Source organism: Plectrocnemia conspersa, unplaced genomic scaffold (assembly GCF_051122295.1).
Source record: "Plectrocnemia conspersa isolate PC_06_02 unplaced genomic scaffold, ASM5112229v1 ptg000004l, whole genome shotgun sequence".
Classification (NCBI taxonomy): domain Eukaryota; kingdom Metazoa; phylum Arthropoda; class Insecta; order Trichoptera; family Polycentropodidae; genus Plectrocnemia; species Plectrocnemia conspersa.
In genome coordinates this window covers 17,544,553-17,762,842 of record NW_028277168.1, presented here as the reverse complement: position 1 = coordinate 17,762,842, position 218,290 = coordinate 17,544,553, and the positions used below count along the sequence as shown (strand labels likewise).

General features: G+C 30.8%; 3 protein-coding genes and 2 long non-coding RNA genes across 16 annotated transcripts; 3 read left to right on the top strand and 2 right to left on the bottom strand.

The window, feature by feature from the left end:
- The first annotated feature begins 52,501 nt into the window (after positions 1 to 52,501).
- On the top strand, positions 52,502 to 204,202 carry sick (sickie). Of its 11 annotated transcripts, none has more exons than XM_088184236.1 (34): positions 52,502 to 52,625; positions 65,531 to 65,613; positions 65,690 to 65,778; positions 77,343 to 77,492; positions 116,944 to 117,215; positions 142,107 to 142,189; positions 150,284 to 150,413; positions 150,486 to 152,399; positions 160,621 to 160,816; positions 160,885 to 160,974; positions 161,174 to 161,305; positions 161,373 to 161,432; positions 161,552 to 161,789; positions 161,858 to 161,959; positions 162,031 to 162,178; positions 162,259 to 162,372; positions 162,440 to 162,592; positions 164,439 to 164,542; positions 164,645 to 164,812; positions 164,906 to 165,057; positions 197,948 to 198,031; positions 198,106 to 198,237; positions 198,667 to 198,798; positions 198,875 to 199,130; positions 199,189 to 199,334; positions 199,413 to 199,917; positions 199,986 to 200,622; positions 200,691 to 200,840; positions 200,902 to 201,083; positions 201,156 to 201,264; positions 202,123 to 202,315; positions 202,390 to 202,545; positions 202,612 to 202,695; positions 202,761 to 204,202. In XM_088184236.1, the coding sequence occupies exons 2-34, from the start codon at positions 65,562 to 65,564 to the stop codon at positions 202,881 to 202,883; spliced, it is 7,236 nt and encodes a 2,411-aa protein (XP_088040362.1). In that variant the 5' UTR covers positions 52,502 to 52,625; positions 65,531 to 65,561; the 3' UTR covers positions 202,884 to 204,202. The 11 variants fall into 11 exon arrangements, with proteins under 11 accessions (XP_088040362.1, XP_088040361.1, XP_088040363.1 ...); XM_088184235.1 differs by having other exon boundaries at positions 52,502 to 52,639; XM_088184237.1 differs by having other exon boundaries at positions 52,502 to 52,639; positions 65,352 to 65,613.
- LOC148236095 (uncharacterized) lies at positions 130,173 to 132,441 on the bottom strand. Its single transcript, XR_015809293.1, has 2 exons — positions 131,272 to 132,441; positions 130,173 to 131,129 (listed from the first exon to the last, which is right to left on the bottom strand). It is a non-coding gene; the product is annotated as an uncharacterized LOC148236095 (long non-coding RNA).
- On the top strand, positions 176,995 to 182,408 carry LOC148236094 (uncharacterized). Its single transcript, XR_015809292.1, has 3 exons — positions 176,995 to 177,584; positions 178,387 to 181,154; positions 181,197 to 182,408. It is a non-coding gene; the product is annotated as an uncharacterized LOC148236094 (long non-coding RNA).
- Positions 203,848 to 211,558, bottom strand: csul (protein arginine N-methyltransferase 5). 2 transcript variants are annotated; one of them, XR_015809291.1, is made up of 10 exons: positions 209,369 to 209,487; positions 208,806 to 209,226; positions 206,985 to 207,257; positions 206,747 to 206,926; positions 206,515 to 206,678; positions 206,256 to 206,443; positions 206,023 to 206,173; positions 205,246 to 205,813; positions 204,962 to 205,183; positions 203,848 to 204,898 (listed from the first exon to the last, which is right to left on the bottom strand). XR_015809291.1 is itself a non-coding variant. In XM_088184247.1 (10 exons), the coding sequence occupies exons 2-10, from the start codon at positions 209,213 to 209,215 to the stop codon at positions 204,746 to 204,748; spliced, it is 1,977 nt and encodes a 658-aa protein (XP_088040373.1). In that variant the 5' UTR covers positions 209,216 to 209,226; positions 209,369 to 211,558; the 3' UTR covers positions 204,186 to 204,745. The 2 variants fall into 2 exon arrangements, 1 of the variants encoding a protein (XP_088040373.1); XM_088184247.1 differs by having other exon boundaries at positions 204,186 to 204,898; positions 205,246 to 205,481; positions 209,369 to 211,558.
- Positions 211,293 to 214,875, top strand: LOC148236091 (uncharacterized). The gene has a single exon (XM_088184249.1). The coding sequence runs from the start codon at positions 211,293 to 211,295 to the stop codon at positions 212,463 to 212,465; it is 1,173 nt and encodes a 390-aa protein (XP_088040375.1). The 3' UTR covers positions 212,466 to 214,875.
- Positions 214,876 to 218,290: the final 3,415 nt, after the last annotated feature.

The following is a 218,290-nucleotide window of genomic DNA, read 5'->3' as shown; positions in this document are numbered from 1 at the left end:
AAAATGAGTTATTATACTAAATTGCTTAAAAAAGAACTGTAATGTTAAATAAATATATAATTTATGGCAAGAATAAATAAAAAAACACGTTCTTGCCATAAATGTGTGGTTTAAATTCACCCTTGAAGGAAAAGTCGGTTGGTTTTGTCTTCCTGTTGCGTGCGATCTTTACTCTCGAACCAGCGAAACACTTTTATTGCTATTTGAATCGTTTATTTCGTCTATTTAAATGTTTAACAACAAATAGGTTTACCCCAGCGTCCGGTACATCACGGACGTCAGAGGTATAAAAACGAGTGGCAAGCACAGGGCCAGGTTATTTAGCACCTTGCAAATAAATAATTATATTAAAATTCATCTTTGAAAGTTGAAGCTTGCCTTTAGGTAGATTTCGGTAGATAATAATAGTAGATATAAGGTTCTCTATCGCAACGTCCAAAAAAATCAGCAGGTATAACATTAAATAGGTACAACATTAAAAAATCACCATAATCACCCACAGCCAAGATGTTTGTCTATATTTATATACAACTGTCGTTGTTTTAATTCGATTTCTATTGAAACTGTTTAAAAAATGGACCTTGTAAATATTTTGTAAAAATCTAAAATAACAATTTTTTTATAACATTTATGAAGAACAAAATTTATAATAATACATTTTTACGGCCAGTGCCAGAAAGATTTTTTTGATCGAAAATAACTTCAGATCGAAAAAATTTATATTGTTTTGGGTGCAACTTAGCAAGAAATTATTTTAAGATATATGTACATTTAAATAAATATCTTGTTCGGTAAAACGAATTGTTGTGCAGTTATGTAAGGAAAATCTTTGATTTTTTCTTCGGAAAAGGATTTGTTGCAGAAATGTATTCGTAGGGTGTTCACAGTTCTGACCAATGCTCGCTCGCTTCCGCTCGCTCGCACATAATCTGTCCAACAGTAATGCACAAACAATACGTTTAAAAAAAAAATATTTTACATATTGCTCATTTAAATTGCCCTCTTTTGTTTTCATGAGTCTGTGAAATAATAAGCTTATTGAAAACAAAATGAAAAGAATATTTAACGTTTTGTCATGCATAATGCTCGTTATAAATATATCGATGCTATTTCTAATTAAATATGTATGTTATTTTTATTAAAAAAATATTTACTTCTTTTGTAACCATTATAATTAAGCTGTATTTTTGAAACGACTACTGACTGGTCAACTTTTGCTCTTTCCCCTGGAAAAAGTTAATATGACGTTCCTAGTTCTAAATCAAAAATTCTCGGGTTATCCCTCAAAGAAAATTAAAAAAATCTACCCCAAAAATATTTTTTAAAATAAGCAAATTGGAATACATTTTCACCGATTAGTATATACTTACCAATGAAAATATAATTTATCTGACAGGTGCTAGCAAAATGATAGGATTTCAACTTTTTCATATGTAGCAATAAATACATTTACCTACACACGATGTATAAATGTTACAGTGAATGTGTATTTTTCGGTGAAGTTATATCATATTAATTATAGTTATAGAACTTACATTAGGTCAAGTTCAAAACATTTCTTTCAGAAGAAAATAAGCGGAAGAAGAAGTACAGACAGACAGCATATTGCCTAATGCTCCGTAGTTTGTCTGCACAACGATATTACACTACGTTTTAAAACTACGAACTTCTAATATATCAATGCGTGAATTTGAATATGGTGATACATGGGTGATGATCGCCACTATAACTATGATTTAAATTATGGTTTCATACGTTAAAATTTAATTCATTTGTTTTTTTCTGCATAATATTTAGGTACAATATTAACAATAACTGACACAATATTGATTATTGCGGAATACCAAACGATTCTAATACGAAAATAAGTAGTTCTCTTCTGGAATGCACAAACAAGCAACGAATTCTTCGCTTGTCATTGTACAAAAGATTATTTTGACAAAGTAGTCGAGCAGCGAATAGCAAAACATCGAATAAAAAAATAACAAACAAGTCACTCGTGCATATGAGACATATTTATAATCCAGCTCAATCGGAATTCACGTTTGTTTTGTGTTTTATCGAACGTGTAGGGGCTCAGTGTATACAAAGGGCCACACGCCAGCAGGATCCAGTATCGGTTAGAATCCCTTCCTGTTCAGTCGCCTTCGGGAGGGTTAAACGTGTCGTTTTGACCCCAGAACATGTGACAGCTTTGATCCATTGTAAAATTAAAATAAATTTGTAGTAAAAGCAAACGATACATATATTCAGTAACATAAATAAACGGATAAATACAAGTATAAACAATTTGTTTTGTGATGATCAAATTTTCCAGCCTGTCAGGTGAAAAATCCAGTGATGCATGATGTGTTATCGATATAATTTTATTAACAAAAATAAATTATAATAACTACGTGTGATGTAAATTATTAATATTAACATGCTATGAACCATAAAAGTGTAGTGATAAGTGTTTTATGCAAAATACATATTTGGAGGTGAGATTATTTATAAATTAATATATATATGTATATACATTTTTCAAAATATGTTTACGATTGTTCTTCATTTTGAATATCATAATTTATACAACTTTGCTAAAATTTTGTGCTGATCTATCAATCAGAATCTATGTATATTTTAAGCAAATATTTTTATTATATTTAAAAATAGATCTACAATCGTAAACAGTAACATCCCCGTAAACTCAACGATGTCAGGGCGTTTAACAGCTAAAAATAATTATTATACGTCCGCCAAAGATACCACGTGTGTTTTGATGCCGATTGAAGCTTGCTACGTAGGGAGCCATTTAGGTGTGTTTAGGTTCAAGTTTATTAGTTTTTATTATATATACGAATTTGTATGATAGACGCCTCCCCCAATTAAGGGCTAACTCACCCCCGAGAGGTCATTCGATATTAACCGGTACGAAAAAACCCTTCCATTTGTGGGGCTTTAACCGCACACCCCACATTAAAACCACTTCCGTAATGGTCCACAATTATGCTTCATCGATTTTGATACAATACTGTGTCATAATGATGACATACTATATATAAAAAAGACGACTAATTCAATACTTCTATATTTTAATTATTGATATTAAAATATAATTGTTCACCCTAATACAACCTAAATATCTCGCTTAATCCTCGTGTATGTTAATTTGCTCACATGAGAACGATATGCATCCTAAAACCATTAAAATGCACAAAAGTGTGTCGAGGAATGCGCACGTTTCGAACATACATTAGAAAGAAAATCGTTCTTGCGTTAAATTGCACAGATTTTAATTATAAAATTAAAGTTAAGTCCATTCATTAATTTGTATTAAATAATGTATTTTCACAAAACAAGGTTTGCGAGTTTGCGTTTGCTTTGCTTCTCTCTTTGAAATTAATCAGCATTAAGCTATAAAATATTTAAGCTTTCGAAACGTAAACTGAAACGAACCGGTAAACTCATTTTTAAGCTTAAAAATAAACAATGAAATAATACTTAAAATGTTAATCATTTTTAATTTTGCATTTTTGCCACGAAGATAAGATAAATTAGATGAAAAAATTCAATGCTTCAATGGCCAATAAATACTTTTGATTGATTATATTATATATATTGAGATTCTGTTTTTAAGTTAAACTTTTGATTTAAAAAAAGCTACAAAAATATTTCCCATCATTTTTTTACAGAACTATTTATATATATATCTATTGCTACATATAGCCAATCGCTGGTATATATATATTTTTAGTTTTATTTGTTAAATTATGTTTTATGATACTGAAACTTTACAGAAAAACATAATCCCAGTTTTTATCTACATCAGTTAGATCAGTTTCATGTTGCCAGATGGTCATCATAATAATACATGGCGTTTTAGGGACAACTTGTTTGGTCAATACAACAAGCCAAGCGTGCTCTCCGTCGCCGCTCTGTCGTTATTCCCGCTTCGTTCATCGCTCTTAATACCCTCGCGTCCTCCATATTATTAGATAGTTTCATTGAGAGTTATTAATGGGCTTTTAAATGTTCTGACTAACGCTCGCTCGCTTGAACCTTACCTGCAGTTTTGCTGCGAGCGAGATGTTTTATAAGATTAATAAGATAAGAAAATTTATTATGCTGATCATTTGATATATATTCTAACCCTAAAATAATATAAATATGACTATTCAATATCTTAATTATGATCGTACTATAGTTTTATTCCGACCATATGCTATTTTTATTTTAACCATTTGTTATTTATTCTTACCCTGAATAATAGAGCTCCTTAATTCGGCCACGTCGAATAAAACGAGAAGGGAATTACAAAGTGCACTTTAAGTAGAAAGCTCAAAGCTAGAAACTTGCAACAATGTTGAAGCTTTTGCTATTATTACTTAAAAAATATAAGTATAAACTATTCAGAAGCCTTTATTTTATTTGAAGTGAAATTAAATTTATGTGCTGGTTTAGTTTAATAATTATAATTATTGTCATTCATTCAATTTCATTCTTACTGGCAACACTGGATATCTTCAGACGTATTTTTTGCATTTTTGCTGCATGCCTTAAATCGTTAAAACGTACATTTTAAACAGCTAAATGTTTTTATTTGTTTTATGTAATTTATGTATTTTCCTGTGGAGGAGAGTACGCCATTCACAGCCAGGTGCCACTTTTATGTTCCTGCTTTCGTAATGTTCTATTTGTGTACGCGATGTGTAGTACTTCCTATACTGCGCCTATACTTCGTTCGTCTGCAAGGATTCGAAACTTTGAATGCATTTATGAATATAGAAATAAAACAATTCAGACTAAATATAATCTTTGTCAAAAGCAACTAACTTTGCTTACAAGATTGTAATACCATTAATATAAAAATAGTACAACACATAAAATTAATTAAAAGGGGAGAGGTATACTCGTTAAAAACCTAAATAAAAAAGTTTGAAAACCCAACGCAGCCCATGCACTTTACCACACCGCACGCAGAGCTTGCGTAACGCATTCCATCCCTTTCACCTTCGTATGGAGCGAAAGAGACAGTGCCACTTAAGGGCAAGCGTCGAACCGTGAAGCTCACTCTTTATATTATGTATAATATTTATGGTTATATATTTTTACATTATTTTATTGCTCATTTTGTACCCTATTGTGTAATATAAAATATGTCACAAAATCTCACCCTTGCGCGCGTCACGCCATAAACATTTTTTTTTATGTACACATCAAGATACAAGCCTCCAATTATGCGGCCGTAAACCACTTGGAAACATAATAAAGCAATACATCCGAGCTAAATACAAATTCGAAATTGTATCTTTATTCCCCCCCCCCCCATTTTTTACAGGCGATTTTCCTTTCCGTCGAGTTTGCACTAGCGAACACGTGACGCGGTTTAAAAATAGGCAGCCAGCGCCTCTGGCGGATCGCTCTAGAACCAGAGGTTGTCAAAAGGCCATTGATCCCGTTAGGGCAGCGGTGCATCTTCGATGCTTAAAATAAATCATTAACTTCCATAATTTATGAATCGACCATATAGGGTAAACATTGGAGAATAAATATTTTTGTGTGGTTGAAAAAACAGAGGCAAAAATATAATAAGCCATGTAAATATGTATTAAATCAGTCATTAAAATATACCATCATACATTTTTTGATCGTAACAAAAAACACGTTATATACAATTTTATATTATTTTAGAAGAGTTACATTTAATTATAGAATGCATTTTAAATAAATACTCCAGTGAGTTATGTTAGCAAACAAACAATAACTCAAATCGGTTAAAAGAGAATATTAGAAGTTTGTCTTCCTCAATGTGGTTAAAAAAATACTTTTTACTATCTCATGAATAAAATTTAAATAGTAAGAGTAGAATTTATTATGATATAAACATAAGTCAGTTATTTCTCTTTGATGTAAATATTTCAGTTTTACGTAATTTAGTATTAATAAAAAAGTATACAATAATATATTTAAATTAAAACAAAATTTACTTTATCAAGCGAATTTTTAATATTTTTAACAAATAATCTGAAATCTAGATTTTATTACATTTCTCTAATGTTTGCCAATATAATTTTTATTTCTGTTAAAGTATACCTATATCAAAATATTTTCAATAGGGTAGAATCTTAATAAGTTTTATCGTAGATCATAAGTTCTAGAAATATCTCAAACATTATCATATCATATTTTTCTTATGGTGTCAATTTAGTCATTGATGTACCCAATATAATTTCTGACCACATAACCTATGCTTATTTATGTTCTCAAATATATAATTATTGATTATTCTACTTCATCATAATTGTTTTGAAATGCTATGCTTACAATTAATTGTATACATTATTTTCGAAGTCCGTCAAATACTACTACCAAATATCATTATTTTTCGAAATCTTGATAGTGAAACAGTCAATGTTATTTTACTTTCACTAGAATCTGGAAGCAATCTAGATGTGAAAGAGTAATATCCAATATACTTTATAATATTTTTTAACTACTATAAGCTATTTTTCTGACTCTACGACGTCATTCAATATTGCTATTTATAATATTTTGTAGAAACTTATATGACACTCTAATTTGCGCATAAAAAGTCAAGTAACATTTTTGTTATTATTTATACTTTACGATAGACAGTCCCTTTAATTTAAGTTATTTTCTTTAGTACATTTCCCTTATGATATAAACAGGACCGACGTTAATTATTTATGCGACAAGGTTATTAAATGTACCTCGAATGTTTCTCAAAAAATTGTAGTGCTCCTAAGACATATATATGTACATATGTACATAAATATAATAATTCAATGACATGCTAGCAGAAACTTGAACACAATTACTTATAAAAGTTTAGAACATATTATTTAATTTTGTCCTTATTTTTAATTTTTCCCACATTCATTACTCGTAAAAAAATATTTTACAAATATAACAAGCTTAGAACCTTAATATGTAGTATATTAGATATTTCTCTAAGTACATTGATATAAAAAAGTACAAAGTGATATAGTATACAGTATATCGTTATTGTCGTATCTTCCGTTAATTTATATTTTTTTTTCTACAATATGTCGACAAACCAATATGATGCTCTATTATTTTTTATTGTTTTTCTAGTAATTTTATTACCAATCTATTTTCACAATTCGTCCCTTCTAATTTGACGTATCATACCACAATTGCTATTGATTGCCATCAATATAATGGCGAAACAAACCATTACAGTAATTATAAAGGGGATATAATTTGATGCTACGAGGTATACACATCATGATATGATCTATTCATCATCGGTAAATATACACATAAAACTGCATTGATACCATAATAAAAAATAATGTTTTACTACTACAATACTATTAAATCTATATCAAATTCTATTTTGTTTGCATATAGATATGTTGTGTACATAATAGGATTGAAAGCTCCATAAAGATAGAGTCTTATGTTGATGCATACCAGCTAAAGGAGCAACTTAGCTTATCTTAATTGCCCGAATTGAGGTTCTTGTCTAGATAGTTTTCGTCTTCATCTCGCCCATACAACAATCAATACGGGTTATCCCACACTAGTAAAAATGTATTACGTTGAACAAACTGCATCGGCATCTTTCATCGTATTAATTAAAATTTGTTCAATTAAAGCAATCGTGGGGTTAATCGCATTCATGCCATAGTGAACCATTATCAAGCTTGTCATAACGACCGTAATTAGATTTTAATTTATTTCTGACTGTAATAAAGAGCAGTAAAAAAAATATATTATTCTTATACTATTTGAAGAGATTCTTAAAGCTATTTTTGCAATAAATCAACTCAATTTACTTATAAAATTGTGCCCCGAAGCTTCCATTCGACCCGTATTTTTTCTCTTCAAATGAGATTTCACACTGAAATATGCAAAAAAATGTGGTTATTTATTCGTTTTGTTCCACGCGGAGGTTTGCGGAACGTTCCAAGGTGTGTGGATAAACTCGGACGTTAACTTCCCGCGATTTATTGCCCGAGGAACTTGCGTCTTTCTGGGAGGGGAAGTGTAATTTACACAAAGGTATTAACTAACTCCGCATTTTCCGAGCTAAACTTTGCAGCGATGCTATAAAATTCTAGAAATGCCTTCACGAAATATTTTCACTCGTGTACACAAACGCCGAATCGAACAACTGACTAACCTACATTATGCAAAGGCAATAATTACATGCTTTTATAGCTCAAGGTATCCAAACACACGCGTGTATGCATCGATACAGTCCCCCGTAATGGAGTGCGTCAATTTGTATAGAATTTTCTTCACTAGGGTCCCCTATAATAGCATTCCATTCCGACGCTATTATCCAAAGTCGCTGGGTAAACATTTTCCGGAAAATTGCCCGATACGCGCGGCCTCTTAATTTATTTCCAAAATGTAAACTTGTACAAAATTAAATGCTATTTCCTAAATACACATACAAAGATCCGCGTATACATACATATATATAAACCTTCAAATTTCTAACTCCGCTACGAGCATGCTACGAGTTTTACGATTCTCATGGGTGTCCTTCGTTCCTATGCTAGCTAAACCACGAGCTAGGGATCAACTTTGACCATAACCTGGAAAACTTTAAACACGCCGGTTAAAACAATTATAGAGAGGTCGTTGAGAAATTTTGCGATTAATATTTGTGTTAATTTTGGTATTGCAGTGTCGCGGTCGGAACGAGAAACTAATGTGTAATGGGGAATCCCATGAAATGGCCGCTCAGGAACCTAAATATTCAGCTGAAGAAACAATACAGGTAAGCGAATAAAATATTTTATATAAAAACAAAAATTGCAATGAATCATTGTTATGTTAGGTCTATGATAAACTTATTAGTCTATATTTATTATATTAAAAGTAAACAAACTAATAATGATTACACGTTTCTTCACGAAAAAATGTTTTAGTTAATATAGAAAAGCTTTACTTATAGTTTTTTTACACAATATATAACTTATGATCACATATATTTGTATAATAATGTATATTTACTAATTGAAATACTAAACATTTATTTTTTAATTTACATATAAATATTTTCTTTCACATTTAAATTCTTCAAAATTTGCACAACCTCCTAGTAAAAATGTAATGTTCTACAGTATTTTACAATTGGTCTAATAATTACTTTAAAAAACATTTCATGATAATAAAATATAATAGATTTTTACAAAAATATTTTTAAGCCAATAATCAGCAATCTCATAACCCTATCACCATAATTATATATAAGTTCATATGAAAATATATGGATTTTATATTTTTTAGCTACAATATATCATATTTAAAATGGCATTCGTATATATAAATTCTCGTTGCACTCTATTGACACCAAAAATATCTTCTCTATAAATTAAATTTACTCTTCTATTTCTTAAATATTCTTTAAATTAATTTATTACATATCCGTTAAAACTATATTAATTCTTCCTCTTTGTCAATTATTTCAAACACTCAGAAATATAAGGTATTAGGTTGTTTAATATGATATTATGTGTCTGATGTTTTTAGTGATATGTATAAAAATAAATATATTTTTTTAATTCAAAATATGTTCGTAAAAATATTAAACAATAAATGTATCCATTTATAAAAATCTTAATTTTTGGAGTTTCTGAAGCCGTAATAGACTCTTATAATATTTTAAGGTTTGAGAACCTTAAGACTTTGTAGCCAGTGAGACTCATGGTAGAATCTAGTTTTATTACATGTTGCGACAGATCTTAAATTGTGAGATGTTTTCTTGCCATTTAATGGCCGAATATGAGCCAAATTCGGCTTAAACACGACCTGAGGAAGCGGGTGAGAGCACCCGGGGACCGTGGTTCTTATTGGAGTCCAGGCTTAAATATCCAGGGCTGCAAATGCAGCGTTCATCCAGACAATTGCTAAAGTAGCTTCTTAGAACGGCGAAATTGCTATACGCCTTTAGAATGCGACATTCGCTTGATGCACATTGTCCAAGGTCGTTGCATTGCAACTAGAATTTTTTTAATCTAGTGATTTATTATATCCGTGACCGTTTCGCAACAAAAAATATTCTCTCAATGACGGAGAATATTTACAGTAAGAACAAAACTCAGATGTTATTTATGAGATTTTTTCTGGTCGTAACGAGGGATGTGTGTGATCTAAATCTTTTACGCTATTGTATTGTTTCCTTGTTGATGCGTTTATTAAAATCAGTACGAGATTTCTCAAACTGACGCCTTAAGGTCTTACACCGTATCATACTATGACCGTTATAGGAGCAAGAATATGTTTTTGCATATGTTGGTACGGTTACAGACATGTTATGGTACGGTGTAGTGGGCAGAGACATGTTCAGTTCTCTGACAAACAGTACCTTCACCAAATACCAAATTTGCGTCGCATTATGTTTCAGTTTGTACTCGTACACAAACGATTCTTAAAAAGTTTCTTGACGCAAGAGCAAAAAAATAAAAATATTCTGACTGCAATTAAAAAAAATAACATCACAACATGCCTCTTGTTATTTATTAGATTTGAACACATTGTTCCAAATCACGATCCGTTTTCGATGAGTATAAATCGATTACTTGAAATACAACTTGTTTTATTATAATTATAATATTAAAACATATATTATAACGAATATTCCATATATTTTTTTAATACTTTTTAAGCGCTTATCTTATACTTTTAAATTCGAACCAGCATTTACACTAATTATCAACTAGATTATCATTGAATTTTTTTGATTGATTTTTGGTATAATATTTCAACCCATCATGTTCAGGGTTGAACAATTATATTTTTTTACAATACTTCATATGCCTAACTGACAGTATAAATGTAAATTTTATTCATTATTTATAAGAAATATGTCTAATCTGAAACCCTCTCAGTGACACAGCGTCTAAGGCAAAAACGGCCCTGTCTGTATTGTACGTGAGATAAGTAAACTGAAAGAGGGTTGGCGAGCCATATCTCATCTGTAACCTCCCCACGTATTTACGGAAAATTTTGCAACTCCATAACGGTGCTACGACGGCTACGCCGGGGTGGAGAAAGTCGCAAAATTCCCGAGGAAGACGTCTACGGCTTTCATTGTTCAATGTCAATATTCTGCGAGGGAAAAGAAAATTTCCCCGCGTCATTGTGTTTTTATTTATTTCACTATTTTTATCCGATATTTTCGTCATAATAAAAACAATGTTTATAAATCAGATACTAATTTTTTGTGGTTTTATTATATGAAGCGCAATATGATAACCTTTATTAAATAATTTAATTAAATAAATGTATGTAACTAAGGCGGACTCAATAACAAACTAATTTTATACATATATCAATATATACTTTAATGATGTTACATACAATTAAATATCCATTAAGGAGAACATACCCATTGGAAAATTAGGCGTGTCATTCATAATTAACTGTCAATTGTCTATTGACAACTTTGACAAGTAAATGATTGCTTTAGAATTCATATCAATGAATGTGTTGTTGTTATTATTTAATAGAGACGTACTTGCTTAATAATTTAATAAGCCTATAATATAATTATTAACATGTATCGTAACTGTTGATAATTTAATAGTAAGTATAATATACGTATGTATATATGTCCGTGACTAATACTTAAAAGACTTAAAGACCTAAATGGGTTAAAATCATATGTTTAATTTAAATCGTGTCTGTACGATCGAAATTGGTAATAATTAAACCTTAGGTTTTCTTGGATTATTCTAATCTATAATAATCTCGAATAATTATAATGAAATCGAACTAGGACATACATATATTGATTGTAAGCTGTAGTAATAGTTTCTAATTATTAATATAGATGTCACAAATACTTTGTTTATATATCTAGCATAGTGTAACCGTAGCTTAGGAGTATTTATTATGGAATCCATTATTTACTTTACTTTTCTTAATAGCTGATTGTTAAATAATAATTAAAATGTCACCTTGTTACATTATTTACTTGATGTTTTATTTTTTTACTCACAAGGAATTAAATCAGAAGTATTTTCTTACTTACATATAATATAAAAAAACAGTATGAAAAATAGAGCAATTTAACTTTGTTTGTTACTTTATTGACATTGAACTATATATAAAGCTTATTTATTCAATACCTGTTTAACATAATATACAAATATCATAACGTAGTATTCACAAGCTTATTATTAAATCGTGTATTTACTGTCATAATTCCACAGATACAATCGGGAATAATTTGCATTTTCCAGTTCACAAATCCGATTAAGGGCAGTTAGTCGGTTTTGATTTATTCAAAATTCTTATCTCGTCGCTTCGCGGGTTCTTAATGAAAATTCGCCTCATCTCAGGTGGTCCATTGTGCAGCGTTTCGCCGTGAGTTTTCATCCCTTGTCGGGGCAGCTGTGCCACGTAAACCTCCCCATCCCGAGAGGGGTAGTAAAATTTCCACCCTCCGTCCCTCTCTCGTACTCCGCCTTTTTACGTTAACCACCCCACGTTAGCTACTATCAGCGCGGGCGCAGGCGCTTTAGCAAATGGCAAATCCATACTGACACCTCTGGTTGTCCCTTTCGCAATTTATAACAGGGTTGCCACAATTATTTTCAATTAATCATTTCGAACAATACAGAGATGAGATATTTTATAACTTATGAATATATATAGTTATGTATGTTACAATAGCATAGTACAAATAATATTCATGCTAAAAAAACTGTATAATTAAATTTATAATATCTTGCAATAACAACAATTATAATATTGTAAAAATATTTAATTATTTCTATTTTTCAATATTTTTACTTACAACTTTATACATTTTTTTTTATATTTTAGAAATTAATTCTAGAAAAAATAAATAAAAATATTTTTATTTAAATTAATTGATAATCATTTAATTCGAATAAATTATTTATTTTATTTGTTATTAAATGAATATATTTAATTAATTTATTTAATAATTTTTAAATATAATCTAATTAACAATCTGAAATTATCCAAAAATTATCTTTATTTACAAAAATACATTAGAATATGCGTATATTATATAAATAATTTAAAATGAAAATTCCATATACAAATGTATATGAACATTAAACCAAAATTTTTATAAACCAAAAATATATCATGAAATTCGATACGCATACCATCTAAATTTATTATATTTAATTTTAAACACTTATTCGTTAAATATCAGCTTCCTAGGATATCGTAAACCCGTGCCGAATTAATGACAAAGAAAAAAAATCGGCTCTTCGCATCTCTCCGTGACCCTCCGCCTTCCTGGCCCCCCTAGTGACATTCATTTACTTACTAATGTATGAAATTAAGGAACATGGAACATACTTTTGCAAATTTCTGATTGATAAATCATGTGTTTGATAAATCATCTTACTTATTCCATATTTCGTGACGATTTTTAGTGTCACTTTTTTGTGACGGATTTGTTTGTTCCTCTTTTACTACAATCAGTTCATAAAATCCACAGATTTTTCAGCTGTATTGTTTACTGCTTTAATCAACGATACATTATTTTTAGCTTCCAAAAATGTAGCGTATTATAAAAAAACAACCACTGACTGGCCAACTTTTGTCCCCCCGCCCTCGAAAAAGCTGAAGTGACGTCCCTGAATATACTAAGAAAAATATAATTCTCTAAATTCTGATTCTAATCAGGCGTTAGTAAAATTATATTAAGTGTAATCATATCGGAATACATTTTCATTGGTAGATTTATATTTTTACTAGTGAAAACATTATTTATCTGGTAGGCGTTAGTAGAATTATATGATTTCTACTTTTCCATACTAAGTAATTTTATACATTTACATACTTATCATTATTTATTTACATGCGATATATAAAAGAAGTTATATTTTCACTAGTAAAATCCAAATACATTTTTACCAATATATATGTATCTCGCAAAATTATTTAACTATTAGGTGTAGAATTAAATGCTGCACTAAAATGTCTATGAAACTCGATTTGAAAGTTACGAAGCGTCCAATTGCTGTTAAAACCCAAACCTAACTGAATGAAAGTTCTAAAACTAATTAAAGTTTTAGTGCTTTCATTAGGTCAAGTCCAAAATACAAACTGAGGCAACTCAACACAGTTTTTCTGCAATTCGATTTAACATTATGTATTAAAAATATTATAGCTATTCTTACCGATATTGCTACGGATTTATGACATGAAAGTATTGGTCAAAGTATATTTAAAGCGAATTTTGGTCAATAGAAGGTCGCAAAAACAATTATCACTCGTCGGCGCCGTCGCAGTGGGAACGCTCGGTAACAAGCGTTCCCATTGCGACGGTGACGACGCGATTTTTTTGCTTTTGGCGTGGATTTTTGCTTTCTGAGAAGGGATAATTGTATTTTGCGCTCTCCTATTGGTCAAAATTCGGTTTAGATATGCTTCTTTCATTAGATTCTCACGTCTCAAAAGACTTAATATAAACGATAGATAACGACGGTGATTTTATTGCTTTTGGTGACTTATTTATTAGAAAATCGTCTATATTATATTTAATAGTTTTGATTGTTGCCTACAGAATGATGCTAGTTTTAGAATAATAAAATATTTCTTACCTCATTTCGAAATAGATTGTGCTCTCTCTGTCGTAGTTGACAACTTATTTTGTAAATTTGCAGCATCTTCAGCTACACTGGATGTAGAATCGTCTTATATATTAAGAACTATAAAATCATATGCTGCCGATGAAGTTGATGCAGTAGAAAAATATTTTATTCGTTGAATTTACTCTTTGTCTCGCCCACTCTCCTTTTTCAGCAAGATTTCTATCAATAATCATAAGTAACCAATAATAATCATAAGTAACCGGGCCATCCTGTCTCTCTATCACTGTAGACATGTATTTGCTTCTTTCATTTTCATTAACAGAAGTGCATTTGCGCGTGCAATATCAAATAGGTTCTCTAAATTGCATTTAAACTTTTACAGCGCTCGTAAACATCATGGGGATTTTTTTGGCATATTTTTCAGATCCGTACGGTGAGATACATTCCCTTTGGCTCGGTCGCGTGTTAAGTGACGAGAGTGAGAGAGAGAGATAAGGACGTGCGTTACATGCGTTCCGCACGCAACTGCTTCTCGTTCACTCTCGTCACTTAACATGCGAACGAGCGAAAGGAAATATATCTCACCGTACGCACCTGATATTTTTGCAGGTCCCTCCAAAGTTGATACAAGTTTTTCACGTGATTAGGTAAAGATTTTATGGGTATGCATTTCTTGGCACTGCGAGAATTTGGTGATTTGACGGAAGTTTGTACCACGATATTTTATGACAGATGGTATGTGTAAAAAAATAAAGTCGAAAAATAAAGAACACTCTAATGTACATACTATAATATTTTATGTATAAAATAATGGATTTTGGGAACTGCTGGACCGTTAAAATGCGATTTCGGTATTGTCATGTGTTTCGGAGAAATATAAAAAGTTTGTTTAGGTATCGCTATAAATTTTATAGAGAACATTCAAGTGACTATTTGATTCAATCTCACTTTCTGGATTCAAGTAGTGGAAAATTCTATGTGACAACCCTGTCGAGCCGCTTGCAGATGTACCGGTTACGTTGCAGCGGATCGTGTTGGGAAATGCACCCCCGTTTTGCTGCCACCCAGACGGCCTAAACCCACGCGGAGCTCACGTAGACGAAAGCCTCCCCCATATCAACCCCCAATCGCCCACCGACACTCGGATCTGGCCATGACTTTAGCAACTTTCACCGGAGAGCTTTCCCCGCTGACAGCTGTTGCTGCCGCGGCGGCAAATTTATTCCCAAGAATTCATTCATTCATCCCTGATGAGCCAACTAGCTAACTAACCAACGCGTGTAGTCAAGTAAACCGTAAAATCGAAAGCCGCTGTTTGTTGTCAAAGTCGACCGGGCGTAATAACGAAACTCGTAAAGCTTTAGTCACGTGAAAGAGGGAACGAATTTCGAATCGCAGCCATGCAATCTAAATCTTGAAAAAAAATATGTAAGGGGCGGTAATTAATGACGCGTTTTCAGCGGGGGAAAACGGCGTTCAAAGTAAAAGTGAGACATTTTTTTAATGACTCTCTCCGCTGGTCGACGCTAATAATTAAGGACTTTTATGGCCGTTCAAGTTTTGTTAGGAATATTTTTATTTAGGTCTATAAAATGCATTCTGTTTTATATACAACTATAAAAGCAGTCACTTCTTTCGAGCTTTTTTATGCCCAACAATTTAACGATTATAATTCTTTATGCATTACTTGGAAGTTTTACTTATTAACTTGACACTGTGGATTCCATTACTAGTAATTCAGATATTAAATGCCCGATTTAAAATCCAAAGCTTGGTTTATTATATATCAAACAAGAAGCAGTACAATCAATTAAGATAGACGCTTACACTATTGACACAGTTTTGACATATTAATAAGCTAGAAAAGCAAATGATGATGAAATCGCGAAAAGCGTTATCAAAAGCTTGATAAAAATTTAATATTTTGCTTTATAAACTGTGATTCAAGCTGTGACTGTAAAAAGCGATAGTCAGTTAGCTCAAATTCTAGGAGATAAAGTTATAAAAAAGTAAAAGTTTTAAAACATTATCTTCTAGAATTTGCGCTAACTGACTACCAATATACGAACGAGATTAGGGGATGTAATATTGGATACACTACGTTTTTAAGTAGTTTATTTTAATACACAAAACCTTGTAAAAAATATATATTACATAAAATAAATTCCTTTCTGTAATATCTATTAACTTTTACCCTTATTTTGATATATTAAATTGAAGTAAAGATAAAATTAAAAGTTTGTTCTAAATAATATCATGTTAATAAACTTTGTTGTTCATAATATTATTGTTTATATGATATAACTTTTTAGTGTAAATTTGTTGACATGTGCTAATATATGTTTGTATTTATTTCATATTTATTTTAACTTCTTATTATCTAAAATATGGTAATTTTTTATTTCAATTATGAAGTTAATTAGTAAATAAATCATTAAAAAAATCAAGGCATAATGTTCAATAACTATCTCTAAAATATATCATATAATGAATTAGTCATTTTTTATTAAATATATGATTACTTTGGATATTTACTTTTATTCTATTTTATTTTAAAATATACTTTGATATTCTATTTTATTTTTAAATATAACAATATTGCATTTGGCAATCAAGAAAATAAAATAGTATATCTAAGAGAAAACATAACAATCAAATCGGTCTATTGGATTCAATCTGAGAGAAATCAGAAAAAATAACCCATATCCACATGAATAAATCGTATTATATGTATCTTTTTGTATATTCTATGTTTTAGGCATTGTAATAAAATGTATTTCTTATGAAGTACACTATACTTTTTTATTGTATTATAATGAATTTTTAAACTTTTACGGCACTTAATAACACTAAACTATACATATATATAACTAAAGTAAGACAAGGATCAATGACATAAAAGGGACGTGTCTCCTTAATAAAATTTTATTGGAAAAGGCAATTCATATTTGATACGTTCAAGTGACATAAACCAACGGAGAAAAGCAATAAAACTAAAGCTACGTTGTTTTTTTTATTATATTAATTTGTTATGTAATTTAAATGAACCTGTAAAATTATCAGTCACTGAATATTTTACATTTTACATTCTCTGTTTTTAGAAATAAAATAATTTTATATTGATTTAATTTATAAATTATTATATTTAATTTATAAATTATTAAAAATTATTTTAATTTACTTTAAAAACTAAAAATTTATAAATACACCATAAAGTTCCAAAAACTAAGACCATAAATCCCATTTTTGTCACATCGTTGCCTAACAATATTACGTACACGTGTAAGCGTTTGAGAACCATCGATCCGTGTCACAAATTGCAGCCAGCATGTGTAATAAATCAATTAGTGTTATACAGTCCGTAATGATTGTGGAATTAAACGTTTGATGCGTGAATTATACGACCAATTTACAAAACGAATCAAAGTATGTAATTTCAATAAGAGCTTTGTTAATCGCGTTTCACTGAATACAATTTCGCATTAAATTATCACTAAAATAAACGTACATTTAAAATTTATTTGCAGCTTTAACTTCGTCTATTAATTTCTAAAGAAGTTTATGAAATAACCCCTCGGCGCGAAGTTATAAAATTTGCAACGCGTGAAGATTTTAATTAAAATTTACGATTGGTACGCTAAGATCCTCAATGTATGTATTATATGATATTAATATTTTTGCTAATTTTACGCTGCAGTTTGTAATTTCATGATTCGTTAATGAACACTTTGGGGCACACAATAAAGCCACGTGTTGGTTACATCTCATTTTAATTCATCTCTGGTTAGGGGGTGGCGCACTGTGCTCCAAAAATAAATTTGCACACTTTCACGAGAGACTATGAACCACCCCAGTCGTGGTGCTGGGCATGGAGGTAATTTTACAACTATGGGAATGCTTTTTATTGACCAGACCGTCCCCTTCGTTTTCGGCGGTTCAGAGAACATCAATTTTTTTAGTAAATAATGTAGACAAAAATATTTAAAGACCGACCAAATTTATTTTACATTTTATTACTTTGGATATTTGTATATTTATTATCGTATTAACAAATTTAGTTTCGCTATACGTACTGTTAAATATAAAAAAAAACATAAAATTGTATATTCGAAAAAAATATTTCCATGTTATTTTTGGATTGGCTTTATGATACCTAACAGTGCTTCTCAAACTTTTTCATATTTATTTATTTATTTGGTCCTCGAATATGGCTCCATTGTCTGAAATCGCTAGAATACTCTGCCTCATAAGACTAATTTCATTAAATTTCTGATCTATTAACTTTGTATATTCATAATAAAAAAATAGTAAATTGTGCTAGAAATATTTGGCGAAAAATAGTTGTAATTATAAATAGTTTAATTAGAGTTAAGAATGATATTTCCCTGGTAATAAAAAATTCGTCCAATATAAAAAACCCAGAATCTTTGTTTAATTCATTTAGACCATAAATAAAGCTTTTGATAGATTTATTATAGTTTAAAGTTTGGTAATAAATGATGATATTTCTCTTAAGACCTTATTTTTACTGTGACAAAAAGTGCGTTACTGATGTATACTCAGTTTACATTTAAAAATGTTATAAAAATATAGTGATTGAAAATATTAATACAAAATAATGATTATAATTGTGGCTACCACACACAGATGCCCGCGTTTGAAAAGGTCTTATTCTCAAAACTCACGTTAATTTACTGTGACCAAAATGATCATCCATCAACAAGGAAACAAGACAATAACGTAAAGGATTTAGTTACAACCAGAAAAAATCCCATAAATAACACTAAGTTTGGTTCTTACTGTAAATATTCTCCGTCCTTGAGAGAATATTTCTTTGTTGCGATATAAAAAATATAAAAAATCACCGGATCCACAAGATTCCCGTTGCAACGCAATACGACCTTGGACAATGCCCATCAAGCGAACGTCGCTTTCTAAAGGAGTATACCTATTTCGCCAATCTTAAAAGCGACTGCAGCGATTGGTTTGCAAGCTTTGCGGACCTGGTTACTTAAACCTGAACTCCGATTAAGAGAGGGCAGCCACAAGCAGCCACTCGAAGAGACCAGCAGACACCCTGCCGACCATGGACAGCAGCATATTGTCATGGGCGCTCACATCCTTCACTATACTTTTGAGGACCTCCTACGGACACCATCATTGCGCCAGCTTCTCTACCACTACTCGGAGAAAACATCTCGCCACTTAGCGTCTGTCGCAATTGTAATATAATCTAATAAAACTCTAACTAGATTCACTTGCGTCTCACTGGCTACGAAGTCACACTCCCTACGATTCTCAAACCTTCAATAATAATAAACAAAATAAACCTTGTATAATACTATAAGTAGTAAAAGATAATAAATTCATTGAAAATCACAATTATTTTGTATAAATTGGGAAATACGTACAAAATATTTATTTACAAAAATAATATTGAAAAATCTAGTTAAAAACGTTGTATTTGTTAAACTTACTTTTTTTGACTTACTTTTCATAAATTAAAAATATTTTTTAATTTCTTTGGAATCTTACTTTATATTGATTAATCATTAAAGGTTTTAAATGCAATATATTCTAAACAATTAATGGCAGACTTCACAGCTTGATAAATTATAAGAAATGTTTTTATTTTTTTATGTAAATAGTTATTTTGTTGTTTTTTTTATTCAAAACGATAAAATATCGGTTTAAAAAACCTTTTTCAAAATATTGTTTCCGAAATCTTTACGCATAAAAATTTCTAATAGTAATATTTTTTAAGTAGAATTATTAGACAACACAAATGATCGAATAATCATTTTTGATATATTAAGTCAAATTATGTTATACCGAATAGTTTTAAATATAGATAGATAGTAAAACTTTGACAACCCTTGCCTTAGGATCTGTCATAAACTCGTGTTTGACACCCATCCTTTTATTCGTTCTCCCCTATATAACTTTTCTTTTACGATTTTTTATTTGTTTGTCCAATTAAAAAAACGACGCGTTTTTATAGTCGACGTCCTTTTTTTATTGAGTGCATAATATAATTTGAGCGATAAAAAATAAGAAACCACTTCAAATGTGCCGCTAGGAGTTTTTTAAACACCAGTCAGGGTTTGATGATCTAGTATTTACCCTCCAAGTACCCGCTCAATCGCATGGAAGCTTTGACAAGGGATTAAGTTGGAAAACAGCGGGCGACCATCATCAGATTAAATCGGTTTTAAACCTTTAACCCTTCGCGGCCGTTCAGATATGCTTAACCACGGTTTGCTTTCATTTCGTATATTTTTTTCCTGATATAACCACACTTTGATGGTCTTATCTTTGTGTGAACAGAGCTTTTTTATTCCTATGTCGGCTGTATCCCTTTTTAGTTATTCCGTTCTAGATTGTTAGGCTCGAATAATATTTGTTTTATTGTTTCCGTTTAACACTTCCTGCAAGTCTCGTAATGCGATATGGGGTTTATTTTTTATGCATAATAAAATGCTTGTTATAAAAATCTTAAAATTCGTAGGCAATGTATTTCTCAGTTTCATTTAAGATTTGCTGGCGAGAGTAGAATTTTAATTACTTAAAAAAGAATAATAAAATAAATGCAAAGACGTATTTAGTACTTAATATTATATAGGATTGCTATATCTTATGCATATAATAACTCCTCAAAAATAAAACAATATATCATTAATGCATAAGGTAAAAAAGTATTTTAATAAATGAACCATAAAAAGTGAAATTTTTAAATTGGACTTTTATTTTGTAATTTGTTTAAGTTGTATTCTTTATTGAGTTATTATTTTATAACAATAATAGTAAACGAGTTATTAGTATGTGTTAAAAAAAAAGATAATTGGCCAACCTTACAACATAAACGTTTGCCAAATATTATACAATAGATTACAATACTGATTTCCTGTCCCATTTTTCTTGGCACCCGATACCATTTCGATTATGTTCAAAAACGTTCTACTCTGAATACCAATTCGGCTTGTTAAAATAAAATATGTTTAACTAGATAAAGGAATCTCTTTGAAACGTTCAGTTTGATTTATAAAACGTATAAATTACTCACTTTTTATAAATAATTTTATAGAGCAAATAATATTTGTATATATAATACATACATATGTATGTTAAAATATGCATATTAATTATTTTTTCCGTATGAAGAGTGTCGGCGGGGCAATGACAAATTATAAATTCCTTCACAACCCTTTTTTGATTTGACTCAGGACACTTATTTCCTTCGCGTAATAAAAGTTTGATTATAAATATGTTTCCATCAGTGTGCACCCCCTCGGTCGTCGATCAACCCTCGCGGTCTGCTCAGGGGTGTCGGGGCCCTTTTTAAATGAAATATTTACGACTCACAAATAAACAGAATGTTTCCGGATCGGATGGAAGATTAGCTTTTATTAAAAATATAAGAAGAAATGCCCAAAAAAATGTGAACCATTCTTTCTGCCATTTATTTTGTTTTAAGATACTTACAATAATTAATACTTTAATGGTAACTTAGAATATTAAAATTACGTAAATATTGATAGTTTAACACGTAGTGGATTTTTATTAAGGGAATGTCTTGTGATCAAAATTTTATAATATTTTATGTATTTTTTAATCAATATATCATATTGAATATAAATAATATGTAACGATAACATTTTGAAATTTCAACTTTAGCTTAATGTTTTATAGTATTATGTTTTTAATGACACAATAATTTAAAAGTTTTAAAAGATTCTACTTAAAATAAAAGGGAATGAGTTCATGAGCTTTTTTGTGAACTATTGTTATGTTAAAATCTGATGATGTTAAAATTTATATTGTAATCTCAAAATCGAATTCTATCGTATTATTTTGGTTGAGGGTCTAAAATATTCGTCACAATTAACTTACGTTTTGCAATTTTTAAGACTACGATACCATAAGTTAATAAACATACCCTTTAATCTCGGTTGTCGTAAATAAAATAATTCTGCTTAACACGTCTTATTAATAAATAAAAAAATGTTTTTATATAAAAATAATATTTTACATCAAATATTATTTTGGCATTTTTTATATAATCGTTTATGTGTTGCATTAATATTTTGCCAATAACTCAATATATTTATTAAATTTTGATATGCATTCCTCAATTTCGCATGTTGAACCGCCATAAAGTGCATTTTACGACTACCAGCCAGGCACTAAAACCGAATTCTTATTTATATGGTGGCAAAGTATTCTTCGCTGCCGCGAAGCAGCCAGCGTTAACAAGAGAAAATTCCTTAAATGTGAAAATCGGTTAGCAACCCCTGGCTGCGGTAAGCCAGGGCAAGCAACACGAGCCATAAATTATTTTCCGGCTCATCAGGCTCGTCGGTGCACCCTCGAGCCCTAAAACCCGCCCCAAAGTTTGCAACTATCGCAACTACCCCCAATTGGATATTCGCCCGTTACACGTCCATAGATCCGTTATCCCCGTTGATTAAACGCGTATTTTTCCTCAAAGTCATAAACCAAAACCTCGGCGAAATTGAGGTCCTCGGGCCGCAAATTCGATAAGCCCTCAGCGTTGCGGGTCCTTAATCTCAATTAGAGTCCGCTCGCGACTCTTGGCTAATTGCGGCTATCAATCGAGCCGTTTCGGGTCTTATTTTAATCCCAAAGAGCCTTTGGCGAAGGTGAGAGTAAGTAGCCTCAGATTACCGGTGGTTATAAACGTAAATCAAAATTTATTTCGGCTTTCGATATGGCATGTAATAAAAGTGTCGCGGGCGAAAGAAAAATTGATCTCATACCATTCTTTCCTTTGCGAATACTGAGCGAGCTTATATAAGAAAAAAAATCAAGAATTTATGTTATATTTTATATTTAATAATACCGTACACATAAAAAGATTACATGTTGTTTAAAATATGTTTTACCCTTAGCTTAAACGATTTATTTAATTGTTAGTTATACCTGGTGTTATACGAGAGGTATGACACTTTAATTCCTAGATTGGCTCAATACAAAATCTAAGATTTATTTTTGATTTTTATTAAAAATATCAAATAACTTGAAATAATTACCTTTTAATGAAAGTTTCACTTTAGGAACATATCAAATCTTAGAAAATGATTTTTAACTGTCGTTTAGCTCATATTTAGAGGGTCTTTTGCAAACTTTTGCGATCGCATCTGCATTTCTATAAGTCAATTGACTTTCTCGTTTGAGCACAATATAAAGATCCTTACGTTAATATTTTAATTATTTAAACCTTTTCCCTGATTCAGTGTAAATCTTCTGTTGCAACTAGATAAGTGCTAGCCCAATGTTTTACAATAAGATAAACGCAATCAACAACTACTAAATAAGTAATGCGCACCAGACTGAAATTAAAATCTGTAAAACAGTGTTTGATTATATTTTAACTATTCCTCACGATATTCATTCGTGAGATCAGGTAAATCAAGGAAAACCTAATCTGTAATGATCAATCGAAAATAAAGTAAATTATATAATCTAAACATTTATAACGTGCATAAATAATTTTCGCAAAGCTTAAAAAAACTTGTGTTTTTTTCATAGTAATAATTTAACATATTTTATTTAAGTTACCGAGAAAGTATTATTGATAAGGAATCTGGTTTCTAGATGTTTTTCATTTGAAATGATAAGTAATATTTTTTTATTTTAAGTTTTCACATATATTTTTATAAATAAAAAATATGTAATATATAGTATATGATTATAATAATACAGTATATTATTGTACGTAAAATATCTTTACTGTTTTTATTTTTGCAGTTATTTTTTGCCAATATTTTAGCGTGTAAATTATATTATTCGTAAGGATTAAAATATATTGATGTGTTATACAATATGGTTAAATATTTATCATTTTTTTTTAATATATTAATTGGTAGATTATCACAAATTATTCTTAAAATGTTTTGTATGGAAATTTTTAGTGGAAAAAAGCTCTTTGAAAACACCCATACATTTTTGCGATCTGCCGATTCCCACGCAGAGTGATTTTTTTCTTGTCTGATTTTTAATGTTGTTCTTAGATTACCAAAGCAATGATAAGGTCGACTAGAACAGTTTTTTTAGCCATTCAAATACTTCTGACTTCTATTAAAATCTTTCAAAAAAGCATGTTTTTGTTTAAGCATCTTGCACAGATCTAGTCTTTATTATGCAGTGGATACAAACATTTAAAATATTATTAAAAAAAATATTTTTACCTCAATGAAAATTCTTGAGAAATTCTCGAAATGAAACAATAATTATTGGTGTTCTGTCAAAAGTATATCAATACTTCGTAGGAAAAATATAAATTGATTGGAGAACCGAAACTCGACGAAAAAAAATTGCAATCCAAAAAGAAATTTAGTTATTTATCTATTCGGGACATGTTAAACACGCGTGTCAACTAAAATGACCAGTTTATGTATGTTTCGATTAATAAATTATATTAATATAATTTATTATTCACTTCTAGTTCTAATTATCCAGAACGAAAAGCGAAATGAAAAAAGTAACGGTTCGGAGCCCTGGATTTTAGAGAGAAATTTTTCTAATAAATAAACAGTGACAACACAATCAACAAGTCATCAGACAGTTTATAAATCAGTGACATCAATTTTTTCAATTATTCTTACAGCTTACAATCAATAGAAATCAATATGCATATAATTTTATTTTAATTATTAATTACGATATTCATCTGCGAGATTAATAACATTTAGTTCTAAATTTGTAATAGGCGATCGGAATTATAATTATTTAATAATAACCCAATTTATGATCATCGATTGGAATTAGAATTATATTAATTATATAATAATTAGCAGTTCTGATATATCAGATACGATAGCAAATGAAAAATAATAGGGTTTTAATGAGATTAAAATAATCTTTCAGGTATTAGTTACAGATTTAAAAATCGATACGTAAAATAATTGTTAAAATTTTAATTAATATATTATGTTTAAGTGAATTTCTAAACATGTTTATCTTAATTATGTAATATATTTTGTTCTCCTCTAATGATTTATGATGTGAAAGCACATGGCTTATTATGATATCAAGAACGTTTTTCTCACACATCATTATCGACTTACATATATTCAGGTGTGCGGCTCAACAGGAAATTCTTTTCATCGCCACACCACTTTGTATATTAGCTAGCCCGTTTATGTTTCACGCCCCTAAATCGCTTGCTTGGCACTCTCTGAGCGTCATAAGCTCGATAACTATCTGGCTAAGCAAACAAAGGGACTTTGCAAAAAACAAACAGTGTGCAATTTGGCAAGTTTTGGTGCACTTAGTTAATTAAAATGCTTGTCGCCGATGGTGGTCCATTCATGAAAGTCATAGGGCGCAATATTGCTACAGTACCTTTGCTATGTAAAGAGGGGTGGGTGACGCTTCCGGATCGAGGAAAAGCAGTTTTTCCCTTTAATGGAATTAAAGATTTACAAACGCATTGAGGGTGCGTTTCGCATATTGCAGTCAGTGCGACGGAATGCAACCGACCGGGCTGACGTCACAGACGCATCGGAAAAAAATGTGAAAATAATAACAATATTAAAACTGTGATTTTGTAATAATTTTATATAAAATCTTACTAGTTAAACGGTTCGTGATTAAATTAAAAAATAAAAGTGAAAAGTGATTTTTATAATATAAACGTGATACGAGTTGGGCAATCGCTTAGTTAATGTGTGTTTTAATTATTATTTATTTTAAAATATTTTTAAAGTAAATAATATTTAAGTGTAACATGTTTTTGTAATTCATATTTAAAATTTGCATAAACTTCCCGTTGGCGTAATCTAAACAGGGGTTTTAACCCGTGACATTCGATCTGGTTAAACCTAGACATCATGACAACTCATCTATAAAATAAAACAATATTAAAAAATGGCGCATTTAGAAGTATGATTAAAAATATGCAAACAAATCTAATTGTTCCATTGTCAATTATTTATTAGGCAAAGAAATTTAAATTATTGTTTTTATAATTGCTAAATCACACAGTGTACAACATATGTTGTATAAAGTCAACAATATATGATATCTTTTTATATAGATTTTTTGCTTACTCAAAGCTAATCATTAATATATACGGATCAAAACAACTTTTTAATAAAATGGATTATATTTTAATTTTTAATTTATTTTTATATGCAGGTGTGTTTTTTTAAAGTAATTTAACTACTACTTTTGTATATCATAATAAAGTAAATTTGAACTCTGATGAAAGTAATAGCAGTTACCAATATATAAAATTGCTGAAATTTAAATGTACATATTTATTTAAAACCATTGATTTTCGCTTAATGCGTTACATATGTTACTACATAGGAATTTATATTTAGAGTGTCCCCTACCTTTTTGTGCGTACTGTGTGTACCAATGTATGATTCTGCAATGTTTCTATGTATGTATCATTTCACAAGAGGCGCGCGATGAATCACCTCGATAACATTAAAATATCCCCTCGTTATTGTCAAGCAATCTAAATACGGGCCTCCAGTTTAGGTGGTGCATGTTGAAAGAAATCGCACATTATCTTAAGGGGAAACGTAGACCGGGATCAGCTGGGATCACTATGCTCAGACAAAGGGGAGCCAAAGATGAAATACTTGCAGGGGTGACTATTTGTCCAAAAAAGGAAATCTGTATTCTGGGCCGATACTGAAAACCCTCGAGATCGGAGACCAAGATGCATCAATTAACATATATATTGCCAGGACGAAATTAATATAATAATACAAAGGGGTTGAAGAAAATAGTTTGCCATTCGTTATGTAAATATTTGTTTTAAAATTTATGTATGTACGTGATTGTGCGAGTGTGGCTTTATTAAACTTTTTCGAGTGTATTACGTAGAAATTATCTCAAACAATGGTGGCATTTGCGAAAGGCTATATCTTTCTGGTGTGACGCCGCCATGAGTCACTCTTCCAGACTACAGGGTGACTAATAACGTTCTGCTGAAAAATAAATCGCCTACGCATAAATTCGTTTTACAACTACAGCTTTTATGGCGAACTCATGAATGGTGCTCGCTTTGAATGATAAATCACATTTAATTTTATTTTTAACTGAGAAGATTTTATGGCCTGCAATATTCAAACCAATATTGCAATATGTAATATACAAGTAAATTGTATTTACTTCCATATAAATAAATTATATAGACAGTAAATATATTATTTTACAATTATAAAAAAATATTATTACAAATTAAACTAGTTTATTGTTTAATAATTTCGATCCATCGTCACAGATTATGTTTTCCTAGATTTTGCTATTCTCACGGATATGAATAAAAAACTACAATAAAATTGATATTTAATTATTTTATCGGTATTACCAACAGATTTTTTATAATATGTATATTTGAGAATACCAAATCGTTCGACAGGTCAATGTATTTTTATATCTGTTTCCTGCTTTATAAAATAGACTGAAATTTTATATTTGTGATTAATTGTAGTTTATATAAAACTGACGTTAACTATAAATTAAAGATAAGGAGTTCTAAAAATAGACACATTTTAGAATAGAGTGGTTTTTTAAAATACTGTTTTTTAATTGTATTTCCCATATCAAGAAGCTTTATTATTTATATGGTTTACATATACATACATTTCGATTTTATACTTCTTCTTAAGTATGACTACTTTATATTAAAATATTTTACTCATCAAGTTAATAAGTTATCTTGAAAAATAAATATTTTATACGCATAAAGCTTTAAAGTTGATTAAGAATAACAATTTTAAATACTTTCTGATGTTAGATAACTTTTACTGTAATAACAAATAATGTATATAAATTATTTATATTTCTTTTAATATGGCTAACATATATATTTACAATAATTCTTAGTTTATTTATATTTTTTAGTTTATTTAAAGTTGACATGGGCATAAATATAATTTGCATTTCTACGTAAAAAAGCGTTCATTCTTTATTGGAATCAATTGAAGTTTTGTTATTGTATGTCATATAACTGACTTTAAAATATAATATTAACTCACACGATAGATCAGATGTACAATCAGTGACTAATACCTAAAAGACTTGTGTTCGAATCTCATGTGAATTGTTTTTTCTCTCCCATTTCTGGTAGATTAAAATTAGTGATTATTACACAATTAAATTTTGATCGATCATCACAGATTAGGTTTTACAAGATTTTCCTAATTTTATAGACGAATGATTTAAAAAATCGAGCCAGGTCATGCATAGTAACATCTTTGCATTGTAAAAATTAATTCAAGTATTGACATGACTGACGTTTTCTATAAAGATCAAAAACTTTATCTGGAGTGGAAGTAAAATAATAATATTTTGAACATTAATATAATAATATTTTGCCTCTTGTAATAAATTTATTAATTATATTAAAATCATAATTTTTTTGTATACAGTTGACTAATTTAAATTCCACCTTTTAGATAATTCTACAACTATAAAAAATATCAATATTGTTTTAACTAATATTAAATATTTTTTTACAATTGACGCCAGTTTTTTTTTATATCTCTAATAGTTCATTTATATTTAATTAAAAAATAATAATCAAAAATTAGCTTATAAAAAAATTAATAAACTAACATTTTAGGCACCCTATGAGAGTGACGTCACGCTACTCGATTAGATTTCCCTCCACGTGGGGAATTTCCTCTCAACTCCCTCTAATCTGCGCATGCTCGAACTTTTTCCACGAGCTTAATGTGCGAACAACTTCACCTTTTTGTTTACTTATCTGACCTCTGCGTCAAACTTTTATTAAAACCACTAATATACTTATTTAATAAATAACTGATATAAGCATATTACTACGCATAAAATCTAGTTATGTTATTAAATGATTGCTAATTTTTATATTTATTATTTATGTATTTTTAAATTAAATCAAATAGTAAATAAGAGCTTAAAATTATATTAATAAAATAAATTATAAAAAAAATTGTATTATTATTTATACATATATATTTAGCGATGAGTTGTCAGAATGTTCGTCCAAAGCGTTCGCCCAACGCGTTACACATAAAATCAGTTGTCCTCGATTCTTATTCAGTTTACACAAACTTCCTAGAGAAGATGGTCGATCGTTAAAATTGCAATGTACCATATACGTTCATTAAAGTGATAATCAAATGTGATAATGTGAATTAATAGTGTAATAATATTACGTTTCAACGGAAGGCACTAATATGCCGTAATGAAAATATGGGTAGTCCCAAAAGGTCCATTAACCAGCGTTTAACACCTCCTGGTTACCACGTCGACTGGGACTCGCCATCCACGAAAACGGGCACAGTAAAGCGGCGACCGAATTCTTGCGGTGATGCCCTGAAAATTGTAGATTTTCACATAGATCCAGAGTTTAATGGAGGTAAAGAGAATCAGTCTCTCGATAGGAAATGTTCATTAGACGAGAGCACTTTGAGTCGAGTCAATAGCTATGAATATGTCGAAGATGACAGTTATTTAAACAACGCTTGGTGCAATCCGTTATATGATCATGTTCCGAACGATCAATGTAAAAAAACAGAGGAGGAGGTTGAGAAGAAAATATGCGACATTCTCGGAAGGAGCTCTCCAGCTTTTTGTAACGATATATCCGAAGAGGGCCATAAGTTTCTGATTGATAAAACCGGAAAAGTGAAACCTGAAACGGCCACTTTAATTAAAGATAACAATGTTGTTATCGAATCTAAATTAAAATCACCCAAATTGGATTTTGATTCTAAACATGATAATAAAATGATCGAGGGAAAGAAAGGGGTCGAAAGCGACTCTCTTAAAAAGATGCTGCCTAAATTCAAATTAAACTTGTCTCCGCCCAAGTCGAACGAAAAAATTAAATTCAAGATGTTTTCGATGAAACCGACGATCAAAGAGGTGGTTTGCAACGAGTACGTGAAACTGAAGTTCGACAAAAAGCCAAACAAGACTAAGCCACGATTGAAGAGCAAAATCCCCGTCACTCCCGTCGATGGAGAAAATAAAATTTTGCACTTGAGTCCCAACAAAAAGTACACAATAACGTCTGGCTATAAGATACGCTGCGATAAAGACAACTACGTGGTTTTTGACCCGGATTCTGGATTCGATTCAAACAAGAAAAGTGCAAATAATCGAATCGTCGAAAGCGCTAGTGATACTGACAGCGGAATCCTAAGTCCTATATCTCCCATGGACATTGGTGGAGAATCGAATAGGAATTCGCGAGCTTCTGAGAGCGACGCAGAAACGAGAAGCTTACAAGAACGCTTCGCTGAGCAAGAGCAGGTGAGTGAATTGATGACGTAAGCTTTGGTAGTAATCCAATTTTCATTCATAAAAAGGGCAGGTGTGCCCAAAGGTCACACTACCCGGGGTGAGGTCAGGTTAATGGCTCTGAGTCACACTGAGCCAAATGCCGTCAAGCACGGCATCTGAACCGCGACCCTTGCGTAACAAAATTAATAAGCCGTTATTAATGTTTCATCTTTTTCCAATTCAAATATGGCCCTTTGTGCCCTAGCCGCCCAAAACGTATACATACGATCCTCTAATTACGTATGCATTGAATGTGTCAACTAGGAATAGCCATACGTATATCGGAACGAATAATCATAACGTATTGTTATTGTAACTATATGATAACGATGAAGTTTTAAACATTGTGATTGGAAATAATTTTACATATTATATATAAGCATATATTATACAAAATACCACACTGCTTTGTGAAGGTGGCATTTAGTTTAACCTTTAACTATGTCGCATTGTAAACCTATGTAAAAGTATACATGACAAACTTATTTTGTATATATTTTCATAAACATACATATGTATATCTCGCTGAAATTTGTTAATTTAAAATCAGGCACGTAACGCTCGAAGAAAGTTGAATAATTACATAAAACAACTCAAAAGAATTTACTGCCAAAATAGGGGCTTATAAGTAAATTGAGATATATGTACAGAGCCCCTGAAAGTTCTACAAATTCTACTTTTGTAAGACGAACATAAATACAAACAAAGCACCGATCAATTTCTGCAAGGCACGCAATTTACGAGGTTCAAGGGTCGAACTGTGTGTACCTATTTACTAAGGAACGAAACGATGAATTTTACACAAGATTTGCCACCGAATCGCAAATGCGGATTGGCATTACGTTTTCTGGCTTCCTTCATTCATAAGTTAAATATGTATTATTGCACATTGGCAAATAAGTAAATAATTTTATTATATTTATTATTATTATTATTTTAAACCAAGAAGCTTTAATTACTTAGTCTATATATATATACATTTAATAATATAGCCAAACTTCTAGAATGTATACTGCGAAATGCGAGGCATTTCAATTATGTAATAGTTTCACTTCGTGTTTTGTATGACACATTGGTTTAATAAAATATGAATCGATAATATGGAATATCAACACGCTGAATTATTATTCTCATTAGAAAATATACAAAAATAATATCTAAGATATTTGTATCTAAATAAATTAGGATATTTTAATTCTCAATATATAAGTAACATATATATATGATTCATTAATTAATTTAATATTTAATATGTATTCGGGAGCATCAGACATTATTTTTCTCTACTAACTTTAGTTTTTTGTACTGGAACACGCTCGTGTGTTGCGATTCTTCTTCTTTTACTTCGTACAATAATAAAAAGCAATAATATTTAGTTGTTACAACAATAAAAAATATTATATTTTTCATATTTATTGACTTAAAAAAGTAAAAGATAATATAATTTAATAAAAAAAACACCTTTAATACAATTTAAATATTATTTATTTTAATTATATGGTCTAGTATAACCTATCTTTATTCGGTAACAGAAAAAAATATCGTTGCATTATTTCACAGTGAAAGACGTTATTTTAAAAAAAGCGTACATTCCGCGATAATTTTTCAAATACGTTTTTAATTTAAATTAAATCACTGATACCTTCATATTGCTAATATTTTACGTATATTTAGTAAAGCATATTCCGTGGACTATTTTGCTATTTTTTTTCTAAATGGAGATAAAAATGTACAAATATTAGAAAGAATTCTGTGTATGCAATACCTGTTTTTGGGTTCATTTAGCCAGCCATCCCTATCATAAAACTTTCCCACTGTGATGGCGAAAACACGATTTTATAGCTTTTGACGTGGATTTTTAACTTTTGAGAAGAGCTAATTGTTTTTTGCGCTTTCGTATTGGGCAAAATTCGGTTTAGATGTGCTTTATTCGATTCTCACTTGTAATATTGTTATAAAACGCTTGATAATTGAGCATTTTCACCGTAATGGCACGATTGTATTTCTTTTGACTTGGACTGGAAATTAAATATATGGCAACACTGAGCAGAAAATAAAACACGACTAACTATCAAGTAAATATTATGAGTAAATATTTTTAATAATTTTTAATGCCTAATTAAAATATTTCACATAAAATATGATTTCAGATAATATTTCGCAACGGTAGCTAATTTTTATATATATTTGTAGCATAGAAAGGGTTAACTCGTATATATTATTATTTATTAAAGAATTTATATTACGATATAAAAAAATATATATAACACCATTTTTGTCATGAGGCCCGGAATCATCGTTTTCCCAGAGCCCGGGCTCGCTCTCGGCGGCCCTGCTCGTGGCTAACTAAATAAATCTGACTCCACAGCTGAGATAAATATATTTTAATTAGAATATCATCAATTACAATTATTTTTCTAGCAACTTGATAAAACTTGAATATAGAATTACAAATATTTGAATATCATAAGAAATAGTCATTTGTTTTCATATTAATATTTTTTTCTCATGTTTATTTGTTATATATTCTTATCAATATTACATTATAAGGATTTTTTAAATAAATAGCTTCCTGCTGGACCAAATTTTATTTAAGAGTACTAGTTCTAAAAATCTTGTGCTACAGTCTATTGATGTAAATAATACCTCTCGGATAAACATAATATATCTGTAAGTACAATCTGGTATCTTAATACATTTTTGTCTTTAATTTTAAATCGATGTGAAATTTATATGTTTTTGAGGTTGTAATTAAGAGTTTTTTTTACTCAACACATTTCTTTATACTGATTTTTTTTTTTATATATGCAATGCGTGTTTTTAACCCTTGCCGTTATATTAAAAAAAAAAATTTATACACTTAGAATTCCAAATAAATATATATTATATCTACAATATCCTACTCGTAATTTATATTTTTTTCCACACATGTAGATATTTTTTGCGATATGTTAAACTTAACACGCGACCTTCAAAAATAAATCAATCCTTAAGAAGCTTTAGACTTATTCCGAGCTTAAATACGTAATAATTATATCGTCCACCATTCAACGCATAAGGTGTTATCTCAAATCTATATTTACGATAGGAAGTCCACGTCGAAATACGCTTTTATCGGCGGAAGAAAAGAAACGGAAATTAGGGAGGGCGATATGGAGTTATTCCTGTCACTAAGACCGAACGTATATTAATGGATTACTACGAATATGATGTAAGTTATTATATTTTCTATATTACTACATAATCCTTTCCTTGTGTATTAAGGGTGATGATTCGAATCTCTAGGCATATGAGTTTACTTGGAAAACGAATTATGTTTATATATTATTCAATTGCAATATTTATAAGTAATATTAATAAAAAAAATATTAAAGCAACTAAAGATTTACCATTAAATTAAAAATATATACTACTCTTTACTCGGTTATATATCCATGAATATTTTGAATGTCATATTGCTTTAAAATTTATGTTATGCGATAGAAATAAACGATTTAGATTATCTGTAATAAAATTAGAAATAGTTAAATGTATATTATTATTATTATTATAGTGCACAAAATCACAGCGAAACATTTCACAGCGTGCCATCAATACAGTCTTGTCCGCAATTACGTATCCTGCTCTCGTACTTCCCTAATCAACCCCCAAACGAGACTAATTCTCCCTCGAACATCCCGCATTCACCTCCCTTATGCTCTCGACAAACGTACACCGCACTCGTATGCTGTGTTTGATATTATATATTAATATGTCGCGATATTTGATAATAATAAAAAAGATAAAATTTGGTGCCACTTATCAATTCTATATTAATAAAATGTTGTTTTTAAACAATATTTTAAAAATAAAATTATAGGAATTAAGTTTAATTCAATATCTTTAGAATAATCTGTAACATATTATGTGATCTACATATTTGAACAAGCATCCGCTTTATAATCTGAGATATTAAAAATGCATAAATCAATTTTTTTACCCATCGTTGACATTTACGGATATTTATATATGTATAGTATCCGAAGTGTTTTGCAGTTACCTGCATACCTATGTTTGTATTGACAAAAATCACATTTGAATGTGTTTTTTTCTTCTTTTCCATTTTTTTTTATTATTTATTTATACATACATACACATATATAGGAACTAGTATTTATTTTAGTATATCTTTAATTATTTCTCGTATAATTTTTATTAATACATTTTTATGAGTTTTAATTCTCTCGCGGTGTTTTACATTTAATTTATCATTCAGTTTGGGTATCCATTTTCAAATTTTTAAATCATAACATCAAATTGCGGACAAACCATGGAGCATTTGATAATAATTCTGTATTGAAATTGCCGGTCTTATTATATGCTTAAAGATAAGTAATTTGTTTTTGATATTTAACTTACTTTTGTGGCAAAGAAGTGGCTTTTTTATTTTTTAGAATTATTTTATAGTTTAGCATCTAAGATACTTTACCGTATTTTGCCAGTCTAGCAACTTGTTATAGATTTTATTTTTAGTTATTTATCGATAGCGAAGGCTTTCTTTCTTCTACGTGAACATATTTCTGCAACGAACGAATATCTATTGAATTACATTTTACAGTGGGAGGTAGTTGCCGAATTAAAAAAAAAAATTGTATAAAATTAACTCGACTAAAATCAATTAACCTTTCAATTGGGTTTGGTTAATTAGTTTAAGTTAAGTTTGAGTTGGAACAGCAATTAGACTTTTCGCAACTTGCAAATTAAGTTTAATCAATAGTTTAGAGCAGCATATAATTTTACAAAATAATCTTAATCGATAGATACAACCTTCTATCATCGATCATGCAAGTTTTTAATCTCACATTTGTAAAAACTGGCTGTGAATTAAAATATTCAGAAAGAATTTTTTTAACTTCACTAACACTATTATTTCTTTACTTTTTGAATTCTATTGTAGACTTAAATAAATAGTAATATGATAGTGTTGTATCGGGAGAATATGGAAGGTGAGCAACAGTTTTCCATCCGAGAGCATTAATTTTTTCTTACGTGATTCTCGCAGTATGAGGCAGGCGCGTCGCCTTGTTCTCGTCGCTTAGTGCGTATGAAACCCACACGCCTTGTTTCCACGCTTTCCCAATATTTTTTTAAACTTCTTTGATTGCTAAACCATGTGAATATACTGTCTTATTTGTTAACCTCAGTTATGCGGTCATTATCGATTATTTTTTTATATCCTACTTCTAGGCTAATCTTCCAAACAAAAAAATCCGCATTTAAATCTTTTAAACTGTTTTTTAAATTGACGAACCAATAAAACTTAACCATAGATGGCACAAATTATTTTTGTTGTTGTGATTGCCGTACAGAATACAAGTAAAAACACCTTACTTAAATACTAAATCTTCTATTAAAACTTTAATTGTTTTTCGTTATTGCTATGTTCGCAACACATTCTCCAAATATTAATTTAAACACTACCAAAAGAAAGACATGCGATCCAAACAACAAATAAGTCACAACTGATTGTTAAAGTTATTCAGTATAAAAACGTCTTCTTTAGGGTATTCCTAATATCTACCGGTAAAAATGTATTCTTAAATGATTTCAATGAAACGCCAGTAAAAATATAATTTCACTGATAATAATACATACACTGTGACATATACCTAATTATTTTCAGATCAATCATACTTCTCTTGACATATTAGAGCTGACAGGGGGCGTAAATTGAATTCGCACGATACTTCTTTTATAAAAACGTCTAATAGGCTGCGTAAAAATAGCAATCTTACTGTTTTGGAAACGGTTGACGTTATGCTACCTCTAATCCACTTGATTTTAAAATGAATATTCACATTTGACTCTATGAAACAGTGTTTTTTTTATCTTAACCGCATTTTATCTTTCCGTGTTTTTGTGTGTAATTTTGTAATATTGCACTTCTTAGTTCTGATTGGTTTATATTGTATGATAAATGTATTAAAGAGAGATTTGTTTCATTGTATATACGTATGTATTTTAAATACATATAAGCTATTAATTTATTTATTAGCAATTCATATACATGCAATAAGTAGGTCTGTATTTTTTCTTGGTAGACTTTTGAGTACATTATTTGCCAACGTAATATCGATGCCATGCATTTAACGGTCGGTAACCTTTTAGAGCAATGTCAAGTATCGTACAATTAAAAAATCTACTTGCGTTAGATGCTGGAAAAGAGAGCAAATGACTATGTTTAACAATACATAAAATGCTGCTTTGAAGCTTATAATCAATCCTAAAAATTCTTGTCCTTGTATTGATCGTAATATTTACTGTATGCTGAACTACACAAACTATTGTATTAACATACGTAGTTGCCACACATTTTTATTTGACAAAAATGTATGAATCACACACTATATTATTATTGTGAAAATTGTATTTCCATCCAACTATCGCAGCAGTATTTCTGTTTATCCCTGCGTCGACCCTTAGCACACCCCAGGTGAGGGACCCACAGGAACCGCGACCCCTGGGGTGACCTAACTAGATTACGCTACCCCAAAATTTCTTTTCGCGACTTCGGTTATCTAGATTTTCTATTTCCGCTATTTAAGATTCTTCATGTTGAATTTGCTGCGAGCGAAGCCAATGAAATCGGTGCCGTATCGATTTTCCGTCCTTGCACTGTGCGTAGTCTGCGAGGCGATAATTTGCGAACAAAAAATGCAACTTCACGTGACAGGAATGGTCACGTGAGTTTGATAATATACAGCATTTACAAAGTCGTGCCGACTGTGTTTAGTTTGAGAATTAGGTGTCGATTGTGGAGGGCGAATATATATCAAATTAAGTATGAATAATACTTTAAATAAAAGCAAAAATCTTTCATTATATTTATATAATATGTACCTTTAATTTATTTATGAACTAAATAATATTAATTCATATGAAAAGTATTTATTTCCTACAAGCATGTTTCTTTTGAGTAAGGGAGTCAACTGAGTAATTTTCATGTTAATTAGTAAAAGTTTTTCTTTCACGAACGACTGAAAACTTTCACGGTGCATAATAAATAGATGGCGTGATTGATTAGCCGTAGTTTAAAAACCGGATTAGGAAGTTTTATGTAATATTAAATTGTATATTATTTAGTTTCAATTTAGATTTGCTATCGTTTATGTGTATTTTTTAAGCTATTTGATGTGTTGGATTTTGTTTTTGAAGTATATGCATTGATTAAAAAAATGTTTTATTTAAAAATTTTACCGCACATCGAGAATGTTTTTTTTTATATTTGTGTATGTTTATATACTATATATGTATTATAGTTTATACTAATATTTTTTTTATTAAATATACATATGTATACATATATATTTTTATATCTAATCACGCGCTTGTTGGCCGTTTACTTCCTTACTTGGCCTTAACCACTACATAACTTGATCTTAACAACCCAATAAGTGTGTATTTTTTTAATTTTATTCTTCATAATACTTATACGTATTTATTCCTAGATGTATGATAATAACTTTAAATAAAAATAATAGATTAACAGATTACAATAAAAAAATTGTAACTTAAATAGCTCTGAAACTTTCTTAAGTTAATTATAATGCGATACCTGAGCTTATTGTCATTTGTGGATTTAAGTAATAATATATGATTTAATATCTCATATAACTTAATTTATTAGCTATAATATATAAGCTTTTCACGATTTTTTTTAGTTGTTATGTTGATTATTAATAGAAAAGCTGAGCTCATAAATATAATATAAAAAGAAGTACGATCTGTTGACCACATAACCAATTATTCTTTTTCTTGTAAATTAAATTACAACTTGATGTATTAACTGTGCCAAATGTATTTTTTTATACATAGTTTTTTCTTCTAATAATGATTTTTATAACGGATTTTTTATTAAACTTATTTTTTCTGATATAAAGTTATTCTAACGAGATTATTTTTTTATAAAAATCTATCATTTGCAACTACAATTTCGTGGAACTGTACTTCACGAAATTTAAAATATGAAAATATACATTGTATATGAATTTGAAAAAACTATGAAGTATGAATTTTAGAAACAGACTGTAGCTGTCAGAGGGTAGTATGTCAAACGTGCACACCTATACATTATTGAAACGAATCCTCGTAGTATTTCACAGGAGCGTGCGTATCGAACCCAAACAGACCCATACACTCCCATAACGTACACGCATACACCCACAAAACCCTGCTTAGTTGACTTTACGACCCTCCGTAGTAATGCTCGAGCATCAGTCTCACACAATCGTCCGTACGGATGGTACCGTTTCACGGTTTTCTCTGAGATCCTTGACTGTCAGTGGCAAAATGACATCGAAAACGTATACTTTGAAAAGTGCTATAAAAGTGTTATATTTATGTGCATACATTCAGTGAGTTCTATTGTGCGTAATTTTAAAAGAAATGCGTGTTGCCCTTATCATCACTCAAGGTGGACATTGATTAAGGAGGTCTATTCAACCCTAACCCAGCACGCTCGAGAAGTGCCCTCAACCTTCATTACTCTTCTCCTGGTGTATTATCTGTCCGATATCTAGCAAGTCATGTAATATATATTTTTATTATGAACATCGATCCCCCTCGTGACGTTCGAATAACAAGATGCGACTCGTTCGTCGCGTCAAATCTGAGCTAACTCAGATATGTAACAAAAAAACAACTGTAATTAATCATAGCGACTTGTGACTGCCTGTCGCCCACCATCTGTGGAGTCTCCGAAATCATTCGGCACTTTTGTCACAGTTTTATGTCTCCAGACACCGACACGAAAAAAATGGTCTCTTTATCTGAGATTAGGATCCAAGATATATATAATTAAACGTCGTGTTTGTATTATTTCTGGCTTGTGCGTGCGCTGAGCTTAATTTATTATCAATTATTATGAACACGTATGAGGGTGGGGTGTGAAATATCACAAATGAATACTATAATAGCATGGCTAAGAAAGACGTCGAAAGGAAAACGATCAGGGTGGCAAATTTTAAAACGGACTTTTATTCGAAAGCCACGCCTTTCGTCCAAAGAACACAACTCTTCTTACCTTGCAAAAGCGAAGACGACGATGCGGTGACGTTTAATGAAGATTTAGATTCTCCAGATTCGTTATTAGAATCAAGACCTTCTTCGTCCGATAGCGCTAAATATGTACACACAAGTCCAAAAAAAAGACTGTTTTCCTTCCCCGGAAATAAGCGCTTGCTGAACGTCCTCAAGAATTCGGATCAAGACATTCCATGTATAGACGAAAGTACAAAAATCGATAAGACTGCTACGTTAAGTAAGATTAAATCGAAATTTAAAAACTCAGACGTCCTGTTGAAAAGAAACACCATAGACATAAGTCACCCTGTGCACGAAGATTGTAAAAATAACTGCGAATCGCCGAAAGTTTCCAAAAAAACTGTCGAAGAGAAGTCGGAAGCACGCGCCGGTCAGGAAGTTCCTGGCATTAGTTATGCGCCTGGTTGGTCGCTGAAGGGAAAGCATCTGATGAGATGGCAGGAGAGCGGAAGTACCACGATTCAGGTATGTTTTGATAGAATTTCAGACCCGAATGCGCATTTATAGATATTTTCCTCTTGTTTTCTTTCTCTTCTCGAATCAAAACAGTACTTAACGTTGCGTTAATAATTCAAACGGTGCTCCGTCTACCCGGAAGACTTATATTGCACGTCTTCTTTCATTTTCCCTTAAGCGCTTTCTTATAAAAACCCCATCTATGTATTACTTTTACGTGCGTCCCCTGCGATTCATCCAGTGTCAAGGCAACCCTCTTTCAATACCCATTGCTCTGGTAATTCTTACAAAATCGAACGACGGAGTCGGTCTGTTTTCTTTGAAGACACTCATTCTTTCCCCACCACGAAATGTATCGAACTAATAAAATAAATATATATTTTCAATATTATTTCGAAAATATATAAATATATTTTTTAATATGTATTTATTAAGCATGTAAAAAGTTTAAGTATCATTGATCATAAAGTAATGACATTTTATAAATCCCTATCTAAATTCTTCCCCTTTGAATTGGACTCAAGGATCGGTCAATTTTCAATTGAGTTTTCCGCTTTTCTTCATATGTATAAAAGCGGATTTTAGGGAGTACACTCAATCAAGATCGACATGAACCATTTATCTTTAAAGCTTTTTTTATTGATGTATATGTTTTAATTAAAATACTTTACATATAAATGGCTTTAAGTGTAAATTATAATAATTTTAATATTTTATAATCTCTGTTCTTCTCATAAAAATATAAAATACTTTTTTTTTAAATTGAACCTAACGTCTAACATAGTATATTTGAGTATAAGTCTTTAATATTGATCTTTGATATTTGTATTTATATTTTTTTGCCAACAGCAAAAAATAACTAGTGATTATAAATGTTTTTTTTAATAAGGAAATACAGTTTTAGTTGTTGGGTTGTTAATATTTTAAAAATGGTGTAAGTTTATCACCAATTTAAGGCATAGTTTTATTAGTGGAGTTTATATTGTAAGAAAAGAAAATTTCTATAAAATGGTAGTTGGATCTTACTGCATAGCTTGTCTGCAATTTATTTAATGAATCACTCAATTGCTATAATATTTGCACATATTTTTAAATCATACACAATTTTAAGGCGTTTTTTAAATCGAATTAAAAGCGCGTTTTTTCAACATCTTTTCAGATTGCTAACAATATCTATAGGTCGTTGCAATAAATATATTTTATCAAACATAAATTGTTTTAATAATGAAATTTGCACACAATGGATTGCTAACAAAACTTTATAGATTGGCAGATAACCCAGATTTGCACAATAGCCAAGCAGACTTTTGAAAGCCATTAATTACCATAAAAATACTTTTAACACTTTTCTATGTCAGCTTAAAACTCGCATTGAATAAGCATTACTTAAATTCTTTTTTTTAATTATCGGACGGTCATGGGCCTTAAAATTATTTTTCAGTAAGGCGTTAATTCTTAAAACTGATGTGGTAGGCTCTTGATTTGCTTCAACAGCTATTCGTTTAAGCTTCTAGCGTCTTATTGACTACAAAAGACCACCGATCCCAAAATTTTCATTGTGTAAAAATAATTATCGTTCCTTGCAAGTAAAAAAAATTCCAAAAACAAGTAATAGTATTTTTTGTGTAATACAAATTGTTGCTCTTAAGGATAAATAAAAAATGAAGTTATTGCCAATATTAGTCATTAATATAAACACAGATTAATTATCTATTAATATGCTTATTTATATCTATCTGAAAACAACATTTAAAATCTTTCTCTATAAATCTCGACTCTTTTTATTTAACTTTTTAAATCAAATAAAAGTAGCTATGTATAATATGTGTAATTCCATTCAGTATGATAATGCTAAATAAAATTATAAAAATTGTATAGGTAAATATACAAATAGTTATTATTTTACTTTGTTAAATAAATTTTAAAGCTCGATTTTAATTTATGATCACGATGTAGCTATTAAAATAAGAAAAGCCAGGAAAACCTAATCGTATTGATCGATTAGAATTATAATTATTTAATAATTTAATAATCACTAATTACGATCTCTCAGACACGATAGAAAATTATAAGCATTAGGGTTTATGTGGAATTCAAACCCAGGTCTTTCAGGTGGTATCAATTGATTCAAGCCACTGAGCAATTATATTATTAATTAAATAAAATACACATTGATTTTATGCTTTTTTATTTTTAATATACGTCTACAATTTATAACATCTTCTGTTCAATGTCCATATTTAATTATAAATAGATAATGACATTTTTATTAGAATCATTAGAGTGAATAATATTTTTTTTAATATTATTATATTAATAATAAATAATATAAATAATATCATGTGTGCAATAATCCGGTCACCGTGTAGTTTAATTATTCTTTCCGTTAATTCTATATTAACCTTCTAAAATAGTTACCTATTCTTCACTTGCTAGTTTAAATATCACACCAAAAATAAATGGAATAATTTTATTCAACCTCAGAATTTGTAAAACGGTTTTAATTAGTATTTTTATTGAATTATTGAATATACATCGACCAGTATTGCAACATCTAAATATAATAAGCTATTTATTGACTCTTTCTACATACTTATTGAGAACCCTAACGGCGATATATTATTCAAATCTGCGTCGTTAAAGTTAACTATTGACAGTTCAATTTTTCAAACGCTTTTCCGTTCGCTCGTTAAGCCGTCATGTTCAAAATGAAAAGGACGCATGTATCACCCATAAATCTTATTTTTTCCCTTCATAAACATTGCATACACGCGAATTTTGCTAATTAACCGAGCGAGCGTTAATCTCTGCTCTAATCGAATTTTCGGCGTTCGTCTTATAATTAATTTCTGACTCGGAATTCCGCCTTGAGTCTCGGGCAATATGAAGAAGACATCAAACGAGTTAGCTTCGGGCGTGTTTAAATGGGATCCGAACCCCATAGCGTCGCTTGCACCTAGCTAAGCAACGCCGTCGTCAAAACCGCCCCATTTCGTCCCCCAGGGCTGGGGTAAAATGAAAAATTAGCATGCCAATGGATCCCCCGAATCTCCGACGCCGCTGGGCTATTTTTGTAGTTGTAGACATAGTAGCGCGGCAATTAAAGAAACGCTAATTAAGTGCAAGAGAGCGTCGGCCCTGGTTTCTGGGTCCCAAAAATAAACACCCACCGATAGGACATCTGCTAAAGTGGCCATTTGTTACGGTCGTCATTTATCGAAATGACCGCCCTCACGTGACATCCCTAAATTCTAAGTCACGTACGTATATACTAGATATCGGCTATAAATACATTTTCACCTCTTGACTCACGAATGCTATATGGCTATCGTTTTAGGATTGTGCTTAAAGCATGTGAGAAAAAATATGTGATATGATCCTGAGGTATGGTTTACGGATGCTGTAAATTATAAATTAAGCAAATACAAATTGTTGCCCTTAATGATAAATAATGAATTAAGTCTTTGCCAGACTTAGTCATCAAAATTAATAGAGATTAACTATATATTAATATGCTTATTTATATATCGTCAATATCTTATATTATTGTATCTATCCAAAAACTATATATAAATGTTATTTTGTTCATAAATTAAATAAAAATAGCTATCTGTGTATATTAGTATTTAGATTATTAATGATAAATGATATTAGAAAAATATTGATTATTTTACTTATGTAATAATATCGTGATTCCCAATTCTGGTTTAGGTTGTTTTCATTAAGCAATTATCGTCTTTTAATTTTGTAGTCTCTAAAAATAAAACTGCTGTGTTCGGAACACCTAAAACAATATTAGTAAGTTTTGTGAGATACAAAAAAAAAATCAAATCGATCGTTGGTTTTTTTCCTACTGGAACTTGTATCGAAGACATTGTTGAAAGTACCGCATAAATTTTGGTTATATGATTTATTAACGTTTAGTGTGTAACATTTGAATACTTCATAACTGTAGAAATAAGCAAATTACTGTTTATAGACTGAAATAAAATATACTTTTATTTCCAATATTAAAATGATCGTATATTACAAAAATGCGTATGCAATGTATTCTACTAAAAATATTCCTTTTCGACAGTAGTCGCTAACATAAATTTCAAATGTGACTAACCTCAGCCATTTAGAGGCATAAACGCGGCAGTTTGGATAAATTTTCACCGGTTTTCCCATAAAACACATCAGCTCCCCGCCATTTTCCCGGTGAGGGCTGACAATTTATCATCCAGAACGCGCCACTCTTTTTTCAATTTTCCATCACTCAATACGTCTGCCGTATTGCCTTCAAGAGATAATCTCCGACGAGAGGAGAGAATCATTGTGACGAACTCTCTTTATAGATAGGTACACAAACATTGTATACACACGCAAGTATGTTTGTATAAGAAATAATTTATCTTCATTAAAGCGTTCGTTTTGTATACATACGTTCCCGGATAGATACTTGAAGATAAATTAAATTATGTAATTGATTAAGAGTGTTCAGTTAGTTAGCTCCGACTTATATTTAAGATAAATATAATTCTGTTATGTTTACTGTCTTAAAGCTGAAAAATATTTTTCAAAACATATTTTTGTAAATTTTGGTCCACTGAGAGTTATACCGTTTACACAGCGTGTTAACAAAAACAGATCAATATTTGGTCTGTTAGAACGCGTGTTATTGTTTTCCACGCTCGTCGTCGTGAGACAAATAGAAGTTTTCCTGTAAAATCTGACACAACCGCCTTCCTGTGCACCTACCGAAAATCTATTTGCATTAAAGGCACCCCTGAATTCTGAAGCTACCCTTAATGCCTCGGGGCAATGTAGCAATCCTGTGAATCGGTGACCGAGGACTTTTCAAGCGACGCAATTCGAGACACGCACAAAATCAATTTATTAATTTTTAACTACGGTTACAATCTCAAGCGATTGGCTCTTCAACGGGGAAGCGCATTAAAATCGCCATTTTATCTATTTGGTCACGAAGGTCTGATAATTTCTGGGTGTATTAAATAATTATCTCGCGACAGGAGTAATTGGTTAAGATAGAGAGATATATTTTAGCTTAATGTTGAAAATGTTTTTCATCATCAATAGTTGTGTGCGTAAAATGAAAAAATATGTTATACATTTTGTATTATTTCGTATTTTTATAAATCTCAAAACTTGCTGCTCATATCTCACCATTGACCCAAATTTATTAACCTATAAATATTTTAATTTATATTTAGAAAACGTCATGTCTTTAAATTTATTAGAGTGATAAATTAAAAAAAACAGCATGATATGATAACATTGACAGCATTTAGCTCTCTTAAATTAGTGCAATATCGTGAAAAGCAAAACTCCTTTTTTCCATTTTTTATTTAATTTTTTATTTCCATAAATATTTCCGTAGTAAGTAAGGTTTAATTATTGAAAAAAAATCGCTTTAAAAACTGTGATTAACAGTCGTTTCGAATATATAACATTTTTAGTTAAAGTCTGTTAGAGTAAATGATCATCTTCGGATTTTAATATTTTTTTTTTATATATTCTCAGTTTTTCTGAAAGAGTATATTTTTACGTAAGTTGTTATTTGTTTTATACAGTTTTTATCAATGACATAATTAATTTCATTGCCCGTTGATTGAGAACGCTCCAGTTTCTCAACGAGGTTGCTAAACACAAGGTTTGAGAGTAAGCACCGTAGTCGTCATTGATTACTAGAAATTAGTAATGTGACCGACAGATACCTTTTTATTATAATGGTCTTTCGAGAAAGCTTAGATCAAAAGCGGGCGAGCTTTTTTAAAAACTAATCGCATTATGATCTAACTCCAACTCAAAAATCATCATTTCTGGTGCCGCGTCCGTGTTCGAACATAAACAGCTACCTTTAGCTTATAGGTACTTAAAGAATACATGCTAGTTTTAGAGCAGTGTTTTCTTTATATAGAACGTTCTTTGTAGATGATACACATATTTTTGCGATAGTTTTAGATCATAGCTTTCAATTCTAGATAACTACTAAACCGATTGTTACAAAGCTCACATTATCGTACACTAATGAGTTTTTGCCTTTATTCTATAAAATTATAATGAAAAACAAACTTAGTATGAATATAATTTTAAAGAGCTTGAGACGGTATTTATTAGCTTGTGTTACAAAAGTAGTCCAGAACTTTTTTTTGATTTGCAAGAAACGAATTGTTTAAGTATTTTATTTTAAGCACATATTTTAATGAATGTTATTATTATTCATTTTTAGTTAAAGATTTTCGGAGAAATAGATTTTTTGATAGATGAATTGAGATATTTGAAAACGTACTTTTTAATTTCGTTATAATAATATGGTATAATAGATATGACACAATTAAAAGTAGCTTATAGTACAATCATAAACTTATTATATAATATGTATTTGTATGTAAGTATGTATAGCTATTTATTTAGTGAAATACGTTTTATAAACATATATTTTACTCAGACACGGCGATAAAAGCTGGAACGCCTTTTAAAGCGAAATCCGTCCATTTGAATACTTCGCCTCGCATTTTTAAAAATCTGATATCCGCGAGATCAAAAATGCGTTTACACGTAAATAAAGAAGCAATCCATCAAACAGAAAAAGCGTGCAAGCGCACAAACACGGCGCCCTTATCAAGATTTTCCAAAGTTCGTGGAAAAGCTCGGGGGCGTTTCGGTCCCTCCCGCGCCTTCCTGTCGCTTTCCGTAAATATGTGCATAAGTGATTCGCTCCTTTTCTCCTTAAAAAAGAAAAAACATTTGTCGCGAATTTGGAATCGAAAGACCGCGGGAGGCAATCGGAAGCTATCTCTGCCCGAAAGGGATGTCCGCTCTCGACGGGGGGCTCTAATGTAAATTTGATTGTACTGCTCGAACAAAACCCTGTCACGAAACGTTAATTTTACCAATTCACTCTTTTTCACGTGTGTGTGCGTTCGGTCATGCATAAGTTACCGAATGAAAATATGAAACGCCCCAGGGTTTGGTTGTATTGTTTTCGACACAAAAGCGTTTACATGTTGATTTAACGGTAACGGGGGTGGAACAATTAAATTTATATACGTAAAACGCGGCGTGACTTTATAGCTGTCGGAAAATGGATATTTAAAGAATCAACGAGCTTAAAAGCTCGAGGGCTAATAAAACTCGGTAGTAATTTATAGCTCAAACATACTTTTTATAAACAAAATTCATTATTAAATATTCGATACTGCTATTAAAAACTCTATAAAATTTTTAAAATAATATTATATAGGTTAGTACTATATTAGATAATAAATTGAATTACACAGTATAAAAATGGTTTAATAAAAGTGTTTAATGCAAATGTATTCTACACGATAAAGTTAATTTAATATACATGAAACATATTCAGCATACTTATTTTCTAGATTAAAAAATTTGTTCGGTTGGGAAGTATCTATTAGTTGTTACAATATTATTGTATTAATATTATAATATAAAAGAGACGATGATAGATACATAAAGCTATTGTCTATACAAATCTAAATGTCACATATTTTCAAAAAACATCGTCAGTCATAGCTCAAGGGTAAATTTTGACAGCTTCAATTGGACCTTCTCGTATGCGTGTTTTTTTTTTCTTTCGACAAAGATATTTGTTTCTATCGCACTGGCCGCATACCGCCGCAAACTCGATTAATTATAATCAACCCATCATTTATTCGTATGACAGCCAAGGGGACTATCATCGCCGTTTCCAATGATTTATCTCACCATCCCCGAGCAAACACTCCACCGAGCAGGCATATTGAATCCTCGGTCGATTTACCGAAATATTTGTTTTGGAAAAACTCACTGTTTGCACATATCAATCGAACGACACTTCGGTGGGTCACCCTTCGTGTTTTGTTTGCCCTGGGCGAATCTATTTTTTCATCCATCATCGACACATCAAAGAAAAACCTGTGAGTAATATTGTTAGCAACGAAATGAAAGATCAAATCTTGACAAAAGTAAATATTATCATTATTAGATTTTTTTTATTCTATGTATCTTGAATCGCGATAACACACTCAAATAATTTTGCTTTTTTTTACTGAAAAGTAATAATAATTACTCAGTTTATATATTAATATTCTGATATGATCACATTTTTTTAATATTAACCTTGATAATATATAATATTTATACATAAAATATTTTTAATTATATTATATTATATTTATGAATTTTTAAATAATAAAAAGTGTATTATTGTTATTTTAGTTAAAGTTACTAGTTTTATGATATACATTATTTTATCAGAGTTCTAGATTATAATTATGAATTTTTAAGCATACAAAGTAATATCTGTAAAAAATAGTAGTGGTATCATTTTTAAAAATTACCATGATATTACTAAATATTGTATTATATATTCTATCAAAAAAATCATAAACATAATCCTTAAAATGGCAAAAAAAATATTATACAAATTAAAACTTACGGACTGAATTTATTTTATATAATATTTAATACTTTTTGGCGAGTATTATGAAACTAAAAATTTTGCAGATTTTTTTAAAAATTAAAACGATTATATTTAAAAAAAAAAAAGCTCTTGTTTAAAAAATTACCTAGTGAGTAATTTTACATATAAATCAACTTCTTTTACTTTTGTGGCAAAATCTTGAAATACCGTAGTCACAGATACACGAGATTAGTGGATTAGTGAGGTTTCGAAAAATATTTTTATTTTATTTTCTGGTGTGAAAATGACAGTGTTATTTAATTGTTTATATTTGAAGGCTGTTATGAATTTTTTCAAAGATTAGTAGAGAATGGTGTATTATTTATTATTTTTATAGCTTTGTTTTGAATGACTTGTAAGTTAGAAAAATTAGTATTATTGGTGTTACTGCATACCAAACAGGCAGTTATTAAAATGGGTCTTATTAATTATTTATAGATTAAAATAATATTTTTTTATAGTTACGCGCTTTCTCTATTAAATATTGGTCTAAGGGTCGCAATGGTGGCAAACTCTTTAGAGCAAAGTTCTAAATATGTTTAGTAAATTTAAGTTTGAAGTCCAGGTGTAAGCCCAGGTATTTAACGCTCGTTTTTCATTTTACTTTATTGCCCTCTCTCTCTCTCTTTATTGCCCTCTCTGAGAGAGGTTGTGGCAGAGTTTGCCTAGATTTTTTAAAAATAAATGCTTTTGTTTTGTAAAAAAACCTTTCATCTTTTGCGATTAGGAGTGCAAGTGATTACAAAATGAAACACATAGTGTACTTTCTAGCATTCTATCAATAACAAATTTGCAAATATTTGGTACTTTTTTAATGTTTTTTGCTTTATTCTCTTTGCTCATTCTTTTTATTCATATTTTTATGATTTTTATTTGTTTCATTTTAATATTACAATACTAATAAATAAATATACTTTTTACTTATTTTTATTCTTATTGCGCGGCTTTGCTATATCATATTATGTATAATACATAGTATATTAAAATCCTATAAATGCTAAGCCAAATAAACGATGGAGAGATTCTTATCGTTTTATAAGCGTTGTCAGAATCTTTTTTGGAAGGCATAAAGCTAAGGCTAATTGATAACGAGCACTTATCTAATAGTTTTATCGAAACGTATAATTTGAACGTTCATCTCGATGCTTGAGAGCATCTACGATAGCACTTTAACATCGACCGGCGTCAATTACTCGACTCGTTCGAGCAATCAAACACAATTAAAATTGTCATCCAATGGCCCCTCATTACGAACGTCAATTTATTCGAAGCGATCATACTAAATCGCGATCCACGCCCTCCGGTTCGCTTTATTAATACAATGATAATTTTACTCTTCGTTAATAACCCATCGTTCGCCGCATTATCATGATCTCACCCCTTGTTCACTCGCTCGGAACGCATTATCCGCTTTAATATTGCGCAATTGAATCTATAAGCGAAATTATTAGCTGTGAAATTGAAAAAACGTGTTCGGGGATTGTTCTCAAACTTTGGTTCGAGTTATGGCCGCCGTTTGAGCGACATATTTCAGGCTATTATTGAAACTTTTCGTCTAACAGTCTTAATATAACTCGTTCAGGATGTGCGCCCGTGACGTTCGACATTCGAATCGAAAGCTTTAAAATGTCAAACAACGCCCATAGAAGTCGTTAAACATTAAATACGTTTACTATTAAAATTTATGTGCATATTTGTCGTTTCTTACAAGATAGCGGGCGACGTCCCACGCGACGCGTCAGTGCGCCCTAACAGCGCGAATTATGATTTTTATAAAAAAAAATATTTTATTTGATTTTTCTATTGCAACTTAATTTTTGTTGATACAAATGGAGAGAAGGGAGTTTGTCTGTTTTACAAGGAAATTTACAATACACCTGTAAAAACAAGGGGGAAGTATTCATATGTGTACTGTGTAGCGATTATTCATTTAAAAGCTTATGAAAAGAAAAATAATGCTTAATTTTCAAAGCTTAAAAATTAACGAAGACCGCTTGATTTTTTTTTGCTAAATGCTCAATTATTCGTGCACCGCCTGCTGCACCTCTTCATTGGAATTGATCTTTTTTCTTTCATCGGCTGTGTGGAATCTAATGAGATATTATTTGATTTAATTTGATTGCTTATTAAGATTATCTTGTGCTCCAAAATAATAATTAGCTTTAGCTTTGTATTAGATTTTAATGAGGAAGTAGAGAATCGTCCTGCTTTAGAAGCTTATGGTATACAGAAATAATTTGGGAAGCAGCAAGAAACTCTATGATATTATTAATTTATAATGTGTTCGAATTCCATATGAATCTTAGTATTTTTCAATTTATATCGTGTGTAAGAGATTGGAATTAGTGATTATTATTTATTTCAAATTCCAGTCGATCATCACAAATTAGGTTTTCCTCACTTTTCCTAATATTACGGATGATTTTCGTGATGAATAATAGAAATAAAATTGAGCTGGGTCACGTATAATGACAGGTGGCAATTAATATTAGGTCGCTGCATTAGTATTTCTTTAATTTATATAATAGTTACATGGATCATGGATTATTAAATATGACAAAATCGATCGGCGGGCGAGGCTCCGCCAACCACCGCGCTCCCGTCGTGGTCCATCAAAGAATGAATATTGCCCTCGCCACCGTCACATTAGTCTAGCCAAAATGCCACCTAGTTTGTGGCCAAATTAATTGGCCCCCAGCTCCCACAATAATTAATAAAATAAATGTCACTGTTTTACAATTCAGTCTTATGTTTCACTACTTACTTAGTATTTATTAAATGTGTTTTCTCCATTATAACGCATTGGGGTAATATATTTTATGTTGCAACGAAAGACTTTACTTTAAGTTAAACAATAATAGGTGATGTGGCGACTTTCCTTAACGAACTCTGGTTTCACTAGTTAGTCTGCCTATATTGGCCGAGAAAAGTCTGTGCCAAACTTTAAAACTTTTTAGTCAACTTATACAGTTTCTGGAGTGGCAAAAATACTTTAACAAACATAAATTTTCATGGAATTTGTCAATTCACTGCCCAAAAATATATTCACTTTGGTTCATATCGCAAGTTCAGCTACCATTTTAAGTTACTTTTCCGATGCGTTGCATACTTGATTTATACTGCTAACTTTTATGACAATATATTTTTCTGTTTTCACTTGATTCAAAGTAACATAGACGTTCCTGTAGATGTCAATATTAATATAAAAACTGCTGGTTGTATTAATTTTGACAATCAACTGTTTCATCAGCAGTTGTGATATATCTTGATATAAACATTGTACAATAATATTTATTTATGTTAAACTCTCATTTTCTATTTGAGTTCTTATTGTAAGTAAATAAGCAATTATCTATAAAATTCTTCTTTTCAATTACACAATCTTGGTGTACCAATCATGGGTTTATCATGTCATGTTTTTATGGGAAACGGCAACATTTTCCAGAATTTTTTTATCATGAATATGTTACTGTGACTCATTCATTATTCCAAATAGCCATTTTAGATTGCGCTTGTTTCGCACTGGTCCACTCTGAAACACTCAACCCGCGCACTTACAATGTGCGTATATAAATTTAGACAACAGGTTCGTATCCCACATGTTTATTTACAGTCGCCTGTGTCCAGTCGCGTTTTGACACGCGTTCCGTCGCGACGCGTCCGCCATGTTCTGATCCCAAAAATAAATCGCGGTTTAATTAAACTATTAAAAAAATAAACAATCGATCTAGTGACCATAAATTTAAAGTGTAATTTTCATCAAGTATTTAAAAAAAAATTATAACCACTTCTCTCTTAGGACAGACCTTTCATATTTTATAAAAACATGTTCCATTGAAATTATCTAAATATACATTAAATCGATAAGTGTCTTTATTATTTGTAATATGTAACTAAAGCTAATAGAGTTTCAATGATATATTTAGTGTTATTTTATGATGTTTTATTAAAATTTTAAGTGTATAAATTAAAATAAAATGTCTTTGTGTAATATACTATAATATAATACATATCTATAGATAGCTTTATATGTTTATCGATTTAAAGCTTAATGTCAAACGGGGTAGTCTAAAAAGAAAACGATAAATTTTGTAGGTAGTATCTCGTGAAATATTATTACTAAAGTACATAAAAACAATAAAATAACATTACAATAAATTAAGGCTTTTCCACTTATGTATATTTTGTTATAACCTTCAAAATATGTACCATAAGACTATTTATCTACCTACCCACAATTAATAATGTGTTGCACAAATACAATGTTATAGCTATTCACTAAAGATTGGCTTGTGTTAGCTGATGTATTACCTCGACATCGAGAAAAAAACCGGCTTACAGCAGGTCAGGTCGGAAAGGGCCAGATATCGGTTGGCTCTCAGGGTTGATCTTGAACCGTATCACTCAAATTAACCGATCAGCCATATGTATTTGTCAATGTTTTTGAATATTAACAATTCTAATTTCCAAATTTAAATAAATCTATAAATTCACTCAATACCCAGTTTTCTTAGTATTTTTACAATAAAACTACATTATTGATAAGCAATTAATTATGGTTTTCTATGTTTTTTTTGTTTTAATTTATTCTCAAAGGGTTAACCCTTTTACGCGACGTTATTTGACGACTGCGTAATTGCTTTCTCTTCTGATTGTAAGGCATGAATTAACCATAAGTGGTGAATGCTATTAATTTAACTTTAATCTACTCACGCTCTGATGACATTTCAATGTACATCAACATTTTATATCAAATAATTACCAATGTATTTTAATTTTAGGGTTTTCATAAACATTACAGTTCTATAAAAAAATATATTTTTTTTTCACTACATATCGTTCGTAAACTACATTTCATGATTGTGAGCAAAATAATTTGTCTTCTAAAGATAAAATATCTAATCTGAAGGGGTGAATGGATTATTTATCATCTTTGCTTGAACTCGTCGCGCTTCTGTAATTTTTATAGCATGGTAAATAATATCAATGCGTAATTGCTTTCGTTTCCGAGTTATACATTAACATGTTTTTAGAAGTCTTGTCATTTTTTATGGTTTGATATATGTTTATAGGAGTGGTGAGATAGTTTCCCTCTCGCTCGCTCACGTACCCGTATTTCTCACTCACTTTCGTCACTTGACCCGCGAGCGAGCGAGAGAGAAACTATCTCACCGCACACGTCTGGTTTATATATATTGTTTGCTTCAATTGATTTCTAAAACACATTTTTTTATTTTATTATTATAAATCAGACTATCATGATTTAACACGTTTTCTCAGTGTGTCATGATGGTCATTATATAAACAATAATAAATATGTTGCATAGCACCATTCAACATAATATTTTCTAGCTCCTCATAGTTATCACCGCAAACATCTTTGTGTGTGACAAGCTCATTGAAAAGCTGATTACCCCGTGCAAGAGAAGCGTTTCCAAGCTCTCAATTTAATAAAACATACCACAAAAAATGTGAAACGCTGATATCTGAGAATATTTCTAAAATAATTTATTGTCCAATTTCCGAAAAGTGCTTAAATGCGATTAGCTGAAAAACTATATGATACATAAAATTAGTTTGTCATTTTTTTCTTATATTTCCATTGAGCAGGTAAAAAATATTAATGTATTATTTTAAAATTCATTAAATTTATAAGCATTTTGATGATATTGTTGTATTTTATAAAATCTATCATTTATAAATTCAACTTTTTAAAAAAAAATAGTAAATGTATTAGTTCAATCACGAATAACTTATTGCGTTTTACGCGGATCTGCGTTATTTTTACATAAATAGTCATTAAAAATATTTTTTTAAGAAGCAAAATTATCAATTACATAATACAGGTAAGTAGTTTACTAGAACGGAACCAATATTATTAATTGGTTTGGCTTGCTATCCAATTCATCCATGAAAATGGTTTAAAACATACTTTTTATTTGTACGTAGCTTTATTGGTTCACTAGACATCGGCATTATCTCTTTCGGTTTTTTAGGCCACCCTGTATGTCGTAATTAACTGTTATCAAAATACGCTGTGTTCATATGTGTATTTATATTTAACGATGTCGCCCTCGTTAAATATATAACATAATAGTACCTTTTCGCTTTATCCGCTTTCGTCGTTCTGGCAATGAGCCAATCTCTCTTTCTCTCCAGTCGTACTACGAACCCTACAGTAGTCTTTTTTGACACATCTTCCTCTCGATCGTTTTCGCCATAATTATCATAAATTTAAGATTTTGTTAATCTTCCGTTGGATGTTATGACGCGAACCGTCTCAGGTGTGCGCCCTATTTCTAGAAGCATTTCCGCTTGGGTTTTCCATTTCCGGAAACGACTTATTTGTAAAACAAGCGGATCGAATTGTCGTCGCTAAAAATGGACACAAGCCTCTCCGCGTAGTATATTCGATTCATGATTGCTAAATTTATACGCAAATGTTACGACATCATATGATAAAATACTATGTGAAGAGTATTACAATAAATATTGTTCGATTGTATTTGTAGACCTCAATAGCAAATGTATAAATACGACTCGAGTTTCTCAATTGGTGAATCGTGATCGTGCCGAATCAATATATTTAAAATATTTAAAATATTGCACAGCTAATAAAAATATATATTTAATGCTCTACTTTAGATGAAACCTCATCTTACGTCAGTTAAATGAAAGCTATGTTGATTTAGACTTTTGTAGATGACTATATTGTATACACAAACCGCTGATTTCTTTGAATTTAAATATTAAAATCTCAACACCAGCAATTCCTTTTCTCAGAAAATATTATTGAGCTTTCAACTAACTAACGATGCGTTATTCTTTTGATCGTATTTATAAACTCACGTGTATCTATAAATGGTACAAAATTTTATTTATTAAAGAGTAAACAAATATAAATTCGTGACCGTCCATTTTCGTTGATTATTATGTGATTAAGTCGAATTATGGCTTTAACGATATCAATAACGTTACGACAACGAGCCGAGGACAGTTAAGTTACTTGACCTGAGCCAAAAGACAATGGATTTTGATTCACCAAAAAGGGACTTGTCGTACTTGATGTCCATTATTACATGTTTGATTATGCGTTTTACTATGGTGACCGCTTTGATGTTCAATACATGACTTTAAACGAGTAAATTGATAAGAATCACTTTGTGGGACATATTGTATATAGTTATCAAATAATTGATGCTATAAATCTTTACAGCAATGTAATTTAAAGTAGGTTGAATTCTTAGTTGTATGTCTTAAAATAATTTTGTGACGAAATGATGAGTTGAAAAAACCAGACACCAAGGGACATTAGAGGTGGGATATACTTTTTCTGCGTAAAATCCAGCTCTGAAAAAGTTTTTGTTAAAAGGATTTTTAACTAAAATAATGTGTTTTTAGATACATAAGTATGTGTAACAAATGTAAAAGACATTTAGAATTCTAATGTTTTTATTTTTAACTTTAATTATATATTTAAATATTATACGTATATGTAATATTGTATATATAAAAATATATATAAGCACTATTGAGAAAAAATGTGTTTTTTATTGATAGTAAATTTACATTAATTAAAATATATTTTTACATACTTTAAGCTTTATTACATGGCTTCCCCCCATGATTCAAACTCTTTATTCCTTATAATTAATTATATTTATCATTTTATTACAAATTTATTTTATTACTTGATTATAAACAATATGTTTAGTGGTTTAGTCTCTTGTCTTCGCGTATTAATCAGTCGTCAGCACGTCGCTGTTCAACTTAACTTTTAATTAAAAGTTTAAAATAGCAAATTTGACTTAGAAATAGCAGCTAACATGAAATGTGCAAATGTCACGTAGCTACTGCTTACAGTCTGAAAGAAAATATTGTGACAGACAGATAAGACACATGTGTTTTCTGTTTTATAGTATAGATTTTGTCTGATTTTATACATTATTTTATAATCTTTAAAGTTAATTTTAGCATAGTTTTGTTTATATAATACAAAAATGTTTTTGAGCAGAAACATAAATATTTAACATTAATAATTATTTTAAATTTAAAATATGTATTATGAACAAATTGTATTAATAATACGTATTTTATATATAATTATCAGATTTATATTTTAATATAATATTATTAGATCTATATTTAATATTACTTACTGATTTCAAATTTGTTTTAAGAAACACTTTTTTGTAATAAAATAATTTTATTTAGATTTTTATAATTAGTTAAAATATGACACAAGAAAAAAAGTGTGTTGTCTCTCTTCTTTGGTCGATGGCCCAAAATCAACTGTTTGGCTTGGCTCAAAACTGTTCTTATCCCTGGCGCCTGATAAAAAGAAGATTTTTTTAGAAACACCTAGTAACGTGTGATAAACAATGATTTATATAGTTTTAATCGTGATTTCTTATATTTTTCAAAAAGCAGTTTTAAAATGATTCTGATATTTTTATTTACAAAATCGTGCTACAGGTGACGCTTATCAATATTTCGTTAGAAGTATAATGCAAAACAATATATCTTAGCTTTCCAGCAAAAAATATTTTATTTTAAAAATTTATGGTCTGAAAATACTATTAAATTTTTTAATTTTAATAAATTAAATGCCCAAAAATATTATTATTTGAAATTTATCCGAAATATAACATATTGCAAGAATTGAGAAATGTGTTCAATTGATACGTACGTACACTACAGGTGTTTCCATTGCGGGATCAACTCTGGATTTTGTAATCCAGAACCAGTAGATGCGAATAGAGAAGCAGCGGCTTCTAGGACTTTTGCTGGTCTGAAGTTAAGTAGGCCATGTCATGGTTATAGTTCAAATTGGAGAGCTCTCATAGTTCAAAAGCTCTACTTGACTTTAATGGAGTTCTCAGATTCAGTGATTCATAGTTTACCGCGTTTCCGTATTTATCATATATCCATAGTCATCTCCATTGTAGATTTTATTTTCCGCCCCTTTTCTGAGGGACGAGCAATTACAGAAGGGTGGCAAATTTTTTTGAATAAATTGAGCAGATTTGGAACGAACGCTTTTTTCCAAGGCAACAGATATTTTAATCATTTTTGATTTATGAAGGATACCTTGTGACATAAACTGTTAAAATGTTTCTCACGGTGGTGTCGCATTTTAACGAAAAAATCCAGTTTTTTATTATACAGTTGAAACGCTTTATCACAAGTCAAGCTGATATTTTTTAAGATTAATTAGCATTAGTTAGTCCCTCCAATTGTGAATAGAAAAGTGGTTTAATTAAGAAACCCGACAATATATGTATACAAATAATCCAATTAAAAAAATATTTTGTTAACTGTATTTTATTCGCAATACATATAACCGTTTTAATTATATTACGGTAAAAATAAGTATTGAAATATTTTTTTTATTACAACCAAACAATAAAATATCAATATATCAGGATTTAACACGAACGTTCAAGATTTATATTACATTTTCAGCATTCGTACTATGCGCAGTGGCGTAGAGATATAAATTACTAATCCGTCTATATATATTACACTAGTAATATATTGTAGATTTCAAAATATTTATGCTACTCCCAGTTACATTTAAATATATATTTTAGAATAAAAAGCATCTCAATGACAATATGCATTTATATAATATATCAAAGAATGCCATGTACGACATATAGGCTTGTCATGTTAAATTTAATCAAGCCAATCGGTTTTAGGGGTATGAGCTGTGAAATTTCTATTATGACCGGTAGTCAACAACCGTGGGGACCATATTAATTGATTTCCATGATGCTTAGTCATCATTATTTATTGAAAGCAACGTTTGAGAAACGAGTCTGTGGGTAAAAATGCAACCGGGGACGGTCCCGTGTACTATCAAAATTTGGGCGTTTCAATTTATATTCATTACTCTCTTAACGGACCTTTCAGCTTTCTCGTTCATTATTCATATCTCGTTTAAAAATTTATACCCATACACATGCCGAAGGCTTTTTTTTACAAAACCATATACGGAGATGTGTACAGTGCGTATGTAAATTATTATTGTCTTGTAACATCGTGTGTGTTTTCTATGAGTCTCGCCAATTGAACGAATCAATTTCAATCAAAAGTTAACGGATATTATTAGAGAATTTGCAAGATTTTGATTGGATTTTTATATGTGGGCGAGTCATACTGCACGTGTAGATAATCATAATTACTCAACGTTTATGATTCATTAACGTGAGATTTAGATCACGTAGGATAGATAAGTGGTTAAACACCTATTGAGTCGAACGACTCAGGTGTGGTGTCGCAACGACTTGCATACAATGGATATTATAGTTGTGCATCAGGTAGGCGGTACACTTTTAATGGTGTCATTCCAGACGTGGGATTCGAATTAACCGAATCGTAAGTTTTTATCTACACAAGTGAAAGGAAGGGGTCATGTACATAAAAGCTAGATGTGACAATTTATGAAGACGTGTCAAGGGTCCTGTTGCGATGCTACGCCTTTGCAATTAATCAAAGTGCTATAAATATTAAGTGTTGCAATGCTATAAATAAGACTTGGGTTATGCAATAATTTCGAGAGGCGCCTCTGACCTCACAGAGGTCTCGCCTGTCAAAATGAGACTCTCGTTTCAATTATAAATGTGACTGTATAATTTGCGAATTACTTAGCTTCTGTGATACAAACAGATTATTCGAATTGAGTTGAAATTGAACACTGACATATTTATATAAATAATAAATGTAATTTTGTATGCATATATTTCCTTTTTTAGTAAAAATAACACACATTTGGTTTTTACGGCAAAAAAATATAATAAAACTAATTATATGTGTTCTGATATGATATATGATACAAGCGTTTTAACCCATCCGTGCCGGTGGGGGATTCGCATACCCCAACTTTTTATTATTTCTTGAATAGCTCGTTTGATATTAATACTATAAATTTGAAACTTCGTGTATTTGTGAAAAATATGTCAAGAATTAGATTTCCATAATAATAATTGCATTTTTTTAATTATAAATACAGCAAAAGAATATAAAACTACGATTATCCATCAGATTTGCGTTCATGTGCACTGGAATGCGCGCGTGAAGACGAACGGAGCGGAGTATTTCCCCCACTCCACGGCCCAGACAACAGTGCTGCTCGAAAAAACAGTATAAGTTGAGCTGTTTCGGCGCACGCTTGATTTTTTCTCCCGCAAATAATAAATATTTTGTCATCTTTGAGTATTACTTAATTCTTTGTGAGTGTATTCGAGTGTGTTGTTTGTTCTTTGTAAGTATAAATATTATTTTATATAATTCGCAAGAGAATGGATAATTAAGTTGTGATATTTTTTCACCACGTGTAGGATTTTATCATAATCGCTTGAAAATGGCAGAAAAATTTGTCCCTGATGCGGAGTTACTTCGAATTTTAGAAGACTCTGATGAAAGTGATTACGAATATGATAGTGATATTGCTTTTGAGGAAGGATGTAACATGACTGACGAAGAAGATTTAGTAGAACGCGATAACAACAGCGACACTGACACGGAAGAAAGCGATGAAGACCATAACAATGCAAACACCGAAACCCAAGAACTCGACGATGGATTGATATACGTTTCAAAATCGGGATTTTCTTGGAAATCCAACCCGCCTAGACAGTCGAGAACCCGTTTAGCGAACATTATCAACTTTAAATCTGGCCTAACTGACTCGGGTAGAAATTTCACGTCTATAAAAGATGTATTTTTTCTTTTTTTAACGGAAGAAATAGTTACTCGAATTTGTAGTGAAACAAATAAACAAATAGATCGAGATAATAACGAACATATTAGAAAAAAGTGTATTTCTCCAATTAGTGTTGTCGAAATAAATTCATTTGTAGGTATATTACTTTCTTCAGGAAGACTCAATGGCCGCAAAATTCAATTTAAGCAATTGTGGACAACAAATGAATTGTTTAGACAGTATTTTTATTCGGCTGCAATGTCAAGAGATAGATTTTCAGAAATTTTTAGTGTTCTCAGATTTGACGACCGATTGACAAGATCAGAAAGAATGAATGCTAGTGGAGATAAAATGGAAGCATTCAATTTCGTTTTCAACAAGTTTGTAGATGCATGCAAACAAAATTATATTCCTGGTACTCACATTACAGTTGACGAAAGATTGGCAGTGTATCGAGGAAATTGTAAATTTCGTGTTTATATGAAGAGCAAACCAGGCCATTACGGAATCAAAATATGGGCAGCGGCAGACTCTGAAAGTGCATACACTTTGAATTTGCAGGTATACACTGGTATGCTAAACAAGAAGAGAGAAGTGAATCAAGGAGAACGAATTGTGATGGACCTTCTACAGCCATACTTTGGATCAGGACGAGGCGTAACAACAGATAGTTTTTTTACGTCTATACCATTAGCTAAAAAGCTATTAGAAAAAAAAATAACTATTACTGGTACACTCAGATCCAACAAGAGGGAAATTCCTCCAGAATTTCTTCGGTCTAAAGCTAGAGAAGAGTATTCCAGCCTCTTCGGTTTTACTGAAAATATGACCCTAGTGTCATATGTACCAAAAAAAAGAAGATCTGTTGCTCTTTTGAGCACAGAATTTATTGACGATAAATTGGCAGCAGATGACGTAAAAAAGAAGCCGGAGATTATTCTACATTATAATCATACGAAGGGTTCTGTCGATACCACTGATAAAATGACAAGGCAATATTCTTGCGTAAGACCAACGAAAAGGTGGCCTTTCAGATTATTCATGGAGCTGATAGACATATCAGCTCTGAATGCATATATTTTATGGATAACTAAGTTTCCGGATTGGAAAAAATCTGATAGAAGTCGCAGAAAACTTTTCATTGAGGAGCTTGCCATCCAGTTGGTATCGGCAAATGTAGATATCAGAAAGAACCAACGCAATAATTTTAAGAAAACGGAACGTGCTGCATTTGATGTTTTTAATAAACAGAAAAGTTTCGAAATCGAAACTGATGCTAACGAAGAATCACCAAAGACGCCGATTTCTCGAAAACGTCCTCGGTGTTATTTTTGTCCGCGTAATGAGGATAAAAAGACACGTACACAGTGTTCTTCGTGTCAAAAGCCAATATGTTCATCACATAGAATAGAAAAAATAGTTTGTAAGGAATGTAATAATTAATTATGGTTAGTTGTGTATATATATAGATTTATTTTATTATGTAGCTAAGTAAGAATATTTTCCATGTGATGTCATTGATCCATAACTTGCTATATGTATTTTGTGTTGTAAATAAATTTATAAATTGTTTTTAATTTAAATTTTTTATTTGAATTTTGTTCGTCTTTATTTGAATTTCACATATTCATTTTTTTAATATATACCTATATTATTTTAATAAATAGAATTTATTGAAACCTAAAAATAATTATTGAACTTCGATTTTAGTATATCCTGTAAATATATTTTTACGTATTATTATATGTAATAATTATATATAATAATTATATATCTTAAATAAAAATTAATTATATTCATTATATGAGTGTAATTTTTGTGCCATACTGTAGCAGAGCCGATGCAAAAATACCACCACCAGTGCGCGATGCGCTTTTGAAGCGGCTGGACCTGCGTTACTTTTCGTCTTATTTATTCGTGATTATTATTGATAAATATCAACAAAATGACGAAATTTATGACAAATGGTTATATGTATAATGATATGAATGCATTATAAAACAAATCTATTAGGAATTTAGCGTATATTTGGATTAAATTACTTTGGGACCAAAATGACCCCCATCGTCTCGCGTGTTTCGTTCCTTGACACCGTGACGTATGGGTTAATCTCATATACCTGATAACTGATTCAGAATAACCTACTTAACTCTTAATAACTACAGACAAATATTACTCCTAATTTCAAATAAATTATAAATATGTATATTTTTATATTAAAAAATTATATAATATTTAACAAAAAAATTGTAGCAAAAGTAGGATTTATATGTTACGTTATAAGTTGTTATTATCTGAATTATTTTTTACATATATGCTCTTGTTTATTAGATATCAGTGGTTTAACTGCTTCACATTATACATTTGATTTTTTTAGTAGAAGTAGTTTTGTAGTAATAAAAATAATTTTGGAGTCTAATAAGTGGTTTGCTTAATAATGAATTTTAGTATCTTGTTATATATATTGGCGGTTCTCGATGAATCCCACCAAGGCCATCAATTCTATGTTGTTTTGGATCCATCGCGGAAGTGAGGTCTTCTAGCAAAAGTCTCAGTTTTCCAGCTTCCAGGTTTATTTGATGAATACGTCATAAAATAATTATAATTTATACGTGATATTTACGACTATAACAATATAATATATATTACAATCTTAACGATCAAAACAATTTGAGGTACATTAAAAAATTATATTGACAAAAATACTTATCATTAATACATACGAAAACAAAAAACACAGTGCGAAGACGGGATGGGGTACAAATTAACCCAATTTAAACCATGTTTCTGATGACTTATTATTCTTTCTGTGTCACCTAGCAAGGATAATGTGTTCCGATAAACCCAAATTTAGAATATTTTGGCGATTTATTAAAATTTTCTCTGATGAGTCACCTCTTATCTCACCACGCTATTGTGATATTTTTGTTCGTGTGATAGTATGCAGACTAAATGGAGTACAAATTAACCCAATTCCAAACAATATATTTAATATTTTTTGATAAATATTCATCCTCACTTTAGATACATTCACATTTCATTAAAATAATAGTAACCTAATTGCGAGTTGATGTATTTTTCATAATATTATTTAAAACAATTATATGGACTACTAAAATTGTATGAAAATAAACACCATTTGCAGGCGAAACGGGATACAAATTAATCTAATTCTGAAATCTGCATTAACAAAATATATAAGTTCGAATAATGTTCTTAATCATATTTTTAACTTTAAAAAAACATTCATTCTCATTTTAATGAATTTACATTTATTTGTAGCTTGGTAATGTACAAAACCGCAAATCTTAATTTAGAATGAACGCGACCATAGGAATAATAATAACTCATTCGGGCGTTAATCATATTATATGCGATGTTTATGAAGATTATTAAAATTGTCAATTATAAATTAATAACATTTAACAAAATATTTGATTAATTTGCACCCCGTTTAGGAACGGTAAGGTTCATGCACTCTGGTGACACGGCATCTAGGGCTTCTCTGGAGCGGGTAGTTGCAATGGCGCAGGCTCTCTGTGAACAGGCAGGTCCTCTAGGGGCGCTTGTATTCGCAGAGCAGCTCTATGGGCTGTAGTATTTTAAGGTGCCGATGCGGACTCCGTGTTGCACCTTCTACATCTTTCTCCAAAGACGATTAAGATGTTACTACCGGAAAAAAGTGTACCGAAAACTTAATTACTTATTAAAATGTCCATTAATTAGTCACCCCTTATCTCGCCACACCATTTTTATTTCATTTTTATTACTATTTATTTGCAAAATATTTTATAGTTATACTATATTTTGTCATTTTGTAGCCAGAAAAGTTTTCAAAAAAATGTTATAGACAATATTTCGCTGGAATTAAAACTCATACTGAAAATTCTAATGTATACGTTATTAAATTATTATTAGTCATGTCATGTCATATAGTTTTTCGTTATTGTCAATTTTTCATTGAAACTGTTTCTTTTTTCTTTTAATAACATCGATTTTAGCAACAAAAAAATAAAGAAAGCAAGTAATTAGCGTATATTTTATTTATAAATTAGATAATTAAAATTTCGTGGCAAAAATATAATAAGGCTTAAAACGATTCCCACAAAGTCGTGAAAAATAAATCTACCTAAAAAAATCATATATATTAGTTTTAAATATATTTTACATTAATATATTATTTTTATTATTATTAACATTATTTACATCCTTCTATTATTTACATTATCTAGAAAAAATATAACAAATTAATATGTAGGAAAATAGCGAAATTGAATTACATTATCAAAATTTATATTCATTTATGTGAAAGCTCAAGTTTCAATAAGAATAGCTAGTTTAAATCGAGTTGAATCTTATAAGGATTTACAATGACTGAAAAATATACATATGTATATGAAGATGGCTTAACAAATATTAGTTTTTTACAAATTAAAACAAGTAAAAAACCATCAATTTTTGCCTTTAATGGGAGGAGTATTGTCTCTAGCGATTGATACTATAATTGCTTTGGAGTGATGCTCACATTTTATTATCTTTGGTTTATTTGTATTATTCCTGTATTAACTGTTACTGTAGGAATTACAATAGGTGCCTTTGTTATATTTTAACTATTCTCAAGAACATAGTTTTAATATTTACTAATAGATCAAAATATGAATGAGAGACACATAACACTTACGAGGAAAACCCAAAACTAATAATAGTGTATTTTTACATCTGTGGCAAAAAAGTGTGAAGTTGTTAAAAAGTTTTTTTATGTTAATAGGCAATACAATAAATTACATGTTTACCAATCACGAGGCGGATGTGATAAATATGTTTTAAACGCTACAAAACTTTATAAAAACACATCAATTTCCCGAACCAAACACGATTTCCCAATATTAATTCTCCGAAGGGTCTGTCCTCGACGTCCTTTAACGGACTAAACGGTAATTTGTGCAGTTTTCTCGGTCAATGGTGCGCGTAATCGACCATGTTGGATGCAGTGCCGTTAAAAATGCGCCCAAAGGTGCCACCGGCACCAGGTGAGGTCGGCTAAACCGGTGAACCGTGAACGGAACAATGAACACCGCCGACTGATCGAACCTAGGGACTTTTCAGGGATCCACATGTTCCCGGCGTGCTTAAGACCGCAGACCACCGCCGGGTCTTCGGACGATGTCAGCGTGCAGACGGCTTCGATTATACAGGTTAATCATGTGTTAAGTGTATAACAGTTAACCCTAATAAATCCCAAAGCCGTGACGTTAATCCTGCGCCGATTGTGATTTATTGGGTATTGCCTACCTGAATTATCATAATAAAAAATAAGGATCGTCCTGGCATATGTATTATTAGGCTATATTATTAAACTAACGTGTGTTCTATTGATAAATCGTTTTTTAACAATTTAAAAAATGAAAAATATTATAGAGACAAAAAAATTACATATTATCATAATATTACAATAATTAAAAAAATACTTTAAAAAAATGTCATCTAAATAGTGTTCATTAACGACATGACAATTTGGCTTTGAAATGGACTTTTTTGTAATTATCTATAGTTAATGTTAAATATCTATTTAATTGATTCACGATTGTTTGATAACTTTTTATTATTATTTAGACATTCTTTAAGCAATATCCAGAAATGAAACTAACAAATATTCTAACAGTGCTGATACATATTTGAATAATACATTCACATACATATATACATACAGTGTCCCTTTCTTTTCGCGCTGGACAAAAGCGCCCCGACATAATCGCACAGCGTCATATGCGCGGCTAACATTTACGCGCCGACATAATCGCGCGATTTAATTTGCGCGAATTAAAATATATATATAATTCAAACAATAAAAAACAAATTTGTATCAAAATAAATATAAACTATATATATGTATACGGTGTACTTACTGTCGATTTGAGAGCTAATGATGGAGAGGTGTCCAACGGAATCCTAACTAGTATGTACTTGCTACTCATTCGTTTAAAATATTTGCAAATCAGACTAATATATTATATGATTTTAGTTAGCTTAAGAAAATCTCTTAAGATTTTATAATGGCAGTACGAATTTTTCTATAAGATTTTATTGCATCTTTCTATTTGAATCCCCATTGATCGATGTATTCAGATTATGTATCAAGAGAAGTGAGTGTCATATTGTGATTAATGCTATTGCTAATTTATTCTTCTCCATTTACATTCTCATTTTCTTTCTCTTCTGGTTGACTAATTTCTGAAACGACATCTGCATCACTCGTGGGTCACACAAATCGTATTCTAACCACTTCTTAATGTTTTATTCATCGACATTTTCAGCCTTGTACTTTTTTATATATTAGTTCACATGTTTTACTTATCCGTTCATACATTTATGCGCCGACATAATCGCGCGGTGTCATTTTAATTTTAATTTAACATATAAAAATTACCATATACTGTATCTAAACAACGAGAATATGCAGTTTTTTGGTCTTATGGACGTTTATGTTGCCCTAACTAATACTTATTTCAACATATGTAAATTCCATAAAAATAATTTTATGATGGTTGAATTTAATTTGTAGTGTTGAGTTTGATTTCGAAAATGAATTTGTTCTGAAAAATGTTTAATTTAATATTTATTATTATTCCAGAATATCGACCTGGATTTTAGAATCAACGATTTTTTACGGCTTTTGAAAGAGACAAGAGGTTAGTGACCATAGAACGACACGGACGAAAACCGTGTTGTTGGTCTACTAATGCCTTAATTTCTAATATAAATTACAACAAATAGATAAATAATAAATTAATTAGGATATATCGTAGTCAAGTTTTAAATAATTATTATTTTATTTTACTTGCGATTAACATGAATCTAAGTGCTAATTATATTTATTATAGTAATAAATTATTTTATTTGCCTTGTTTCAAAATTTCTCTAAAACAAACACGAATTTATGATTACATACATAAAAACCCTTATTAATATGTTGGTTTTTGGCATGTTGACGAAACACATAGAAACCTTTCATGTGGCGTTAATTTTACGAGTAGTTAAACTTTTAATTATCGCGCTCCCCGATCTTAATCCACAAACGGATTTATCGATTCGTTAAAAGGCATTCCGACGTTAATGGGTTAATATCAAAGTGTTTACACGAGCTTTAATCTTCGTCAGAGTTGAAAGCTTTGTCATGTTCGACGAATGTGACTGTTTGCAGTGCGGCTCGCGGGCAAAAATGGTAAATGGCGTGTAAGTGGATTGCATTTCCCTTCGATGTGCTTCGAATGCGATTTGAGTAATAGTACAAGTATAATGCGTTTAAAATATTTGTCAACAAATTTACTATGTGGCGAGAGTGAGATTATTACCCTCGAGCAAATTTAGACTTGACGAGCTTTTTATTTACTTATAATTCAATTTTAACGTCATTTTTTAAATGTACATAAAAAACATTATTTTGACTACTCCTACAAAATATTCTAATACTACATAGTGAAAATTATGTGTTTGTAAAGATCAATACTAAGTTTATACCTAGCAAGCAATTAACATAAAAACTTTTTAATCATTTTATTTGCGAGAATTTTGTGAGACAGATAAACAAAAAGAAAAACAAACTTTGAGAAATAATGTATAGCTTTTCTTCAAAGTTTCTTTGTAAGTCCAATTCAAGTTAATCGTAGCCGTGCATCAAATTCTTCTTAAATCTAAATTAAAGCAAGGACATTAATAACATGCATTACTCACCGTCTCTCTTTTAAACAATTGCAAAATTCTCAAAGACGTTCCTCGCCTACATAATTCGCCGAATTGGATCATCGTGTCACGAGCAAAATCGTTATACTCCATGTTCGCTCCATCAGATCTGACTATTGAACTCTTAATCGTAATAATATGGCATGTGCACTCCATCAAATAGTAGACATGTGTTATTTTTCTCGGAAGAATCGAATCCCGATGCTTGGGAAACCACTCCACACTTATAGTGCGAGCATTATGAATCACTATCTATATTCGGCTCGGTCCTGTTCGATTAGAACTCTTCAATTAAACTCGTCTGCAGAGCGTGATTCAGCATGGAAACTATTAATAAGAGCGAGTGTTCCAGGTACTCTTGGCCTTCGTGTGTCACAATACTAGAGTAATTGGTTAATATGTACCTAGTTAATTATGACATAAGACATAATTAACTAGGTTAATTATGTCTTATGTCATGATTTCAATAAACGGACTGTCAGAGACGAGGCACTTGGACATTGGTTACATTGTCGATTTTGACAGCTCCAATTCTTGATGAGACTGGTTACCGATTTCTCACGTCTACAGAATTGCTATGGTTTGATTATTATATAAAAACTAATAATGTTCCTTCCATTTTACCCATTATCCATTATTTTAAATTTATATTCAAATGATATTTCAAGTAAGGAATAGTATGATTTTATTCTTAATGATAAATGATGAAGTTAAAATTATGTTCTCACCGGGTTTTCGTGTGATTCACTCTGTATGATTCCCATTTTGTAGCTTTTCTGGCACCAAATCAATAACAATATTTGGGGAAAATCATTGCCTGGTATATATTTAATAAACTTTATTTTATTTTTTAAATATAAATATAATACTGACTCTACATTTATTTATAAAATAATATATTATTCTATATACATACATTGTTGTATTTAATGAAATTAGACTGTTTTATTATATAGGTACATATATATCTACTATTAATACTCAACTAAATTATTTTATTATATTAAAATATGTGTTGATATCTATAAACAGTAAAAATTTAGCTAAGCATAAAATAGTTAAAAAGCATTTAATTTTGGATTGACCTTAAATATCTTCAGATTGCCCATTTATTTAATTTTAAATGGCACATATTTTCCGAGAACCTATTTTTTTCAATAAGCATTTCATATATGTAGTTATTAGTCAATAAAATCGATTTTGTGCCTTGGTTATTTTTAAAAACTTTCCAGTTCTTTCTTATTCATAAATATCATTTCTTAAGCTTAAAATTCAATACACGATATTACATGCTCATAACTTAGTTGAGATTAAAAACCAGAAACACTGACTTTTTATTGAATTTTTAATGATATAGTAAATTGTTTAATGATGCAGCTTTTTTATAGTGGGCTTTAATGTTAGAATTATCAACAATTTTATATTATATGGTTCCCATTAATAAAAACGTTCATAAAAGTTGTTAAGAATATTAAGGGCAATATAAGTCAAACATACTCGTAAACGTATGAACGTTTACAAGTATGTTTGATTTATATTTACTTATATACCTGTATGAATAAGCGTTAGAAATATTATTTTATTATATTAATATTCTTAAATTTAAATAATTTATTTGATTAAACCATATATCACAAGATGAAAGATTAATTTTTGAATATAATTATAAATCGGAGCATTCCAAGCCTTCTAAAATCTTAGAAATTGTTAATATATACACGAGCTTTTTGTGACAAATTCTTGGACAATCATTATTGATTTCAGTGGTGCTGGAATCTCGGTCTTATAAGTATACTACGACTAAAAAATTGAGTAAAACATGCTAGGGTCTTTTGTGGGTTTTGCTACCTGCTAAGGGTTTTGACTCAATGCTATTTTTTGTATGTTGAACTCAAAATAACGCATTCTTGTATTGCCACGACAACAGTATATACCCGTTTTAAATACGCTAATTGCGCTTGAAATGAAATTTTAGGATCATATCGCTAATCCATTGTCTATAAACTAATTTTCTGGCTGTACGTTCAAATGCACGCGGTTAGGAAAAAAAAATTCGGCATGATAATTTCATAATTTTTTTTTCCAATATTATTTTAAAACATAATAATCGATTTAATAATTCAAAATTACCAATAAATAAGCAAAACTTTAATATGATTTAAAATTATCATAAAGTGAATATTTATCTCACCTTTTTTTATCGATATTATAGAAAAATGAAACAGTCTAAAATATATTACTGCTTTATTTTCGTTTCGTTATTTTTTCATTTATTGAAATATGAATTTTATTTATTCAAATTATGTTAATAATACCAACATGGCCATGATGCAAGATTATAGAATTAGTTTGTTCAATAATGATTCAATCAAACAAATTGGAAGGCTTGGAAGACTCTCTAAAAGCTTATTAAAAAATTAAATAATCATGCTCTACAGTTAAACTATTTCTGATGAATATGATAAAATGACATTGAAGGATGGTTTAATTAATATATGTGAAAAATTAGACGTTGATATATATTAAAAAAATAATAACTTGATAATTGATTATCGATCCAATTATGATTATTATTCTAATATTGCCTTAAATAATAAAATTGAATCAACAATAATATTATTTAACGAGATTCGAAGAGAAAAATAGTCTACGATTATTAATGTTTACGATTTCGACCGTAATTACGATAGGGCCGCGTATTATAGATGAACAGTAATAATATTAAGATTAAGAACAACCACAACTTCCACATTGAAAGTAGGACAGTTGGCACACCATTTGCAAATATAGCCAATTGTTCAACCATATATTATGTTTCTATTGTCAGACACTGATTCTCGGAAACCTTCCATGTAAGTTGTTGGTGGTATACGTATGCACATAAACATATACATAAAATATAATAATATGCACATCGTGCCAACCCGCGGGCCGTTATTACGCTTAACAATCGTAATAAACCTGGATTCGGATTCGCTCCGCTGTTTTGAAGATCGCCGCCTGGCGCTTATAAGTCAATTTGCAATTTTCTCGACGCGACTTCCTGAAAGTTTTAACGCCTATCTCGTGCAATTTCGACGCGTTTATCGTCCCCTTGCTGACACATTCGCGGAATTGCAAACACTGCTCTCGATTCGACCGGTGTTGCCAGTTGTTTAAAACAATGGTCGAGATTCCAGGAAGGGAATTGTCGAGCACTTGATGGCGTCAAAGCTCGAAAGACAAATCGCCAGTGGTTGGTTTTACAATCTAAGGCGTTAAAATGAGGTAAATGGGTGGTAAATCACTGTGTGTAAATAAAAGCTCAGAGTCATGTTTGCACGCCAAAGTGTCGTTATTGGTGCAAAATTTATAGGGGTATTTTAAAAGTGGTATATCTGCAAGCACTATTATGATTTATTGCGGATTAAAACAGGGTTTCTAAAATGACTATCTATTTTGTAAAATAATTTGAGTCAAAGTAGTAGCTTAAAATGGCCGCCGCGGCAAACTTTTTTGATTAATCAAGGGATGAAAATTAACGATGAACAAAAGTTCAGTGTTGTGATGCATCACTTTAGAAATTGTACAAATGAACTATTAAGTGCCAAAATGAGCTCTGTAGCAAAACAAAATCAACACAACAATGACTATACTAACTCTTTTTAGAAAAAATTGAAAGTAAAACATGACCAGATGCAACACTATTACTAGTGTAGATCGAAAGGTCTCGTTTTACATTTTAAACAATTAAATATTTGCACTTATAGTGTCTTGAATATTCATCATACTCGTCAGATCTCATTCCTAATATTGTATACACCTTTGAACTACTGAAATATTATAAAAGTTCATACGAACTTCGACGAAGACGAGAGTGACTCATATCGCACAAGCGGCCGCTTCTCTCTTCACATCCTCTAGTCCTGCTCAAGGTTCAGAATCCAGTGTTTAACTCGCTCCGGAGACGCTTGGATATAAAAATATGAATTCGGATACAATTTTATTTCATTTTAATTTTATAGATAGGGATTGAAAAAAAATGTATACATTCAGATTAAGGTAGAATGCCTAATTTTTAACGTTTTATATGAGCAAAATAGAACAGCGATACGAAACAGTAACTGATACATGAAAGACCTGTGCTCGAATCCCATATGTTCTGGAGATCGTAATTAGTGATTTATATATAATTCTTTTTCTGATCGATCATCACAGATTTGGTTTTCCTAAATTGTCTTAATCTCACGGATGAATATAGTGATGAATATTTTAAATAAAATCGGGCTAGGTCGTGCACAGTAAAATTTATTGATAATAATAAGTTAGAAGTACCTGAAAATTTAATCAATAAAATGTAGATAGAATTTTTTTAGTATTTTCGATTTTTTTCTATATATTTTGATCGATTTATATAACATTATTTCACCTTCCTAATTATTCGCTAATGTCCATTTCGTAATAATTTTCTGGTTTAGAAATTTTAGGGGGCGTAGCCCTAGGGGTGGTAGACCTCGCGGTCAATGAGACTCTTCGGTGAATCCTATTAGATTGTTTATTAAGTTATAATTACAATTTTGACAATGGACGATTACGGCGTGACGTTTCTCGCAATAAAGGTGTGCAGGTGATGATGTCTCAGGGTTCTGTGGCTGCGTGCGGCGAGTGTCAGGTGTGATCTTCAGGTCTGTCGGTGAGGGCGCGTGTCTGGTTCCTCCTGATGGCTGCTGGTAGATCTTGACTTTCTGGTTGTCTGTGTAGCTGGCTCTACTGTCTGGTGATGTCTCTTGTCTCGTGTCTCAGCCGTCTCGTATCTCGGACCGTCTGCCTTAGGCCGTCTGCCCTCTCCTGGTCGGAGTCCGGGCTTATATCCTTTAAGGCGATGCACGCTAGCTGGCCAATCACGATTGTGCATCGATCTCCTCGCCAATCGCTGCAGTGGCTTCTTTGTTTTTGCAAGTTTTTTGCTTGGCTCCAGACTTTTGAATTCTTCGGAAAGGGTTTGCATTGTGGTGATTGATTGCGTCCGTACCGATTTATCACAAATTTTTGTGTTGTGTGGTCAAAAGAAATCCCTCTTGTGCCATGATGTTTGTCTCATTGTTAATGAATGAACGTTTTTGGTCACGGTCATTAATAATGAGACAATCGGCCTTCTAAATGTGCCTATATGTGTGGTCGCCACAAAATAAAACAATAAAAAAGATCGATTTCACTTATGAAAGAAACAAGTGGTAGTCGAAAATAACCAAGTCCAATAACTATAGGGGCTGCAATAAAACTTCACAGCAGAGGTTTTAGATTTAATCCCGAATTAATATATCAGTGTGTTGAAAAATATTTTTTGTATAACTCTATAACTAAAAAAAATTAAATTTCAGTATGAGCAAAAAATGATAAATAAAAAACGATAAATCTTTAAGATTTGCCCAATTCCCTTTGAATAAAATTATATATGATATAAAAGTTCTCTACAATATTTTGAGTGATGCGAATATTTGTATTGTATCGTTATTGTAGCCGACGTGCGATATAAATATTGGGTATATTTTTTACAATATCCATCAAATGACCAACACTTTTTGCATATAGACCACTTTTTGTCCGTCGACTCCTTCAAGATTTTTTAACCTTTCATTGACCCCAAAAAACATTAATGCTATATTTTCTACTGTTTTTTTTTATAAATATTACATATACATATCTCATACAATTACATTTATCAAATTGTCTTTCTAGAAAAATAATATGAATAGGAAATGAGAATATGTATAGAAATTTAATAAAATACAGAGAGTGAATATAAAATTATAAAAATAAACATGTACAAAAATTCGTCAGCCCCTAACATTAAAATAGACCCAAAGAATCAATATTGCTATTATAGCTACTAAGTAGATCCCTGATTCAGATTCTAATGGTCCAAAAATAATTGAATCATATTTGGAATGTTTTTAATAATGCTAGTTATATATATTCTAAACAGTTCTTAGATAAATATGTTTATTTTTTATGTAATACATAACTACGATCAAGTCATGTTGATCTACTGGTGTATTTACGTTGAAATTAATACTCCTTGAGAGTTTGATTCATAACACCCGTCTTAAACCTATTATACGAAACTAATGCACGAGATTACGTCTGGACATCGCCAGATTTTTTATATTTATAAAATATTGCGCAAGCGGTAACTGTATATTGCATTTTATACATACATATATACGACCACTAAAAGCGGATAAAGCTCGAAGATGCATTATGCAACGCAGGAGGAGGAAAGGCAGACCTTTTAATTTATTATCTTAGAAACCAACCGCAAGCGGCAATTGTCTTTCGTCTTCTGGCGGGATTTCTATTGCAACTAACTGTCTTTCTATTCCCTGACGTGTGTAAAAATGGACAACTTCAATTAGCATATTGTCGGCTCGTGTGTGAAATTTTATTACCAGTTTTTATCTGGGATTTTTTCAAGGTCGAATAGATCAGAGTTGAAATTGAGCAGACGTTTTATTTTGAGGAATGAAAGTGCTTTACGTGGCTCACAGTTACGTCACAGCATTGTTTTTATTTTGTCGGTCGCTATTTATTTGTATACACCTCTCAGCTGAGTCTGAGGACTGTTGGCGCCAGCCGATTTGAGACTAACGAGACGAGGAGCATCTGATAAGTTATAATAAAAATATATAACGATCATAATAATTTTATTATTAAAATGTATTATATGAATCATTTAACCACAATAAAATTGCCTTTCAATAGCAACTAATTAAATAATTTTATAATAAACGAAGTGTGACAAATTAATTTATAATTAATAATAATCAATGTTATATTATCAGGTTGTCCCATAAGTCTTTTCGTTTTTTCTAACATTTGCAAAAATATGTAAGTTTTTGGTTATTAACAATAATTTTAGTATTCTCTCGGTGTTTTTTTTAACAATATTCATATCTGTGATGCTCTTCAGCAGCATATCGTTAAAAAATATTCGTTTAAAAATAAACACATTTAAACTTTTGCATAGTTTTCCTTGTGACTAATGTGTGCTATTTTCATGTGTTTTTTAAATGGTTTTAAAATTACATAAATAATAGGAAAATTGTTCATTTAATGTTCAATAGCATATTTTCTAGAATTAGATGGTTAAAAAATTTATGAAATAAGGCTTGTTCATCTTGTTACCATAAAATTATTAAATTACATTTTTATTTTTTATTTGTATTTAAGACGCTTATTTCTAATATTGTTTGTTATACATCAACTTTAAAATATATTGGAATTTATAAAGCTTTTTACGAGGTAATAAACATTTTTATAAAGAAATAAACACGCAGGTAATAAATCGATTTAATCTTAGGCTATTTATTAACTATTTTAATTTGTAAAAAAACTCCATTTACAATATTTTTAAATAAATAGTTCAAATATTGATAAAATTGATCCATTTTTTAGTAAGTAAAATTTAACGAAATTTGGTGAGGCCTCCAAATGCTTCCATAGAACTGTTAATATCAATTGTGCGGCTACAATTAAACTTCACTTGAGAACCACTGGTCTAGAGTGTGTCAATTAAAATTATTAATTTCACGAATGTTAGACAGATGTATTTGATTAATACCGTTTTTAATTTTAAAAAAAGATTTAAAACGCAAAGATTTGAATTATTGTATAAATAATATTAAAATTATTTTGTTTTGTTTATAATTTTTTTTGTTGTTTTCTTTTCTTTTTTTCAAACAAAGCACACCCAGAAACGACCAGTAGTGATTCTACGCCTATCTTATAACCATATTTGTATTATTACTCGATTTTCTCCAGAGGTAATTTGCAGTATGTATATCCTTAACATATTTTTTTTGTTTTAGAACTGAAGATTGGTTATAACCGACAGACTGTAAAGTTTGTCTCGTCATTAGAATATCGTATTTTAACTCATACATACAAATATTTTATAAATATAATATTTTCACCTTGAAAGCTGACGATAAATTATCTAGGTAATAAAAAATGTATTAAATAAATTCAATCAAGGATTACAGATAAATATATTTTACGGTTTTAAGAAGTGATTATTTATGAAATAGTTAATTAAATACCTCTTACTCATAAAACCTCTTACATATTACTCATAAACTATAACCACACCACATAAAATTCTCATAAAACAATATTTTTCTAATCAAGGAAAATAAAAATTTTCGTTTATTTAAAATCATACTAAAATACAATGGTAAACAAATCATCGCTCTTACTATAGAAAACCACAGATTAACCACTAAAATACATGACGTTCACACGCATTTACGAAAAACAATTAATATTTTATCTCTTTGCGGTCTACTAAAGTGACCCTCGCTTACCGCAGATAATAAGTTCGGTTGACAGTCTTCTTTCTCGGCACATGGCAGATGAATCACACCTTCGTTTTCTTATTTCGTCATATGCGTACGTCTGCAAATGTCATTTTCAGGGTCGGCTCTTTGATTTTTTTACACAGAGATGCTCACAGACACATCGATCATTTAGTTGTAATTGTTTATTGGCGCCGTCACATTCGTTATTAATGGAAATGTGTTTAAAAACGCAAACACACCCCAAGTGTATATGTGAATACCTTTGTCGAGATGTGAATCAGTTTTACCCGCGAACATTGTTTGTTCGTTGTTTGCTCTTGACAAAGGAACATCTCATTAGCTTCGTTTTCCTCTTTTGGACGAAATCTTTTGTTGGGCTAAATGTATGAAAATAATAAAACGTTTCAATGGTACAAAGGTTCGCGAATTACTGAGTCATTCGAGGTGTGAGCTCAAATTTTGATACAATATTGCATTCGATATTAGGGAAATTTATTTTATAGAAGAAAATTTTACAACTCTATTCCAAATTTATTTATTAGATCCTTAGAATAATATGTATAATAATAATTATTGATTATTCTCACAACTAATTTAATTTTGATGGATATGATTTTATTGCCATAAAATCTGTGTCTTCTTCATTGCACAATATTTGAAACATATTATATATTTTATTACAGATCTACACAGACTGGGCCAACCATTATCTGGAGAGGGCCAAAAGCACAAGGAGAGTGCGCCAATTGGCCGAATGCGGAGATGGAAAGCTCCTCAGGGACCTGTTGGAGGCTGTCACCGGTCAAAAGGTGCCAGATTGCCGAGGCCATCAGGTAAATAACAAAACAGAGCTCACAGAAAACTAAAAACATAAACAAACGTAACTCATGCGCCCGACTAAATAAACAATAACCCGTCAATCCGCGGCGGACTGGACCGTTAAGTCCGAGTGTTTATAAACTCTCGTAAACCGCAGTTTTTAAATATATTTATTTATTGTTCCGTTCGTTTGCGTCTCGATGATTTATAACAGCGAGTTGTTAACTAAACAGACACGCTTCTTTTGAATCGGCAATAATAAACCAAAATGTGTCGAAAGAATAATGGCTAAACGTTTAATCAAGACGGTCACGCATCGTGTCCAAAATCCGCGACCGCAAATTTTGGAATCGACCCAAAATGGTTGACAATCACTGCTTTCAATATTAATTCAGTTAGAAAATTTAGAATGCGCCTTTTGCGTATAAAGTGGCGCGGAGAGTTTTCACTGAATTTTGCGCGAGGATTATGACACAAATAACAATAGATGTTAATGAACTTTCGGACGTGATGTTTAATATGGAGTGTTTTATTTTTAGGGTTATTTTTAAGCTTAGTGATTAACAAATAAAGGGTGACTGAAGTAGGTCAAGCAATTTATATTATTATATTTGTTATGGGACACATTTATTGGTAGCCCTTATATAATACATATATTTACTTATTACATATTCGCTTATATACATATTTTTGCTTTCTAAAATAAAACAAATACATCAACAACGAATTTAAATCTATTATAAATTTTGACAATAGCAAAATAAAGTTTAGTTATCAAAAAATACAATAGTTACTATGGTATTGTATCCATATTCAATCAATTTTACATAAAGTGTATTGCCTACACTTATTAATTTTCTGGAGATATAAATTAAGTATAATGGTTTTCCCTTATCTGCATACATCAAATATGTTAATAATGTGTGATAAATAAATTTATAAATAGATTTTTTATCAAGACACTTATTTTAAAATTTATTTTAAATATACGTTTAATGAATTTAATTAAGATTCTTATCATTCAGCTATCAAATTTTATCTTAATATAACGAAATATTCCCATAAAACTACTGGTGAATACAGTAATCTAAATCTATATACATACAGTTTATTTGTCTTATTTTCATTATAATATACCTACATATGTGGTTTTTTACCTGAACAAAGCAGGATTTTAATAATTTTTATAAATTTATTTCTACTTGTTCTGTTTTTTTTTTTATATTTTTTACATGTAGTTTATTATATATTTTAAGACCATACATAATTTCCTTTTTAGTGCTAATATTTACGTTTAAATATTCTGGTTATAATTTATTATCTAAATATTTTAAATATATATATACATATATGGACTGCTATATTTATATATATATATCTTTTCTTATACTAAACCATTTTTTTTTGTTGATTCAAGCACTTCATCTTTATTTAAAATAAATGTCATCGCTTTGTTATGCAATATTTGTAATTATTTCATCTTGTCCTCTCTTGTTAAAAAATTAAAGTTTCACAATATTTTAAGTAGCTGAATAATGGTGTTCATTTACTAAATAATCTTAGAAATTTTTGTTTGTTGTGTATTAAAAGTGATTTATATATTTCAATTTATATTCAATATAAACTTTCAATTTTAACTTTTACATCTTACTATTAAATAATATTCTTATACTTATTTTATACTCTCACTAAGCAAATCTAATTTTATTAACTCTTCCCTAATATAATTGATAAACAAAACAGACGGTAATGGACCTAACTTTGATCCCTTTGATGATCCATAAATTACTTTACTTTCACTCAAAATATGTTCTTTATGTATTACTTATTTAATCTTCATGATATCCCCTATAATATATTTTTAAAATTCCGTTATATGTCTTTTTGTTTATATCAGAAATTACTTCTATTATTTTTAATTTTAATAAAATAAATTTATGTATTATCATATCAAATTTCACCATAAATTTCAAGCTCTTTCGTTGACATTTTATTGTAGTATTGTTTCCTTATGAACCCAACATCGTATGTATATGCCATATATAGTATTATTTTTAGTAACTATTGAGTTGCTATTTGATTTAACTACAATATTTAAAAAAAATTAGTAAAATACATTTAATGTTTTTTACATAAGCTACCTAATCAATACAGATAAAAATCGAACTCTCCCAATACGCCACATGGAATGCGACTACATCCTTACCAGCTTGACCTTGGAAATATAATTAAAGGTGTGCTTTCGAATGAAATGACGGGCGTGCATAACGTTTAATTATACGTTAGGTACCCTGTCGCTCATGATATATCCTCGATCGGATCTCGACGTTGAATCACACGATCAGATCTTACCGTCCCATTGTGTCTAAGCCATTATCGGTGGTGGGAAGTCAAACAAAGGCGTGGTGAGAGACTGTGTCGCATGGCGCCACCGAGTCGTTGCGCAATTAAAACGCGACCTAACATCCGGGAATTTCTCCGGAAAATTTCCAAATGATTCATAAGGCTTGTTGCATCATAACTTAGGGGATAAGTTATTGTTAAGTCTCGCAAAGTTGTACTGGCCCACATCGGTGACCTAGAGAGTCACTGGACACAAGGGCGAAGATTAAAGTCGTGATATACGAGAATCCGTGAGGAGCCTATAAGGTTTGTGGATGTAATCTTTGAAAAACCAAAATAATAAGAGTAAATGTGTTTCAATATCGAAAATAATTATATTATATTAGATGTATAAATAATTAATTTTCATAACAATCTGGCGCAGATGAATAAATTGAGATTATTATAACTGCTTCTCTGACTTTTTGATAAAATAAAGCCTAATTTTCTTTTTAGAATACTTGTGTATATTGTGATGGATATGTTGGTTATCTTATTTGAGTATCGTGTCTATTTAAGTATCGCAAATTAGCTTGTTTTTTATTTTAAAATATAATAAGTATAAGTTCGGAAAAGCGTAGTCCGAAAGTTCTCAGACCGGTAACCCAGAATCTGCTGGTTTGAGTCTTAGTTTAAGCAACATTCAAATCTAATATTATTACTAAATATTTTTCGAGGTATTGAAAAATATTTAGTAATAATATTAGATTTGAATGTAGCTTAAACTAAGCCTATAAATAATCATACAATTAATGCATTTTAATAAATTACCATCTTATTTGTCCATGAGTAGTGTTTGAGAAATGGAAAACACAGAGAAAAGTTCTGAAATTCCTCCGAATTTCTCAAGAATTTTCGAGAAATTTGGAACGAATGCTTAAAAAGGATTTGGAATATGCTTTAGAAAGTCAAAGTCGAAACAAAATTTTTCAAATAATATTTTTGAAGTGTAATCGGAAATATTTGTCCCTTTTTGTACTACCTGCTCTAAATGCAGCTGTAAATTTAGCAGATTAAAACTACTATTTGTCTTTGAATTGCAGCAGTTGTTAACCATTTTAAAATATTCCCATCAATTTAATTTTTAACAAAAAAAACAATTAATAAGAATTCTCTATTACTTTTCTTTACAAGGAACACTGACCATGATTCTGAATATTTTCATCGTTTTTCAACTAAAAGAAGCTTATCTTTCGTCCATCGGTAGGATTGTTCGAAATTTTCTAAAATCTAGTGGGAATGCTAAAAGGTGTTCCGTCATAAGTTTTTACTAGTGACATTTTATGTACATAAGTTCAGATATCGAACAGAATTACAGCGGTATTTGCAGTCTCTAATTGCATCATTCTAAGCAGTTATTAAAATGTCCTTCGCAATTATATTTTTGTTAATATCTTCTAATATATATAATATACTGAAAACTTCTGCGGACAATTTTATTTGTGTATATCAGCAACCATAATAATTACTATTAGGACCACTTAATACAGTCATTTTCGGATGAAGTTGGGATTATCTAAATTAATGTTTAACTCCTGAAAAATATAAAAATATTACTAATTTCATAACTATTAAGATTAAGATATAACTTAAGTTTTCAAAAATACAACAATAAACTAAATTCTAAACACTAGAACGCCACAAAACGTTGAGAGGATGAGAAAATCAATCACTAAGATTCTGGCACTCTAAACGTCACTATGTTATATAGTTAGAGGAAAATAAATAGATATCGTAAATCACTTGAAATGCATCTTTAGGTAGTCGCAATTACATTAAAGTGAAATTGAACTTATTTATATCTTGTAGTAATGATTTATAATTCAATTAGGATACTATTTTTTTTATTTTCAAGGAAATATAGAAGTTATGGTATTTTATGCTTGAAAAGTTTACAATCCGTTTATTTATATTTAATTATATGTCTAAATAAAAAAAAAATATTTAAAAGGACCTTGAATAAATAATCCTAAATCCGCATAAAGTACGATAAAACTAGAATAAAGTTTGTCCGTACACCTGAGTCTGAAATTATACGCGGGTCACGTTATTTAAGGTAAAAGGGAGATAAACTTTAACAGTGCTCTGCATTGAAGATGTACAATTTATATTTTAGATAGAAATGCTTAGGCTTCGTTTGACATTTCTGAATATTGATGTTTCCATTAAACGCTTCAACTGGAATAAATTATTACATTATATGTGGACCATCAATATCTGTTCACTCGACGTTTCCTCGTACTTGACCTATGGCTGGGTCCCACCGTGTAAGTACTTCTGCTGAAGCGTCTAATGCCTCCATCTGTTTCAATCCGCAGCTTGCGATGTCCATAAAGAGTGTCAGATGTCAAACTTTTCATACTATAATATCATCCTTCGAGCACTCAAAAGCGGCCATGTGATCTTATCCTTTGTATCGAACCGCCGATCTGGGTTATACGCCAAATTGTTCATTCGCTGCTATTTTTTCCACTGCGACAAAACTTTGTTTCGCAAGTTATCTCACGAAAACTTACGTTACGATTCCAATTTAAAAGTTCCAGATAACGCTCAGCTATCGCCGCATATTGTCAAAAGTTGCGTGGGCAATCGAGTGACCCTTTTCTATGGTGACCTTTTCCGCTTTGTTGCGTGTGTGTGTATGTGCATATTAATACAATATTTGTAACTAATTAGTTCTTCAAAACTACGTTCGTTTCTAACGTGATAAATAATACCTTTTTGTACGGAAGAGAACCGGTCTTCTCTCTTATATGTATATTATTGTACTCGCAACAACAGTTACGTTCGACTGAATTTTTTCAATATTTTTTTTAGATCCGATGATGAAATACACAATTTTGCATACATAAATAATAAAAAAATAACACAACTAATTAAAACAATATAATTATAACTTTCCACATTATTAATTTAATATTATTTAATTTTATAAAAACGTATTGTTTTTTGGATATATTTGATATTTAAGTACATAAGTGACTTTCCTTGTTACAGTATAACTATACAATAGAACAGCAAAGTAAATTCGTGTATTTTTTATAGCGCAGTGTTTTTTATTTATTTTTTATGTAAAAGCAAAATGTAAGGATAATACTTATTGAGTACGAAATAAAAATGTTGAGTGTTGCATATCGCACTAGCATTATTGAAATATCATTAGTGTCTCACGTGACTTAAATTAAATTTTACATTTAAAAGTAAGGAGCTCTAGTGAAAACTAATAAACGAAATGATTACGTGGAATTATTAAAAAAATATTATATATTTATTTTAGTTTATGTACACAGAATACTAGATAGACAAAAAAATTCTCTTTTCAAAATACATGTTCTATAATACATTGTATTTGTAATTTCTTATCGATCAATTAAATCTAGTTATAATATATTATAAATATTTATATATGATAAGTCTATAATGATTTATATTTAATATATATATACATATATGACACATACATATATTAACAATTATTTTGTTAAATTTACATAAATTAAAATTATTACTTATACTTATTTATATATTTAAATCATTTCGATTTAATATAATATAATCAACTCATCAATCACATTAATTTGCATCTAAATTGCAGTTAAACTATAAATAGTATACATATTTTTTAATCAATCCCATAGTGTTTTTTGAAGATAACAATAAAGGAAAACATATTTCATTGTTATGTAATAGCACACGTTAAAATTATGCATTAATTCCATAACCTATGACAAATGGCGCTTGCATTTCAGCTACTCCTAGTCCACTATTCATTACCAGACTATGTAAATAATATTTGTCGTGTAGGAGGGTCGAGTTCGTCCCTGCATATAAATGAAGGACTTTAATATTCAGCCCGTCCGTCGGCTGTTCTCAGCCGGATTATTGCCCATATAAATATATATGGGTTAAAATTTAACCGCGTAACGATCTTGTTTATTTTGGCAACTAGTTTAAACGATTCGGACGAACCACTTTGATATTAAGTCATCGGTAAAGGTCGATACGTTGATTGCGTACCCGGAGGCTGTGGGTTCGAATCTTCGTTGCAGTTTATCATAACGGGATTGTAAAATTCTTTGATACATGTTCGCCACTAACTATGCACGCACACACATGAGATTAATTCACCATCATATGAAGTTCCATATGAAAATACAACATGAATGTCTACTAAATCGTATTTAGATATTTAACCGTTTGAACGCCGTAAACTATTTTAAATCAAATTTTCAGACAAAAAAAAACATAGCAATGAGTTTTTTAGTGTGTGAATTTATTTTTAAAGTTAATATCACATTTTAAAAAGTGCGAGGTGCTTAACAGATTCATTGCAATCCATGGTAACAGTTGAGGTATTACTCTCCACATCTATATTAGATCGACAGTATCCTCAGGTGGTCGGGTCAACGTATCAATACATCTCCATCTCGAAATTCTCACTCGGTTAACGGCATACGTCAGCTGTTCAAGAGAGTTGCAGCCCTTTTGAAAAATATTGGATCAGCTGATTGCGGTCGGTCGACGAAAAGAATAATCTCTCGTCGACCGACTAGTGGTGGTTTGGTGAAAAGTGAACCTTACCGTTCATAAGCTCTAGAATGAGTGATTTTATACAAAATATCCAAACTTCTAAATAATAAACTCTCATCAATATTATTGCGCAATATATTTGTTTCTTAAGTGAGTGGAAAATTTCCCTTTTTGCGTAAGAATTTCGGTTCAGATTAGTTTTTATGAGTTGTTAATTTATTTTATTTAATTATATATTTATTTTTAAGTACACTGTTTTCCTTTATTAGTCGTCATGAACGATTTTTTAGATGCGCACGTAGACGAGAGAGCAAATTATTATCATATTATCCCTTATTCTTGCCCGTTGCGGCCAGGTGTCAGAGATTGAGAACGCTTCTCTTGCTTCTTAACAAGCTTACAAAACACAATGATGCTTTCCGTGATAGCTATAAGGAGCTGGAAAAAATATGTGGAATAGTGCTCATCTAATTTAACTGTTTTTTATTATTTATTTTTAATTGCTTAATTGTATAATTATTGTTTTTATAATGGCCATCGTAACGCATTAGGGAAACTTGGCAAGTCATGATGATCAGATTTGTAATAAAAAATAAAATAAAATTTGTATGGGAGAATGTTTTTTCAGCTCGTTTCATGATTATTAAATTATGATTTCTAAGAACAATGGTTTGTCAATATCTGGTTCTCAAACTATTAATTTGTACGATGTAATATATTTTTTATCGTCCTTTTGATAATTTAATAAAATGCTTTCTATCCGTTCAATTTTAAAGTTTAAATCTATCCATTGAGTTCTTAGTACGCTGATATTTATCTATGATGTACATATTTTCTTTCAAATCAAATTTTAGTATTGATTTTTACAAATAATTATTTTTATGTATCGTAAACGAATATGTGAAATATTTATTTACATAAACATAATCAGTGGTTTTTTCATTCTTTTCTTAAGAATATATTATGGACATTTTAATAATTACAACGTTATCTAACGTAACTTCTAATTGTATAATATGTTTTTTATGTTAAATGTTGTTATAATTTATTTTCCATGACAGATTTAAATATATAAATTAAATTATAAATAACAACTTACTAATAAATATATAAATTAAAAATTATAATAAAAAAATGCGTTATTTGATTAATTATTCAATTTAGGCACTGGCAAAGGAATATTTCTCATGAGTTCTAGAATAAAATATTATTATTTATTAATTAGTATAAAATATAAAATGATTTAATATGGTACAAAACCATTTATTTAACTGTCCAGATATATTTAATAAGCGCGGAATGGTATTCATATTACATGCGCAATATCACACTACGTGTCTGCCAGTAACACATATTAAATATTTTTATGGAACATCCTGTATTAAATTTGTATACATATATATAAGTTCATTTTCGCACGTGTTATTATTTATCTTAATTGAAATCCACGTCAAGATTGATGTTCTCAGAACTGTGATGATTCGCGAGAGCGTTTCGTATTTCGCGAGCGACGAATTAATTTATGTTTTATTGTGTAACAAACTTAAAAAAATGGTGTTTTGTGTTATTGTTATAATGAGCGTATTATTATCCTCCGGTTAAACTCGTTGGACAAAAGAGCGATGATTAATGAGAATACGTCTTTACTAATAGCAGTTTACTGTTCTATTCCTTTTTTCATTCTTCTCATTTTTTTCCTTTCCGAACGTTGCGTTTAAAAAAATGATATGAGATGCTCCTCATTTTTTTTAGAAAAAAATCTTTATACAGCTACTACTATAATAAATATTTTACGTTTTTTTGCAAAAGCTTAAGACGTGTCAAATTAAAAGCATTTAGGTTACCGTGCGACTCCAGCTATATTTTTAACCGTTCTTTTTTCGGCCGACACACATATGAAAAAGGACACGCTTTTATTTACCTAGCCGTTTTATTTTTATAAACACACTCCGTCCCACCTGTGTGCTCAGGTATCGGAGCGTTAGTCCTTAAAAAGGAGTACATTTTGACAATCTTATGTAAGCCTGCATTAAGGTCAGTGTTATACAGTGCGATCGTAAAGTAACGTAACGTTTTGCCATTATGTAAATTTGTCATCGCTTCGAGCGATTTGGGATTTTTGTATAACTTTTATTTTCAAGAAGGAAAGAAAAAACTGTAAAATATGTCAGTGTTCTTGTGTGAATGTGTTCATATTTACATTTTAAAGAGTGGATTACCTTGAAAGATTCCGCGATGATTATCTCGTTTTGATGGGGTTTTTGTCTTTTGAGTAACTCAGATTCTTAGTTTCCATTTTAAGAGATAGCTCTTTGATGTATAAACATCAAATTTATGATGATTATAATTTATAATAACTAACTTTCTATCATTTTTATTAATACTAAAGTCAAACATCCAATCTTCGTTTATGGTTAAATTTGGCATGAAGAGAGGCAAAAATCATGTAATATGTTTGCTACTTTACGGTAAAAGCACTACATTGCAAAATATCAACCTTTAAGGAAATTTTTATTATTACAAAAAATGCGCGAAGTTAGTTTTTTTTAATAACGACTTTGAACTTGATTAAATATATTTTAATATTTTTTTATAATTATAAACATATGTAAAAATATTTTTATAATTAAATCTCATACCTATTATCAAAATTACTATCATATAAAATAGCAAATATTATTATCACGCTTCATAATCAAATAGGTTGATTTTAAGGTAGTACTTACGGTTAATTAATTTTAAATTAAAATATGTATTATTTAAATTACATATATTTTTTAGTGGTAATAAAAATTCAAACCGTTTAGTTAATTAATGCTATTTTTATCTACATTATAGTATTTGTTTACTTTAAAATAAAATAATACTAATAAAAAACTGTAGGTTTGAGATTGTAACTCATATTTTATATAGCAAGATTTATTTAATTTGTTTCTTTAATAATAAAACCAAAAATATATCTTGACGAAAAACTTAATTACGTAAATGTACAATTAGTTATAGTTATGTTTTCAAGTATGCTATCTGTATTTAGGTAAAGTAAAAGTTAGGAAAAACCTCCTGGGAAAATTTGTCAAAAAACATTTATAATATCAATGGTTATTACTAAATTATGTATGTATTATAAATTATCCCTTGTAACATGACAGGTGTTAGAATGGGGAAAATACAATAAAAAACTACTAAGTAAGTAGTGAGACACCGAACTGAGAGCAAATTATGTAAATCAGAGACTACTTTATCAACTTTATTAATTCTGTACTTTTTCGGTTAGGGAAATCTAAAATAATCTAATCTGTAATGATCAAATAAAAATAAAATGATATAATAATCATAAGTCCGACCTCAAAAGAAAAGAGTTCATATAGGATTAAAACCCAGATGTCACAGACTTAAATATATTAAAACGTGTTGTTTATCGTTGTTCGTGCAACGAATTTCTCGATTTTTTGTTATGTTAATTTCGAATTGTTCTCGTGTTTTTACATTATTCTTAAATGCTACAAAAAGTAAAATATTAAAGTTAAATTCTCGGCGAATAATCTTTTGGCAGAAGTTATCTTTTTCCGGAGTATCGGTATGCAATCTTTTATCGTATCAACGAAGAAAATATTTTATCATAATTTCATGACATATATTTGACATATCAAACTATCATACTTATTTTTTTATTCACTAAATATATTACATGTGCAAGCGTATGCTAATTAATGTTTTATAAAAGCACATTGCATAACATAAATGATTATTTCGGATCGGGTTAAATGTGATTTATTATTTTAACATGTCACAATAGTATGTGATTTTTTCTCCACATACACCCAGTTCATAAAATTCTACAATCCTAAATATTGCGTACAGTCGTTGCACAAATATCTATTTGATTATCGCGTTATCTGAATCAAAGTTCACCATTATTGTGCCGGTCAAATTGGCACCGAAGGTTCTAGCCTACTTTTAAGCACGACTGAATCCAGTTTTGTGGCATGCCAATTACAAAATACATGTGATATATTATACGCTTATTACGCTATGCTTATAAACCACTACGTTTACCCCCTTGAAATTCTCAAGGCACCCCCAATTAGTGTTTTGAAATTTCCGCATTGCGTCACACACACGTTAGGGTTGACTCCATTAGACTTATCTCGAACTCGTCTCAAAAGCTACAATGACAAGACTTATGCGTCACCCTGTACCAGTCTCTCGGCCATGTGACCAGTACGAGGCCGCTGTATTATTCAGTCGTTGTTAACCCGCCGCGGTGGTCGGATGTGAGGCATCGCAGTTTCGTAACCGCGCCGTTAACCGCGAATGTTATGTTTTCGAGTTAACGTAACCTTCTGTGAAATGTCAGTGATTCAACAGTGATTTATTCTTAATTTTATTGCATGCTTAAACCGCACGTGCGAATCTTATCGATTCTCGATAACAATATTTTCTTAAATCCAGTTTAGTGCAATTATAATTTATTAACATTATCTTAACCGCGATGATTAATATCGCATCGGATTTGATTTATCCACATACATAAAACGCGTTTAATGTGACATTCGTTGAATAGTTTAAAACGTCGTTAAGCAGCGGTTATCTGAGTACATCTTTTCCTGACACTGTTTTTAACGATCAATTAATTAGTAAGTATCTATTGATGTGTTTATATTTTAAATAACATTCATATTACCATTTAAATTCAGTGTATTTAAAATTATATTATTGGATAATATACTTAACTCTCACTATCTAATCTAATATTCTTTGCTTATCTTTTGCAATATGCATCAACATTTTGCGAACAAAATTTTGCTTCAATTAAATTCAGTACGAATTACATGTATGTATGTATACTTATAGTCTTTGTACTGTTTTTATATTTATATAAATATTACTTATAAAATATACAGCCTATGATAAAATGTTTTTTTTAGTAAGATATAAACCTTATATATTATTTTGTATGCTAAAATTACCCTTAGAAAATATGCTGAATATTTATTAAAATTACATTAGCATAGCTTAAAATTCCCTTCAGCTACATTTTTTTTATTTAATATTTACGATGAAACACGTGTATATGTAAAGTAATACATATTTATAAAAATGTCGTTATGTATAAAACTCTAAGAAGTTAAAATAAGACGAAATAATTCAATTTAATGAAACGGGAAATTTGCACATTATTTTTTTTATATTCTAAAGCCAAGATTCTATTACACATTTATATATTTTTAATATAAATTAAATTCAAAAGATTTAACCTTATAGTTATATAGTAACTTCTCATAGAAAAAATAATATCTCACGGTGAACCACAGGGGTCAAAATTAGGATCATTGCTGTTAATAATATATATTATGATATAATATTTATTATAAATACATTTAGAATTCATCTGTTTGCGGACGATACTCCAATTTATTGCATAGGTAATAATGTTATAAAAATGGTTAAAAATAGTGCATGTTTATTAATTATAAAGATATGTTAGATAACAATATAAAAATAGTTATAGCTAACTCTAGTATAGAAATAGTTGATAATATAAAATATTTAGGAGTCAGCTTAAGGATAGTTAGGTACAAGAAAACGAGTATGGCCAGGAGAATGATAATTTTTCTAAGACATATAATAATTTTCCTAGGACAATCCTCTTGTCTTTTTTTTTCCTCAATGGAATAAAGAAACACCTTCATGTGTTAAGAAATATATTATATTTGTATAATGTTTTATACATATGTATCTTTTGATTAAATTTGTTTAATGTACAAACAATTAGCTATATTATCTTAATAAAATAAAATAAAATAAATTACAATTCTGCGTATTAAAAGATAAAACATATTTATTTATAGAAAATAGCAATTCATTTCAAAACGATTGATAAAAAAATAATATGCAACAACAAAACTTAAGTGTAGACTTTAATCTATAGAAAGTCTGTAGTTAAAAAATATTTCTTATCTTTGAGTAAAAAGTTATAAAGTTTTATTTAACAAATTCATTTTTATTATTCGATAACAATAGTATTTAATGAATAGTGGTAGATAGATAAAGTATCGCATATTTAAATTTTAGAAGATCATTTCGAATAAATAAAGCACTTTGATTCAGAGTATCATAATAGTTAATTTAAAGTCAAGCCAAATTTATATGCACAACATGATAACATACTGTTTATAAAAATGTGATTTATTCTATTTCGATGCTTTTAAAAGTATAAATAATTTATTAATTTGATTTAGTTTTCCATATGAGTATTTAATTTATAACAATATAATATTGCGAGTTTAATACAAATCTATAGCAACTATGTTCGTAGTTGGTATTATGTAGTGAAACACTAATTTCATAAATTACTTAGCACGACGCACAAGAGACTATGGTGATTGAGGTTAATGGTTCGAATTCCGGTATTAACTACATGGAATCCTGCACGTCCTAATCGTTATACTAGCCTGATAAATCTCTAGTATATTGTCTGTATTATCTTTTTTATTGCTTTTATGACTGTGCGGTTAATATCACATCTAGAGTGAGTTCTTCCTGTCTTAATCTGATTCCGCGAAATTAGTCATAAATTATCTGCTCTAGTGCGCAAGGTCAACTTTATATAAAGCACACATGATATTTATAAAGCTCTTCTTGGAGTCCGGCCGCAAGTCAACAGCTGATTTAAATTTATAAAAGCTCACTAATACTAGATAACATTTTATCGGCATGCACTAGTAAACTGACAACACGGGTTTCGTCCGCGTCATTAACTCTTGTGCCTTTCGAGGGCGGTGACAAAATCCCTCGTTTCTAAAATCCAGTTCGATGTATGTATATATTTGTCATGAACTACTTATTCGAAAGTTAAGCAACTTCGTTTTCTCGAACGGTCTTTTTTAGAATTACTTGAATCGCCGCCGTCAGCGTGTGAGCTATGACAATAGTCGTTCCTGAGATATTTCCACAAAAGGGGATACGGGTCGTATCCATATGTGCCGTTTTGCTATAAGTAATGCAATACAATTCATTGCATTTTTGACGTAGCGTCAACTCAATGAAGTTGCTAAGGGGTGGTGTCGACAACGACTTTCGTGCCTTAGAGATTCTTTATTCTTGCCCGTTGCGGTCAGAGTGCCAGCGCTTGTGAACGCTTCTCTTGCACGAGCCATCCGGCCTCTCAACGAGCTTGCCAAACATAATGATGTTTTCGACGATAGCTACAAGGAGCTGGAAAAAAATATGTTGGATAGTGAGGACCATATTTAAAATAATTGTTACATAAAACGAATTGTTTGTGCATTAATGTTAAGACAGATTACGTGCGAGCAAGTATTGGTCAAAATAGTGAACACCTTATGAATAAGTCTCTGCGATGAAACCTTTTTCAAAGAAAAACTCCGGAGATTTTTTTACATAAATGCACCAACAATTCGTTCTATGGAACAAATTATTTATTAAAATGCACATATCTTTTAAAATAAGTCCCTGTTAAATCGCATCATATATATTTTATTTATGCCCTTAATAATTAATTTATATTTTTAAGTCATTTTAAATTGTTGTTTGTATAATGGCCATCATGATGCATTGTGGAAACAGTCAATTCAGGATGATCAGATTTGTACTAAAAAATAAATTTATATTAAATATATTTCCCGCTAATAATGTATCATTAAAGCATAGTAGTTAATAAACATTGCCGTATATAATTGATTAGTAAAATTTAAAAATACTAAATACGAGGCGGTGGATATAAATAATATAATTTTAAAAGTAAGTTATATTCTATATTTTTCTTACCGCGTCTGGGAAATTAAAATTAGTGATTTTTACAACAAAAATTCGATTTGGTTTTCCTTGCTTTTTCTAATCTTATGTAAGTGATAAGATTTCTATATCATTTGTAAGATGTAATAATATTTCATTTATAACGACTCACTAGATGGAAAGTAATATAATTTTATTGGCCCAAAATAACTTTGTCCCATTAAAAATCGATCCCTATTAAACTAGACTTACAAGCTACTTAAGAAAAATAAATAGTAAGACGTGCGATTTTTACTCTCGACCTTTCAAAGTAGATATCGATCGTGCCGCTATATTTATATTACTAAATTAATCTGCCAAGTTGCGCTATAACGCTAGATCGCGGAAAACGCGAAACTCGATAGCCGCATTATTAATTCGGATTGAAAAAAAACTTTTCCCATAAGACCTAGCGCGCTTATGTCTCTATATCACGTGATCGTATGATAGACGACCGCTGAATTTAATTTCGAATATTTTTCCAGAGCCCCGTTTTTCCCTTCGGCTGTGTCGTGCCCGAAATAAGAGTGCAGTATATTCGAGAGTACGTTTGGCGGGCGCGTCCGGTTTAAATCCAATTATCCAGAGCTGCCGTTCGCTCGTTTCGATTAAAACGACCACAGTTTCGAATTTGTTAATCGAGTTTCGTCCGTGATTTTAAAGTGTCGCGAATTAACGGCGAGCAAACGAAGGATTTGGGTCGTGGAGAGTTTTCATCGCGCGGGTTTCGCGCTTGAAGGGCGCCGAGCGTCGATGTCCTTCATCGATGCGAACGCATCGGTGTAATTAATTAAAAATTCTAGAGACACGCTTTTATGATTTGATAATATGTATACTATAATATAAGGCTTCCTCTTTATTTTAGGATGATCGTATGCTGACAGCCAGGCATGCCGAGATGGGGGGGAAAGGGGATAAATTCATGTTTCCCGACTCTGAAAAAAATCATAGCATGAATATATTTACAAAAAAAAAGTAAAAATATACCTCAAATAATGAATCTGAACTAATCTATCTAGAAAATATCTCTTTAAATACGTCATTTCAATAAAATTATATCGGAAAATATTTTCCCCAATAGATATATAATTTTACCAGTGAGAATATTAAATTATCTGGCAAGTGCTAGTATAAGTATGTGATTGCAACTCTTCTATATGTAGTAATATATATATTTTCATACCTTTAATTATTTATTTAGATCCGATGTACAAATTTTACAGTGAATGTGTATTTTTGGTAAAATTATATTTTCACTAGTAAATTCCAAATACATTTTCATCAGTAGATATATATAGCAAAAATATAATTTAACCGATAGGCGCTAATATATTTCTCTAAAATTTCTATGAAGCTCAATTTTACAGTTGCGAAACGTCCATTTGCTGTTCAAACCCAAACCTAACCTAATGAAAGTTCTAAAACTAATTATGGTTTTAAAACTTTTATTAGGTCAAGTCCAAAATACAAACTAAGCCAACCCATCTCTTAGGTGAAAATAAGCGGAAGAATAAGTACAGATAGATATCGCATCTCACATATTGCTCCATAGTTTGTTTGCATTACGATATTACACTATGTTTTAAAAATATGATAGCTATCCTTACCGATATTACTATGAACTTCTAATATAGGAGGGCTGGTCAAAGTATATTCAAACCGAATTTTGGTCAATAGGAGTGCGCAAAATCAATTATCATTTCTCAGAAGGCAAAAATTCACATCAAATGCAATAAAGTTGTGTCTCCCTGAGCGTACCTGACTTAGAAGGGCTTGCCAGCATCGCAGTTTTATATCCATTTTAATAGAAACAGTGCGGTGACTACAAACAAATATTTTTTTTATATTTAGATATTTTTTAAGTAAAGAAATTAAATACATAATAGTTTTTATTTTTTGCCATAACTTTTAAACAGTATTTTTTCATTATTATGTATTAAAAATATCACAATAAAGGCATAAAATTGGATGGAAGTCAATAATATGTGTTTAAAATAATTATTTATTAAAAAAAATATTATATGCATATACCTACTAAAATAATGTTTTTCATAATTATATCTTTTGTATGTATGTATATTTATAATGAGACAAAAACACTATATTGTATTGTATTATTATTGTATTTATTCAAATAATAATATTTGCCTAATTTGAGATAAACATATGTTTGTATCACCTGAATCAAAAAAAATATGTTGTGGAAATTCTTGCTAGAGACTATTTTGATTTTATTTTTCGAGATCCAGTTATACCAATAGTTTTCTTTCTTAAGCTTCATATAGTCTCTAGTAGTTTGGTTTTTAATCTGAGTTCTCAGATTCATAAAATAACTAAACGCTAATTACATCTAATAAGTTGTTGAAATAAAAAAAAACACAAGCAAAAAGCTTTTTTTATTGATTTACGATTGATCATATACCTAATTTAAAGTACGTTAATAGAAGTAAAGAACTCACAAATATAAATGATGTGTTTAAAAAATCTTATCTGCCAACAACTTTTTTTCTGATTGGTCATCACTATCTTTATTATTTGATTAAATATGTATTTTTACTCCAGTCTATTAAAAGTGACACTTTGTGAGTTTACTTAAAATATTTACTTAAAGCAAAAATTCTGATCATAGATGATCAATATACACATACATATATATGTATATTTAAGAATACTTCAATATATAAAAAAAATGTCTGTTTATATTACATATGTTAATATGATTCGATTTCAAAATATCATGTTTTAAAAATATTTTACAATTAAATTAGTAATTTACATTAGTATGTTACACTTACATTCCTTATAACATACTTTTTTTTAAATCTCATTTTCCAAATCAAAATATTAATTTATCAAATTATATTGTGCTCAAATTGTTCACCAGTATTCTACAAGCTGTGGCAAGCATTCACGACACATTAGTTTGTATTTTTTAATTAAATTTAAAGTTGTAAACGCCTATATTAGTTGAAAGGCCCTGAAGCATTGTGCTTAGGAAATATTTTCTCGATATTTCACTGACCTGAAACGATTGTTTGAAAATAAACTTCTGTTGAAGTTTATCGCACACCATTATATTAAATCTAAACGAAATCGATAGTTCACCATGACTGTGGAACGTGACTGTTGTTGTTTTTTTATTTCAATACAGACTCTTCTGAAAAGGGTTTCGATTACGAAACTTTTCATTTAAAATTAAACTGATTGAATGAAGCTTAACAGGATACTGTGTAAACCGATTCATGATGGATTGCTAGTATAAAATCGGGTTTAATTACAATTGAATAGGATTGTGATAATATTGTATTATATATTCTTTTCTTTTTTATTTGCTCTGATATGATGATTTACAAATCTATATGTTTGTTTTTAGATTAATCGGTAAAAAACGATTTCATATTTGCTATCGTAAAACAATACGAAACAAATCATCAATGTAGGGTGTCTATAAATCAAAACATCAGCCGCATCCCTCGACGTTGATCGAGTGCCCATTGCGTTTTATGATGCATTCAATCCACAATGGCCATAAAGTGACATAATTGCCCACGTTTGCGGACAAGCAATTCCCTCGGCTGATTAATCGCATTGTGCGACAATAATAAAAAAGGGAACGCGATACGATCGACAGGCAGGCGTTCAACAAGTGGCACGAATGCTTTTATGTCGATGGCCATTTCGGCAAGGGCCGTGTTGAAATCTGCATAAAGTTAATTCGTGTTATTAAGCACCGTTCCGACTCCTGGCCGGACGACGTAACGGCGGTCGTTATATGTGTCGAAGGATTCGATGTAATGTGCTTTATTGCCCGACGATGCTAAAGTTGTTGTCATGCTTTTCATACACGTTTGCGGACATTTTTGGCATACTTTTCAAGGTCACATATGTATGCATTATATGTACGTTAAAACGATAAATATCCAGTAGGATTTTAACTGGTTTTCAACAGGAACGTCATTTGAGGGGAGAGGGCAAGTGCCCCCATTGCCAAAAAAATGCATGTCATGTAATGAAATACTATGAATTTTAATGAAATTAAAATATTTAAAAAAACGCCCATTGTGTAGCCAATTTTTGCCTCCTCCTGGATAAATCTGAAATGACGTTCCTGGTTTTAAACAAGAAATTATAGGGTTACCCCTTAAATAAAATATAAAAAAAATCTCGATTCTACCCCAAAATTTTTTTTTTTAATAATTCATTTTTAATAATTTATTTAACTTATATTGTTAATATATTGTTTTGAAAGTCTCTTAAAAATCAAGAAAACTAATCAAATGGTTTTATCTGTATCCTTGGCTAACTAGTAAAATGCTAACCGTTAAATGTTTTTCTCTGAATCATGATTATGAATTATTAACATAGAATGTTTTGAGAAATAATGAAATCCTTTACTTGTTTGATTACTATTTCTTTCATCACTTTTTCTATACAAGACAACATATTAATTGGTCTCATTTCCTTGACCTTTTTACTATTATTTATTTTAGGTATAGGTATAATAGTAGCAATATTCAAATTATTACGTATTTTTCCTTCAGAGAGTTCATTATTTACTATATGTTTGTATGTAATTCACTAAATTTTACGTTCAATGCTCCATTATTGTATTTTACTAAAATATTAAACTGATGTATTGTATTCACAATCTCTTCTCTACTCTCAATGTAGTATGTATTCATTTTTCTGCTATTATATGGGGATCTTTACACACGTTTCCATCAATCTCCATATTTTTATGTCGTTTCTCTGAGTAGCATTAATTAAGAAATTTTATTGTTTTCCATATCTAATTTGGGTCATTTTTATTTCATCTATCGACTTTTCATACCATTTTTTAGCTATTCTTAATACTTCGACTGCCATATTTCTACATTGTTGCTATGTTTCTATTTTTCATTTAAGACTTTATATTCTATTCGTTTTGTTTTTATTATTTGCAATATCTACAATATTCTTATAAATATTGTTTCATATTATATTAACATGTTATCTACATTCCAATCACTAAAATTAATAAAATTAATCTTTTAAATATCATTATTTTTTACCTTAAATACATTATGTTTTTCTATATAAATATAGACAATAAAATGCTCAGTAATTAGTTGTTTTCACTTTACATTGCACTCTTTTACAATTGGCAAAACATCTATTAATGTGCTTAGTTGTCTGTGTTATTAGTTGTCCTTGTATTTTTGTTAACACATTGTCATAAACATAACATATTTCCCATATTTCTATTTTTGACCTATAAAAATCATTTTTCTATTTTGAAGTAAAAAAGGCTAACTTTTGCAAAAAGCCAAAATAAAGTACCTGATTTTCAACTTTTCTTTGCAATCCTAAAGGGTTAATCATCTTTAATTTACTGATATCAATGATCGTCCTAGGGATATAAACTACGCTTTAATCTACTCTCTTTTGAAGGTTTAATATATGATTATATAGCGGCAAAAAATATGATAATCACATGGGATTTTTATCCATTAATTTAAAAAATTGATTGCACAATTTAACAAGCAAACAAAAACATATAGAAGTGATCAAAAAAATGCCTCAGGACGAATTAGACCACAAACTCGTTAATTCATTAATTACTTCCGTGCTGTTCCGTACTTTAGCTTTATTAATGAATAAGGGAGGAGCAACAAAATAATATTTTGAAGTTAATTACTATTTATTAGTGGTAATTTACGATTTTAAAATAAATTTTTACCATAAGATATTTCAGGGTTGAATAAAAATTTATTTTTAATTATTGTCTAATTGTTTACAATAAATTCTTGGAAATACAGAAATAATCATTTAAAGAGTTTAAAAAATATACATAAATTTATTTAGATATATATTTAAGATATATGATGATTTTTAAGATGAGCTTTTTTTCACGCTACTATACTTATTTATGTATATATACACAAGCCCAGAAAGTCTTAACGAGTTACTATATGTCATTGCATTGAACTCTAACAAAAACATCACGAACTTTTTTGATTACTTAAATAGTTATTCGAACAATCTATTATCCTTATAAGAAAAATCTAATAAAACTTCTCCAGGGATAATAGTGTGTGATTATTAATATTATTTATTACTATTGTATAAATATAATGAATTTAAAAAAATAAGATCGTGCTCTACATATCATATTTATTAATAAAAAATATTGATTTTTCATAATAAAAAAAAAACGTTAAAAGTCTCTGGTTTGATCTATATAGTGTCGCTTTTTATTTTGAAGGAGGAATGTTATATTTAACAGGCGTATATAGCATATAATCTATTTTTTATAATAAGACGCCCACAATACTCGATGGGCTTTGACCGCGGCCCTTTTTGGATTATCTCTTTATATATTTATTTTAGACAGGAATTTCCCTAAATTAAATTCTTGACATATCATTCGACAATATGTTTATGATCAAGGTCGTTCAAGGTCACCCCACAGGGATCACTTTCATTTACAAGTGACTCTTGTGGCATTCATCTCGACTCTATACAAAACTGAATCGCGTGCCCTTTGGATTAACCGTTAATCCCCCATCACAAAGCGCAATCCCTCCGAGCGAAACGCGAGAGGATCTTTTCAATTTCGCTTTAAATTGTTTACCCTTCGAGGAGACACCATGTTACATCCATCCAGAAAAGACTTTCCCTCAAGTGCTCTGGTTGTATTATAAAAAAAAAAACAGAGATAGCATACACGCATCAGGTGCTCCCCGTTTCCTTTAGTGTTTTTCCCCTCAGGTGTGGAGTTTGTGTCCTAACCGAATAACCTTACTAACTTTTATGGGGAAACGGAACAAAGGCGCAACTGTGTTGTAGCGATCGTAAACCTTTATCGCTCGGAGGTAATAAAATTTCAAAATATTGTAAATGTATTTTTTGGCATCTCTCGTTTGAGCTTCAATGAGATTTTTATGCGTGTTCACGTGACGTAACAGGGGATCGTTTTACAATTGAATGACTATTTTTTTATTCATAATTGCTTATTATAATATGTTAAATTTGCTGACTTATTATTTTGGTTATTATATTCAATAAATTAGTTTGATAAATTAGATATTGTGTATCAGCAAAAATAAAAAATTATATTGAACATGTCTTTATTTGAGGTCAACATACATATATACACTTATATACCTAAATGAGTGGTTAGTCAAGTGATCATACGCTGGTCTTTTAAAATATTATGTTTCAATATATCAGCACTTAAATTCCTAAATTAATGTACTCATGTACATATGGTAAATAAATCATAAAAGTGTTTATATCTGTTATTGTTAGACGTTCCATAAATCCTGTCGTAAAATTCAGACCTTGATTATTCACCAAACATTTTCCTGATTTTCTCAAATGTATTCGTTCAGTCCAGGAAATATATTATTTTACACTTTGCTATACGCTGATCTTGCTCTATGAAACGTAACATAATCAAACGTCGCGAACAATTTGCGATGCGAAATATAAATTGAATTCTTTCTTTGTGAAACCTGTTTCTAAATCCATCAAAGAAAATGCAGCTTGTACAAAAGTTTATTGATTATACTGAACTTACAAAGGTACATGAAAACATATATTACTTCTTTTATACGAACCATAAAGTGGTGTTGAATTCGTCAAATTTATGACACTATACATTTCAATACAAATTAGCGTATTGTGTATATTTGTTTATTTACTCTACGTGGTAGTGTGGTACTCATATAACATTTTTATTGTTGAATCAAGCTGTGAACATTAAACCACAACTGTAATCCGATACTTGACACTGAATATATAATATCTACTATCAATAATAAAAAAAAAACATAATTACCTTGGTTATATCATTTTATATGTTCACACCTTTAAATAACACGTGTATATTCCATTTAAATGTTATTGACAAAAACTTAACATATAATACAATACACTATTTTCTTTACTATATATATAAAATAATTATCTTATGATTATACTTTTGTGCTACTTCTTAAAGAGCAGTGTATATATTTTATTATTTATTATACAGTCAAAAAAATATCAATACATCAAAAATTCTTAAAGAAACTATGTCGTGGATTCTCGTATTTTTTATGGCGTACATATTTTTTTAAATAAATTAGGTGTAGTGTATCACCTTGTAATAATGTTTTATTTTTCAAAAACACCCTTATTCTATAATAATTTATTTTTAAATCTGATTCGTTTGAGTGTCTCGTTTCGTTTTCAAGTGAATATAAATAGTTTAGTACCCTGAATTTATTGATTCATCGCAGTGATAAATGAAAGTATACGTTGATATTTAAGTATTTTTACAGATAAATATTTTTTTTAAATATCACATTTTTTACAATGGTATTAAGTTACTAAGTGCTGGAGTTCATAAAATTACGAAATGCACTATCAACAGCAGTTTGGTTGTATAAAAATCTTATAAAATATTATCAAAATACTCATCTCATAAAATATTATCAAAATACTTAACTTTTCTCTTACTGTGAAAAAATATTCCGGTGATTACAATTATTATAAATATTAATAATATTGCGAGTAAATAAAAAGTGGTAATCATTTTTTTAATATTATAATATTGTAAATCTTCTGTTGTAACATGAAGGGGTAAACTCAAGTAGTGAGACATATATTTTATTAATTATAAGCTATTATTACAAATATTAAAAAATATTTCATAAAATACCTAATGACTTAATAATTGTCCACCCGTAGTGTAGACTACTTTCTGTCAATTACTGTTTATCGCACCTTACAATACAATCCAGAAATGTGTCGTTATCTTGTGTAAAAAAAAGCGCAGAACATACTCTAAAACTGTGAATTTTTTGTTTTCATTCGATTCCCATTTGTCTATTTTGAATAATTGTATTACCTGTTTTGAGTTCTCTAGAACTGTTTGATCATAAACTTTCGAACTGTTGTGTATGGTTCTGATTTAATGCCGTCAACTGAAAAATAAAGACTTTGACCTTTTTCATCTTCAAGGCTCTCGTTTTCATCACGAAATTCTTAGAAACACCATTGCATAATTAATAATACATTTTGAAGCACTATCCGTATCAAAATGTTTTTTTAGTTTTACTCTTATTTGCTTATTTTTCAACTAAATATTTGCAGCAAAATTATTATGTGCATAATTTTATAAACATTGACACGAAAAAATTCGTCGAAATAAATATGTATTATTTTCCTAGCAAGTTTGATATGATTAGAGCAATGGATAAAATACATTAGGATTCGATATAGTTTAATACAAATCATGTACAGATGTTAACACTGTCTTGTCAAGCTAAAGTACGATTTAAGTCACTTCTCATATATTTTTATTTCTCAATACAGCCATTTTTCACCATAATTTTCCGATTTTTCTTTATCTTATAACTTAATAAATAATAAGCATATATATTTATTTTGAATCGATTGGTCCATAGCCAAATTCAATTATTTCTCATACTTATTTTCGCATTGAATCAACGAATTTTCATACAAAACGTGTCTCGTTATAATCAAATCTCGTTATGCGATATTCGTGCGTGTCTCGAAACAGTTTCGTATGTTTATCTCATCTCGAGATATGGCGCGCGTGTTTTTTTCCTTCGCACGCCGGATTATTGCCATATCCCATTTGTGCAAATAAAAGATGTACGCCGATCCTCAGGTATAAATGATAGATAGTCAGGTTTGTGTGTGGATACGCGTTTTGTATATTTTTATATAAACATGTCGCCAGTTTCCGTGGGGTCTTGTTGAAAAAACGCTTCGCTTTGTCCGTCGTCGTGGACCTGTCAAAATTGTGACACGCCGACAATGTAAGCGACAAAATAAATAACTTGGAGAGGAACACACCTCTGACTCAAAGTCGGTCAAGATGAGGCTGATGAGGTACAGCAGCCTACCTGACGCTTTTTGATGTATGCGCGCGTGTTGAGAGATAAGAATTCGCGACAGGTGTTGCCAAATTGCAACCGAGATACGAGTGAAGAATTATTAAGTATTTAACCAACACGATAGACCAGTGGTTTATGTTGGTGACTAATAATTGAAAGACCTGGGTTCGAATCTCATATGTACGTTATTGAAAGAAGTTTTCAGTGTATTTTAAGTAGATTTTCATCACGATTTTTTTTAGCTAAGATATCTTATTGTACATTTAGTTGTATTAACCACTGGTGAATGCACGATTTTACTGCTTTTAACGTTTTAATTTTTGACTTCTAATAAGGGATAATTGTTTTTTGCTCTCTCCTATTGGTCAAAATTCGGTTTAGATGTTCTTCATTTGATTCTTATATATTTAAAATCGTAAAAATATTTTATTTTATTTTTTACTTAATACAGACTAATATTTTTATATGTTTGTCATCCAAATAACTTTTAACGTACATTAACATTTTATAATATGTAGTTAACTAGTATCATACTTTTAAATTAAGACAAATTAAAAAAAACGACCAGTTAATATATATAGGGAAAAAAATTCTCATAATATTGATTTGAATTAAATTAAAGTTTTATAATGTACAATATATAAATATAATAAATATTTATTATACAAATAGTATCGAAAATTCTAGAAATAATATAAAATATCTGCGGAGGTTCATGTTTATTTTTTTTCCTTTTATTGATCCTAATTATAGGCTTTCGATTTTAAAATATACTTTAGCAAATATTTAGAGACCCTGGCTTAACCCAAGCTGCAAAAAAAACAATGACGGGAAAATTTATGTTCGTTATTTCAGTATATTAGCATAGGTATAATAAATATTTAAAAAATACAAAACTTACTACGCATATAAGCGTGTATCATAAATTGTCTAAATTAACAACTTTATAACTTAAATGTATTAAAAGACGAGTGTTATGTGTACGCTTTCGCTATTAAATTATCAACAATTTCAGTGAACGTTTATATACAATATAATACATATATAAATTATAATGATTTATGACTCATTTTCCAATAACGTGTTTACCATCTTCCTTCACAAATCCGACTACAAATTTTCGCATTAAAAAATCGCGAGGTCAAATCGAGTTCAAGGCTCAATTCGGTGCAAATTACAATTGACTTAACGCATTAACGTTCGTTTCAAAAAAAAAACATTGTTACAAAAAACCGTAGTTAATCACAATTTTCGAGCTTTGCTCACCTGACTTTGGTCATATCCGTGGCGTGATATTTTTTGTGCTCAGATTTTTTTCCGCATCCGATGCCGCTACGGACCACTAATCTACCGTTCGTCAGCTCTAGATCAAATTTGATCGACGATCCGTCTGATAGATCTGGACGTACGCGTTCACCAATCGTAAATATTGGCAATTCGAAGCAATAAACCCAATAAATTGTAACGGGTCAACTGTTCGTAAATTGGCAACCGTAAAGCGAACGGCATGTCACCATGATTTGCCGAAAGCCATTAAATTTATTGGTTATATAACCAAACAGTATATTATAATCGTATACAAATATATTACCGATGTATTTAACTGTAAGTGTATCCTTCCGGTGAGATTTGATCTCAATTATGGAGCGGTTCAAGAACAACGAACTAATAACATGTGTTCACGTAGTACAATTATGTTCTTATAATATAATACATCGATTAACCATTAACAATTCAATTATAGGTAGATATATATTATGATTTAAAAGTAATGTACATATATTTATTATTAGCAAAAGCCAAATATTTTTTCGAAGCTTGACTAAAATTTCTATTATTGGTTTATAATATTGTTTGTATTAGTTTGTCTTATTGCTATTAATTTATTAGACTATTTTTCGTTGCGAATGCTACATTAAATAATATTTCAATTCTGAGGTCAATAGCGCCTCGTTAATTCAACGTTTATATGCAAAGCCAAAATACACAACCTCCCTACGTGCGAATTGCTCCTTTTCGAGCCGTTGTAAAATTTATCATCAGCCGCTATCTCCATATGGATAGCAGTCATGAAATTATAACAAAGTCACCTTTGCCATTCGCACAACATTGTTTTGCCCGATAAGTCTCAGTTCGTCCAGGGCTCGGCATTGTTCCGTAGCTTAACGGTTAAGTAGTTCCCCTTCGAGCGTAAATGAAGCCGATTCATGTTTGTAAGTTAGATATTTGTATAATAACTACGCCACGTACCTAATGGCTTGGAACTATGAAAAGTGACGAAACGTAACTGGTACACTCGTTTCCTCCGTAATAAAATGCAGTCGTTTTGCGACTTTCTGGAATATTTGGCAAAAGTCTTTGTGGAAACTTTGTTATCTCTTGTTACGTAGATGAGAACGCATTCAAAAAGATTGAGTTGATAAAAGTAATATGAATTTTTCCTTGATTTAACTGTGGAATATGTTGCGTTTTCTTAAAAAAATATTATTAATATTGTATATTAAATAAAAGCGATTCCATTACAATAAAATGTACAACTGTTCGATTTGATACTATTAAATAGGATATTTAATTCATGTTTTAACTAACTGATAAATTATGACGTTTTAGAGATTTAGTATTAACTAGAGTCGTATCCAATGAGATGTTAATTATTTTTATAAATATGTAATTTTAGGTTAATTTCTTAAAGAAATATCAGATAATCGAGAAGTCAAAAACGTTCTCTAATAGTAACTTAACATTTATGCGGAAAATAAAATTATGTATTTTTGAGAACACGATAACTGCTGTAGTTTTAATCCAATCTATTCAAATCAAACTTTTTTTTAAATATATATTGTAAATATCTCGGATAAGCTGATAAGCTAGTTTGATTCGGTGTTTTGCTTCAAAATGGAAGCTATATAAAAATAAAATTGTAGTTTCGTTAAATATCCTAGAAAAAAAGTCTAAAATCTTAGTAATAATCGAAATACAAATACTTTTTTCAATAAATACCAATAAAATAGTTAATAATATAAATAATATAGCGGTTTTTGGGATACGATAACCAATGTAATTTTAATCTGATTTTTGATTAATGCAATAATATTTTACAAACTAAGTTTGTAAAATTAAAAATTTTAACATCGTATTTCAACACTTTTACTTTGCCTAAATATTCTATAAATCGTTTTAATAAATTTTAAATAATTTATTAGAAATAAAAATATTTAAAATAGAAAAAGTAAAACTTTAAGTTTTAAAATCGCTTTGTATTTTTCTTACTGAATAATTATTTTTGTCATTGAATAAATATTTATTTGCTTAGCTATTTGCTATTGTGAGGTTGTGTCATAATTCTTCATTCTAATCATATTTAATCAATATTTCACACTATATTATTTTCTTACAGAATTGAATTGCTTTATTTATATATTAAATTATACTCTAATTTCAATAATAATAAATAAGTTATTGGTTTATTCTTAGCAAGTTCATAGTATGCAGGTATATATTTTTAATTACCGATTTTGATTATTTATTTATTTAATATAATCGTTATTATCAAAATTACTACATGTTTATTTATTTAATAAAATATTTACTATCAAAATAAATATAAGCAGTTTTAAAATCAGCGCGTAATTTTACATATACTAAATCACCAAATTCAATGTTTTCTTTTTCGCAAAAGGTCACAAATAGTAGTTAGAATTGATCGATAATAACCTTTATATTGAAAAAAACGCTTTTTGAAAAATATCTACTCTAAATAACCAAAATAAAATAAAATACTGATATTACAAAATCGATAGTGTTGTAAAAAATATTTTTTTATGTAGTGATACATAAAAAATCCCAATTTCTATTTGAAAAATTATAGTTGTAATAACTTGAATAAAAACTTAGCTCTTTATGAATTAAATATATGCTAGTTATTATAGTTTATCAATATCAAAAATAAACAGATAAGCTAATACGTTCTTGAAAAGTACACCTTATCGCATTGTATCGTTGAAAACTGACTGAAAAATCAATGAACAAATTAACAATGGTACTACGTGCAATTGTAAAATTCAACTAAAAAAAATTATATTATTCAAAACATAATTAAAAAAAATATTATATATTTTTTTATACATATAATATTGAATGGATGAATTTTATATCAAAGAATAATAGTTAACCGCAAAGAATAAATTGCTGTAACGTATAATTTGCAAGCCTGTCAAATTGACAATTCCGAAGGTCGTTTCTTGCACTCGCCTCTACAAATTATGAGATACTATCGCACCGTACATAATTAGCATCGATTCATTGTTTGATTGTTACAGGATACCTTTGTTGTAGGCGAGTATTTTTTTCATGACAAATCGTCGTGCTATGATGACTCGGAATTCTAATCTTTTATATTACCAAATAATTCGCGGAACGGGCGTGAATCTAAAAACATTTTCCATGTTAAGCTGGTAAGTTATATTTGCCAATAATAGGTTCAAAGTCATTTGAAGTTTGTAACAGATACCCAACTGTCTTTGTCTATAAGACACTGATAAAAACTTTTCCGTTCAAACAAACTGATAAGAAAATCTTAAAAGTGTCACGGAATAAATGGTTTGCTGTCGTTGTCGCTTATTATGAACATAAATGATACAAAGGGATCAAATATATTTTGAAACAATGGTATTTTTAATATTATGATATGTAGCAATGCTAATAAAACCTTGCCCCTTTTTATATGTTTATTAAAGTGTAGGCTTTCAAAAATGATAAACATTATTCAAATGAAAATTTACATATATTTTATATTCAAATAATATGTGTTCAAGCTAAAAGGTTAAAATGAATGGCGTATTGTCGTTTATCATATGACATTTAAATATTATACGATGTAATATCAATATGTACATCCCTTTTAGTGTCTAATATATTTTTCCAGTTCATTGGCTTATAACCATTAACTTGATTATCGACCTGTATTATATTATAATATTATTTGTAACCTATCATTTTTTGAAAAAGAAAATTAATTTTTTATTAGTGATTAATTTTTATGTATCTTATATGCATATATAATAGTATAATATTATTAATTGTTTAAGAAAATGTGTATATTCGTTACAAAATAATATTACAAGAGCCCCGCTCTTGATCGCTGGATCAAGTTTCCGGTTGATAACGTTAGTTGTAAAACTTGGTAGGAACATAAAAATCTATATGGCCTTTATTTCAATATTTTATTATTGCAAACAAATTATTTTTAATAATTACAGTAATATTTATATAATAATATATATTAATTTGAGAAATTAAATAAGGATGCGGCACTTTCACAACGTATATGGACGCACCGCACCGCCATTGGCTGAATATAAAGTGGGTGATAATATGATATTATTAGAGCCACAGTGCGAAAAATATGGTACCCTAGGTACAAGTAGCTCCCAAACGGCGAGTTTACATTCATACATGATTCTGCACCTTGACATTATGCAAAAGAGGATATGAGCTTTCGAAACGAGAAAAAGTCAAAGTTTTAGATTCACTTGATAACTCCCTAGACGTTAGACAACACATTGAAAACCTCTGGGGACTGATTAAACTAGAAATTTTCAAAATAATTCCAGCATTTTGTTTTTTGAGAGATAGTCCGGGAATTTTTGGTTTAGCTTTAGGAACATAAATTTAGCTTTTTCTAGGGGGGGGGTAAAAGTTAACACGTGTTCGTTTTTTTTAATATTTCCATTTCATTCAAATTCATAGAATTTAATTAAATAACATGCCAAATTCAAGGAGGGGGAGTGCCTCCACCTGTCCCCTTAAAATTACGGATCTGCTAATAAAGCATCAACATTTTCTCTCAGGGAAGATATTACGAATTTCAACACTACAAGGGTATTTAATGTAAATTAATTAACCGCGAAATTATAATTAAGAATCACTGTGAATCTCTTATACAATTATCACTAATATCTTTCGATGATTTTGGTCAGAAGTACATACACACATGCCGAACGGTCATATTGAATTTTTGGAATTCCCTCTTGGCCGGCCGGTTTGTCCGAGTTTTTCCCGGCATTGTCCGTGCCATATATGGGCCGGCGCTCCAGCGGGTTGCATAATTTTCTCGGTGCTCTCCGGATCTTCGCCGGGAATAGAAATCTTTTGATGCAATATGGCGCACCGACACACGCAGGTGGGGTCGTCAACCCGGGCCCGTAAGGCGATCCCTATATGGCGAGGGACACCCCTGACAGTCAGCCTCCTCAACCCGCCGCAACAACTGGTCCCATTCGACACAGCCATATTCGATATCGAAAAATGCCATCTTGGCGTGTCTTGCGGATAAAAAATCATTGCAATTATGCATTGGTATCGATCGAAAATCTCATATCTTGCCGACGATCTGACCATATGGTCAAATATACCCTTAACGCTGCACTGACCTAATTGCATTTAAGGCTCTTCCCGGGAAATGCGATAAGCCTATCCGAAGCTAGCATGTGAATCGACCTCGAATTTCATTTATATTAATCCATTAAACATACAAAGTTGAGTCGAAAGTGTATCTATCGAAAAACATTTTTGCAGTGCAACAGAGAAACAAGCGATTATATAAATAAAAGTAAAAGACTGATAGTATTGATTTGTTTATCATTGGCGGACGCATTGTATTGTGCAATTTATTTTATTAATGTATATATATTTTTATATGTAAAAGATGCATTGGCGTAAAGCTGTCACGTACATATGTATGTAAAATAATAAATAAATAAGTACATGCCTAGAAAATAATCTCACATCGTCAAACAAAGCGAAGTTATTCAGACGGCACCAAATTATTACAGTTGATCTAATGAACTGGTGGCGAAATAACCGTTGAGTGGTCACAATGCTGTCATATTTTTTTGTATCACATCAGACACTGGTCCATGCTTTATATTTAAAATGCTATAATGCTGACAGCATAAACATAAGCGAAATACCCATAAGAAAATTACTATTATAAACGCCCGATACTCTGATACATTTAGGTAGGGCTTCCGAACCGGATAGAACCAGAACCGGATACCCAATTACCCGCGCGTTTTAAAAAGAACAGAGTACCCTGTTATTTTTACTTGATTTCTTCATACATATCTAAAAATATATATCTCACACAACTTTCAAAATGCAAAATTCTCCTGCTATTCTTCTATTTTGCAAAACCCATTTAGTGATTAAGTGGGTAGTAAGAGCGATGTATCGAAATGGAACAGAAAATCCCTATTTAACAATTCAATAGTATTGTTTCACAATGTAAGTTTTATGACACATTTCGTTTCGGTATCCTTAAACATTTACAGTTTAACAAAAAAAATAGGAGTATTTGCTTAAAATACACACGGCATACTCGGAGGACGGCTGTACACAAAAAAATGGCATTCAAATCTATTACTATTATTTACCGTCAATGATCGTCTTGGTTGCTTGTTATCTATCGGTTAATAGATAGCTCTCTAGCAAGAGATCTGAACAGATTTTTTAATACTCCAATGCGATTTTGATACTAATTATACAGAATAAATTATTTGATTAGGTAATTAATATTTATTATCGATTTAGTAGTAACCAAAAATATTATTTTTTACTTTTGGAAATATGAAAAGAGCAAATTCTTCTTGTACCTTTAAGTGATCCATAAATAGAATATTATAACTTTTTCTTCAAAATGTTATGATGCTTTCAAGTTTATAATCCGGAGAGTCGACAATGATTAGCATTTCATCAATTTTTCTGATAATCCTTTGACTCATTCAAAAACAATATTTTTAGACGCCGCGCCATTGTAATTAATTTTAATAAAAAAAAATATTTTACGGTTGAAGTTTAAGAACGTATCATTATATTTTCTGTGTCCATGAATATTTCGATTAAATTAAATATTAACAAATAATTGTTACATCGATTTTAATTTTCTACTCAAACATTTTTTAATTAAATATTATTTAAGCAAAATACGCCGCTTCTATAAGTTTATTCTTCAAATTCAACTTAATTGACGGTACAAAATATTTAAACTCACATTATTAAATGTTGGAAGCACTGCTTTTAAATACTAATTATTAAAATTAATAGTATATATATATGAAAAGCTATTAATCTGAAAATGATAAGCGTACACCGCCTATGCGTCTTACGCTATATTGACGGAAGGCAATCGATCAAACATATTTATAGCTCCGACGATCCAACCCTTCAATCAATTATTACCGTTTTTTTTACTTCTATACATAATATACTACACAACTAATGATCAAAAAATGCCTGATTAATAAAATAAACTAGTGTTTAGAAGAGGAAAAAAACATTTTTTTTAATTATTGGAGCGATAGAAAATAAGCAGATGTGCATAGGAATTTCAGTATTTAATATACAACATATTTCATAACAAAATTAAAAGTGCTAAATGAAATTTGTAAATATAAAGAGTGCATATGTATAAGACAGTTTCAGTCAAGAAATCAACTTGTATATTTATACAAATTGTAAATATTTTAAGCCATAGACTGCTCTCTTATATTGTATTTATAAATACAACAGCATTCAGCTTCTTCGCACTATATATAGTCTTCCCTAATGATCTTATATTAGTATTCGGGTCATTCTCTAAAAGCTACCAGAATTGCCTCATATTGGTTTGGAAAAAAAATCCATCAACGTTCAAGTTAATTTTTCCTGGTGTACTAAGAATACTAAGAATACCAATCACATCAGGTCTTGTGTGGTGAATTAATCAACGTATTCCCGCTGAGAGATATGTTTTTAATCCAAACGTATTTTTAAATGGCTATCGAAGAAAAAACATACATACATACATTAATTACTTTAAAAGTCAATGACTGTTTTAAATTATTAACACGATATAATATACTCAAATAGAACTTATGCTTTGCACAGTTCAATATTATATTTACGACATTACTAATAAATACGTTACAGTAAATAACCAAGATACGTTTTGGTATATTTTTTTTAAATATAAAAACCATGTATTATTAACATAAGGATATCAAACTGTTTTTTATCTCCATAATAAGACTTGGTATTTATGTTATAAATTTTAAAATACAAGTTAATCTCAAGCTACGTTTATATCAGTTTTTGCTATTTATATAAAGTAGAACGAAATTCACACTTTTAGAAATAATATTATTTATACATATTATGTTTTTAGTGTGTAAAAATAAATTACAATAATATTTTTTGTAACCAAATTTTACCGCCAATATAAGTTAGGGATTGATGAATGTGCGTAGAAAGGCCGATATATGGTGAAAGGATGTTATTAATAATAAATGGATGTGTTTATTGCTTATAAATAATAGAGAATATATTTATGTTTAACTATTTCAGTTAATACTATATTTGTGTCATATTTAGCTTTAGTGTTACAAACAAATACGTTACAGTAAATACGTTTCGGAATTTTCTACAATTTAATATTTTTAATCTAATGTATTTAATCTTTAATTTCCCAGCAGATTTTTAAATAATTTACTTGAATGCAGTGCATTTAAAAAATCAACTATTATTTTTTTTTATTATACATTATATTGGATATTAAGTAAAATAAACATGTTGCAACTGACGTTGTCTTTTGAGTCAATGTTTTTTTATTTTAATTTGATCGATTTGCGCAAGTATACGGTTTTTTTTTCGTACAGTAAACTTATGTTGCAACATAACAAAAAACATACTTTTATAAGTATACAGATAGCATGTTTTTATTGTGTAAAAATAAATTACTATAATATTTGTTATAACCATTGAATTAAACAAAATTTCGGAATACATTTAATGTAAATTAAGGATTGATACATGTGCGTAGGAAGACCGACATGTAGTGACGGGATATTAGTAGAAAAAATATACTCGAAATGTGTTAGATTCAAAGAAGATGAAGGGAATAATAAAATACGTTACTGTAAAAACGCGCAAATTTGTACACACGGTATTCAACGTGTTAAAAATCTGGTTACTATATAATTTTAGATACAATATAACTTAAATAAAAAAAACTCTTAGTTGCTATTGGATTAATACAATAATAATATAAAAAAATCGCTTTCCTGTTTCTTTACGGTTTTTTTTAAATAAAGAAAATTAATATTTTTAATATTTCTTTGGGTTCTTTAAAAAGCATATTTTAATATTTTAACGATATATTTGTTATGTTCAGATAATCTGTTTTCATCACTAGATTTATTTGTTAATATATTTTCTTAATTTTGCAAATATAAAAAAGGATTGAAATACTTGTCCCAATACTTAAAAAAAGTTTTTCAAAAAACGAACTTTTGGAGTTGAGCTTGAGACTTGAAATTTGCGATTTCAAGCTAAAATGCTTTTTTAGTTAATTTACTAATTTTAGTATTCACCAACTTATTCAGAATAAAACAGACAAACCTCACTGTTATCATACCAGTCGAAAATAGTTGACATACGTTTCTCCACAGATTAGAAAATTTTCCATTTCATCTCCTCTAAAACTGAAGAATTTATTCGAAAAACCGGTTTTTATAGACCGACAAACTATATGTGTACTATAAGGCACAGTTATATTAAAGCAATATACTTTAAAAATATTTTACTACTAGTTTACTAGTACTAAAAACATATTTCATTTTTACTAAAGCAAAAGTATACTTTACATTTTTTTTTAATAAAATTGGCGATATTTAAAAACCGAAACGTAATAAGGAAAAACTAATGATGTAACAATTGTCAGCATGTAATTTACATACAAATTTATGTAGCAGAATTAGGTAGAATATTATTTAAGGTACGTTCTATCGTGTTTAATATAACTATATTTAATATAATTTAACATAACTATCATCTTTGTAATGTTATTCTCTTCTCTGAATTACAAATACAGTTTATATATAATTTAAAATTAACTTAAATTTTCCATTTTTACTTGTACATTGCTATCGTTCAATATATATGCTTGCTTTAATTTAATTTGCCAAGGAACTAATTGTTCAGAGTGCATCGTCGCAGTGGTATCAATAGTGCAAGAGCGCCTTCAGGAGCTCATCTCAAACCTGTTTGTCGGCGGTTACCGAGTGCCACTCCATTGTTCAGTCCTGAATAACAATCAAGTCGACTGTCTTCCCTTCTACACTTCTTCTCGCACGCCAGCCTCTCATTGTTTCCTCATTTTGTACTATCCAATTTATCTTGAAACGAAAATGAATAACGCACGTTTGAACCAGTTGTGTCTTCCAAGGATCTGTAGCGATTTATCACTACAGACAAGGCAGCTCGTTAAGTTTTAATAGACCAAATTTATTAACGCCGATCCATCACCGGTCATTCGGACCGAAACGCGATTTGTCTTGCAATACCATCGCCGTTTTCAAAACTCCAAACAACCCACGAGAGCAAAAATTGATGACTAAATCTTCTCGCAAAACTCATCATAACCCAGCATAATGCGTATAATTTTAACTCCCCCATTTAGATTTGCCTTGGATGCCATCATTACATTTTTTTGCTGTCATTATTACATCTTCGAAATACAATGCCTTTAAATAATAGAGATCGATCCGATCTTTCGCGATAAAAAACCTATGTGCAAAAATTCGATACGCGAACCGATATGGCCGATTCCAGAAATTCTTCCTCGTCAGAATCGAGCAAGTGAAAAAATGAGAGGTGTTCTTATGGTGCAAACTTGGCGTCGGTACGTGACGAAATCAGAGACGGTAGATGAATCTTTAAACACACATACGTGGTGCAAAGACATGTCTTTCGTGAACGTTGCTATCTTTCATCTTTCTCACAGTCGAAAGGATAGCGTGCATTTCGAATTTGATAATCTAGTTTCACTGTCCCTAAATTATAAAATAAAAATTACTGTCACTATCAAATGTACTCTAAATCTATTTCAAAATTAAGCTATTACAATAAGAAAATGAGCATGACTATCACTATCATAAATAGTTATAAATATAAACATGCACCTAAGCTTATTGTTATTCTGCGCGCATTTTCGTGCAGTGTGCTCTGTACGAGTCCAATTTGCCAATCCTCTCGAGAGACCTCATTAAGGTCACGCACAAAGGTCATTATCATCAGGTATATCTAATTTGCAACGGCTCTCATTAACTTGGACTATGGAAAAAACGCACGTACCAGGAAATTGTTTGAATCGCCAGCAACCGCAGCATAACGATCGTTACAATTTTTTACGGCTAAACGGTGTCGTTATTGCTTATTTTTTATCTCTGTTGGTCGTTAGAACACACAAAATTCACTTAAATGAAATAACGCTATCGCAGCGATCGCGGAAGCGTATACTTTTTATTAAATTACTATTTTAATTAAAATTTAATATAGAATATATTTTTGAGATTATCAATCAATACATATCTTTATATTTCATTTTATATCTCTCGAGTCTATCCACCATATAATTCAATAAGTAAATAACGTGAAGCTTTTCGCAAAAATCTAATAACACATTAAATACCATGTGCACAAATTTGTACAAAACTTTACACAAAAAATAAACAAACGTTAAGCTGCATATATTCTGTAATGGATTTATTTTAGCCTTTTAGTTAAATATGTCACTTATTACTTATATATGTCACCTATTACTTTTTAACTCATTTGTTTCTCATTATAATAAACACATTTCATGTTCCCTTTGTATTATGTACCTATATTCCATCACCATATTATGCTCTTTTTGTGCACATCCATCAATCCCCAACTTATCTTTAAGGGATTTCTAAGGTTTTGCTGCTAATGTTTGGCCCTCTACCTGTTTAAAGTATATCTGTGGCTCCTAACCTTTTTTAATTTTTATTTTTCATAGAAAAAATATATGTATGTAAAATTATTTCACTAAGTACATTAAATGGTCATGGAAAATATTTATTTATATATTTTTTGTTGTAGATTTTTTTTTTATTTAGTACATTAAAAGTGCATGAAATTTTTTTAATATGGTGTATACTGTGAACAAAAGGTCCCGGTGAAAATAAATCGAAAATGGCTTCAAAAATAAACAAAGTTATTGAACATTGCAATGTGCACTGAGTATGAGAGGTTAAACACAAATTATTTAACTACTGCGAATACAAAAATAAAATCATTACAAAATTGAATCCAAATTCGTCTTTACAATGTTGACTAATAAAAAAGTTGTTTGATTATTTGTTTTAAATGCAATTTGCAAAACAAATATTTATAGCATGAAAGTATTTTGTATATAAAGTTGAAGGTAAGAATATTATTTAATCCAAACAATATTAAATATATAGTGCAAAATTAAACATATATAAATGTTAAATTAATATTTATGATACATATATGTGAAATACTTTACATATATTTATATTATTACTTTAGTATTAAACTTTTTATTTTACGCCATCTATAACTATAAAATAAAATTATTTTATTATTTCAGCCAAGACTCGAACAAAAAAATGTTATTCACCATTTAAATAAGTTATTCACTTTGTCGTTAGATGTCACCGTCACTAGTTGTATAGTTACAGAATTACATTTTTGTACCGTTTTGGCCACAAAGATAGTATTAGCTTATATATACAAATCGGATGTGAAACAAACTATTTTTTCCCAAAATATATAAAAGTTAAATTTAAATTCTGCTTATTTGTATAAAAACGCGAAATTTGTTGAAAAATATTTTTCAACGACGAAATGGTTTGAAACTAGGATTTGGGCAGGATGTTTTCTCAGATTTAAGTATGTATCTCTAGTATCATCAGTATTTCCCTATAAGAATCTCATTCATATATCATTATTTTTCTGCTGCAAAATTTTCACTGTTATTTAATATTATTGCATCAATTTAATAATGAAAAATCAATTTTAATGGCATTTTTCTGAACTAATATTTAAGTACAAATTAGTACATTTTGATCTAATTTAATGCAAATTTTTGTCTTTATTTTATAGATTAAAGAATTTTCTAGTATAATATTTGAAACAATTTTTTTTTTTGTACAAAATATTTACAGTAGTTTATATTACTCTGCAATAGTACCTAGTGTATTGTAAACATATTTATTTTAGGCTTTTTATAATAATATTTTATTAATACAAATTTATAGTTCTATAAACATAATGCGATTTAATTAAATCAGTGAATCTCAAAAATATATTGTTAATAAATGTGATTAAAAATAATTGAATTCAGCGTATAATTTTACATGCAATTTTTTTCAAAATATAATACCAAATTAAGTATGATAATAAATTATGTATTTATAACTACAGTTTGTAAAAATAAATAAAAACTATATTTGTAGTACTATAAATATATAACTATTTAATAAAATCAGTGAATTTTAAAAATATTATTAATAAGTGTGATTATAAATAATTGAAATCGGCGTATAATTTAACATGCAATTTATTATTTTTGCAAACTAGTATAGCAAACTAAGTATGATAGTAAATTATATGTACCTACATACATATGTATTATATATATAGCGTTATTTTATAGTACTTTTTTACAGGATTTGGATAGGATAAATTTTTTTTTGCCATAATGAAGTCTGGTCTTTATAAAAGTATAAATATTTCATCGTAACATAGTGCATGAAGAACATATCGTTACGATAAATATAAATTCATTACAAAATAAGCTTCGCAAATGTTATGATGTCAGACATATTTTCCGATTAAAATAATATATATTATTTATAATTAATTCGACAGGTAATACGTGATAAAATAATACTAGCTCACTTATATCGTTGGAAATTTTAACCTAACTTACTAACAAACATGTATTATTACGTGTCAGTTAAAGGGTTAATAATGTAAAATTATGTTTTTATTATTTTAGCACGACGACATCACAGCCTGTTTGCAGTTCCTGGCGACGCAGAGAGTCCAGGGTCTCGAGCAGATATCTGCTGGAGAACTTCGACAGGGCCGGCTCAGGGCAATCCTCGCCCTATTCTTCGCCCTCAGCCGTCACAAACAAGCCACCAAACAGCACAAAAACACCAATAATGCAACTTGCGACGCCAATTCCGGTCTAGCAGTGCGCAACATGGGTGGAACAATCTGCGAAGAATTCGTATCCACCAACCCCTACAATGTCGGCCCAAATAGGTAAGCTAAAAGAATCTCTACCGACATTCTACAGATGCAATAAAACTTTAACGAGGGATTGAATGACAAATTTATATTGTGTTTTAAGTATTTTTGAGCCATATAGTCAGCTCTGCAGCGTACCTTGACAAATGGATCCAAAAGCGACTTGAGTTATTATCCCTTGAGGAGGAACTGTGGCTCGTTGAGCTATTTCTAGTTCCATACTTGAAAAACCATTAAAATAACATTATACGTATGATATGTAGTGCGGGCACGTTAGATACTATATAACCAGCAAGGAATTTTTGGAATTAAAAGGAACTGAAATCTGTCCGTATAATAGGCGGAAATTTAAACTTAATGATAAAACTCTCTAATCCACTCGAAATAGACGTTTCTTAGAATTCGTCTAACATGCGGTTCCGTGTGTTGTTGGATGTTAAATAAAGGTCGGTAAACGTTGGCGAAACTGGCCGTGACTGTGTGTGAGCTATGATTAAGTAAAATCGTATTCGTAACGGTAAGGTGTCTGCGTTGAATGACGAAAGGGGAAGGAAGGCATTTCCGATCGGTTAAATGAGTCACGTCTATCAGGATTTACCTTTATTTTAAGTGTCTTTCGTATAAATAACTTTGCGTTGTGTAAGCAGAGCACGTCATCGCATCGGTTCTATTGGAGGACAATATTGCGATTTTGTCATTAATTTACAACATGCAAATGATTACGAAAAAACACGCGAATCCTTAATCCGTAATAAAACACAGCAGACGTTTTATGAAAAAAATTAGCGCTAATAAAAAAATACTACTGAAAATTATCGCCAATGTTCATGATGAAAAATTGTGGAATTGTTTTAAAAGGCGTTTAACGATCGATGATTCTTATGAACTATTTCATTTTAATTTCAATATAATATTTGATACATACTATTCTACACAATTTTCAAGGTGCAAATTTCTCCAGCTATTCTTCTATTTCGCAAAACCCATTTGGTGATTAAGTTGGTAGTAGAGTCTCCAATTACTCGAACCATCAACTACTCGAGTATCGAATATTAAAATTTTAAAATACTCGAGTACTCGAGTACTTTCGAGTATTTACCAAATGTACCAAAATAGCTATTATTCAAATTCGTGCACATATAAATAAATAAATAAAATACTTAGTATATTAATTTTTACAATTATTTTAACTTCACGAACATACTTTTTAAAAACAATAATGCAAAAAGTGTCTCGAATTTAATATTACTGCTAACCTTTGGTTTTATTGAAAAAACCCTTCCGTTGCTGTTGATGTTGGTCTTATTGTCATTAACGCGTTGGATAAGGCTTCTAATTTATATCTGTTCGCTTTTTATAGATATAAAATTTTTTGAACTCTCTTTTTATGTTCTCTTCTTTCATTCCCTTCTCTGCTTTTCTCTTATTTCCTTCGACTATTGACAAAATAGCATTTTGTAATTCTTCTTGAATAGATTCTTTTTCTTAACAATATACAATATTCTACTCCTTCTGATTAATGCGAAGAATTTAAATCTATATCCTTCGAAGATGTATTTGGGTGAATCCCTTTCACTCTAGAGCTAAACGGTTCGCAAAGAACTGACTTTACTTTAAATGCCTTTAAAACACACAATTGTTTTGATTTATATTTTAAGCTGAGGGATCAGTATAAACAATTTACAACACTTTACGCTACAACTGCATAGTCATAAAACCTAAAAAAAATTTTTGTTGATATTTCATATTGTTCATTGCCATAAATTAGATAAGTCGGGACTGTCGAACAGAAAACACAAAAGAAATTTCTCCGTCGTACCCACTAACATAGCCGACGACCGGAACTATGCAACTATGGAACTATGAAAAAATTATACCTGATAGTAACCGCTCTAACTCGGGACTTCGGGCATAAACGCCAAATAAAAGCAAGACGTTAACCTTTACCGGACCGAGTTAAAGTTAATTTTGTTTCTAAAATATTTCAAAATATTTTAATTTCGAGTATTAATCGAGTAATTTTCAAAATACTCGATTATCAAGTACTTGAAAAATAGACAAGTATACTCGAGTATCGAGTACTCGATTACTCGAATTGGAGACTCTAGTTGGTAGTGAGAGCAATGTATCGAAAAGGGACAAGAAATTCCTATTTGCCAGTCCCAAAGTATTGTTTCACAATGCGTATTTATTACACATTTCGTTTCGGCATCCTAAAACATTTGCTGTTTACCGAAATAATAAAAATGCGAGTATTTGCATCTTTATTTTTTGTATTTACACACGGTATACTCGGGGGATGGCTGTACAAAAAAACAATTAAATATATTGATATTATTTATCGTCAGTGATTTATGATCGTTAGAGTCTTGTTCGCATGTTATCCATCGGTTGATGGTTAGCACCGCTAGCACAAGATGGAATAGATTTCTTTTAACTATTCCAATGTAATTTTGATACCAACTACGCATAATAAATTGTTTGATTATTGGGGGTAGGTGTAGGCTTCTGCCCCTCCTTAAATTTTACCCGAAAAATTTATATTTTATTTTATATAAAAGTTATATTTTCATTAGTACTACTAGCAAAAATATACTTTAACTGATAGGCGCTAATATTCTGCTCTAAAATGTATATGAAACTCAGTTATACAGATTCAAAATATACATTTGCTGTTCAAACCCAAACTAAGCCAACTAATCTCTCAGGGGAAAATAAACGGAAGAAGCTCCATATTTTGTTTGCACTTGGATATTACACTATGTTTTAAAAATATGATAGCTATCCTTACCAATATGACTATGAACTTCTAATATGAGAGTGTTGGTCAAAGTGTATTCAAACCGAATTTTTTGCGTTCCCACTGTGACGGCGACGGCACGATTTTATTGCTTTTGACGTGGATTTTCGATTTCTGAGAAAGGATAATTGTTTTTTGCACTCTCCTATTGGTCAAAATTTGTTTACTATTTGAGTAAAATACGAAAATAAAATATTTTTGCTTATAATATAAATTATAGCTAATTTATATACATAATATAAATGTACAAAAAATACCTAGAGTCCATCCAGATACCTGGTTAATTTAAGGAAAAATATCTAAGAATCGAGAAATGAATTTTGACGGGTATTTTGATCCCTAGTCTTGCAATATAGTAAAAGATTCATTTTTTGGTCATTTTGTATAAAATACTTAATTAATAGTTAGCTCACATGAATACTAATCATTTTAAGCAACTCTATTATATGAATTTTAAACAGTTACATATTTGGGCGTTATTCATAAAAATACAAGCACTAAAACCTCAGTTTGTTTTATATTATAGCACATAAATTTTAATGGTTTTATGTAGTATAAATTAGCTATATACTATTTAATTTCACAGCGATAAAACAATCAAAATATTATTCTACAACATCGGGATTTTTTGTATAATACTAAATTATGGCGATCGTTCTTTTCTAATATATTGAAACTTATTCGGTGGAATAAAGAAACCATTGAAGCGTCATAAAACCAATTAAAAGTCACGAACAGTCGCGACATCACGCACGCACATAAAAAGGTCATCATCTCGCATAGAAAAAACGCATTCAAGTATTTTTTAATTCGGCCACAAAGCTCATTATCTTTTCTAAGCTTGTCTAAAATCCAATAACAAACGAAAACACTGAATTGATCGAAAAAAAGCAAATAAAATAGGAAGGGAAATCCAATTTATGGCCCTAACACCTGTGCCGCCTTATCGCATATATAAAAATACACCCTTTTATGACAGATATTGTAGATATCTATAAATTGGATTTTCGTGTATGTTGAAATACACATACGTAGCTGTTAAATAAATTTATATAAAATTTTGAGAAGCACAGACATAAAATGATCTCGAATTGAATTCTACTCTAATGTATGTACACCCACTCTTGATATTAGTTATTATATTTATTTTAATTTGAGTGCCTTTGCATAATTCAATGACACGCCTCTTTAATGGCTTAAAACAATACCAGTGAATAAATGTTTTAAACATTAATGTTTTTAATATTATTCGTTCAATATATTTTTTCAATTTATAATATTCATAAATACAACATAACAATACTTTTTGCTATTATAATGAGTTACTAAATGCCCCTATATACCATTATATTTATAAATAAAACTGTCAGCTCAATATCCTAGTTGAGAAGATGATGAATGAATAAATGTGTAATTTAATCTTTTCCTGGCGTAAGTTCGCGCTCCTTTCTTCCCAATCTTTATTTTTATATAAGGGTGGTTATTACATCATAAGAAAGTAAACAAGGAATTGATATCAGGTTGCAGTAATATAATCAATATGCGGTACACTGTATCTGTATAATATTCTACTTGATTTTTAATTTCTTCCTTATTTCTAGAGGTCATTATACTTCTGGGTTCATAGTGTGACTACACAAAGTACTCGTGTTATTGTCGCGTTTTGACTTAATTGCTAATGTTCAAGTTCGAGTCGAAAAGGAATCGTGACTCGTGAAAGTCGAGGATAAAAGACTCGAGACTGAATCATATATTTCAGTGTTTGGATGAATCACGAGCAGGAGCAAGGCGCTAAATCAAACGTATGCAAATTGAGGAAAACGTATATAAATAGCTGAGATGGGTACATTTTTTTGTATAAACGGTATTTTATTTATGGTGTGAGTAATTATTTTTTTTGATATTTCTCAAAGCTACACCTGCTTTATTACTCTTTATTTAAATGAACTTACCCCTATTAAAAATAAACGTCGTTCTTAATTAAGCATCCCCTATGAATTAAAATATTTAATTTGACATGATTGTCTGGTTAATTTGTAATTCTGCTGACCCTTCTCATTATACACATTATTTATTAGAAACGAGTATAATAATTATATTGAAGGGATTATTTCCTTTATAATTTTAATATTATATGTATGTTTCATAGTTACTCTGTGACCATTTTACCCCACTTCCCTTTCCAATACAAATATATATATTATTCGTTTCAAATTCTACTCAGTTTCACTAAAGGACCCTAAAGAAAGACAATCTATCTCATCTCTCCTTTGCCTGTTTGCAATTTTTGAGATATCGTTCCTCTTTGGAGTAATAGAGTTGAGAATGTAAAACAACATATAGTTTTATCTTCAATATTTTAACTAGAGAAATTAAAGTTACAAAAAAAAATATAATTAACAATATAACGGTCGATATTTAGATATAAATACGCAATAGACCGTTTTTGTTTTTCAATGCATCTTTAAATTCTAGTAAGCTAAAACTGAAGATTAAGTTCCGTACTAGGTTGTACGTGTATGTGTCGATTTTGCGTGAGCTCCGTTGGTAACGCGCTCAGGTCTGAACTCTCTTACATATTACTGGCAAAGTTCTTAGGCACCCTGCTGGTCTTCACTCTTTTATAATTTGAGAGTTCAACTTAAAGCGTTGTATTTTACGTATAATCGCTCAGCTCCTGCGTGAAAATAATTGGCAGGCTAATTCACTTATGCTTCTAAAGTGTCATTTAACTAAAAAAAACAGTAAAAATGTTTTATTACCGAATTTTAAAAAAATATCGCGTTGGACGTCGGGGTTTTCAAGTGACATTTGGTGAATATTGCCCTTTGTAACTAAAGCAACAAACATTTATTTATAGCCAACAAGTTTTTAGTAATTTAAATAGATGTATAAAGATTAAAACATATCAAGAAAAGTAGTAATTTACGATATAGAAAAATAAAATAAAATATAATAAGCTTTGTAAAATATAAAAATAAACGTGTAAGGTTAAAAATATATATAAAGACAGATACATTTAAAACTTTAAAGACTTTTGCACAGTAATATATATAGTCAAATAAATACTAGAAGAGCTACAACTCTTCCGTCTGGCGTTATCTTAATCAGTCATGGGTATTTCGGAGGTATTAAAATACCGATTTTTTATAATTCTATTCTAACGCTAGCAGATGCATTGTGTCAGAATATTTGTAAAACTGGCAACAGGGTTTGACTACTTGTTCGGAAAAAAAAATTCTTCCATAACCATGTCCGCAGGGACGTCACTTTTTTTGGAGGCTTTTGCCCCCTTTGAATTTGGCCAAAAAATTCATGTCACTTAATAAAATACTATGAATTTTAATAAAATCAAAGTATTAAAAAAATCACTGACTTGCAAAATTCCCCCACCCCCTAGAAATATCCAAAATTATGGCTCTGATTCTAAACCAGAAATTCTCGGGTTATCTCTCAAAAAAAAATCAAAAAAAACTGTCCTGAATCTATCCCGAAAATATTTATTTAAATATGTCATATCAGTGAAATCATATTGGAATACATTATCACCGGTAGATATATATTTTTACCAGTGAAAATATAATTTATCTGGCAGGTACTATATGTTAGCTTTTCATTTGTTTTTCATTATTTATTTACATGCGATGTATAAATGTTACAGTTAATGTGTATTTTTCAGTAAAGTTATATTTTCATTAGTTAAGTCCAAATACATTTTCATCAGTAGATATATATTTTTACTAGCGAAAATAAAAAAAAACTGATAGAGGTTAGTGAAAAAGTATGCTGCTCTAAAATGTCTATGAATCTTAATTCAACAGTTGTGAAACATACACTTGCTGTTCAAACCCAAACCTTACCTACACGATTTAACCAAAACCAACATACCTCACGACCTAATTAGAGCTCTAAAACTAAGTATAGTTTTATAACTTTTAGTAGTTCAAGTCTAAAATACAAACTAAGCCAACTCATCTCTCAGGGGTAAATAATCTAAAAAAGAAGTACAAAAAAATATCGCATATTGCTCCTTAGTTTGTCTGCATTTGGATATTACACTATATTCAAAAATATGATAGCTATTCTTACCGAAATTACTACGGACTTCTAATATGAGAGTATTGTGTATCAAATTGTATTCAAACCTCTGCTCAGAATTCAAACATCCACGTCAAAAGCGTTTATATTTCGTATATATTGCGCTGGAAAGGAAATTTTAGTCTCATATCACTACACCATTATCTCATATAACATGTGTATGAAAAAATAACCATTTGTTTTTATTACTTGTTGCATTTACTCATACTTTATATTATTTACTGTATCTGTTATATTCCACTTTGTAACCATGTAGAGATTTAACGTGTTTATTGTTCAAACATATGTATGTTTTAGCATGAAGTATTCATCGTTCTTTTATATCATTATCTTGCTAGCTAAGAGTATGTGCCACATAACCCATAACAATGAAGTAAGCAAATCGTGTAGCGCTATCTATATTAGCAGCATTGTCTTTGCTTGCGAATTGCTGCATTGGTTCAACAAGCTTCTCACCAAAACAAGTTTAAGTGACGTATTCTTAAAACAGTTTTTGAAGTTAACAATATTCGTACAATATTTTTTTTTTATTGATTGAAACCGAAACTTCGTATTTGATCAGTCTATAGAAGCAATACATTAAATTCGATTTATCATTGTTTTTAATTTTCTCATACTTAATAAATACACATGAGAAAAGTTTACATCTATACAATAATTTATTAACTCCCTCCTACTTATTATCAATAAATTCGGTGTATAAGGCAAAGTAAAATTGCTTTCGTTTGAAGCCTCTCAGTACACAAGAAAAAAGTATTATGTATATGTAAAAATATTGAGAATATACGCATTCTTATTCAGCAGCACAAATATCCAAATATCCTATCAAAATTCGATTACCCATCCCATGTTTTTATGTGTATGTACGATACGTTATCAAATTCGCCATAACTAATTCCAAATATTCATGCCGGTTTATATTTGTATGTTGAGCTTTTTAATGCAGTGTCTCGCTTCTCCTGCAATGCGGGACCCTTAAAATTTGGCACACTGGTACAGTCGTGATTTTTTAAAAACAACATAAACCATCTTAATATATTTTATACATCTCTATCTCGTTATAACGTCAGACTGCTCAGATAAGTCAATTGTAAATCAGATAATCTTGAAACAGTTTATTTTTATTGCATCTAGAGCCGCTCTTCTGCGATAGCGTTATCTAAACGTAATAAAAATATTATAAAACGATACAAACGAATTAAAACAAGTCAGGAATTTACGATTTAAACCCGTCGGCCATTTAACATGTCTGATTCGAAACGGTTTTGTTAGCGATTAATTGATTTCGAATAATTCGTACCGCCCCTCGCCGCTTTGGGAAGTTATGGTTTTCAAAACGTATTTAAACCAGTGTTTCCAGCACTACATAAAACGCGTTAAAAGCTACCATATACGGTAGCAAGTGATGTCGTTTTTTTGTCACTTACCAACAAAGCCACGTTTTAGAAATCTAGGTTTTTTGTAGAAACCAGATAACATCCTCTCAGTGTTATGGCCCACTTTTAGTATATAGTAGGTAATGACCTCGGCCATAGTTCAAACTAGAAGTTATTTTAACTAATATATCAAAGGTGACAATATTATTTTTAATATATTTTTTAAATGTTTTATATTGTTTAATGGTTAGCTGTGAGAAATTATTAATAAACTTCTAAATATTTGTTCGCTGTTCGTGCAGATCGTGTGTCTTGTATAAAATTCCCATTGAACTTTAAATGCAAATGAGTCTTGAGAGTGTGTGCTATGCATTGTAAACATTGGTTCCGGTGGGTTTGATAAAACCCGATGAAAAAAGTAATCTTAAGCATGATAAATTCAAAGGAGCTTCTTTTCCGCCTTATATTCTAAAATTAAATTACTGTAATAACAAACAAACACTATAAATTTTATTTGTATACATAAATGTTCAGATATAATAAAAATATTTGACATTCTATGAAGATGACAACGACATTCCATTAAATTTTAATCAAGTCGATCCATATCGCGGTTTTCAATGAAAACAAGATTTTTTCGTAGCTACTTAGAGAATCGTCTTTAATTTTTTGATTGCGATTCGCAATACATGCTCTGGAGTGCATTAAGAATCAAATCTTGATCCACTACTGTTTATTCTGTTTATAAGTAAATAAATATGATGAAAACAATAATTTTATTTATTAAAGGTAAATAATTCAATCGTGGTTAATTTAATTTATATGCAAATCCACAAAAAGCAAACGCCAAAATGGACCCGATTTTATTATATATATATGAAATTCGTTCCAAACATTATTATTAGCAAATTCTTTCCAAGCATACATAGTATATACAATAAATTCGATAAAAGTGTTTATTTAAAAGGTTTCATCAATTTTATTGAATTAATTTAATCGCAGATATGAAAAAGCTGAAATAACGTCCCTGATCAAAATGTATGTGATTTTCAGTGATCAGTAATTCACACAGTATTGTGTTATGCATTTTTTATAAAATTCAAAAAGTTGAATGAATGAATAAAAAGTAGTTAATGATTACCTAAAATAATTATTATGAATCAATAATTATTTTTTAATTGAATAATATTTTATTGTCAATTAATTGATTTTTTGCACTAATTGGTTAAATAAATTAATATCGGTAAAAACCGAGAAAACATTACTTCGTCGATTTTTTATTTAATATTCGAATAGTCGAAGGTTCTTCCATTTTTTTTAAAACGATGTTATGTCTAATGAAATTAGACCAAACAGTGCATCTGTATAGATGTAATTTCCGTCTTAGGATTCACAGTGCCTTAAAATTTAAATTTTTGCTTTTTAGCACAGCAATTTAAATTAAAATGAGTTTCTTTGCACGTTATAAGATTGTTTTTAAGTGCATTAAGAAGTTGCTTATCATTTTGCCACTGAGAAGTATTCTGACAATAAAATTCTGACGTTATTAGATACGTTGATGTATCTTTTATGGCGTGTCTATGCGTCATAAGATGTCCAGATCGTCTCGACTGGATTGGAGCAAAAGTCTTGGTTCATCAATGTCGATTTGGATAGATTAACTTGCCGTAGATGTCGGAGTCGCATTGGTAGTGAGAAGCCCAATAGTTGTTCTACCTTTTAAAACTTCCGTTTTCTAATAAAAACAATGCATAAACATTGTTATAGTCAGATAAATTTGAGTTGAATAAAGAATATAAATATTTCTGTTGTTCACATGTTCAAAGGCATTTGACAAATTGTGTCAGAACTCATAGAGCCATTTTATTTTTCACAAATTCATCCATTATAGTCGCACCAATATATCTGCGCTTTTGGAGTTATGTTGTCCTCAAAACTATTGAACATCCTAGCGGTGAGATCAAACTTCATTGTTTCGATGTACGTGCGTAGATAAAAGGACATTAGCTTTTATGATGTCCTTATCGGTCTAATTATTATCGCATAGCTTTGCATAATTTTATATTGTCCGTATTTGTGACTTATTGTAGTACGTGATATTAGTTATGGCTTAATTAAAAATTAATATCAGAAAGTTTCTTATTTTATTTTAATATAATACCAACTAATCCGAAGCTACCCTTCTTCGCCAAGCTAACAGCCCTGCTACAACTTTGATTCGACACAGCTGTCCATTTATTGCCAAAGTGTCAAAACTCCGTTACACTCATTCGCGCATAAATGCATAGCGCGCACGACAGAGGGTGTCCCTAAGCCCGGTTCCGGTTCCCGGTGACCCTCGCAACAGCAGCGAGCATGTTACGGCTGCGTGACGTCACATGGAGTGCATTCGTCCCCTCTGAGTCTGAACATCAACAGCAGCAGCAGCAGCACGAGCTGCTGCAGTCGCGTGCCGCGCTTTATTCGCGTCGCTCGTTAGCGCTCGCAGCACCGAAAACAAAGCTACGCGACGCGGATTTTGTGCGAAGCTTTGATTCATTTGTGCTTTAAATAATACACTTAAATTAAATTTTAATTCCTTATTAATAATATTGTGCATCTGTGATTTATAAATATTGTTATCGTATGTAAATATATTGCACATTGTTTGGTGTGTGGAAATGGCGTTCGAATTTATTGTGTGGGCCAAAAGTTATAATATGTTTTAATACATTTATATAGTGAATCTCCATTGTAACTTAAATAGCGATTTAAACTCTGCAGTTTCGTTTAGAAAGTTCAAAGCGATTCAATGTCTCAACTAGATATGATATTGTTATAAAAGTTTTAGTATCGTCAAGAATTGCAACTCGCGGTAACAATACCATGAATATTTTAAATAAAAATAAATACAGTTACTCAAATTTGGAACAGTTAATTTATAACATAAACGCTATCTTTCATTTTTATATAATTAATTCTCTTCTTTAGCATAATAATAAAACACATTGCTGCGTAACAAGATTTGGCTTAACAATGAATAATTTTAAAAGTATAATTCTCGATGATTATATTTTAATTATTACTCTGATTTTAGTGTATATTATTAACAGTAACGTGTTAAATATAGCATCAGAACAATTTTATTATTATACGTTAAGTATTATATATACGATAATTAATCACGAGTATCGTGTCCATTAAAAATCAACGAAAAGTACATATATAATCATAAATTTTAAAGTTGTAATATGTTATCATCAATATAATATTGAATAGTTTTACTATTTTTAATATTATGATACATATGTATATGGTACTAATATTCGATGATATAGTAATAACTCTCTTGTATATGACTTCAAATCAGATATTATTAATATTAAACAACGTGTTATAAAAATGTATGTTATTTAGGAATTCTGTAGTCTCGAGTTTTTACATTTCTCGGGAGTGAGACAGTTTTTCAAATTCCCGGGACTTTTAATCATAGAAAAAAAAACATGTAATTTTTTTTGTGAAGTAATTATTTGGAGAAAATACGTATTGTTTGTAAAAAAACATTTATTAAACAAATATTATACATATTCAACTCAAAATAAGATTTAAAAAATGTTAAAGCATTTAATTAGTGTATTCCTTATTTTTGTGTTGAATATTCCAGCCGTAGAAAATATTCAGAGTCAGAGTTCTAGTTGATACTAAGATCTGAAATTCTTTTCCATGATAGTATCTATTATTTTCAATTCTTCATTAATCGACATTGTGATGATACAATCAGTGTCTTTCTTCTTCCTCGATTACTTCGATATCCGAACTTACACTGGAAAAAGTTTTCTCAATAATTCTTGACCATATTTTATACATATTTTTTGGGACAACTTGCAAACTAGTTTTTATTGATAACATGATTGTGGTTTTTAACAAATGAATTAAACTAACGAGGCGCATATTTTGGCTTTCAGAGTTGAAAACATTTCTTGCGGATCATCTTTAACTGTCCACTTGCTACTTGCTTATATACCAAGCAGATACGGATTATTTGGGTTTTGGGTTTTCAAATGTGCATATTTTATTAAAAACATGAAATGTACGAAATATTACATTAAATGAACAATCCTCGATTAAATAAAATGTATAATAATGAGTTTAAAAGTTAATTATAATGATTAATTTCTCTTCATTGTTTATTGTTTTTCTGCGGTTATATAAGTATTGAATTAAATCATTAAAATTGTCAATACTTTCAATGTTACAATACATTTTATATTGCTATTATTTAAGTATTGGTGTAAAGAAATTTCACTATGATCTTTAGATTATTTATCTCTTAAATCATTTTGTGGAAACTTATATAGCATATCGTTATCTGATTTGTCTTCTTATCTCACAATATTTTATGAATGTTATCTAATTTATTTCTTCATATCCGTTGTCAACTCTATTAACCTCAAAAGCAAATCAAATTGCCTTGTTTTCGTTCACATCAAACGCCCACCTGTGCCAAAACGCGATTGCCGTCGTTTTATCTCATAACCATGGCATCGGACTAGATTACATAATTAGATAGGTTTTTCGCGAAATCGCATTTATCAAGCGCCCTATCTAGTGTAATTTATGTGCTCAAGAATAACCAGCGGTGTTGTAAAGCGGTGGGAGAGAAGAGCGCCGTTGTGTGGCGTAGGAGATGGCTATAAAAAGTTCAAACGTGACCTGTATGATCTAAAACGGAATTGCCATTTGTAGAGGAGGCTCGGAGAACAGTCCCTCCGAGAGATCCGGAGGTGTGCCTGCAGGCGAGTTTTGCAACAACTCATACAAATAATTAGATTTGTATATTACAAGGAAAACAAACGGATCACCGTAAGCTTTAAAAGCTTTGGCCTTGTTGTGCAATATGCATAAGTATACAATAAAATACCTAGACCCCGAAATTATTCAGCACCATTGAGCTTTCGATTGCTTCTGTGGGATGCGCCATTAGGCCGCGATGGAAATTGTAAAGCATCGATTCTGCTTACAGAATCGAAAGCTTCTGGGCACATTATGTTAAATATTGGTTCGAAATAGGATCTACTTTTTGCTATTGGTGCATATATCATGTACATGTACATACATATCCAACTTAGTATACTTCAGATAGTGATTACTATAAAAATGTGATGCAAATTAGTATTTACAATACGAGTCTTTTAAATCTGACAAATTTTAAAATAGTTCCACTCCTCTTGCACATACGATTGTTAATTAAATACAGATAAATGCAATTTTTGTAGGGAAATAAATATGTGTAGTATTTTCTTGTTGCCTTTTACACCGACTTAATAATATATCTTTTTATTGTATTTCATTATTGTATTGAAACAGTTAAACATTATTAATTCAAAATTAAGTAAATTCTACGTAGTTATTACCTTCACACCGAAAATATGGTACCATACATTTAGATTGAAATGACTTATTAATTAATAACAAAGGTAATATGAATTTGGAATTAGAGCCATTTAAAGCGAAAATGTAAATGGCTATGAATCAATGTGATCCTGGTAATAATTCTCGACTTTCAATGTTCCAGTCAGGACTTTATTATTCAATACAAAATGTATCCGTAAGATTAGGAAAATCTAGGAACCTAATCTGCTATAATCGATCAGAATTAAAATTATTTAATAATCGCTAATTCTGATCTTCCAGACACGATATACTATATTGCCATTAAAACCTCTTTCGGGTATTAATTATTTTGCTGGTGGGAATATGTGAAAATAAAATATATAAATAATAACATATTTTTTATTTAGCGACATATTTTATATACAGTTGCAATTTTTAATAATTGTGTTTTTACAATAATAGACCGTTATTTTTTTTTATTTTTTGCAAATTTATTCACTACTTAAATGACGAGGTTTAATAGTTTCCTATGACTCCATTGGTTGTTATTTCGATTGTTTTGTGTTTTTATAGTCAAGTGAAATATCTAAAATCACGATTTGTAATAAAATTGAATACATATAAACAGTAAAACATGACGTTAATATTCAATTTTTAATCGAAAATAAATAACTGTCACATGTCTGATGTGGATTTTAAACGTAAAATTTGTGTTTCTTAAGTTTCTAGTAACATTTTTATTTGTTTCTATTGATTTAATGATAATTTTAATCATTCTCTTAAATTGAAATAAAATTGAAATATTTTTTTTTTATTCATGTTTTAGTGAATATGATATATGGTATATTTTTATTCAGATTTATACAAAACTTTTTTTAAGAAAATATCTTGTAAGCCTTTCTTTATTTATAGTCTATTCTACCATTTTGTTTTAAAATTTTAGTTGAAAAAAAAATTTAAAAATGTATTTCCGTTACAAGAAATCCTATAGAAAAAATTAGAGTTTGAAAATATTTAATAATACACATTCATATTTTAATTTACGTGGTAGATACGTTTAAGGAAATAACGCGAAAATCTAGGCATAGAACGAAATTTTAAATATAACGATCAAATAGTAGTCACGTGTAGTTTTTAACATTTCTTTAAACCAAAAAGTAAACGAGAAAAATCTTCAGCCACGCGCGTGCACTTTAAAAGGCAACTCAACGACACACTGCATGGGCAGTGGGAGAAGTTCCATGCGTTTGCACATTGCCGCGCTACACGTGTGGAACAAAATATGTTTGATTTGGAGTATTTAAAAAATGTTTTTCTTAACCGCGTAAATCGAGTGATGAGTGTGTAGCATATTGATATAAAGCTTTTTAAAAAACATAAATCTTAGTCTATCTTAAAATTAAAATTAAATGAAAATTTAATAAAAGTGTTTCTACTGGAATAAGAATTTTTGAGGTTACAATAACAGATCACCAATAAACTTTTCTAAAAATAGATATGTAAATACCGTTTCAAAATGGTGACTATTCAAAAACATTAAAAATCGTTGCTCCGCTAAAAAACATCCTACAGCAAAAAGTAAAGAATGAAAAAATGTGTTATTAAACTTCTCTGAAAAATTGAGCTTATAAATATCTCGATTGAGTTCCTTAGCCAGCTTAATCCAACATCCGTTTTGAAAATAGAAACTATTTAAAATATCTTTACTTTTAGGTTTAAAAACTTGACAAAGGTAAAGAAGTTATAAATGATCCATAATAGTTTTTAAAGTAAAATATAGAAATTAATAAAAAGCTTTTAATTTTTATATTGTTTTTTTTTCATATAAATAAATCTTTTTTATAACTATATACTTAGATAGTCCCAAAATAGAATATATGTATAATATGTACATATACAATGAATAAAAAAATGATAAGGTAACAAATATCACTGATTTAGCATTTTGCAATTAAAACTGAATTGTATTTTAAAATTTAAATAACATCTAACTCATGAATTGTGTAAAAAGCAAGTGCATATAAAAAAATATTCTGCCTTTTCCACTACAAACATTGTACCATATACGAAGCAATTGTTAATTTACAGTCGATACTTCACTTCAAAAGTAGCTTTGTACCTATTTGGTAAAGTCGAACAGGAACAGAAACTATGAACAGAATTCAAGTTTTATTATGATTGTATTTATTTCTTTCATAAATGGAATGCACTAAATGTTTATCACATGTATTACTTACATAAAAAATGAGAAAATATTTTTCACTTCAGCGTACATTAAATTTGCCCCATGTTATTAAAAATAATATTCATAAAAAATATAATTATCGTTTAATTTCCGTCGTGCGATTACTGATGCATCATAATTCTACAATTGAACCAATTTGAACATTTTGTATTTATGCTAATTTAAGCCTTACGTTACCTTTGGTTGAATATCAAAACGCTCTAAAGGCCCTAATTTCATTGCACGTGTTGATATCGAATTGTCCAATGCTCATAATAGCGTATCTGCCTATGTGCAGTCACACCCCTTCGTTATAAAGCTTTTGTTTACAAAAGTATTATTACGCCACATCCCTTTCCTGTAAATGTGACTTTTTATTATAGTATTATAAATTATTTTTACATAGTAAAAATATTGTTTTACTTAAGATGAATTATAAACTACATAAATATATTTTATAAAAAAATATAGGGATCTTATTATTCATTGATATTTTTTATCAAAGTGTATAACAGCAATTTGTATGTATAATACGTATAAGGTTTCAACCATACGAACAGCAGATAAATGCATTATTTTTTCATATTAATTCATTCATACCCTCATTTAATTTGGTGGATACCATAGAAAGGCTTGTTCCATGTTTATTTAACGCACATTGCCGAGCAATTCGATATCACAAAACATGAGTGGCACATGTTAATGTGTAGCGACGATTTTCCATAATGAAAACTATGCTTATTTATAATACAATAAATCAATCTCTATACCTGTCGTTAAATGTTATAATGTGTGCCACAATTTTTTTATTAATAATTGTGCAACTAGTTTTTGATATATAAATACCTTACCATGTACGGCTTATATGCTAGTAGCGTGTCATTAGAAAGTATCTTAGCTTTTGTTGCGCGTTGAACTTGTAACCTTTACAAAGCGTGCATTATTATTGAATGCCATCGATAGCGTTTCTCAATCTCGCCGATTTAATTGCAACACGACCTTCGTATTGTATGTGTGTCATAGAATATACAATACAAAAGGGGCCAGCCCTTCATCTTAATAACACAAATAGTGCTGATTATTGATTTTCTGGCTATGGAAATAGGGGAGATGTGTCGGTGCGTTCGGTACATACGTCATAATAATGTGGCAATCAGTCTCCCCTGGATGGGGTGCAAATGGTACGCGAAGTGATCTAGAACTGTCGTTAAGATGAATTTTTAAACATTTTTTGTGACTCAGTCTCTTAGAATAAGTTGTACGTATAAAGAAAGGCTTGATGATTGTTAAGTCGTTATGGAAGGCGGACGCGATATCAGATTACGTTCGAGTTCGCTGGTTATTCTTGAAATTATGTCAATTTCATGCTTAGTGTGTTTTTTAATGAAAAAGTACGTACAATGAAACTCCCGAACCGACTCATTATAATGGCTATAAGCTTTCATAAATACATAAATAATATACATACATAAAAATAAAATTATTATTCTACCACTGCGTTACTTATATATATTTCAGATTATGAGCATTAAATAATCGAATATTATATTTTATAGAAAACTATAAGCGGTATATATATTGTTTCATTGTAGATTGCTCTTTCAGATGCATATATATTTGTCCTTGTTGTCATAAATAAAGAGTCTATTATGGTTAAGATATGGTAAAATTACATATGTATGTAATGTAACAATCATCTGCTATTTGTATACTGTTCATATTTAATGTCTGATCAATTTGTTGGCAAATTGTTCAATTTATCATGATCATCTATGATACTATCGGATATTATGTATCCTCTTGCGGAATTCTACTAACGATTTCACAAACTACCCGATCGAAAAATAGTTTGCTCTAAAATATAATTATTATAATATATTCATATAGTTTCTCAAGTATAAAACTTATTTAAAATAAATCACTTAATATCAGATAATTATTAATTATTTTAATTCAAAAAATATATATAAAAAAAATAGCAAAGAATAGATCGTTTCGTATTTTATATTGGTTCTTGACATTGTCTTGATTGTTCCTACTTTTGAAAACACCCGCTCAATAGTGGTTAATGTTCGTCCAAATATTAGGAGTGTTTTAAACAAAACGTCTTCCGTTTCACTCTTTTTTAAAAAATCTAGATATATAAAGAATCAGATTATTAGAAAGAACGAAATTTTTGGTCTTCACATGAGAAAATAATTTATATAGAGGTAAAAAACATATTTTTAAAAGCAAGCAGTGTCCTTTCTACATCCTTAGCATTGAAAATTTTATTTTAATAAAATAAACTTCCCACATAAACGATATTGTTTCTTTTTTAGTCAAATATGCTCAATGAAACTAAGGGATTTTTGTTAATTAACAATGATATTAATTTATCGTTTAGCCGTTTATTCATTTTCTTTTTAACTGCATATAATAATTATTTACTTAATGAACATTTATCACAGATACTATTCGAAGGGAAAAATATAATTGCACTATAAATTTAATAGTTTTCACTATGAATGTAATAGTTTCCTTTATTAATGTTGTACTTTACCCAGCTCCAGGAACGTAATTTTAGTTTTTTCAGGGGTGGGGCAAAAATTACCCTCTCCTTCCCCCCCCTGTCATTGTCGTTTTTTTTTAACTTTTGAATTCTCTAAGGCTTATTTATTTATTTATTTATTTAGCTTAATAGCTAATCTTTACATCAAACAACTTTAAGTATATAAACATATATAAAAAATATACAATAGTATTTCATTTAATAGCATGCATTTTTCTAGCCCAATTCAAGGGGGGCAAATGCTTCCACTTTCACCCCCCCCCCTATGTATTACTTTGCACTATAAAAATAGACGTGCAGAATGTGGTCAAGGAATGTAGTTTCAGATTTTTTTAAGGTGGGGGGCGGCAAAAATTAGTTAGTCTGTGGTCGTTTTTTTAATATTTCGATTTCACTAAGCTTCATAGTATTTCGTTTCTTATTCATTGGGGGTCAAATTCCCCTCTCCTCTCCCTTAATTAATCCTTTGCACTATAAAAAAATTGGAGTTTGGTTAATTCGTTTAGGTTAGGTTTTGGTTTGAACATAAAAAAAAAAAAAAATTTCGCAACTGTCAACAGATGTATAGGCAGACCGCACGCTAAAGTATTTATAGTACCAAGTATCAAATTTGTAGTTGAAAATACTATTTATAATAAAAATATTCGAGTAGCAAAATGTAGAAAAGATATTCGAATATTGCATATTCGTATGGAAATCTTTAGTCTAGTAAATAAATGGCTTACTCAACAAGTTTTTTTTACTATGATAATAACTTAATAAATTTCAAATCGACAACAGAATCCAAAAACTAGAGATAGTAAATAATTATTGGATGATAAATAATCTTTCCCGTTTATTTTTAGACTTTTAATACTCTAACTTATTTAATATATAATAATCACCAAATTATAAATATGAATTAAGTTCGACCTTAATATTCTCAATGCCTATATATAACATTTAGCACAGGGTATAATGCTTAACAGACCGGATAAGAGATTCTTATTGGAATTACATTCGAATATACATACATAGGTATGCATATGTAAAGTTTACATATATGTACGTCTGAATTTTACTGAACTTTTACCGTTCGTAGATTTTGTAGATATCTGTATAAATCTTTAATGTGCCACAGTTTGGGAAACATATAATAATTAAATTAAAAATGTTTTATTCTATCTACAAATCAAAATTATTATTTTGGCAAAAAAATGCAAATGCCATGTATCTTTAGCTAACTGTAGATTTATCATCTAGATTTCGTACAGTAGTAAATTTAAGCCTTATCAGAAAAATGTAAACAAACAATTACAAAACAACTATAAAAGTTCCTTATATTTTTTAGTTAAATGTATACTAAAATGAAATAAATGTAATTACGTATCTGTAGTATAGCTAAAAAAAGTATCGTTCGTTAAGCCATGGCTCGTTATAGCTGATATACAATGTATATTTTTTTCATCGCGCTATTTCTAGAGTTTTCTAAAAAGTACGCTCCGTTCGGGAGGGTTGTATATACACAATGGGATGCTGATTTTTTTCCCAACCCTTGATGAGAAAGGGGGAGCAAACGCCGCCCTCCGCACACCATTTAGTGCGACTGCACTTATATATTTATACACACACCCATGTGTGCACATAAAAATCACTCTCTATAATTAATTTGTGTGTGTTTATTCTTTCAAATAGATATTTTTTGATATACTTACATACGATTAATAAATGGCGGCGAGCGACAATAAATCGCAGCCGGACAATGCGCCTTAATCTATTTTCCAACCCCCTGCGTATTTTGGCGTGAAACGCTCTTTGTTAATGGTGATAATGGTGAGACGGAGGACACAATCGGACACGAATGTCCCCCGAAAGCGGTGAGCGGCAGGACCCTCTTCAGGTATTATGGGCAACACTCACGGAGGATCGGGGTATAAACAAGATGGTGGCATCAAAGGGAGGAGGGCCAGGAGCCTTCCTACCTCCCCGGAAGTCAGGAGGTAAACGCATATTATTAGACCCTAGATATTTAAGCGTGTTAAAGAAGTGGAATTATTTTCACTCACGACATAATGGTGGGCAGTGGTGAAAACACCTGGCTGCGCTTATTGCGGTGTATTTGACTGTTTGAATAAAGTTAACGACGATGGTAACCGGTAGGGAGTATAAGAAACTTTTATTATTATAATTTATTATTATGATTCAAGAATATTTTGAAACGTGTTATTAAGAAACATTTTATAGGAATTGAATTCATTTAATGTGTTTCAATTTTAATATCAAGCAATCACGCCTTAATATTGAATTCCTTCTTTCTGTATAGATAGATCTATTGGATATTCAGATTCTTAATAAATTCAAATTTTTTCTTACTGTAGCTACTATTTTCTTAAAAATTTTAGTATGGAATCAGCAATTGTTTAATACTAATATTATTCGTGCATGTTTGTTGGGAAATGTCTTAATATCAGTTCATAGCTCAATGAAATTAATTGCCTTTTAAAGCAAGAATTTTATATAAAAATTATCGTAACATCTGTGGTATTTTGTGCTTCAATAGATTTTTATGCTTATATTATATAGTATTGATATTTTTAATCTATTTGTTTTTTGCAAATTTCTTTAAAATAAAAATTTTAATTTGTCACTGATCTTTTGATTTAAAAAAAATATTTATTCAAATTCGATACTGTTTTTTTTGTGAATTTGTGATTAGCGCCACTAAAATGTATATAAATAATAATTGATACAAATATTTTAAAAAGAAAAAATACTTTTATAAATATTATACACAGCATACAAATGATTATTTGTATTACACATTCATCGATTATTTACACATTGGGTGGTCTGGGTTGACTCCTCATCGCCAAAGAATGGCGCCTGACTTCAAATAAGACCACAGAATCCATTTCTTTTCCTTTCCTTTTTTCTCTCACCAAACCTGTGGAGAGAGTAATCCCTCGTGTGGAAAGATCGCGATCCTAAACTTGAAACAGCGATCTATTATTGGATTTATGACTTTGGTCTTCTCGCTTTAATAGCTCAGTGTTAACGGGCTGACGCGTTAATATTTCAGACCTCATAACTTAGAAGACAATGTCTTCAAACGCTCCAGAGTCACCCCTTTTAATTCCAGCCCTTCCTAATTGAATCCAGTCATCGTTATATCTTAATTCTATCCTTCCATCCGTTTTCAATCTTCTTGGTTAATCAGCGGCGTATTATCGCGAAACCCGTCCGCCCTCGTCCTGGATGAGGACAAGGCCCTAACAATCCGGTTCTTGCGAGGCAACGAAATCTGCGTTAAAACGACCACGCCTTACGTTTAACATTTAGTCCTTATAGAACTTAAGCTCTTACACTGAATGATGTATTATATGTGCTGCTGTACCATTCATCACTCAGATGACACGCGGATGACACAATATCATCAACGTTAAAGTGGCCATACTGTGACACCTCACAAAGTAATCTAAAAATATACATACACTTTTCTAAGCTCTTCGGAATATAACCAATGTAAACAAAGGTGTTGGTCACAATGCGGCCCTAAAATAATTTCCATAGCTCATCTTGGCATTGAGCGTTATCCTTCCGAGTAGCGTGTTATATTTAACTCAGTGAAAACATTTGTGATCCTTTTACATATCCAATTAAGAGCTTATATTTAATGGTCAAATTAAAAATACATAAGTCAGATAAATATGAGTACATTTCATATACTATTTTTTTTATGTAACAGACAATTTAATTCAATAATATTAGTATCTAACCTTAATTCACATTTATGAAATAAACTGTTTATGATTTTTACTCATATAAGAAATTTTGATTAAAACCACTTTAAGATAATGTTTTTTTTTAATACTAAACTCTAGTTCAAATATAACTAATTAACTATATTTATATTAAAAAATGTTAACCTGAACTCAAGTGGTTTAAATATTTTATAGATTTTTTTTATAAACGAGTAGCGAATCTTAAGATAAAATAACTTTTAATTGTATTTTCACATATCTTAGCTAAATTTAGATTTTATTTTTCGTTCACTATATTGATTTGAATAAATGATATTACTCATATTTCTGACGATGTTCTTCTGCATTAACAAATGCTTAATTATTATATGTGAGTATCTGATGATTCCTCACGTGACAAGTACAGGTATATCAAACATTTAATATTTGTTCAGAAACTATCTCGATTATTTTTAAAAAAAAATCAATTCCGAAATTTACGAGATCAAATTAATCGTCGGGGATCTCAAGATTGGATTTCATATTTAGTCCATAAAAACGATATCAATTTCTCGATTTAAGAGATATAAATTTCAGTACGCTTTAGTTGCCACAGCACAAACTAATCTTTAAAATTCTTCATTAAAAACATAATGGTTTTGTTATTGTAGTTACGATTGTAATAATAATGTTTAAAATATACACAATTAAGATAGGAAAAATAAATATTTTAGAAAAAAAATATGAGTATTTAAATTATTATTTATTATTTTCACTCCATCCATAAATGTAAAGATCTGCTCTAAGAACCACTATTTATAAAAGGTTTTTTCAGGACATATATATGTTTTTTAGTAAGTCACCAATAATTGTTATTTCTTAAAACAGATACCTCTGTAGTAGGGAATGACACAGAATACATAGATGTACCAGGTTTTGCTGCTTTTTTGTATGTCAGCAAATGATCAAATGTGTATTAAAAAATCTGTGATGTTCATCATTTTTTTTGTATTATATAATATATGCTCCTTAAAAGTTGTCACTAATAATATTTTAATTTTATTTGAACGGAAAATTCCAGGACCCAAAGATAAACTATTCATATATACTATGTATCATAATAAATAATAATGTAATAAAATAAGGTTTAAAAATACGTGATCTAACAGGAAATTATAAATAAAAATTGTACGTACAGATTATAAATATTTGTGGAAAATTTGGTTTTTTTCTTTCAAGTTCAACTCTAAAATAAAATCATGGTAACTGACATACTAAACGTAGTTTTTAAATATATAAATTTTAATAATTGCACATATAAATTTTTTTTTTTCAAAGATTTTATTAATTTATAATAAAAACACAAAGTTATATGGTAGTTAATAAAGATGAATATAAATATTACCTTATATATTTTTATCTTTATTATTCATAACTTAATATAATAATTTTATATATTTTAGTTCCCATCATAAAAAAAATATTAAATCATTGCTATTATTATTATTTTAAATATATTAAATTAATGGTCGAAAGTCATTATATACAAGTACACTTATCCGCATAATATAAAATAAATAATAACTCAACAGTCATAAAGTGGTGAAACTTTCGAGCCTTCGAAGCTTTCGTGAGAGTAATTTACTGCTGGTTCGTGGGCGAAAAATGCATTTATTATCCCGATAGTCCGACCTGCCCACATAAATATTTTTTCTTTCATAAAACAGCAGGAGATCATTATGTAAATCGCATAATCATTGAGGATGCGTTCGATTAACCCAGCTCGTGGGCGATTCGTTCGAACAATCCTTGTGGTGTCCAGACTAACACGAACGATACTTGTTATTGTACTTTATTTTGTGTCGACTTCGAAAGAAATTATCGCCATTTGTAGAGTGTCCAAGGCCCAGCAGTCTTAGACGTGCGATTTATAGCCACCGTCTACATTCAATGACCAATTAATGTCTCGGCAATTATTGTGGTCATAAGTCAGTGTCTATGGGAAAAAAAGCTCTCGAGACGATTGACTTGAATAATCTACATTTTTATTAATGTAAAAATATTGTCCTGAGATGCTGTCTGATATCCATAAATGATAAAAGTGTATTACTATATACATTGTCTAAATCTAAATAATGAATATTTATATATTTTTAAATAATGAGATTCTCATACCAGAACTTACCAAAAATACTTTCCTTGTATTTAGAACATTATTTAAAACTAATATATATAATAACTGAAAAATATGATAAGAGCTAAGATTAAATTGATTATAAATTAATAACTATTTTAACATTTATTTGTATTTAATAGATGATTACATATATACATATGTATTGTAAGAACAATAAAAACATATTTTTCTATGAATATATAAATACATTTAAATTATAATCGTTTAAGTCTGTATTTATAAAAAAAAACATATTTATATATAAAATTACTAAAAAATAATATTTTCTCATATCACTATATTTTTTAATAATAATAATTTTAATATCCCTTATCAAAAAAAACTAAAGAAAAAATGTCAAACGCCCATAAGCACACATCGCAACGTTTCTAAACAAAAAAGCTCATCACAAAAAGCTTCCGTACACACAGGTGACTCGAAGCGAAAGTTTTTTTTAACTACTGTATCATATGTCTGTTGTGACATACCTGTCTAGTTTACCTACAAGCTGTATACAACACCGCCTTTATTTATATACAATTGTGATTTTTTAAATAGTATTCTAACATACCTTTCTCGTTGTTTGCAGACAAGTCAGCAAGGCAGCTGCTGCGGCTGCTGGAACGGCCATCCCACTTCCGAGGAGAACCAGACCATTACCACCCACGCCAGGTGAGAAATTCAGTAAAATCAGCCTTTCGTCAGTGAAAATGCTTTGGTTTAATGCTTTGCCGATCCTCGCTCTCAGGCTATAAAATCTGAGATATGCCTTTAAGATTCGTTACTTCAAGGATTGTATGGCATTAAACATGCATTCATTAAGTGTTGCCAAGTATTAAAATCTAATTACAACACTTAAAAGTTAGTGTTTTATGTAAATATGTGCGAAAATATGAACCATAATGATATAGTGAGGTATAAATTCTGATAAAAATCATGTACATACATATGTGTTAAAAGCATAAAAACAACATAACTTTAATCGCAGTATAAATTTTGAATGGTAATGTTGTGGTTTAACGGGATAAAAGAATATTCTATATAACTTTGATATTTTTTTAAGTATATTATAAATAGAAGCTAATAAAGATATATTTTTTGCAAATTAAACTTTTTAATGCTATAAAATATAGTAATTAAAATTTTATAAGATATTTCTTAACGCAAAGTCTGTAAAATATACAAAAAAATATTTTTTATTAAGGAAATATATAACCATTTTTTTATTATTTAATTATTAACTTCCTTGATTATATAACATTATTATATTATATTATATATTATACAGCAATTCCTGTAGTATGTTTAGCGCAAAAGTTCCAAGTTATGATAGAAAATATTTTTTAATAAAAATAAAAATTAATCACCCAGAGCCGAAAACCGAAAATCGAAAAAACCATTATATTTTCCGGATCGAAAACTGGAACCGAACTGATATATTTTTTAAATGAACCGTATTGAAAATCTAAATGAAAAAAAAGCGGTTCAAAGCCCCGCTCATAGTTATGAGTAATCAGAGACCAGAGAGACTCGATTTTCACTTTCACATTTTTATTGTTCATATATCAGTATAAAGTATATACTAGAGTATAATAATAAAACATAGTATCTAATAAGCCTGGAAAGGATCTCAGAAAAAAATATTATTCAAGAGCCACTCACCGCACAATAATAGCATTACAAAAAACTAACTTACATAAAATAATAATACACATTATTATCTAATATTTTACTATCTACATAAAATATGATTAAAAAACGAGAAATTCTTCTTATCAATAAAGTTTTTAAGCTATGTACTTAAAATATTTAAGCATGTTTATGGATCTACTATCAGTGTGAAATAAAATGTATTTAATATTTTACAAATAATTTGTAAAAAAAACATATTAATACAAATAATACAAAAATCTATTCAACTTGAAAACCATTATTAAGATTTTTATTATTTTACTGACAAATTAATATATTATACCTGTTTTATTTACGGTTAGGTTTTTTCAAAGCTAACCATGCTAATTATAATAAGGTTTATAGAATTTATCGGTTGAAATTAGATACATATGTTATACTTATTGCAAATCTTCACTACTTGCGGTCATATTGTCAGAGAATTGCTAAAACCGCATCAAACACTTTAAATCCCTAATCTTGAATGTTAATCGTTTGGACGAGGGTGCTTATACACCAACGCTAGGGTAACAATTCATCTGGAATTCTGTGGTGCAACTACGGATTTTCGTACATTGCCCCCGATTAAACTAACTAATTGTTCGCTACCTTATGTGCAATGTGATTTCTGGATTGGTACAATTAAAGATCCCTTTCTATTTTCACGTTGTTCTTAATACCTTCTAAAAATCTGAAATTGTTTTTCACTTTAGAAAAGAGAAACAAATCAAAATGGTTCGTTTAATGAATTGATCATCTTCTTATTTATATATTAGTATCAAATAAGGATACGATTATATCAATGTTACATGAATATTTGGAAAGAATAGCTAATTATTGTTGTGAGGCTGTGATTTTATATTATTTTTCATTAAAATATTTGACGATTATATATTATTTTTCATTAAAATAATATAAAATCGTCACTAATAAAAAAATCCCACCCTTGTCTACATAAATGAATAAGATTAGCGAGTTGAAAGTAAGTTTCTAAGTAAATTTTACAGACATGTAAATCACTTGGTAGTCTTTCCATTTTAAATTAAAATATTCCAACTCAATTTATTTTAGTTTTATCGACTCTCAAAGTCAATTTTAAATACATAGTGCAAATTTAACGACGTCTTACTGCAGTAAACCACAATCGTCGTTGAAAGGATTATTGAGGAAAGGTTAACGAGAGACACGTGTCCAGTATGAAAATGGAATTTTCAGCTTTACAGACGACTGCCCTGTGTTTACAGATTCTGGCCTTTATTGCCCGGTTTACACGTTTACGACCGACTCATCCGAAAGTAGCTGAGACGAGATTCACGACCGAACTTTTATTTTTTATGTTTACCCACGAAACCCTTTTCGCTCGGTAAACAATCCGGGTCGGATAAATATTTATACGTCAAGCATGTCATTTTTCGTGTGTAATCTGTAAGCGCGACTGACACTTTTTTTATCGATGTTTACAATATGTTTTTAGTTAAATATCAAATGGTGTCGGGTGACATGTAGTATGTAGATTAGTTAACGTCAAGGCGCAGATGCGACGCCTTCGCTCATTGGGACTTAAATCTTGATTGAAAGGTCAAGGTTAATTATGTTTTTTGGAATTATGAAAACAGATGCTCTTCAATGTGAAATTATTAATTGAGCGATGATGTGATCGATGTCAGTGACACTTTTTTATATTGACATAGCTACAGAAATACCAGTTTATCTCTTCATTTTCTGAACTAAGCTTCATAACATTTAATTAACAATTCATAGCATTGTGTTTTTCACTTATTTATATATAATTTTATCTTAATATGAATATACGAGAAATATAAGATTCGTTGTATATATTTTTACATCAAACATTATCGATATATCCACAACGCGTGCGGTCGCTAGCTTTATGCATCAAATTATTCAAAGTCCACGCTCTAGCGATGACCCCATCGTTTATGTGGTTTCAAACCATTCGATAAGCGTGCATCGCGACTCTATTTACTTTTTTAATATAGCACATCTATTTACATATGTATTTCATAACAGATAAATATTATTCATTCCACTCAGTCGACGATTGGAACGGGACTCGAATGTGGGTCTTAATTTCTTTCCAATTGTCTCCTTAAGGAGCGTCAGACGTCCTTGTGGGTGTCACGTCCAATCGACGGATGTCTTGACAAGCCTATAGTCACGACCGTCTCTAGTACCGCTTCTGATCCGAATGACAATCGCGAATGGTGTTGTATGTAGTGTGGCTGTCTTGGGTCTTGTCAACGCTGACCTGCGCCGGTCAGTGGTCATTGAGCGTTTGAGCAAAGCGCTCGCGAATATTTGCACTTAATAGTTAGTGCATAGTGCATCAAGGAAAATAATACTTTATGTGAGTCTAGTTCAGTTCTAATTTATAAATATTACATTTAAAAATAGCATGAGCAATGAAATTTATACATGTAACTTAAAACTTTTTGGGAAAATGTTTTCTTATATAATATAATACGTTGCTAATGCACAATGTTCTTCATTAGAAATGTTAACGTTTAAATAGATAGGACCGAATGTGTTTCCAAAATCATTCTGAAAAATCAAACGCTGAAACGAGATATGTCTTGAAAAATTGCATTGAAAGCGTCTGCTTGCGAAGCGGAAATATTGAGCGATTTTATGTGACGTTCTGTTCTATATATGTATTATAAATGCATATGTTCACCCAAAATATCTAACTTTTTTCATTTATATGCTTATAATTGATGAGCCTATTCATGTATTTTTATTATTTATTTGTGTTTATATTGTTTATAAAGTTTGAACGAAAGTCAGTGCCGTCTTGTTATTAATGCAGGGACGTTATTTGGGGGGGGGGGGCATTCCCTCCAATGATTTTCGCTAGAAAAATGCATGTCATTTAATGAAATACTGTATATTAATGAAATCGAAATATTAAAAAAAGCTGAAAAGTCGCCCTTGATTCTAAACCAGAAATTCCCGGAATATCCCTCTAATAAAATCTACAATAATAGTCTCGAATATATCCGGAAAATATTTTTTTAAATATGTTATTTCAGTAAAATCATATTGGATTATCGTACATTTACTCCGGTAGATATACATTTTTACCAGTGAAAATATAATTTATCTGGCAGATGCTAGTAAAATTATATGATTTAAATTTTATTAATATATATTTATATATATTTACGTACTTATCATTATTTATTTACATGCGATGTGCAAATATTACCGTTAATGTATGTTTTAACACAAATTTAAAGATATCTTTTTTTTTATTATTTGAACATTTTTTTAATTATGAAAAATAATTAAATTAATTGTCGGATGTTGGTTTTTAGGTGCTTCAACGGCGTGAAATCGCATGTTCTTAGCGACCAGTTACCCCCCCCCCCTTCTTCTTAATTTACCCAGAAAAATGCATGTCATTTAATGAAATGCTATGAATCTTAATGAAATCGAAATATTACAAAAACAATCACTGACTGACCAACTTTTGTCTCCCCCTCCCCTGAATTAATCTGAAATGACATCCCTTATTCTAAACCAGAAATTCTCCAGGTATCCCTAGAAAAAAATCAGTAAACAAAACAATCTCGAATCTATCCCAAAAATATTTTTTTAAATACGTCATTTCAGTGAAATCTGAATACAGTTTCACTGGTAGCTATAAAATATATTTTTACTAGGGAATATATAATTTATCTGGCGGGTGCTAGTAAAATTATATGTCAACTTTTCCATACGTAGTATTAGTTATTAATTTTTAGTAAAGTAAATTTAGTTAAATGTGTATTTTTTAGTAAAGTTATATTTTCACTAGTTAAAATCCAAATACACGAGTAGATGTATGTTTCTACTAGCGAAAATATAGCCGCTAATATGCTGCTCTAAAAGTCTATGAAACACAGTTTGACAATTGCGAAACATCTAATATAAGAGTATTGGTCAAAGTTTATTTAAACCGAATTTTAACGAGCGTTTCAGCTGCGACAGCATGATTTTATTGCTTTTGATGTGAATTTTTGACTTCTGAGAAGTGATAATTGTTTTTTGTGCTCTCCTATTGGTCAAAATTCGGTTTAGATATGCTACATAATCGAGAATTTCTAGTGTGACGGCAACGGCACGGTTTTATAGCTTTTGACGTGGATTCTAAGCAGGGATGTCATTTGTGGGGAGCAGGTGGAGGAATTTTCTCTTGATTTAATGAAATACCGTAAATTTTAATAAAATCAAAATATTCAAAAAACGATCACCGACTAGCTATCTTTTGCCTTCCTCCCCCCCCCCCCGCCCTCTCGGAAAAAGCACAAATAATTGTTATTATCTTCTTCACTTGTATTCTTCTTATCATTCCCTTTCTCTTCTAGTTGAGTGACAATAGAAACGATATCCACATCAATCAAGCATTCAAAATTCAGATCATTTGAATCGAGATCAAGCTCTCGGTGGTTTCTCAATCGAAATTTTCAAAGTATTTTAATTTTTCAATTGATCTGCATGTTTCAGATACATTACTTGCCTCGGCCTCTTCAGAATGCAATACATATATTTTCACGTTAGGAAGAATCTTTCTCCACAGGCCTTTATCTTTATTCTTGACCAAGATTGTTCTATTCCATGTATGGCATCCAACGTCGACATTTTTCCCAGAAATTGACAAAGCATCATCTGCCATCATCTTCCTTAGCAAGAGTTTTGAGAATAAGTTTTCAGATAGAACACCTTGGTATATGGGTTTAATTAAATTTGTAACATTAGGCGGTAAAAAAAATACAATCGTAAAGTCGTCGTTCGTTCAATATGCATTCATTCGGATGAGAAGGAGCATTATTTATTAACAATACTGACAACCCTTAACTTTTTTTAAAATCTCTCACTTTAGGAACCCATTTTGTTTTGACCGACTCTATCTATCCATTCTCCTGTTTTATTATAATATTTAACAGGAAGATTTTTTTATTTCAGTACTATTACATTTCCACTTTGTTTCTCATTCTCAATAAAAAAAGGAAATAATTAAATTTATTTCAAGCACGAATAATCCGCCTCCAAATAATCAAGAGTACCCTATACTAACAATAAAAATAAATTTATAATATAAATAGTATATGAAAAATTCATAAAATAAATTTAGACTTTAAAAAGTTATGATTACCTAAAAATATTTAAAAAATTATTTATACTTCAAATCTAGAATCATGAAATACATATGTATATATTAATTTTATGTTAATGATACGTGTATAATAAAAAAAATGCTGAATATTTAGTTATTTTAATCCTTTCTATTGATGAATGTTTGGTCACTTTAATATATCTCAAAAGTTCAAGTATTTAATGGCACTTGTAATTCAAGCGGCTGCATAATTTTTATATGGTCTTAAAATTACGTTTATTAAAAGCTCTTGAAATCTACATTGTTTATATAGCCTAAATAGTTTTGTACCACCTTAAATAGTCGATCCAAGCCACACCATATATTTTTAATTATGTAAAATAATAAATACAATAATTCACTAAAATAATACTTATTTATATGAATACAAATAAATAGTTTTGTATCATAAATTTAACAAAAGATTCATTCATATATAGTGCTACCTTATAAAAAAATATCAAAACTATTTATTTATTAAACATATTATAAAAATTAATTAGTTTAGACTAGACTAAAATTAAAAATTATTCGTATAATTTAAAACAGATTAAAATATTCAAAAACAGACATTGAGAATATTCACAGATTTACTACTCGGAAATATGAGTAATTTATGGAATTTCAGCAGTTACAAAGTTTTTTCTTTCTTTATTATTTTGTTAGTTAGTACTGTTATAAATAAAATAAAAATTAAAATATAAACTTCGCGCAACAAAAAAGACCACAAAATATCATAAAATTATTCAGTCTGGTGTTTTACTATTTACTTGTAGGTATTGACTGCGTTTACCTCGTGGTAACGCATTGGGCTAACGCCTGTCATGCTACATAAATACTTCAATCAGTTTAAATAATTTTGTTGCTAGTTAAATAATAAATATGACTAATTTTTAACTTACTTTTTTATTAAATGTTAACATACTATGTATGTATAAAAATAATATATTTTTTTCTATATTGACATCTTTATAATACAACATACTATCTGATTTTTTTTATTTTGATAATACGATAATTGTGGTAAATTTTAATTTAAACAAATAATCAATAATAACAACTGTAAAATAATGTATGATACATGTGTTACGATTTTATAGAAAATAATTCAGAACAAATACATTATTTTCTATAAAGTGCAACAATGTTTTCGAGCAGTTTATAAATATTGTATTTAGAGTTAAATTATTAAAATATTAAAATATATTTTCTATTGAACTATTAATAAATAAACCGGTTTGAGCTGCGGGGATTATTAATTAAATAAACAAAGATCAGTTTAGATAATTTGGTCGCTAGTAAAATAATAAATATACATACATAGTACAATTATTTTTTTATAAATATTATTATTTCCAAAGATATTAACATCTATATAATTTTTATTTATGAAATACAGAAATTTTATTATATAAATATAGAGAACTTTCAGTTTATTTCTACTATTTTTGTGTACTTTATATTATTAAAATATTATCTGCAATTTTTAGTATAACTATATACTGTATGGTACATGTTTACGATTTTAATAATAACAATAATAATTATAACAAAAATTTAAATTTTAGTTTAATCTAGTTGATCCTCTTTCGAGATTAGAAATAAAAAACGTAAGTTTTCCAATTTTAATTTAAACAAGTATTTAATATTAAAACTAAAAAAGAACGTATTATATGTATTACGATGTTATTTTTCATAATTATAGCTTTCTTTGTTAAATTAAATTTATAAAGGATATGACCAAAAACAATAGTAATAAAGAAGACAATGGGACTAAAGCTCCACTTGGCATCTGTCCATTGATATTTCCGGTGCTCCATCATGATTCTGAATTAATAATGAAGCATGAATGTTACGACGTTTAGAGTCCTGTCCGACTAAACTCAGTCCTGAATTCGTTTTCCACTAATCTAATTATGTATTTATGTATGTCATTGCAGGTAGTAAAGGTGGGAGCACTATCTCCGGTAGTTCGAGCCGTTCCAGCAGTCCTGTCGGTCAACAAGCGCCTATCGTGACATCTCCTCGAGGGCCTGCAATTCAGCATCCCACACAAATCAACAATCATGGGTCAGCGGTTATTCAACGTAAACCCATTATGCAAATGTTTTCAAGTTATATCATGTCGAAATTCGATTTCAGATCCCGTCCAAATTCATCACTGCTAGCGCCCGGTAGCAAGATACCTTCTAGTTCTTATTGCGGCCAACCAGCTTCACCCAGTGCACCACCTCCGCCTCCTCACCAGACGCAAGCGGCACCCACGAAGCATTCTATGTTGGATAAGTTAAAGTTATTCAAGGATAAGTCTTCGAGCGATAGGCATAAGAACAACGCGACCATATCAAAAAGGACCAGTTCGTCGAGTGGCTTTTCCTCGGCCAAAAGCGAGAGATCCGACTCGAGCCTCAGCTTGAACGAGAGCCACAATATCAATTCACATATCAAAGGACCAAATTGTATCAATAAGCAAACGTTGCATACAGACATATCGAAAGACAATCAAAAGCAAAAGAACGTCAAATCTAAGTTAGTGGCTTCGAAGCAAAAAGACTCCACGCTCAACAAACCGCAGAAAAATGAAAAGCCATCCAAGAATAGTCCAAAGCTTCAGGTTAAAGAGAAAGAGTCCAAGATCGCTACGCCCAAAATGACAATCAATTCTAAACCGCTTTTGATAGAAGACAGTTTGAAGCCGTCCAAAATGGCTGCGAAGCAAGACACTAAAATATCGCGATTGTCCGGCAGTCAGATGAAATTGTGCTCAGATCAAAGGATACCGAGTTTGATAAACGACGGATCGGTCAACAAGTTATCTCCGACCGAACCCAAGCCGCAACAGACTAACATACAACCACCGAAAATAAATTCGACCTGTAACGGTCTCACCAGCTCCAATTCGAACTCTTCGTTCGCCTCCAATCACAACATGTCTGCACAGTGTCCGAACGCTACCGGCATTCCCAAACCAACGGCGGCTATCAAAGGAACTTCCAAAATACCCAAAGACGAAAAAACGAACATATCGATAGTAAAATCGAACAGTAACGCTTCTCAAATGAGCCCGAGCCAAAGTAACTCGACGCTCATGAGCAACTCCACCGGTTCCGTCGCAACTTTACCTTTCAACCGAGAACTCTCGAGTTTAACTAAAGAAAATTGTCAAAAACAAACTTTGATCGTCTCGCCGATGCCGAATACCTATACAGAAAACCAAGCACCAGTCAGTGCCATAAATCCGGCGATTTCTTCACAGATGTCCGAGAGCTCAAATTCCAATTCGACTCACAGTGCGTCTACGGGTCCACATTCGAATTCCAGCGACGGAAGCGTAATTTATAGACCATCGAGTGAATCTGGTTCGGAAATGTCAAAAATCCGACATAATCCCATAATACCGAACAGGAAAATAGATATAACGGCTCAATTCATCACCGAGATCATTCCAGTTGAGAACCAAGACGTCAAGAAGCGACTCTTGAACGAAAACATCGAGAAAAACCAAGAAGAGAGAAGGTTAAATAAAGAATTAATAGATAAAAAGCTAGAAAATTTAAAAGCAAAAAATAGTCCAATACACACTAGAGAAAATTCACTGGGCGAAGAAGATAACCCTTCGATGAACGTTTTACCGATGCGTCCTTTGCTCAGAGGATACAACAGCCATTTGACCCTTCCGGCTCGTTCTTCCGGGTCGCTATCGACCAAGAACGGTATGGTGCCAAATTATCCTCATCACGCCAACACCGTCAAAGCCAACTTTGGCAGAGAAAATATGAATATAAATCCAAATTATGGCGTGAGGGATAGAAACGGGGGACAATACATGGGCGTCGGTTTTGCCGGTTCGGATTACTGCGACCTCGATATTGCAGCTGGATACATGTCTGAAGGGGATTGCATGAGAAGACTAGTGCCAAACGACTCTGAAAGAGAAAGGGCTAGAAATAGGGCCGGAGATATGATGGACGGATACATGTCGGAAGGAGGCGCTTCTTTGTATGCGCGCAGAATGCACAACTACCAAAATGGACCAACTCAACAGTACGAAGAAAGGTCAGTCATCTAAATCTTAACTTTTTTAATATCATCCGTATTTCTTATGTTTCACCCTCAGAGCAAAAAGTCAAACGTGCCCTTGAATAGTAATATCGAATTACTGTAGGGAAATGCTTTTTGAACGACGTCAAATATACCCCGCTACCACCCTTTGTAACCCCAGTTTGTAAAACGTGGTAAAATATGATTCCACTTTATCATAAATTATAAATAAAAATATTCTATATAAATATGCAAAGCACAAACGTTTTTCGCGATATAACGACTCGAAGACCAGTTCACTTTTTTTCGGTTTTGTTCTCCCGATTATATTGACCCTCTGACATTCTTGAATTCTTCGCTCCGTGTCAAGTTCCCCTACCGGATCGACTGGGATTTGATCTTGAAATATATTGGAGTTTCGAACTCAATATATCATCGTGCTACGTCTTCAAAATGAATTACAAGAAATAAAGGATCAAAGTAAATCTTGGTTATCCTTCCCGCGTAACATAAATCACACGTTATGCACTTTCATTAATCCAAGTTTGATGGGTTTACAAATTTAACTCACATATATTTCCAGACACGTGTCTGTCAAAACCGAGCTCATTTATCATTGTAACGTAATACCGATATTTTTTTAGTAAATATTATTTCGATAGACTGTATATTTTGGCTAAGCATAAACTGCATCTGTTGCATGTTTATTATTTACTTATATACATAAAAGCTTGTCGCTTTGAGCTTACGCCATTGAAAGCTCAAAGTTTTGATTGTATTTAATCCGCGTTGAATTAACGCATAACGATTTGCTCTTGAATAATTTATTGTTTACTTTACACGCGCGTTTCTCCCCGATTTCGCAATTTCCACACAGAAGCAATAATTTTGCACCCTCTCGTGCAACGAAGGGCACATCCATTCTCTCCGTCTTCAATTTATCCCAAATCTGCCCTTCATCCAGGTCCATCTTCGTGTGGAAACAGAGAAGTAGATGTAATCGATTTAAAACACCCCCTATATACCGACATCGGAATAAATAGCACGATACCGTTTTGAGATAACGGCATTTTAATCCCCTCATTTCCTGCATTGTAAATAAGGACTTAAATCCACCACAATCTAAATTGTTTCAAGCCGCAGTTTATAAATCGTTTTTCTTTCTTATATGAATCTTATAAGTCTTTGGAAAACCGAATATTTTCACCTGTTGAAAGTCGCGGCTGTATTGTGTCTAGCATCGATCGGAACATTGTAAGTTACATTGATTAAATATCTTATAGTCAAATGATATGGGGCTTATTATTTTTGCCACTCGAAATATTATTTACTTCATGTTCGACGATGCTGCCATCTCTCTTTTTCCCCGTGCAATTTCACTCGCACGTGTGCAACGTCGCTCGTACAACCACAACCTATACGTGCATACTAACACAAACAAAAACACACAAACACAGACGAAAATAGTCGCTCCCTTGAACGCTTGCGCTTATATACCCTTCCATGAAAATGTATATACGTCCTTGTCTCTCCTAAGGGGTTTGTCCCTTTCCAACTGCTCTTGGATGATCTCATACATTTACTACGTTTATAAAGGTCGCCGTACACCTTTATATCTAGAATTTAATGGAAAATATTTTATGATAGCTTAAAATTATTATATTATATCATAGCTTTGTTGTCAAGTTACAAGATACCATCATAGACTATTTGCTAGTGTTACCAATTGATTGAAATTTTCACTGTCATGTTCAATTGCAACTAATCTAAATTTTAATACAGTGAATCGCATCTGACGATGATGCAACGTTTTTGTCTTATGACCGTCCAGTGCGAGGTCAGTCTTGTCTTGTTTGTTTACAATTATTTTTATAGCACTCAGAGATAAGAGCGCGTGTACTCATAAGATATGCAGTCGAATATGTACATAATATCAAAAGCGCGATAATATATCAATATTTGTCGTAAAACATAAATGACTCACTTTTTGCTGACATATGGCATTTAATCTTTATATAAGCATTTATTATTGTTTCTTTGTAAACATGTACTTACATAAATATTTATATTAAAACAATATAAAATATATTGACATAGAAGTCGAAGCAACGACTTTTTTAATCTAAGAGTTGATGAAGTGGATTACTACAGCAGAACTAATCATCAAGGTTGACAGCTTTATTATACTTCTAAATAAATCAGATCTATAAAACCTCTGTAATGGAACGCAGTTATAAAGGCATTGCACACATAAATTATCTTGTCTGGCACATTTAAAGGCGAGAATGTGTTTAATCTAAGAATCCTATTGCTTCATAGTTATCTTCCTTTTCTCTTTAAACAGCCTTATCTCGCAATTCGCATTGCTTTTGCCATATCCATAAATTAGTTGCAATGATAATTTATGTGACAGAAATTGACTTGGGGGGTGCATACTTCTGGTATGGCCAATTTGATCTAAAAAAACATCTATAAAGCATTTTACTCTTCACATATTCTATGCATATAAAAAATGTAAAAAACAGTTTTCAAGTTTATTGAAATATGTTAACTATTATCTGTCATTTTATTATGTTATAACATGATCAACTCAAACAAACAATGAGGAACATCTGGTGTTACTTCAACTTTTACCGGTTCTAAATTTTCGGGCCAGTCAAAAATATTTGTATCTATAGGGGCAGCATTTTATGATCGTTCGGGTTGTTAGACTGTTTTTTATTGTTGTCACATATTCAAATATTCGTGGATATGTATTTTTAGCGCGTTCAGTTTAAGAACCATATAACACGAACGGTCCTTCCATCGCAAGTGCCGCCCGGGATGGTCCGCCCCTTTTCTCTTGCTTCACTACTGACTTGAATTAAATGAGTGAATGTTAATGAATCAAATGTCAAATTAATAGCTCTGAGCATTGAATCTTGACTGAATCAGCATTTATTTTTTTATTTACATAATTCCGCATTTTGATACATTAAAATTATAAATATACATACGTATACATTAAGAAAAATTTAATCAGTACACTTAAAATATTTATTATTAAATTTTAATATAACAAATAAATGGCATATAAAAAGTGAAACAATCATATAATGATACAATAAATCATTAATGGTTTTAATTCCAATATATTTTAAGGAATTACTGCAAAACTTCACAGAAAATGCTTGAGGGATATATAAATCAAAGGCAGATCTAATTTCATAATTATGTATAATATTTGTTTTCTAATTTTAAATTTAATATTTATAAAAATCTAGCATTTTTTTGGTTCCCATTATTATTTCATATTTTAGTAGAATATTTATAGTATTCAAATATACGTTTTCTTGTGTGAGCATCAAGAGGCAAATTTAATATTTTTTTATAGCTTGATTTTGAACAATTTGAAGTGATTTGAATATAAATTTAGTTGTAAATCCCCAAATACAAGAAATATATGTTAGATGCATTTTCGGCAGAAGCTTGGTTGTAAAAAGTTGGCAAAATTTTCGCAAGCCAATTTGCAGTGTGAAATTAAATTAAGGTCGGAATTGGGAAGTTCGTAAGGTCTAGACTGGTAACCCAAAGGCCACAGGTTCGAGCCCCGGCAGCAGAGACGAATTTGTATTTATAAAAATGTGCTAATATTAAAAACTGCCCCAGATGCAAAATGATACATATAAACTGTAAGTTATAATACAAAATTATGTTTATTTCACGAGAAGTTTCTGCAGCTTCACTATCCGTTTTAAAATCATACAAAAAAATACACTTATTTACTTAATATAAATTATAAATTAATTATTTTCCTAGCAAGCTAATAATTTATGTTCTTAAACTATTTATAAATTAAAAATGAGCTTTCAAATATTGAAACCCAGTGTTTTTGTATGATATTTTTGAGTGAGTGAGTAATAAAAATACATTTAGTAGATAAAGCGAATTCTCATCATTTGAATACGACATAACTTAATTAGTTATAAGCGAAATGTCACCTTCTATCAGTACAAATTAAATTGCATTACAACGGCAAATTAAACCAATTTTTATGGTTAGTTAGTAATTATTTTGTATGGTGTGTGATGCGTGCTTTACATTTCACCCTCTCTACTATGGGGGTATTTGAACCTAACCTAACACTTCGCGAATTCTGACTAAGCGCGATGTCTGGCTCACCGTCCGACGCCAGAAAATTTCGATATTACACACAAAACGATCGCCAATCGAATCAAAAACGCGATATAAAGATCCAGGATGCCTTCCGGCTCCTAATCGATTCGTAATACAAGTGAAAAGTGCCAGAAAACCATGTGAAAATACGCGATAAACATTCGATCGATACCGTACGGACTATTTTCTGACATCCTTTGACAATGCGCTGGTAAAAGTCGTGCTTTTCATAAAAACATCACAACCGCGAAATGAAGAGTTTATACCGCAAGTTACTAATGTGTCTAAGCGAAAAATATTATAATTTCGTTCATTATCGACGCTGCAAAAAATATTCGCGATTTTCTCACACGACGTGAAAATGTGAAGTATGGCTGTATCCTAACGGAAAACTGTAATTGTGATTATTTTATAAAAATATATATATAAACTAAATAATAATAATAATAATCGCTTGATCAGTGTCGCTTTATCTTTGTAATAATATACGCATAAAAATAATAAATTTAAATATGCCTTCGCTTCGTGTCTTATATTTAAAAAAATAAACTAATAAAATATACAAACGCTTTCCGTGTTAACATATAAAAATAAAATAAAGGCTTCGCTCGTACCAATAAGCGTCTTCCATAAAAATATATTTCATACCAAATGATAACACCAGGAGTGTTTCGGACAAATACTACGTAAATTGGTAATTATTTTATTTATTTATTATTATTTTATTTATAATAGCACTGCCATTTTAAAATTATTATGCATAATTAAAAACCCCCATATGTTGAACCATTGTAACGAACACCGTCACACACGAATGATTTTCCAGTAACAACACAACTCCATATAAATATCCATGAATGTATTGATGTGGTTATGTAACTGTTTGAGCGACAGTTTTGTAATACATTCATATATGAACATATTATGAAAATTATTACTACCATAAACTATAAATCGACGGTTACAGTAAATATCACTGTAATCAATTAACTTGACAACTCGTATTTAATACTTTAAATTTAAAAAGACTCTTTATTATACGTTTATATAAGCATTTATCTCTCATGACATTGTGCGACTTTTTTTGCTGCTTGATTTTTGTAATGAAGAAGGCAATGTGAATAAGCAGCTTAAATATATTTTCTAACAATAACATGTTAAGTGGCATTTTTTCAAAAATGAGTGAATTACTTTATAATATGTAGAACCATAAAGTAAAGTTTATCAATTACTTCAAAAATGTGTTAATAAACTACATAATTAGCATGTTATTTCCAAAAATGTGTTTTGCCATTTAGTGTTTTATTTATTTGAGAGAGAAAAAATGTGTTCTGTATTCTTTCCATTAATATGTATGTGAAAGAATCACGATTTAAATGAGCAATATACAAAATTATTGTTTCAAAAACGAATTGTTTGTGCAGATTAGGTGCGAGCGAGCGGTAGCAAGCGAGTATTGGTCAGAACAGTGAACACCTTATGAATAATTATCTGCAACGAATTCTTTTTCGAAAAAAATATCTGAAGATACATAAATGCATAAAGAATTCGTTTTATGGAACAAAATATTTATTTGAATGCACATATCTCTCAAAATAATTTCCTATTAAATAGCACCCTTTTTTACTTACATATATAAAAATATTTGAGGTTATGTTATGAATGCCCTTCATTAAAATTTCGTTAGCTATTTGTAGTGAAACGTGCTAAATTAAATTTTATAAATTTTTCCAAAATCTGAAACAAACCTTTTTGTTAAACAATGATTCAGTTATAGTTTTGGAATCAACTACAGTTTATATAAAATATGTATAATCTGTGTTTTTTTATATTTTCACTATAAAACTATGTGTTTTTGCTATAAATTATAAAAACACAGAATAATCGACTAACTACGTTTATACCAAATTTACAGCTTAGATAGATCCAAGTTGCTTAGGTAATTCACTTAATAATAATGCTGTATTAAGTTAACTGTAATTCAGATTTTTTTTTTAAATATTACGACTTATAATAAGTGAGAATCAAATGAAGCATTCCTAACTGAATTTTGACCAATAGGAGAACGCAAAAAACAATTATCCCTTCTCAGAAGTCAAACATCCACGTCAAAAGCAATAAAATCGTTCCCACTGCGACGGCACCGACACGATTTTATTGCTTTTGACGTGAAAATTTGACTTCTGAGAAGTGATAATTGTCTTTGCGCCCTCCTATTGATCAAAATTCGGTTTGAATATACTTTAATCAACACTCTTGTATTAAAAGTCCGTAATAATATTGGTAAGGATAGCTATCATATTTTTAAAACAAGTAATATCTAGCTACAAACAAACTATAGAGCAATATGCGAGATGCGACGTCTATCTATACGTACTTGTTCTTCCGCTTATTTTCCCCTGAGAGATGAGTTGACTTAGTTTATATTTTGGACTATAGCTAGTTTTAGAAATTTCATTAAGTCAAGTTAGGTTTGGGTTTGAACAACAAACGGACGTTTAGCTGCTGTCAAATTGATTTTCTCAGACATTTTAGAGCAGCATATAATTTGACTTGCGCCTATTAGTTAAATTATATTTTTACTATATAAATATATATCTACCGGTGAAAATGTATTTGGACTTCATTAATGAAAATTGAAAAATACACATTCACTGTAATATTTAAACATCACATTTAAATAAATAATAATATGTATGTAAATGTATATATTACTACGTATGGAAATTTGGAAGCATATAATTTTACTAGCACCTGCTATATAAATTACATTTTCACTGGTAAAAATGTATATGTATATATATTTTTACCAGTGAAAACATGGTTTCACTGAAATGAAATATTTAAAAAAATATTTTTTTCGAGGGATAATCGAAGATTTCTGGTTTAGAATCAGGGACATCATTTCAGATTTTTTTCAAGGGGGAGGGGCAAAAGTTAGTCAGTAGTCGTTTTTGTAATTTTTCGATTTCATTAAGATAACATAACATGTATTTTTCTGTCCAAATTCAAAGGGGGAAAATCCCCCCCCTCGCCTCCAAATGACGTCTCTGCTGTTTTGCGCAACACGTTAATAAATTCGTGATTGGCGCTCTAAATCCAATTTTTATATCAGTGCAGCTCATAAATTATTTTAATTAAGTGCTATTTTATTAGTAAAATTCAGATGTTTTAATAAATCAAATATTTATCAAATAATAATCATAATAAGATTTAATTTCATAGTGTATCGTACATTTCAGAATAGTTTTATTAGATGGTTCAATCAGCTATGATTCATAACCTATGTACCTCGATATTATTTTAAAACACTCTTTTGATACTTTTCGTTTATACCTACAAATTATGGCAGTTAGGGCAGAATCTCAGCCGCAGAAACCCCCACGCGGTGCCCTTCTACTTTCATTTGTTTTAACCTAGATTCAATGCAATGATAATTGCTAATTCGTATTTCAAAAAGTGAGAATATCAGTGGCCTATGTAATTGAACGAGCGTGCTCACACTTATAAATGAGTACCAACTCGCTTTTATGCCTTGTAATAGCAGTAGAATTTAAAATTATGTTTATATTAGCTTATAACTCTTATTTATAGTTTTTCTTTTTACTTCGTCCATGACCCGTAAAAATCTGTTTTGTGTTGTCATTCTCCTCCCCCTATTTCACGCCTTCCTCGGTTAATTTCCTCACTTTTCAGTTATTCGAAACGATCCGTCTTCATTACTAGCACGACACCTCGCCAATTATTTCTCCGCGTTTGCTCCCAGAATGGAAACAATGTGCCAGGTAGAACAGAAGCAACTCCCTCTGCCCATGCAAGACCACATTAATCACTCCCCCTGGCCGCAAACTCTTCGACCACCCGACTGTTCAACCCCTACTGTATCCCTATGGGAATTTGCTTCTTTTAGACCGAGTTTACTCATATTCTTAAGCATAAAATACTTCCTAGATTACCAATCCTGTCCACCTGTTGGACTGGAAACTAATCTAATTGCTCTAACCCTTTAAACGGATTACTTTCACCCCAATAAATCTAAAGCTTTGTTCAATATATATTCATTAGAGAATGTGGTTTTCAGACTGAGGCCAGTTGGAGTGAATCCCTCGCAGAGAGACCAATTCGTAACCAGCACACCTACTAGACAAATGAACATGGAGCAACAACAACAGCAACAGCAGCAGCAACAGCATCAAAATTCAGCAGTGTATAGATTAACACCTTCAAGAAATAAGAAAACCGATTCTTCGCAGCAGACGGAGAACACGAGTTATAAAGTGAGTAATTTTTAACTATTCACTATTCATAACGCTTACAAAACTCAAATACCATAAATGAATTTCAGGTATTAACGGCTAATGGTCACGGTTCCAAGAATGGTGATAGCCAATGGAAAAAATATACGGATTCACCGGGAGTTGGTAGTCCAGTACAGGTAAAGCTATGGGAATAAAGCAAATAGTGCATAAAACATTTACATGAATTCTTTATGGAATAATAATATGAATTAAAAATATGTTACAGTATTTATCAATCAATATTTGTTGATTATAACTTTTTTAGTAAAACATTGCTTGTTTATTTAATTGTGAATTACACTAATAGTCATTTAATACTTTATTTTGCTATTTCAGTCGGGAACTCCAACGAGCCCCATCGGTGCTAGAAGGAGAGGAACAGGCGGTTCTCAAGGATCCGGACAGAAACCGAAGCAAACCGAAAGACTTACAGCAGCACAACAATTAGGAGCAACAGCTCCGCCTCCGGTACATATTAAGATGTTCCATATAGTATATTTTATGTTCAATTATATTTATTGAATACATATTTTAGATGCATTTTGGACAATTAAGCACAGGACAACATCCAGCAAAATCATGTCAAGGAGCACAGGTTGTTACAATTGTCAAATACACAAAGCATACTCTTACAATTTGTATTGTCAAATGAGTTGGCGTTATTTCGTATTAGTACATGGATTTTCTACAAAATAGACATATTTTGAATTTCAGATCCAATCACCAGGTAGCATGTCTTCTCAATCATCTAATAGATCAAGTCTTGGCAATCCGACCAACAATCATTTAGTAGCTGGATCAAATAATATGAGCCCTGCATCAGGAACTACAAACGGAGGCCGTGTAAAAGGCGTTCCTCAAAGCTTCGGTTACGTCAAACGTCCTGGAGGACAAGCCAGCAACACAAATGGACAAGCTGTGCATCAGAATGTCAATATGGCGCAAATGCAAGGCAAGTATAAATTGACTGAATCTATCAATCTAATCAGTTTATTAAAATATAATACATATAACTTTCAGGTAGTGGAAGTGGTAGAACCGCTCAAGTATCTGCTGTTCCACGCACTAAAGTGAAGGTTTCTGGGGGTACTCAAACATGTACTCAAGATCTACAGATACATAGTTGGTGTTTTTATTTTATAGTATATGATAAATTTATAATGCATATTCATAATATTAAAATATAATTTCAGAAGGAGGAAGTGGCGTAAAAAGCTTCTCACTCAGCGGAAGCGCTGCGTCACAACTATCCCAATCAGTCAGAGAAAGATTACTTTTAGGCTCTCAAAGTCTTCCAAAGCCCGGTTCGCACGAATTCGCCGTATTGTTTCAGCATCATAGGTGATTTGATTTGATCAACGATTTGTTTGTATATAAGGACTGGAGAGAATATACTAATGTACATAAATAACATTTTTTAGAGTACCTCCTCGAGGTGGTATGAAAATTAGCGACGGTAGTTTATCTGATACACAAACGTACTCTGATGTGAAATCAGACTACGGTAGTCCGTACACATCTTGGCTACGACACAGGTAATTCTGCCGACGCTCGCTAAGCCGCGTAACACGTCATTTCACATTTAAACTCTTTCATTTGCAGTAACACATATTCGGCTAGTGGTAGACTGTCGGAATGCGATTCTATGGAATCGCTCCAATCATTACAACCGACTGGAAGCGCTCGTGTCCCTGCACCCCCTCGCCTATTGCACCAAACCCCTCCTACTAGACTTAACAGAAGTAATAGCATCAGGTTGGTCTTTTCAACACAATTAACTATGCGAATAACATCCGTATCATCAGGATTTTTTTCTTCATAAAAATGATATATGAAAAGTATTAAGAAAATCATTACTCATATGAATTTATAATTTTCTTTCGGAAAACATCTAGCTATCTACGAGACAGGACGTTTCCAAGGTATTTTAAGCAGATTTTATAAGAATCACAAAAGCTTACGCTACTCGTCACGGATTTGTTTGCTTAAGATATCTTATTGTACATTTTATTTGTGTGTATATGGTAAATTAAATTGTTTTTGAATCACTGTTAAAAAAAGCTTCAATGCAATGTTTCTCAAATGACATCACATTTAAATATTTTAGGAATTTGTTAAAATTTAACCCAAAGCATGCTATAAATTTTAAACTAGAAAGAAAAACACCAAGAGTATCATTGTAACTCATTTTCCATTCAGGAATATATTAATAATATTTTAAAGTAGCAGTTTTATTCGGGCTAGTTTCTTGATAGGTTCTTAACAAATTTTTCAAATAACTCTTTTTACATAATAGATCTTTATTTCAAAAGTCTCACATTTATAAATACTTAATTATAATTCATTACTTCATTATATTTAACTATGCAAAACATAGATACTCATATTTTAAAGCAAATTGACATACCACTTGATAATTTGTAATACATATTGTCCGATTATCTCTTACAGTCCATTTTACCGTCTTTACATATATTTCTTAAAAATATGCGGTAAAATCCTAATCCTAAAATATTACACACAGCTGTTTATTTTTGTATGTTTGGTTTGTCGGAGATCATTATTTAACGAATACACTAATTGAAGGCAAAAATTTTAATGAAAGCATTTACTCTTTTTAGAATTTATAAAAAAGAATTCCAGGTCGACGAAAACTAACAGGATCGTTTCAAATTCACGAAAAATTAGGAATTGTCCTATTTACATATTCATTTCAATTAGCACGATAGATTAGTGGTATAGTATACCCATCTTATTTTTAATTTCTCTCGTGTCTGGGAGACCGAAACTAATTATTAATAAATAATTATAATTCTGATGTCACTGATATTTACAGACTTTGATTTTAATCTGATATCTCTGTTAGTAGTTTTTGATTGTCTTTACCCCATTGTAACGCAATAGGCTAACGCCTGTAATGTTACAACGAATGATTTAAAATGCATAAATAAATACATACAACATTTTTAATTTTGAGTCAATACTGTCATTTCGGTATTGTAAAATTGACTAAGATTCTGGTATTTTGTATAGCGTTATTAAAAGTCTCTATTTTATAGTATAAAAATGAGTTACAAAGATACTTGCTGTGATGATCAATATTATTATTTATTGTATTAAATAGTCCATTCCCATAATGATCACAATTCAAGATCCTTATAGATGAATGAGAGAATTGTCCTTTTAAATTGTTCATTGCATTATTCATATTCAAACTATACTAATACTATCACCAAAATTATTAACTCATATAATTGAATACACATTATCAACATAATAAAGTGGTTATATTTGTATATATATATATTATTTATACTGGGTTTCAAAGGTAAGATATCTAAATCACGTGAAGTGTAAATTGTTGTCGCTTATGCACTACTGTATTATCTATGAAAATACTATTTTTGTTATGCACTGTTTTGTGATATATAAAGTTACTGTAATGCTTCATTATTGTAATTGAACTTATTGCTATAAAAAGTGACATTACCAGTATATTATTTAATTGAAACATGAGAGACAATAAAAATAATATTGAATTTGGTATTAATATATATATATTTTTTTTCTCTGGTTTAATGCATCAATTATACTTTTTTAGATCGACAAAGTCCGAAAAGCTCTATCCGTCAATGTTGCAAAGGTCGTCCGAGAGCGATTACGAACCATATTACTGCTTACCGGTGAATTACGGAGACGGCCAAAGTAAACACTGTTTAATCATTATACAAAAGCAAATTAATATCCGAAGTTTCTTATGCGAAAGCAATCTAACTTTTATATTAATGTCAAACTTTACTATCGCAGGTCTCGCTTACGGAACATCTGAGCCTCCATCTCCCTCGCCACGCTCGGCGATGAGCCCACCACCCCATGGCCACCCCCACGGAGCGGGTGTACCGCCGCATCCATTACTTTTGCCGCCCACTCATCACTCAGTCAGACACTCCCATCATTACAAAAAGAATGATGACGGTATACTTTTCCTCTCTAAATTATCTAATGAATATATTCACAGAGCGAATATATAATTTGTTACTTGTGAATAATGATAATTTGTTTTTTTAGCACACGGCTCCACTGCCAGCTTGGTGTCTACTGCGTCGTCTTTGCACAGCTCGGCCGAGGAGAGACAAGCGCACGAGGCAAGGAAGCTTAGAAGAGAATTGACCGACGCTAAGGAAAAAGTGCACACTCTAACCACACAATTAACAACTAATGTGAGTAATTTTATTCTTATTATCATTTTGAGTGTACAGAAATAAATAATTTATCACACTTTTTAAGATAGACAGATTAAATATTAAAATAGGGGAAGTAGAACTTCCACCCTTTCTATTGAAGAAATATATTATTTATTTAATTGTTATTATTATAGTTATTTATCGTTAAGAACTAATATCTGATATCTCTTTTAAAACCATGTTTCACTTTCACCGATCTTTCAACCGTGAACAACATTGAAATAGCGTCTTTAATGTTCAATAATTATCACATTAGTGTTCTAATTTTCTTTTTTATAATTGATTTTACATCACTATTTATTCATATTGTACACCTGAACAAATTACTGTTCAAGAATTTTTAAATATTTAGATTTAATGCATATAAATGTGTGGCTAGTAGGAGAGACTTATTTTGTCCATATTTACATATGTGCATATATCGGATTATATTATATTAGTAAGCATCAAAGCAATTATTCCGTTTAAAATCAAACCCCTACTAGATACACGAGCAATAACAATGAAATAGAAACAAAAGTACTTGTGGTGGCAATGAGAAGTGATTGATGCATGGTCCTAAATAGTATCCTAACTAAATTGAATCTATACTGCTCAAAGTATGTACATAAAATAGCTGTATAATGTAGCAAAACTTACATTTTAATCATAGTTTTTAATTTTATTTATTAATCTTGGTTGTAACATTACAATGACTGGCGCAAGCCTATTGCATTACAATGAGATAAATATCAAAACATAATACACGTTATAACAATACCACATAGAACATTTTTTGTGACAATACCAGACTGAAACTGAAGTCTGGGGTCGGTGACATTCATTTAACTTTCAAAATTTTTTAGATGTAATTTCATATTTTTACTGATAAATGTGTATCTGTCTAAATTTAGTAGTATTATAATAAATGGTATAAATAAATTGCAAGATTGGTGTGTTTTTAAATGATCCACCAGTTTTGGAAAAAAATTCTAATATTACTTAAAAATATAAAAATCAAAAGAGAGATGTTATTAAATAGTTAGAATGTTTTATGTTTCATTGTTTTAATATCTCATAATTTATGATTTTTAACTACTAGGATCAATATCAAAAATGTACATTTTTATGGTATCTTTTATGCAGAGGAGCAAATAAAATATTCATATATTAAACAAATATTACACTTTCTTGAGTTGTATGTAACTTCAATTTTAAACTCAATAGATTTAGCTTTTTTATAGATATCTTTAAACCATATATGCACTACCTAGTTCGATTGTAATAAAACTGGGAAAATCTATTATGTTTTATATATCAATCAGAATTATAATTATATAAAATACTAATTCCTAATAAATTTAAAAAACCCTATAGTACATATGATTTCGAGCCCAGGTCTTTCAGGTGTTAGACATTGACTTACACCACTAACCTATTGTGCTGGTTTTTATTAGGACTAGACAAATAGAATAATACAAACATATACCAGAGTGTGTTTAGTTGATGCTCCATTACTTTATGAAGTTCGCTTGCTTTCACGACACAGCTGGTTGTTATTATATCTCGGTTGCTTTATATTTCAATTTTAGTTTCTTTCTCAGACATTTTTGTATATACATATGTATGTATATGGGTTAAGTTAAACTAAAATAATATCAATCATTTTATTATTAAATTTAAACATATTATGTAATATCAAAATTAAGTAAATGTGATCTACGTCACATGTATATGTATTTATTTATTAAAAATCTGCTCATTAATTTTATGCAAAAAAGTTTTTTGTTGGCACACCTAAAAATGGTGCGTTCCAGCTCCTCATAGCTATCGCTAAAATATGCAAGCTCATTAGGAGAGGCGTTCTTAAGCTTTGGTGTCCTGGCCATAACGGTCAGGATAAAGGACGCGATCGTGCCTCTGAAATCTAATCTGAAAATCGCTGAGTATTGACGGATTATCGACACCACCTCTTAGCAACTTAAAAAAATACTTCATTTAATATACGCTACGCCGAGAATGCAATGAATTGTATCCAACACTCCTTGTAAAAAGGCATTAGATCAAAAAATATATTTTTGTATAAATTTTGATAAATTGTATTCAAGCAAAGCATAAATAAAATTGCCAATGTCATAAGTCATAACGCTTACCATTGTCACTTTCATTCGAAAGACAATTTCCCCGAATTCAGTCTCCAATTTTTGCGAGACAATAGAGCCATTGTCGATCGGACACTTTCAGCTTTCGAAACGCTTAAGAGCACCTGACCTCAGCGACAGATCGTCGAATGAACTCAATCCTGGAACAGTTAGTACGTGTATACAGGCGTGCGTCGACTGTCGACGACGAAACGATAGAAAAACCAGGTTGTGAGGCGGAACCGCATATCTTCGTCAATGCGACCTGCTCCGACAAAGACAAAGGAATGCTATCTTGGCGAACTGCAGAACTCGTTTTTAGACTATGGTCTGCGACATCAAGAGTCTTTCAAACCCAATACGCACCGCCCATATCTGCGATTGTGTTCAGCTGTGAATAGAAAAGCGATTCTTGTCAGGGCTTTCCAACGAGTCTCGCCTGAAACGGCACTGTAAGCAAACGATACAGTGTATTTCAATCTTATTGATCGAGTTACTTTCAACTAACGCAATAGAAGACAGTTGCTTAATTCGATGGAAAATAACTGAGCTCCACCATTGTTTTCTCATATTTCATTGATTAAATAAAACAATTAAAATAATAATTTATTTTGTATTTATAATAAAATAATTCTTCGATCTATAAACTATTTTTCTAAGAGAGAAGTATAAAACCATCTCTAGTCATTCATGCATGCAACTGCAGTAACGATAGCATTCACTTTCATGAATGTTGATTCTTATTACTTTCAAATGAATCAGTGACTCACTTAATTCATAAAATACTCAATAAATACTTTGGTAATTTCAGGAGATCTATAATTAATAACATTGCTTCTAAAAAATTAAACCTACCCTCTTGCGCGTAAAAATCGATTAAATCATTAATGAAATTGTACTGTAATTGAAATTGTACCATTTGAAAACAATCGCAATGAATTGTTTCTGCCATCATCATCGTGTGTTTGAAAATGGTAAAATCACGATAACTGTAAAAGCTGCGTTTATCTTCCCGCACTGATCGGATTGGTTGCGCTTTCGACGAATCAAATGTTCAAATTCGAATGCAACACACGACAACACTCGGGGATCGGGAACCTTTTTTCAATTAAACTAAACGCTCCTGGTGTATATTTAGAAATGACCAAGTTTTTACATCACGACAAGTATCGTGTCAAATGTTACTAATGAGTCATATTTTTATATTATAAAAGCTGAATGCTACATAGTTCTGATTTCAATGATTTAATTTGTCTGGAAAAATAAAATACGCAATATAAATTCTCGCACAAAGCTGAAAACGAACACGAATGGGATTATGTAATTATTGTTTCAATTACACACTCAATTTTCGGTGCAATTATGTAACACGCGAGAGTTCTATATTAGTTTTTTAGCAAAAATAAAATAAATCGTTTTTTGATTGGCTTAATTATGTTGCTTATTTGAGTTATAAGCCTAATCTGTGACGATCGATCAGAATTTCAATTAATCAAATATCAATAATTCCGTTATTCTACTCGCAATAGAAATTGAAAACCATAGTGTTCATATGCGATACGAACGCAAGTCTTATAAGTATAAATCACTGACTATAGTACTGGAATGAATATGTACTTTATATATGCTATAAATATGGAAAAGAAAATAGATCTCATAGAATTTAAATATGTTTCCTAAATGGGATACAAAAGTATGTTTATATTTCAATAAAAGCCTTAATAAATCATTTTTATAGTTGTTTTTTTTTAATATATAATACATAATTTTAGATTATATGTAGAGATATTTTTTTTGTTATTATATTATTATGCAGAGATTTAATGCCACGAATAGTCTAATGCTATAATGCGGAGACGTTAATGTAATATTTTTTTTGGACAAGTGCCAAGTAGTTGCGATTTTTTGCACTGTATTTTTTTACTAATTACCGCGGATGTTTACAAAGAAGTGTCTTTCGACCATGGTGTAAAAATATATCTCACATACTTACTTAACTTCCATTATATTTTTTTTTATTTGCTTATGTAATAATTGTACATTTTAGAGACCTGGCAATAGTGAATAAAAGCTCTTGTTATTAAACCCTGTTTTCCTGTCGATGGCGAAACAAATAATTTGCACTACTAACTCAAAGTATATATTTTTACCAAATAGTTTCTAAATAAATATATAGCAATTATTAGATGTATCGAAAAATAATTTTATTTAATGATTATTATTAAAATTATATGAAGAAGGAAACTAGATTAAACCTAAGTTTAAAATAATTTATATTTTTGTGTAAATTTGTAAATGCTAAAGTTATTACTTTAACTAATAAAAATATTACTTTGAGTGTAAGTGTATTTATTGTACAAATATGAGTGCATTATCCCTCCATATTATAATTACAAATCTGACAGATTTCTGCAATACGTCAAAAACATCCTTGTGTTTGGCAAGCTCTATGAGAAGCTGCATGGCTTGTAGAAGAGGAACGTTCTCGAGCGCTGATATGGTAGCCACAACAAGTAAGAATAAGGAGCGCGATCGCGACTCTCTATGGCACTAAATCTTGCAGTCGAAAATCACCGAGCACTTACGGGTTGTCGACACCACCCCTTAGCATTTAGCTTTTTTAACTTATTGTGGGTGACTTACTATTGAAATTATTGATGGCAGTATGCCGTGGCGGAATCACCAGCTATATCTAATGTTTTGTTTTATCCTTTTCTAGTTTATGTGACGGTAGAGTCCCAATTCATTATTTGTTCAGATTTAAACTATTATTTTGTTTAGACAAACGTTTAAGCATAAGATACGCGGGCGACCGCAAACAGCTACGGGGTCGACTGGTCGATCGTGATCAACGCACCGGCCACCCATGTTATATATTATGCATAATCATCAAATGTTAATTATTGCTATATTTATTTATTCATTTTGAAATGCAGCAAAAACATATTTTTCTACGTGAGACTTTTCATGCTAAATACTATGTGTAAAATATAATTTTTAATGTGAAATTTATGTTTTATAAAAGTATTTATTAGAATCAGAAATATTTTGCCTGCTTTAAAAGAGTCAGTTTGACATTATATATTGTTTCCCAAGAAAACTTGTATACCTTGTTTTTTTAGTCACCATCTTCAGTAATTGAGGAAAATAAATATGAATAAAAATTGTAAGCTTAAACAATTATTATTATTTTTTTCGTGTACCGATGGTTTTGAACTACCTCTCCGTAATAGTAAGCGTCCGAGCGAGCAGATAAATCAGTCAGCTGAACGCTTTTGATGCTTCCTGTCGTGCGCGTCTCTGTCTCGAAATGTAACGAACAGTTTTCGAACTCGAATCTCCCGCTTTTTTTCAAGACTAATTAGTGCTCAGTGATATAAGTGCGTTAGTGTTGCCATTGTTGCATTCATATTTTATTGTTTCATCGATCGATCGTGTATCAATTACGGATTTTGATACTACGAAGCTCTACGTAGTTGAACCGCAGCGACCGCAAACGAACTAAAAATATTAATGGATTTTATTTCTTACAAAAAAAATCTATGTTGTTAGATTCGTATGTAAATTATCGAATAAAATATATGTAAATATTTACACTATTCTGCCTCAAGACTATATACATACATAATCACAGCTTCAATTGTTAATAATTTCGCTTCATAACCGTTATCAAAAATATAATGCCTAATTATTTTTTTCTCCACATCGTAAAAAAAATATACGCTCATCTCGAAACCGGTAATTCAATTAGATTATTGTAATACTCAGAGAGGCTCTTTTTCCGCTCGTGCGTGTTTATTTAATTACGTGCCTGATTCGTATATTTTTATATTTATTTTTAACTCTACGTTCAACTAACTAGCACAAAGGGCGTCGCGTTCTTTCCGATTTTATGATTAATAAAAATCTGTTTTCTCTTCTGGGACTCGCATGGCATGACGATGTGTTTTCACAGATGTTTTTTAACGACGTTCTATTGCTCAATTATAGTCGAAACGTTAAAACCCTTTACAATAGGGCCGATCTATGTCACCCCTGCGATCGATGCCTATTGTTTCCGTACATGGGGGACCCTCATAATATTCGAAATTATGTGTAATATTCGCATATTGTTTTTTATTGTCGCTAACTATCTAGTTAAACTCTACTCTAATGTGTCTCAATTTACGACTTGTGGATAATAGTATGCATTTGCGATCGTCGTCTATTCCGTATCCGGTTTAATTGAAGACGCACTAACCAATTGAGGAAGAAAATAAGACGCCTCCTCATTCATCTCGCGTGGAAATAGCTCAATTTTATCTTAATGTGATCTTTGTAAATGTAATAAATTGAAAATACAAGTTTTTTGGAACTTAGCAATCGGCCATTTTACGTGGGCTTGTATTATATGAGAGCAATTTTAATAAATCGGCATATCGATCGTTACTGTATTGCGAGACGGTATTGTTGACTTGAATTGTAGCTCATTAAAAGCTCGGCTTTTGAACTATATTTGATCTAAGAATCTTAAACTTTTTATTTATTGTATTATGTATGAGAAGTTTAATTATTATATTTCAAAACAATACAAAAAGTTAGCCTGAAATAATAATTTACATATTTTGTATTATTTCGTATAAATTCTAAAACATCCAAGTGATCATATTTTAGAATCATATATTACCACTAATAAACAGTAATTACGTAAAATATTATTATTTTGCTGCAACCCATTAAACCTTCAAAACTGCTAAAAAACGAAAATGCTTGCGTTTTTTAATTAAAAAAACGCAACTCTTTGGATTGTACAATCGATTTTTTTCCTAATAATCCGCAAAAGATAATCGATAAAGTGGATACCTTCCGTCCCGGAATATGAGAAGCACCCCCAGATTATTTGCACGGTGACTTAAAGACATTTTTTGCTATATCTTTCTCTACCTTGACGAATAACGTAGAGCATCCCATTTGGCTCCTATAAATTTATTTTACTCTCATAGGAACTCTTCTTGACAATTGTCCCATATCATGCGTGTTAGGTGCATTTCTTCGGTCAGTAACGGTTTTTTGCCAGGTATACGACGCCATACATCCCCACTCACAAATGTTAATAAATCGTAAATACTGTATATTTTTTATAATATTTTATCTAGCTTCATCGCAAAGATTTGGGTTTTATATTTCGAGTTGACTATATGTCGTTTTTTAACAATTGCCATTTATACTCTATTCAAAAATTACAGTCTTACTGCGACTTGTTTTATAATATTCTCATGAATTAAAAAGCACAAAAATTATATAGAGATTTCTCAGAACAATTCCTATACATATGGAATTTACACAAGATATGCTTGGAAACGAATCCCTTAAGTCGCGTCGATATTTATGCCTGAAAAAGCGTTTCGTCATGGAAAATGCAATTGAATTGTGTTTACCCTCTCACGAGCTGCTACTAATAATAGCATTAAACGTATATTGTAGTTTTATCACTAGTTTACTATTCATTAAATTAATAGTATAACCATATACTGATAACACTTTTGACACTCGTTACGATATTTTCTTATCGCTCATGTATTTTTCAGTAATATATCATCAACTCAAAATCTTATCTAGCGCCGTTTATCACCGTTAAATAATAATAACTGTTCGGTATTTTTCTTTTTAAAGTAAAATTTTAATTTAGTACGTTGCATTGCGTGCACGCACCAGTCTTCCGCATATTATGTAGATGTCGATGTTTGGGAGACTCTTTCGGTTTATTGATTCTAACGAGACTAAATTGAGGTTAATTTATACAGACACTCTTCTGTGTTTCGTAAGTGTGTTTGTGTGTATGTGTGTGTAAGTTCTTTGTTTACTTCCATCTGAATATTAAGGTATCGCTTGCTCTGTATGCATTTACATAAGTAGCAATCCGAAATGGTAACCCACGTGTCTGTTGTCGACAATATGGTCCGTTCTAAAAATATAAATTAATATGTATCAGAAGTAGCTGTACCAATGTTGCGAAACAAAGTCTAAGTAAAACTTAGATTATATTGAATATGAATGTGAGAGAATAATATCGGAAAACTTATTCACACATCTAAAACAGATTCTATTCAATCTGCATATTTTTTTATTAAATTTGCTACTGTTATTATAAATTGACGGATCTCAGTGAAGATCATCGATACCAACCATTTGATGTTATTATTTTATATGGTGAAGGTTTCGAGGAGAGTCTGACTCGGCGATTCTTCACAGCTTTTAGATTCAAAGTTTGGACGAGAATTTGAGATATTTTAATTATATTTTTTGGTAACTCTAACTTCTAAGTTTATTGGTGAACTTTATAGACACGACATAAAATATGTTTCTAAATATGTGAAGATTATAATAGTATGGTTGTAAATATTTGTGGCGATTATTTTCTTATCCAATAGTTGCATATATTTCTATATTGCGTTCACTTTGGTATTTTTTCGGTTAGATTAGAAAAAATATATAAATGTTGAAGTATACATATTTTATTTTAAAGCTCCCTCTTAAGAAAAGGCACGCCGATAAATTAACGTGCAAACATTCGATTAATTTCCGTATGTATTAAATTTCGTACCGGTATCTTTATAATATGATTAAACTTATTATTTTAACCGTTGATGCACGTTAGATCGATCATCGATTCGATTCGTCTTAATAGACTGCGATGCAAATTCAGTTCGTCCGAATCTGAAATTAATCTATTATGATCGTGACGCGACTTGTAATTGGCAATCGCAAATAATAAATGGCGAAAATCGCCTGTCAATCAATATACACGTATGTATGAGCATATGAATTTTCATACGCGAGTATCGTGTATGTATTATTTTTTCTGGTTCATGTTTACGATCCAAATCGGAGATAAGATTGAATAGATGCACCTACACTTTTCTTATCGACGATTCGTTACGTGCGTTTTTCTACGGAGGCTATGAATAAAACTAGTTTTTTTTCATTCACCACTCATCTCTCGTATCAATCAAGTCAATCACGTTTATATGATGATTTTATTTTTTCGTCATGTCATCCACATCTCGTAGGTATTGTAATTGGTAATAGGCACTCGCATGCCTTTGTGCTGACTCGTCTAACTGTCGATTGTGTGAAAATATTTGGAATTTAATTTTCCATACAAAAACTTGATTATATGCGAGATAAGTCCGGAAGGCGTTCATTAATTATCATCATTCCTTTTTAGTGACAAGTTGACGGGCGTAGTTTTTGTATTTGTACACAACATCATCATCAACGTGTTTTTGATAAATTAATTTTACATAAATGTGTGTAGAATCATGTACGCTTTGGTTCAGTTGTAAAACGTGCTACATGTGCGTTTTCTTACCCACATCTAGAGGTCGTACAATACTGTCCTCGTTAAATTAATTTCGACTTTGAATCGTAATGTTCTCATCGGTTATAAATAGAGTTTTCGCCTTGATCTAGCCATCCAGTAATGTGCTATACGTACAAAATCATTATGATAACAACGCGTCCATGACACGATGACCAAATGTATTTTTTCCACGATAATATTATCATTACTTAACTTTAAAATAATGTTAAAATCTTTGGGTATATCCTGCTGTAATATAAAATAGTACTAAACCTAAAATTAATCCATTAATGTGGATAACTCCCTTTTTATCTATAGCATTCATCTAGGAGCGTTTTATACCATCTGGGATACACACACGCTACTTTTAAAATTGCTGATAAATTATTCATGAAATCCAACGTTTCTTAAACTTATGATGTTTGTTGACAATATTGTGGAATTAAGAAAATCCTTTTTTCCCTAAGCTCAAAAGAGGAGTCATAAAAAAGCATCCGCTTTAGATTTTTTTGAGGTGATGTGATAGTTATATTGCCACATGCAACACGTTTGTTTCTTTAGAGCAGGGTTTGTTAGTATTAAAAAGCATTATTTTTTTATTTTAATAATTTTACAAGATAAGATTTTTTGTTCATAGTACATAGTGAACTAATTTAAAACTGTGTTTATGTCTGTAGATTTTCATTTTTCATTTTTTATTTTATATAAAAAAATAAATTGGTATACAAATCGCTATCAACTAGTATTTTATAAGATTATTGTTTGTGTCGTGTATATGCGATTGTATAGAACTACACATTATGTGTTATCTTTAAGTACTTTCTAAACATATTTTCAATGCTAATAATATATTCTTACGATATTTTAATATATATTTTTAAGATAAAATAAGGATTAATTATTATTTCATTTTTGATAGCAATACGTAAAATATTTACTATCAAATATAATTATACCTGATAACATATAAAATATAAGGAAGTAATAATTAGATAAATATAAAAAAAATAGAAAGTAACTTATTATTTGTTACTTATAGTAACAAATTAGTTTTTATTGGCAAGCATAGTTTTTCTAATTATCGATTTTTTCCTTCATAACAGAAATTTGAACTAAAATAGGTCTAAAACGTTCTATAACGTTTTGGGCCTATTTTTCCCAGACATTTTTCAACGGACGATTTTTTATTTTTTATAATAGCCGCCATTTTTAAACAAGGTGGCAGATCAGGTCGGTTACAAACCTAACCGATGTATTTAAATATACAACGCAAAAATTGGTAACAGAATATTTAACAAGGGGTTAATCCAGAATAATATGTTGCTAGATATTACCGATAAAACAACAGATTAGATTAGAATACAGCATCGACGAAGAGGAATATTAAAATTGTTATCCCGTTTCAAGTTATGTACATATCATACAGAATTGTTAAGTAATATTTTTTGAGTACATATTGTTATTGTAAAGTAATAATCAATAATATTTTACCCATCTGAGGTTTGTTGTATTGATATACCAGAATTTACATATAACATTGTATGTCGATGGCTTAAAATGTAAAATTTCATATTTAACTTTACATGAGATACAAAAAACTAAATAGAGAACTTGAAAATAAGAAAATAAAACAATATCTTAATTTTTTTAAATGAAATTTTGTAGATTTTAGACATAGCAATTTTTTGAGCATTTCGACTGAAAGTACATGATGACATGTTTAAATTATTTTAGAGAATTTACACTTTAAGCCATCGATGTGTGACTCCCAATTTTGTATGGAATTCTAAGTCTCGATTTACACGGATTTTTATTTTTTGTAACCCATCTTTCATATATATTATCTGCCTTGATTTACGCATAATTTCGCGGAACCTATCTGACGGGCAAATCGAGGTATGACTATACAACAACTATCGTGTCATTAAAAATCTAATGACAAAAAAACTAATAAAACACAGTAATAGACTACATACATCACAATTCAATAGCTATTTATTTATTTATAGTTTATCAAAAATTAAAAACAATTTTTTTTAGTGCTTTTTATAGAAATGATCAAATATTACTTACTGCAAACAAACAACAAATGAATATTCGACTAAACAAAAAAAAATATATGTACATGAAAACTTATTCATCATAAACAACACACAATATTTTTATATTGTTTTATTACTTTTACTGCTTCTTAAAACTTAGTTGTATGAATTCAGTATGTAATGTGTATCAAGTAATTTTTGATTGGTTATATTTACTTTATCTCTTATCGGTCGATACTTAAAATATAGTTATCTACCGAAACATGAACGGAAATCATAGGGTTGAGATTAAGAGGCCCTGGTTCTTAACACACTGATAAAAAAAACGCCGTAAAAAGAGTACTCAGCCTGAAAGAGATTTAAGTGCAATCTTCCCCCGCCCACAGTCTAAATTACGATATTCTAAAATGGAACAAGTGAAATGCGTAATGGCCGAATAGACGAGCGAGTGGTTCCTCTCTGGCCTGCGTGGGCGGCCACGCTGTTTTGTAATCAGCTGTTGTTGCCCGGGGCATCCATTTTATTGAGGCTGTTTGTTGCGTTAACGACCTTCGATGCGGCCCTGGTCTTGAAGCGCGGAAACGCTCGTGCGCTCTTTCCTCATCCTGTACATCGCGCAGGAAGCACGCTCGCTAGAGCCCGTGGAAAAAAACGACGAGGGGAGGATTTAATTCTAATGGTCGGTTAAGTGGAAGCTTATAGGCAAATCAATTTTTACGACGGGCGTGTTTTCACTCAACTATAATAAGCTTTTATTATGACTTACAAAAATAATATGCTTTTATCTCTTCTATGTGTGTATAAAATGAAGTAGGGTTTATATTATATCTATATATCTCCCATTATTTCGAGATAGAATGCTACAGGTAAACAATTTGTAATATTGGAACGCTAAATAATATAAACACCCAAATCCGCTTAGAACGTTTTAACAATAATCAGAAGCAGGTATGTCATTTGAGAGGTGCAGGTAGGGGCATTCCCCCCCCCCCCTCCTTTGTATTTGACCAGATGAATGCAAATCATTCAATTCAACTCTATGAATCTTAATGAAAACAAAATATTAAAAAAATATAAAATACCGTCCCTGATTCTATCCCGAAAATATTTTTTAAAACATGTTATTTTAGTGAAATCATATCACCGGTAGATACATATATATTTTTACCAGTGAAAATGTAATTTATCTGGTGCTAGTAAAATTATATGATTTTTAAATTTCGATGTGTTGTAATATATACATTTACATTCTTATCATTATTTATTTACATGTGATGTATAAATTTTTATTTTTCAGTGAAGGTATATTTTCACTATTAAAGTCAAAATAGATTTTCACCAGTAGCTATATATTTCTACTAGCAAAAATATAATTTTACCGATAGGCGCTAGCGAAATTATATGTTGCTCTATAAACAGTTGCGAAACGCCCATTTGACTTAACCCAACTTAACCTAACTGAAGTTCTAAAACTACAGTTTTAGAACTTTCATTAGGTCAAGTCCAGAATACAAACTATCCCAATTTATCTCTCAGGAGAAAATACGTTGAAGAATAAGTATAGATAGACATCGCATCTCGCATATTGCTCCATAGTTTGTCGACACTTGGATATTACACTATATTTAAAAATATGATAGCTATCCTTACCGATATTACTTCAGACTTCTAATATAAGAGTGTTGGTCAAAGTATATTCAAATCAAATTTTGGTCAATAGGAGGGCGCAAAAACAATTATCACTTCTCAGAAGGCAAAAATTCACGTCAAAAGCAATAAAATCGTGTCGGCGCCGTCGCAGTGGGAACGCTCGGTAACGAGCGTTCCCACTGCGACGGTGACGGCACGATTTTATTGCTTTTGACGTGGATTTTTGACTTCTGAGAAGGGATAATTGTTTTTTGCGCTCTCCTATTGGTCAAAATTCGGTTTAGATATGCTTCATTCAATTCTCACTTATTGTAAGTCGCAATATTCCTATCAAAATTACCGGGCGTTTTCACTTCGACGGCACGAATTTATTGCTTTTGACTCTAAACATGGACCCTTTAAATTTGACCAAAAAATGCATTTTATATAATATTAAAAAATCGACTTAAAAAAGCTGAAATGATGTCCCTGGTCAGAAGTAATTTTGTGTTAGATTATGGTCTAATTAAATGTGACTAGATGTACTCGTTACCTCTCGCCTACGTTTTTTTATTATTATTTAAAATACACACAAATCCTACTATGTAATAACAGGTCCTATTTTAGAGCAACTACGCTCTTCATAATCCTAAGCATGTCAGATGAAACCCGACATAATCTCAAGAGACAAAAATCCAACGAACGGCCCGCTTCCTCGTACTGTTTTTATTTTATTTTTCTTTCAAACATGATATTATGTGTACATAATTGGAGATGTACGTAAGATTATGATTTTTCTTCGGAGAATGATTAATGCGTCATTTTCAAGATTACACATACACACGTACTATGCCTCGCATAGTACGCCCGAGAATGAGAAGAAGCCATTGTGACATTTTAATGACACGCAAGAGCACATTTGATTGATGCGTCTCATAGTTACCATGTGCGGTCCAAATGTGACGAACAATTCGCTGACCGACAGTCTCGTATCATTATCGTCATCATCATCATCGACTATCGCCAAGGTCGGCAACCTTATGCGTTCTTTCACGCGACGATGCGCTCTGGTGCATCCAAGAAGGATCTCTTTCATCGCGACCCTCCCTCGGAAACCTTGGACATGGCGTCTTTTGTTGCATCAGAAGCAACATCATCTTCTCAAAAGGCGCTCGATCGCTATGCGCATGCGGAATGACGAATGACACAGCGTTTCAAATCTCTTGTCACTTTAATGCGTGTCTTGTGCCATCAGCATCGCATACGAATGATTTGCGCTTTGATGTTGCCTCAATACTTGCACGAATCGCGGAAATTAACCTTTTGCACTCCACCGCACATGCTGCGGACGATCTTTCTCCACAGTATTGAAAAATATGAAATTTCTTTGATACGATTATAACGTGTTCTTATAATAAAATGTAGGCCAACACTGGACAATTATAAAATGTTTATAGAACATCGTCATGAGATAACATAAATAACGGAGGAAACAGATAATATGCGTTTTCTTAAATCTTTCATTCTACTAATAATTTTACCTTGAACTTGTACATTTAATGTTTAAACATTATATAGGTTTTTCATGTATAAAAGCACATTTTAATTGATTCAATCATTTTTATCTTTGCATCAAAAGCAGCCCTTCGCCTTTTATCGCAATGAAGAGTGACAATCTGTATTACATTATCTAAAAGATCTATTAAGATACACCATTTCCGAATCAAGCGAATTGATGATTTATTATAAGCTTATAAAGCTTATAACCATTGTCATCTCACTTTATTAATTGCAGTCGTAGCTACCAGACCGTGAGACAAAAGTCATCCCTCATCACTATAGGCATTGTCTTGGCGACATTTATTCGGAGCGGAAGGTCATGGACCATCGATCTCTGTTACGAAACTCTCGATTGTCTGGCGTTGCACAAACGATTCGGTTTTACAATCCTATAGTATGCATATGAGGGATTGTTAAAGTGCGTGTATATTTTTTTTTTGTGGCGTGGGATTCATTAGAATTTAGGTCAATATGTGAGCTATGCATAACATCGTGAGTTTGATTTGCATAAACGCGAGATCAGTATCGAAACGGGTTGGCAAAAATGCTAACGGATATATGCAAATCAATATTAATGCGTTTGTTTTCGTCTTAGTATGCGAATGAGTTAGCAGAATGTTCATTGGTTATTCATATGCGCTAATTGGAACTGCATAATTTAGTGTTTTTGTTGCGTTTTATAATTTTGCATGAAATGTTCAGTGAGAGACATCGACGAACGGAAAGAAAACAAACCTGCTATATTATAAAGCAATAAAATTAATTTTTACCACAAATATATTTTAAATGTGACAAGCGTTAATTCAATGTGTAAACGTAATTAACAACTATTAAATAAGTAGTGAGACATCAGACTAATTAATGACGTTTATCTTATTAATTATAAAATAATATTACAGCTTACAATCACTATGCACGAGCTAGCTCTATTTTATTTTAATTATTCTTCACGATGTTCACCCGCGAGATTAGGAAAATCTAGAAAAACATAATCTGTGATGATCGATTGGAATTATATACACCCATACCTCGCTTTACGGCCTAGATACGTTCCACGAAACTTGGCCGCAAAGCGAAAAGCCGTATAACGAATCAATTATTCTAATACAAATTCATACAAATTCAATGGGATCGGTTCCAAATTTGTTAAATATGTAACATGGTTTATCATTTAAAATGCATTTTATCTTTTTATTTCATTTAAATCAAAAATACATACATAACAAGTACATACATTTGTACATAAAATAATAACAGACTCCAAAAACCAACAATAATCCATAAACAAAAATGAAACAACTTCATGTTACATAAAATATGTGAATAATACATACATTATTTTTTTTTAAATGGCTTTAATCTGAAGACGATGAAGAAATGGTAACCTGCAGATCACTGTCTTTCTCATTTTTCGCTGGTAAGGATGGGCCTGGCTAAAAAAAATTGTCCAACGTTGTTTGTCTTGCCTTTTTGTCTCTTTCGTTCTTCAGTGATTAATAACAGCTAATGGCTGAGTTAATTCCTCGAGAAGCTTTAGCGCTACGTTCGACGTCAGGAACGTTTTCAAGGAAGATGTTTATTCCTTGTTCGAAATAGGAAAAAGCTTTTGACAATTTTTTTGATGTTAGATGTTTGAATACAACAGGCTCTGGCTCTTCATCAAATGCCGGTTCTGCTTGCAACTGAATGAGTTCATCATATGAAAGGAGCTCCCTATCAGCTTCAAGTAGATCAAGCACATCATGTTCGTTCAAACCTTCAAAGCCGAGATCATGTGCTAGATCCAAAATGTTTTGCCTAATTTCAGGAAGGCAATTAACTTCTGAATCAGTATTTTTTTCCAAGCATGGTTCATTGTTGTTAATTTTAATTCCTTCTATGATTCACTGATGCTGTCTATGCATAGTTTTTGTTCGATGTATAGTTTTTCCAAAATGTTTTAATTGAAGATTTACCATCGGTTTCCCTTATAAGTTGTCGGAAAGTTCGGCGTAGGTAATATGCCTTAAAAGTGGCTATTGCACCCTGATCCATTGGTTGGATCAGAGCTGTTGTATTTTTCGGAAGGTACTCAATCATGACATCTTCAGATAGTTCGGATAAATTAGTAGGATGCCCTGGTGCATTATCCAAAATCAGCAAAGGCTTGTTGCTTAAGTTATTGTCTCGCAAATATTTTTTCACTTCTGTGCAAAAGTGATTTTTGAACCAATCCTCTATAGTAGCTTTAGCCATCCAAGCTTTCTTGTTGGATCTCCATATGACGGGTAGTTGATTTTTATTTAGTCCTTTAAGAGGCCATGGATTTTCGGACAAATATATTAAAAGTGGTTTTAGCTTAAAATCACCCGCGGCATTTGCACCAAGTAGCAAAGTTAATCGTTCTTTAGACACCTTATAACCAGGCGCAGATTTTTCGGTTTTTGAAATGTACGTGCAATTAGGCATTCGCTTCCAATAAAGCCCTGTTTCATCTACGTTAAGCACTTGTTCAGGTTTATGACCACCTCTTTCAATAATTCCCTTTAAAATGTTGGGATATTCCTTAGATGCGGCCTCATCGGCGCTAGCTGCTTCACCTTTCATTTTAAAATTATGCAAATTAAATTTTTTTTAAATCGACCTCGAAAAAAAGTTTTTTTGCCGTTATAGCGAAACATTTTAGGCCATTAATCGAAAACGTGCCTTAATTGAAGAGGGCCGTTATAGCGAAAGGCCGTATAAAGAGCGGCCGTATAGCGAGGTATGGGTGTAATTATAAACCCAAACTCAATTATGAATAATGATAAAATAGATAGCCCTCGGACTGACTGTGTTAACGCAAATAGGGTATAGTTAATAGTCATTTTATAAGTAATTATAACATTTTCAATGGGAGGTTTTTGACAACTTTTCCTCTACTTAAACACAGATTAAACCCAAACATAATTTCACATAATTAAGAAAATAGTTCACTCAAATTCAATTGTATATCAATCGCACCTGTTAATAATATTATGTTAAACAAAGAAATTGTTCATTTTACATTGAAAAGCAAAATCAGAACATAGATAATACTTTAAATTAATTCTATATGTAATATGTATAGCAATATATCATAATCAATAACAAAAATGTAATTTGGAAACATTTATTGCGTATTTTATCAAAGCAAATGAATTTTACTGAATATTTTCGATGATATCTTAAAAAAAGCAGATTTATCAGCGTGTATTATAAAAATAAATATAATATTGACCAGCATAAGTTGGCGACTAATAACTGAAAGACCTATATGGAAGATCGGAATTAGTGATTAGTGACTGCAAATAAAAAAACACGATAAATAATATATGCTGATTACAATTCGTAGCAACGCAATATAAATTATTTTATTTTATAAAAGCTTTTGCTTTGACTTGCTTTAAAGTTAATCTTTAAAAGCAGTGCGTTGTGTCGAAATTTTCAGAACTAAATCAACAAACTTTAAAGTACATGGCTTCACAAATAAATAGTAAAAATATTATTATACAGTTTTATTATTTATATTACGATTTTAATAAATCGTGTCTAAACCAGTTTATTTTTAATTTATGTTTAACATTCATAAACTTAACATTCCCAGATCCATATATGCTCCATTTAGCTTAATTTTAGTTCGTAGAACATTAATCCATCGAACATTGGTAATAGTGAACCATTAAAAGTAATGGTTATTGCTATTTATTATATCACATCGAAGTATATAGACCGTTATACTATTTAAAACATGAGTTTTTCGTGCATTTAAAATTTAAGACCCGGACTCCAATAGGATTTTACATATAGATGGTTGTATTAGATTATTTAATGCCTCAAGCAGTTATTTTATATGTATATATATTAATGTATCTGTGTGATATCATATACATATATTACGTTGTGGTTTATAAATCGGGAACGCACAATTGACCAAGCCGCCTCTTTTCCAAACGTCTCGGCTCATTGTTGCATCAGAATAGCATTACCCTATTTCATATTCCCAACAAACAAACAACGTCAGGGTATAGTCCCCTATCGACGCATCATATGCCATAGGTCTCTTTTGTCTAGACGCCCTACGTGTGTGTGCACAATTCATTACTAAAGTCATGCTTGCGCAGCTGTAGTTTTCTGTCTTGGAATGTTGAAAATTCAATAAAATCTTCACACTTTTTTATTCATAATGATATTTTATACACCACCGTTCACGTTTATTATTTTTGTTGTTCCATCGCCCATGTAATTTTATATCCCGATACAATATAAACTTTCGTGGAGCGTTTGTATTTTGTGTGTGTTGTATATGTGTAGAGTGTATACGCTAGGGTCGGAACTCCCCTGTTTATAATTCACGTCACTCGTTACAAAACGTTGTGGAAGAAAAAACTTTCATCTCAAATCGATACTTTCATTAATTTTAGTATTAGTATGTGTACTTCTTTATCTGAACATAGGAAATATTATATAAATAAGATTTATATTATGGATGCACTTGAGACTGCGTGGCATATGGTTATTTCCCCCTTTTGACTTTATCGTTTATCTCGAGTACTCTCAGTCGTTCAAAGCGCTTTTATTTGTGTTTAAAAAACTATTTTTCAACAATCTATTTATAAAAAAAACGTGTTGGAATCGCGTCGTTTGATAGTTTTTATTACATCCTGGACAATTGTCGATCGCTAGAATAGACAGACAATAACACGAACGTTTTGTTAACTAGATAATGTGTGTATCTTTCCACGCATTTCCGTTCCGTATATATCTTGGACACTAGTGAGCCTAAAATTATTTATTGGTCCATATGGAACGCTTTTACAGATTTATCGACAACGCTTTCGTATCTAGTTCACTTTCTTTTGCGTCGCCGGTTCTGTTGATCATGAAAGTAACAATGGCAATCTAATCGTTTTGTGTATAGTGCTTAAAAATGGAGAACGCTCCGTGTACGAACAGATAGTGACGTTCAGTTAGTGATAAATGGCTGTGACTTCAATGGATAACATGCAGCATAAATCGCAAATCTACGATGGTTTTGCTACCATACGATCGACGAGGAGCAGGGTGAGACTCAAGAACACGGCGGGCGTGGACTGCTACTCGTCTTCGCCTAGCAGGAACGAGTACTTCACGATCAGGCGGAACAACAAGCAGACATTCTTGGATAACAACAACGTAGCTAGGATTGCTCAACACACGCCTCAGAGTCTCGACGAAAGCGTCGCTCATTTTGCAAAAGCCAACGGGATCGCGAACGAGCCCATCTATGCCAAAATTAGCCCGCCGGACAGCTTAGAAAGCTCTCCAACTAAAAAAAAGGAGACCGACGTCCACTACGACTCTATAAACATCAAACCGCTGAAGAACGAACTGCATCGCAAAGAAAGGTACAAGCAAAGAACGAAAGACCCGACCGAAGTAAAAGTAAACCCGTTAATAATCATACCAAAGAACGACGATCTAGAGTTTGATAAATATACCGAAATCAAACAGAACGGAGACGTCAAATCGAACGATGTTTTAGAAGATGAGCTCGAAAAGAAAACGTTCGATACGTTTCGCATCGATGAAAAAGATTTAAACACAGATACCAAAGAATCTGACGACATTCTGGAAGATATCCTCGACAAGTATAGCCGCTTTCATAGAAGCCCTCAGAAGTACGCTACTCTCAACACTAGAAGGCCGAAAACGATAGAGTTGAAACCCGCATATGAAAATCCTTACTATGGCAGTTTAAATAGATCGAAAGTTGGACATCGTTCAGAACCGAACACACCACTATCGATCCCTACGGAAGAATTTGTCGTCAACGCCAATGAAACCGCACTACCTAGTCCAATGGAGTTGAAGAACTACGACAACTTCATATATCAAAAGAAGAACGGCGTCCGGCGCTCAAACAGCGAATTGGGATCGTTTTACCACAATAAACTATTAAACAACACTCTACCGAATTTTAGACATTCTGTGTCAGTGGACGTGTCTTCCATGAGTACTACTAAAAATCACGTATGTTGCGAATGCATAACTGGAATATCAACAAATAGAGCACCAGCTTTGGGTGCCATAAGCAGAAACTCCGGATTCAGTCAAACGCTGGACACACTATACGAATCTCAAGATCCTAAAGTTGGCTGCCAAACAATCCTGCGCTCCAAGCCTCCTGTTCCATGGTGGGATTTAGCCATCAAGAAGAGCAGATATCAAAGCTGCCCGATTCTAGACGAGGTAAATTTTTTATATGCACTATTATATAGCTCGCGGGTAAATAACTTCACGATTCACCTGTAAGTGTATCGGAATTAAGACATAGTCGATTTTTTTATTTACCGCGTACACAATGGGCAACGGTCTCCGGAAGGTGGGCTCAATGAAACCAGCTGTTGTTTCCAACTCACGACCCACCTGACCGTCGCCGGACTACCTGTCGTGTGTACTATTCGCTTATAAACAAGATCGAGTTTTGAAAGAGCGACCTTCTCTTCGGTCGCTTCTTACCTGGAAAAAATAATTCTTATAACCAAATCTCTCCGAATTGGACAGGTAAAGATAGACGTTATTATACGCGTTCCAAGGACGGTGTGTCGTATTTTATTTATTTTCTTTTACATTGTCGCCTCTGAAAAAGCTAAAGAAACTCACGAATAGGATTAGAGATAGAGATAGGAAATAATGGTAAAAGGAATACCTGTGTTATGGCATAGCATACTATTACCTGAAAGTTAAGTGATTTATTATTACCGACAGTTTTTAAAAATGGCTTGCGAGGCGATGTAAAGCACGTGTAACAGGAAAGACGACCCTAGAGAGAAAAAATGGACCCCTTATTTAAATAATATAATATGTGCTTCTTCCTTTTGAGTAGGCATCTGTTCAATTTTGTGCTGTTTTCTGTCATTCAAAGTTGCATCTGATTTGTTATTGTTGCATAAATTTGCGTTTAGTTTCTTTCAACGTTTATATGCACAAGTGTGTTGTCTGTAACAATTGATTTATTCTTTAGAGATGTTTTACATTTTTAAATGACGTAAGTTAAAAAAAATACATTTATTTTGGCTCAAGTAAAATATTAAGTGACTTATTTTAAAGCTTTGGTATACAGATTATAATTTTTGTAGCGATATATATACTAAAATTTCTGAAACATTCAAATACGTATTGAATTCTTATGAAATTGTCAACATTATTAATGGTTTTAATTTTTTTAATACATACATGAGCTGAAGTAGCTCATTTTATTAGTCATCACGATTTATATTAAACATTCCTCCGCGAGATTATGAAAGTTTAGGTAAATCTAATCTGTAATTATCGATTATAATTGGTCGCTCAGAATTATAATTATATAATAATTACTAATTCCGATCTCCCAGACACGACAGAAATTTAAAAACATGTAGGATTCGAACCCAGTTTTTTCAGAAAAATAGTCAGCGATTTAATGCTGGTCAATACTTCTGTTTTAATATTTAATATTAGATTCAGACAACACAGTCAGTGGACAGGAACGTTATTTAGAGGGAGGGCAGGTGGGTACATTGCTCTCCATTAAATATGGCCAGAAAAATGTATGTCATTTATTTAAATACTATGAATCTTAATAAAATATAAGTATAAAATGACGCCTCTGATTCTGAACCAGAAATTCTTGGGCTATTCCTCAAAACAGTTTCGAATCTATTCCGAAAATATTTTTTAAAATACAGTAAAATCAAATCGGAATACATTTTCGCCGGTAGATATATATTTTTACCAGTGAAAATGTAATTTATTTGGCAGGTGCCAGTAAAATTATATTATATTATTTATTTACGTGCGATGTAACTAGTCCAAATATATTTTCAGCAGTAGATATATATATATTTCTACTAGTGAAAATATTATTTAACTGATAGGCGCTAATATGTTGCTAATATAAAACTCAATTTGTCAGTTGTGAAACGTTCATTTGCTGTTCAAACCCAAACCTAACCTAATGAAAGTTCCAAAGCATTATATTTAAAATACAGACTAAGCTAAATCAATTCTCAATAAGAAGTACAGACACGTCGCACTTCGCATATTGCTTCATAATTTGCCTGCATTTAGATATTACACTGTCTTAAAAATATCATAGCTATCCTTACCGAAATTACTATGGACTTCTGATATGAGAGTATTAGTTTAAGTATGCTCAATCTGAATTTTGGTCAATAGGAGGGCGCAAAAATAGTTGTCACTTCTCAGAAGGCAAAAATTCACGTCAAAAGCAATAAAATCGTGTCGGCGCCGTCACAGTGGGAACGCTCGTTACCGAGCGTTCCCACTGCAACGGCGACGGCACGATTTTATTGCTTTTGACGTGAATTTTTGACTTCTGAGAAGGGATAATTGTTTTTTGTGCTCTCCAATTGCTCAAAATTTGGTTTAGATCGTTTCTCACTTATTATGAGTTGTAATATTGTTATAAAAAAGTATTTTTATAAACGCTAGATAACTGAGCGTTTACACTGCGACGGTGACGGCACGATTTTATTGCTTTTGACGTGAATTTTAAACCTTAAATTTGGCCAAAAAAATGCATGTCATTGAATCTTAATGAAATGGAAATATTAAAAAAACGAATACTAACTTGGATGTCAAAATTTGGCAAAAATTATACAATAATTTATTTAAACTTTTATCGTGATTCTTGAAAAATAATTAAGCTATATTTGTTTCAGAAACCTCTTTTGTATACTTATAAATAAAAAATAAATGGCAAAATCTGGTCTATATACCCCTAAAATTTACTTTGCTAGTCGTGATATGTATAATATACACAATCGATTTAATCGTCATATTAATATCGTGGAAGTTATCAGTTATCAAAATCTATCAAATTGACGTTATTTATTCATGAAAAAACTATAGGTTAAAAGTATGCGTGTAGTAAAAATATATTATTATCGAAGCATTACATAAAATTGAAAATTTATTTATGAAAAATATAAACCACACGAAAAAGCAGTACTTGATATTAAAATAAAAATTATTTCATTCTAAGCAAACTAAGAACTATCTTATGAAAAACTACTACTAATTTCAAACATGCATTCTTTTAATACTTATCAGTTACCCATAATATTTCAATAGTTTAAAATCATTGTCAGTTTCACACAAACCATAATAATAAGTTTGCGATAAATCACCTTTATTGCATTTCAACCTTTTTTGGAAAGCAGGAGAGCAATAAAAATACAATAGCGTGCAAACAATTGTATTTGGTATATAACTAAAGATATGTTATATTTTTACTAAATTTGTTTTTATTTTAATGAATTATTATAGATAAAAAAATAATTAAGATCCATAATAAAACAGTAAAATTTGGTTAGTCTTTATTAAATTCTTAAAATTGTATATTACCATTAATAATTTGTAATTACTTAAAATATTATTATTTTTTTGTTTAGTCGTCAATAATCCTAAAGCATGCAATTAATCAATGATTCAAGGAGTTCGTGGTCTCATTCGTCGTGCCGAACTCATCGATCACTTATATTATTTGTTTGCACTCTAGTTGTGCAATCGTTTTTTTCGAATATATTTATGGCCCGAAGATATTTCATCAGTTTTATTTAGGACTTATTACATGGCCATTCGTATTTTTCTAAATTTTTCGTTATTTTTAAAACGTATTAATTTTATTTATTTATTTTACATCATCTTTACTGCATTAATCAAATTATTATAAAAAATCATTACTGACTATTTTCACTCGATGCCATAGTGCAGAAACATCCATGAAGTTGCTAATAATTAATCGCTTTCACTGCTCCTTCGTATAATACCTTCCATTCCGGAATATAGAAAGCACCCCCATACCATTTGACTAGCTGGATTTTCATTCAGATCATATTTACTTATGATTAAGCTAAATAATAGTTCTTCAAGTGAATTATTATAAATAAATTATATTTTTCACTGGTAATAAATGGTACTCTATACTAGTCAACAATAAAAATGTAATTAAAAGTTATTTTATCAAAGCTGAAGTGTTTAAAAATAAAATCGAGTCTTATTTTTTACTGCAAACGTAGTATTCTAACGCATTAATTGTAAATAGTGAAGATCCTGCTATCTAATGATTGATATTTTATTATAATGTGTATTATATTATAATATATACTAAAATAACATTTTTTTATTTTTCACTCGATGATACTTCTAATATATTTTTATAAGGACTAGAATCGATCCTCGGACCACAGTTTAAATAGCGATACAATAATAAACTAACATAAATAAATCTGACACATTTTCTTGACATTGCTCGTAGAAAGATACGAGTATTGCGCAATAACAATAATTGTCGTCATTCTCTCAATGACGTAAACATAGGGACCGGTCTGAGGTAAACTCGTATTAAATAAGTAAAGCTGACACTGTCATCGTTGAACGATGTCATTCGAAACACAATATGACACGTGGATGTTAATTTGAATGAAAAATATTCGAGCCTCTAGTGTTAATCTTTATGTCATCTTATACACGTCAGCCCACCGTGTATCGCTAGTATAAATTATTGATTATTAAATTGCAGCAAAAACGATTCTCCTAACCAATTTTTAGTTTTTAATAAAAATATGATACGCAGGTGCTCAGTTATTAAATTATTCAATAAGCGTGTTTTAATAATATAAATTTACATAGACTGTTTCTAAACTATGTGATGTTTTTCACGTTAGCGAACAATGTTAATAAAACGATGGAAATTATCCGCTCACGGACATTCGTGATTTATTATTTAAATTTATGATAGCCTAGAAAAAAAAACTGACATTTGAAAACTATACGTTGGAATCTATACGAGCAAAAAGATCGAATTTTGCCTGGGGCCATCTGTTGAACACTTTTTCCTGTCTTCGTATTATTTTTGCCTATTCTGCGGCACCTGTGCAGCTATGTCAAAAACAAAAAAACGAATGCAAAAAACTTGTTTTTAACGTGGATCTGATTAATTGAACAATTTCACTAGATACCGGAAAAACTCGCAAATTGTAAACTGAGACATCTGTTTTATCGACACCTGTCTTTAGATGCTTTTCCCACAACCAGGATTACGCATTTTGTGATAATTAGCTGTGCGCTTCGGGTCAGCGATTCTCTATGGAAGGGCTCGTTATTTTTTTGGGCGTTTCGTGTTTTAATTTTTATCTCGGCGTTATAATCGGTTCGCCTTGTTTTTGTATTCAGATGTAATTTGATATGAGTGGCATATTTATTATGTAAGAACATAATAGATGTAGATAACTATGGGAATTTTTAAAATAATATTTCTTTGAGCCTTTCACTGAACGTGATCTTAGACTTTTAAAGCTTTTGACGTGAATTCATAACTTCCATGAAGTAACTCACAATGTTAAAGATTTTTTTTTTGTATATGTTATTATTTTTAATTTTTAAACATGTATAAACTGTATCTAATATTACAGCATACCAACAAATTGAAGGTTACTTAATTATATTATACAATTAAATGCAAATATTGCACTGATTTTAGATAATGATAGTTTGTCTTGAAAAATAAATGTGGCATCAAATCAAAGGACATTGATCTTTTGTTTATAGTCTTATGTATTATTTGTATTTCTGACAATAATTATATTTTTGCAAAATAATTTCGGTATTAATATCGTTTCAAAAATTATAATTTAAAAGCCAATGCTCAACTTTGAATAAATTTAGTGTGAACTTCGTATTATAGTATAATATATACGACAATAATATTTCAATTAAAAAAAATAAGCCAAAATTGTTATGAATAAAAATAAATTTAGAATAAATTAGAATGAATAAAAATATCGCAAGTGTTTTTGAATTATGAATTGCAGTTGAAAGTAAAAACCACAACAACACAAATTAGATAAATTCTATGTATTATATATATTTTTTATTATAATTTTAATATAAATTATAGAATAATTTGACCACTTTACATTTTGTTCTAGGGTTTTTTAAACAGAGTTACGATTTTTTAAATGATCATTAAAAAATGTATTTCTTATACTTGTTTTTAAACGTTTTTAACCTCTTCAATTTTTTTTTTGAAATATTTTTATGTAAAGTTAGCCACCATTTTGAAACAAAATGTTGGATCAGGCTGACTAATATACTTAAAATTTAAATTTAAACTTTTTCCTACCTTTTTTACTTTTTTCTCTATTTTTTCAGCAAGGCTAATTTTTTTTATATTCGCCATTTTGAAATATTTTTAAATTAGCCGATATATTTACGAACCTTATTTTTAAAATAAGTTTCAAATCGATATGGTTAAATTATGGCAATTATCCTTACCTATAAAATATATATAAATGAGAAAAAATATTTAAAAAAAATACATTTTTTGAAGTTTAATAATTATTTTTAAACATTTTTTCGTCCCAACTTTTATTTTTTTATTGTCGTTATTTTTAAACAATATGGTGGGTCAGGTTGGCTTACAAACTTAGCCATTTTAACTAGTTTTTTTTTAAAGTTTTATGTCGATATGCTTAAAACTATGGCAGTTACCGTGTCTTTAATTCGTTACATCCTGTATATACTTGACCTACATCTGGAATCTCTTCCACTGCCCCTACAGTGCGTCCTGCGTTGCATTTTGGAGTGCACAAGTGTCGATTTATGCGATATTTCCTGGAACATACATATGTATCTACAGCGTAAATCGGGAGATGAGTGTATACAATACATATATAAAAAAATATAGGAAGTTAAATCATCTATATTATATATCTCATTAAAACCTCCTTTATTATATTTGCAGTTACTTTTTGTGCTAATATGTATAATATAGATTCCATACATATTATTTATGTATATAGACTTATTCAGAGGTCATTCGCTTGTAGCTTTACCAAAGAACGATGCATAGTTATTTTTAGTCAATCAGACGAGGAATGACGTATCCTTGATTTCTTCACAGTTTAATTAACGTAACGTCTCCTATGTTATGGCGGGCATTATCATATGGCATTGTGTACCATACGGTCTGTCAAGACACTAAAAATATGTATCCTCATCTGAGATGCAGCTAACGCATAGCGATAACAATTATTTTGTCGTGCCTATAAACATGGAAGCTGCAGTTACCAAGAGTTTCATTAGAATACCGCAAAATCTCCTCAAAACCTTCCGCAATAAACTTGAAATCTGGATCTGAGTTTCATCGAAAACTTCAGATCCTCTTCGACACTACCTTCACAACCATGGGATTCGTCAACATAAAATTAGTTACATCAGTGAGCTTCCTCACTGCCAAGGCCAATTTATACTGCAGATAATTTCCAATAATTTTAAGTTCCGCCACTGTACAAACGTATCGGATCCAGAGATACAATTCGATGAATTCAATACCTCGTACATACTTTCAAAACGAATTTCCCTTCGTACAATTAACGCCAGACACCTGTCAGATAGGTGTAATAATGACGACCATATGTCATGTCGTGTATCACGTACAATTAAGTTCGTGCATTGACCAAAAAAAACTGACACGCCAATGAGACAATAAATATAGCCGACACTTTCGAGTGGATACAAATACTGAAATGGCGCTTGTGAATCGTATAAAAAGCGTGAAATTGCATCAAAAAACATCAGAGCAGTGATGATGTAATTTTCACATCATCTATCGACAATTTTTATAATCAAATTTTAACTGTGAATCTGGCGAAGTAATAATGTCTTCAATATTTTCGAGAGTCATCATCGTTCACTATTCGTAGCGTGAAATTAGCCAAAGTCATCTTTGCGTTGCCTGCGAACGAGGCGATTGAAAATTAGGTATGTAAAAAATGTGTATGTAATAAATAAATGTATGTACTTGAGGTCATCACGACTTGATACGCCACTCAACAGATATTACACATTGACCTCATCGTGCTTACATAACTGATTTATTTTTGTTAGTTTCGTCATTTGTTAAAAACTGATATTTTAATTGGGTGTATCTGTATCTATAATTATTCAGAGTCGTTTTAAAATGATTCTGCGACATGTGTATGTGCTTGCTTTGAAAATATTTGCTCAATGCGATCGGTGGGGCAACTTGAAGTGCATTTCTCGCTTGGATCGCTAAAAATAAAGTTCGTTGTAGATTTTGTATATAAATATGAGTGCAGATTTTGTGCTGGTCAAATCGAAGAATTCTACTCTAGTGGTCGTAATGATTAAAATTAATTCTTTCGTATAAAAACATATTTATAAAGTATGGTTCTATAATATATACTTAAGCTTTTAATTCCACATAAAAGAACAAATTAATAGTGTGTCAAATTTTTCTGATATATTATATAAAACAGTTGTTTGTCCAAGTGGCAGATATTTGAAGAATGTTTGAGCAGAACTATAAAAATCGATTGATAGAAAACATATTTTTTTCAAATCATATATAACATACTGTTTTATTTTATAACATATAACAATATTCGAACATTTCATAAATATGTATAATTAGATCGGATTATATACTATGAATACTTTTTTTCATGGATAATTATAATTTTTTCTACTAAGTACATATGTACTATCCCAACAGTAACAATACTAGTAAATATATTACTAGACAAATAATCGTCAACTTTTCACTACATGGCCTAATATAAAGTATAATGGGTAGATTTCAATTTATAAAAGTGTGTAAGAAAACATTCTTATTTTTTATCATTGCAATATTTATTATAAAACATTTTTGCCCTCTAGGATTTTTTAATCGAAGCTACGACTTTTTCAAATCTAACTAGTCGCCATTTTGAAAAATATTATAAATATCTATAAATGTAAATGGGCAATAAATGAGTGTTTTAGATATATCATATAAAATATCTCGCTCGCACAAAATTATAATTAAGTTATCGTTATCCATTGCAAATTTTGGTCAATTTGAAAGTTTCCAGGTCGCGTTATTTCACGTTTTGGTGACGTCAACTGGCTGCCAAGAACAAGTGATTTAATGCCGTTGATTTTTTTGGGGGATTTACACTAAGCGTGTCGTGTCTACGCCAATAAACCCTGAACTTTTGAGCACCTAAAAACCAACATCCGGCGAGTTATAGCCGAGATATACGAAAAAGTCAACAAAAGGATCGGCTGCTGCAAAAGGTCTAGAGCCGACCATTTAATTTTTCATAATTAATGAAATATATTTAATTCATATTTATTTTTTAAAAGTTCAGAAATTTAAGTTGGATCAGTCTTCACTTATATTTTCCACTTCAAGACTACTAAACGATACAGGCAATTCAATCGTATTATAATACGATTGAATTTTCCCAAACTATCCAGATCCTGGACCTACTAGTCAATCATTCTCAGCTCGTAATCCATTGAACAGACAGGTGTTAATCTACAGAGGCGGGATGTGAAATCTCAAGACTGTTCGTTGACCTCAACCCGGCCACAATGCCTCGTTTTGTGTTGTTGTTATTTCAACCTTTGACCCCCCCGTCCTACAACGAAAGCTCGCCGCTGAGAGAAAAAAAATGGCAAACGCCGATCCGTAACTTTCAAACGCACTAACGACATTTGTATATATACATAGATAGATACTTGTAGCGGTCGCGTCACGATGTCTCGCACGTACCGATGAGTCAGGCCTCAGGCCCCATTATGCCATTATCGAATTAAATGTGCATTCGCCAGCGCTTCCATAACGTTTCAGAGATGAGAGATGGGCACCTGTGCACAGAACACCTGTCACCGCGGAATGAAAGTCCAAATTGAGAAATTATTTCTTGTGGGTCGTTAGCGAATTCGTCAGGTAGCGAATGATGTCGGCTTCCTGTTTTGTGACGATAAGGGCTGATGAAGTGAATGCTTAGTTTCGCCAACGCAACTGCTTATTTTTTGGAACATACTGGCTTAATTACAGGGTCATTTGTGGGAGGGCAGGTGGGGCATTTCCCTTCCATTGAATATGGCCATAAAAATGAATGTCATTTAACGAAATACTATAAATTTTAATGAAATAGAAATATTAAAAAAGAAAAACGACCACTGACTGGCTAACTTTTACCCCCCTTCCCGCTATAAAAAGCTGACGTTCCTGCTTAATTTATAGGTACTAGTTTCATAGAAACTGAAAATTTCACCATCAACTGAAGACTTGGAACTACTTGAAATTTCCACAATTTTGAACCAAAATACCATATTTCAGGTTATGTATTTTTACAATAATTACAATATTTCAGGTTATGTTTTGAACCAAAATACAATATTTCAAAAGTCAATATTTCAGGTTATGAATACCTGAAATTTAAAGTATTAAAAAATTGACACTAAAACTATATCATCATACGAGGCGTCGAGAATATTAAGGGCGAACTCAACAAATGCATGTTTTGTTAGATTATTGAGTATTTGGAGTTTCATCTTTATTTCTCTATTGAATTTTGGTCTATATACCTCAATTCTGCAGTGCAAGATAATTTAAAAAATTATATTATGAAATCGAAATTTTACTTTGCTACCCTTTGAGTTTTTTGGAATATTAATATGACATTAATATGACATTTGAGTTCGTCATTAATACTCCGGACGCCTATTTTTTTAAATAATAATATCTATTTTATATTTTCTGCAATATTAAATACATACATACATCAACATATCTGGGAGGATTAATTAATTATAAATTACTTTATTTCTAATACTGTACTTTCCTTCTTAGTACTTTTATATTTTTGTAGTTGATAAAATTATACATAAATGCACTTATACCAATAAAAATAATTATCATTTAAGTAAAATTCTCTCTTATTTTTTCCATTAATTCTTTATTGTAATTCATTCTGCATTTTTTCTATTTATCTCGAGATATATACATAGTATAAAATTATTATATTTTTAACGATTATATGCAAACACATATTGAAATCATAAATTAAAGACCCTAAGTCAATTTAATATCGCATCAAAATTATGTACATCACGATAACGACATTATAATTAACCTTTACAATTTTAAGAATGCCCAAGTGAATTTTACGATGATTGCTACAATGATGTCATTATCGAGTCTCGTCCAGCAACGATTCTGGAATTCTGAACGCGTGGTATAATTTAAAAGCGCTCCGTTTGAGAAACGCTGACATCTAAAAATAAGATCATTTATGATTGTCAGATGTTCGGCAAAGGCGAAGACGCTAATGATGTCATTGAATATTATTGTTTGCGTTCTAAATTTTGATGATGTTTGGTGCGTGTATTACCAACAACAGAAATCTACTTCGACACCCCTATTTTATTAAATAAAACGTATGTGTAAGCATAAGCCCCACCTTTAATAATGATAAAAAAACAAAGGGTCGCCTTTGATATTATGATGCATCGGCAATCTATTAAGTATTTTTTATGTCATACAGGAGCGTATTAGGATTATTTAAAAATACAATATAATATAATATAAAAAAACAACTGATATCAAGCGAACAGGTGTATTGTATGCTTGATGTTTAATTATTGAACTGTCTGCAATGTAAAAAGAGACACTTGTGCAAATTCGCACCTGTCGTTGACTGCAAGCGAGCTTTAAAGGTGTGCCATAGTAATTACAATGAGGAAACATATTTATGCCTTATGTAAAATGTTTAATAATTAATCACTCAGTTGTAGTTCAGAATAAAGATTAGGAATTAAATATGTATAAACCAAACATGATGCGATTACTGATTGTATTGCTATTAGTAGCAGACATGTCATGCCAAAAGGACCTTTTGTGGAATTACCCATAATTGAATTGAACCTTTTAGTTTTTCCCCTTGGGTATGTGAGAAAATTGAATTAATTTACTAAGTAAACTCGAAAGGGGGAGCTCAATTATGTACTTGTATTAAAATGAAAAATATAATTAATTGATACATAACGACTAAAGAAACGTGTGGCAAAAAATATTTATTCGTCTCTAAATTTTTTTATGACTATCCGTAAGTGTTTCTGGCAATTATTTAACACAGCTAAAATAGCGTGATCATAAGAACCGGCACTAATGTGCATAAAGGTGTGGTCTAACAATCGCCATTAATATTTTTCGAGGGGTGAAACGTGTAAAAATACACCGTCAGTGTCCGAGTTAAAAAGTGTGATTAATTAAAATTTCCCCTGAATAGTTTTATGTTTAATTACATTAACATATAATTTATTTATCTTTTTAGGCACATGTCGTATCGGCCTTTGAACAAAGTTTATCCAACATGACTCAACGGCTACAACAATTGACCGCTACCGCTGAAAGAAAGGTACATATACAAACACAGTATCCTGTGTCATATAGCAATTGATGCTTTTATTAATGAATAATTTATATTTTTAGGACTCTGAATTGACACAACTGCGTCAGACTATAGAATTGTTACGGAAACAATCTATTCAAGCGGGTCTTACAAGTGCTCATATGACTTCCATGGGAATCAAACAAGATTCAGTAACTGATTCTCCTAAACAGGTTTGTTTCTTTTCTTGTGTATTGAGGGGTAGTGACTCAAATTCTTCATTTTAAGAGTTTTCTGTGGAAACGAACTAAGTATAGAGGTTCAATTAATAACACTCTTGATGAGATCTGTATATGTCAAACAAATCAGCCTTAAATGCTTAAGATATACACATAACTCACGCCATTTTGTAACTTTTTAGTCCACTTGTGCACTTGCTGAAGTGACAGGCATGCATTACCTTTCTGAACTTTCATTCTGGTTTAACACCTTGACTACATAAAAATTGACCGATAGAACATTGCTTCACTTTACATGTTGCAAAAGTGGCGACCTTTAAGCTAATGTGCCTTCGTTTTGCTGCATGTATGATTCATACTGCCACTCTTCAAATCACTATCTTCTTAGCTATATAATATACTTTAATTGCTATTTTATTTTAGGATAATAAACAGCAGACGACAGCATCCACTAATGGTATGACTCGACATCATTCCACCGATAGTGTCAGCAGCCTCAATAGTCTCAGCAGTGGATGTTCAGCTCAAGATAAGAAGCAAAAGAAGAAAGGATGGGTACGTTATTTTATTTGTATTTATTTTTTAAATATATATGTATGTACATTAACTATAAAATTCAACTCAATTTCAGCTACGATCTTCGTTCACTAAGGCATTTTCAAGGAACGCTAAAATATCTAAAACAGCTAAGCACTCATCGCTCAGTCACTTATCGTCCTCGTCTCAAGAACACGGCTCTATTGGAGGTGACCATCAGACAATTAGAGAAGGTTCCAACGAAAACAGTCTTGAAAACTCTCACGAAGTACTAATGGAAAATCTCAAGGGAGATAAAACCAACGACAAAAATGATAATTCAACTGCTAATGAAGGCTCTATAGATGCAGGTATGTTAAAAATTGTTGTATTTTTATGACTATGTTACATATTTATATTGCCTTTCAGAGGGTAACAGAAGTGATCCACAGTTGGTAGATGAGTTAAAGAAACAATTGCGTGAAAAAGATCTAGTCCTTACTGATATTCGGTTAGAAGCTCTCAGTTCTGCTCATCAGCTCGAAAGCCTCAAAGACACGGTTATAAAGATGAGGGTATGTAAATTAACTATTATATTTATTATTATTAGTTTACTTAAGCGACATATTAATCAATTTATTTAATACTTTTAGAATGAAATGTTAAATCTAAAACAGAATAATGAAAGATTGCAACGGTTAGTGAGGCCTCGCTCGTTAGCTGGAAGTCACGGTTCACTATCAGGAACTCTACCGCCTGGTCCAGCGCCTTCAGGAAACACTCCAATGGGCTCTAGCGAAGATGCTAGAAGATTCAGTGCTGCAGACGTACAGCGCAGCAATAATGAGACTCATATTGATATTCATTCGCAATCTTTGGATTTAGATTTTAATTGCATTTCGTCAACGCCTACAATGGAGTATGGCTCCAAAATTCCATCACCGAATGATAGAGCTACCTCAGATTTATACAGAGCTTCACAAGATTTGAGTTTGACGGCTTTGGATGAAGCTGAATTGATTAATGGTTCGCCTGGAATCGAAGACGATCCTCTACTCACAGGTACGAGATTAAGTGGTGTAGATTGCGATATATCTTCGGTATTGCCGCCTCCTAAGTGTAGAGAGTTAGCGATGGGAGAGACCTATGCTGATTTAGGTAAATATATATTTGCTGTCAAGTATAAAATCGAAGATGATTTTATTAATTTTAATATGTTTTTTTAGGCTTAAATGAAAACAGTGCTGATGTAGTGGACGGTAAAAAAATAGCCATTTCTGTGTATCTCGGACAACCTGATACGTTCACGCGTTATTATGAAGAAATGTGTGAATCTCTGAACAGCTGCAATAGCCACTACTACTCGAATAGATCGTCTACGAATTTCTCACAAGACGTCAACGGATCCCCGCGCCATAACAGCGTCCATAGTCCCGATAACGAAAATGGCGAATATCACAACAAATCGAATACGAACAGTTTGAAGAGTAACAAATCGTCACACAGTTTGGCGTTTAAGAACAACTTCAATGCCAATGATGGTACGGCCATAAATTGCAATGAATTCACAATCGCTTATACTTATATCTCCGGTAAGACAACCTGGCCAAATTTGGATTACACCGTGAGAAAGACTTTCAAAGACTATCTATCGAGAATAGATCCAGGAACAAATTTAGGATTGAACACAGACTCCATAACGTCTTATCATCTTGGTGAAGCGTTGAGAGGTCCTGAAATAGGTTTTCCTGAATTGTTACCTTGTGGTTACATAATCGGTACAGTCAGAACCTTATATATTTGCCTCCAAGGTGTTGGCAGTCTAGCGTTCGATAGCTTAATACCAAAGAACATCGTTTATAGGTGAGTTTTTAATCTTTAATTTATATATATATGTAGTTTTATTTATATTAATATGATTTAATCTATAGATATGTTTCACTGCTGAGCGAACACCGACGTGTCATTCTTTGCGGCCCAAGCGGAACAGGCAAATCTTATTTAGCTGCTCGCTTAGCCGAATTCCATGTGGCTAGGACTGCCTCTCATATCAATCCGGCAGAAGCCATTGCCACTTTCAAGTAAGTGGTTTTATTATCAATTCTTAAATAAAGGGTTTTTTAACATCATGAATTATTTTAGCGTGGAGCACAAATCATCGAAAGAACTGCGTCAATATTTGAGCAATATGGCCGAGCAGTGTGGAGCTGAAGCTGTTTTACCATCCGTTCTTATTCTGGACAATCTGCATCATGCTAGCGCTTTAGCCGATGTATTCAGTGGACTTTTGGGAGCTAGACGTACTAACCTACCATGCATAATTGGTTAGTATTTATTTTTGCTGCATATGACAACTTTTCTTTTATTATTATTTATTCATTATATTTGTAATTCAGGAACAATGTCTCAAGCCACTTGTAACACAACAAATTTACAACTACATCACAACTTCAGATGGTTACTCACCGCTAATCATATGGAACCAGTCAAAGGATTCTTAGCTAGGTAAAATAATAATAATTCTTTGCATGCAGTATATAAACACCTTTAAAAATTTTGAAACAATTCGAATTGTTTTACCTAAAAATTGAACATTTTTTTCGACATATTCATATATTAAGATTACATGTACACTCAGTGTACGTCACAATAAAGGAACGATTAATACACAGAGTATTCCATTTAATTTTTCGTAATCTAGCGACAATTTACGCTGGCACTGCTCAGTGACGAAATCTCAAGACTTTTATTATAGATTTATATCCCTTTTAACCAGTCTTGCATATCTAGTGGCAACACAACGATTATGGGTGGTCGCAATACCCAAATGGTTTTAAGGGAAAAAATAGTAATTTCACATTCCGCAATAACCAACTAAACAGTCATATTTTTTTATTTAAATGTTATAGCCGATTTTAAAAACTTAAACCATTAATATTAATGTAATCTTATTAATGAAATATTATTAAAAAAAACTATTAAAAAGCACTTATACTACAAAAATATTTAATAAAAAAAATTCTATGCACCTCACACTTCTTTAAAAACGAATCATTTGCCTACACAAAAGAGGCAACGAAACCTGATACATCTGTGCCGTTACCTTCTACAGGGATAGTTGTTCTGAGAAGCACCATCCATTGGTGAACTAATGCAGATCATATTTATGTCCTCGTAAAACTCTTTTTTCTTAAGTGTAAAAAATATAATAAAAACCTCCAGCTTTTACGTAATAGCACTTGCTTGCAATTAGACCGCAGATTAAGTGTTAATGCGGTTGATCATAAAATTAGCTATTTCAATTACAATAAGGCTATTTCTTTATAGTATAACTAATAATATTAAATTGTTACTATTTTATAGATATTTACGCCGAAAGCAAGTAATGGCCGAACTCAGCGGAATACAGCGTTGTCAACGCATGGCCACTGTTTTGGAATGGCTACCCGCCATTTGGCAACACGTTAACAGTTTCCTCGAAGCTCATAGTTCCAGTGATGTTACAGTCGGACCTCGGTTGTTCTTGAGCTGCCCGTTAGATTTGAACGCTAGTCAAGTGAGTAGAACAATAATTAAAAAATTTAACCATATCTACAAATTCATACATGAGTTGTATTTTCATATTTATAGGCTTGGTTTACTAATGTGTGGAATCAATCGGTGGTTCCGTATCTTATCGAGGCTGCGCGTGAAGGTGTAGCTTTATATGGAAGACGTGGCCCTTGGGCCGATCCTGTAAAACACGTTAAAGACACTTATCCGTGGCCAGATCAGCAACCAGTTCAGGTATTGTATTATTAATTTTAATACATTCAATAATGTGCAATCAGTAATTTTTTCAATTTATTTTAGACCCTTCGTGGAATTACATTGGAAGATATCGGTCTCGACGGCAACTCGAGCGATACAACAGCGACTAACAATCAAGATCCATTGGTATTATTATTATTTATTATAAATTAATCTGTATGTACTTTATTTTAATATGAATTATATTATAGTTAAATATGCTGATGCGACTGCGAGAAGCGGCTAGTTACAGCGGCAATCATAGTCAAGATTCCGACAATGCCAGTATCGATTCCAACATGACTCACGACAGCTCAGTCGGAAATGAATTGTAAAAGACGTATATACATACAACACTTATGATTAACAATAATATATACAAGCCAATGTTTCCTCGATTTTCAATAAAATTGTACAAACTAGCGTTAACGATGCCTTTCCTAGATATTAATGACATGTAACCGTTTTGCACAAATATCTTGTCTTTGAAACTGTCTTAGTATTTTGAGGGTTTCATAAAGCATTCGGCTTGATATCTTCATACTGTGATTAATAATTATATTTATATAAATATAATAATGTACTAAGAGTGAGTTTTGAAATCACAGCTTACTTCAAATAATTGTATAAATAATGAAACAATAATTAGGCTGCTAAGTATTTTTTTTAACGCTTTTGTATAAAATGTCCAAGCTATTTTTGCATGCCATATTAACAAATCATATAATGTTTATAATTACTAATTAATATATAAATAATGGAAGCATATTGCACGCACACACATACTCACTAAATCGAATTATTTTTATTTAAAATTTTACTCTGATATATTTGCACAGGTTCAAATATAGAATGAGTAAAAATCAAATATAGCAATAAAGACTGAATCAAACACAACTGCCCGCTTAAAAATAAACTATAACGTAATGAAATAAGTGTATAAATATGATATAATAAATTATATTAATCTAGTCGTTTAACATATTTTATATTCAATCAATATTTCATTGCGATTCCTCGACGCATTAATTGACAAACGTGTGTTTTTGCTCATCGATATATACAAAAAATATCGGTTAATAGCTTTTCTACTTTTGTACGGAAGACTTGGTTTATAACATAATTATCATTGACGATGCACATAAAAATGTGTTGAATATATGTTTACTATTATAGAAATACGGTTAAGTGATATTGAGTGTGTGTCAAATTAATAAGATTTTGTATAAATTTACTTGATAGACAATTTATTTTGTACATGTTTTCCATTATGTTTATGTAATATTGCAAACACATAAGTATTTGTACTTTTTTATTTGTATTCAAATGTAAACAATACATATATGTATTATATATTTATTCTTGTACATTGTTACGTGTTATTTTTAAAGCATATTTATTTCGAGTGTTTTTTTTTAGGAAATTTATATGAGATTATTCTCACTTTTTATCTAACATTTGTATATCTTTCTCTATTAGAATCAAATTTTACGAATTTATTCTTTAATTCGGAATAATCATTTAACAAGTATATAGCATAACATCGTATATAATTTAATTATACCAAAGATTTTTTATGCTTCAAATTTATATCAGCCATGTAAAGATATCAAATCATGAAATAAAAAATGAATAAATTAACATACTTCAAAAACAGTTTTTTATTGTGATAAATTATATAAAAAAATGTATAAACCAACCAAATTTTTATCTCAAGAAACAAAATAAAAATGTGTCGTAGGTATATTTAATTATTTAAATATATTAAGGGCAGTAGAAATATTAAAAGTATAGAGGTAAAAAATTACGTTTTTTTTCTGAGAAAATTATTTTTTCAATTTACTAATCGCGGATTAATCTACTGGACTTTTCAAACAATTTATAATATTTTTTTTATTGTAACCATTTACGCAAAAATAAATCTTAGTTCTTAGGTGCTGAAATTCACTTATAACCCTTTTGTTGCCAAAATCTGAAATAACGACATTTTGATGAGAATTGTCCGATTAGAACATCAAAAAAGAGAATTGTACATTTTAAACCAGCTATCATTTGCTTTACAGACGTAACATTAATGAATATAATTTTTTTTATTATATAATACATCAATATTAAAATAAGGCACAGCAGCAAAAGGGTTAAATTAAAAAAAAAATTTGTCAAAGTTTAGAAAGCTTAACTGTACGATTACAGTAAATCAAATAATCATGTCGCAAGATTTACCGCCAGAATTATGAACCAGTTGTAACTCCGGCGAAGTTAAATTCCACTCGTACCAAACCTTTCGGGCATTCGAACAGCGCCAAAAGTTTACTTCTATAGTTTGACCACTTTTTAAGGAGATCGGCGACTAAAAAACACACGTTTTTATTAATCAGCTGTAAAATAAATCTAATTTAAGATTAAAATATACCTTAATCGGAAAGAATATCGGAAACCAAGATATCATTCCTTTCGAATGCGTATCGGGAACAATGCTCAAAGTATGCTCCTTGAACAGTGTACAACTGAAATACCCGATGAAACCGTGCAAAGTACAAGAACAACTAACTGGAAATTTTACGCATTTCCAACGTCTTCGCTCTACGTTACTACCGTCTCCGGCTTCACAGGGGTGCGTAAACGTGAACAATTCCTGAAAATAAATTATTTATATTATATATTCATAAATTGTGAAAATGTCGATATTATTATTACTTTTGGAGCTGCAATTTCATATTTATTCTGCAAATAAACAACCCATGGCATCTCTAAAGGATGCGCATTTTTAGCTAGCATACTTTCGTTTGCCTTAGCGCAGCCCCATAAGCGAGAGCACATCACTGGACTAATGAAAGATGTATAATCATATGGAATGCTGATGCCATCTTCTTTGATCAAATGTCTAGCACCATCTAAACATTCAGGGGAAAGCTCATTATCACCGAAAGAACCTGAAAATATAAAAAAAAAAATGATTGATGATTCAAAAGATGATGCCAGTTGTAGCACTTTTATTTTACTTAATTGAAGAGACAACGCTTTAAGAAGCCACCAGTAATCAAGTTGAATTTGAAAGTTCAGTGAATCCAAATGGATAGCCACAGCACAAACTAACTTTCTCAAGGTTGGTAATCCTATTATGTTGCTGAGGAATTAATGCCATAGTTTTTTTAAATATTATAGTTCAATAAATTAGTGATTTTCAACCTTAAATTTTTAAAATAACCATATTAAAAGGCTCAAAGATTCATGGCACCTTTAGGTGGCCAATGCTTACTGGCATCTGCAAAAAATATAATCTATGATCAACTGTTAAAAGGGACGATATAACTGAGAACAAAATTAGGACAAAGCAGGGTTCAAAATCTAGTAATTATATAATTTTAACAGTATATATCACTAGATATAAAAAAATATTATAAATTAATTATAACAGGAAATAAACACGCAAAATTTTCCCATTCCCCTCTAACAGTAATTGATAAAACATACCTAACAATTCAGAAACTATTATATCGGCAAGTTCCTCTGGTTGAAACTTCCTCATATCATTAGCTATCACAGATACTTGATCGCCCCATATTTCTCTTTGTTGCGCATGTAAGGTCACTAAAGCGGTGGGATTTTTCTCAACAGCATAAATCTATAATAAATAAATAATAAAAAAAAGCAATTTTTTAAATTGGTTAAATTAAAAAACAATATATTTATTTTAAAATGCTTACTTTAACATTAACGTTTGCCAATTTTGCAGCATTCAAAACAGCTCTAACTAGAGGACCTCGACCAGCACCCAAAACCATAATGATGGCAGAATGCTGACACTTACAAGGATCATCACATTTATCTTCTACTTTTTCATCCGTTATATTTGCACTATCGGAACTTCCATTTAATTTAACTTTTTGAGAACCTACAAAATATGAAAGTGTATTTTATAACGATGCAAATAAAATCATTATTAGTGCATAGAAAATTATTTACCACATTTACAAATCACCGGTTTATCATAACGCGATTTTAACGCGTCACATATAGCACTTTGGTAATTATCGTATTTCACTGGATCTTTCTCAAACACGTTGTAAGTATAAGAATCTAAATTGTCCGACAATGGCTGCAAAGGAGTTTGCAAATAGTCCTCCCAACTAAAAATACATTTGTATAAAAATATGTATATAAATTGTATGAAAAAATATATGAATTTTTATAATACCCTTTGGCATAATTAGTCATGGGATCAATCGACAAATTCAATCCTCTGGATAGGTGCTGTAAATATTTTAAATAGCTCATAATATCCATATGACGAGACACTCCGGTAATCATCATTTGCACTTCTCGCTGCAGCAATTTTTTCACAAATTCCTGATGCGGTTTCGATAGAACAGGATAGCTATAGAATTGTTTTGTTAAAAATGCATAGATTTAGCACGAATAGTATTTATGTTTACTTTTTTCTATTGGTGCAAAAGATGTCCGTCGGAATGATAAGGCACTTGATCGGTTCTCCGATCCATCTCGCCAACTCTGCTTCCGAAGGTAAATCTGCAGATAATTTCAACGCCAAGGATATCCGACGATCCCAATCGGTTTGCTTGTGTAAATTGCTCCACCATCCCCAAGTTCCGTCATCGTCAACTTTTTGATCTTCATATTGACCACCGAAAGCTCTCTTGGGAGAATTCTCCATCGTTACTTGCACCCAGAAATTAGGATTAAAGGGTCTGCAATAAAAAAAAAAAACATATTCATACATATATGTTTATATAAAATAAAAAAATAAATACAAATTTCGCCAGTTTAAAAGAAAAATAATAAGTTAAAAATATATTTTTTGATTAGTATATTACAGTGAATGTGTGTTTTTCAGTAAAGTTATATTTTCACTAGGATAAATATGATCTCACTAACTATATCAGTAAAATCATAAGCAAATAATTTTCAACGGTAGATATATATTTCTACTAGTGAGAATATAATTTAACTGAAATTATATGATGCTGTAAAATGTGTATGAAACACAATTTGAGTTATGAAATGTTCATCTACTGTCAAACCAAAACCTAATCATAACGAAATAATCAAACCCAACTTGACCAAATGAAAGTTCAACTATCATATATTAGTGATATCTTTAACTAAAGGATTAAATAAATACATACAGTAAATACACAGTTTTAAATACGTTCGTCACCCATATAAATGTTGATGAAAATTTCGTTTTTTCAGTGAACAGTTAATATCCTTGTTTTGATCAAATCGATCTAGTAAATATCTCAACTTAACCTTGTAAAAAAATAAAATGTCACTTTGTTGCAAAATGGTGGCCACTCAAAAAAATAAAAAATTCATAACTTCGTTGGAAAAAATCCTACAGAAATGGCTACATACTATTATGTATTTATATACATAAAGAAAAACCTTTACAAATAGAAACTGCATTAAATATAATTTAAAAAAATGGTTTATTTTGTCACAATAAATTGTCATTAGTGTATTTTTTAAATGAAGTTGAAATGAAATGCATACATTTGTGCAGATGGTATTTAATGTGTTAAATGTGCTTCGTACAAATCATAAAATTTAATGCATATTTTTTATTTACTGTAATCAATTAAGCGACAGCTTTCAAATGAGCTGCCTAGGATCTAAAAATTACCCCTAAAATAGAATTATGAATAAGTAAAAACTTAAATAATTTGTATTATATGTCAACAGTAAAGGAAAAGGAAGGCACTGCAAAGTAAAAACTTTGGGGTGAATGTGACCACTATTTTATAATAAATGCAAAAGTTGTTAGATCGGAAAAATTGCAGTACTTTGAAATGGGAAAGACGATGAGTAGGTAGTTTTTGATTTGTTTTCACATTTATAACTATAAAAATTGGAACACTTCTCACTCCTGACTTCAGTTCAGACCTTGAGCTCAAATCGACATTAACAATCGAGTCCCAGCTTAAGCCCAGACTTATTATCGAGGTCTAGATTTAGACAGCCAAATAGCCTTTCCATTTCAATCGTCAGATTTTGGTCCAGCCCAGCCATCGACTTTAAGTCACTAAAAGTTGGACACTACAATGCAGACCCAGAGCGGAAATGTAAAAATAATTGCACAAAATGATTTCAAACAAAATAAAATGATAATGTTGGAAACCAAATTTGGACTAGAATAACATATATAGATTTATACTCATAATTGCACCATTTGTATGTACTGTTAATTTCAAAATTTTTCCAAGCCAATGATATGTACAGATAGTAACGTAACTTACCCAGAGTTTAGATGATAATTCATAAGCCTAGCGAGATTATTGTTATTAGGTCCGCGTAAAGTGATCAACACAACAGATATGCCTATCCCGCGGCAGTAATTCAACTCTTCCAAAAGACAATCTTCATGCTGTTGGCGTAATTTCGGATAAGGCGTATCGACGTTAATGTACGGAGACGCTCGAACTACCACACGATTGCTCCAATCGTTGGGATCTAGAAGAATATCGCTCCTAGTGAAGCTAGTGGTGTACGGCACGCCTGCAGGGCCATATTTGCGACGAAGTCGGGGATGAATTATAGGCAGGCAGACGAAGGTGTACTCCGATCTGTCGACTCCGTTTAAACCTCCATACAAAGATGGTATGATAGGGCAATCGAGTCCGCAGTTTATCTGTGGCAACGGTTCCATCCTTAAAACACCTAAAATGTAAACGGCATAGTTAACCTCAATTACAAATTTTGCCAAATTAACTGGCAAGTATAACCAAATTTTATAACCATAAAAAACGTGATTTTATAGATCGAACAGACATATTTCATACTCGTATGAAAATAGACTTACGTGGCGATGACGAACCTCCGCTTGTTTCAATTGGGGGTGACAGTTTTGCAGTTTTCAGAACCGAAACATGAAAAGTGAGCCGGGCGAAATATAGCGGTCGCGCGGTACTGGCATTTGGCCGTAACGGAAAAACTATTCACCATAAACGGCGTTTACAATTTATTTTAATTCATAAATAATATGAAATCAAACTAGAATAGAAAACAAATATATTTTAGTGTAAACAAAAATAATAATTATTTCAAAAACTATTTTAAAAATATAGATAATTTAAACTTTTTATGGCTCATTACTACTAATTATATTACCGTACGTCTCGGTTTCACACATTGCTCCCGGCCGTTGGGGAGATTTCTAAGATTACCAATTTTAGTTCCCGTAGCATTGACCATTTTTACTTCTCTTAGCATTCCAAAATAAATAAAAATTTCCGAGTTGACATGTTATTTAGTTGTCGCTGTTCCGGAGTAGAACATAATTTCGGTAAGCCTAATTATAATTAGGCTTATGCTATAGCGCATCATTATCCATATTTGAGCCATTTTGCTTAAAGTGAGCAGATGTTCTCTTTTGAGGAGGATTGTCTTTCTGAAAAATGTTTATAATCCTTCATTAAAAATGTTCAAAAAGCCATTCTTTTGAGCTTCTTGATAAAAACTTAAACCCTAATATAAAATTACTGATCTTGTGTATGTTTAGCAAAGCGATTTTAAAGGAATAATGCGCAAATTATATTTTACTATATCATGCCTCCAATATAGAAAAATCAATTTCAACAGCTAAAGAAATTAACGAAGAGGGTTGTTCTAATTTATTTGTACATAGTCAACAACTATGTTATGACAATAACAGCCGAGACGTTGCCGGTCCACCGCATCTTTGAATTCCCGTATAAAAGGCTTTCCAAGTGCTTCATGGTCGCAGGAACAAAGATAACTTTCATCAAGAGGAAAAGTTATGTCAACGTTATTATAATTTCACAACGAACAATGCAGCGACGTGTAAAGTTGAAATTTTGCATACGGATGAGCACGGATTAGACATAGCAACGCAGCGATCTAAGGGGAAATCCCAGAAAAGGCCGTCAATTCTCGCTTAGCGCAAAAATAGTATATAAGGAAACGACCGCCTTTCACTTCACGTCAACTTGGTCCAGCTACAGTTTACGCTTATGCAGCACAGATAAGGCTACGAGAGCAACACGCGTCTACTTAAATAATATAAACGTATCTACACAAATCATGCGATTTTAAAACTGATGCGACAAGTTTAATAACTTTAAAGTATATAAAAGCGATGCATTATCTTATAAATATTATAAGAATTCCCTTTGCGTAACGGTAATAATTGAAACAGCTGGATATTTGGCAACGCTGTCTATGGTATTTAATTAGACTTTTTATAAAATTATTACGATAAAGCAAATTTTAACCAATAGGAGGGTGCAAAAACATTTATCACTTCTCAGAAGTGAAAATAAAAACATGTCGTTCAGTATTACCCCACAAAATACGAATTGTTTAAAAAATAATTTGATCATATTGTTAATTTAATAACGTGATTCTTTTAATATGAAAATAAATTGCAATCGTTAATAAAAATGCATTATATTGCGGTTTTGCGGTGTAAACATTAATTAGCTGCGGTCGGCGTTTGTTGTCAAAACAAAATGGCTGTCTCGCCTTTCCGCGCCCATCGATCTTGAGGAGCTTGCCTGTAAGTAACGTCTTATTACACATTTTGTCTATTAAACTCGCGCTTTATTCTACGGAAACGAGCTGATGAGCAATTTGCCTAAACTTGAACGTGTTTGCACGGTTCGCTCGGTTTTCTTTGTTTTTGAGCCACTAGCTTTTCTTTATGTCAGTTATGATGTGTGAAGACTTATTATTTTCGATTATTTTCAGGTGGAAAATAATCGAAAATGACGTCTAAGAAGGATCTCTTAGGTGACGGTAACCGTAAGCCAGAATTGAACGACTACGAAAGCCTCATATCTCCTCACAACATATACGAAAGTAGTAAAGTGCAAAAAAATCAACATATTCAAAACGACACATTGGCGAGCTTCTCCGGCTACACGAACGCCGAAACTCAAACGAAAACTAACGACCTGACTTCGTTCGCGCAGCAGAGGACCCAGGTGAATCAGGCGAACTTGCCTTCTTGGCATTACAGTCCGTGGTGGATGTTAGCGTCGACGTCGCGCGGTTCTAACGCTCATTCGGAATATCAAAACGGCAACAACGGCATCAACATAGATATTAAGATCAAACAGGAACAAGATCAGGACCAAGCGGAACAAATGATCAAAAACGAGGTGATGGATCAACTGTCCATCATTCCGATAACGAATCAGTTAGTCCGATCCCCTTCGCCTTCCGGCGACGGGGTCTGCGACGAGTGCTCCGATCCGTACTGCGACATGTCTTCGTCGGTGTGTCGGAAGCTGTTTCACTGTCCGCACTGTCGCAAGAGCTATCCGACAATATTAGAATTCAACACTCATCTGACCGGCGTCCACCCCACGCAGAAGCCGTTCCGTTGCCAAATATGCCTCGAACCGTTCGATAGGAAACTCCAACTGCTCCAGCACTTAGACTCGAACCACACCCGCAAAGACATGAACAAATGCTCCGTGTGCTCCAAATACATAAAGGACAAATCTAATCTTCGGAAGCACATGCAAGTCCACACCGGGAGAGTGCCGCAGAAACAGTTCAAATGCGATCTGTGCAACAACAAACGGTACATGTCGTTGGACCGACTCAACAACCACCGCATCGTCTGCACGGGCGAGAAAGTCATGAAGTATTGCGATATGTGTTCCAAGGTGTTCGACAACACTCGCTCGTTGAACAGTCATAAAAAGGTACACGCCAAGGAGCTCAAGTGCGACATGTGCGGCGAGCAGTTTCGGTCTCTGGAGCACCTTAACAATCACAAGCAGTTGGTGTGCAGGTTCACGGCGAGGTGTTGCGATCAACCGGACTGCGAGCACGACAAGGCGTACATCAGCGTGCCGTACTCCAACGAGAGAACTGGACCGCGCGCTTTAGACGCGACGCTTTCCGCTTTAAAAAACGAGCTCAACTGATCCGGAATAGCTTAGGCGATAAAATAGATAGATAGACGGTTATCGCCGTTCTTAAACGATACAATCCGACAATGTGATGCCTTAACGTGCTGCATTCGGTTAGTTCTTATTATTTTTATCTTGTACTACGTGTATATTTTTACATAATGCAATTTTTGATATGTATATTTCTTTTATAATATTTTAACTCCCGATTCTGCACTCGAATCGGGTTTAAGATTAAGTTTATACATATGTAAGTGGGTCAAAAATATTACTTCAATTATCAGTAATTGCGAGTCAAATGAAAACTTTAAATATCTTATATCTTTTTACCACTTTACCACTTAGCTCAGTGATGGCGAATCTTTTGAGATTGATGTATCATAATTCTGAAAAATCTAGCTCGACTAGAACACCGTGTCATAATTTTGTGATATTTGCAGCCCTAGTAAAAAATAGTTGTATTTATTTATTTAAAAAGCAAAAACCGATTTCATTGCTAAATTGCTTTTGATAAATTTCCAATTGCAGGTTGGTAGTTCGTTTACTACTGTATTTTAAGGTTTCTAACCCTAAGGGGTGTGACTTCGCAGCCAGTAAGACACCGGAAACTTGTAACGAATTTCATCATATAATATTACATATATTGTGACAAACTATAGTGGGCGAGTATCGTTTTTCTCAGAGCAGTGGTGGAGATGTTGGCGGAGGGACGATGCCTAGTGGATGGTCCTCTGGAATCTCATAATCTGGCGATGTACCTCTCTCTATGTGACCCACATTGACAATGTTCCTCTCTTGTTGTCCGCCGATGTCAGTTTCTCACTCGCTTCTCACCGTCTATGACTGTCTGCCTTTCGTCCCTTGGAGACAGACCTGAAGTATCATAGCTAATGAAAATTCTGGCGAATCATAACCATTCAGCCAATTGTTGCACTCGTTTATTCGACTAACAAAATATGTACACGCCTCTAGAAAGTGACATTTGCTTGAAAGACATCTTTCGAAGGTCGAATTGTGCAATGGGATAAATGTCTTTATGGTGTTTTTTGTCGTCCGGCGATACATTGTTTCCACGCCAGTTACGCAACAAAGAAATATTCTTTCTATGCATCGTAGAGTAATAATTACAACTTGTTATTTGTGTTACCCTTTTTTCCATGGATGTAAGGAGGGCTTTTGTGTGGATACACTCTTGTCACGTTCGTCCTTATTATTGTTGTAGTTATGAGTTTCAAGAAGAACCCCCACAATATTATTTAATACTGAAAAGTCTCAAAAAAGTACGTAGAGGGAAAAATTGTGAGTAAAGCCATCACTGGATTTTAAAGGTGCTAAAAATGTCAAGGTTTCTTGTTTGTGGCGGCACTTTTCTTCTTTCTCGAAATGATTTCTTTCCAGATTCTTAAGTTTGAACCTCAAGTCGACGCACTCTTGAACCCAGATATTGTTGAAATTCTGCAAATTACCATTTAATTTCAAAGTACTATAGACCCGTGATTCTCAATATTTTTTTCGCGTAGAACACATAATACAACATAAGCTTTAAATTAGGAGTAGCCAACCTTTAAATCAAGAGCGCAATAAAAAAGACTACTCGCAAAAATAATTTTTTTTTTTTTTGCAAGTTGTCTTTTTCTTATTGAAGAGAAAAAAAATGGAATTGCAGCACGGGCGTGGTGTTGGCCACTCCTGCTTCAAAGTGTTACATTTATAAAATAATAAAATACTGATGTTGATTGATACAAACATTACAATACCCAAATTTAATGCGATACATTAGCTTGGTGATTTTTGCAGATTTCAGCAACATTGGGACGAATAACGATAAAGCCGTTCGCATCTCTTCTAAATTTCCCAGGCTTAGGCGTTTTTTTGTTTTAATATTAACCATTGTTGAAAATCCTGCTTCGCAAAGATATGAAATCGAAAAGAATACTAATGCGTTCAGTGCTTCTTTTACTAGACCGGGATATTCATCTTTAATAGAGATCCAGAAATTTTCAGGAATATTTTCAATGAACTTCAATTTTAACCTTTCTAATGATGTGCAAGCTTTTGTGTTATAGTTCTTCAACACTCATATATTTATGTAGTGTATGCGTAGACCACACAAACACTAATAGGCTGAAATCAATTTGTCACATTGTATTGATTTAAACCATTTTAGATGATGATGTCAATGTCATCTGCATATAGTAATGCACTGTCACCACTTGCTGATATTACTTTATATGATCTTTTCGAGGAGTATATTAAATCATCTTTATCATTGGTCGTATAGCTCTCGTTGGGCCCTGATCCCCTTCAGCTAGTGTCTCCGTTCCAGAGACGCCATTCGGGGGAGGGGGCAAATGGCGGCATTAGCCCCCCCCCCTTGAATTTGGCCATAAAAATACATGTCATTTATTTAAATACTATTAATCTTAATAAAATTGAAATATTAAAAAAAATGAAATGACGTCCATGATTCTAAACCAGAAATTATCGAATTATCTATGCCGAAAATATTTTTTAAAATATGACATTTCAGTGAAATCATATTGGAATACATTTTCACCAGTAGATATATATTTTTACCATTGAAAATATAATTTATCTGGCAAGTGCTAATAAAATTAAATGATTTCGACTTTTCCATATGTAGTAGTGTATATATATACATATATTTACATACTTATCATTATTTATTTATATGCAATGTATAAATGTTTCAGTGCATATGTATTTTTCAGTAAAATTGCATTTTTACTAGTGAAGTCCAAATACATTTTCACCAGTAGATATATATTTCTACTAGCGAAAATATAATTTAACTGATAGGCGCTAGTAAAATTATATGCTGCTCTAAAATATCTATGAAACGTTCGTTTGCTATTCAAACCCAAACTTAACCTTGTGAAAGCTCTAAAACTAATTATAATTTTAGAACTTTTAATAGGTCAAGGCCTAGATACAAACTTAGCCAATTTATCTCTCAGAGGAAAATAAGCGGAAAAAGTATAGACACATCGAACCTCGTTCATTGCTCAATAGTTTGTCTGCACTTGAATATTACACTTTTAAAAATATGATAGCTATCCTTACCGATATTACTATAGACTTCTGATATGAGAGTATTGGTCAGTGTATTCAAACCGAATTTTGGTCAATAGGAGGGCGCAAAAACAATTATCACTTAGAAATCAAAAATCCATGTCAAACGCAATAAAATCGTGTCAGCGCTGTTGCAGTGGGAACGCTCAGTAACGAGCGTTGATTTTTGAGAAGGGATGATTGTTTTTGTGCTCTCTATTGGTCATAATTCGACTTAGATATACTTCATTCGATTTTCATTTATTGTAAGTCGTAATAGTGTTTAAAAAGTCTTAATATTTCTTAAGACGGCACGATTTTATTGCTTTTGGCTCTAAACAGGGCCAATTTGGCCAGAAAAATGCATGCCATTTAATGGAAAAGGATTTGCTGCAGAGTTATTCGTAATGTGTTCACTTTTCTGACCAATGCTCGCTCGTACCTAATCTGTCCGATAGTAATGCACAAACAATACGTTTTATAGAACAATTATTTTATATACTGCTCATTTAAATTGTCCTCGTTTTATTTTATATGCTTTAGTAGACCAAAATAGCATATGTTAGTAATTATTTTGCATTTTTATCACATGTAAGGTTATCATTTGACTCGCTCTCGTATATTTTAAACGTCAATCAATACTTACATATGTATGCAACTTATCGTATATCTTATGATCTACATTTGTGACGCGTGTTCAGAATTTATTATAATGCGTAATATTATTAGGGGATGACATCTCTTTATATCATTCCAATGACTGATTATTTACATGACATTCAAAATGTCCTCTTTTTATGTTTAACTGTATTTATTAATATTGTTCGTAGTGTATTGTAATTTATACTCTATGTTTTACATTTCGTTGTGAGACTAATTTTGTATCGATCCATGTTGATTTTTAATGTCTCATTCTTTAATTAAGCTGGCAAAAAAAGACTTACTATATATATATATATTGTACGATTGTATTGTACAATGCTGTCGAATGCACTCCACGATGATTATATTTCATTTTGACAACTAGATTTGAGTCCTCAAATGTGTTTTGCGGTATTTTGTATTATAAACAGGGTATGCAAAAATATCTTAATATCGGTCGTCTTATTTCATTCCAATATATTTGTCACAAAATTGTTTTTAATGTGCCAAGTCGTAAGTCACTTTATTTTGCCATAATACGTATTTAAGATTAGTATTTAAAGGTTTATTTTTTTTAATAAATTTAGACGTAAATAATTTCCCACCTTTCTATTTATAGTTCATTTTTTAAATTGTGTATATATATTTTGAGAGCTTTACAGGATGACTTATGTAGATGTTAATTTTCGTTTTAAGAGTAACATATAGTGAAACCTTGCTTTTTTTAATTAATAGGTAAAGAGTACAAATATACAAAATTTGCCTAATTTTTTGTTACCAGTTTTGTTTAAATTTATTGGGGATCTCCTTTTACTAAGGCTGTTTTTTGAAAGTTCTTGTAATCAGATATAATATTTTTTTTTCTTTGTTCATAATTTTATTATTATTAAAACGTCCAATGTGTAAATGGTTTCGAGCAAACTGGTTGACATATTTCGTTATATTTTGGACTGCGTTCCTCGTTTAATTTTTTTAAGTTTGAGCCTGTTGTGAGGCTATTTATATATGATTATAAAAACTATCTGAAAAACAGCATTAATAAAAAATACATTTTTGTATTGCAAACCATGCAAGGTTTCACTGATTCGATCTTATGAACATTTGTTCCTTGTTTTTTTATTCCGTTAAGGTCTTTATTTTAATTGCCCATTCTTAGAATATATTTTTCATGCCATTAGTAAACCAAGACTGATGAACATCCAAATTTTTTTACAAACGTGGAGTGTGAAATGATCAAAATTTAATATAATGTTCGATACAAATATTTTTACATCAAGATATTGTTTCCTTATATATTCATATGTTATGAAAAGCGTGCAATCTATTACTATACAATTCTATTTCCATATTTTTATTGCAATGATATAAGTGCTTTATTTTTCTTTAATTATATTTTTATTTATGTTTTAAAGTACAAAAAAGCTCGACTATCTTAGGCAGCAAATTCAACATATATTAGATGAGCTGTTCTAATGCATTTCATTATATTATTTTTAACTGTGATAATATTATTTTTTTAACTTTTTCCTTACTTCTTTCCTCTAGTTTAAAATGTACACATATATATATATATTTTTTATTTTATTTTTACGCATAATAAATATATTTGTTGTAGATTGATCAAAATTATTATGTTTTACATAGCTTTAAGAAATATGCAAACAATATTATATTTATTTGCATTTTTATATCAAATTTGAAAATCCAACACTAGTCACTCGTAAAATTTGGTTTCATTTTTATATAAAAAAAATATAGAATTATGTGCCCGTGTGAAACGACTGTAACAATTAGATCTGGAGTATTTGATATGATTTATGTAATAATCATTTAAAATATAATAATTAGATATAGATTCACCCTACAATTTCACATTGCATTTATAAATTTAAAGACTGATACTTATAATGTCATCGTTTCGAAATAATTCATCGTGTATCAGAAAAAATTATAAATGTGCCACTACTACTGAAGTAATTCTGAACGCCATACTAATGCCATTGATTTCTTTTGTATGTATGTTTATAAAATGTTCATATATGTTGCAAATGTAGTCTTGTACATTACAGTAATCAAATCGTATTTAGGACATTCCATTCGTAGTATATTTTATGGAGGAATAATCA

Bases quoted from the DNA above. Each gene is read 5' to 3' on its own strand.
- LOC148236091 (XM_088184249.1), top strand. From the start codon at position 211,293: ATGACGTCTAAGAAGGATCTCTTAGGTGACGGTAACCGTAAGCCAGAA.
- csul (XM_088184247.1), bottom strand. From the start codon at position 209,215: ATGGAACCGTTGCCACAGATAAACTGCGGACTCGATTGCCCTATCATA. The intron at 206,444-206,514 runs GTAAATAATTTT...CATATTTTGTAG, and splicing joins ACCGGTGATTTGTAAATGTG to GTTCTCAAAAAGTTAAATTA. The intron at 206,174-206,255 runs GTAAGCATTTTA...TATTTATTATAG, and splicing joins TGGCAAACGTTAATGTTAAA to ATTTATGCTGTTGAGAAAAA.
- sick (XM_088184234.1), top strand. From the start codon at position 65,543: ATGGTGCGCGTAATCGACCATGTTGGATGCAGTGCCGTTAAAAATGCG. The intron at 152,400-160,620 runs GTCAGTCATCTA...TGTGGTTTTCAG, and splicing joins ACTCAACAGTACGAAGAAAG to ACTGAGGCCAGTTGGAGTGA. The intron at 162,373-162,439 runs GTAATTCTGCCG...TTTCATTTGCAG, and splicing joins ACATCTTGGCTACGACACAG to TAACACATATTCGGCTAGTG.